General features: G+C 38.7%; 1 protein-coding gene across 1 annotated transcript; it reads right to left on the bottom strand.

Moving 5' to 3' along the window:
• Positions 1-18736: 18736 nt before the first annotated feature.
• Positions 18737-194270, bottom strand: LOC308514811 (rho GTPase-activating protein 7-like). Its single transcript, XM_081085131.1, has 5 exons — positions 194021-194270; positions 177318-178463; positions 106398-106547; positions 101500-101643; positions 18737-18925 (listed from the first exon to the last, which is right to left on the bottom strand). Exons 2-5 carry the CDS (start codon positions 178338-178340, stop codon positions 18845-18847), a joined length of 1398 nt encoding a protein of 465 aa, XP_080941257.1. The 5' UTR covers positions 178341-178463; positions 194021-194270; the 3' UTR covers positions 18737-18844.
• Between the last annotated feature and the right edge of the window lie 14006 nt (positions 194271-208276).

Raw genomic sequence — 208276 nt, 5'->3', positions numbered from 1 at the left:
AGGTATGGAAATCAAAGGGCAATGAGCCAAGAGAACTTGGGTGTAGTCAACACATAGGTTTTAATGATAGGTCACCCAGTCTGGTCTCCAAAGTGTTCCCAAATGACCCTCCTCTTCTGCGACACTTCTTTTCCCAGACAATCCTTCTAGTTCTTTGTGACTCATTCTGGCAGGTATTGGAAAAACCCACTTATTCGAACATCGGTTTCATTGGTGGAATGATCCACAGACCTAACCAATATGAGGTTCCATATGTGTTTTTTTTAAGGAAATATAGCAACATAAACGTAACTTCTTGGCAGACTATTGGAGAGGGAGCAGCACAACCAAATGTCATCAAGCAAGGAAGGCTTTAATTATTGATTTTATCAGAGTCCAACACAGGGCTGGCAACTTTGCCCCTCATCTTTGAAAACTCATTAAATCAAATTTCATTTTGAGGATATGTCAGCTCCCTATGGATGAATTTCAGCCACATGTCATGGCAATAATGTAAAAACCATTTTAATACACAGCCAATTTTAAGTTATTCTTTTTTTTTTTTTGCTTGCTTTCTGTAAATTTATTGGCCACTAGAAATATCCCACACAGAAAAAGTGCTTTTTAGAATCCACTGTGTACAGAATAATTCCTCAAGTTGTATTTCCATAAATTTCAAATAAACCAAGTATTTTCAAACTGTTGCGAGCTGAGAGCAGTATGTGATAATTAGTGTTGTCTCAGCTTGGCAGAGGGGAGAGTGGGAATATGAGAAGTTTGCTGGTTTCTTTCAAGATCCCACTGGGAATTATAAGACAAAATGAGAATAGCCACATAATGCTCTGACAGCTTCTCACTTCCTTGTGTTTGTGATAAAGAGCTCATATTAGCCATTGGTGGGGCTGCTCTCTGACCTGGGAGAGCTTTGCACACCCTTCCAGATCCCTGGAGAGAGAGATTCTTGTCTAGTCAGCTAGAGATTCTGGCTCTACTACGTCCCTAATATTTTCCATCCAAGAAAAACATTTGGCAATATATTATACCTTTTATCTAGTTCTGTCTAACTTATACATGTTGTCTTCTTACTGCAAACAAAAGTTTAATGTTATTGTGTCTCTAGGTCCCATTTGCTTTGATCTAGTGATAGGGACACCTTATTTTCCAAGCTAGTGTATCCTAAGAGTGGTCAGAGGGCCACTCTCATTTGCTGATGCAACTCATTTAAACCTTCTTTGGAGCAATTAGAACAGTTAGGACTACCCAAAGCGCTGATAGTTTCTATAAAAAAACGTGAATGATGATGGGAAAGGGCAAGTTTAGGGAGTCAATGGCATGCTTGCATCTGGGTCTTTAGCAAGGAAGGGAAATGATGGAAACCTCATTTGGCTCAGCCCTGTGAGCAATCCAGAGTCTGCAACAGGACAGGCTTCGTGCATGACAGTGCCTACCCTGGCATAACAAGTCTGCCCAGTAGGCGGTCAGTCCACAAAAACACCATTCTCCGTGATGTAGGTATCCAAAAGCCCATGGCAAAGTGGATGCACAGTGTGAAGCCTCTGTGACGCTGAGGAACAGGTAAATGTTTTCTGTGTATGCAATCGATAATCCTTAGCTTGCAGGTTATGTGCTGCAGGTGACTGTTTCGATTTTGAAATGTGTATTTAACTTTACCACCTTTACCACATTGCTCTGGTACAAGTAGAAATTTTATTTCTTAATCTGTGTCTACATGTGAAACCCTAAGGATTACATTGAATTTGGTTGAGATTCTCCTTCATGGTAAACTGTTAAATGTCCCTAACCGAAGAACTTAGGTAAAAGCTGTTAATACTGTTTGTTAGGTATCTATTGATGCCTGGTAGACCAATAAACCACAGTGATGATATTCTTGAAATCTGTGACCTCTGCCCTGGATAAGATTGCCCTTAGAAGGCAGGAAGAAAAACCTTAGCATCTATGTCTATATTTATGTATATATATATATATATATATATATAGTTCTTTAAATATTTATACTTTGTCTAATGTCTAGTAATTAAAATAAGGAAGTATCATTTACAACATGGTCAAAAATATGAACTACTTAGAGACAGATTTAATGATATGTGTACAAAACTTGTACACTGATTGCCATAAGACTGCCAAGAGAAATGACTAAACCTAAATAAATAGAGATAAACCCTTCTTATGGAGCTGAAGACTCAATATTATCACGATGTCAATTCTTTTCATACTAATCTATAGATTCAATGTAAAACCAGTTGAAATTCAAGTAGGACTTTTTTTTTTTTTGAAAACTGACACATTGATTTTAAAACTTATATGGAAATATAATGTTTATATCTAAATGAACCAGGATGATGTTGAAAAAGAAAAGCAATGTTGATAGATTAATACTACCCGATTTTAAGAGTTACTATGCATGCACAGTAACAAAGACAGGGTGATACTGATATAAGGCTAGACATATAGACCAATGAAGCAAAATGAAGATTCCAGAAGCAGGACCATAGTAACTGCTCAGTTGATTTTTTGTTGAAGATGCCAAGGTAAGTCAATGGGGGAGGATGATCTTTTTTAACAAATGATGCTGGATAATCACATGAAAAAATGAGGCTCAACCCTTACCCTCTACCTCACACATATATTAACAACCCAGCAGAAAAGAATCAATGGGTTTTATGAATAAACATTTCACAGAACATATGGAAGTGATAACATTGGGAAATAGAAGCTCAGTGTTAAAAATTTTGATCTTATTGAAAATTCTCTGAGAAAAGCAAATCCCCAGAACTCTGAATCTCTGAGCATCAGATGTACGTCCTCACAGAGAGGTGGTGGGGAAATCACTGCTTGGAGAATGATCACTGGTTGAGAGTATGGGCATACTGAAATGGCATGCCTAGTGTTGTGTTATTGGATCAAATTATATGAGCGAGAAGGCACTTCAAATACTATCAACAATAAAATATATTTGAATAGTTTCATGAACGACTCATTCTATATACTAGTAGAATAATTATTAGTAGTGCTATTAGTATTGGCATGTTTTTAACCAAAACAAATGAAACATTTTAACAATGGTAAGGTTATTTTTAGATAGCATTATAATATTAGGATATGCTATTTGGAGGGATATATATATATTTGTTTTTAGGGCACCTAATGAAACATTAAAAAATGTTTATTTAAGCAAGTAGGCAATTTTCTAACAGTAGTAAAAGAACATACAATTTTCACAGCCTCTTTCTGATAAAAAATAAGCCCAAAATTTCTTCCTAAAGATTTAACTTGATTTATTTATCTACTAGAAGCCTGAAGCATGAAATTCATGCAAGGGGCTCGGCCCATCACAGCTCCAGCTGCCTCACAGCCCCTCGGACCCACCCACTGGTCGTTTTGGAAGGTTGTCTGGAAGGTCGTTACACCGTCCGGTTTAATTAGCATATTAGCTCTTTATTATATAGGATATTTTTTATATCTCTGTTATATATTTATTTTTGCATGTTTCAAGGTATATGTCATTAGATGCTCAATATATGTTTGGAAAATATTGATACTAAGATTGTAATAAAAGGCTTGAATTGTTAGCAAACATCTTCTTTCATATGTGTTACAGTAGTCCCCATCTACATTCTATTAGCTTAATTACTGCTTATATGGCTTAGAAGTCCATTATTACTAACAATAAGTCATTTTAAAGTCACACATAATTTTAATGACGCTAGCAGTTGCTTCCTGCTAAGCATGCACTTTTAGCAGCCAGTTCATGCCTTGGCTCCCACAGGCATAGCTGCTCAAAAGCTTCCTAAATATCTTAAACAACAAAAAAAGAAAGGATAAAAGTGAAACACTTAATCTTCTGACTAGCATATAAAAAGCTAAAGAAAGACACATCAGGAGAAGAAAGTTAAAAATAAAAGCCTTGAGAAAGGAAAAAAGAAATCTGGGGGGAGAGAGAACATCATGACTCGTTTGCATAAATTAAACCTGCCCGGAGAAGGGACCGTCTGCATATTTCACCTGACAGAGGACATCTGCAGAGGTCATGCGTTGTCCTATCTGAGCGAACAAGGCAGGTGGCGAAGGACAGTGAAGGTTTTTAACAAGTGCTTCTTTGGACAAATTCCATTTTTTAAAAACGTGGAAACACCCTCATTCATGGATGTAAGAAACATGGCATCGTTCAAAGAAACTGCGGCCTGTAACTGCTTCCCTCGTCTTGAATTGCAAACGTGGGCGTTCTGACTCTAGTGTCCCCTCACTCTTTATTGGCTTCGGCTCCTTGGGTGCTCTAACAATTCCGTGTGAGGCCCAGAGGAGTATTTAGAATATTCTTCTATAAAAGTATGTTTTTATTGATTTCGAAGAGGAAGGGAGAGGGAAAGAGATATAGAAGCATCAACGATTAGAGAGAATCATTGACCGGCTGCCTCCTGGACGCCCCACATTGGGGATTGAGCCCGCAAGCTGGTCATGTGCCCTGACTGGGAATTGAACCGTGACCTCCTGGTTCATAGGTCGATGTTCAACCACAAAGCCACACTGGCTGGGCTGTTTTCATTGTATTTTTTAAATGGTATGTGTCTAGGAGAGATTGGGAAAAAAACCGATCACCATAAATAGGTTAGGAAACCCTGCTCTCAGCAGATGTATCAAATATCTGGAGAGAGTGCTTCAGCGGCTGGCACTTTGGTTTCCTCGTGTTTAGATGGAGAGAAAGGTAACACACTGTTTTGTGAAAATTTTAATTAGTCTTTGAATTAAACAATTGCCAGTATTTGCACATTTCTAGCTATTTATTATTTGTGTGGCAGATCAATATAGTATTGTTAATATCTCAAGTTGGAAATTGAAAAAAAATTCTTTAAAGGATATGGGAGTCTTTGAAATTTCATGCAGAATGAGTAGTTCACATCTCGCACCAAGACTCTGCATCATCAATGACACAAACATAAAAAACGAAAACATTAAAAATGAACAAATAAACAAACAAAAGAATGGATGGTGGCAGGAAATATAATTGACAATTTGGTCATAATCATAAAATGTGGTTATCTTAAAGTAAACCTTTCTATGTAGCTAGCTTTTAAGAAATGGTTAGCATTTCTTTGGAGAATGATTTACTCTAAATTCAGTTAGAAAATTGGAAATGCTTAGAAGCAGCTATTTACTTCAGTTCTCTAAATTCATGCTATCTCTTCTCTATGATAATGGTGTCACTTGTTATTTATTATCATGACCAAGGGTTGAATTATAACAAAGCAGAACTCAGTTTTTATCTGTCTGATCAAAAGCGTAACTGAAAATCTTTTTTTGATTGTTTTCTAACCTCATCACTAAATCCCATATGATTTTTACATATTAAAAGTCCTTTGTCAATAGTGATTATGGTTGTCTAATGGGCTTCAGGTATTGTAGGGCTTATTTAAAATAAAAAACAGTTTCTGCCTCTGTTTCCTTTCCTACGTAGATAAAAAGTTAAAAATGAGGCTGTCTAGATCTTTGCAGCTGGGACAATAACCACTGACTAATTTAATATGATTTACTATTCTTAGTAAAAACTATAATCACTCTCCAAGGCCTGTTGGAGTCTGGATGCATCCCATTTTTTTCAAACTTCTCTCCTTCCAAACACAAACTCTGTGCTCCAGCTGGCCGGGCTATACAATTGCATCACTGTGCCTTGTGTATTCCCACTGTGCTAGCTTTGCCAACATCGCTTTCCTTGCCTAGAAAAGGCTCATGCCTTCTTTTCCAGTTTTTCAAGGCTTACTTCCCCCCCAGATCCTTGCTGGACCATTCAGCTCAGGTGACCTCTCTCAATTCAATGTCTAGAATCTTCTTTATCTTTCCACTGAGCTTACCACTTACATTGCTCAGCAGGCTGGAGGCATTCTTAAAGTCTAGAACAAGGAAATCCTGAGACAACTAAACAGAAGAGGCAGAAAAAGGAACACATATCACATCATTTTCCTCAGTTCCTTTCCCCTTTATCACTGCCCCTCAACGTTCTAGTGGAGGGGAGAGGAAGTGGGAGAGAAAGAGGTTAAAGAAGAGAATTGGACGAACTGACATTTGGCTGGACTTAGATGAACCTGGAGTAGGGACAATACATTCCACGGAGGGGGAGCTAAGGATTGTAGCCTTACTAAAGAATGATAACATATTTGTCTGTTTGCAGCAATATATGGTAATAATTTTTCACTGACACTTGGGCTGTTTTTAAGATTACAACATTGAAAACTAGGAATGCTTTTTCCCTAAGTCATTCCATCCTTCTCCCATCTGACTGTCCTAAGTCACCACTGGATGGTGGTTTACTCCTGCACCCCTGAACACCCCCCACCCCACAGAGATCAGGATTCCTGTCATGGGGTGATTGATAATACCTGCTGGGCGATTCCAGCATGAAGGTTATCCCCGAGGTGAGGAGAGGAGGAGTAGGGCTGTACAGGAATTTAAAACAAGAACCTGGTCCAAATAAACATCTGCTTATTGAATGTGAGTGGTGCGACACTGCAGTTCTCATTGCCTGGTCTCTATTCTTTTTCCCCCCCTCTTCCTATCATGTCTGCATATGAAATTATTTCCACTGCTTAAAATGTTGTTGTCGCTAGTTGATTGAATAATGATTGGGTTGGCTAATGAAAATATATGAAAATATATGACATAATAGGGCATCTTTGATTACTTTGCTTGTACAATAAACTTTTAATATGTATGTATCTTTTCTCTTACCTAACTACTAGCTCTCTGAGGGTAGACAGTTTAATAAGTCCAGCACACTATTTGGTAAAAACAGATATTCTGAAATATTTATGGTTATATTTATAACAAACTATGACCTTTCACTAGCCATTCAGAGTCATGGCAATCTTTCTTAAGCCTTGGTATTTTGCTATGCGTTACAAACTTTGACGTACATGTTGAAATGTGCTTGCGAGGAAGAATAAATGGGAAACTCTGATTGACACTGACCAGTGATCCTTAAACTTTAGTGTAGGTAGGAACTCCCTGGGGAGTATGTTATATTTAAGACTCTTAGGCCTACAGATTCTGATTCAGGAGGCCTGGAGGCACCCAGGAATCTGAATTTTTAAACAAACATTCTAGAAAATTATGAGGCACATTTGAACAAACATTGCACTAAAGGGGTGTGACTTTGTTTTCAATTAAAAATGCCATTTTTTTCCAACCCCCACATTTTTGCATGTCCTTTATGTGCAAGACATTCAAAGGTAAACCAGACATGGATTTTATTAAATATTGGGGGGAAATAAGCCTTCATGATCATAATAAAGAGCACAAAGGGATAAAAAGCTCATGAGAAGTTCAAATATATTGAGATTTCTAGGAGGAAGGTCTGATTTCAGACTAGTGGAGATTATGGAAGGCTTCAAAGAGGAGGTGGATGTGAAAATTTCAAGATAGTATGAAAGGACATTTTAGGAAAAGGGAACAGTATCAGCAAAGACACGGAGGTAGGAAGTGCAGGGTGTGGAGAGTGTGGGCATTTCCGTGAGGAGTCTCAGGGCAGTTGGTCATGAGGTGGGCAGCTTGGCTGAAGAGGGTAGGGCTAGAGATTGTGTACACATACTGTTAGTTGGGTGAGACTCCCAAGAGAAAGTGTAAGGACGGACAAGAAAATAAATTCCAAATATCAATGTCATGCAACTTATTTAAGGCTTGAGAAGGGATTCAGTGAGATAAAGGTACAGTAGTAAATATTCTTAATTGTATTAAAATGGTATCAATGAGTACTCTGATACAAATATATAACTTTATTTCTATGTGCTATATGATATTAACTTCCATTATTGGAGACAAAATCATCTTCCAATAAGAGAGTTTACCTAAGGTACTTTAAAAATATAACTCCATAAAATTGATCAGATATTTATATTGTTAATGTTTATATCACTTAGACACTTTAGAGAAATATAGAGTAAGGCTAGAGAATCTCAAAAACATTGTGAAGATTTTCCTTGCTCTTCTTCTTTTTAAAAACAAAACAAAACAAAAACCTGAAACCCCCAAGGGTTAAACAATTTCACGAAAGAAAACAAAAGGGAGGTAAGCTGAAGTCATGGGAAATGGTAAGGAAAGAGCAAGATACTGAAAACCTACCACAGATGGAGCAAAGATTTTCCAGATGTGGAATTCTTTCTATGCACCAGTGCTGTTAGCTTCGCTCACTTAGGTTCTACCAGGAAAAAAACAAAACGCAACCGTGGCTTCCTTTTAACTTTTATCTGTAATCTAACTAAACCTACTTTGCTGAAATGTTATATTTTGTTTCCTTTAGGAAAATGTCTTGCTATCTGTAATTTGCAGTCACTTTTTAAAAGCTGGCTTCCATTCTAGATGGGCGTACTCTTGGAACGCTGGGAGATGCTTGTACGTGTGCCGGAATACCTCCACTTGGAAAGACATTTCTCACGTCTCGTCACAGTCCCCATGTCCACATCACAGAAAGACCAGGATGTGCCCTGCGCGTGAGGACGAAGGGTCGCTGCTCTGTTTATGTTCTGCTGTCACGGACCATCTGGGAAATGGCTCCTGATTAGCTGCAGAACGACGAGTGCCATCTCAGAGTCGGGGTCACAGTTAGGCCTACATGACTGGTTCTTTTTAAATTCGGTACTCAAAAGAATTACGAAATAATGAATGTTTTCATGCATAGCCATAACCCATGGACACAGACAATAGTTCGGTGAAGGCCTAGATGGGAGGGCCGGGGCAGTAGGCGATCAATGGGAGAAAAGAGGGAACATCTGTAATACTTTCAACAATAAAGATAAGAAAATATGAAAACAAAGAAGCCAAGTTAACGTATTACACAAAGATAGAACTAATAAGTAGATTGATTCAGAAAAAAATCAATGGCTGAATAAGAAAAGATAAACGTTCACTGTGATATATATTATGATTAATGTTTTTTAAAGTTTTTACATTAAATATATATTAAATAAGTTTCTTTAATTGTGCTATTTCCATACAATTGAATGTTACTCAGTCTAAAAAATAGTGTTCTATCAAGTCATGAAAAGACATGGAGGAATTTTAATACATATTGCTAAGAGAAAAAAAAAACAGTCTGAAAAGGCTATATGCATATCGATTACAGAATCACACAGAATAGTTTCCCTGCCCTAAAAATCCTCTATGCTCCATTGATTCATGACTCCCTTCCCCCATCTCCTGGCAACCCCTGATCTTACTACTATGCTCATAATTTTGCCTTTAAACAAATGTTATATAGTTTGAACTATACTTTCCACTCCGTTTTTCTGTAAGTGTAAAACTTCTCTAAAAAATAAAGTATTAATTAAATAAACCTTTTTAGATGCACAGCACTGTGCTAAGTAACTTTTAAAAAGATCTTAAGCTCAGCTGGTGTGGCTTAGTGATTGAGCATCGACCTATGAACCAGGAGGTCACAGTTCAATCCCCGTCAGGGCACATGCCAGGGTTGTGGGCTCCATCCCCAGTGAAGTGGCATGCAGGGGACAGACAATCGATGACTCCCTCTCTTCACTGATGTTTCCCTCCCTCTCTCTTCCTCTCTGAAATCAATAAAAAAATATTTTTTAAAAAAATGCTTAAAAGACTATTGGGAATCAAGGTTGAGACAAGTAAAACACTCCATGAATGATGAAAATCCACATATAATAAAGTATGAAAATGACCAGTACAGACTATTGATGCTGTAGTTGTATCAAAGTATGAAATTCATATGAGCAGGAGGTCATAGAAGACTCACGGTGATGGTGAGACCCAAATGAGACCTTGGGGGATGAGGGAAGTGGATTTCTGGAAGGGAAACTGAAGGAGCAAAGATCAAGTTATGCAGGAGCAAATTCAGGAGAAAAGTGAGGTTGCTCCCATGACTACAGAGGGAAGCACATGTTAGAGGAGGCTGGGAAATAAGGTTGAAAAGGAAGGGTAAGGTTAAATTATGGAAAAACTTATTGGTCAGCCTGAGGAGTCTTGGCATTTAACCACTGCGCGCAGCATACAGCATGCATTCTAGACTGGGGGGTTTGTGTTGAATCTTGCGTTGGCCACAGTGTGACTTTGGGTATTTTAGGAAACCTCTCTGAGTCTCAGGTTCCTCATTTCCATAACATAGAAAACGGTAACGCCTACCTTATAGGGTTGCTAGAAGATCAAATGAGTTCATGGCTACAAAGTGCTTAGAAAAGTGCAGGCACAGAGTAAACACTTGCTGTTATTATCCATTCAAACGTCCATTTGACAAACAGTAAGTGAAAAACTTCCTGAGAGGCTGGCATTCCATGGGTGCAGAGAGAATGTCTGCCTTTCAGGAAATCACAGCACAGCAGGGAAAACATTTGGCTAAATATATCCAAGAAGACTTTAAAAGGTGGGTAAGTTCAAGCCCCAGCCAGTTTGGCTCAATGGATAGAGTGTCAGCCTGTAGACCGAAGGGTCCCGGGTTCGATTCCAGTCAAGGGCAATACCTCAGTTTCAGGCTCTTGGTCCTGGTCAGGGGCATGCGGGAGGCAACCAATCGATGTGTCTCTCTAACATCAGTGTTTCTCCCTGTCTCTTCTCCCTTCCACTCTCTCTAAAAATCAATGGGGCAAAAAATAGCCTTGGGTGAGGATTAAAAAACAAAACAAAAAACACACACATTAAAATAAAATCAAGGTGGGTAAGTTCAAGAAGTGATAAACTGTACTGCTATCCTCCATTTATATACTAGTATTTCTTTAAATCCAGAGGAAAGAGTAGATTTAACATTTATATTAAGAAAAAGTTTATAATATTAGCAGTTTGGAGTCACTGGCGTATGTTTTCGGGGACAGAGTCATGGTTAGAAAAATTTAAAAACAAAAAGCAAAACCCCATTGTGGTCAGCAAGTGAGAGCTTTTTGATTTTGCTTAAACATCACTTGTGGAATTCTATGAGATCTTTCCTACCTGATTACAGTAGTCAGGACAAAATAGCTTCTCAAATCCATGACCCACTTTTTTGCACAAGCCTGCACTACAAGACGGTCACCAGCCTTTTCTTGGGCATTAGTTAATTTTTATGGTTGTTAATAACTGTTTTAAACTCCTCACTTTGATATACTATATCTCAAAATCATATATTAATTCTTCAATAGCAATGTTTATGGATCAATCTGAAAAAGACAATGATCTTAGACTCCTGCCTATAAGGAAACAAATAAAGCCCTTCAGACCAGTGGAGGGTCTGATTATGTCATCTTATATCCAGAAAGGTCAGATGTAATGCATTGCTATATATACCTGTCCAAGATAAATGTACCCCTCCAAAGAAATGAAAATCAACGTACTATTATCTTGTCAGTACATATGTTTATATTCATGTTATTAATAAAAGTAACTGAACTACAAACCTCGCTGGGAACTCTATTAAGGTAAATATTTGATGGCATCTAAGAAATGATCAGATATGATTTACAAACTAAATGAAAGTTCTTCTATTATTTTGTAAATACAACTGATAGAAAGGGCCTTTTCACAAATTGTCTTTCTTCTGGGAACATTGAAAATGACAAATTAATTTTTCTATGATTAATAGGTCAATGTCCATGGAAATACTGAAATGCAAAACTCCACTGGTAGTTCACAGCCACCTCCTCAGACTGCTGATAGCCATTCTTTCAAAGGATAAAGGGGGGCGGGCAGATAAAATGTGCTTATGATATTTTGGAGGAAGAAATTTGTAGTTGGTCTAATGTTGTGAAAAGTTACAGTCATTGTGAGACTGGAGATGAACTGAGAGCCTGCATAAGCTGTTTGGTATTTCAAATAAATGGGTTGATTCAAAACTATTCCTGGAGCATCTGCTCTGTGCAAGATACTATACTGGGTATGGGTGAGAAAGATGAAATGAGAGCTTTATGCCTTCACGGAGCTCGCAGCCTGATGTGGAAGCTAATTCGTGAACAGAAATACATCGTAGGAATCATTAAATGCTATAGAAACATATAGCCCTCATCAGCTATAGAGACCTAGGAGGGTCACCCCAACATGTAGGAGGTAACATCTGAACTGGAACTTGTTAAAAGAGAAATTATTATGTACCCATGTTGCTTGAAATATAACTGAGAAGAAAAGGAAATATGTTTGAATGGTTCCGGTTTATGTCCTTGGTAATAAACAAAATACCAATAAGAACAGTGAGGAAAGTATTTAGAAAAGTATCTACTATTGAAAAATACTCTATGAATTCAAGATCTTTGCCATTTAAGAATAACTTACTTATATTTTTCATGAATTCCTTGATACCTGAAAGCTAATATATTTCCTCTCAACAGCCCAGTCAACCACAGCCAACTTTTCATGGATTAGTTTACATTAGGTTTCAGAAAAAATGAGAGGTTGTGTGTGGGCATACCCTAAATTCCTGCCTCTTAAACAGGCAGGCGAGCAGAGACCATATACCGAGAAAAGTGAAGCAAGTGAGCATTTATAAGCCATTAGTATAAAAATAATGAAATGCGTTTTCTGAGAGTGAAAGGGAATAAAGAATTTGGAATGTTGGCCAAAGCCCAGCCTGGCCAGATAAAGACAATTTTCAGATCCTGCCGAACCCTGTAAAACAGCTAGGGGTCTTTGCGGTTACAGAAAGCGCTTTACTTAGAATAGAATGATAAAATTCTACATGGGCTTTGGGAGTATTTTGGGTATAGAGCAAAGCATTTTCTGGTTTTTAAAAGTTCTCATTTACTCATTCATTTACTGAACATCAAGCCTTGGGAGTACAGAGTTGAATGAAACAAAATTCCGTCTTTCAGGTACTTACAGTTTGGGTGGGATGGCATTAAACTGGTCTGATTTATATTAAAATGGAGGCACCAAACAGGGCAGAGTCTTTCAAAGGAGACCTCTGAAACAGAGCCATCCTGTTTTTGTTTTTTTCCTCAAACCCTATTGGATCTGCTGATATTAGAACATGGGTCAGAGTGCAGTAAATTGCATGGGTAATCTTCTGAATTGAAGCAATGATGATCAGACTGGAAAAAGGGAATAATTTTGCATTTTAGATCTGTGTGTGTGTGTGTGTGTGTGTGTGTGTGTTGTCACCTGCATTTCCCTTCTCAATGATCAAAGGCAGAGAAAAAATTAATAACAAAAGGCACCATGTCTGGGCTTTGTTATTAGTCAGTTTACAAGGTGTTTGGAATGAAATTATGAAAACCCTGGTTTTTCCCCATCCACACTTGTCACAAAGAAGTGTTTGATTTTTATGTCCTGCCTTCCCAAGCCACAACACAAAGTTTGGAGATACTATGAATCTGTTATATAATCCTGAGAGCTATCTTTCACAAGTGTTTCAGGCTCTAATCTTTCACTATCTGGATTTTTAACATTTCTGGCCAACCAAATAACCCCAGGCAAGAGAACAAACATTCTCAGAAAAATGGCCAAGCAATGCAACCAAAGTCAGATTCTAGAGTCATGTTTCTCAATGATGCCCTTCACATATTTGTATGGGATAGAACTGCAAAGGATACCATTCGTTAATGATCTGGTTGGGATATCTGGCAGTTGTGGAAGTGGCAGGAATGATGGAGAAAGTGTGTATGTGTGTGTGGTGGTGGGAGGGAGAGTTAAAGTTTAGAACCCTATGAACTTGAAATCATTAAGATTGAAACCAAAGTATCTTTGTGATTACAATTTATTCATTACCATGTATTTATGGAACACCTACTATGTGCTAATAGCTGTTTTACTTATGGGCCACACGAAGACGATAATCCTGACCTAGAAAAGCTCATGGTCTGGACAAGAGGACACATAGTGAAGCAAGATAATAAGACTGAAATAGAAAACACATAAAGAGTTCTAACAGATTGTCAAACTACAGCAGGAAGGCCGGGGGTGGGGGGGGGGCAGGAGGGAGGGGGGGTAAGAGATCAACCGAAGGACTTGTATGCATGCATATAAGCATAACCAATGGACATAAGACACTGGGGGGTAGGGGAGGCCAGGGGATTGTCAAGGGCAGGGGGAAAAAAAAGGAGACATATGTAATACTCTTTGTAATACTTTAAGCAATAAAAAAAAAAGAGTTCTAAGAGCACAGAATAATCAACGACTAAACTGTTCAGGAAGTAATTCACTAAGGTGGAGGTATGGTTAGATCTAAGAAAACAAATATAATTTTCAAGACAGAGAAGGTGAGCATATTTGCCATTTTTGGCTAACAATAACTGTCTGTTTCCCATGTGATTTAATTTTAGAATGAGAGATTTCATATTACTCTATGTTCTTACTTTTCAAATATTCCCAGAGTCATGTTTTAGTGGCTAATATGCAATGTGAATTCTCTAAGTTACATGCTTCTGTGCAATAGAAAACACATTCTAAATCATAAGGGTGGATATTTTTCTCTCCCATGTGACTGAATGAAATGAAACTGAGTCCACTTAGGATGAATTCACGGCAAACACAGTCCATATCTTCTTTTTCTTTTCTGACTAAGCCATCGCTCCCTCTCTATACTACCTATCATCTATATTTTTTAAAAAGACAGTTATGTGATTTACAAAGAGCAGAAAAATATAGACTTAGGAGAGGTTCTCTGGCTGGATGTGGTAAAACAAAGAAACGAATAAACATACACAAAGAAACAGAAAGAAGAGAAGATATTGGTAGGTATACCAGTGAGACTTGCAGCAGAAAACAGATGCCACATTGGGTAAACTGAGGGAAGTTTAGTTTGAACTACTTATAAAGCTGCAGGGAAACCACCAGGGCAAGAGGAGAGAATGGTTGTCAGCACCTGGAAGCTGGTGTGGAAAGAGCCACCTAAGAGAAGCCCGGAGGCCACACTGGCCCCCTACCTGCATCTCCTGCCCTGGTTCCTCACTGGTGGAATGGGGGAGGCGTGGAGCGGGGGGAGCAGCCCATTGATTTTGTGGACCTCAGCCTCCGGGGCACAGAGCAGGGAAAGCAGGGTGGGGTGAGGTGGGTCTAAGGGGCAACATGGACAGATCCAGTGCAGTACATGACACTGCATCCAGATGACACATATCAAGCAGGGAAGTTGGTCCTTATCCTGTAGGGAGAGAAAGAACATGCTGAAGCGGGAATTCAGATGATCAGGTCATGATTTGCAAAGACGACTGATGAAAGTGTAGGGAACGGACTGATGCAGTGATAGGAAAGGCAGGGAAACCTGCCTGGACACTGCTGTGAAGTGGAAAGTGGAGGCTGTGTTAAAGCAGAGGCAGGGAGGCTGGACAAGGGCTGATGGGCAGGCAGTGCTGACAGGACCCTGTGCAAGAGGTGAGGGGGTCTGGTTACCTCGGGGACTGGGATTCAGGGAGCCATAGGAGAAGGGGACACAGGCGAGGCATTTCTCAGGGATTAATCCTGGTGACAATCAAAGATTATCTGTTCACAAGAGAGAATTTCAGCCTAACAGGCCTTCCCCAGGAGAGGGCAAATAGGACCAACCTCTCTCTCCTATGAGAACCTCCATCTGGATAAACTCCCTTAGAAGTTGATGGAGAAGGTGATCTCTTTCTTTCACACTGAGAGCTGCTCAGCTCTTAGCTGGTGCCCTGAGGAAGTGCTCACGAACACCTGGTGTGAGCAGCCACTCAGCTAGCTTCCATTTGGCTTGTCCACACGATGGTTATAAGCTCAGCTAATTATCATAAAACGCAGCTACCATTTTGTAGGACCTATTTGCGCCAAGCATTGTTGCCTTACAACAGCGTGACAGCGTCTCTGTTTATACTCAAGAAATGAGGAAATGAGGAGGTTAAGTAACTCGCTCAAGGCCACACAGATAGAAAGCAGATGTGCTGGCAAATATACCAATGACATTGGGCCTACTCATCAAGGGCACACAGACCCTCGTTGCGTAACAGAAGTTATTTGAAAACATTAGGTGTTGGATGTATTGATACTTGTGTGATTAATTCTGATTTTTTTTTTTTAAAAAAAACAAATGAACTGTATTCTATTTCAGATCCCGAGAATGCACATTGTGACAGCTTGTGGAAAACAATATTTTTTATTTCCTTCTTTTCCTGGGAAGCTTTCTCCATCAGCTGGGTTAAGGAAGGCTCACTGGGAAGAGGAAAAGGAGGATGCTAGCCTAATAGAATATGCTCAATTAGAGTTTGAATTCCTTCAGGGCAAGGACCATGCCTTAGTTATAATTGCTTTCTTAAGGGAACCTAATACGATGCCCAGTACATGTTGTAGTTCAGTAAGTGTTCGTGGAATGAATGAACGAATGGGAGGCTGTTTCGAAGTTGTTTCCCCTCGGAGTCTTTTGCCATCGCAAGGTGGGAGACAGCAGCACCGTTGATTCCACTAGGCTTCCTTTACCTAGGAACATGGACCAGAATAGAAGGTGTCCACACAGGGACAATCATATAACTGCAATTCAAGAGTTATGAATGGAATGTAACCAAAATGATTTCGTTTAGAGCTTCGCAAAGCCTGGTGGAGTTGGTTCCAGTTGGCTTGGAGGAGAGGTCACACAGATTAAAAATAGGCTCTCTCAAGAAGGAACAATAGTCTACATTCACTCAGCAAGACAGAAAAAAATGGCAGGCCTGAGGGGCGAGTAGGAAGCTTAATCCTATTTAAGAGCTCAATTAACCCCCAGAAGATGGAGTGGGTCCTCTGCTTTCATCCTCATTCCTCTGTCTAGCAGAGCTTAAGAATAGAGATTCATAAAGATAGGAATAAAGAGATTCGCATTTGTCTATAACACTCAAATGTTTTTAATATTTTAAATAGGGCATAATAGAGTTTAGGAATACAAGAATGAGATTGCTTTGACTGTTACAGTCCTTAAAAACTTTTGGAGTAAATCATATTCTCGTTTGAACTGTCAAATCTGTTACCATTATTAATTAAATATCCAAACATAAGTCTTTATTTTGACACAAATTCTCTGATATTTTTAAAAAATATCATTCCTTTTTTGCATTTATATTATCAAACTAAACTATATTTCTTCCTAAGCAAATCAGCACTTTCTCAAGAAATAAAAATAAAAATCTTTTCTAGAGTAAAACCTAATCATTCTAATGCTTTAATATGTAAAAGGAGGGTTCTGCTCAAATCACCCCATCCTGGGTTAAGTATCCGAAATGGGGCTTCCAGGTGACTGGGACCTGGGAAGATCATACATGTCAACTGTTGGGTCTGTGTTTCACAGATCGTCTTGTGGCAACTCTGTGAATGGCCTTTATTAACACTTGGCGTTTGTTGCCCAGCAGTATAGAAATGACCAAAAGAGATATTAAATAAAGAATGACATTTAACTTTGTTTTTGTTGTTCTCAAGGAGGAAAACTTCCAGGATTTTGATAGAAAGTGGTGGTTGCATCATATTTGTACTCTCTGTTTAATTAGTTCCTTGTTGTAACAAAAATATCTTTAAAATAGTTGAGAAGCTTGATTAAAAGAGGGGCTCTCCCTATCAATCTGAAGTCATTTAAGTGGCCTGGGAGAAGAGAACTCTGGCTCTCCATCCCCTCAAGCAATGACATGACCATCCTTTTTTACCCTTCCCCACCAGCCCGGAATTTACATTCTAATTTTCTCCTTGAGGTCTGAGAGAATTTGCTGATATTCTGGCACAAGATGGCAACTTTGCCCTGTTTTACACTCTGGTTAAATTGCAGCTAATCTTGGGAATCACAGAAAATGTCACAACCAAAGATAAAGCGAGACTTTAGGTGAATTCCGTTTCCTTTGTGATGCAAATGACCACTTCACCATTTATTTCTGTGTTCTTACTAGATAGCTAACACAATCTATTTAAGATATTAGAGCCCTGGGACTGTAATTTAAATTTGTTCAATATTTGCTACTAATCCATGTAATACCACTGCATTGTTAAATTAAACAGCTTCCTTCTTAACTGACGCCAGTTCAGTATTTTCCTTCCATTCTGAAGGGTTACCTTTCAACATATCAGCATGAAGAAATCAGGACGAGTCTAACATAAGAGAAAACTTAAGCCACGGAAGGAGACAAACCATAAAAACTTTTGTGTGAAGACTATCTAGCCGCAAACACAAGATCACGAACTAGAAAGGGAACATCCCCTGCATCAAAATCGCATCAGACAAACTACAAAGCCTCATTATAAAGTCTACTGAAGTCATGCCATTTTTTAGATAATACTATAAACTTTCAGTATGGCTCTTAAAAATCACAAGTGTCTAAGAACTAAGTGATGTGCTTCACATTTGGGAGCACACTTTTAATCTGTATTATAAAAACCTATTGTTATTACACAGGAAACGTAAGAATATTGAGGAAGATCCACAGATTTTTTTTAAAAAGCACATAATCCCACCAATTCAACTCTAATTTTTCGTATTCTATGTTTTTCATCAGACCTTATCCATGTTCTACAATACTGTCAAATAGTTATAATGATAGCACAGACACACAAAATATTATAATTATTTCCAATATAATTATTCCTATTGCTTTAGAATTATAATTTTGATGGCATAGCATCCGCTTTAAATAAGTACATCTTTTCCTTTGACTGCTAAATAAGCTACTTAAGATTGAAAAAATATTGATAGTTATTAACAACTAATTTCCAAAGACCATTCTCTAGCACAGTAAACAACATCTCATTCTTTCCCTCAAGAAAAAAAGTTGTGGTTGCTATTCATTCATTCCACAAACACTAGTAGGGCTACAAGAAGCACACATCTCATTCTAGTATGATGAAATGCTATATTAGAGAACCACATTTTTTTACATTTTGAACAACACAATTTATTTTTCAGTAATTCAACAATAATATTTGTGCAAAGATTGATGAGATCCACACAGCTTTAATGAAATGTCTACATGAAGATGCATTTTCATTCTAAAACAGATAGAAAGAAAAATAAACCATATTTCCACTTACCAGCCATTTCCTTCTCTGAAATACCTGGGATAGCCTGAAAAAGAAAACCAAAGTTACAAAATTGTGTATTATTAGAAAGAACCATCAAATAATATTATTACAAAATTTTTAAAAATCAGAAAGCTATATGAGCCAGCAATCCCACTTCTGGGTATATATTCAAAGGAAATAAAAAGAGGAAATCAAAGAGACATCTGTACTCCTCTGTTCATTGCAGCATTATTCACAATAGCCAAGATATGGATGTGATATATAATGGAATATTATCTAGGCATGAAAAAGATAATATTCCTGCCATTTGCAATAACATAGGCCTTGAGGGCATTATGCTAAGTGAATCAGAGTACATAAGTGGTTACCAGGGACTGTGGTGGAGGTAGGGTAGGAGGTTGGAAGGGTGGGAGGATGGGGGAGAAATAAGGAGAGGTTGTTGAAAGGGTATAAACTATCAGCTGTAAGATGAATAAATTCTGAGGATGTAAGTAAGGTAAACCATGGTGACTATAGTTCATAATATTGTAATATATAATTGATATTTGGTAAGAGTGAAACTCTCAAAAAAGGGCAAATATCTGAGGTAATGGATGTTAACTAATTCGATGTAAACAATTCTTTCACAGCATATACATATATCAAATCATCACAAGGTATACTTGAAATATCTTACAATTTTATTTGTCAACTAGAGGCCCAGTGGAGGGGGTGGGGGGAGCCCCTCAGCCCGGCCTGCATCCTCTCACAGTCCGGGATCCCTGTGATCAATCACCCCAAAAAGGTAGGCCCTGCCCTCCTGGCCAGGGCTTCACGATGGATCACCCCCTCACAGAGGGAGGCCCCGCCCACCTGCCACAGCGCCACTGTTGGGTAGCCTGGGTCTCCCTCTTTGGGGCAATCTTGGAGCTCCCTGATTGATTGCCCTGCTGGCCGGTGGCCTGTTCTTTCCTCTGTGGGGTGATCATGGGGCGATGGTGAGGCCCCTGACCAATTGCATTGCACCTGCCTTGGCTGGCCTGGCACCAGTGGGTGTCATAGTGTGGTCCTCCGGATGGTCCACTATGTGGCCATTTGGTCAATTTGCATATTACACTTTTATTATTATAGATTATACCTCAATAAAGCTAAAAAGAAAAGAAACATGAGAGTTGTGGAACTGTCAGCAAAGTTACTAGATCCATCTATGATAATTCTAAATCATCATGTAGCTGTTTTCTTCTCTAAAGACAGACCCATGTTGCCCTTAAAGACACTGGTGATAAATGAGGCTACAACACTCTCTGAATTTGGGTAGAATCTTTGGAGTTCATTTGTTTTGTTCCACTTTGGGAGTCCAAAAACGTAAATTGCTTACTCGGTCTCTTCCATTTCAAATCTCTGTCCTTTTCTTCACTGCCCAGAACCTTCCCCTATGAAACAGGGATCACTCCTAGTTCACCGGGTTGCCAAGAGGACTGTGGTAGCTTCCAGAAAGTATATGAGATCCTCAGGAAAAGGTCGCTGCTCTGTTTGTTACTATGGGCTTTGGGTCAATGGGTCTAAACCTCTTTGACATGAGAGGTTTAAAAGTTTAATTTCCAGCATATTATCTATCACTATCATTTTAAAAAATAGAGTTTAGAATGAGATGCTTACAAAAGACTTTATAGTATAAATGTCTAGTTCTACTGTTTGTGGAGACTCTAAAAATATTTTAGGAAGTTGGACTTCTGGTTCCCATTCACCTCAGTTATTCATGTATAAAATACAGTTAGCATGAGGATACTAATTTGTACTGGAAACCTTTTATAAATCTGTCTGACCCACTGGGATTTGACGCCTTCTACTCGAAAGTTATTGATCACATAAGACATCCACAAGTGATGTTTCTCAAGGAACAAAGTCCTTACAGTTGGAGTAAGAAAAATAGACACATGGGTAACTAATTTTGGTGTGTGTATGTGTATGTGTATGTGTATGTGTATGTGTATGTGTGTGTGTATGAGAGAGAGAGAGAGAGAGAGAGAGAGAGAGAGAGAGAGAGAGAGAAGCTCAGTGCACCTCTGTTATAGATCAGCTTAAGGAAATAGCATCAATCTTCATTTCCAGAAATATCAAATATCATGACACCTATATTGTTGTGAGATATTTATTTCTGGGAAGATCCTCATTTTTGGAATTTATAGGATTTGGAGATCGATGCAATTTTTCAAATAAGGGAAAAGTCTTTCTATGGATAAAAAATCCAGGGGGTTCTGTTTTGGCAATGTCGATGTATAGTGAGAGTAAATGAGACTTAACCTCAATCTACATATAGCCATTCATGTCTTGTTTTCTGGGTGCTAATATCAGCGCTGTACACCGACAAAGACGCAGCCATGGAGAGACTCTCAGGCGCTTGAGTGGCAGAGTGGAGGATCCCCCCCGGAGAGCAGGGCGTCAGAAGGACTGAGTAGGCTTTAAGCATCTTCCTCAGCATTCTTTCATTTACAGCAGAGTCATCGGATTTTTTCTTCCCTTCTAGAAGAACTCCGGTTCTATTCTCCAGGGAAGCTATTTTCTCCCTTTACAGCAAAGTTTCCTTACAGTTTTGGTGATGTGTTTTGTTTCTGTGTGTCTTTTTGAAAAGGATTTAAAAATGACATTAAATCCATCCTATGTTACATATATATTTAATTTTTTAATGTTTTATTTTTATTGATCTTAGAGAGGAAGGGAGAGGGAGAGAGATATAGACACTTCAATGATGAGACAGAATCACTGATCGGCTGCCTCCTGCATACCCCACACTAGGGATTGAGCCTGCAACCTGGGCATGTGCCCTGGCTGGGAACTGAACCGTGACCTCCTGGTTCATTGGTGGTTCAACCATTGAGTCATATAGACTGGGCTAGAGATCAGAGCTTTTAAATTGACTTATTTTTGTGTGAAAAGACAATAAACAACAGAACAAAACAAAACAGGAACCCTTTCATTGTCAAGCTTGTCAAGGTTGGTGATAGATAAAGGATATTTCATGAGAAAGTTCCTTAGTATATGAATAGCTAACTAATACTTCCTACTACATTCTTAGTATGTGCAAGGCAAAGTTTTGAGCTTTTACTCCATAATCTCACTCAATCCTTAGAACAATCCCATGAAGTCCTGGAGAGCAAAGCAACTTGTGTGAGGTCACAGTCGGTCCTGGGAGATAGGGCCCAACCACTGGCACGCTGATCTCTGTGGTCACTGACACTATTTTCAAAACACTAAAGAGCAGGAAGGTTTGAAGAGATCCCATGATAAGATACTACCCTAGATCACAAAATATCTGTGCAGGCATAACTGTGATAGACAGTTACAGAATCTAAGTAAGCTCTCTCTTCCTACAGCTAAGGCCATAAGGCAAATTGAGTGTCTTGCTCCCCATTACAACTTGACCGGTGATAGGCCTTCCTTATTTTATTCTATTTGATTACAAAGTATGCAACCGAGCACATATAAGTAAATATTTAATAAAATGTTGATGAGCTGCACCATGAAGCAAAAATACTTTAGACTCCATACAGCCTGTGCTAATGCTTCATGGAGCCAATGTCAATTATTTTAAATCACACCACGTTCTGCATGATTCTTTAAGCTCCCAAGGCTCACTTCCATATTATGAGATAGAGCAAGGAACATCAAAGTTTAATGTAACCTAGAATTTGATAACTTCTCTTTTAAGTAAAACCACATATTAATATGAGCTGGATGTCCCTCAGCTGAATTATCTTTGAATTTGAGGTAGAATTGTCTCTTTAGAATATGGTTTATAAATAATTGATGGAATTTGTGAGATTTCCCAGGGACGAAAGGAATTAAATATAAAAAAAATACTGACACTTGGTTCTCAATTAATTAAAGCTATTTGTAGATTCATATTAGATGCCTCCCATTATTCCATCTACAACAACCTTTAATGAAGAAGTTTTCTTCTTTGTGGAATTCATATCCAATTAAAGAAGATGTGTGAAAAGATAAAGAATAGATCCATGCAGTGGATGCTAAATGACAATAATTAACACCGCCACTGATGGGCTGTTAACAGGAGTAGGGATATAGTAGATAATTCAGACTACCCAGGTGAAAATGAAATGGTTTTCTTGGGCCTCAAACCTTCAGGAAGGAGGCGTTGGTCAAAGTTCCCCCCCCCCCCCCCCGCTTTGACATCTGAGAAGAGAAATGGTTAGGTTTGGGGTCCACGTCCTGAGGTTCCTTATTGTTATGTCTGTTGCTTAGAAAGAAACATTCCATGCAGGCTGGCTAGAGAGTCTGGTGCAGAGTAAGTGTTCATCAAACATTCGTGGAATTAAAATACCAAATGCATATTTGTATGTACAGTTTAAATAACATGTATGCCTGCTGCTTATGAGAAAGCTCCCATAAAAGGCATATTTTGGAATTCATTAGGGGCCTTTGTTAATAGCTGCCACATGTTTCATTTGAACTGTATCCTCAGGAAGTGATTTAACATTTCTGGCAATAAAGCAATTAAACAGGATTTTCCTGCTGGCCATATGGGTTCGCTGCAACTTCATATTTTCTTCTCTCATTTCTCAGTGGAACAAAGGGAAATCTACTAATAACTTCCAAATGAGAGAAAAAAATAATTCATAGTCTTTTGTTATTATTCTTCACGATAGTCAAATGATAGAATAACAACCTTTGATATATGGTCATACTGACCCTCCAATGGTTCTCCGCATGTGAAGATTTTCATTTAAGTTAATCTGCTAAGGTGTTTTACAACTGATTTTTTAAAAAGCCATGGAAGAAAGCGCTTTTTTAGTAAGAGGGGAGGAAACAATTTGCTCTTTCTTAATGAGGTCTTTAAAAGCTGTGTGTGGGAGCTCAGGCTGTGTGCGAGTCTGTTTGTGTTTTGGGATGTAAAAAACGGCTGGGGAAATGCTGATTTTGACATGCCTGGCGGAAATGTTGGAGACACATGTTGATTCTTTTGATCTGTGCTAGGATGGCTTTCTGCACTTACAGGGGGGGCGCAGCCGAACACCTTTTAGGGCCTTACACTAACTGCATAGAAGCTGCTGACATAAACAGTAACTAAGTAAGAGATGTCATATCTGGATCTTTTTAAATCTAATGACAATTGAAACATTCTAATTCATCCAATTTCTTTTTGATGATTTTAGGTGAAAATTGAGAATGATTTTCTCCTTTAATATGTTATTTTTATTAATATGCTATGTTCCTCATCTATATCTATATCTATATCTATATATCTATATCTCTCTCCTCTCCTCTCTCTCTCTCTCTCTCTCTCTCTCTCTATATATATATATATATATATATGTGTGTGTGTGTGTGTGTATATATATATATATATATATATATATATATATATATAGTATTCAGGCTCACAGAATACTACCATTTAAAGGCCCTTTGAAAGCTAACCGCTTCCAACAATGGGCAGCTATAATAGACTGAAAGTTTCCATGAAAGGATTCATTTTCATCCCACATTAAAATAAAAAGCCCTACCATTAATTTTGTGCTTTCTCTCTTTACAGACAGTGCTTGTTTTGCATGTTTTAAAAAATATTAGCGAAGTCACACAGAAGTTTATGGAATATTCTGTTCTTTTCTATAGAGATTTCCTCCATTTGCCTTTTTAAAAATTGCAGGAACCAGTGGCAGAGTAATGTATTCCTTTCCTTTAAAAACATTCACTTTTGTTCCCACAAAAATATCTTACAGAGAAATTTAGAAAGGGTGATTATGTCCTCAGAAATTTCAGGAAAGCCTCCCTCAGCGATGGAATAGCTCTGTCTCAGATGAGGGCACAAGAGGCCATTGTGGGTACAATGGGCAGCAGGAAGGGTTTGGGGCTTCACATTTTTGGGGAGAAGACATGAAGGACAACATAAAAAAGGTGCATTGGAAAATGGGTTTGTTTCCATCTCTTTATTTAAAGACTCTTTTGAAATCACTCCAGTCTGCGATATTATTAGCCAGTCAATGCTTTCTGTTTGCTTTCATTTGAACAAAGAAGTACATTGAAAAGCCGTGTCTGACTGACAATCTGATGTCATCCCTTTTGGTTTACAAAATACTTCTCTAGCTTTGAGAGTCATCACTCCTTCATTGAAAATAGAGGCTCCTCTTGGTGGGCAGAATTTAATATTATTTAGTCCTGTTTCCCAAACTATAGCACGTTGAATACCACCTTTACAATGTGTACTGCATACTTGAATTACCTAGAAACTGTTTATTTAATAATTTTTAAAATATTAAATTTAAACACATTTCAAAGGGGGGTCAGGGGACTGGGTGAAAAAGGTGAGGGGATTGAGAAGTACAGATTGGTAGTTACAGAATAGTCATGGGGATGTAAAGACCAGCATAGGGAATATAGTTGATAGGATTGTAATAGCTATATATGGTGCTAGGTGGGAACTTGGAAATATTAGGGGGAACACTTTGTAAAGGATATGATTGTCTAACCCCTATGATGTACACCTGAAGCTCTACAAAATAATATTAAATATAAACTACCACGAAAAAATACACCATTGGGAAAATACAAAACATAAAAAAAACATAAATACATTTCTTTTTTTCACGTGACTTGCTTCAAATAATAAAAATAAAACACATAAATTTATGGGTTTAAACATTTGATTATATTATTCCTAGTACACGTTAACATAATTACATGTAAGGAAAAATGACATTTAAGGCAGGTGACTTATTCAGTGAGCAACTGCCTCAGAATTATTGCTTATTTTTCCTGCTGGACGATGGTAACCAGCAATTCATCTGCCCTTCGGTGCTATCCTTTATGTCGTCTTATTCTTCCTAGTATCCCTCATAATGGGTTTTCCCCATTTTGTCCATGTCCTTATTTTCCTAGCCTGAGTCAGAGTTTTCTGCTGGTGTGCAACCCTCGTTCTCACTCTACCTGAAGGACATTGCAAAGGCAACTGTCCCCGCACCGTTTATCACTCCCCACTGTTTGCTTTAAAATGCTTGAACGATGCTGCTCCCTCCGCCTGGAATGCTCAGCGGCCAGCTACGTGCTGTGCTCTCAGATCCTCAGCCTCATGGGCCCAGTTCGAGTTAATTAGTTAACAGACACATATTGAGTAACCTCTACGTGTGCAGTCTTTTACCAAGTGCTCTGGTGGCACTAAAAGAAAGAGAAGACCTGCTGTAAAAATAAGGAATCTAAGTGTGAATTCAAGACGGAAGGCTAACACGGAAAATGATGGGTATGTACAAGTACTAGGCTCCCCGCTGCCACTAATTAGCTCTGTGCCTTTTGGCAGGTTTCTAGAACTCTCTGAGCTCAGTTTCCTCATCTGTAAAAAAAAAATAAGGTAGAAATAATACCTACATTTCAAGGCTATTTGAGGATTAATTGAAATACTGCACAGAAGGGGATTAACACCGTACTTATCCCAGAACTCCCTAAGTGTAAATTATTCCTATGATTGGATCTGTCATTGTGACATAAAAACGTGACTACCTAGCCTGGCCAGTGTGGTTCAGTGGTTGAGCGTCGGCCTATGAACCAGGAGGTCGCTGCTCAGTTCCCGGTCAGGGCACATGCCCGGGTTGCAGGGTCGATCCCCAGTGTGGTATATGCAGGAGACAGCTGATCAAGGATTCTCTCTCATCATCGATGTTTCTATCTCTCTCTCCCTCTCCCTTCCTCCATGAAATCAATAAAAATATATTTTTTTTAAAAAGTGACTACATATTTTATTCTGAAATAATGCAAAGGAGAATAGGCTGTCTGTCTCTGCCTACTCCTCCACCCTCTGTCAGATTAACTTGTTTCCTCATGTTCATTCCTCCTTTATTTATTTCGAACTATTTGTAATTATTTACTGTTATTTTGAAAAAAAATTCTTATATTTTGGTCAACTATTTTCCTTAAGTCGCCCAGTTTGGAGGCCACCATTCTCAGCCCTCACCCTTAACGTGAAGCCTGTCGCCAGGCGGGGCTGTTCTGTGCCCTTGTGGGTATAGGCAGAAGATACTATCCATCCCAGTCCTTCCAAAGGAGTTCTGTGCTCCCAGGTGTGTGCATCCTGGAGCATCAGGGCCTGGGGGCATATGTGGAAGTGACCCTTGTACCAGAAGATGCACAATTTTATCTTCTGTTCTTGTGGAACCTTGGGTGACCTCTGAATGGTAGAGAGTAACTGGGGACTTCACTCACATTTAACCAGACACCTAAAGAGATTTATACTATATCATTTTCTATAATTTCATACATGATTCAGAAATTGTTATTTACTTCATACTTTTATTCATTATTTTAAAATTTTATTATTATAATAGAGGCCCGATGCACGAAATTCGTGCAAGAGTAGGCCTTTCTTCCCCCAGCTGCTGGCAACGGCTTCCCTCTGGCACCCGGGACCCAGGCTTCCCTTGCAGCCCTGGCTTCGTCCAGAAGACATCCGGTCTAATTAGCACATTATGCTTTTATTATTATAGATTATTATATTTTTAAAATCTTCACCCAAGGACATGCTCATTGATTTTAGAGAGAGAGAGACACACACACACACAGACACACATCAATATGAGACTAAAACATCGATTGGTTACCTTCTCGACCATGCCTTCACCTGAATTGAAACTGCAACCTTTCAGTGTACAGGATGATGCTCCAACCAACTGTGCCACACCAACCAGGGCTATTATTATTATTTTCATTACTTATTACTATGTTTATACTGTTACCCACGCTTATGGACTATAATATTGCATTGTCTGAATGTACCAGTTTATCTATTCACTTACTGAAGGACATCTTAGTTGCTGCCAGGTTTTGACAATTAATTATGAATAAAGCTTCTACAAACATCCATGTGCAGGTTTTTGTGACTTACATTTTCAACTCCTTTGGGTAAATACCAAAGAGTGAAATTGCAAATTGTATGGTAAGAATATGCTGAGTTTTGTAATGTTCATTTTTCCATGACATAAAGTTACAAACAGCTGTATCACTATCAGTCAGGGTGGGTTTGTCTTTCTGGCTCCTATGGTCTTGTCTAGTAGGGTGTGAGGTTCATGTGCTGAGAACAGTTCTCACTTTAATGCAATGACTAGTGATAAACAGACTTTTTTCCCAACCCTTTCCAGATGTAATCTAAAAAACACCTCCCTTTTAAGAACAGCAGGCAGGCTGCTCCCTGGTTTAACAAAGTACACTCAGCCGCAAGTGCTTAGGGACAGCTAGCTCCTGATTTCTGGTGGTGACAAAAGTGTCTGGCACTGCTGCCCTACCTGTCACTTGGTGTACCTGCCAGTTTTGCTCTGGTGCTTGCTGGAGCCAGCAGGATCCTCAGAGCCGGCAGGGCAGGAGGGAAATGTGGGTTAGGTATATGTGAAATATGCATATGAAATGTGGGCAAGGAGAATATTACTGGGGAGACAACCAGACCTCAGTTCTTGTTTGCTTGAGGGAAAGAGTTCAATCAAGAGACAAAGTTTAGCAAAGTAAGAAAGAATTCATTGGCTGCAGCAAAGATATACTTAGGACAGTGAAAAAAGGAAAGGGCTTATAGAACTAAGAGGAGAGCTTAGGCTGGGCTGCTTCAGCTCAGTGAGAAGTCAGAGAGAAGGGGGCCTTGGAGACAAGTTCAGGGGTTAGCCCGGGACAAGCTGCAGCTGCCTGTTGCTCCCCTTGTTACAAGTCTCATGGGGTCCCTTAGAGGGAAGAAGTGGGGAAGGGAATGGCACAGGCATGCTCCTCTGGAGAAACCTTTGTTTCCAGAAGTGTTAAAGGTTGAGTGTCTAGGGGAGGTTTTAGGGGAGGATCAATAGAATATTCATCAGTTTTATGCTGCTGTGCCAAAATGAGATTTTATTCTGTTAATTTGTCTGTCCTTGGGTGTAGTTGGTCAATGGAATTCAATGGATTTCTTTATCTGTCTCCCTAAGTAGGGTGAGGTGATTCAAACAATTTTCCCTCTGGTTAGAGAGAAGTGCAAACCATTTACTCTTAAGTGTCCTTGGTTTAGGGAAGATAGAATTTACTAGGTGGCTGCAAACTACTGTTTACCTGTTTTTAGTCTTAGTTTACCTATTCTGCTTGTCCTGGAATTTTCCTAGCTTCTTACTATGCTATGACAATTGGAGAGCGGTTCTGCTAGAGAGTGTATAGAGTACAAGGGTGTTTCATTATCTTACATAATAAAAGGGTAATGTGCAAATAGGCTGAATGGCAGAACAACAGAACAACCAATCAAAGCGTAATATGCTAAGGCTGCTCAACTGCTCGCTATAACGTGCACTGACCACCAGGGGGCAGATGCTCCAACCGGTAGGTTATCTTGCTGCTGGGTTCCAGCTGATTGGAACTGAGTGAGATGGGCCATACATGCCCTGGAGCCCTCCCGCGTTCTCTCCCTGGCCTAATCATGCACTGGTGGGGCCCCTCAGCCTGGCCTGCACCCTCTCGCAATCTGGGACCCCTACAGGTGCCGGGAGCCGGTCCATCCTTGCTGTTTCAAGGGACCTGGCATATATGGCATACTGTTCTTAATATGTTTGCTCACCTTCTTGGCACTATGTGTTTTAACCAAGGTCACCTCTCTGAGAAAGGTTGTTTCCCCAGGTAGGGATTTTCCCCTGAAGTTAGGGAGGGAATAAAACCCCTTAACTAAGTGCCAGGCGGGTAATTAATCACTTTAACTATGAACAATCATGCTTAAGCTACATAATCTTTACTCCCTGGAATGGAGATAAGAAACGCCCTAACCTTTGGAATAGAGATTGATAGGATTGGAATCAACTGGTATAAATACAGATGTAACAAGACAGAACTTAGAAGACAGAACCCACACAGAACCTAGAGACAGAAGAACTTCGCTGGAGAGAACATGGCAAAAGATCCTGGACAGAAACTGGAGACAGAACCTAGAGACAGAACCTAGCGAGAGAACATGGCTGAAGAACCTAGAGACAGAACCTGGCTACAGAACCTGGATAGAACATGGCAAGAGAACCTGACTAGAACCTGGGGACTGAACCTGGAGAACCTAGCGAGGGAACATGGCTACAGAACCTGGCTGGAGAACCTGGAGAGCCTGGCTGGAGAACCTAGTGAGAGAACCGAACCAGAAGTTTGCTGGAGATCCTGAACAGAACTTCGCTGGAGATCCAGACCAGAACTTGGCTGGAGATCCTGGCTAGAGATCCTGGCTAGGCTGCTGATCAACTGAATGCTGTCTCCATGTCATTCCTTCTTCGCCGACTCCGTCTACACCTTTGGGAACCCCTGGACCTGCTGGGGTTGGACCCCAGCATACGGGGATGTCAGAGAGCCGGTTTCAGCCAGATCTCGCAGGCCACTCCCTTTGGGAGGGTGCCAGACACAGGGCTTATGGCTGGCAAGTGCTGCTGCAGCAGCACAAGCCTCTCCCAATTGAGACTGATTTGGCACGAGCCCATGGCAGGTACAGTGGGGCCGGGATGAGTAGGAGTGGTAGGTAGGAGCTGCAGGCAACATTGGACTATGGGTTTTAGCCTGTTCCCTGCAGGCCACCCAGAGGGACCTCACCCATGCATGAAATCATGCACTGAGCCTCTAGTTTATCATCTCATATAATAAAGAGGTAATATGCTAATTGACCATCACACCTTCACAAGATGGTGATGCCCTCAGCCACAAGATGTCAGCACCCAGTTCCCTCAGCCCTGTTGGGGGGCAGCAGGTGCGTGGTGCGGCTGGGCCCATTCCCTGGTGGGTCCGGCTGCTCTGTGCATCTGCTGCCAGAGTCCCCCAGTCCCCTCGGCCCCGCAAGCAGTGAATTTTCATGCGACCATTACCTTTTTAAAAAATCCTTACCCAAGGATATGATTATTTCTTTTAGATCATCTGTTCTTGGGGAGAAGGCCTAAGCCAGCAGGTGGGCATCCCCAAGTGTCCCAGACTGTGAGAGGGCTCAGGCTGGGCTGAGAGACCTCCTCACCACGTGCATGAATTTTCAGGCACCAGGCCTCTAGTATAATATAAAAATCTATGATGGTAGGAAACAAATACACAAACAATGGGGACATCTGTAATACTTTCAACAATAAAAATCAATTTAAGAAAACTATAATGGCCCAAATGGCATGGCTCAGTGGTTGAGCATCCATCTATGAACCAGAGATCATGGTTCATTTCTTGGTCAGAGCACACACCTAAGTTGTGGGCTCGATCCCCAGTGGAGGGTGTGCAGGAGGCAGCTGTTCAATGATTCTCTCTCATCATTGATGTTTCTATCTCTCTCTCTCTCTCTCTCTTCCTCTCTGAAATCAATAAAAATATATTAAAAACAACAACAACAAAACTATTATGGTTATGTAATTTTTGAGTAGCATTTTTTGGTTTGTGTTTTTGCAGTAATCACAATTAATTTTAGCAACTCCTTTAACTCTCAAAAGTGTCCCAGTTTATATGATAATTTATATGGAAGTACTTTGTATGAACTTCATCTACACCATCCCATGCCCCTGGCACCCTATGGGGAGCTCCAGAAAGGGAAAAAAGGTGTGATATTGTGATTTATAATAAGAAAATATAGTTAGTCTCCTTCTTGGCACAGAGCTCCTAAAACTCTTGGAATTTCCTAAGTGATGACAGTGATAAAGGTGTCTTTTGTTATGTTCCTGATGTGACTTCTGGAAAGCACCTAAGGATGGGGGCTGGTTGCCAGTGGAGCCAACCATGTGATTAGAGGGTTAGAACTCTCAGTCCTACCCCTCCCCTTACCTCTGCCTCCACCTCGGGGGAGGAGAGAGAGGCTGGAGGTTGAGTTGGTTGCCATTGGCCAATGATTTAATCAATCACACCTTGCAATGAAGCCTCCATAAAAATAAGAAGGAAGGGGTTTGGAGAGCTTATTGACAGTAAGCAAATGAAAATTTGCTAAGTTTGGCTACTTGAGCTCCATTTCCTTTCCTCAAACCATGCCCTAAGCATTCCTTCCATCTGCTTGTTCCTGAATCATACCCTTTTATAATAAATTAGTAATCTGGTAGGTAAACTGTTTCTCCGAATTCCGTGAGCAAGTTAATCAAACCCAAGGAGGAGGGTCCTTGATATCTCTAATTGATAGCTGGTCAGACAGAAGCACAGGTGACACCTAAACTTTTGATTGGCATCTGAAGTGGGGGGTGGAGGGCAGTCTTGTAGGACTGGACCTTTAACACATGGGATCTGATGTTTTTGGCAGGTATATAGTGTCAGAGTTGGGTTAAATTATAGGACACAAAACTGGAGAATTGTTTGGTAGTGTGGGGAAGCCCTTTCTCACATCGGAAGTTGGGGGAGGGAATGTTTATTTCCAGGAGGAAGGAACATGGTTAACTGAAATTGACATACATTTTTAGAATGTAGATGAAATTTTGACTTTATCATCAACTAAATGTTTTAAAAATATATTTTCAACAAATGTTCATTCAAGGCTGAGTAGAATATAAGAGATAGGCAGAGAAGGCAATATTTTATAGTTCTAGGAGAAAAGACAGGGATGAAATTGTTACTGTTGTAATTAGCTAATTATTAATAGTAGAAAAGAAGCAAAGGGAAGGCCAGGCATTATAAGCATGGCCATCAGGGCAGCTTCACCAGAAAGCTGCAATTTCACACTCCTCAGGGGACCACCCGTCCTTTCCCTGCAAATCACTGAGGAAGGGGTCCAACAAAGAGGAGATGGATGCATGCACAGTAAAGTCTGGGTGAGAAGGGAAGGTGTCTGTTAGTCAAACCTGGGAACAGAGACACATGGCCAGAGGAGATGGGGCCACTGCAAGTCCACGAAATTTGGGAATATATAATTCTCCAGTCAAAGGAGCTTGCTCTCTTGTGGCTGGTGGCTCTCTTGGTGCTCTTGGTTCTTGTGGCTCTCTTGCATTTGCCTGTGTTACCTCCACACCCATGTGGCTGACCCCACAGGCAATGGACTGATGGACTACAACTGGGAACACACACAAAGCTATCCTGATGCTGGATTGGAATGTGCCCCAACATGGAGTGAAAACTCTGGGCAACACTTTAATGTCAGCTCTGCTGAGAGCAGAATGGGACTTCTTCCTTCGGGGGACGAAAGGAAATGGGATCTTGGAAACTCAGGGATTTAACTCCAAGCAAATTCCATTCGTTCTCCCATGCCAGTCTCAGGAAAAACTTTTTTCTCTTGCTATCACAAGAAGCCCACTTCTCCTGGCAATAGGTGGGGGCGAAGAGCACTCTCCACAAATAACAAAATGTCTTTGTTCAGTACTAAAGAACTAATGCTCACATCTATGGGGGCTGTGTATAGTGTGTGTGTGGGGAAATACAGGAGTGGGGGGAGGGCTGAATTAAAGATACTAGGAGGGGCCAAACAGAGGGAGAGATTATATAGAAGGAAGGAAAGAGGTTTGCATCAGGACTTTAGAAGAATGGAAGGAAGTTTGAGAAAGGAAAGTCAAAGAGGTAAGCTGTGGTCCAGAGAGAATTTAGTTTCCTCTTGGGGTAACTCTAACTTTTGTTTTGGGTAAAACTTCATCCAATGATCTATTTTCTGTAATTAACAAAATAAAATATTTGGTAGCACAATTTAAAATAAAAAATATGAAAGCAATATTGCTATTTTCCCCTTTTCAGGATTACTATATAGCAGGAATTCTCGCCCCCCCCCCCCTCCCGCCCCAAATGATATCATCCCAATTACTTAAAATGAAAAATGTAGTACTAGGAAAGAATTACATATTTTTAAATATTCAGGCTTATTAATCTATATGTTAAATAAGGAAATAGTCACTAAAGGAACTAGAGATTATAAAGTTTTTCCAAAGTGAGAGCACTAAGCAATCAGTGCATTTTAGTGACAAAAAGAATGTTTCCTCTGTGATGAGGCCCTTTTCTCTTTCCAATTAGCCACTGCCTTTTTTAAAAAAATAGGAAGTCATTATCACATGAGCCCTAAATCTGAGGGATAATTCATCCAGTTCTCAGCAAAACTGGAAGATTTTCTGAAATATCTATTATCTATCTATCCTTTTTTTTTGATAAGAAAGAAAGACTTTTAAAATTGGTGGTTATTTGCAGGCTCTCCCAATAAACAAACCCACATGGCCCGGGTGAAAGAAGTGACCTATTTTTAAGTGTCTTTTATAGGAATTTAGTCAATGTGTTACATTCTCTGTAAGCCTATTTTTAATTCCCCAACTCTTTTCTTTAGTATTTGGGTCAAAAATTTTATTTACAAATGGTATCTTTCCACTTATTCTTCACTCTGGGAACATTGAGTACTAAAAATTAAAGATTTATTGAAGTAGACCTTAAAAGATATTTTTATTCAATTGCATTATTTACATTGGGCTTTGAACTTAAAACACACACACAACAATAGTAAATTTTCTTTATAATAAACAATTTCAAATAGAAAATTAAAATTGCTGTCATTAAATGCTTAATTAGTTAATAAAAACATTTAAGATATTATCTATTGGCTATTTTAACTGGTAGCCACTGCTGTTGAACACCTGTGATCAATTTTGCTTTGAAAGATAACCATATGTCAATTGATAAAATAAACAAATAATTGTTATAGTTATATGTTTGGAAGCTCTTTGTTCTACTTAAAGTGCAAGTACTTTAGTATGTTTATCTACTTGTACCCCTTATAAGACATACTTTGTTGGATACAAACTGTTAATTTGAATTTAGATTTTTAGATTGCTTTTATATGGATCGGAAATTCTAACATATCATAAACCCCAAAGGATTAAAACTGGGTTTCTAGAGACCTCAGATCTAGTCTTACTAAGGTAAAAACACTTTAGGTTACAGTTTTCTTAGTTATAAAGTTTAGCTTATCTTTAAAGTTCCAAATTTTATTTTATTTTATTATTTTAAAAAAAATATATTTTATTGATTTTTTACAGAGAGGAAGGGAGAGGGATAGAGAGTTAGAAACATCGATGAGAGAGAAACATTGATCAGCTGCCTCCTGCATGCCCCCTACTGGGGATGTGCCCAAAACCAAGGTACATGCCCTTGACTGGAATCAAACCTGGGACCCTTCAGTCCGCAGGCAGACGCTCTATCCACTGAGCTAAACTGGTTAGTAAAGTTCCAAATTTTAAAATAATTCTGCATTTGTGCTAAAATGCCTGTCAGAAAAAATTTTAGCCAAACTGAAACCTTATGAGGTCTAGGAAGTAATATTGCTTTACTGCATCGGCCTCATATGATTTCTCTATGGTATGACCCATAGAGCTTAGTGTGATGGTTTTAATATACGTCCATAAGTTCTTTGACACAACTCTCTTTAAAAGATAGAGCCTCATTCCCCTCCCTTCTAGAGAACGGCAGAAGTGATGGGTGTGTGACTTCGGACAGGGTGTGTGAAAAGGCATCACAGAACAGCCTGCACTGTTTTAAACTAGTTCCTATGTCATGAGGACATGCAAGTCCCCCTACATAGCTCACACTACAACAGCCACGCGAATGAGCCACATTGGAGACAGATCCCCCAGCCCCAGTCCTGCCTTCAGAAATCTTGGCAGGTGCCAAGCTAGAACCACCCCACTAAGCTGCTCCTGAATTTTTGACCCATAAAGATTTTAAGTGTTCATAGTGTTATTTTAAGTTGTTAAATTTGTGGGTAATTGGTTATGCAGCAACAAATAACTACTGCATTTACTTATATACTTAAATGAGGAACTTACGTTATCTTTTGTACACATCTGCAAAACTATACCTAAATAAATTTATCTTATTTCCGAAGGAGCTAGGTTTTTTGGAGCTCCTTTAAAAGACTATTTGATGTTCAAAGACATTAATTTACCCTTAATATAAAGAATACAAATTCCCCATTACAATTAAATAGCATTATTATTATTATTATTTTTGTGTGTGTGGCAGTCCTAATGGAAGCTGGTCTTTAGTCTTCATTACTCTCTTTTGCAGTTAAGCATTTTGCTTGGGTTGACGGTCATCATTTATTAATTTATATTTATTGAGCTCCCTGTACATTTTAAGTAAACATAGGAATTACATATAACATAATAAAAATCTATTTCTACCCTTAAGGAGAGAGAAACATTGATGTGAGAGAGAAACATTGATTGGTTGCCTTCCACATGCACCCTGACCAGGGCTAGGGATCAAGCCTCCACCTGAGGTATGTGCCCTTGTCCAGAATCAAACCTAGAACCCATCAGTCTACAGACTAACGCTCTATCCACTGAGCCAAACCAGCTAGGGCAAGGCATATGGTCCTTATACCATATTGACATATATACAGAGATAAGGTAATGCATATGAATATCTTATTGTTATTGAATATTTACATACAGTATTTTATTTAATCTTTATAGTAATCCTTCAATAGTTAGTGGTATTATTCCTTTTGAAAATAAATATTTTTTTCTGATTATAAACATATTTTAGAGACTTTGAAAATACAGAAAGTTACCCTAGTGCTGTATTAGTGCAGACCAATCCAGCAAGCTGGCTTATGAATTACTAGAGACCTGATGCCCAAAATTCATGCACAGGGTCCCTCAGCCCAGCCTGCACCTTCTTGTAATCTGGGATCCCTCTTGCAATCTGGAACTGCTGGCTCCTAACCGCTCACCTGCCTGCTTGCCTGATCTCCCCTAACCACTTGCCTGCCTGCCTGATCACACTGAACCACTTTCCTACCTGCCTAATCGCCCCTAACCCCCTCTGCCTGCTTGTCTGATCGTCCCTAACTGCTCGCCTGCCTGCCTGATCACCCCTAACCACCTCTGGCTCGGTCCCTGCCACAGCGGCTTTGTCCTGAATAACGTTTAGAATGTCATTTGGCTCTCCAGTCTAATTAGCATATTATGCTTTTATTATTATAGATTATTATGTATGTGATACAGCTAATGTATCTCAATGCATCCAGTTTTGTGGCTTAATGAGAGGTGCCACTGAGCAGAATAGGAACAAATCTGTTACTGGAGAACAGTGAATGCAAAGTCTGACAAATCAGACTGGATTATTCTTCTGTCTTACATCAGAGAGAAATCTAGCCATGTTTTTAAAATTTTGCCTGGCCAATGTGGCTCAGCGGTTGAGCATTGACCCATGAACCAAGTGGTTGCTGGTTTGATTCCTGGTCAGGGCATGTGTGTGGGTTGCGGGCTCAATCCCCAGTAGAGGGTATGCAGGAGGCAGCCGATTGATGATGTTTCTCTCTCATCAATGTTTCTATCTCTCTATACCTCTCCCTTACTCTCTCTGTAAAAATCAATAAAAACATATTGAAAAAAATAATAAAATTTTAGTTGTTTTTCTCTCTCAAATGTTCCAACAAGGGGACTCTCTAGAGGTACCATAGGAAGCAAACTAAAGAATTTTAGTAGCTCATATTATTGGGAAACATGTAGTACATGTCCCTCGGGAAATTCCTTAAAAGTGACTTTAAGACAAGCTCTAATTTTAAAAATATAATACAGTTTTCTGTGTTAATCTGAGTAAGCCAGGGGTCCTCAAACTTTTTAAACAGGGGGCCAGTTCACTGTCCCTCAGACTGTTGGAGGGCTGGACAATAGTTTAAAAAAAAACTATGAACAAATTCCTATGCACACTGCACATATCTTATTTTGAAGTAAAAAAACAAAACGGGAACAAATACAATATTTGTATTTGCATGTGGCCTGTGGGCCGTAGTTTGAGGACCCCTGGAGTAAGCCCTTACATTCCAAATCAAATTCAAACCATGTACTTTATTTATTAAATGAAAAATTGAATATATGTATTTTTCAGATTAGAATCATAATACACATCAAACTATCGCAAAGCCGTTACTGAACTTGAAAATTTGCAATTTAAATCAACCAAAATGCGCCGGGCTGGTGTGGCCAGTGATTGACAGGAGGTCATGGTTTGATTCCAGGTCAGGGCACATGCCTAGATTGTGGGCTTGATCTCCAGTGGGAGCATTTGGGAGGCAGCCAGTCAATGATTTCTCCCTCATCTTTGATGTTTCTATCTCTCCCTCTACTTTTCTCTCTCTGACATAAATTAAAACACATACACACAGAGACACACACACACACACGTATATGTTAAAGCAACCAAAATGCAATCACAATGGTGTTTTCTTTGATAAATCTTAAAGATGTTATGTTTGTGTGTCTTATATGCTACACACATATGCCATGTAAATAAGGCAACTATTAGGGTATCAGATAGTCTTTTGTCAGTGCTTTGGTGCTGCTGTAGAAAGATTATTTACCATAAGATATTTCAAGTGATTGATTTGTTGAAGCATTAAATGCCAAGAAATTTTGAGCTTCTTGAAATTATGTAGGCATATGAATGAACTATGTCAAAAACAGACCCAACGAAGGCACTCACTGTAAGTGAGGATCATAACAGAGAATATTTTTATTAGGATCCTGTAACTTACGGCAATTATTTTATAAAACAACTGGGAAAAAAACAACAAGGAAAGAGAAATCTCAGAAGCTGAGCAGTCAGTCCTGGGTTTTTGCTTTTATAGCTTGTTTAGAGCCCTGGAAGCCATGAGAGGAAGTAGGAGGAAGGCTAATGAGCTTTTGGCTCTCAGACCAGAGCCAGTCCCTCGAGGAGACTATTGGATTCCTTCTCGTACGGCAAGAAGGGCTAATGTGATACATAGAAAAAAATTTTTTCTTGCTTCCAATAGTCCTACTAAATTGCACAATGGTTCTAAAACACTTCTCAAACACTTAAACATGTTCTGGGGCAGTAATTTTGTACATACACAGAAAAACATCAGGAGGCCATAAATGTTGCTCTGCTACATGAAAGGAGGCTGACGAGTGGGTGGTTTCTGAGGCCTGATGGGAAGGTAGGGACATAAATGAAGCAGGCTGTCAGTGAATGATTCTTAGTACATAACGGTCTTTCATGTGAAGACAAACAGCTGCTGTAACTCTTTGGAAAATGCCATAGAGATTTAAGAATTCATAGAAAAAGAACTTCGGCACTCTCACAGATGAAGGTCACGACTAAATATTCTCTGGGAAAAGGATACTGTCTTCTTGCATCACATTTTAAAACATGCAATGGTTTATATTTATTCCAAATTAAAGCAAAGAAAGTGGCTCTGTCAACCACTCATTCAATATATACTGAAAACTTGGTATTGCAAGGCAATGAGGAAAACATGAAAAATGATCAAGTGCAATGCCTAGTTTCAGTGAATTTGTGATTTAAGAGAGAGAAAAAGACATACACATGCAAGTTTTACTAATGGCTCAAGACACTGAGAGGTAACATTGGACAGTAGGAGGGTCCAGCTTTTTACTTAAGGAAGGCTTGCTTGCACTTAGACCATAGTTCTGTATCAGCTCACTGCTACTTAAGTCAAGACATGGTATAGCAGAACATCCAAAGGCTCACAAAAAAGTACAGATAATTATGTCTATATCTTTCACTCACAATTCAAAATCCACCTACGGTTTTCCCTCCTTCAACAGGGGCCAATTTACCAAGTTGGACAAGCAATGCTAGCCTCCAATATCTTTCCTTCACTAAATCCACCAAAAGAACCTGACAAATCAGTTGTGTCTAAGTAATGAAGACAAACAGTAGAAGTGGAACTTGCAGGAATTCCTTTTTCAGTTCAGCTAGATCAGTGGTTCTCAAAGTAGAATGTGCATCAGAATCAGCCGTGGGGCTTATTCCCGGAGTTTTTGGATTCAGTACATCAGTAGGTCTAGGATGGGGCTAGAGAATTTATATTTTCTTTAAGTTCCCAGGTGATGTCACTGCTGCTGCTCTGGGGCTCACACTTTGAGAACGGCTGAGCTAGGTGAACACACTGGTTTGATTTTAGTTCTGAAAACAGAACCTGTGGCTGGAGTTCAGTGAGTGACAGAAAAGGATGGTATGAGATGATGCTATAGAGTTAGGTGGCAACCAGGTTATTCAATGCCTTGTATTTTATGTTAAGCACTGAGAATCTACCCACAGTTTTTAAGTTAGGGGGGTGATGTGACTTGATTTGCAGTTTTCAAAGATGTCCCTGCCAGTCCTGAGTAGAACATATTGGGAAGAAGAGGACCAGAGTCAGTATTAACAGGTCAGAGAGGACAGTTCGGGAAATAAAAATGCAGTGCTAGTGATGAAGATTGAGAGAAGTGTCAGGCCTAACTTACATTTTAGAGGCAGAATCATCAGCAGAGGCTTGGTGATGGACTGATGGTGGGAGTGTGGGAGAGGCAGCTGACAAAGAAGATGCTCAGCTCCTATCATACAAAGCTGAGTTGATGTTGTACTCTAGGCACTGGAGGTAGAGAGAATGGCACGGGGAGTGGACTGGGTGGTCAAAGAGCTCAACTCGGTGTCAGATAAGTTCAAGTAGAGACAACTCTGAGACTTAACCCATTGGTTGCAGGAGTGCAGAGGTCAGAAGAGAGGTTGGGGCTGAAATTTAAATTGGGTGGGGCCTAAAGCTGGAGAGATGAGGCCTTGTCATGTGAGAGTGGGTCTGGGATTGGATGTGGAATTAAGGGCCAAGTAGAAGGGCCAATAAAATGGACTAATCAGGACCAGAAAGGAAAGAAAAACCAGAAATGCATGATGTCACAGAAGCTGAAACAAGAGACTTTTTTTTTTTTTAAATGAAGGCACAATCTGAAGATTGAAGTGATGCTGACATCAAGTAAGATGAGAATAAAAATGCAATCATTTGCTCTAGCTACATGGAAATTGAGGAAGTCCCTGAAAACACCAGCAAGGGTAGATGTGGAAACCTGGTGGGGATGGGAAGCTGGACTGGAATGAGTTGAAGAGTGAGTGGGAGGTAGCAGACACTTACTCAATGAATCATTGATCCAGACATTGATTCATCCAATTCAGTTTTAAATAAATATTATGTGAGACACAACAAAGCCCTGGGAAAAAGATGAGGAGTCAGTTTCCTGCCTTGAAGTGGCTCATTAGAGTCTTTATAAAGGAGGAGACAAACAAGCAAGCACCTTCTCCCTTTCCCTCTCTTCCCAGACTTTCCTCAAAACAAGCATTACTTCCTTGTGTTGTGACTCTCTGCTGGTCTCACAGAGCTTCACAAATTTTTCATGTCAAGACATACATAAAAAATTACAATATTGGTAACTATCAATTTGTACTTCTTAATCCCTTCACCTTCTTCACAGGGACTTAAAGTACAGCATAGAAAACATAATAATATTGTAATAATCATGTATGTTGCCAGGTAGGTACTAGACTTATGAAGGGGATCACTTTGTAAATTACACAACTGTCTAACCACTATACTGTATACCTGAAACTAATACAAAATAATATTGAATGTAAAAAAAAAAAGAAATATTGGTACAGATCCTTGAGTTGGCCAGAAGGGCTTCTCAAAGCTGGAGTTGTGTCCTAGAAAAACACATTCCTGTCCTGGGCTCCAGCCTGTGGGATAAATGGAATCCTAGTCATCCCCAGACTGGATCAATCTGTCATCACATCAACCTTGGTATGGCCAGTTCTATTCATATCTAGGTTCTTCCCAGCAAAGCTAAAGTTCAAGAGGCCTACAGGAAAGACATTCGACTGAATTTTGGGGTTGCCTGGGTTTTGGTGTTTTTCTGACTTCTCCTTTGCGGTGTGATTAGGAAATGTTACCACTATTAGTGTAGCACTTATTTGATATACATTATCACTTAAAAATCTTTTCACATATCCTTATTATATACTTAAATATCATGTCATGTCTTATTTCTCTAATTAAACTCTAAGATTCCTAAGGATGAGAGCTCTTTCTTTTTGTCCCCCCAAGGCCAGTGTAGTATCTTTCATGCTGTAGGTAATGCTTATTGACGGATATATACTTAAGTATGTGAAGTCTTCATTTACTGCTCAGGCTTTGTTTGTAATAGAAGAGAAAGGAACATGGTTTTATTATCCAATGTTTAAAATCAAGCCTGAGTTTTGCCTTTGACTGGTAAACTCATCTGGTACGAAAACAAACAAACACCACCTGGCAAAATCTGGCTGAGGTGGTGCTTTAGATGATTATACACACATAGTTTTAAAAAATTGATTAGATATTTAACTCAATACTTGTGAACTCTGGACTGAACAGAAAGGCCGACCTTATTAAATGGACGCTGAGTCTGTGTCTTTTCCACACCACCCTCCATTGGCAGAATGCTACCTATTCTGTAAGCTCTGAGAAAATGTTAATTATAGGTAATAATTTTGAAGCCAACACATTCAAACCAGTCAGCAGCTACCTTTCTCCATGACTTCCTTTTTTTAAACTTTTTTAAAATTTTTGTTAATCCTCACCTGAGGATATTTTTCCATTGATTTTTAGAGAGAGAGGGGGAGAGACACAGAGAGAAAAACATCGATGTGAGAGAGACACATGGATTGGTTGCCTCCCACACGCAAGGATAGGGACTACAACCGAGCCTACAACCAAGGTACATGCCCTTGACCGGAATTGAAACTGGGACCCTTCAGTCCGCGGGCCACACTCTATCCACTGAGCCAAACTGGCTAGGGCTCTCCATGACTTCTTTGCTGACTGGGGAACCTTCCTATTGCGTGGCATGATGCTTTTGCCTCATGTCTTCAGGTCCCAGTTCCCGGATGTGTGACTAAACATGGGGGGAGGGGATGAGGTGACTGTCTAGTTAGAGGTTAGGATTTCATACATCTGTTTTTTCTCCCTATTTGCTTTTTTTTTTTTTTTGGCTTTGCTTACTCGCTTAACTTTTCTCCAGACTCTGTGGCACAATGGCTGAAAACAATTCTTCAATGACTTTCCTTACAAGTAGATTGTTATGAGCATAGAAACAAGCCAGCCGTACAGGTAGGGTTTCCTCCTTGAGAAATGTCCGCATTCTTGAAATTAGGTTAGGATGGGCTTGAAGAATAGATAGGAACAGGAGAAAAGATAAAGTGAAGGATATGCCCCCAAAGGCTTAAATAAGCCTCCCTGAGCCTAAGAGCAGCCCCCTTACTCATTAGGGCTCTCTCTGAGCTGGGTTCCTCTGGTCACAGAGGTTTTTTGGTTTCTTGGCTTCTATTACCAGCTTCCTAGTAAGCAGGCTCTCTCACTGGTTATGCTGGAGTGTTATTATGGGGATTGATGGTTTCTAAGTAAGCCCAAATTTTTAATTTCATTTTAAATTTTTATTATTTTGTAAGCACCAGATGACCACCTTGGTTTTTCTATGGTGGTTTCCTCTTTGTCAGTATGCTGACTGTAACAGTGATGCGGGGCCTCAGAGAAGGCCTGGTAAAGACGACACTCTGGCACCCACACCCTACGTCCTGGCAACTGCGTGCGTGCTTTCGTCTCAGCGTAACGTATTTGTAAACAAGAGCAGATAACCCCAGTGGCACTTACTTCTGAGTTGATCCTAAATACAAACACAAAGTACAAAAATAAGTCTCTCAACTATCAAACTGAGGTGTTGTGAGCAATGGTTACCTTGTTAAAAAGTCACTCTTTGTTTGGGTTGGTGAACACACAATACAATATACAGATGATGTATTATGGAATTGTATGCCCGCAACCTATATCATTTTAGGAACCAATGTCATCCCAATGAATTGAATTAAAAAAAGAAAGACATTCTTTGCTTTGAATGTGGAAAACAGTGACGGAGAGGAGAAACTGTGGTCTCCTCTTAGGTGGTAATTCCAGTTTGTAGGTTCTTTTTTGCTCAGAGATCTGATGCTAGGAAGCCTTGGCCTAGGTGTATAAAGAACAAATTCTAAGCCTAAAGGTATTTTCATGAGTCTGGCTCAGTGAAAGGGAACGCTGCCGAGAAAGTTGAGAATAAAGAATGTCCAAATTGAGGACTTTCATGAGCTTCCATATTGTTTTGTTAAAACAGCTCTTGTTATGGAGGACCAAGAAGGGGAAAGAAATCAGTAAACTTGATTTGTCCACCTAGCCGCATTCTGTTCACTATGGAATGTCTCCAAAATTAAAATGCCCATGTTCTAATTTAGAAATGATACTGACAAAAAAGTCAAGAAACAAACAACAAATAAAAAAAGCTATATAAAACCCCAAGGCTCAGGAAGTCCCACTTGCTGTTTAAAAATACAATCTATTTTTTGAAATTTCTAAGATTTCAGAAGCATAAATATTTTTACATTCCAAAAAAATAAAAAATAAAATATTGATGTTGGCATCAGGTCAGGCCTTCTCCCTGGGCTAAAGTGGCTTTAATGTTACTCTTTCCATGCCTTATTCCTTTTTGCTAGTCTGTGTCTTGACATAACACATGGAGAATGTGACCACAGTCAGTGTATAACGTCTGAGGATGAAGACTCAAACCATGTTAGGTTGACTTTAGCCTCACTAAAACAACAGCAAACATTGTTTTAAATTGATGAATTTGCTTCAGCATTTTTAATGAGTTCTAAGTCACACATGGTAAAAGCTTGATTGATCAGAGTATTTTAGAAATGGTATGTAAATTGCAATTTTCTCTCAACTCAGCTTTAAATTTAAAGGGAGTAAAAGTTAAAAGTTAATTTCAACCAATGTTGAAAATCACTGTAAAGTGAGTTAGGATATTTTCCTACCATAGCAAATACAGTATAAGGACCACAATGCAATATTTCTTTCTTTTTTAAAATATGTTTTTATTGATTTCAGAGAGAGGAAAAGAGAAAAAGGGAGAAACATCAATGATGAGATGGAATCATCAATCGGCTGCCTCCTGCACGCCCCCTAATGGGGATCGAGCCTGCAACCTGGGCTTGTACCCTGACTGGGAATTGAACTGTGACCTCCCAGTTCATGGGTTGATGTTCAACTACTGAGCCATGTCAGCTGGGCAATGCAATCTTTCTTGAAAGACTTTGGTTCTTGCAGTGCTTTCTGCTTCCAATCATCAGAGCTTTATATCACACCCTCTAGTTTTAAGAAGTACACATGAAGGTCAAAAAGTGAACAGAGTACACATGCAGTCCCTAGAACAGGGGTGGGCAACCCCTGGCATGCATGCCAAACATGGCACACCAGTAACTTTTGCTGGCACGTGAAACCCTCTCTTATAGTCTTCCATTTATAATTTTTTTCTTAATATCGACTTTTTTTATTTTTCAGATAAATTCAGTGTAGGTGCATCTTAGATAAATAAATAATTTTACATAACAAGTTATCTTAAAGACCATAGACATGGATTGACAAGAGAGAGGAAGAGCAATTTCTATGCCGCTGCCTTAACTCTCCCTGCCTTCCTAGATCCGACCAGTGTTTTGATTTCATCCACATACACTTGTGAATCTTTGTTCTCAATGATGAATTTTGTTAAGTCTTGTAATAGGAGTAGCCTGACAGATGAAAGTAGTAGCTCGTGCATATCTCTGAAGGTCACGAAATATAAAACTGATGTAAAATCTCTGTCATCAGTGATGCAGCAGCAGAAGTCCCACTGATAATATCAAACGGAGTCATAAAGTTTTCTTTCGGACTATCAGAGTACATGTATACATTAAAAAATAAATGTATTTTTCATCATCAATTACTGTGTTTTTGTCACTTGAATGAATTTTATTATTTCTTCAAGGTTCTTCACATACATACACCTTAAGAGATACCAAGTAGGCGTAACATGTTTTCAAAAAATTAGGGTTGGCACGCAGAAGAATTTTGGGTCAGAGATTTTGCTGGTTTTGGCACGTACTCACAAAAAGGTTGCCCACCCCTGCCCAAGAAGCTGCTTGAAATAGTAACTACACACTATAGGCTCATCTTCCTGGCTTTGTCTTTTTTTCTGAGAAGTAAATTATTGGTTACTTGATTAAACCATCAATTAACCCAGGTTAATTGGTATTTTAGAGAATTAAGATAGTATATTTAGAACAATATATTTATATATGACGTTTTCTGAATTATACTGAATCTCTACTGAAATGGACGCATAAGAGTGATTCTGTGATTCTGGAATCTCTTGCACAGAAGTTTACAAAAATGAGATCTCTATTTTCCCTGAAGGCAGAGCCATGGATTAAATCACATCTATGGAATTTCCATAGCACCATGATTCTAGAGAAATTACTGAAGTAAAATGACTAAATTTAATTTTGTTTTTTTAAAATGGTTATACTATTTTTCATTTAGCACTTATCACTGCTTCATATATAATTAAGTGTTTTGATGTCTGCCTTATTATTAAATTCATGAGAAATTCTTACAAAATATCCTTTTCTTACCTATACTATAAAAGGAAGAATAAAAATTTTCTAAGACTCAAATTGCTCAATGGGGGAATGTACAGTCACAGTGGGGAATGGCTCTCCAATTTGTGCAGGTGTGTCTTTTCTCTGCCATTTAAAACATGGCTTTATTTAGAATATATAAAACAAAATGCACAGGAACCCAAACTAAATGTGAGTTCCTGAATGGTTAGGAATGACAAATAGCAGCTAGCATGATGGGAGAAAATTTTGCATAGAATTGATATACAATCTGTCTGAAGTTTATTGGAGTTCAAATGTAACACTTCTTTTTAAAAAATGGAAAATCATATTCAGAGAATATGGAAACCAAAGGCATGTAGAGTCAACATTTTTCTCTAGGGAATGCTATTATTTGTAGAGAAAACAGCGTGAGCACAAAAGCAAATCTTTCCCAGGTAACTGCATGTTTGCTATGAAGTCACGTAACTTTCTGATGTAGGCTGAAGGCAAGGAAGGGAGGGTTGTCTAAACCCGGACTGAAGTTTCTCAAAGCATATTTGGAAGGAACATGCTATATTTCCTCCTGGTAAAGTCATCCCTCGGTTAAGCTGATGGAAGCCCTGTGCTGCATAAGAATGGGCCTCATGAACAATAGGGCAAGATGTATAATATATTCTGCTGGTAGGCGACACTAGTCACAAACAAAATGTTCAGGCCAAATCTAGATCTATTGTTCCATAGAACTATAGCACCAGTCATTTCTCCACACCATATAAATTCTGCCATTGGTACATGGCAAAATTAAGCAATCTGCACTAAAACATATATAATTATGACTTTATTAACTTCAAAACAACATTAGAGAGCTATTTTGACAAGAGAATAGGTTTTCATAAACAGTTTTCTTGCAAATTATGAAAAAATTTACTTTACATTTAAATTTATGAAGGTAACATTTATTACACATTATATTTGACTTTTAGTTGGGAGAAGGAAAAATATGATATTTAGAATCTTTTAGAAATTGGAAAGAGTGCATATTTCCAAAGGCTTATCTTACTTTGATAAAGTGAGCTATTTTCTTTCTAAAATTCAACTTTTGTCCTAGCTGGTGTGTCCCAGTGGTTAGAGCCTCAGCCTGCTTACCAAAGGGTAGAGGGTTTGGTTCCCAGTCAAGGGCATCAAATTCCTGGCCCTGGTCAGGACTCATATGGGAGGCAACCAATCGATGTGTCTCCATTACATTGATGTTTCTCTCTCCCTCTCTTTTTTCCTCTCTCTACCTCCCTTGTACTCTCTCTAAAAATAAATGGAAACAATATCTTCAGGTGAGGATTAACAACAACAACAACAACAACAACAACAAAAATCAACTTTAGCATTCAACTTCACGTCCAGTGGGAGCTGGACACCGTTCATCGAAATGTATGAAGCATATTCCACTATTTAATAGAATCCAGAGAAGCAGAATCTTTAATGAAGTTCAATTTACCCAATCCTAAAATGAAGATAGTATAATTTATTATTGGGACTGGAGGTAGAATAACAAGGGTAGAAATTATGATGTATCAGTACATGTCACCACATTTGCTAAATTATTTTAATGTTCCAGGCTAGAAAAAGTAACAATTCCAGGGAATGCTTTTTACTCTCAAAAAGAGAAGTCTATTTTTCTCTATGCAAGAGATTAGTTTATGCTCTGCAATTAAGTTTATAGCGTCTGGGACCTTAGAGGGATAAATCAGCCGGGGTGAGCAGTTGTGCTGGCCCACAGAGCGAGGCTATGTGCTCTATCGTGAGGATCTGCTGTGTGGCCCATAAAGAACAAGACTTACCAGAAGTCTAGGTTTCGATATGAGCTCTGTCACTTACTAGCTACATGCTCTTGGCTTCTACCTCATCTTCTTTATCTATAAAATAGCAATAAAAATTTGAAAATACTATGTATAAACTGATATATTTATGTGACATTAATATTACCTCAAGAAGAAAAAATCAAAACATTAAGACTGGTGTCGTATTTGTCTTTTTTTCCTAATATCATTTAGGTATATGAACCACAGAATAGAAGCAAATTATTTACTATTTATCAGCCAAAGGAGATAAAATGGAAAATATAAACAAAGTAAAAACAAAATCAATTTTTTCTGGCCAAAGGCAGAGGGAAATATGGCCTCTTTCTTGGAAAAAAAAATAGAAATAGAATAAAGCCTTGTTCATATACTTGCTTAATAATGCCTTTGTCGTAGAACTGAATTCTAGGATATTATAAGAATATTTAATTTTTTAATATTTATGCTATAATTTTAATATTTTTGCTATAATATTGATTGTGTAACATATAAAAGAAGGTCTATATGAAATAGTACAGTATGTGGATATTATTTCTATAACATATATTAGATATTGGCAATATGGTTTTTGAGTTCAAGTAAAGGTACTTCTGATTCAATTAGGATTATTTGAAAATCAAATTACTCTTTATTAGCTTCATTCCAGAATAATAAATTACCTCATTTGTAATTAAGGATGAGTTCACTCACAGTTATATAAAATAATTGGTCTAATATTTTCAAAGGTCATGATGCAGGGTAATAACATATTCTAGGAAATTTGTATTTTGTAACTATTTTTAATGACTTGATTTGATTTGATGATCATATTAGCATCACACATTATAAATAGATGAAAACATAAGGGGATTCTGAAGCCTTGCCACATTGTTCAACTTTGCTGTGTGTATATAAGAGAATTTAGGAGGGTGAGACAAAATGAAAAAAAAAAAACACACCAGAATTTCCAAGATAATGTACAGGTTCCAACATGTACATATGTAACTCTATCTACAAAGTACCTTTCCCACAAATTTTGGTAAAATAAGACTAGAAAAGATAATGTTATTGAAGTTTATCAGAAGTAGATTTGAGCAACAAAGAAAAAATATATTAACTAAATTACTGAATTGAACAAGAATTCCTTAGTGTCAATAAGTCTTATTCTTTCTACTGCTATTGATAGGCTGCCTTCATTTGTTCTTTCATACAACTGATGTTACTGATCCCTTACCATATGTCGAGTTACCCAGCTACAGTGTAATAGTATAGCTAGAAGAACTTAATATCTTAGTTAAATTGGCTGTTATCCTCAAGATTGCCATAACGCTGCCTCTGCAGATGGTTTGCTGCAATTCCAAGAAACTTAACTGATTATAGTTTTGCCCCAACTTGCTTTTGACCTTAGACAAGTCACTTGGCCTGTCTGCCCCTCAGAATCCACCTCATGGAGATCAGGATGATACCCTCATCAAATCAGAGGCTTGTTGGAAGATGAAATCCTATATAATAAAAGCCTAGGTGGCATCATGTGATGTCATCACAAGATGACCACCATGACATCATCACAATATGGCCGACACAAGATGGCTGCCACAAGATGGCTGGCAGGGGAGGGCAGTTGGGTGTGACCAGGCCAGCAGGGGAGGGCAGTTGGGGATGATCAGGCTGGCAGGGGAGCAGTTAGGTGTCAATCAGTCAGGCAGGGGAGCAGTTAGGGGGAGATCAGGCTGGCAGGCAGAAGTGGTTAGGGGCATTCAGGCAGGCAAGCAGGCGAGCGGTTAGGAGCCACCAGTCCCAGATTGTGAGAGGGATGTCAGGCTGCCGGTTTAGGCCAGATCCGAGATCACGGCAGTCGGACATCCCCCAAGGGGTCCCAGATTGGAGAGGGTGCAGGCTGGGATGAGGGACATCCCACCCCCTGCACAAATTTTGTGCACTGGGCCTCTAGTAAGATAATATATGTTTGGAATGGTTAAAAATAAAGAAGGGTAACAAGGTCATGGTTTAAAAGATATTGCTTTAGTTTAACTGGAAATAATTGTTGAGTTTGTAGCTATCACTTCAGCTGAACTCAAATCCTGAAGTTAACCACTGGCGCATGGGAGTGGGCTTGTGGGTTTTGTTAGCAAAACACACAGCAATTACTCTGGTAAAATACAGAAATTGTCCTTCCAGTATCCAATTATATTATATACTATAGAATGCATGGATACAAAGTTTGCATACCAACTGAGAAAATCAACATCTCGTGCCACCTTTTTTTGTGAAGACACAAAGATGAATAAACCCTGATTCCTGACGCCAAGAAGCTCAGACTTGTGAGATCCTTTTGCATGTTCAAGGAGGATGAGCCAGATGTTCCTGAAGGGCTCACCCTCTTCTAACATGCCATGGCTTCACACAGATCGCAGAAGGTAGCTACCAGTCTCACGAGTAAATTATGAGCATCAGCAGACTTAGTTCTAGGAGCAGTAGAGTAACAATAGATAGCCTTTATCATTGGCTTTTGGAGGTCAAAGAATTCCACAGCATCAGCAGTTGTTATAAGCATCTATAATTTTACTTTTCTATACTTTGTTTCCTCATCTCCCCCTACTCCCCCCCCCCCCGCCCCCCCCCCCCAAGACATTTGTGAGTTAATCCAGGAATTAAACCAAACACATTTACTGATTTGGATTTTTTTTTAAAACCAGAAGCACCTCACATACAACTCTTTCAAGCTAGATTTCAAATAAGACAGAGATAAATTTCTATAAGAGTAGGAGCTCAGTAAATATTGGTGCAAAGATTAATAGTAAATTAACTGAATCATACTCTTGCTTGTCAAATAGGAATTTCTCAGATTAAACTACTTTTATCAGAGTCTCTGTGAGACTATAAGACAATGAGGTGCATATAAGAGCAGCTTCCAAAGTTAAAATGGTTATGCATTTTAAGTCTGGAGGGATGAATATGCTCCAGTGGCACCATAATTGGTTTCTAAATCAGACAGGACAAGGCACGGTGCACAGCATTTCTGGCCTCTGCTGACACCTTCTAGGGCATTTATAAGGATGGGATGATGCATGTGAAGCAGTTAGTTATGCATGTGAGTCAGACAAATAAGTGCTCAAGAAATAAAGCATTCTCTTCTCAGTTCTCTAGTTTCAGCTTACCATTTTCTCCTTTTATAGGGTACATTGTTAGAAATCATCCCAGCAGGCAACAGATGGCAGTTTAGTGTTTTAGATATTTTGTTGATATTTGTGTGTGTTTATAAATCACACTTGGTTTCTGGTGTGATACAGGGTAGAAATGAACTGTCATTATTTCACTGTTTTGAAATAAGGAGAGTGGATAGCTTTCATCTCTAGAAAACAATTTTAAGAATCAGAGATTATTTCTGATTTAAGTTTAAAAGTCCGTTACAACAAAGGTCAATCTGAAACTACATACAGCATGGTTTCTCAACCCGGGGCCCCTGGTTTTCGAAGCCCGAAAATTGCCTGCCAAATTAATTTGTGCTTGTGTGCATTTATTTCTTAAGAAAACAATCCCTAACTTCTGTAGAAACACAAAGGGAACGTGATTCTCTCCAGATTAAGAACTATTGGTACAAGAAAGGTCTGTAACAATCCTATATAATAAGAGCCTAATATGCAAATTGTCCCCTTAACCAGGAGTTTGACTGGGGGTGGGACTGGCCAATCTCCTGCAGCCCCTCCCCCTGGCCGGCGCCACCCCCAATCATCCTTTCCCTACCCTGATCCAGGTGGGCTGACCAGACCCCACCTGTGCATGAATTTGTGCACCGGGCCTCTAGTTAGTTTATAATGCACTTCATTTGTGGCTCAAGGATTCACATTCATTTCTCCCTTCTTTTCCATTCATTTGACAAATATTGACTGAACAACTACTATGGGCTTAGAGTAGCAGAAATATAGCAGGGAATAAACCATCATAAAGTCCCTGATGTTCTCATTGGACTTATATTCTAGACAGGGGAGATGGAAAGCAATGAATCAAGTATGATATAAAATCAGGTAGCAACAAGTGTTATGAAAGAAAATAAAGCAGAGTTGGGGCAATGCTCAATGGGGGGTAGGGTGTGGTCTTACAGACTCAGACAGGGGCTTAGGGAACTGTCTCCAGGGAGGTGACTCAGAGCAGGGGCCTGAATGAAGAGCAGGAGCAAGCTATGCACAGACCCGGGTGACGAGCTGTCCAGGGACTCTTTCTGGCTAGGTTTTAGCTTTAATTTTTTTTTTTAATCCTCACCCGAGGATATTTTTCCATTGATTTTTAGAGAGAATGGAAGAGAGAGGGAAAGACAGAGAGAAATATCAGTGTGAGAGAAACACATCCATTGGTTGCCTCCTGCACGGACCCTGACCAGGGCCCAGGCCGGGGAGGAGCCTGCAATTGAGGTACATGCCCTTGACTAGAATGGAACCCAGGACCCTTCAGTCCCCAGGCTGACACTCTAGTCACTGAGCCAAACCGGTTAGGAATAGCTTTAATTTTTTATGCTGACTTTCCTCCTGTATATGTTCCTGTTTACTTTTTGTTGCTGATTTTTTAATTGCTTTTTTCTCATAAGCCCAAATGGATGTGAATTTCTGCTCTCAATTTCCTCTCCTATAAATCAAGAGTCTTTGAGTAGCTGATTCCTTAAAATATTAACATGCTGTGGTGCCTATTGTTGTTTTATTGTTTTTATAAAATTCACATGCTTCAAAGTTCTCCCAAACGTAGGAATAATCTGGCCTCAGTGACAAATTCCATAATTAGTTCACCCACCAACAGTTCACGAAAAAGTAAAATGTGTGTCCTTTGCCTCTGATGGGGACATACTTGCTGGAAAGTTAAATCATGCTCTGTGCAGGCATCCACTGGCGGGTGAATTATTCCTACTCCTTGGGGTGGTTTTATCAGCACCCGAGTCTGTCTAAGGTTAGGGCTCCCCGTGCTGCACAGCGACAAAGGCATATTCCCATCAGGCTTTGGGCATATCCAGGGCCAACACTGCTCCTTTGAGACTCATGCTGGGAGAAACACTGTGTGAGGTAGGAATTGAGTAAAAATAATGGGCAGAGGGGTCACATTTCAGCAAAAGCACTGTTTTTCTAGTTGGACTAATTTTTCTAGCTTATAACTATAAGACTCTACAAAAGAAACTAGTAGCAAACAAATAACAGAAAAGAAAAGGAATGGAAAAGAAAGATCTCAAGAATTTGGGACGCTTGATGGACGCTACCGTGTATAAGAGAACCACTGGGGATTGTCTACTCTGCTGTTTTCCACCGAACTGAGGCCAGCCCACAGGCAGGAATGAAGTCAATGACCTTGCATGCGGCTGTGAATGTCACTCACACTTGGGTTTGGGCCCGAACTCCCGTGTGCATCAGGGTCCAACAGGGGGCTTCTTGGAACACCGTTTACTAGGCCCCAGGCATAGTCCCTGGGGCCTAAGAATTTTTCTTTATTTCTAACAGTTTTTTCTTAGGTGATGCTGCTGCTAGACCAATTTTTGAGAATTGTTGGGTTAGAGCATTCCTGACTGGAGAGCGACCATTGGGTCACCCAGTGTGCCATGGCAGCTGGAATGTTGTAAGGAATCCTTGCAGAGGGCCTTGAAGCGGGTCAGCCAAGATGACTCCAGTGAGCGCAACAGGCAGGCTCATCCTGCTGGTATGCAGCTGCTGAGAGGCAAGATGCTTTCCAAACACTGTGCAGGGCTGAAGGTGGTGCCCCAGGGAAGAACTGGCCCATCAAGGCCAGCCAAGAGCAGCCTGATATTATCCATACCCGAAGAGTAAAGGACCACGAGTCATCCATCAAATTCTCCCACTGCATGAGGACACGAGATTGGCTACGTTGTCAGCTAAACAATCTTTCAATAAGCAAAATAATAAAAGACCTAAGCTGTTCTCCATTCTATATGCCAGGTAGTATTTATTTTAGCAATAAAGAGACTCTTTAAATAAAATGTATCAGATCAAGGGGATGTATTTGGCAAGTGTGAATTAAGAGTTTATTTGGTTTCACTCTGTGAATTCCAAACTAAAAGCCATTTCTGAATATAAATATGACTGATGAGCTATGACAAAAGGAAAGCAATGCCCTATGTCATCTTCTTTGTAATATACATGAAGTAATACATGACTGGTAGCAGGAACTGCCTTTTTATAAAATATTTAATACTTATACAAAGAAACTACTCATATTTTAGGAGAAAAGTATTTCAAATTCATAGCAAATTTGGAGGAAATTAAAAGATTTTTATATGATTATAATAGTAAGAAAAGTAAAGTTTGGTCAAGCAAAGGATATGTGATGGTTAATATTTTTTACTTTAAATGATTTTTATTTTTCAATTACTGTTGACATAAAATATTACATTCATTTAAGATACACAACCCAGTGATTAGATATTATATGTATTATGAAGTTATCGCCCTGATAAATCTCATACCCATCTGGCACTATTATGGTTATTAAAATAGTATTGACTATATCCTCTATGCTTGTAATTTACATCCCAATGACTATTCTGCAACTACCAATTTGTACTTCTTAATCCCTTCGCCTGTTTTATACATTCCTTCAACCTCCTTCCCATCTGAATTCCTTTAGCTTGTTCCTATCTGGGAAACTCACTATCTCTCCTTTGATACTAAATGATAGCTTTGCTGTGTTGAGTAATCTTGGCTGTGGGTCCTTGCTTTTCTTCACTTTAAATATTTCTTGCCAATCCCTTCTGGCCTGCAAAGTTTCTGTTGACTAGGCAGCTGACAGTCTTATGGTAACGACCTTGTAGGCAATGAATTGCTTTTCTTTTGCTGCTTTTAAGTTTCTAGCTCTGTCTTTAACCCTTGGGATTTTAATTATGATGTGTCTTGGTGTGGGCCTCTTGGGGTTCTCTTGTTTGGGATTCTTTGTGCTTCCTAGACCTGAATGCCTATGTCCTTCACCAGGTAAGGGACGTTTTCTGTCATTTTTTTCACTGTGATGGCTAATTTTATGTTTTAACTTGGCTAGTCTGTGGTGCCAGTTGTTTGTTCAAACACAAGTCTAGATATTGCTGTGAATGTGTTTTTAAAGATGTGATTAACATTTAAATCAGTTGACTTTGAGTAGAGAGATTACTCTTCATATTGTTTGTGGGCCTCATCCAATCAGTTGAAGGCCTTGAGAGAAAAGACTGAGATTTCCCAAAGAACAAGGAATTTTGCCTCATGATACCACACAGAAACCCTGCCTAATTTTCCATCCTGCTGCCCTGCGGAATTTGAACTTAGGACTACAACATCAACCCTCTCCTTAATTTCCAGCCCGCTTGTCTGGCTTACAAAGTTCAGACTTGCCAGCCCCCATAATCACATAAGCCAATTATTTGAAATAAATCTATTTCTGTTTCTCTGTCTCTGTGTCTCTCTATCTTGATATCTCTTTTTGTCTCTGTGTCTCTGCCTCACTGTCTTTCTTTCTCTCTCTTCTCTCTCTCTCCATGTATATGTGACAACAGAAAAATTCTGAAATGTTCTAAATTAAATTACAGCAGGCCAGAGGTTGGGAAGAAGAGACCAGGAGTTAATCAGTTAACAGAGCCGTGGATGGAAACCAACAAAAGAATGCTCACATTTCTGAATGTATGTTGAAACTTGGAATCAATTTCCAGGAGGCAATTTCAGCCAACCATTAGACACCACTGCATCCAGTTTACACTTGAACTTTCCAGACTGCTGCCCACACCAACTCAAAGCAGCAAACACTTCTTCCTTATGGACTATACACCTATCCCAGAACGAGTCCGGCTCCAGCCTTTCCCACTTCCCTTATCGATCGCCAATGCAAATTCTTTCAAAGAAGCTTACCTCTTTCTTCCCCAAACTCATTGTATAAAAGAGCTCTCTCAGCTCCAGGATGGTGGACATGTTTGTCTTCTTTACCTAGGGCTGCTGCTGGCAGTGTAGCTGCATTTTCTGGCTAGCTTATGGCTCAATAAACCCTTTCTTTCAGAAAAGTTTTTGGACTCCAAGGTTTTTGTTATCTATCTATTATCTATCTATCTATCTATCTATCTATCTATCTATCTATCATCTATCTATCTATCTATCTTTCTATCTTTCTATCTATCTATCATCTATCTATCTTTATATATTTAAATCAGTTGCATTTCCTTTCCTTGGAAAGTGTGAAGAGAAGTGGATTTATGATTCCTCAGTGACTTAAGAGATTGGACAATCTACCCCTGTGCTTCATGCGCAATTATTTCATGTCCTTTGCAGCCTCAAGTGTAGCTACACCAAGTAATTTTTCTGACCAGAAATGATGGCTCATTGCTGAGACAGAAATATCAATACAGGGCTGCTGTTTTGCACAACTCCTGGCATTGTGCAATGTGGTGTCCCCAATCAGTTACAACTACTGAATAGAAAAAAGCATTAAAACTACATATGTCTGTACTTTTAGAACTAAAATGTGCTCAAATAAAGGTTACAAGATGGGAAAGAATTCCTATTCTATGCAAGGTACTATGCTAGGTAATTTAAATTCATAATCTTATTTGATTTTTTAATGTGACTAAGTCTGATGATAATGATGATTATAATGGTGAAGATGCTTTCCATTTAGGGCAATGATGGCGAACCTATGACACGCGTGTCAGAGGTGACACGCGAACTCATTTTTTTTGGTTGATTTTTCTTTGTTAAATGGCATTTAAATGTATAAAATAAATATCAAAAATATAAATCTTTGTTTTTCTATGGTTGCAAATATCAAAAAATTTCTATATGTGACATGGCACCAGAGTTAAGTTAGGGTTTTTCAAAATGCTGACATGCCGAGTTCAAAAGGTTCGCCATCACTGATTTAGGGGGTAAGAAAAAGAGGGTCAGATGACCTGAAAAAGTTGGGCTATTAGTAAATAAAGGGACATAAATTTAAGTCATATATGATTCCAAAGCTTATACTCTTTTCCTACACTGGATTGCCTGAGGTCAAAGTTAGACATTTATAGTGCTGAATGTAGTTTCAATAAATGCTGTTGATTCAACTTACAGATACACCAAGCTGATTTTTCTAGACATTGGTCTGAAAATCTACAGCAGGTGAATGTAAGTCAACATTTCATATCATTTTGATAATAAATGTAAGGACCCACATTGGAAATACGTAGTTGTTTAGTTTTCCAGAATGCTAGCACAAACGGTCCACGCCATCAAGATGTTTGGTTAGTACCGGTTTCTTTGGGAAAGTGGTGAGGGTTTTTCAGAATTTTGGATTTCCTTTTTTTTTTTTTTAATATATTTTATTGATTTTTCACAGAGAGGAAGGGAGAGAGATAGAGAGTTAGAAACATCGATGAGAGAGAAACATCGATCAGCTGCCTCCTGCACACCCCCCACTGGGGATGTGCCCGCAACCAAGGTACATGCAATTGACTGGAATCGAACCTGGAACCTTTTCAGTCCTCAGGCTGATGCTCCATCCACTGAGCCAAACTGGTTTCAGCTGGATTTCTTTTGCTTTGATATTTTCTAAACCTGTTGTTATCCTATAAACCACTCATTAATTTACTCATTATTTTTTTATTCAATATTTGTTGCGTACTTAATATGCCAAAATTTTATATTTTATACATAGGAAAGGGGAAGATGAATTAGCTACAGGTTCTCCCTTTACAGTAAAGTCAGTCCAGAGGGGGAATTCTAGAAATAAGTAGAAGATAGCGTGCAGAGGCACATGTGGTTTTTGATGTTTTCCACAAATCAATGCCAGCAAGACAGTTCTTACAAAATGATAGAAATGATTACTGATGAGCTAATGCATGAGGTTAGTTGTTTATTCCTCTAAAGCACAATGTAGATGATAATCGTCATGATACAAGCCAGATTGATCTTTTACGAAAGCGAGTGCAGATAAAATCACTTGAGTATATATATTTTTTCTACCAGCCCAGTAAATAAGGACATAAAATAATAACCATTGAAGTAGGCTTCACTTTGTAAATAGACATAGATTGCATGTGATGGGAAAGGGAAAAATAATCTAATTGTGGGCAGATACTCATTTTAGTAAGTTTAGTCAACTTCTAATTATTTAACTATTCCAATTTTCCCCAAGCATACGTTTTTCAATTAGCAGCAGAAATAAAATGTAGGTTAGCTTGAATTTGTAAGTAAGTCATGGTCTAAATGTTTACTTTCAAGTCTACTTTATGGAACTCTGAAATCATTTTCTCATAGACAAAAAGATGGACATGGTGGCTGGATTGCCAAGTCTGCTCACAAAATCATCGTGTACCTAATTGTCATGTACTAAAGTTTAACTGTTTTTCTTGTTCTTTGTAAGATGAGCTGTGGGTACAAGAACTTGATGGCAAAGTGCACATAGTTCTTCTAATGCAATGAGATCATTGACTTTCCCATTGTTCAGGCTGGGGATGTATCCAGGAGGGAGTTGATGAAGGGACTGGGTCATCTTGCCAGTTTCAAACCCCCATCACACTCTCCCTTTTTATATTATAGCCCCTGGACTGGTACTCTTTCCCCAAGTACAGTAGATATTTCTGATAAGGTTTTATCTCTTCTTGTGTTGAAAACAAGAGGAAACATACCGAAAACCAGATATACTGCTTTTGGGGGGGGGGGGGAAGAGAGAGAAACAGGTGATCAGTAAATCAATCTCTCTGATGCATTCTTTTCTCTTGCTTAATGGAAAACGCAAAATCACATTTTGATAATCATGATGATGAAGGAAACTTGTCTACATTTCTGGGGAAAATGAGAAATGCAGAGCCCCGAGCATGACATCATTAAAGCTTACGGATGTGAAGGTGCCTTGGGACCATGAGCAGCAGAGCCAGACCGAGCAGGAATAGCTGTGCTGTGGGTGGAGGTGCAAGTAAGGTGCAGGTCTGGGACTCTAATCTCTCTTTGGCAGTATTCGGCTCATCCTGTGTCATTCCTCAGACACAGATTTACCCATTAGAATCAGCTTGAGGGTCAGAGATTCGTCTTACGTACCAGGAGGCAAAGAGGGACAGGAAGAAAGGAGACCATGGCTGGAGAATTTCTGTGGCCAATTCCAACAGGTCTGGGCCATAAGCAAATCAAGAGAGAAGATGAGCAAGCAACAGTCCCTCTCCTCTGGGCACAGAAGCTGAGAAGCTCATTTCAGTATTTAAGTAAGTCAGGATTAGCAGCTATCAATACGAATACAGAGTCAGGGCTCCTAAACCTCTAGGGAAAGGGAAGTACAAAATGAAAAACTTCCTGGAGATGTTATTTGCATAAATACAGTGTAAATGGGGAGGGACAGAAAAAAGGCATGTAGTAAGTCAAAGAGGTAGAAGAGAGCATGACCTCCCTCAGGGTGGTATGTGGGTGTTTGATGGTTGCTGGAACGTAAGGTACATTATGTGGCAGATCATGCAAAGCCAAGCTAGAGGGATAGGATCATTCAGAGCTATGGGCCACATGGAGAAAGCAGTATATTATTCTCTAGAAGATAGGGAGCTACTAAAGTGTAAGCAGAAGTAACGTCGAGAGATTTGCACTGCGGATGGATGAATGGGCGCTGTGTTGGAAGTAGATTTAAGGATGGCATGCTGCAAAGGATACCAGTAGGAGGCTGTGGCAAGAGTCCATAAGAAAAATGACGGAGACTTAATGAGGACCATTATTATAGTGTTGACAGTAGGAAAGGGGAATATGGTTTCTCATTCAAAAAATATTTAGGTACTTCTGGTTATTATGACTGAATAAACACATTCACTTATCTTAGATTCCTCCCCTAAACACATTGCAGAGTAAAAAAAAAAAAAAAAAAAGATAGATAGAAAAAAATGGAAGCCAAGGTGACAAAAAGATAGAGATCATGCAGCCCATATCAATAACATTTTACTCTGGAAAGTAGATGGACTATTGATGGTGACTTGTAGGCTGCGGAGAGCTATATTCTCAGCCTTCTGGGGTGGGGTGGGGTGAGGAAGTCTGTAAGAGGGAAGCAGATTCATGGAGCGTAAGAAAACAAGAATATGCTCTGGAATTGAAGACACCGGTTACCAGGGAAGGGCATATAAGGATGAAAAGAGGAGGACCAACTTTATACCAGGTAAATTCCTAGATCCCCAAGCACATACTGCACAGCCAGTTAACTACCAATCTGCAACTTCAGCAGGAGACTAACCAGACAGGTCCTGCACCCGAGAATACGGGGCAGAGCTGATAATAGGAAAGGAACAAGTAAAACCCAATAAGATACGTTGCATTTTATATATTGGCTCAGAATGACTGGATCTACCGGTAACTGCATTAAAACTCTATCTCTCTTCCCTGCTTTTCTTTTGTTTGTTGACTTTAATCTCTGAGAACAACTTCTCCTTGAAGTAGGCAACAGAGCTGTAAGCGTAATAGAAATTACATCTTTTAGTGTATGACCAGACACTAAAATGAGGAGTCTTATTTAACTGTTTTTCAACATTTTGAAGACACTATGATGATCCAAGCCTGATCATACACTCCCCTCAGGGTTCAGAGGCTGGGTCTGTTACGAGGACAAAGTGTTTAGAGGACAAAAGTACTACATACCACCTGTATAACTTTTTTCAAAAATTATATTTATGCCCTTTCTACAAGGCCCACCCTTAAATGTACCCTAATGATGGATGTTATAAATGCCTCAACTGGAATTCATTTAGCCTTCCTCCATAACAGCCATTGCTTTATTACTTATATGTTGTTTATCATTTATTGCAGGGGTCCTCAAACTACGGCCCGCGGGCCACATGCAAATACAAATAGTGTATTTGTTCCCATTTTGTTTTTTTTACTTCAAAATAAGATATGTGCAGTGTGCATAGGAATTTGTTCATAGTTTTTTTTTTAAACTATAGTCCGGCCCTCTAACAGTCTGAGGGACAGTGAACTGGCCCCCTGTTTAAAAAGTTTGAGGACCCCTGATTTATTGCACTTAGTTGAAGTTTTTTTCATGTGTGCATATTATATCTCCTTTCCAAGATTTTAAGGACGTTAAAATCTTGGAGAGGAGACTAAATCAAGCACAAGAGAAAATGTAAAGTGTAATTATAAGGAAAACACCAGGTTATATCTAAATGAGAATCACCCATGTTAGAATAATAAGTTGAAAGTTTTTAGGTTTTAATGATTTTATTACAGTCATGTGCCGCTTAACCATGGGAATATGTTCTGAGAAATGCATTGTTAGGCAATTTCATCCTTGTGCAAACATCGATAGAGTACATTACACAAACCTAGATGGTACAGCCTAGGCCAGGGGTGGGCAAACTTTTTGACTCGAGGGCCACAGTGGGTTCTTAAACTGGACCGGAGGGCCGGAACAAAAGCATGGATGGAGTGTTTGTGTGAACTAATATAAATTCAAAGTAAACATCATTACATAAAAGGGTACGGTCTTTTTTTTTTTTAGTTTTATTCATTTCAAATGGGCCGGATCCGGCCCGCGGGCCGTAGTTTGCCCACGGCTGGCCTAGGCTCTAAGCTCCTACGCTACAAGCCTGTATAGCAGGTTACTGTACAAAACAGCATGAGCCTAAACCAAGCACAAGAGAAAATGATGCAATCAAGAGACGCATGAGATGTGAGGCCACTGTTGGCTTAATATGACATACTGTTTTACAGCAAATTCTTTTATAAGTAGAAAGAACACTCTAAAACCCTGAAAAAAAAAGTCTAGTATAGTAAATAACATAAACCAGTAACAGTTTTTTATTGTTATTATCAAGTATGTACTGTGCATAATTGTATGTGCTGTACTTTTATATGACTGGCAGCAAATAGGCTTGTTTACACCGCATCACCACAAATATGTGAGTAATGTATTGCACTTGGCTGTTACCATGGCTACGAAGTCACTAGGCGATGGGAATTTTTCAGCTTCTTTATAATCTTCTGGGACCACCTTCATATTTATGGTCAATCATTGACGGAACTGTTGTTATGCAGCATAGGGTTGTACTCACAGCTTACTTCGAAGGCCATTTTATATAGCAATTGTTTTCAAATGTCATAAACCTTCTTTTGTTACTTTCTTGTAAAATATTTGTCCTTGGTGAGATAATTTTATTTTTAATACATTTTTTATTGATTTCAGAGAGGAAGGGAAAGGTAGAGAGAGATAGAAACATCAATGATGAGAGAGCATCATTGATTTACTGCCTCTTGCACACCCCCTACTGGGGATGGAGCCTGCAACCTGGGCATGTGCCCTTGACGGAATCAAACCGGGACCCTGCAGTCCACAGGCTGACACTATCCATTGAGCCAAACCAGCTAGGGCAGATAATTTTATTTTTAAATAATAGCTAAATCCTTTTAATCTAGTAACAGGTTTCACAAAGTAGAATTTTTAAAGTAGATTTCTAATACAGATGTTTGATTTTGAGTTAGATTTTTGAAAGAGAGAAATTCAGACGAGATCAGGTGTGTTCAGGGTGCTATGGCCGTAGACAATTTACCATAGTTAAGATTTGGAAACAGCCTAAGTGACCATCAGCAGATGAGGGATTAAAAACTGTGGTACATCTACACAATGGAATACTACACTGTGGTAAAAAAGAAGGAGTTCTTACCATTTGCAACAGCATGGATGGAACTAGAGAGCATTATGCTAAGTGAAATAAGCCAGTCAGAGAAAGCTCTCATGATCTCACTCATTTGTGAAATATAATGAACAACATAAACTGATGAACAAAAACAGATCCACATTGAGAAGCATCAATCAGACCGTCAAACCTCAGAGGGAAGGCAGGGGAGGGAGAGATCAACCAAAGGACTTGTATGCATGCATATAAGCCTAACCAATGAAGACAGACAACAGGGAGGTGAGGGCATGAGTGGGGGGTTGGAGGGGCAATGGGGCAATAAGCACACATATGTAATACCTTAATCAATAAAGAAAAAACATTATAAAAAATTCAGGGACACTGTTCATAAATAAGGTAGTTGGCTATAATGTAATGATGTTATCTTCCATGGTTTGTAAATGGGCTTTGAAAGTTTTTTAAAGGAGTCTCAAGAGTTTTTAAACAATGAGGCTTATGTAAACATGTATATAGTAGTTATTATATAGCATTATTATATACCATGCACAGTATAAGTACTTTATATCTATTAATTCATTTATACCCACAATTAACTTATGAGGAAGGTATTATTATTATTATACCCATGTTATAGATGAAGAACTGACCCACACAAAATTTAAGAAACTTATGTCACAAACTAGGAAGTAGAGTTGGAATTCAGTTTCAAATCTAGGTACTTCACCGAGGATGATATGCTAAACTGTCTTTGTAATGTTAATTTTTCCAATATAATCAATCATGCCTTCAAATAAAATCCATGTTCTCAGTTTTATACAGCCTGTAAGCTAATTTTTTGATGTTTGAAAAAACAATAAAAGAGGGAGAATATTTTGTAGCACATGGGTATTATGTGAAATTGAAATTGTAGTGTCCACACATACAGTGTTTTTGGGGGCACATCGTGTAAATTGGTTTATGGATTGCCCATGCTGCTTTTGCAGTACAACAGCAGAATTGAGTAGTTGTGACAGAGACTGATTCTCCCAGAAAGCCTAGAATTTTCACTTCTGATCCTTTTTAAAAAAATTTGCTGACCTCTGACTTAGCAAAATAATAATATGAATAACTTTTTCCTAACACATTTCTCAAAAGAAATTCCAAAAGAAATCAGATACAGTAGTTTATATTGTAGTGATTTGATTTGACATTGCTTATGTTAAATTTTTTCTCATGTATATAATATGTATCTATTTGTTCAATAGCTGTTTAATTCACATATGCCAGTCATTGCTTATAGAAAAATTTAAAAATGCTGGAAAGTATACAGAATAAAATAAAAACTGTAGTGTCATTATGGCCAGCTCTCATGCTCTCAAAAATATCTATTTAGTTTTTTGCAGATCATTAGGAGATCAATAAATCTTTATTAGTAATTAATTTCATTGTATTTTACACATAGAATGTGTTTCTCATTATGTGCTGAATGACTCTACATGTTTATAAAGAGATAAAAGAAAACCATGTAGAGACAGCTTTATGATGAAAAAAAAAAGTAAAACACTAAATACAACTAGAAAGAGGCAATGGAGTCCTGTGGTTGAAGGCAGGCCCTGGAGCCAGACTGGCTGCCTCCAAATCCTGCTACACTGCTTACTTCCAGCCTGTTATCCCGGAAGCACTCAGCTGAACAGAGCATCCTCTCTCCCTGGCTTACGTTTCCTCATCTGTAGACTTACGTGTTTGAGATGAAAGGATATGTAAGATCTCAAGGATTTTATGATCATACTAGAGGCCCAGTGCATGAAACTTGTGCACTCAGGTGTGGGGTGGGGGTTCCCCAGCCTGGCCTGTGCCTTCTCACAGTGTGGGAGCACGACGATGGATCTCCCCAAAGAGGTAGGCCCCGCCCACCCATCCGGGGCTCCTCAATGGATTGCCCCAAAGAGGTAGGCCAGAGCTGGGGTCCTGCCTCTGTGCTGCGTGGAGCCGCTGGGACCCACCTCCACGCTGTGCACGCAGCATCAAGCCCCCGCCCACCGTGCATGCCTTGCGCACTCAGCCTCCTGGTGATGGATTGTTACCACGTGAGGGCATCACAGCGTGAGGGCTTGACGACCACATAGGCTTTTATTAGTATAGATAAGTTCACAGGAAAGAACAGATACCATGTTTTGCAATTTTTAACATTTCAATGAAGACACATTGTTTTGTGTGGTGTAAGACACCAAGCAGATAAGAACAAGGTCAGATAAATATTTGCCATTGGCTAAACATTAACCATTGCTTCGTAATATTAGATTAATTCTTTGATCCTTCTTTGAAAAATAAAATGTTCGTTCATTCATGTACTAGTATGGTCCTTCTATTTTTCAAAGTTAAGTGACTAACTTATAGTAGTAGAGATAATTTTGACACCCAAACACATTGGCCAGAACTAGAGTTAAACATGAATAATTTATTATTAAATAAATAAAATATCAAGAAATTCCCCTTTTATTCTTCAATTCAATTAAAAACCCACAACAACTCATAGACATGAACAGTAAGGTGGTTACCAGAGGAAAAGGGGAGGGGAGAGAGGGGGAAGCAGAAGAGGGTAAAGACAGGATAAATGGTGATGGAAAGAGATTTGATTTTGGGTGATGAACACACAATACAATAGACTGACGATGTATTATAGAATTATACACTTGAAACCTACATAATTTTATTATGTCACTCCTATAAATTCAATAAAAAATTAAGCCCTCTTTTGTTTTTTTAAAAGATATTATACAAATTTTATCCCAGATGGTATTACTCTGCCTAAGTTCTTAGCTGTTCTTATTAACATTGATCACTTTGACCTGAATGGTGGCTAGAGGTGGCTCTACTCTTTGAGACAGCACCCCCGACAGCTTACAGAAGTTAAGCCTAGGCAAGGCCTCTCTGTCCAATGCTTGGAAGAGGCACTCCCAGGCAGAGGAAGTAGAGATGGACATTTCAGTCAGGGTTTCAAACTATCTAAAGATGTTTTTTTTTTTTTTTTCTGAACAACATATGTGGCATTTTTTTCTGGGTCAGAAAATGTTTGAACTCATCTATAATACCTGTAAAAGGTTTTACTACATTTTACTGCTTGTTTACTTTTCTAAAGTCCCCTTTTGACTGTAAAGGTCTAGACTCTGTACATCAGTGGCACCGTTTTCATTTACTCAGTGATGGTGGAGTGTGAAATAGGCTAATGGATTTGTTCATGGACACGTGCTTCTCCACATTTCAGCCCCTCGGGATTCTGTTCACCAGCTATATTGAACTTCTTTTTATTTCTGTAATTGGCCATGCTTTTCCACTTCAGACCTCCAAATATGATGTTTATTCTGCCTGAAAACTCATTCCCTACCTCTTTGCTTGGCTGATTCCTATTGACTAATATCCCTTTATGTAACGTTGCGATTGGTATCTATTATATGCCAACCTAGGAAGCCATTCCTGGCCCTTCTAACCAGCAACCTGTCCTTCTATTATAGTCCCTAACATACTATTGTCTGTCATTGCTAGTTTCATTGTCTTATGTGCTTGGTTGAGAGCAGGAAATGGTTCTATCATTCTCACCTTTGTCTATTTCTGGGGCCCAACACTGGCATCGAATAGCTGCTGAAGAGATTCATGTGAGCAAATGCCAAAATAATTGCCAGCATTGTTAATAGAGGTATGCAGATAAATAGAACCGCATTAGAATTAAAGAAAAAGTTGAAATGAACTTGTTTGGTTTGAAATTCATTTATGGGTCAAATTCATCAGCCCAATTCATTATTTTGAATGCCACTGATACTTAGCTCACTGATAAAGTTCAGACAGATAGAAAAGGAGAAATTGCAAACCAATAAATGTTATAATTTCAAATGAAATAAGACATCATAGATATATGTAAATATCGAATCATTATGTTGTGTATCTGAGACTAATAGTGTTTTATGCTACTTATATCTCAGTTAAAAATATTGGGAGGGTTGCAGTCATAATCACCACATTGCTGCATAATCAGTTAAAAAATATATTTTCCAGAGCTCAATAATGACCATAAAGAGCTAATAATTCAAATCTTCTAAATATTAAAATCACATTTTTAAAAATAGATTTGATATCGGAACCAAAACTTAAAAAAAAAATCTATGCCACAGCAAGTAATCATTTATCTGTTATCTGTGTTAGTCATCTTGGGCTGCCAGTCCTGTCAAAACTGTGTGGCTTAAACAACATCAATTTATTTCTCACTGTTCTGGAGGCTGGAAGTCCCAGATCTAGGTCCCTCAGATTTGATTTCTGGTGAGGACTCTTCCTGGTTGGTAGATGGCTGTGCTTTTGCTGCATCCCCACGGGGACGTTCATGTGAGTCCCTGAGGGAGAAGGACAGCCAGCTCTCTGGTGTCTCTTCTTGTAGCCGCACTAATCCTATGGGATCAGTGCCCACCCTTATGACTTCATTTCACCTTAATTACTGCCTTTTGCTAAATGCAGTTACATTAGGAGTTAAGACTTCAATATATGAATTTTGAGGGGACCCAAGTCAGTCTGTAGCATTATGATTCTAGCATAACATTTTAAGTCATTAAACTTGAAGGTCCAGTAAATATTCTTATGGCATGTATAAACACAAAGTAGTACTCATTCATTAAAACAACCTTTTATTTATTTATTTATTTATTTATTTATTTATCTCTTAAGTACTGTTACGATAATGCTATAGAGGGTATTTTTCTGGAATTTGAAGTAATAGCTGCTGACTTGGCATTATCTTTACAGGAATTGATACGATCCAGCCAGATTTTAAATAAAGCATTTCTTCTGGAACTTTTAATGTCATCTTTTTTTTACTTTCAGACCTGGTCATGAAATCAGAAATTGTCCAGTGCAATTCCCCTGTTTGAAGATGAGAACATTTAGTCCCAAAGAGTCTGAGTTGTCCAAATTCCTGAGCAAGTTATTCAAAGCCTTTCACAATCTGCCCCCATTTACATTTCATCTAAGATGTCCTTCCTCCTCCCGCACTGTGTGTTCTGATTATGCCAGATTACTTGACGATTACCTTCAAGGCCCTGATTAAAAGCTCTCCTGCACTCCCCAAACAGAATTGATTATTCATTTCTCTCTATTTAGAATTTTTCCAAATGCTTCAATATCACTTGTTGCATTATGTCATAGCAATTTGTGTTAGCTTATAGTCTCCATTAAGTTATGAGCTTCTTGAAGTCAGCAACAGGTTCTATTTATATCCACTAATCCTACCATATAGGATGGCATCTTAATAAATGATTTCCAAACGAATAAAGTCATGCGGTTGCTCTATGGTACATGAACAATGGAAATTTGGGTCTCCTGATCAGTGATCTGTCCACTCTGAGACCACCCTTCACTCTTAAGATGCTAGCTTTAGAGTTCTAGAAAGTCTCCTGGGGCAAAACACTTCATAGCATAAGTCAGAGAGCCTCTGCAGTCTTTCCCTGAGTCAGAGTTTACATCCTAACCCACTGTCTGGCCCCTACATGCTGCAAATACACCGTGCTGGAGAAAACTGTTTCATTTTTTATGGGACAAACTTCACTGAACTATCCCTCAAGTTTGACTTTTACTATTAAGTCTCTGGCTTGCAGAACTATGCGAGGCCTGACAATGGTCACGTTTCAAGATGCTTTATACAAAAATCACTGATGCCCCAAACAGATTAAAGGTCAATGAAGTTAAGCCTGGGGCAATTGTTCTGTGAACTCTGGCACATTCTTACTGGGCTGCTGCTGCTTTATTGCTTTTGGCCCTTCCCTTATGGTTTAACCGGGATTGTGAAATTCTGAATAAAGTTACAAAGAGACAGGTTGATTCTCTTTTTGTGAATCCAATGCCCACTCTTTTCATCTTCAGCTTTCTTCAGAATTATAATAGTTATTAAGCTATTTTTTGCAACAGATGTCTTAAACGCTTATGAAAATTGAAGTGGACAAAAAACAACAACACTCATCTGTTTCAATGCTCTGTGACTATCCTGAATGAATAACATTAGGAAATTTTGTACTTTCCTGAAGATGTAAAAATGCTTGGGAGAAATTAGAAGAGGGCCATTTGATAGCAAAAAATAGAAATTCCATTTAGGGTACACATTTTATGTAAACACCTGTATAATATTTTCATAAGTTAGGTATTATCTTAAAAAAAGATGAGAACTTTCTAAAAATTCCCTGACTAATCTTTGAAGGCTAATCCTGTTGTAACACTTGGCTTTGTCACAAACACTCTGCCGCTGTAAGGTTTTATGGGACTAATAGCTGTAAGTCAGAAGATTCTAACTTGCTAATTAACTGAAACCAATGATACCAGAACAAGTCTCCTTTCCACATGTGCGAAGTACACAGACAAAATAAACCTGTAGAAATACACAACCACAGATGCTTTTATTTATGAATAATAAAAATCTTAGATATTAAATAAATATTAATGTAAAATTAATATTTACATCAAAATAATAAAAATATTAAATATGCTTATTGACACAACTATTAATATGAATGTTTGTATTATTAATAAAAACATTAAAATAAATTTTAAAATAAAATACTAATAATAAAATAATGAGGAACTTCATTAAAGTGCTAATCAGATGAGTGAGGCTGCAAAGGATACGTGCTGTCTTGGTAAAAGAATGGGGAAGGCCCGGCCAGTGTGGCTCAGTGGTTGGGCATCAACCCATGAACTAGGAGGTCACAGTTAGATTCCCAATCAGGGCACATGCTCAGGTTGTGGGCTCCATCCCCAGTGTGGGGCACGCAGGAGGCAGCCGATCAATGATTCTCTCTCATTGATGTTTCCATCTCTCTCTCCCTTCTTCTCTAAAATCAATAAAAATATATTAAAAAAAAAAGAAAAAAAGAATGGGGAAGGCCTTTGATTTGCATTTAGTCCAAATATGCTCATTTTCTCTGGTAGTAATTTTTCTTACATGCATGTTTAGCTGCATGGACTATTATTATTATTTTAAATATATTTTATTGATTTTCTACAGAGAGGAAGGGAGAGAGATAGAGAGCTAGAAACATCGATGGGAGAGAAACATCGATCAGCCGCCTCCTGCACATCTCCCACTGGGGACGTGCCTGCAACCCAGGTACATGCCCTTGACCGGAATCGAACCTGGGACCCTTCAGTTCGCAGGCCGACGCTCTATCCACTGAGCCAAACCGGTTTCGGCAACATGGATTATTTTAATTCGTCTTTTACATTTTGTTCTGGTCCGCAGTGGGTAAAATAACTGCAACAAGAGTTTTTTTCCTTTAAAAATAAACATGAAAATATTTTTTTCACTTTTTCCATTATAACTCTTTCCCAAATGACCCAATCGCAAAACACAAGGTTACAATACAAAGTACAACATAAAATCCCTGAGAAGGAAGGACCCCAATTAAAATGCCAACAGTAAAGGGAAATAAAAAAGAGGTGGTGAGTAGAAAAATATTTCCCTTTTGTTTGAACCTGAGCACTTAAGATGGCGATTCTTTTAAATATTGTTTCTTTTCTTCTTTTTGTGTATACTCACTGACATAGTTACTCAAATTAAGACTAGTTACCTTGCAAGATTGTGGACTATATTCTTCCTTAATTTGCAAAACTATTTGTAAGGTAATGCCTATTTCATTGCACAAGAGCAAGGCAGTCACAAATGAACTTTTTACAGAGCATTTGTTCTCTGCCCTCTGCTATCTTGCAAATCCTTTCTCATAAGCGGATCCGGAATTCCTGGCATTGAAATGGCTTATTTTGTATCCTGAACCCATCAATTTGGCTTTATTGGGTAATGTTACGCTCAGGTAATGCTATACAAATCTGGGCAAATGAGTTTTGCTTCAAAGACCTGGGACTGAGGTTATAAGGAAAAAGGGCCCAATTCCGCAGGGACGTGCACCTGCAGCTCTGCTTGAGGTCAGTGGGCATCTTGACTACCGGAAGAAGGAACGTTTAGTTTCAGCAGGTTCAGCAAAACACAACTCCTTCTAAACAAAGCACCGGAGAGGAAATCTCAGCAAATCCAGTGATGTTGAAATTTGTCCGGAACAGCAATCCTAAAACCGGTTTTGTGACATCCAACAGTGCCTTCAAACATTTAAGGAGTTTTGCAAAATTCTTTACAAAATTCTCAAAATACACTTAACTGTTTATTACCAAAAACTGATATGAAATAAAAAAAAATACGAACCATGCGATGTTTCAGGAGAGAAGTTGGACAGTGTCATAACATTAAGTAGTGAGACACTATTGTAACTTTTAACAAGTTGGAAGTTTAAGTTCTAAAGCATTGAAGTATGTACCAGAACATGCATGAAGTTAAGCTGATGCTATTCAGGTTGTTATAGAATGAATGAACAGAAACACCCGGATATCACAGATGCATTTACACTTGATGGAGTTTGACAGGGACGGGATAATTGCTAATTGGAAGACTTATGAAGAGCTCCTGCATTAACATTTTATTTTATCTAAGTATATTTTTACCAGAGGCCTGGTGCACGAAATTCATGCATGAGTAGGGTCCCTAGGCCTGACCGGCGATCAGGGCCATCAGGTTTTACCAGAGGCCTGGTGCACGAAATTCGTGCATGAGTAGGGTCCCTAGGCCTGGCCAGCAATCAGGGGGCCCACCTCCTCCTTCCCTCACTCCCTCAGCACCCCACCACAGCCGCTGGTTGCCCACCATGTTCCGCACTGCCCCTGGTGGTCAGTACATGTCATAGCAAGTGAAAAACTCCCGTTCTGCTGGTCGAACTCCCGAGGGGACACTTTGCATATTAGCCTTTTATATATATAGATTGATTTTTAGAGAAAGAAGAAGGGAGAGGGATAGAGAGATAGAAATATCAATGAAGGAGGAAGTCATTGATTGGTTGCCTCCTGCTGGGCCCCCATCAGGGATCGAGCCTGCAACTCTGGGCATGTGCTCTGACTAGGAATTGAACTGGCGACCTCTTGGTTCCTGGGTCGACGCTCAACTGCTGAGCCACACCAGCTGGGCATCCTGCTTCAACATTTTTCAAAAAATACATTTTATTGATTTTTTACAGAGAGGAAAGGAGCGGGACAGAGAGTTAGAAACATCGATGAGAGAAAAACATCGATCAGCTGCCTCCTGCACACCCCCCTACTGGGGATGTGCCCGCAACCAAGGTACATGCCCTTGACTGGAATCAAACCTGGGACCCTTCAGTCCGCAGGCCGACGCTTTATCCACTGAGCCAAACCGGTTAGGGCCTGCTTCAACATTTTAAAAGAGTGTATGCTAGATTCTCTATTCAGATATTTAAAAAGCATTCTCCCAGAACTAGGGAGATTCTCTCTTTACCTGACGCCATAGGAGACAGATAACCTGAGTTCACAAACAAGCTGGCTTGCCTTGAGCAATTTATTCCATGTCTCTGAATCCTAGTTCTCTCTTCTGTAAGGGGAGAATGAGCCCCACTCCTCTCCCCTGTTGAATTATTTTGAGAATAAAATGCACATAAAACACTCAGCACAGGGGCCTGTTCAGAGTGAACACTCGCATGTTAGCTTCCCAAGACAGTGGCTGCAACCTTGTCTGTACATCACAACCACCTGAGGAAACTTAAACCATGCTAGCCAGTTGCCCCTATAAACCAATTTAAATCAAAACCTGAACTTAAGGACCACCCTTATGAAAGGCCCCTGGTTGATTCTAATTGCAGCCAGGGTTGCAAATCACTGCTCAACCTATCCAATTAGTCTACAGTGGTTTTTAACCTTGGCTTTGCACTGAAATCACTGGGGACCTAAAAACATTGATGCCTGGGTTTGTGTTTCTGATTTAATTGATACACCGTTCAGCTTAGGAATTGTGAGTGCTAAAAAATTCTCTAGTTAATCCTTAAAAAAATCTCACTTTATTGCATTAAAAAAAGCTGCACATATTTAATGTATACAACTTGATGAGTTTGAAGGTAAGTATATACCCATTAAACCATCACCACAATCAAGGCCATAAACCCATCCACCCATCACATCTGAAAGTTTTATTTTTTTCCCCCTAGTTAATTCTAATGTGCCTAGATTGAAGATCATGGATATCAGGAGAATAACGCTTATTCTGTTTGTACTGTGTGATTTCTTTTCTCTTATAAATAGTACTAGAGGCCCGGAACATGAATTCGTGCACAGGTGGGGTCCCTCGGCCTGGCCGCCAATCAGGGCCGATTGGGCCCTTCTCGCTTAGTCCCGATCGGGGCCAATGGGGCCTGGCCGGCTGGGTAGTGACCGCAGGAGGTTGACCAGTTGGCAGGGGAGGGACCACAGGAGGGCTCCAGGGCGTGTCAGGCCCTCTTGCTCAGTCTCAATGATCCAGACCCCAGCAGCAAGCTAACCTACCGGTCAGAACGTCTACCCCCTGGTGGGTAATGACCAAATGGTCAACCTATAGGTCGGACACCTAGCATATTACGTTTTTATTATGTAGGATACTTTTTTTGACTGTGAAAATAATATATGTCTTAAAAGTTATAAAATGTAGAAAACTATGAAGAAAATAATAATTTAAAAAATCCATAATCTCATTGCCCAGAAATAAATATCATCAACAGTTTGGTTTGTTTCCTATTTTATATGCTAACTATTTTGTGTGGTTGGGCTCATCCTGTATATACAATATTATACTCCTGTTATTTTTTATCTTACATTACAACATTAGTATTTTTAGTGTCATTTAATACATATTTTATGTATCATTTTAAAGAAGTAGCATAGCTATAAAAAGTTTTTATCACATATTATTTTGCATATTTCAAAGAAAGTTCCAGACAAAATATACAGGAAGTTTTTGCACACTTCCTCCACCCAAGTGAAATGTCCATCCTGGTAGGGTAGGGAGGAGTACACTCAAGCTTCTTGCTCCAAGCAGAACTCAAAGGGCTGACAATGGGTCCGGCTGCCCAAGTCCTCATCAATCCCATTTATCAGTAATCTGTGAGGAAGAGACAGCACGAGGTGCTGCACATTGGGCCAGGTAATGATCCGAATGCTAGGCCAAGCTAAGATAGCTCTCCAGCCCTGACCGGTTTGGCTCAGTGGCTAGAGCGTTGGCCTGTGGACTGAGGGGTCCCGGGTTTGATTCCAGTCAAGGGCATGTGCCTTGGTTGCGGGCACATCCCCAGTGGGGGGTGTGCAGGAGGCAGCTGGTTGATGTTTCTCTCTCATCGACATTTCTAACTCTCTATTCCCCTCCCTTCCTCTCTGTAAAAAAATCAATAAAATATTTTTAAAAAAGATAGCTCTCCAAAAGTCATGGCAGGAAGAAGAGGGAAGAAAGAGAATCTCCTAAAACCAAAGAAATATATCCAAACTCAGAGCCAAAGTCACGGGACGCAATAGATGCAAACCACTAAACTTCTGAAAAATCAGCAGAATTTTCCAGTTTCCTGTCCCTAAAAGAGGAAAATATTGAGTAGTGACTTAAGTTGAATTTGCTTATAGGGCAGAAATGAATAAGCACATAATTGGTCTATGGAGTTGGTGTAGAAGCTGAAGGCAGATTCTACAGGGAAGGTGAACTCGATGACACGAGAGGAAGCTGAGCAGTGAAGCTTAAATGATTTGGGGGAAATCAGGCAGTAAAACTGGAGAGAAAGCCATGTTCTAGGCCAGCTAGCACTGCAAAGTCTGGCTTAAGAAAATTTTCTGAACATCCTGCAAAGTATAGGTAACAAAGTGTGAATTAGAATCTTGTCCGGGGGCAGTCAGATTTCTGGGTGCTCTGTAAAGTGGGGAGCTAAGTGCCTGATAATGTAATAATTTCAAGGGTAAGCCTGAAATTAGAGGTAAACTCCAAAGTAGGTTAAGCTTTCCTGGATGCATTAGCTCACATCCCTTCCACTTCTGAACATGGATATCTGCTTCTCATAATTTGAGATTAATCATCTGCTATCTAGTATTATTGCCTAATTTTAATTTTATTATTTTTAAAAATATGTTTTTATTGATTTTTGAGAGAGAGGAAGGGAGAGGGAGGGAGAGAGGGGGGAAGAGAGGGAGAGAGAGAGAGAGAGAGAGATCGGCTGCCTCCTAATGCCCCCTACTGGGGACCGAGCCTACAACCTGGGCATGTGCCCACCAGGTTATTGACCTGGCAACCTTTCCATGCATGGGATGATGCTCAACAAACTGAGCCACATTGGCCAGGGCTGTGGCCTAAATTTTAAATGTGTGTTCATTCTGACACTCAAAACTATAAAACAAGGGGAGGTGTGGAAGAGGGAATGGAGCTTACAGTATGTTTAGAACAAACTCAAACTTAGCGAGTCTGCAGGCCCTGTGTGATCTAGCCACTCACCCTGCGTCAGCCACACTGGCCCTTTCCCATTCCTTAAAGCATTCCAAGCTCTTTCCTGTCTCAGGGCCTTTGCCCTGGATATTTCCTGTCTAGAATTCTCCTCTCCAGGCTCTTTTCATCCACATGACTGGCTTCTTCTTATCATTTGAATGTTCGAGCATCCTAGAGAGACCTTCTAGGCCAAGCATGTCAAACTCAAAGGCTAACACGGGCTAAATAAACAAGGTTTAAGTTCATGTCGGCTGCAAAAGAACAAAAGCTTCCATTTTCATAGAAACATAGGTTTATTTCAATAGAGACATGCTGAATACAAAGGACTGAAATGAGTCATCGTTAACATAGAATAATAGAACATTTTAATAAAAATTAATATTTTTTCTTGAATATTAACTTACTAGACATTGAATAACTGCACAAATTAATATGCGTAATGCAGATAAACCTATTTTTCTTGTTCTCCAAAAGCAAAATAGTTCCTGTTGCGCACACCAAACAAGTCAGTCCAAGACTACTGACATGGCAATCGGCTGCTAAAATATCCGCTGCTAGTATTAGTGGAGAGAAATGGTACACCTGCGCGTAAGGGAAATTTAGCGAACGTTGTAGTTTGTTATTAATGATTATGTATAACAGGATATTGTAAAAATTAAGTTACGAAATCTTTATTAAATTGTTTCTTACATATCGTTATATTGGTTGGGCCGCAAAAATATTCGTTGTGGGCTGCATGCAGCCCATGTGTCGTGAGTTTGACACGCTTGTTCTAGACCACCCCATGGAAAGATTTACTTCCTCATATCACCATTTTCTGTTTTCCTGAATGCATTAGCCTTCTGTTGATCTCCCTGCCACAATGCACTCATTCATTTATTCTTTAATTATGCATATTTGTTTACCCTGTGCATGGTATGGGCATACGATAGTTGGTCTCTACCATCGGGAGGCCTACACTGTAGAGGGGGATATAAACATTAATCATATATTCATATACATAATTTCAAAACCCCAACTCTGTTAAGATCTACAAATGAGAGCCCGTGGAACTAGCCTGTATTTCACGTGGAATTTCTGTGTAGTTTGTTATCTGCTGTCCACCTGAAGGGTGGAGTCACTGCTTTCCGTCTGGTTCTGCACACTAGCCCAGAGCAGCACATTGTGAATGAACCCTGAGCATTTAGATTTACTCTGTGAACCTTCAAGGTAGTCATGAGAACTGTGTACAATTATTCCTGTCTTATGGATTAATGGCATTGAAGCTCAGAGAAGAAATGAGTCCAAGGTGCAAATGCTGGTGACAGGAATAGGAATTGAACCTGGTCCTTATTCCAAATCTTTGCTTTTTCTGGGACACAAAGGCAAGGAAGAGGCAAAGAATAAATTATTGTAAATTGCTTACTATGCTCAGGCCCCAAGCTCATGGGTAAAATGATTTTCAGGTGTTTGCCCCATAAAATGAAAAGCCAAAAACAAGAACACCCTCCTACCATGTGAAAGAATCCAACTTTGTTTTCCAATACCATTGCAGGACCAACAAATCTAACCTCGCCAAACATGCTCAAATATTTCTGTGTTTGGTGATTGCAAAATCGGATTTCATTTGGATCTCTTTATACTTGGCTCCAAAATGACAACTTGGATGATCAAGACCAAAACTGTAAGCTGTGTGGCATTTGCTTTACTTGGCTAAAGGAAACCAGGTACAAAGGCACACAATCTTAACTCTTTCTTTTACCCCGAGAAGTTCTCTGAAATTTGAAAAAATTTCCATAGTGGTTTCTTTGTTACTTATACCTTGAGTGTTAGCAGGGAGGTGTGTGTGTGTGTGTGTGTGTGTGTGTGTGTGTGTACATATATGCCCAGGTATGATTTTGCTCGCATTTCTGCTTTTATCTCCTCTTTTTCCTGGGATCTCTCCTTCCAGATTTTGGATAATACAGGGCTGGACTAGACCTTTAGAGAAAAGGCAGGAGCACAAGGGAAGCCAGAGAACAACTAATAAGATGGTTTCTGGTCCAGACACTCAAAGGACCCTGAACTCTGCATGTAGCATCCACCTACCAGCTTTCTGTTGAGCTTGCTCCCCCAGTTTGCTCCCCACTCACGGTCAAGCATTATTTTTCAGTTTCCAGATTTCTGGGAATGCCATTCCTAGCTTCCCGTTCGTTTGGTGGCCATTAATCCTGGCACATAAATCTCTAAGTGTACATGGAGTCTTTTTTTTGGAACAGGATTAGATGAATTTTAATCTTATCATATACTAGAGATGTTTCCCCCAAACTTTTTGAGGCTCAACCAAAATTAAACACCTTTCCTCTTATTAAATAAAAACATATATTTTAAGGAAAATTGTCTCATATCTCTAATTCATTTACCTGTAAACCATCTAAACAATACAAACTAATTGCTGTCTAACAAATTCTTTGAGGTTGTTGAAAGCTAAGTGCCAAGTCTTCCCCTCAGATTTAATGAACCTCATCTCAGGTTTTGGCAAGGGTTAAACTTTTGGTGTGTTTGAGATTGCATGGCGAATCTGTGCCCAAAGACTTTCGACACTTTCTACAACTGGGACAAATGTCTCCCTGTTCTGATACTTAATTTATATTTAATCCAATCTGTATTCCATTAGTATAAACCTTAGCAATCTAATTCCACTTTTTAATTTGCATTTCACAACATCTCTCCTATTACTAGCCCTCATGTAGGTCCACAACATACCCTATAAGGATGTCTTTGTTGACATAAATGGCGAGAAAAATACTTTGAGTTGAATTGATTACCTCTGTCCTTTGGAATAAAAAGAAGCACTCTAGGCTGTATAGATGCAATCAGTCAAGCGTCTGCATGGCTGGCTAATATCTAAGGTGAAATATGAGGAGCCGATCCGTCTCCCTTCGTGGTGTGTTTGTATTTTCCTCCCTATTTACTGGCCTCACTTCATCTGAAGATACTATGATATTTCTGGGTTCCTCTGGATGGTCAGAAGATTCTGTGCCTTCATCCTCTGTAGGTGTGAACATCCCTCCAATACAAGACACCCTTGAAAACACTGGAGGGACTAACGCCAGGTGCATAAGGTGCCACCGAGCTTGCTTTTGAGGATCTTGCAGCCTGCCTTCCTCAATTAACCACTTACAACACCTTCATTGTATAAGCCCGAGCAAGCAGTTTTGAGACTGGGTTTCCAGACATGTGTCATTTCCACCGCATATTTAGCAGCACCTAACTGCCTGAAGTGGGGAGACCGGAATGTGAGGCATGTCTCACCAAGGAGTAGAGTTTTTATTTAAAAAAAATAAAAAAATCCCTGCACTGCTGATGGAAACGTCAACCTCCCAGCCCAATTCTTAAAAATAAATAAATACAAGGAGTTCCCCATGGGAGAGGCACATTAGAGATGCAAGATATTCATTTCCATGAAGTCACTCACAGCAGGCCTGTCTGGAAAAATGCTTTCATCTTCTGCAAAGGGAGGGAAAAGTGTGCTAGCAAGAGGGTGGGAAGACCAAGACTTTGAAGTAGAGGGTGAAGTGGGAAAAGTGACCCCTCAGTCAGGTGAATTCGGGCCAAACCAGACTAATTTCTCCTCAACCTCCACTCAACGCATAGAGCCCATAGAATGAAGACTTGTAGAGAAGCCTCTCCGTCCAGTCCAAGGATGTTCGACCTGGGTTTCCTGCAGTCCTGAAGTTCCCACAGGGACCCCAGAGTGAAGAGGGCAGTGGACATAGTCGGTGACATGCAGTTTCAGCCAGGACAGCTCTGCTTTTACCTGCTTCACGGATGTGGTCGGCTTCAATTCTCTTAACTCACATCCATTGAGCATCTCCTGTGGCCTGCCTGGTACGATTCCAAATGTGACGCGATAGTGATTAAGATGGCCATGGCCTTGACTCCCTGTAGCCTATGCAGCCTGCAGGCTATGCAAGGTTCTTTGTGGGCTGGTGGGAGGTGAGTGAGTGAAGTTGTTCTGCTAAAAACAAGTGGTGATCCAACATGCTCATTTTGAGGCCGAATAAACAGAGATCCAGAGAGATACAGTCCTATGACTAATTAACTGAAGAATTGGGGATAGAATTGAGAGGCCTTGGTTTTTACTTCAGCTTTCTTCCTCCCAAGCTCAGACAGGAAGAGAAGGGATAAAAAAATTTTTAGAAATCTGCTCAGCTAGAGAGGATGTAAATTTCAGTCCTTGAACTTCCCCTGACTAGGTCTTATCTTCATTTCTATCCTTCGGAGTGTTTTTTCAAGATGCAATCAAGGCTGTCCACCCATCCTTGGATGGGGGCCGACATATGCGTCTTGTTCCTTCCAGACCAGTGTCTCCATTTCCCCTCCGATCGGAGGTCATCTGGCTGTGGTTTGTTCCAGGAGCTTTCCCATCAGTCACTCTCCGGGCATGTGGCCCCTTCACACAGTCCGGTCTCTGTGGAATCGCTCGTGCTATCTTGCATTCTTCGCTGCGTTGCATCACTTCCTTCCTTCCTTCCTTCCTTGTATGCACGGAACACTTTCTCTCCAGCCCCCATTCCTGCCTGCTCACTCTCCCAACCGTGAACTTTGCCTCTGTTCCCTTTCCTCTCTCTGTCGCCCTTGAGGCTGTTACTGTATTTTGTAATGCTGAAAACGAGCAGGGAGGTGGCAGGAAATCCAGTTTATTTTCCTTTTGGTTCTGTGCTTCTGCCTTGTCCTCTCATTCTCTCTTTACCACCCCTCCCTCTTTTCTCATTGGGGGGTTTCAACTTTAGACCTGGTCACCTGTCCTGCCTGCTCCCCATCCCTTCCCTTCCCACCACCTGCGATCCTGTCTCCTGTCGGGGCTTGCAGGGTTAGATCTGATCAGGCTTATGTGAGGGAGGCGACCTGCAAGGTTTGTGGGTGTGGAATGTTCCTCAGTCAGTCCTGACCTTAATTTGCCTGGGAATGTGTCACAGGGGATTGCTGGCCATGATCCTATGCTATCCTTAAAGATCCCGTAATACATTCAACATCCTGTTCTTGAGAACTGCCTACATGTTAGCTCACACATCCCAGTCCTCATTCAGGGCCAGAGGGAGGGAAAGCAAAAGAAAACCTCTACCTTCCAAAGGACTCCTCTTTCTTTGTACAACATTGTTTCTTTATGACAGCCCAAAAAAACAAAACAAAAAAGAAATCAACTCATGGACACAGACAATAAAGACGAAAAAATAACAACAAATCAAGACCAAACAAAATGTGCTTGTTTTTGAGAAGGGTTTGTGTTCTTTACAGTCCAGCACAATGAATCTTTCCCGTAGCCTTTGAAACCCTCAAATCAGGTTCTCTGTAAACTTCAGCTAACAACGTTTGTGGAAGTGAGCCACTCAGTGGCTTATTCCTCTCTTTCATCTCTTTTCTTCATCTGAATCAGGCCACCTGAGGATGAATTCAGCAGGCTCAGCCTATCTACTGGCACCGGTGCAAAGAACTCAGGGAGGAGAGAGTTACAAGAGATTCCTCAATTTGCAAAGGGGGAATGATGTCATTAGGACAAGAGCTTTGAGAAGTTTTACAATTTAGAGAGTAATTTTGCAGACATGAGCATACACTCTCTTCTAGCCCCAATTAGGATCAATAATTGTGTGGGGTTGAATAGGGTTTACGGCTTTAAGGCTGTTTTCCGTGTGTACAGTGAACAAAGCTAATCAAGGAGCAAGTCTTTGACCTTGGCTTCAAGTGACCACTGTGTTCCAAACAACTGAATTTACTCCAGCAACATATAACTCAGAGTGGAAAAGAAAATTAGAGCTGTTTTGTTGGAAGAAATGATAGGGAATTTTCAAATAGATAAGATTTTGATCCCCACTTTAGAGCTAAGAGATTCATGTCCCAGCGTGAAGAAGGGCCCTTCAATGTCAAGTCTTCTATCTGCTCCGGCGGTATAGTTTCTATTACACCAAGTCCAAGTTCATGTGGCGTCTCTTTCTCTCTTTTTCACCTCCCTGTTTTGTTTTTCTTTCCTCAGAGCCTTGTCACCTTCTCCTTCATGGTAAGGGTACCACTGGCTGATTGAAGAGTTGCCCTTGCACTTGGTGGGGCAGCACAACAATAAGGTCAAGTTCTTATTTGCTGCAGGGACCCGAGGTTGAAAATGACACCAATCAGAAAGGATATATGCACCCCTATGTTCACAGCAGCACAATTGACCATAGCTAAGATTTGGAAACAGCTTAAGTGCCCATCAGCAGATGAGTGGATTAAAAAACTGTGGTACATCTACACAATGGAATCCTATGCTGCTATAGAAAAGAAGGAATTCTTACCATTTGCAACAGCATGGATGGAACTGGAGAGCATTATGCTAAGCGAAATAAGCCAGTCAGAGAAAGATAAATACCACATGATCTCACTCATTTATGGAATATAATGAACAACATAAACTGATGAACAAAAACAGATCCAGAGACAGAGACGCATCGATCAGAACATCAAACCTCAGAGGGAAGGTAGGGGAGGGTAGGGGTAAGGGGGAGAGATCAACCAAAGGACTTGTATGCATGGATATAAGCCTAACCAATGGACACAGACACCAGGGAGTGAGGGCATGAGTGAGGAGGGTGGGGTCAATGGGCGGATAAAGACACTTATGTAATACCTTAATAAATAAAGAAAAAAAAAAGAAAGAAAATGGAAGGCAATTTTCCTCTATGTGGGAAAAGGATGCTTACAAAATATGTTTGCTATCAGAGGACACCTTCCAGTGAAGCCATATGTATCTGTGAATTGAGTTGGCACATGTCAGTCCTGGGAGATGAACCTAGATGGTCTGGTGTGAGCACATATAGTCCAACTTTTTAGGCTAAACAGACCTCACAGATAGGAAGGTGAGGATTGGATGTTAATGGCTCACAATTTCTAGAACAAACAAAAGTTTTTCCTGACTAAACATGAATGGTACCGATGTCAGCAATGCTCTTCCTGCTCAACCCTTCTCTGATGATGCTTGGAGAGTGGGGCAGACGGGGCAATGCTGCGGATGCATTACCTACTCTCACACATGCATCTGACAATCTCTATGTGCTTAGAGAACACATACTATGTCTTCCACCTATCTCCCTCTCTCTTCCGCGGTGCTGAATAGATAGATTAGATTTGTTGAATTTGCCTGAACTTCAGATTTCTTCTATCATTCAGTCTACTGATCTACCTCCGTTCAGTATTTTTGACTTTGTCAAAAAAGAAAAAAAAAAAAGATAACAATTGTTCTCACCAAATCATCAAAGACCGGCTTTTTCTGTTGTTAAATCAAATGGGCAATTTTTCGTCTTTATCATATTCTCATGGCTTTCCTATAGCATATAAAAGTAGTAACCATGCTCTCCTCTCAAAACTATGTTCTATGGTAGTCTCAGACAGTGCTCTCTCATCAATTTTTTGGATACTCCAATTCCATTTTCTCTGGATGTTTCTTTCATTCTTCCAGTTGCTCAGGCAGAAAACCTGAACACATCTTTGACTTATTTCTCTTACAGAGAACATTGAATCCATCAGAATTTCTGTTTTTTTTCTTTTTAAAAATTCTATCTAGAATATAAATGTTGTGGGTGTTTGTTTGTTTGTTTTTCACCATCACCACTGCTATTGCCTTGGCCTATCCTCTCTTGCCTGGACTGTTACACTCACCTCCCTGGTTGCTTCCTTGCCCTGGCAGGTTGTTCTCAACACAGCAGCCACAGCAGCTCATTTAAAGCCCAAGTCAGATCATGCAACATCATCATTCAGAACCTTTCCCAGGCTTCCCTTCTCACTTAGAATAAAGGTCAACGTGCTCATTATGGCCCATGAGGCTCTCGGTGCCCTGGTGTCTCTCTCTTATCACTCAGCCCCAGCTAACTGACCCCTTACTGTGTTCCCAAACATACCTGGGGCACTCTTGCCCTAAGCCTTCTGCACTTGCTGATCAGAGATCTATATGGTTTGCTTTCTTCCAATCTTTACTCAAGATACTACTGTCTGCCATCATGGATGAACCTAGAGGGTATTATGCTAAGTGAAATAAGTGAGAGAAAGACAAATATGATATGCTTCCACGTATATGTGCAATCTAAAGAACAAAACAAATGAACAAACAAAACAGAAACATTTATAGATACAGAGAATAAACTGATGTTGCCAGAGGGGAGAGGGTTTGTGAGATGGGTTAGAAAGGTGAAGGGATTAAGAAGTACAAATTGGTAGCTATGGAATAGTCACAGAGATGTAAATTTTAGCTTATGAGATATAGTCAATATTACTGCAATAACTATGAATGATGCCAGGTGGATACTTTAATTATTGGGGGTATCACTTTGTAAATTATATAATTGTCTAATTACTGTGCTATACACCTGAAACTAATCCTATATAATAAAAACCTAATATACAAATTGACTGAACTGCGGAATGACCGGTTGCTATGATGCACACTGACCACCAGGGGGCAGACGCTCAACACAGAAGCTGCCCCCTGGTGGTCAGTGCGCTCCCACAGGGGGAGTGCCGCTCAGCCAGAAGCCTGGCTCAAGGCTGGCGAGCACAGTGGCGATGTCCGGAGCCTCCGCTGCAGGTGGGCAGTAAGGAGTGAGGAGTCCTGGACTGCAAGTGAGTGCAGACTAGGCTAAGGGACCCACCCCCAGTGCACAAAATTTTGTGCACTAGGCCTCTAGTATCAAATAATATTGAATGTGAACTTTAATTGAAAAATAAAATAAAAAATTGTTACTGTCAGAACTTCTTATCGAGGCCCAACCTAATCACTGTCTCAAAGCCCACACCCCACCCATTCTTCCTCTCTTTCTCTTTAGAACATATCATTATTAAATGTGCTAATATACTATCAGCTCTAAAAAGGCAAGGACTTATAATAATTATTATTCCCACTTTTATTACTAATGTACAGTAGGTCCTCAGGTTACGTCGGAGATCCGTTCCTATGGTGCAACATAGCACAATTTTCACCGTAAGTTGGAACCCACCTACATAAGCACCTACATCACTCACATGGAGCACATACACAGCAGTAATGAAGTGAAACAGTAAAAAAAAAAGTAAAAGAAAGATAACAATTCCTCACCTTTACTTGTGGTAAATAAATAATAAAAAACGTAAAGCACATATGTACATATGTTGAAATGATGGAACTTTTTTTTTTTAATACATAAATGGGAGATGGCAACATAACCACAAAATGACGTACATCGAGTCCGACGTAACCCAAGGACTGTCTGTAGTGTTTGCCAGAGTAAGTGCTCAATAAGCATTTGTTGAGTGACTAATTGACCAAATGTTTCCCATGGTTTTCTCTTAGTCTTTTTTCATGTCACTTGAGTGTCACCTGTTTAAAATCACCCATCTGCAGGTAACACTGCATGGAAGATTTCTCCTTGGAGCTTCAGACATGTATATTTAAACACCCCAGGCATTGCCCTTGACTTATGTATTCACTATGACTCTCTCCTCCAAATGGCTGCAACGGTTCTCAACCTGTGGGTCGCGACCCCTTTGGCGGTCGAACAACCCTTTCACAGGGGTCGCCTAAGACCATCCTGCATACCAGATATTTACATTACAATTCATAACAGTAGCAACATTACAGTTACGAAGTAGCAACAAAAATAATTTTATGGTTGGGTCACAACATGAGGAACTGTATTTAAAGGGCCAGAAGGTTGAGAACCACGGGGCTAGAGCATATTGATGTGCATAATTGAAAAGTCTGGTTGTAGGGTTGTCTTCAGGGGTTGGCTGAAAGCCGGGTTCAAACACTGTCACCAAACCTGCAGGTTCTTGCTCCCTCCCTCAGCTCTGTTTTTCTACATTGGCTTACGTTCTCAGTATCTCTTCCTGGGGTGGCAAGGGGACACCAACAGACCTAGCTTCATATTCTTGCAACTCTAAATCCAAATTCAAAGAAGAGAGCCTCTTTTCTAGAAGGTTCCACAAAATTACAGACATTCAAACCCTAGTTGAACTAGCTTAGGACAGGTGGAGCCCAGCCTCCTTCACTTGCCACTAGCAATACAAACACACCATTCATACACCCTCATACATGATGTTGGCCAGGGAAATTGCAGTATTTTTGGTGGCTCTGATCTGGGTCACCTGTTGTATTTTTTGGACAGACTTGCCATACCATATGAACTGGGTTCTGAGGAGAGATCTTCAAGGGAAAATTGGGGATGGTTTTCAGGAGAATGGAAAGTGGATGCCAAAGATATTACTTGACTGGGTATTATCATATTTCTGGTTGCTCAGTCATTATGAGGTCTTGCTTCCTCCCTTCTCTTTACTCCTTACATTTTTATATTACTTACCATACAGATTATAATTCCTTGATATATCTTGGATTTATCCATGCCTCTTCCTATACATTTCTGCTACCTCAGTTCAGGCCTCTTTGTTTTGTTTTGTGGCAGATCGACCCATTTGATAGTCCAGAAATGTGCTGTGGGCTTTCTGACCTCCATGCCTTTGCTCTCACTGACTGTCTTGCCTGGAAAGTGCTTCTCTTGGCTCTCTACACTCTCACCAGGGGAGATCCAACTGTCCTTAAGTAATAAGGAATTACTTCTGAGCACCTTCTGTACACCATCTTTCCCTGATGCCATCAGAGAGAGTTAGGTGCCTCGCCCCAGCCTTCTCTGAGTTAGAATTGGCTATACATTAGTGTGTTTCCCTGTTTAATTGTAAGCTTCCTTGAGAAGGCCTACTGTATGTCTAGTATCTAGCATGGCACTTGGCACATAGTAAGCACTCAATACATAATTACTGAGTGCGTATGTAAAATGCAAATAATTAGAAGGTATTATTTGGTATTTAAAAGCATCTTTACTACCGAGCCAAGTACATCAGAAAAGGATCAAATAAAAGCCAGGGTGCTGCTATATTGATTCATTCTCACAAGCCAAAGACTCTTGAAAATACATTCACTAGGGAATGGTGGAAGCAGAAAACTAATGCATTAATACAGATTGGAGCTCATTCATTTGACCTGCCATTTAAGATTTTACAATTGCAGAATGGGTACACCTTCTTGACCATTTTCATTCTCTTTGTTTACTTCCTTTTAAAATGTGTGGTTTTGGTCCTGGGAAGTGGGATACTAAATGTCTGAAAAAAATGGGGCTCAAGAGAAGTGACCTTTATCAGGGATCATTTTAAAAGCTCCAGAAAATTCCACATCAAAGGTTCACATTATGCTTTCCTTAATACTGCTAATAAAGATTAAACATTTATAGAAAGAACTGCAATCAATATAAATCAGTGTTTCCGTGGGTAGCCTGTTTACAGCCATTTTGTACACAAACGGCAGTATTGTTCTAGGATTGGTCGTCAGTTCACGAGAATTCCAACAGAATGTCCAAACAAATTCTTCCACAGTGACGTGGACAGAACATCATTTCTTCAGAGGCGCCGGTACAGCGCAGAAACCCCTCCTTCAAGTGTTGGCATTCATCATTGATGGAACTCTGATGCTCACTTGCTGGCATTCGATTTCTTACAATTATAAAGCAAACACAGTTCATGAACTTTCTGTCATATTTTGATCAAATTTTAAACCCTTTCCTCAACTTCTGAAACATGAAGGAACATGCCATTGATTGAAACAGGAAATTTAATAGAAGCACAGAAGATACTTCACTTTAAAAGAAATAGTCATATGCACTCAACTTATTGGTTAGCACACAATTTTTGCTCATATAGAATGGGGCCTATGCATTAAGCTATTAAGAAGCCAGATAAACAAATCTGCCAGGACTATATGCATTTCCAACTTCTAATATACGCTCTTTAGAATATCCCTGATGAGGCGAGATGGCTGAGATGCCATCGGCTCTATGACCTGGCATCCACCGTGGGTTGGCTCAGAGAACAGCAACAAAGAAGGATAGCTAGAGGAAGCAGCAAGCATGGCTATAGCTGAAACTCACATGACAACTATTAAGATGGATGCAAAGAGGGGTGACTGAATTATTAATCTTTTCCATAATCCTTGTCTTCCCACACAATGACCACATTCATTAGTGTCACTTTGAATACAGAAGTGTGCTGTGGTCTTTCCCTGGACATAAAAAGGCTCCTTCATATCTTTCGCTTTTCCTGGTGGTGGAATATTCCAGTCTTTCTGGGAACGTGACTCTGTAAATCACTCCTTATCATATGCTAGGACGTGTAGGACAAGGATGTCCTTTATGGGCTGTTGATCTTCTTAGTTAACCCAATTGTTTTGGTCTGTTTCTCAGTTACATGTGCCCTCCATAATACATCCTGGTATAGAAAGTACCAGAATTTGATTCAGCTCCAAGAACAATTTGCCACAGAATTTAAGCAAAATGAAAATATACTATTTAAAATTGATTCACAAAAATAATTTTATGTATTCCTCTGAAGAGCACATCTGCTGTATAAACGGCTGTCATTGGTAGAGGGTTTACTGTGCACCAATCAATCTGCGAAGAGATTTACTCGCATAAATCACTGAATCTTTATGAATATCTTTTTAAAGGGGCTAGTTATTTAATTAAAATAAAAATATTTTAAAACTAGCTTATTGCCTACTAGAAAAGATAAAGGATAAAACACAAATGTTAAGATACTATTATGAATCTGTGTTGCTATGTTTCATGGACATGTTTACCATAATTTGCAGGTTGGAATTGCCTCATCGAAATTTAATGTAAATCTAATCAATTTTCAATAGAATTTGATAAAATAGAAAAAACATTAATGATGACAAATTATATGTGCCTATAATGTGATAGTTTCTGCTTGAGGTATGTGTGGAAATGTTATAAATGAAAGAATTATATCTTCTTTTAATTTCTTGTAATTATATCTTCTTTAAATATCCTTCTAATATTTAAAATTTTGTCTTTAGAAATAGGTCTCTATGGAACAGAAATGCTATGTCCCTGGTCATGTAGTTTGTTATGGGTTTAGATCAGGGGTGGGCAAACTTTTTGACTCGAGGGCCACAATGGGTTCTTAAACTGGACCGGAGGGCCGGAACAAAAGCATGGATGGAGTGTTTGTGTGAACTAATATAAATTCAAAGTAAACATCATTACATAAAAGGGTACGGTCTTTTTTTATTTTAGTTTTATTCATTTCAAACGGGCCGGATCCGGCCCGCGGGCCGTAGTTTGCCCACGGCTGGTTTAGATCCTCCACAGTGAGCTCTCCAAACCCGTTACAACTTCATCTTTAACCCCAGAAGGCCAAAGAACAGACGGACTCAATCCTACATTCTTGAAATCTAACATCTAAATTGAAAATTTCCACAATAATTTTTTTGGCATATGATGAGAATTTTAAAAATCATTTAAAAATTATTTAAAGCTTGGCTACCATTCTAATTTTAAAAAAGAGCATAAACTACTAGCTCTAGGTTTTGCTTAAAATGGGGTTTAAAAACCCAGGACAATAAATATATTATATATATATATATGTATGTGTCAGCTCCAAAATATTGGAAATATTGATATCTAGGATACTTGTTAGAATGAGTTTTTAAAAAATATGTTTTTATTGATTTCAGAAAGAGGAAGGGAGAGGGAGAGAGAGAGAAAGAATCATTGGTAGGCTGTCTCCTGCACGCCCCTCCTGGTTCATGGTTTGATGCTCAACCACTGAGCCACACTGGCTGGGCGATCATGTGGATTCTTAAGCTTAATGTCTGTGCAGTGGCTCATATTTTCTCTTACAAAGAACATTTTCACAGTATCTGGTAAACATTGCTCAACAACCCATGTGATCATGTACCTGTTTTCTTAATAATGAAAAAAAAACAACACAAAAACCCACAACCACAGTGGGATGTGCCAGTGAACAAGGCAAAGCTGCGGAGGAGGACTTGCCAAAGGCATGCAGTCCTCTCTCACACACCCCCTCCCCACCCCTCCTCCCTGCCCAAGACCTTCCGGACATTTTTTTCCCCCCATATTAAAGTAGTGTGGCTTTCCCCCCCCTTTATTGAATAAGATATTACAAATGTGTCCTCATCCCCCCAATGTCCCCTCATCCCCCCAATCTTGCCCTCACCCTCACCCCCTGTTGTCCACATCCATCCCTTATGCTTCGGACATTTTTAACGAGGCAATTTTTGAATATGGGGAAGGCAATATGGTTAGAATAGAAAGTGTGATTTTGTAATAATACAGAGAAATGTTAAGAAATAAGGCAGAGGGTGTGCGGGAGGGAGGCAGGAGGGCCTTATTGTATGGGTTCACAGCTAGCACGGGCAGAGGGGAAATTCAGCACTGCCAGTACACTTCCCCTCTTTCTGCAGGATTCTGCTTCATATCATTCCAAAGTCTGCCAAAACAACCGTCAGCGTCCCCCTGCAGGGGCCTTGCACATGACAAAAGCAAGACAGGGCTGCTCTTTTTAGCCAATACGCAACCCTAGCTCTTGCTGGGTGACTCAAGTCAGGAGGTGTCACTGCGTCAAGATTCCTCACCTGTTCAATATTGATCCCTGTAGCTGATTACAAGGCTATTTGAGGTGAATTATGAGTCAGCAAATTGTAAATATGATGAGGGGAGAAGGAAATCTAGTAGAAACCATCAGTGACAAAAAGCAGTAGTCAATGAGTTTTTTAGCTGCTTCATTCTCCTGCACTGTTATTTGCTCATTTTTTGTTTTTGTAGATTAAAATGTTTTCGGAGGCTTAGTTATGGGCAGCGTGGCACAGTAAAGATTTCTAGGATTTGGCTAAAGGAATCCTCTAAGTTGCACGCTTTTAAGTCGAAGGACAGCACCTTCTGTTTGAATTTTCAGTGCCTACCATAGATACTGGAGCATGGCAAGAGCTCTCATTTTTGTGTAATAAATTAATTAAAAGGAAAAAGCCATAATATGGAAGTAGGAAGTAATCACATTCATGTACATCAAAGCTAGCCCTTTAAATGATATATCCTTTAATAAATCATTCTAACAGAAGTTACAAATATGAACTACTCTGACAAGAAGACAGGTGTTAGCCACAATAACCTTTTTTGTCATAAGGAGGACATTAAATAAGGTTTTTTAAAAATAAAATACTATAAAAAATTCTTTCAAGGTAAACCACTTTGAAAATTAAACGTTTGTAGAAATGAAGATAGCAACTACATGTCAAAATTGCTTCACTATACCCAGTCATAGATTCCAACAGAAATAGAACAAAGACAAATATTCCCTAGAGGTACTTCGCCTTATCTATTATCATAAGCATTGCCTGTGCAGTAAACATATGCTGGTAGCATTACAAGTCCTGAAACATCTTCTGGGAATTTAACTTCTTAAAGTTTCTGAAAAGTCATTTAAAGATCTCTATTTTTGGAACATTGGAGGCACAAACCTTACATAGGTGACTTATAATGATAAAAAGTGGATTTATATAAACCTAAATTGCTTCCAATTGTGGATCTATTTTGGGTGTGAAGTGATATACAATTTGACCAGAAGATGGCAGCATTCTGATAGGAAGGAAAAAAAAGAAACAAAAGAAAGCAAACATGTAAACAAAAAGCAAGATAATAAAATTACCATGTTTTGTGTTCTTTAAAGTTTTGATGACACTACTCAAATCAGTGTCAACTTGTTTTGGGGTATTATCCTTTTCAAGGTGTAAGATGTTCTAAACAACTGCCTCTAAACAACTTAGTAATTAGAAGGACCTAACTATACTATTATTTTTATTGAAACAAAAAATGCAAATAAACAAAAAACTTTGAAAGATTCAACAATTATCTAAAGGCCATAGAATTTTAAGACAGTGGTGTATTAATTTTTTTTTGGAGTAAAAAATAATATTTGAAAATAACATATGGTAATAAATTTTATGATCCAGAAAGGTATTAAATGTGTTAGAATTTTTCTCTAAAATATCTTTTTGCGGAGGAGAAATTGTTCTTGTGCACTATAAAATGCATTGCATAAAGGCACAATGAAAAAAACATAATGATATTCTTCCATGGAGAATATAAACATTATATATAAAGAAATACATTTAATCTGTTTATAAAATAAATCAATTTGGCTGTTTACAAGCCTTTAAAACCTCTGTGCTCTTATCAGAAATCTATTTTAAGTTCAGAAATCTGCTTACATGTTTTTATTTGTTTATAACACTATTGGAAGTCCTTAATTCCAGAAAAAGTAAGAGAACTTCTTTTATGTGCCTTAGTAACAACTTTAATTGAATTGAAAAGATGCACAGGGGAGATTATAGCTCATGTCCTTGTAATGTGTCTTCCAATTTATACAGCAAATGGAATTATGGACAATCCACTAGAATAATATTCTTTAAAGCAATTAGTGAGTAATGTGGTTTATCCTGTGCTGAAGGGTGGCATTAAATGACCTGGGCGAGCGGAGCTGAAACCTGGGCTAAGGTGAGTTGTTCTGATCAAGTCTGCTTTCTCTCACTTTTTTGTTTCCATTGCCCCTAGAGTTCAGGACTCAGTGAGGATGAAGCTTTAGGAATGATTATGTAGCCTTGGCAGCAGGGAAGTTCTGGGGCAGCTTCACCAGGATGTTCTTGGGAATGAAGTAGACATATATCAGAGGCCGCCTGGACGCACAACAAAATTTTAAAACTTTTTTTTTGCTCATATCATTTTTTTTTAGGCTAGGGTTTCAATAAAGTTTATGCTATGGATTAAACAAAGAAGACCTTATTCAGATGGCCAATATATAAAAGAGATAAAAGAAAATAAATTGGCTGGGGTAGGTGGAGGAAAGCAGTTCTGGGTAGGAAGAGGTATTCTAGAATGCACAGTCTGAATAAAATGGATTTATTCAGTTACTAGAGGCCCGATGCACAAAAATTCGTGCAAGAGTAGGCCTTCCTTCCTGCAGATGCCAGCACTGGCTTTCGTCCAGCACCCAGGACCTGGGCTTCCCTCCAGGTGCCACCGGCAGGCACCTGGGACCTGGGCGGCTTTGCTCCGGCCCCGGCTTCATCTGGAAGGACATCTGGAATGACGCCCAGAAGGATGTCCGGTCTAATTAGCATATTACCCTTTTATTATTATAGATTATTGCCTGTTTGTTTGATTATCTGCATTTCACATTATGACTAATTTGGTAAATGCTCATTCAGTAGTTACTATGGTATGAATGCAAGGATAGGCCTTTAAAATGAATGAACAGGCCAGCTGGCATGGCTCAGTGGTTGAGCATCGACCTATGAACCAGGGGTCACAGTTTGATTCTTGGTCAGGCCATATGTCCTGGTTTTTGGCTTTATCCCCAGTGTGGGGCATGCAGGAGGCAGCTGATTGATGATTCTCTCTCATCATTGATATTTCTATCTCTCTCTCTCCCTCTCCCTTCCTCTGTGAAATCAATAAAAATATATTTAAAAAAAAACACACAAAATGAATGAACAGAAAAATAACAAAATAAAATGGATAAAGCAATCTATGGTAAAGAAGAACTTGGAGACATTTTCATGAACACTAGTTGATTTTTTCTTTGAAAGAGTTTACTAATCCAGAAGTCACCTGGATTATAACAAATTGTTAAAGTGGAAAGAATAGAGGATTACCAAAAAGTGACAGTGGCAACAATAATCTAAAGAATATGAACTACTGATTTAAAAAAGCACATAAAGTGGTCATTAAATACTTAGAATAATCAAGATTATTGATATTTTTCAAGTGATGGTGTCTTAGGACACCATGAAAATAAAGAGAAAAACAATTCCCATACTTTCATATTCTCATGACGCCAACTATTTTACATGTATGATATTCAGAATACTCACGCACTTGGTTATTTTTTCATTTATAAATCTGGTATGTGGTCAACAGCTCAAAACTATGGTCAAGAAGATCTTCTATGTAAACTCTGAGTAACTGCTATTGAATATCACATGCAATCCCCCGTTAAACATTTCAACTGTCTCTAAGAAGTGAGTGTAGAAACCATCAAATACCAGGAGAAGAATTATCAAAGACTCAAAGTAGAGAAGTAGACAAAAGTGGAAACATTTTTGAATATATAATTTGAATTTTGGGACAACTAGGTCTGAAATGAAGAAAGTGAGGACTCAGTGAAAATGGCTTACCGGTTACTCTTACTGCTCAGTGTTATGAATTATACTCTTGGTTGCTGTGATGTGGCATGCTGTTGGCTTGCCATCTTACGTTGCCCAAAAATAACTGGAAGTTGTTATTTCTCTTGGATGAAGTATGAGCTGAATTTGAGAAGTAACATCAGCACATAGAAAAATTAAAATGTTCTCATTGTAATGATGATAACATACAAAAGTACTACTCATCTGACCAAATCCTAGGTTGCAGAAATGATTTAAAAAATTATTTCTTGTCCTAATAGAATCTAGTCAATGTTAACTCTCTCATCATTCACATATGTTTCATTTTCCTCATCTTTCTTTTGGTTTCAGGAATTCTGCTGCAGACATCTAATTAACAAGTTTGTTTTAAACTAAACACAAACAAGATAGAAAAACAATTTTTCCAACTCCAAACCATTACTTAAATACCAGGTGCTCATATTTTAGTATTATTACAGATTGGTATATCTGGATACAAATTATACTTTTCTTGGCAAAGTGAAACTCCTAGATTGAATGTGAAGAGGCTTATGTGAGGAGGTCATTGTGGAGATTGGAAAACCCATTCCCTAACACTACTGTCATGAATTAATGTGTAAATGGATTGGAAACAGATGCAGGATCTTCTAACACTAAAAACAACAGAATTTTGAATTTCTTTTGAATATAAAAGCAAATGGCAAAAATGTTTCTATTTTTCAAAGCCCAAGGTTAATGAATTACATATTCCTTTATTATTTCAAATCTAGAATATGTGAATGAAATCCTCTATGCTTTAGAATCATAGGTTTCTAAGAACTATCTCATTGTAAGAATCACAGAATGACTTTTTTTTAAAGAAACATTTTTCTCTAGCTCTCTGGTGGATCAGTTTTTCTTTAAAAATATCAATAAAATTTTCCTTATTTTGCTTTCTCATAAACCATGAGGGCCTTAGTGAAAAAAGACAAATATTTATTTAAAAATCCACATACTTTAATATTATTGCTTAGCTATATCAAAGTTGAATTGCCACATTCAGAAACATTATAATCAAAGGCATTTACTAAGACCATTACATTTTTGTTTGCATGTATTGTAAGCAGTATTTTATTTAATTTTTTGATGTACCATAATAAACTATTAAACATTCTATTTAAAATATATTTTTATTGATTTCAGAGAGAAAAGGAGAGGGAGAGAGAAATAGAAACATCAATGATGAGAATCATTGATCGGCTGCCTCCTGCACGCCCCCTACTGGAGATCGAGCCCACAACCCAGGCACGTGCCCTTGACCAGAATTGAGTCTGCGACCCTTCAGTCTGCAGGCCGACACTCTATCTGCTGAGCCAAACTGGCTAGGGCAACTATTAAACAGTTTTTTAAAAAATTCTGCATGTCTGTATTTCCTTTACTATGTTATTTTCTTCAATTCCCACATGTGACATTATGAAATACGATATAAAAGTAATAAATATATTATTAAAATGTATATTGAATAATAATTATATGAATATATAAGAGCTACATAAACAAAGTAAGTGTCCATTGATAGACAACTGGATAAAAAGAATGAGGTGGTACATATATACAATGAACTATTACTTGGCCATAAAAATGATAAAATCTTTCCATTTGTGACAACATGGATGGACCTAGAAAATTTTGTGCTAAGTGAAATAAGTTAGACAGAAAAAGACAAATACTGTATGACTTCACTTATGTGTGAAATCTAAAAACCAAAACAAATAAACACAGAAAAAAACCGCATAGATATAGAGAATAAACTGATGTTTGCCAGATGGAAGGGGAATTGGGGGTACGCGGTGAAAAAGGTGAAGGGATGAAGTACAAATTGGTAGTTACAGAATTGTCATGGGGATGTAAAATATAGCAGAGCAAATATGATCAATAATATTGTAATAACTATCTGTGGTGCCAGGCGGGTACTGGACTTATTGGGGGAATCACTTTATAAGTTATATAATGTCTAATCAAGACATAGTACACATGAAAGTAATATAATATTAAATACCAACTGAAATTAAAAAATTTAAAAAAGAACTTCATCATTATTACTAATTTGGTTTTATTGAAAATGTATATAATTAAGAATTATTCTACACAGGATTTTGGAAAATGATATCAGGGTATATTCATTTCTTGATGTTATTTTCCAAAAGCCTATATCTATATTATCTCTATCTTTGTCTCTGCCTCCGTCTCTGTATCTATATCTATCTACATCTATATTATCTATTCATTCATATAATCTGATATATATGTATACACACACACAACATATATGTATACTTAATCTACTCACACACATATATGCATATAAACACACATACAAAAGCCATGGTGGATGAATGATTTAGAAAATGATGTTAAAATAATATAACCTATGCCATGCTCAGTGGCAATCCAGAAGTCATCTGAATTACAAATTGTTAAAATGGAAAGAATAGAGAATCACCAAAAAGTGACAGTGGCAACAATAATGTAAAGGATATGATCTATTGATTAAAAAAACCCCAGCATATAAATTGGTCATTAAATACTCAGAATAGTCATGAATATTGATATTGTTCAAGTGATGGTGTCCTAGGACAGCATGAAGATAAAGAGAAAATAATTCCCATACTTTCATATTCTTCAATGAAACTGTTCTTGTGTACCTCGAGAACGCAAACATTAGCGCTACTTGTTTCTCACAGAATAATATCTCAAACCAATTTATGTGGGTTCTGAAGCCGCACTGTTGGCATGTGAACACCTGGATGGAGCAGTGTCAGGCTGTCTGTGGCATCGGGGCCTTTTCTTTTTAACGTTATCAGAAGTGACCATAAACTTGCCATCAGGGCAAACCCTTGAGGCTTTGTGTTGGTGACCCTGTAGCAGCCTCCGGGCAGGATTCACTCTGAAGCACTCTTTAAAAATGCTGGCAGTCTCTGGCTGTGTGCCATTCTGCCTGCCCTCAGCTCCTGCTTCTCCATAATCTGATGTTTCCCCCTTTATTTATCCATCGCTATCTGGGTGGTAATGATGAAAAGATTAGGAGTGGAATTTGAGCTACTGTTGACACCTTGAGCTGGAATAAAGTATATTTATCTGTCTATTCTTTTTTATTTTTTCTTAACCTGGTAGCAATTATAATAATGAAGGTTAATACCTTCTGCTATTTTTGATGCCTTCAATTATTTTATAATTCCATTACTCAATACATTCTGATATGAATGCCAATAGATTTCAACATTGCTTTAGGTAGCTTAGGATATACTCAAAGCTACTCTGTCTAGCTGTGGTTTCAACATGCCCAGATGACTGAGGGTCTCATCACTGTTATCAGAATTCTATCACAAGAAACTAAAGGAATTTTGGGAGGGGAAGGGGATTTAGACTAAATTAAAAACATGTAATGCTCTTAATGATGCTCTCAGTCATTCTACACAGCAAAATGCTAGACTCTCCCTGTTCCTCCAATAACTTATTTTACAACTTAAAATACGTTGTTTTTCTTATCTAGGATTTTGTTTCTTTTTTTCAAAATGCATGACTAATAGTGATTTTGTGAACACCTACACTTATCAGTGTTCTTACGAAAAACAAGAACAAGAACATTAGAACCGCTGGGGTTTTAGTGCCAAGCTTTCAAATCTTTCATGTAACCACCCTATATTAATTCATACAGAAACAACACAAGCAACTAAATACCAGGCCCAGAGAGATGTCAGTGAATAAAAGCACTTTATGTAAAGTGATATGGCTACTTCTGGGTTGTTTGCAGAAGGGTTATGAGACTGCCTCAAGGGAACAAGCAAAGAATTTAGAAAAATTGATGAACTTTTCGACATGAAGCACTAGATCTTTTTTTTTTTCGAATGTGTTTTTTTGTAGTGGATATCCCACCTTTTAACTTTGTAATTTTTGTGTGAAATATATCTGAGAAATCTACTTTAATACTCAATTTTCAGTATGATACACATACATATGTCCACAAGGGTGGGCAAAAGCAGGATTCCAGTTGTGAAATCTCAAAACACAGAGTTTATTCATATATCATTATTGATTGATTGATTATTAGAGGCCCAGTGCATGAGATTCGTGCACTGGGGCGGCGGGGGGGGGGGGTGTCCCTCAGCCCAGCCTGCACCCTCTCGCAGTATGGGACTCTTCGGAGGATGTCCTCCTGCCGGCTTAGGCCTGATTTCTGGACAGATCAGGCCTAAGCCTGCAGTCAGACATCCCTCTCACAGTCTGGGGCTCCTGCAGTCTGGGACCCCTTGCTCCTTACCGCCCACCTGCAGCGGAAGCGGGAGAGGCTCCCGCCACTGGCACTGCACTCACCAGCCGTGTCCCTGGCACTCAGCCAGAAGCTGGGTTCGCTGCTCCGTAGTGCTGCCTCTGAGGTGGAAAAGGCTCCTGCAATCACTGCTTTGCTTGCCAGCCATAAACCTGGCTTCTGGCTGAGCAGCACTCCCCCTGTGGGAGCGCACTGACCACCAGGGGGCAGCTCCTGAGTTGAGCGTCTGCCCCTGGTGGTCAGTGCATGTCACAGCGACTGGTCGATTTGCATATTAGGCTTTTATTATATAGGACTGTATTATTGTTAAACCACTTTTGCTTACCCCTGTGTATGTATGTATGTATGTATACATATACGTATGTATGGTATATATGGAAAATCTGAAGATTAGTCATTGGTCCCATCCTAGTAATATAAAAGAAGAAACCTTATTGAAAAATAGGCACTTAGAAACCCAGAGAGCCTACACACAAAAGGAAAGCCAAATATTTCTGGTAGTTAGTCACTGTTATAAATAGATTGCACAGCAGCAAATCAAATATAACATTAAATAACTCTGAAATGAAAGTAAGCATTCTGTAAAAATGTGACATTTTGGAGCAGACGGTTAGTTCATTTTAGGTGGGTGTTAGAAGTAGATGTCCTTAGAATTTAATGTTTCTACTTAATATTAAAATTGACATTTCAGTTCAGGACAAAAAGAACAGCATTGTAGAGTTTCCCTGAAGTATTCAGATTGCTGTTAAACATTATTTATTCTCTGAGCTTAAAATCGAGGGGAAAAGTATCTGTTTAATCTCTCATAAAATAGGTAAAATTTTCCATTCTAATTTTGAAACTCAGGAACAACTGAAAATATAAAATTGATCCATGGCCCCCAAATTATCTTCAAACGGTAGTAAAAAGGGAGTGCTCAGAAGAATAACAACACAAATAACAACAAAAAATGAAATGCACACACACAAATTAAAGCAACCCTTCTCCCAAAATAAAAGCCTGTTTTTCAAGCTACTTTCATTATTAGCCATTTTCTTTAAGACATTTCCTAAAAGTCAGTTGCATTTGACAGTGGAGTGCTTTTTTTCTGGGTACTTCTCATGGCTAGCTAGATGATTTTACAAAATTATAGCTCAGGAGTTGGGCGGAGTTGCATGTCTAGTTGTCTATCTCTACCTGCGGTATTGATCTAGACGTGGTGAGCAGTGTTTGGTTGTCTTGAAGTGGAAGAGCGTGTTTGGAGCACAAGTCAATTACGTAACGACTCTCACTGCTCACTGTGAGTTGTGGCATCACTATGCAGCTGTGATTGTGTGCCCAGGTAACAATTCACACCTGAACAGCTGAATAGACACTCACATCCAATTTCATTAACTTTTCAGTAAATATTTGATTTGCGGTACATGAAAAAATGTTTCTGTTCAATAACTAATTTAAGGGTTTTTTAAATTTTGCCTATGGGAATGAATAGTCTGGTCAACTGATATGACAAAACATGAAAAAGAACCCATTATAAAATACTCTAAGTGGTTAAAGTCCTTGGAAAACTGATGGTTTTATGTTTTTCATTTCAAAACTTGATCAAAGATGGTTCTATAAAAATAATATATACTATTTTTTATGTGTATACTAGTATATAGTTAATTCTCACCCAAGGATATTTTTTCCAATGATTTTTAGAGAGAGTGGAAGGGAAGGAGGGGAGAGAGAGAGAGAGAGAGAGAGAGAGAGAGAGAGAGAGAGAGAGAGATACATCAATTGGTTGCACCCTTACCAGTCTGGGGATTGAACCTACAACCCAGGTACGTGTCCATGCGTGAGAATTGAACCTGTGACCTTTCGATGCATGGGCCAATGCTGTAACCACTTAACAACACTGGCCAGGGCATCATGTATATATTTTAATGGAAATATATTGACCACATTTATGAACATGCAGTTATTAAAGGCAGACTAAGAAAATATACACAGAGTTGTATAAATTATAACAAATTATAAGGTGACCACACTCTACATACAGCATGTCTCAAAATAATGTAGACACACTTTGAATAAAAAGCCAGCATACATTTCAATTTCAAAATGTAAGAGCATGTGTAGCTCTCAGCCGTTAAAGTGTGTTGACATATTTTTGGGACACACTGAATGTATGTTTCAAGGGAGAAATAGTGGGCACCATTATCTATAATAATAAAGGCATAATATGCTAATTAGACCAGATGTCCTTCCGGACATCCTTCTGGATGACCTTCTGGACAAAGCCAGGGCTGCGAGGCAAGCCCAGCTCCCGGGTGCCTGCAGGTGGCCGGAAGGAAGCCAAGGTCCCTGGTGGCAGCAGCTGGGGGAAGGAAGGCCTACTCTTGCACGAATTTCATGCATCGGGCCTCTAGTTCTAAAGCAAAGAGGAACATGCAATAAATATCAGCGTGAAGAGAACTGCTCTTTGCATATACCTTTAAAAGGTAATTTACCTTCTTTTAGGTTTTCTTCTTATATGTCAGTGCCACACTTCCTCCCAAGCTTAAAAGAGCCAATGCTCCAATGTTCCTCAAACCTTCACGTTAAAACCAGTGAGTGGCTTTTTATCTTTTGCCTTAATAAGCAAGTGGTAAAATGAGATCACTGAGTTTCATATTATAACTTTGCATTTTAACCTTCTTTACCCATTAGAAAAAAGAAGCACACCATTTCATTGAAGTCAGCCTGTTGGTACACATTATTTTTAACACTATTTTTTCAGTGTACCCCAAAATAGCATTGTGTAGTATATCATTGGTTTCTTTTATTTTCAGTACTAATGACTCAGTGCATGGATTTGTGAACCTTGAAATGAAATTAATTAGAAGGTGGCTGGCAGGATGGGACTGGGCAAGATGGGCTGGATACACCCTGGAGCCAACCTCCTGCAGTCCCTCCCCAGAGTCTGTGGAGTGAGACAGGTCCCTCTGGCAGGTGGGGCCCTTTGGCCTGGCCTGCGGGGATCAGGCCGAAACCGGCTCTCTGACATCCCCCAAGGGGTCCTGGAGTGCAAGAGGGCACTCTGCAAAGTTGCTGTCATAAAGGGTATAGAACGCAAATGAAAGTGTACAGTAAACCAGATTTGGGGCTGACAGTCCTCCAGCAACACCATAACCAACTGCCAAAGGTGGAATTGCGTGGACCCGTGAGGAATTGGGCTCCCTTCTCTCTGGTTTTGGGGTGTGTCATCCAAGAACCGCTGCTGCCAAGTCACTGCAGCTCGGCAGCTCCTGCATTGAGTGTCTGCCCCCTGGTGGTCAGTGTGCGTCATAGCGACTGGTCGGACGGTAGGAGGGATACTTAGCATATTAGCCATATATGTATTTGTATTTCAGTCATTGTATTTCACTGTTTTACATGCCTACCTCCCTTTGCTAGGCTGAGAGCTGCTTAAAGACAGAGAATATGTTTTATTCCCACTCTTTATCATCTCCATAATGCATGGCATGTAGTAGGTGTTCAATAAATATTTATTGCATTAAAAGTGCTCTAGATATGCTTGCAAATGACCATATCCACTATGTTTTAAATTCAGAGTACAGTATTCTCTTTTGAGTCTTATTTCAGACTTGTCTTTTATTTTAAAGACAGGCAAACAAGGAACCCAAACTTATTTCTCTGTGTTAAGCTAACATGGGCATTTAAAAAAAATAATACAACACTATGATTTTCACTAAACTAGGAAAGGTTATTTTGGAGCTGCTGGGACGTTAGATATTTGAAGTAGTAATTACTTCCTCCTTAAATGTTACCTTTCAGAGTCAAATACTGCTTTCCTGTTGCAGTTCAACTTTTTACTTAAAGCAAAATGTCTTTTATTCACAATTCACCGTGCTATAATATTATATGTGGTCATTCTCCTTTTCATTTGTTTTGGTAGCACTGTAAAGTCAATGAAGCATCATCAAAGTAACGATAGTAGCTTACATTAGTGTTTATTCTGTGCCAAGCATTTCACTAAGCATGTTACATGAGCTACGTCATTTAATAACCACATACAATTTTTGCTGTGTGTGATTTTACATCTATCTATCTAAGCTTAGAAAGGCAATTTTCAACTGGTAAGCAGTATGGTCAAGAAAATAATGCAAAGATAGCCACCTTCAGATTTTGCATTCTTGGTTCTTTAAAGTTCTGAGTATCCAGCAACAAATTTAATACCATATTTTGCATAATCTGGAACCAGGAAGCACTTGTGTTATCATTTACAGGACAAACAGCATATGCTGGGTTGTGCTAGCAAGTCACTGCAACTAAGACTCCAAGGGTATTTCTTCTACATTGAATGGATGAAATATGAACTCTTACCTGATGATCATCCACACTTCATGTTGAAAGTGACTGCTATCGTTTATAACTTACCGTGGTAGACTTGGGTTTGGTTCCAGAATTGGTCACTAGGGTGGAAGATGGTAGGTCAATGGACTCGGCGTTAGAAGACAAATGTATTGGTGTCTGATTTACTGAAATGGTATCTGCTCCGCTCTCAGATCCGGACTCCAGGTCCTATTAAGAAGATGCATTTAGATGAAGGACATGCACATGTTCTCTACATGCCTTTCTCCCTGCTACCAGCACCTTCTCACCTCTTCCTTCTAACACACACTGACACACCAAAGAGTTGCTGACAACTGACATTGAGTGTCACCCATAATCATGCATTATTATTATTTTTTTATAATCCTGCATTATTTTGTAACAGTTGTACTCTTCCAAGGCCCTGATTTTAGAAAACAAATACTAGAGAAAGAGGTGATATACAACTTTGGGAATTTAACAGCTGATTGTGAAGGGGACATACAAATGGCTAGCAGGTACATAAAAAGATGCTCAACATCACTAATTATCAAGGAAATGCAAAATCAAAACCACCATGAGGTATCACCTCACACATGTTAAAATGGCTGTTATCAGAAAGGCAAGTGATAATAAGTGTTGATGGGGTCTTGGAGAAAAGGGAACCTTGTGTACTGCTGGTGGAATGTCAACTGGGTTAGCCACTATGGAAAACAGTGCGGAGGTTTCTAAAAAAAATTAAAACTAGAACTGTCATATGATTCAGTAATGCTACTTCCAAAGAAAACGAAGTCACTGTTTAAAGAGATATTTGCATCCTTATGTTCATTGCAGCCTTATTCACAATAGCTAAGAAATGGACATCTAAGTGTCCAATGATAGATGAATGGATAAAGAAGATATATTTGTACATATATGTATATATATGCACACATGAATACAATGGAATATCACATATATACAGGTATGTACACTAAAATATTACTTAGCCATAGAAAAGAAAATCTTGCCTCTCCTGAGAACATGATGGAACTTGAAAGCTTTAGGCCATGAAATAAGTCAGGCAGAAGCACAAATACTGTATGGTCTCACTTAAATGTGGAATCTAAAAAAAAGCCAGACTCATAGGACAGAGTAGAATGGTGATTGACAGGGGTTGGGGAGGGGAGAAGGATAGGGAGATGTTGGTCAGAGGGTACTTATTTCCAGTTGTAAGATGTATAAGTTCTGGGGATCTAATATTCAGAATGGTGACTATAGTTAATAATACTGTATTACATACTTGAAAGTTGCTGTGAGTAGCTTTTTAATGTTCTCAACACACACACACACACACACACACACAATTATAATTATATGAGATGATGGCTGTGTTAACTAACCTTATTGTGGTAATAATTTTGCAATATATAAGTGTATCAATTTATCATGTTGTTCACCCTAAGTGTACACTATATTATATGTCAGTTATATCTCAATAAAGCTGCAAAAAAGAAAATAAAAAAGTGGGATTTAAGAAGTAAAAAAGACATATACAGCAATAATGAATACAAAAAGGAATCTGTATTCTTTAAATGTGTGTGTAAAACACATAACCCTAACCAAATTTCTTATGCCATGAGTAATTTTAGATCAGTGATAATCAAAAAAAATTTTTTTTTTGCATGGAAAAGACAACAGTTTACCATAAGAGAAATATTAATTAAAATTTAAAATTGAGTCAACATTAAATGAATAGTCACAAAGAGAAGGTAATCTATAAACTTCAAATGCATAAGTAGCAGGTAATTTACTAGTATAAGTCATTTACATTCAGCCTTCATGTACATCAGAAATCTTTCACATTAATTTTACCTTGTTTATGAATTGATTAGATAAATAAAAAGGTAACTTTGTATCTTTCTAACAATACAATAATTCTGAAGTTAAATGACAATTCTTTAAAAATCTACCATTTATATGTTTTATCTTTTAAAGACAATACATTACAGCTATTTTCTGCCTCAATTTCACCAACTCTACGTAGAAGGTAAGTTATCATTATTACTTGACAGATGATGAAGCCGAGGCTTAAGACAACTAACTTGACCAAATTCACATTCTGTGTCAGAGCTGGCATTAAACTCAGATCTATTCGACCCCAACTTGTTAGGGTCTATCAAGAGAGCTCCTTTAAGTTTACCTCTACCCTTATTTTAATATGTATTTTTTCACCTTGCAGACATTCTTAAAGATTCCAGCCTATATTATTCTTTAAATATTTTATTAGAAGTAGAATTTGCTCCAGCATTTTCTCATAAGGAATCTCAGTATCTCAGTCAGAGCTCACTGTTTCATTGCAAGTCTTGCCTGCCCAGCTGAACTGTAAGTTCACAGTGCAGTACGAGGGTGCGGCAGAGGGAGTTTCTCTGAATCTGGGACAGTGCTTCTTGGTGGACAATCAAGGTCATAATCATCCTGTTATAATCTCTTTAGTCCATGGCACAATTATCAAAAGTAATGGAAAGCGCCTGTGGAAAATATTTTGGCGATGAGAGAATTTTAAAATTAGCTTTAAATACCAAGGAACAGAAATAAAAAAACAAGGGATGACCTAAAAAAAAACCCCATATTAGACCAAAAAGAAGTTTTGAGGGCTACAGGATAAATTTTATTCATTTTTAGCCAGCGTCTGGTATGAGTGAGTACATGGGAGAAGGAAAGGGAATTAACAAACACCCAGTTGTACTCTCTGCCAGACCTGTGCAATGCATCTTACATACGTTCTTTCATTGGCTCCTCCCAACAAGCCATTAGGTAGGAAACAATATCTCCTTTTTCACGCAAACGTGAAGGTAAAAAAAAATTAAAGGATTTTCTTGTGTTCTCAGATATTTAGCTGTAGAACTGCCCTTTGGACCCAGGCCTGCAGACCCCAACGTTCATAATGTTTCTACTATATTATTTTGCCTTTTCCATGTATCTGTTGAACGGAATACTTGGAAGTAGATCTTGATTTAAAGAATGAGCCCTTATTAGGCAATGGTAGTGATATTCTATGACATATAATACAAAATCCAATTTATACTTTAAAGAGAGGTAGAAGATGTAGAGATAGGCAAATTCCAAAATCATCACCCACATTTGCTCCTGTTTTTCTTTGTCTTTACTATTCAACAAAGGAACATGTCTAACAGGTAAGGGCTATGTTATTCTCTGACATGAAGACAACAATATGGAGTTGTATTTAGCAGAAATATGAGCTGTGGGTTTTCTCCTACATATTTGGGGATTGAGGAAAGTTTAATGTAGAGGGAAAAGTAGAGAGAATAAAGAGATAGTAAGAGATGAACAATTCACACCAGACAATTTTAAAAGAGAAAATGTGTTCTATGCCTACATTAATAGCAAAGAAGTACTAAGGATTAAGGACCTCCTATTGAAAAATATGATTATGTCTGGCTTTAAAAATATTTATGAACATGAGTATGATACTTCTATATACCCTTCATATGTAAACAAGTTTAAACATCCCTTCTTATTGGTCTTCAGATTACTCTCATTGTATTTCCACCAGGGATGAAATAACTGATGTCTGGGAAGACAGAGGAGATTTAGGGAAGACTTCACTGTAAAGAAAATATTTGAGATGAATCCTGAACGATACAAAAATATTATCCAGAAGGTTATAGGCAAAAATAAAAATGCCATTCCTACTCGCTTTCTGGTCGAAGTATTTAATTTCATATTCACTTTTAATTATATTTTTTTGTTCAAGCTATTAGATTTCCATTATAGTCAGCTAGAGCAAACAGTATAGCGTAGTGGTCATATGACATGGCTCTGGATTAAGACTGGCTGGGTTTGTATCCCATCTCTGATACATATAATTACTAACTTCTCCATACTTTTCACTCACTTGAAAAATGTTATGAGGAATAATATGTTAATATATGTAAAAAACTTATAATAATATACAGTATATACTAAAATAATACTAAAGTTATTATTTTAATTTGTTTATTGACTTTGAAATATTCTGTCCCACAGTCAGACTGAGTCTTGAATAACTACAGAATCAACTGTAGAACTACTGTGTACTAATTAAAAGATTTGATATAGAACAGTTCTATCTTGAAAGGTGCTCAAATTTATATATAGAATTGTCTGTCCCTTTTCTCTTAGGTAAATGCATAATTTCTTGACTTAATGTGTTCATCATTGCATAATGAAAATAACAGATTAATTGAAAAGGAATGCATGGCTTAATTATAAATACATCTATATCACATTTGCTAATTTCCAAAATATAAGCCATTTAATATGGAAATAATATTAAATATGCAAAGTGTACAGTCAGTCCAGAATCTGTGTCTTTCAAATTTTGAGTGTCAGAATCTCTGAGGAGTGTACATCTTATGTAAAATTAATACACAATAGAACAAAATTATCACCTCTGTCCTACTTATTGTATTTCACTGAGTTAGTTTTAGAGTATTTTCAAATTGATCTAAATTCTTTCTTTTAGTATTCTGGATGGGTCTCTCCACCCATCCACCCATTCATCCATCCACCCACTCATCCATGCAGCAAATATTTATAATCTTCTACATGAAATGTAAATTTATAGGCACTGGAAATAAAATACTAAATAAGATAGACATAACATTGTTAATTGTGTTTATAGCATATCATTGAATACTGATAATTAGGGAAACAACCATATGAAGAGGATTTAATCACTTAGGAAGCATAATTTTCCAAAGTGAACCTCTTTCTGTCTAATAACCATTTTCTTTTGAATCACACCCTTCTCTTATGACTCTGCATGAAACACAGAAGTATTTGAGTGAGTTTTATGGAACATGTTTAGGGTCGCATGTGGGTAGATGCTGCCATCAAAGATGTTTCATGTGTAAGAGGGACTGCATGAAGTAAAGCGATAGCATGCCCATGGGAACAGAAGTGGGAAGTGGAAGGCTCACAGGGACGTGCCGCCGCAGGTTGGTTGGTGTGCTGGATGTAGAGGAGCTGGTGCTGAGAGCGTTCTCAATGTCCTGGTCCAGTTGGTCCAGTTTCATAATTAGCAGCACCATGGAGTCAAGCCGCGCCCTGTCTCGATCTTCTTTTATTTCCTGAGGAACAGAACATGTTGTTATGAATCTAAAAGGCCATTTCTTGGAAAGAATAAGAAGTGCCCTGTTCTTCCATGTGACAAGAAGGACACTGAATAATGGGCAGTCTTCTACTTAAGGGGAAAGGGAAGTTCTGTTCTGCACCATCAATGGTCTCTTCATTGGGAAGATACTAACCAACTGCCAAGAAAGCATTTGACATGAATATTAAATGCATACCCTTCGGATCAAGGCCCAGTGAAAAGGAAGTACAACATCAATGAGCACTGATGCATATGTACGACTTTCCAATGAATTATTCTTAGGAAAAGTTATACTTCTCTTGTCCAGGACAAATCCATTGTAACATACTACTAAATTATTTGTGGTTAGACATTTCAGGAGACACATTAGAGAATATTTTTGGAAGACTACTTCTGAGTATAGGAAAAAATAGGAACCAAATCAAATGAGACAGGTTTTCAGATTGGGCAGAGAACAAGTTTTTGTTTCATTTTGTTGTTGTTGTTGTGTTTTTTTTTTTTTTTTGCATGGGGCCATTTTCCTAGTGTTGCTTCAAGCTTTTATTGTCAATATTTTTTAGCAATCTTCTTTCCTACTCACAAACTTTTGAAAAAAGCCCACACAATCATATATATTTTTGTAAATTATGTTGGTTACTCATTCTAAATTCTCTATAATATAGACATATATTAATGAAAATACTGTTGCTTATAGAAATAGCTAAAGCTTCTTATTTATTAGAGTTATTTGGGCATGACTGCTTACTATTCTTGGATGTTCAAATCAAGTCAACTAATATTAGAAATCTTCCAAATTCCTTGTGTCTTGTGTAAGGTATCAGGGTTGGGTAGAGTATTGGGGGGGAAAAAAAGATCAGGAAAAGCGTAGTAAGATTCTATTGAGGGATGCAATGGACTCCGGTAGAACCCTTCGAGGGAAATTATCATTTGTGACTCATGTTGCCATCTTCTCATCTGTCTGAGATATCTACCTAGGTGAAATCAGCTTGGAAAGGACCACCAGCGGCAACCTCAAAGGGAAACAAATCACAACAGAAGCCTAAAGGGTGTGGGTATAAGGGAACAGGTTGGAGCCTTTGCTTAGGTGACGGCATTACTAGTGGCATGACTGAGCTGACTATCTGAATCAGATCTTTTAGTTTGTTTTTTGACTTTTTTCTTTTAATCTTCCTATATTCCCAGGCCACTGTTAGGAAGAACCATAAAAGAATAAGGACTAAGGCAATTTCATGGATTAATCTAATTCTATAGGGGTCTCTGTACCTCAAACAACTAGAGCAGATTGTTAATGTTATAAAGAATTATCTTTAAGATGTCAAAGAATTGATTTCCTAGATTAAGTTGATTAAAAAATCATTAATTAAGTTAATATATAGATAATTTATTTGTGCTTATCTATATATTAACTTAATGATTAAGCTAAACTTGTGCTTCGTTAACAGATTAATGTCAAAGTGAAAGAGCTAGTACTCTTTCCACAAAGATATTAATTTTGAGAATAAATTAAGAATAGATTATTCAGTTTAATTCTCTTCTTGATAATCCAGAAAATGGAAAACTCTGACTGAATAGAAGACTCAAAGTCCCCTTAATTATTCCTTCAATGTGTTTGCTTGTATAATTCCTTTCCTTTAAAACCAAAGTTGTCTGACAAGGTATTGTTCTTTGCATCGCTTTAGTCACAGTTTTTGTGTGATTGTCTTTTGCTTCCCAGTTGTAACATCTTTAAGCACAAAAGTTATATTTTTCTACCTGGCACACATAGAGTCCAATTACACACACTGCTCATGCAAGATGTTTTCAGGGATAAGAATAATGAAGTCAATAGGAGCCAGTGAAATAACACCTCCCAAAGCCTTAGAAAATATATTTTGATATTTTTCCAGCTACTAAATTAATGTTGGATAAAGCAGTATATCCTGTAGCAGTAGTCTCAGAAACAATTTGTTTTTGAATTAACTGGATGTTGAGATTGTGTCTTAAAACCACTTTCAAATCCATGGGCTGAACATCAAATTATTTGAAATGATTTGCCAAAAGAAATAAAACCAAACAGCTCTGATCTGCAGTATTTCTTTAGAGAAATAGCCTATTGTTTTTCCCTTTCCTTCATGATGCTTCTCCTTCATCACCAGTCATTCCATTCAGCCTGAAGTGTCAAGTACACAGGTCAGTAGCACATGTTACATACACGTCCATTAAACTTCACGAAATAGAGTTGACTACAAATCAGATGCTTTGGATAAATATTATTGTTCTTGTTTTTAAAGCTCAAGTATTAATAGTTTTCAAGGTGCTAACCTTTCATATGTCCATGGCTGAGCTGCAGTAAATAGCTTCTGCCTGAAAACAGAAATGTGCACTTGCAGATTTTGGCTACATTCACTTCCACAGTGGAACTTTCATTGCATGCTGTCATTCCCGTCCATGAAGAGAAACTAACTTCTTAAGAAGTGAAGCTGCCTATTAACAAACTTTTCAGTATTTCAGTAACTTAACCCCCTTAATTCAAGGCCAAAATGCCAAATTCTCTTCCCTCCTATCTTTCCTTCCTTCTCTCCTGCAGTCATAGCTGTATCCAACCACTATTAAAGGGATACAATATTCATCAGTGAACAACAAGTATAAAGTCACTGCTTTCCTGAATATTATAGTCAACCATGAGAAGATGAATAATGAAAATTAACATATTCTCAAACAAGACAAATATATGAAGAAAATAAAAAGGGTAACGAGATACACAGTAACTTCGGGGGTAGTGTCTCACCTTGTATAGGGTGGTCCAAGAGAGATTTCTGAGGATGTAGAGGAGAGACAGAGATGGAGGTGGAAATGGAGAGAGAGAGAGAAAGAGAGAGAGAGAGAGAGAGAGAGAGAGAGAGAGAGAGAGAGAGAGAGAGAGAGAGATTTAGGCATCATGTATGTTCTTTTCAGCTTCTGCAACCAGGTTCCCATTCCTTCCCAAAACTATATTTTAGAAGAACACCAATGATCACAAATCAATTGCAAAGAACCTTTAAAACATCTAGTCCAGGTCTTTACTGAACAATTATCCAAGACATGTTTATTGGCCATCTACTATGTGCTATATATCATTCTCTAGGAAGCTACCTGTTTCGTATTTGTACAGTTACAATCTTTAGGAGTGTTACAAAGTCAAATTCTGCCTTCCTTTAACTCCCCAAGTCCTTCCTGCAGAACTGGATAGCATAAAGTGTCCATTCCCTGAAATAGCCTTTCAATTATTTGAAGAACTAAGTTATGCCCACTTTTACCTCTTCTAGGTGGATCATCTTCAGTTCTTTTCATTATTTCACATATAACATGCTTCCAAATTTTCACTAGTTTTGTCAACTGTTCTCTGGACATGATAAAATTTTGTCCATGACCCAAGTAATGGTTGGTGCCCAGAGTTAACATATTACTGTATGTGTTCTCTGACCAAGGCAGAGGAGGCAAGTACCTCCCCCCATGTTCTATGCCAGGGGTCCTCAAACTTTTTAAACAGGGGGCCAGATCACTGTCCCTCAGACCGTTGGAGGGCCGGACTATAGTTTAAAAAAAAACTATGAACAAATTCCTATGCACACTGCACATATCTTATTTTGAAGTAAAAAAACAAAACGGGAACAAATACAATATTTGTATTTGCATGTGGTCCGTGGGCCGTAGTTTGAGGACTCCTGTTACCCTTTTTAATGCAGCCTAAGATGAAGGGCCTGTTTAGAACATGGGCAGGCTATTCTTATTGGGATAGCCATAATCAGCTTTTTGAATGACGAAACAGTGTTTAGTGGACTGTGAGCTGACTTTGAGCTGGCGGTATGATCTATGCCTCCTTTTCCCAATATGTGCCTGCGTCCTGCTAAGAACAGAAACATCCTGTTGTCTCGAGAATGTAACCAGCTGTTGTCAAGGTATGGATAATATATGCAGCTACCATGGGAAAAACATCTCTTTCAGACACAAGTCAGTGGCTACTTAGCCAAATCAGGAGAGAGACTTCTGTTCAATTTGATTTGTTATCAAAACCTAATATGGCTAAGGCCACCTGGTGCTCATTGAGAGATTTGAAAGATGCTCCTTATTTTTTTCAACAGCTATTGGGTCCATGGGCAGTGAAGCCACTTTGACACCTGGCCTCTGGGGGAGAGATATACAGGGCTTTTAGGGGGTCGTTCTCTCCAGGAAGCCTCTGAACAGGGGCCTATACTACCCTTCTTTCCTTGCATCGGGGGAAGAGAATTCCAACCCGCCTTTATTATTGAACAATACAGAACACAGCACAATTGGGGGGTGGTAAAGCGATGCAAATGACCAGGTATTTTACAGACTGGGCAGACATGAAGATCAGTGAAGGGGGGGTGCCTCCCCCAGAGGCCCACAGGCTCTGTTTTCCTAATCTAAGCATTTGGAAGAAAAGCAAAAAAAAAAAAAAAATTCAGTAAAACACCCTATGCTTCCAAAGAGTGGATATTTGGCTGAGCAAATACAGCATTGCCTGAATGTTCTGCTTGTCAATGAGTTGTGGCATCAGAGACAGCCGTAATAAATTAAAGGCTAGGCCAGGAATAGACCTAAGACTTCCTGATTCATAATCCAAGGTTCTGGCTCCTACACTGTCTTTGATTCCATAGGCATCTTACTGGCTATTCTGGGCTGGTCATGCTCCCTGCTCCCCCGTGAAAGAAAGGGACCTTTTAGCAAAAGACTTGGCTCAACTTCCTTCTGAATTATTTGATCTGTAGCCAGCTGGACTAGTATGAAATCTCATATTAGTGTTATACATTTTATTTGACAATAAATTCCTCATTCTAGACTTTCCTTTCTTAAAATAATATCCTGCCTAAAGAACCAGAAGTTTATTTACTCTCTTTTTTTTTCTTCACAAGCAGTAAAGATTTTTCATTTGAGTCGACAGTAAGATAGAGTTAATATAATTATCCTATGTCAGAGTTTCTAGGCAAGTTAAACAAAGTCAGCCTTAATTTTTTATTCCTGTGCATTTCAAGCTGCAACTTATGCAGAATGGGAGGCAAGAAAACAAACCAGCAACTATTTCCTATTTGTCAGATATAGTCTGTTCAACCACAAAATCTTGGCATATTATCTCTAATGAATAACATGTGCCACTATCATTTTAATATTAGGTGGTGAAGAGTGACAAGTAACCCTCATTGGAAGTTGCTGCAAGGAATCTTTTAACTGGAATGTAAATGGTGGCCTTATATTGAATGCTTATGGTCACTCCCTATTTATCTCCTCCCACTTATAAGGCCTGGGAAGAAAATAGGTCTCTCCTTTGCTTGATTTTTAAACTCCAACTAGACTACGGAGGGGGCATTTCTGAGCTGGGGCTTTTGTAAATTGCACACAGAGGTTCCTGAATAGTTTCTAAGGACGTTTTTGCAGCTGGCCCTAAAGAATGCTCAGAAGAGGCAGGTGTGAACCAGGCAGAGAATTGTGTGGGCAGCGATTCCTCGGTCCAGGGAAATCTTCCTCCACGGGCTTCAAAGGCCCATTTTTGGGGCTGGGATATAATTTGTATCTAAATTATCTGGTATGCATTCTGAAACCAGTTTTTCACTTTAAGTGCTAAAGGTGGAGATTGACATTCAGGGCTACTTAATACATTGACAGACACAAAGCAATATCTGAAAATGCCTGCAGTGGTTTGTTTTTTTTAATTTTTGTTTGTTTGCAATTCTCAGTAGTTCTTTTTAAAAAGTCTTTATTGTTGAAAGTATTACATAGGTCCCCGTTTTCCCCCATTGACTCCTTATAACCCATCCCTGCTCTCAATAGTTCTCTGCTTGGGTTCAGGTATTAAAGGAGACAGGACTTTTTCCTGGTTTGAAAACATAAGAAAAATATCTACTTAACATTAAAATTCCATAAAATGTTTTCAGGAATATAATGAGGTCTTTCCTTTGCAACAAACAAAGACACAAGTAAAGTTTATTATTTTTTTGATAAAAATGACTTAATTTAAAAAAAAATGTCTTATATTGACTTGGCTTTGGTCAGCTTACCTAGTTTTACGTCTCATCACTCTCCCTGATCTTGTCCATGTTCCTCAAGTGTCAGTAATCCTGTGGACCACCACTCTATATCTCTTAATATTTTTCTTTAATTAGGCTCACCTTTTTACAGTCAAGGGTGCATTTTTAATATATAAATGCTGTATAATCATATCTTTCTGATGCATATCAAATTACAAAATTATAAAATAACAAATCCTTCTACTATGTGATGTAATCTTCCATAAACCATACTATATTTTGGAAAATGGTCTGCTAAAGAACTGAACTTCCTTTGGCTTCTCGAATATTCCATGCTTGTTCTCATTTGCATTTAGGATTGCCAATAAAAGTATAGCATGAGCAATTAAATTAAAATTTTAGAAAACCAAAAATATTTAATTTTGGCATATGTACAAATATTGTATGGGGCCATATTGCCTGGGACATATTTATACGAAACCATTTGTTGTTGTTGTTGTTTATCTGAAATTCAAATGTAACTGGGAATCCTGTGCTTTTTCCGGAAAACTCTATTTTTGACCCATGTAATAATACTCCTTTGGCTTAACACACTTCCCTGCCGCAGGATGTCAGAGGAAACCCTTAGTTTTAAGTACAATGCCACTCCAATAGAGAGGTCTTTGACATGGTTGTTTCATTGAATGAATAAACAGTAATTGCCGCTTAAGTTTAGTTACACAACTTCAATGAATGGAAATGTTCTTTTCACAGTATCTTATTCAGTGTTATAATCCTAGGCAAATCTAAGAATTGCCATTTTGTTTTGTTTTTTAGTAACAAAATAAATGGTGAAAAATGCATGAGGCTGCTCTTGTGATCATTTTAGAATTGCAGATTTACTTAAGTTGTTAATGCAGTGGTTCTCAACCTTCCTAATGCCGCGACCCTTTAATACAGTTCCTCATGCTGTGGTGACCCCCAACCATAAAATTATTTTCGTTGCTACTTCATAACTGTAATTTTGCTACTGTTATTAATTGTAATGTAAATATCTGATATGCAGGATGTATTTTCATTGTTACAAATTGAGCATAATTAAAGCATAGTGATTAATCACAAAAACAATATGTAATTATATATGTGCTTTCCGATAGTCTTAGGCGACCCCTGTGAAAGGGTCATTCGACCCCAAAGAGGTTGTGACTCACAGGTTGAGAACCGGTGTGTTAATGTTTTGTACTAAATCTTCTGGGGATGAAGAAGTTTATAGTCAATTTTTATATATTTGTTCACTACTATCACATGAGGTACGTCTGTGGCTTTTTTTTTTTTTTTGCTTTGTTTTGTTTGTTGTTATCCTCACATGAGGACTTTTTTCCCATTGTTTTTCAGAGTGAGTGGGGGGGGGGGAGAGAGAGAGAGAGAGAGAGAGAGAGAGAGAGAGAGAGAGAGAGAAACATCAACTGGCTGCCTCCCCCTGCTGGAGATTCAGCCCAAAACCTGGAGTTGTGTACTGCCTGTGAGTTGGACCGGAGACCTTTCAGTGCACTGGATGATGCTCAACAGCTGAGCCATGGGCCAGGGCATATAGCATGAAACTCTTTAGGTACCGAATAAGCACTATACAGGCACCACAGCAAACTTCTGTATTTCTGTATTTTATGCATATATACAGAAGCACAAAAGAAAGCTCTGGAAGGATACCCATCCTTGGGTTTAAAAAAAAATACCGATAAAAATAAATGACAATTAAATTCCAGGATGTATATAATTTACTTTTAACATAAATATTTCTTTTATTGATCTTTTTTCAATGATTACTAATTTAAACAAGAATAACTAGTAAGCAGTAGTTCTCTTATATCATTAAGCATTTCATGCACAAATCGTCTCCTTAATCAATTTTTAAAGTTCACATGAGAACAGACGGGGCCCCATGCTTCTCTGTAACCACTGAAGTACCTAGCACAGGAATGCACATAGTAGGACTCAACAATATTTTTTTATTAAGTCACAATTAGTTGCCTACTAAGACCCAATTTTTAATGACCATCGAGATAATATTGCCAATCTCTAAAAGTCAAAGTTTCTAGAGAAAAAAAAGCAGGAATAGCTATAATGGGAACTTTTTCTCTTTAATTGTAGAGAACTTTCAGATGCACTGATTAGAAAATGTGCTGGCAAGAGAGTGGTTCATTGTTTGTGTCCTTACGAGACTCACCACTCTAAAACGTCTTTGTGGTATAACTTTTCTAGGGAAAGGGACATTTGAAAAATAGCCTTTTGCTTCCAAAATCTTGAGGTTACTCATCCTCTAATTCCCTGAGATCATTAAGACCTGTTTGTTTGCCTTTCTCTTGTGCATAAGGAAACCAAACAATGCCTTCTTCTTTCCCAATATGGTAATAACTCAACCCAAATTTCTGCCTCGGGAATCTAGCACACTGAAGAAAGCATTTTCCTTATCTATATATCGTGCTTGTTCTCCATAAAAACTATGCAATCATAAAAGGGACCCAATGTTTATATGACTTTTAATTCAAATGGTCAAATTCAATAATATGTGAGTCTCTTGTGGAGTTGATTTGCCCCGATTTCCTATGATGAGTAGTAATTCTTTGGCTTATCAATCATATAAACACCAATAAGTACAAGTAAAAATGTGACCGGTAAGGCTTATGAGTTAGAGAGCTTACACGAATAATGTTAAATGGCATTTAAAAATGGGATTCGGGTTTTCTTAAAATATTATGGTTTGAAATATATATATATATATATATATATATATATAAAAAATGAGGGTTGAACCAATAATTTAAAAAACTTTCTGTGTTTTCAAAAGGTGGGGTTTAGGACAATACAGTATCACTCTTCTCAGAAGCCCAAGGTAGATGAAACAGTACTTAGTGATAAAATTCTATTTTCGTGGTAAAATAATGAAACAGACCATAAAGTAGTAACTTGGAGCTGGAAAGGACCTTAAGAGTCATGCAGTGTTTTTCCTAATACAGAACTGTCTAAGATTAGTAATATCAAGAAACACTTGGCATCCTAGGTTTTGACTGAAGGAGAAGGTAGCTGGAGAGAAGGCTAAAATATACCCTGAAAAACTACACATGATAACTGCATACATTAGTTGACAGATGGGTATTTTGGCTACTGTAAGTCTCTTCTTTTTGAATGTTTAAGTTACTCTTGGCCCATTAGCAAATTTAGTCCTGGTTTCTGGGAGGTGGTTGTATAAACTCCCCCCCCCCCCATATTTTTTAAGCAACTATTATATAGATAACACTGTGTTGTGTGCAAGAGATCAAACAAATCCTCTCTTCTTTCAAGAATTTTATATAACATTTAGTAGACTGACATGCACACAGCTACAAGTAAATGGAATGACTTTGCGTTTAGTGTTAGAACAAAATCCTATTAAAGAAAGCAAACAAATAAACCCAAACAAAACTAAATAGAACAACAATTTAAAAAAAAAAAGGGAAAAGAGAGATTCTATTCAGGTGAAATGGGGTAAGACTCATAGAGAAGACAAACCGAGTTAGTAAGACTGGGAAGATGGAGGCATGAAAGTGCAAGGTGTGCTGTGATATAATAGGACATAAAGCATGTGAACAACAGGTTTGCATTCTGCTTGAGTTGAGCGGTGGTGTGAGACCAGCTCTGGCTAAAGTGTTGTGCAAAGCACAATGAAAGACAGACACTCAACATACCTAAAGATTTGTTGTGTTAGATTGAACTGTATTGGTTTGCCTTGTCCCCTGAGCTTACCGTGAATATTATCTCCACTTTTTCTCTTCACCCACCAACTCCCCTTTTCCAGATCTTCCTTATGCTATTTTTACAAGGAAAATAATGATGTCTTTGAAAAATATATCGAAAGTGGGAAAAGAAAATGCAACCTTTTTACTCTCTTCGCAGTCCCTGTTCCTGGGCAGGGTCACTTCTGTATGGGGTCTCTAGTGATGCAATATTGCCTCTGTCTCAAGGTGAACCTAGAGATGCCATTTAAGTGACTTGCAGAAGTAGAGATGTTCTAGAAGCCGATAAGGAGGGTCCTCTGCTAGGTCAATAAGGTTTCACCTCACTGTTCTTGGTGGCCAACGGTTGAGTCCTAACATAAAGCATCCATGATGATATATTTTTATATATGTCAAATTGCAAGTCACTCTGGAAGCATTCTGGGACTATTTAATCAGAAATGGTATTTCCACACAATTTCTGCTTTGGTGTGTGTCATTACTCAATGTAATGAAATTGTATTCAAATTTTATTCAACAACAGATGTTTGCTGATGACAAAAAGCCAAATATATGAAAAAGCATGGATCTTCCAGTAAACCTGTCACCATTATTGATACAATAATTGGAAGGACATGCCCTTCTACTGTGAGTAAGTTAAAGGAAGGACTGGATGGTTTTATTCTAAATGTCTCCTTGTGGAATGAGGGTGTTGATCCATTACAGATGTAGAAAGTCCAACCAAGGGGAAAATAGGAATTACGATTTCCTTATTTTTAAGATTCTGTTCTTTGTTCATCAAAATAGAACCCAATGTAAATTTTACTATAACTAAGATAATAGGAAGTAAATAAAATGATCCTAAGAAATGTCTTTATTCCATTAGTAGGACTTTTAAGGTGACAGTTCCTTATGTCATTGAAAATAGCAATACTTCCATCAGACAGTTTCTATGAACTATGGAAGTTAGAACAGAATAAAATTACTTCTTGTCGTACCTGGAAAAACTTAACAGTAATGGTTAAGAAAGTCAGTTCCCTATTATTTGCCTTACGATATCTTTTATTCTCTTGGTCAGAAATTGGCTACTTGATCGAACTGACCTGCTGTGAGCAAGTACTTACAACAAGCAACTTGTGCATTTACTAACATAATGGCCAATGCGTACTGAGTATAAGTGGCCATAAATGTAACACATATGCATTCATTGCTAAGTTTTGTGAGGGAGCGAGTTGTGAGAATTCCATGAGCTCCCTCCCATGCCACGTCTAAGAATATTGTTGAAAAGCCCTCTAAGATGTTAGGACACGCTCCTCCTTCGGAGTTTCTAGAACACAACGTGCCGCAGAACAAGCCTTGGGAAGAAAGGGTCATTATCTCCAAGGGAAACATGCGCGCGCCACAGATGCGCGAATCAAGCTGCTGTTTCCCACAAACTCCCCGGCTCCTCTTGAGCACAGGAAGGGGAAGAAAAACCCTCTAAAAAATTAACCACATGTTAGTATTGAAACGCTGCCAGGAACACAGACAACCCTAGAGGGTTTGTTTCAAATCAATGTTGACGGAGCCGTGTGGTGGGTCAAGAGAATGGCACATCTTGCTCCCAGAGTTCACAGGACGGAGTATTTTCATTCAACCAAAGAGGAAAACGCAGGAAACAAACAAGCAGCGGTGGGAAGGGTACCAGCAGCACGAACAGTCTGACATTTTGAGATTAATGTACAGTAGACAGTGACTCACTCTCTCAATCACGCGCTCATATACTGGAAAGAGGGGCTGTGCATGGGCAGAAGGGGACATGGGGAATGACGAATCCTCCTGGTGAATCAAACTGTTGCATTTTGCTGAAATTTTTGAAGTATTGGGTCACAATCATTATTATACCATTTTGTAGCAAAATGTCACATTACCATGTTCAAACTGATGGTAGTGGAATGTCCATAGAGCAAAAACATCTCACAGTCCCCTAAAAATTATTTCTCCCCCTTTTTTTATTAGACCAATTTGACTGGGTACAAAGAGAGTAGCTGTCCATGCTTACTACTCCAAGTTACTGTTAAGCAACAGTCAATTTTTAATAAAGAAATTATAGCTATTATGTAAATAAGCATTTAACCTTAACTGTCAAGTAGTGGATATTCAACAAACTGCTTCTCCCTTATTTTCTGAGTCTCAATAGTGTTTTTCAATTATATGTTGCTATATAGACGTGCAGGGTTTTTATTAGCATCAACCGCAGTGGTAATTGCATGCCAGTCTTTTTTTAGTTATCTGAATACTTAACTTCTATATCATAATAAGTATTTTCTTTTTATCTCTCAAATAAAATGCTTCTGACACACTCTCTGTATTCAAAGGAACCTCAATCTCAGTCTCTTTGCCTGCTTTTCTCTCACTCTGTGCCATCTTGGTGTTGAGGATCATAGAACTTAAAGCTTGAAGGAGAAAATGAGGCCAATCAGAGTATCTTTCTCTTTAAACAGCTAGGACAATAGAGGCCTGGGAGACGCTTCTTAGCAAGGACAAGGTAGGTCTAAACATCAGCCCTTTCCCCGCTGAGATCTGCGTCCCACTGTTTTCCCATGTACTTAGTGTCTTACAGGGACTCCTGTACTAATATTGCCCGAGTCTGTATAATTCTTTCCTTCTCTTTGAAAATTGCCTACATCTGCCTGTCCCCCTAGGATTTCCTTCAATTCCCCCTACAGTTACTTATATTGAGGCCCTATTGTCGGTTTCTTGTAGTATCATAGGTTTTCCTTAGATTTGTCCAGTGTTAGCCTATACCTGTCACTTTTAAGTATTCATTCCCCTGACCTTTGTCTGATGCAGATGGGACCCAAACTTTCATTGGTACTTTAGGACTTCTTGCTCTTTGCTGTGATTCCATACTCCGTGTGCTATTCTTTCACGACTGTGCAAATGTGGTGAGTAGCTCCCAACTCGTCTCCTTGTCCACCCAGTTAAATGCCTCCCTTTATAGGGAAGGTCCTAGGTATCCTGCTGCTTCCCCCAAACTTTGGCCCCTCCCATCAAGGTTGTCTCACAGCTCTTGGTCAGTTTCTGGCCCTTAGGGCCCTGTCCCAATACTGGACTCTTCTGTCCTATCCTTGAGGCGTCCCACACAAGGACAACGGGCTCAGCTCCGGAGGATCACTGTAGTCTCCACCCATTTCTCCTTTCTTCCAACGTGCATTGCCATGCTCCTGAATGCAATGTAATTCCACACCTAATACTATAGAATTGGATTTTCTTAGCATCTGTGAAGATTAAACAAATCATTCTCGGTATGTTTCTGCCTCTGTTAGCTTGAAATCTGTGCTACTCTTCAGCTCAGAATTCACCCCTTTTCCTACTTCATGTGGAAATGCCATATTCATTCTCCAGGGCCTAATTTATTAGTCATTCCCTCTGACTCCTTTCTTATTTCCTCTTCTCCCAGAATGAAACAATTCTTTCCCATTGCCCTCACAGGCCCCGTTCTCTTAGTCATTTTTGTCTATTTTCTTAAAAAAGTTTGGGAGCTTCTTGGGGTCAGAAATAAATCTGACCTTTAAACAAACCTTTAAATTATATGCCTTTGTCTTGAGCGTTGCACAATTTCTGCTCTTGTTACAAAGAAACTCAATTTAGGAATAATGTCTTCTTATGCTTTTGCCCTCTCAAAGCACCTAATAAATGTTAAGTACACGGTGGTCACGAGATATACTGACTGCTTGACAATCTGGCTAGAAACCCAGTAGCAGAATTTCCAGTTTGGTCACAGAGAGAAAAAAACCCATATTCAAATTACTTTTGGGAACAAGCTAATATGATTAAAATTTAGGGCTCAGGAAGGAAAGGCATTTAGATTTCTTGTTAGTTTTTTCATTTCAGCCATTTCTAGGTCTTTATATGGGTGTGAGCTGGTGTGAAAAAATAAGGTGGCGGAAGAGAACAGGAATGACAGATGCAAACACGTTCATTGGGTCCCCAGAAATCACAGGATGAGGAAACACATCATTGGCAAGAGATGCTGCTATGTGTTCTACTTTACTCATAATTTTTTTTTCAAGTGCACACGTGGCACTACTTTAGCATTCCTCTAATTGTTATTTGAGGATTTAATAGGGATTTTTAAATTTGAGATGTTAATAGGCTTGACTTGAGAAAAATGAATAATCAAATAAATTTGTGAAATTCTGTTTCCTATGCAATTTACTTTCCATAATTCTTTACTGAAACATCCTAATGTCTACTTTCATACTGAAAGCTTTGAGAACTCATGCAGTAAATAAAGTTATATAGCTTTATTTAACTAAACATTTTTCATTCATATCTGAGCATGGAAGCCTTTTATCTACTTGTTTGTTTTTCTATTAGTTTGAGGAATGCTGACCAACTACTCCAGGGTGACTTGAGTTCAGAAGAGAAGTACACCCCAGGAGATTGTGGGATGCCTTCTCTCCATCTGTTATGTGTCTGAGAGGTAAGAAATAAGTTATCCAAGGCGAATTTCCTACAGGGTGGCCTTCCGAGTGGAAATGACCCTTGAAGGGCTCTCCGGATACAGGTCATAGCTAACGGCTGAAGGAAATCCATTTTAATAAAACAGTGCTTTTCTTAATAAATATATATATGTTTATTGATTTCAGAGAGGAAGGGAGAGGGAGAGAAAGAAACATCAATGATGAGAGAGAATCATTGATCGGCTGCCTCCTGCACACTGGGGATCAAGCCCACAACCCAGGCATGTGCCCTGACCGGGAATCGAATCGTGAGCTCTGGTTCATAGGTTGATGGTCAACCACGGAGCTCCGTTAGCCCGGCAGTGCTTCTCAAACTTTAATCACATACAAATAACTTGGAGATCTTGTTCCAATTCAGATACTGATTTAGTAGGTTGGGAATGGGGCCTGAGGTTTAGAATTTCAAATAAACTCTACGGTGATACTGATGATGTTGGCCTTGAGATATTCTGTTAAGTTTCAAGGTAGTGGAACGCTGACAAAATGGACAAAACCACTGAGCCATCACGGACCCCAGCCCCATGATCATTCAGGGGAAAGGTTGGAGCTTCCTAGGCAAGGCACGCTGCAAAGAACAGGCTGGAGGCCGCGGGTTCGGCAATGCCATGTGGTTGTGCGGGCCCAGCTCTGCCTTTCTCAGGATCTGATCTCTGTGCCAGCTCCATCACAGCCTCTCACACTTGGACGAAGGGCAGTGGTGGAACTGCTTGCCTGCTCCCAGTCCCATCGGTATTTTCCCCAGGGTTTGCCATTCTGGAAAGTGGGTGAGTTCTGCCTGGCCACTTGCTCCTGTTTATTGGATAGTCTTTTAGTAAAAATTTTCTGAATGAAAGGAGAATTGGGAAGTTTAAGAAATTAGGAAATAAGTCAGGAGAAAACTACCCATATTGTTCTTCAAATGGTCCTCCATACAATGCTCCTCCATACAATGCTCCTCCATACAATGCTCCTAAGCCATCAATCTACTCTCCTTTTCTCCTTTCCCTCATCCCAGAGCTGCTAGGCTCAGTTAGTATGGTCTCTTCCTTAGTCTACTCATATGCCATGCTAAGTTCCTCCTTCATGCAAGGGCACAGGCTGTCCATCCATATATTTCCTTTCTTTATAATTCTTACTCAAATTTGAGCCTAACACAAGCTCTGCCTTCTTTATAAAACCTTTCCTGATCACCCCAAAGCACATACTACAATATAACCTGTATTACTATTTGTTTCTTATTTCATTTCCAATATTCTTGTCTCGTAGCTACACTTTAGGTTCTGAGGACAGAGGACATATCTTATTACTATTAGGTAAATTAAAAATTTTTCTTTTTTCTTTTCCTCTCTAGGCTCTTCGATTTTCTGGTTTCATGTTTGGTGGGCAGCAAAAAAACACTTCTCTGAGGACTTAGCTCATTTTTGAAATACAAACATTGGACTAATTTGTGGTTTTAAAATTTCTTAAAGACATAGAACCATTTCTTCAAAAAATATATCACACAGTAAACCAGTATATGGAAGAGGTCAGAGTAGACTCTGCCAGGGCTGCAGGATTACTTTGATCAATAGTTCTCAAATTAGAGAATGCACAGAAGTTACCTGGGGAGTTAATTGGAAATTCAAGTTCCCCTCTTTCCTACAACTGTGATTCTGGTCCAATAGGCTTATCTGAACATTTAGATGTGACTGTGATGAAGATGCAGTGGAGGGAAGGGGGTCATCTGATTGATAATCTCCTAAGAGAAGATACAGAAATAAAAAGATATGGGCAGATAGAAGATAATGGCTTCCTACAATACTCACTATAGAAAATGAGTCAAAAGAAATAATTATTTTTTTACCATATCTTAGAAATTCATAGATAATATTTTATCATAGCTACTAGATGCCCAGGGCACAAAATTCATGCATGGGGAGGGGGGCCCATCCTGCACCCTCTCAAAATTTGGGACCCCTTGGGGGATGTCTGGCTGCCGGTTTAGGCCCAATCCCAGGCCTCCATTATCCTATCTGTTTAAAGAGAAAGATACTCTGATTGGCCTCATTTTCTCCTTCAAGCTTTAAGTTCAATGGTCACATAGTTTCAACAAGCTACTAAATTTGACCAAAATAAATCAATTTTCACACAGATTATCATCACTATTAAAATTGATAACTTTATTTTTTATTTTATTATTATTATTTGTTTTAATCCTCACCCAAGGATAATTTTCAGAGAGAGTGGAAGGGTGGGAAGGAGGGAGTGAGAGCAAGAGAGAGAGAGAGAGAGAGAGAGAGAGAGAGAGAGTCATTATGTGAGAGAGACTCATCGATTGGTTTCCTCCCATATCCCAATCAGAGGATAGAGATGGATTGAACCTGCAACCCAGGTATGTGCCCTTGATCAGCAATCAAACCTGAGACTTAGGGTGCAGGGCCAATGCTCTAACAACTGAGTCACACTGGCCAGGGCCACACAAATTATTTTAATCAACTGAACTAGTATTATGTTAAAAATGAGACTTGACTAACTATAGTCAGCTTCATAGCCGGTATTTATTGCATTTCTTTGGCTATAATCAAATGCTTATAGGAGATACAAAACAAAAAAGGTGTACATGGGAACTATGATCTAGTTTGGAATCAAAACACACCCAAGAAAAATTAGTGTGAACAATTATAAAACAATATACCGCCGATCACTAAATAATATAATACATCCTATATGCACTCATGCTAATAGGAAAGTTAGAATTCTCATTTTGACCCTACAGGTTTATAACTCCTATACACACACGTTTATTAGATTAGAATCTCAGTTGTAGGGGAGAGGGCCTCTTGCATTTCCAATTAACTTCCCAGGTAACGCCTGTGCATTCTCTAATTTGAGAACTATTGATGGAGGTAGGAACCTCGGCTTCACCTTGGAATTATGTAAGGAGCTTTATAAAATAATGATGCCTAAGTTCCATCTCCAGAGAATGTGAAATAATTGTTCAGGAATATGGCCTGTGTATCTGGATTTTTAAAGGAATTAGAATTACCTTCTAGGTGATTCCAATGTTTAATCAAGGTTAAGAACCACTTGTATGCTCATGCAAGCATCAGGTAACATTTACGTATGGTGTGTATAATTAAAAATGAAAGCTATAAAAAGAAAATGGAGATTTAACCTTGGGGTTACTGCGGAAGTCTTTCAGATTTTTTCGCTAAGAAAGGCAATGTTTTAGGTTAATTCTAAGGTTGATCTTTGCTTGACACCATTCCAGGCTGGAAAATCTCTTTCACCTATGGGAAGAGATGTGGGTAATGAAGAGTGTCAAGGACTTCAATGGAAACACATGAAAAAGATTAAAATGTGATTTTTTTTTTCTTTTCAATCCTGGCAACTAGGAAATGGTTGGTGAGATTTGTAAAAGTAATGAAGCTGTAAGACAGAATCAGACGCATTGAAAACAGGAGGTAAGAACATGAAAACAAGGACATTAAGCTGGCCTTACCAAAAAAGGGGCTGAGAAGAAAAAACCTGTTCCAAATAGCTGCAGTATGGTTGCATGGTTTCTCTCCCTTCCTCGCTTTATCCACCCTCCCCTGCCTCGCCTCTCCTTTTTTCTCGAAGATAAGGAGAGAGTAAATCCAATTTGTAAACTGAAGATAAAGAGCCAGGTTAGAAGGAAAAATTGTTGATAGCATAGAAATGTAGGAAAATGGATGGAGCCAAGCTGCTGAGGAGGTAGAGGAGACACAGGTGAAGAGGTTGGCTGTGAGAGGCAAAGAATCATACTCTGCTGAAAGAAAGAATTGTAAAAAGGTATGCACATTTGGGGAGAAGACAGGAACGTGAAGCAATTATTTGACCATGACTATATTTCTAATTTGAAAATTAAAAAGGCTGGCGGGGAGGTGGTGGGCGGGGGGGTGGGGCTGGGGGGGCAGGTTTCACTGCTGACCTTGTGTGAGGGTGCTCTGCTGTTAGACTTGAGGAAGGTGGTAACTGCAATCTCTGGGATTGTGGGGAGTGTCACAGTTCCACAAAGGAAACTTCTAGGCGTTGAGGTAGCTCCAGGCCAGGAAAAAGCATGCATTCAAGTTATTCTTACATAACCTGAGCCCACATGCCTGCCCAGGTGTGAGGAGTTACAACCACGTGTGCGCTTCTGATTATAGCAGCCCCCCCTCCCCCCCCCCCTTCATGGGGGATATGTTCCAGGACCCCACTGGGTACCAGAAATCACTCATAGTACCAAACCATGTGTTTTCCTATGCGTGCACACCTATGCTGAAGTTTAACTTATAAATTAGGCACAGAGACGCACGACAATGACTAGTCATAAATAAGAACAATTATAACAATGTGCTGTAACATAAGCTACGTGACTGCTGCCTCTCTGCCTGTCCCTCTCAGAACATCTTAACGGGCTGTACTCACGTTTGCACTTACAGGCGGCTCTTCACGGTTCCTCCGAGCTGCCAGCATCCCTGCTCTTGTGCCGGGGCCAGTATTAAGTAAAATAAGGGTGACTTAACACAAGCACTGGGGTACCTCTGAGGTCCATCTAATGAGGGCCCCACTACTACGTGCCTAATGGGAGCGTCTGCAGAGAGGAGGCCCCATAAAGGGGTGAGTCACGTCTACCGCGAGAGGAGCCCAAAGTCTCGAGATTTCATCACGCTACTCAGAACCGCGCTCAAGTTAAAGCTTATGAACTGTTATTTCAGGAATTTTCCACACAGTGGCGACCACGGTTGACTACAGGTAACTGAAACCATGGAAATAGAAACTGTAAATAAGGTGGGTGGGGGTGGGGTGGGGTGGGGTATGTAATTGTCAAATATCTAAATGATAAATCCAATTATAAGTTGCAAGATGGTTTTATTTTATTTTTACTTATTTATTTTAATTAAAACGTTTTTTAGAGACAGGAAGGGAGAGAGAGAGAGAGAGACAGAGAGAGAGAAAAAAAAAGAGAGAGAGAGAAACATCGGTGTGAGAGAAACATTGATTAGTTGCCTACCATGACCAGGGATGGAACCGGAAGCTTAGGTATGTGCCCTGGCCAGGAATCAAACCAACAACCTTTTGGTGTTTGGACAACACTCCAACCAACTGAGCCACACCAGCCAGGGCATAAATTGCAAGACTCTTAAGTTTTCTTCTCTCAAAGTGACAAGTAACAAATTGTAAAATTTATCTAGAAAATGGACAGACTGAATGAGATTATGTAATTACATGCAGGCTGTTATCTTCAATTATGTATGATGTCAGGGTACTTTGGTTTTATAAATTTTACAAGTCATGCTCTGTAAATGACCGCCCCCCCACCCCCCAAAAAAATCTTCTGGGAACAAATACAAAAAAAACACTAAACAATGTTTTCCCCAATTACTCTGCGTTCATTGAAGGGAGAAAGGAAAGGAGCCATGGATTTGATAACAAACTCTAATTTAATTTTGTAGTTTTACAAATGAGGATAAAGTTCCAGATAAGGCTTCCAAACTAGGTAGCAATAGAGTTGAGATAGAATAATGACTTCTAAGCACTGCTGGTTTTTTTTTTTTTAATAGATCTCCATAATTCAAGATGTCACTCCTCTAGACTTTAAATATATACATATGAAACATATATATATATATATATATATATATATAACCAATAATTTTAATTTTCCCTTCTTTATCCACACATTTATTACCATTATCTTTGCAGCTGTGAAAATATGCAGGCCAGGGAGTACATGATGAAAATGTATTGAGAATGTGTGTATGTGTGTGTATATATGCATATGTATACATGCATGTAGGTACAAGAGAGATTGAGAGACAGAAGGATGATGTATGTGGCTGAGGACTTTGGATGGGAATTGGTACGATGACACTGAATTCCTTTACTGTTGTGATATTCTATCAATTGAGTCATTATGGAGTGTCTGTGGTGTGTAACATACCATACTGGACTTGGGGCAGGAATAGAAAATATGCCTATTAAGACTTGGGAATTCAAGATTCAATTACTTCAGCATTTAATAAAAACACAAATCAATATGTGATACATTGTCAAAGTGGGTGTTAGTGAGCTGGACTTAGGTTTGTTTAAGAATAAATCATGTGAGCTTTTATAACTATTTCTTAAATTTATACTTGAATTTTTAGACTGCTTTATTGGACATATAAACAAATAGGCATGAAATACAGATCAGAGCGTAAATATTCTGATTATTTCATACTTAGATATGGTCTTAGGTAGCTGAAAGTTTTAATACACATGTTGTGGGTTGAGCGGTGTTCCCCAGAAGATATCTGTGGTGTGTAACATACCATACTGGACTTGGGGCAGGAATAGAAAATATACCTATTAAGACTTGGGAATTCAAGATCCAATTACTTCAGCATTTAATAAAAACACAAATCAGTATGTGATACATTGTCAAAGTGGGTATTAGTGAGCTGGACAAAATGTTTAAGACAAGGAGCACCAAGGCTTGCTGACAACCACCAGAAGCTAGTAGAGGCCAGGAGAGGGTCATCCCCAGAGCCTTCAGAATGTGTGGTCCTTCTGACACCTTGATTTTAAACTTCTAACCTCCGAAATGTGAGACAACACATTTCTTTAACTGTAAGCCACACAGTTTGTGATACTTTGTTATGCAGCCATAGGAAACTAACACATACATTTTCTGATACCCTAGCAAAGGAATAGGGTATTCCTTTGAAATACCCTTTGGAAAGAGCTTTAATACAACTTTCTCAGTTATAAACGAAGAACTTTAGGAGCACAGAGAGAACTGTTACCGTCCCCAAACTGGTAAATGGGAAGCAGGAACCAGGATCCAGGTATCTTGCTTCCTATCCTATTATTTTTTTCCCATCTTGTCCAAATGTATGGAGGAAACATGTGCTCTATAAATATAAATTGGAAAAAGAGGCCACTTCTACTCCTAGTTTTGCTTTATTATGTTGTTTTTAGCAGGTTTTATGCTTGTCTTAAAAATCACATTATATAAAATTTTACTGTCCAGTAATCGATTATCTACCAGGACTAATCCTCGAAAGGAGAGAAGGGCCAGTACACCAAAAGAACTGACCGTTCCTCAATTGTCATTGTTTTCACTTTTCCAGGCTTTCCCATAAAAACAGGTTCTTAGATTTAAAAAAATATGTCAGTGTCTGGACAATGGGGGCTTTACAGATTTAAAAGTTCCTTTAGGAGTTACTAAAGAACTTTTTAAAAGCAGATTTTTAACACACAGCAACAGGACAATGTGGAAAACAGACAAGCTAAGGAGGAAACCATGCTTTCCCAGAGCTCTGCTCCATTGCTGTTTTGTAAGATCTGGTGCCTTGTAAAAAGCGTGTGTTGCTATAAGGACTTATTTATTTGGCACCTTGCCAAAATGCATAGACTATTTTAAAAAATCACATATTATCAGAAATGTGAGAATGTATTTAGTTACTGGATGCTCCCAGATCTGAGGCTTGACAAAAAACTTTTCTCATATCTTTGTACTTTTCTGGGGGAGCAGGGGGGATGAGGGTTATGTGACCCAGCTGTTGTGTAAAAGGAAACTGAGGGTTCATTGTATAGAATATTCTATAAAAATATGCATTTCTAAAAATCTACATTAAAATGCAAATTTGGAGAGAATGTAGTTTCATTTGTAGTCACTGAGTTTTGATGTTGATCATCTCAAGTTTAATGTTTTACTTAAAGACTTGACTTAAAGACTTCCCCAAAGCTCAGATGGCCCACTGAACTTCTAATTTTTCCTCAAAATTTACAGAGCTTTCACCTCTCTTTGCCTTCTTTCTCTATTCAAGGCCATTCTACTGTTTCTCAAGTTGATAAGTTTGGACTTGAAAGCTGTAACAAACAGACTCAGTTTCCCCTTGAGTTGAAAATATTAATCAAGGTGAAGCCAAAACAGGGGGAAGGAGATGAAGGAGCAATTGTGTATCTTAAGCATGCTGCCTGATTTTCCTTAGAAATGCTGCTGGCTTTCTTTTAGGTCTATGTTGATTTTTTTGTATTTTTTTTAAGGACATGCTGGTGGATATTTTAGTCAATTGAGTATCTTTTGAACGGTGAAATATGTCTTGTATGTTCTTACAGTCAAAACACCGATTTCTATCTTATACATGATCTAAGCCAAGTTAATCATTTTCACATTAAGTAATAAGGCCCCCCTTCTCCTGATTAATTCTGTGTTTATTTCTTTCAACAAATCACATCAGCACACATGCATGACCTCATGTAATGTCTATGCCTGAGGCTTAGAAGATCCAAGTATAGCAAATAATATTGTGGTATCATTCTGGGAACTAGCTCTTAGGGACCACTGTGCAGAATCTTTTAGAGCAGGGGTAGGGAATGTCCGGCCCGCGGGCTGTATAAGTCCCTCAGAATAATTTGGTCTGGTCCTGACGAGGCACTAAGGGTGCGTTTGTTAAATGTTTGACCAAATATAGCAGGCTAATTTTTCAGTTGGTAATTTTGTATGGCCTGCGAATGATGATATAAATATCCAAATGGCCCTTGACAGAAAAGAGGTTCCCTATCTCAGTTTTAGAGGATGGTCTGGGTGCTGATGACTGTGTTTTGAACTCCCAACCTATGAAATTCCCGGCCAGCAAACACCATCAGGTCATAAATGCAGTGCAGATTGGTCCAAATGCCAGAACCAGGAGGCTGTCTGGGATGTCTGAAGGCCATTTGATACTGACTCAGCTCCTAAGCAGAGTTATGCCTGCTTCAGACAAACGGATCCCCAAACTGGTTTTAAGACTCTCCGGGACAGTTTTGAGATTCTTAAAATGTTCTGAGGAAGAGTGAGCTCCTTAATAATTTATGTTGCATATTGACTTGTTCTTAGCTGTCATAAAATTGACCTTTTTTTTCCCATCTTCAATGTTTTTTTCTGAATCAGTGGTCCTCAATCTTGGTCACACGTTAGAGAGGTCAGGAGGGCTTTAAACAAACAAAACACTGATACTCAACCCCCACTCATCAGGTTAAATCAGAGAATCTCTTTGAGATCTATCTTGCTGGTATTTCTAAAAGCTGCTACCAGATTTGAAACCACTGTTTCAATATATGGTCTCTCCTGGGAGCAGGTATTTAATCTGATGATAGAGTAAGAATCGTAGTTTTTTATTTGTTTTTTTAAATTGAAAATTGCCCTACGTCATTCTTAGTTGTCTCCCTGGGGTCACTTTTCAACCAAACAGCAGGGATGATGGTTTTCAAACAAGTCAGTTCATGTCAGATCCATAACTCATAACAATGCAAAGGCTTCCTGTCACTCAGAATCCACATTTACTGTGGCTAAGAAGTCGTGAGCTGGCCTTCCGTTACGACCACACCTTCTACCATTCATGCATTTCTCATGTCACTCTCCTCCCACTCGATTTCCAAATGTTTTTCCAACATGCCAGGTCGAGTGCCTCTGACAAGAGAGTTCTTCCCGAGATTGTCACGGGCTGGCTTCCTCACTTTTTCATGTCTCTCTATGCTTAAATGTCATCTCCAGAGACGTGACCTTTCCAAAACAGCCACCTCCCTTCCATGATTACTCTCCATCCATTTACCCTGACTCATTGCACTTATCAAAGTACACACAGCACCCTTTCAAGCCAGAGGCCAGCAAAGTCTTTCTATAAAGGGCTAGAGAGTAAATATAGAAGACTTTGCTTGTCGAATAGTCTCTGTCACAATTACTTAGCCCTGCTGTTATGGTGCCAGAGCAGCCATAGACAATATGTAAATAGAAGAATGTGTTTGAGTTTCAATAAAACTTTATTTATAAAAACAGCAGAGGGTCAGATTTGGCCTGTAGGCAGTAGTTTGCTGATCCTTGCTGTACAAGTGAGATTCTTACACATATTTGGGTTTAGGTACTACATTTTCTGTCACTGATAAAACATTTCCATTAAAAAATTTCCAAATTAATAATGCATATGAATGTAAACCAGCCACCTTCAAGTGTAATTAGTATTTGGGCCAATCCTGATATTCTTTCTAATTATAATGGGAGCACATAGTTTGTATGCTCTTTTTGAGTCAAAGTCCTTTGAGAGATAAAACCCAAACTTGTTCTCCAGTACTTTGGGGATCTGTAGCAGATCTGACATTAAGGGACTTCAGGGAGTTGTTTGTGATGTCACAGAAAGGAGTGATACATTATCTGCTGAGTACTATTAACCAGCCGCCAGAATATCCCATGGTGCCTGTCTTCCCTAAACCCGATTAGTATGGGAAAGAATGTCTTTCCCTTCATAATTCATCATTGATGGGGATGCTTATGACAGCTCTAAACACAATCACGTGGTAGAAATGATTTTTTTCTGGACCATCAGATTTTTGAACTTACTCTAAGAATATCCTTCCCAGCAGAAGAATGAAATAAAAATAGTTCAATGATCCTCGAAGTGTATTCAACTGATCATTGGATCTGTGAGATGTTAATATATATTAGGGGGGGAAAAGCCTTTGGTCAAATAAATTTGAAAAATACTGCTTTCTGTACTGGAGGATTTTTAGAACACCCATGGCTACTTTGACCCATTATGGGTGTTCAAGAAAATTCATAAATAGTCTAGCTGGAGTTCATTCATTTTTGATCATAGAAACCTATCTTACTTGCAGTGTATCTTGCAGAAATAGGGTTCCATGGAATCTATCTTGAGAAAAAACTATTCAATCCTAAACCTACTAAAAGTTATGTAATAACTTTGGAGGTTTCCTTGGTATTATCAAGCTTCACAAATGCTACTGATACACATTGCTTTGTTTATTATTATTATTAGAAAACATGTTAGTAAATAGAAATAGAAATATAGTTTGCCTATAAAAATCTCAACATTCCTGTCTCAGCTCTGGTTGATTTGCTATATATCTCAATCTAATATCTTTAAAGAGTGATACTGCTTTTTACATATTTAAAATTTCAGTATAGAGTTATAGGAACCCTGCTCATTTTTTTCTGAGGTGAAGCATCTAGTTCTTATTTTATGTAATATTTCAAAGTAGGCCACAATAGTGAATCCTAAAAAATAAAACTCAATGAGAGAGTAAGATTCATGGGACTTAAGATAAAAAAGTACTCCAAAGGAATACTGCAACTAGTGGAAGAACACAAGTCAATTTAAAAAGACAGGCTAAATAATAGCTACCCCTTTTTAGCAGTAATTTCCTTTTCCCTTTACTACCTAACTTGTGTGTAGAACTACTTTTATCCTTATTTACTCTATATATGCTCAGAAATATTTTTTATTGTTGCATTGTTTTATTCACACTTTCCCTGAAGTAAATTCTAATTAGTGATATATAATAGTAACAGTCAAGTAGTTCAAACTTGAAATATATCCTGGGATAATTCTACCAAATTACTATTAGGAAGAATTTCATTCATCTTCAATATATATGAAACCCCCAAATAAACAAACGTGACTGATTTGAAAGCCTGAAGAAACATGGTATTCTGTATAAGTTTCCTTCATCCCCATTTTGTTCTTTTACCCAAACTGAGTTGAAACCGAAGAAAATGCTAGGAGCACAGTGACTAGCTTTACTTTACTCTTACCATTTACCATCCACAGTCTTTTAGTAGTTTTAAAAAACAAACTAGAGAAATTATGTATAAATATGTTATTAGTCCAATGTCTTGAATTTATCTTAGAGGCCTTCGTCCTCATTATTTGTTACATTACATTGACCTGATATGAAATTACCCCTCGTGGCCATTGAAAGCTTCAAAGGCAGTTGAAGTTCTAGACTACTTAGTTCTCATTTATTTACTTATATTGATTTCAGAGAGGAAGGGAGAGGGAGAGATAGAAACATCAATGATGAGAGCAAATCATTGATCGGCTGCCTCCTGTACGCCTTCTACTGGGGATCAAGCCCACAACCCAGGCATGTGCCCTGACTAGGAATCGAACCATGACCTCCTGGTTCATGGGTCAACACTCAACCACTGACGCACACAGGCCAGGCTAGACTACTTAATTCTTTACTAAAGTGTTAACCCAAAGACTATTAGTCTTTTATAAAAAAAGGATCTGGGAGGTATTTAACTAGGGAAACACTGTGTTAAATGCAGGCAAACAGATCTCAGAGAAGTTGCAATACTTCTCCCAGCCTTCGTATGATAATGAGCATTATTAATATCCAAAAAGCAGCTGTTGTAAGGCATTTCTATAACATGTTTTTACTAATGAGTGGGTGGCTCTGTTCTTTCATATCAAACTAGGGGCCCGGTACACAAAGATTTGTGCACTGGGGGTGGGAGGATTGAGAGGTGAGGGGGGTCCCTCAGCCCAACCTGCACCCTCTCCAATCTGGGAGCCCTCAGGGGAGCCCTCTCCAATCCAGGAGTTTCTGTCTGTCTTTGCAATCATATGAGTGAATTGTCTGAAACCCCCAACCCAGTTTGGTTTGTTGCCCACAGAATAATAGAGGCATTTTTTTTTTCTTTGCTCCATTGGTGGAGGTTTCCTGGAAGTTTTAGGATATCGTCCCTTTAATTTTTCCTAGCACTCTGATTTTACTTACGTCTCTCACCTTTGCTTTTCCTCCGTCCCCAGCTGCAACAGTAACTTGCTCCAGGCTCACTTTGCTCTCGTGTCTCGGACCATGGCCGGCAAACCACGGCTCGTGAGCCACATGTGGCTCTTTGGCCCCTTGAGTGTGGCTCTTCCACAAAATACCATGTGCGGGTGTGCACATACAGTGCGATTGAAACTTCGTGGCCCATGTGCAGAAGTCGGTATCTTGTAGAAGAGCCGGTATTTTGTGGAAGAGCCACACTCAAGGGGCCAAAGAGCCGCATGTGGCTCGTGAGCCGTAGTTTGCCGAGCCGCAGTTTGCTGACCACTGGTCTAGGATGTCTGTCTGCCATCAGAACTACGATTCCCAGCATTCCTGATGCTCCCTGTGCTCTGGGCTTCCGCTTCTGGTGCTGCCACCAAAACTACTATTCTCAGAATTCCTGGTGCTCCCACACTCTGGGTTTTCCCCAACCATAGGAGCCATGTCCCCCCAAGGGAGGGACTGAAGGAGCCACATCCCCCAAGCTGCCGGCTCTCCCACTCTGCTCTGTGTATGCAAATTACCCACCATCTTTGTCGGGTTAATTTGAATACCCTCTCCTCATTGGCTTGTGGGCGTGGCTTGAGCGTAGCGGAGGGACTGTTAACTTGCATGTTTCTCTTTTATTATATAGGATGTTTGGCATTTCTCTTTATCCCCTTTTTCCCCAGGATTTACTGCTCTTATTTAGGTACAAGTTTAGCAGCAATATCCTGTCATTATCCAGAATCTGCAAAGCATCCTATGAGTCATGTCCATGATGTAAATAAATACACCAATATAATTTTTTAATGCTCTAGAGCAGGGGTCCTCAAACTTTTTAAACAGGGGACCAGTTCACTGTCCCTCAGACCGTTGGAGGGCCAGACTATAGTTTAAAAAAAAACTATGAACAAATTCCTATGCACACTGCACATATCTTATTTTGAAGTAAAAAAACAAAATGGGAACAAATACAACATTTGTATTTGCATGTGGCCCATGGGCCGTAGTTTGAGGACCCCTGGTCTAGATCATTTGTGTATCTATTTGTTATCTATTTTCCTTTGCTCACATTTCTCCATATGCTTGAATAATTTTGATCATCTGTAGAAATTTTGCCTAAAATATTGTAGAGATTCGGTATAATATTTCTTCCTCTAGCAAGAGTTCAGCTTATTTCCTGGTAAGCAGCTAGAGTGGGAGGTCAATAGTATTAATTCCATTAGGAACTGAGTTACCTTTTGCCTGGGTTGAAGTCTTGACCATACTTATTCTCTGGTTCACTTTGATTTCAATTGCATTGTCCTCTAGGGGTCCCCAACAAGAACCTGAAGAGTTTAGTAAATAACTTCTTCTTTTTTTTTTTAATATATTTTATTGATTTTTTACAGAGAGGAAGGGAGAGGAATAGAGAGTTAGAAACATCGATGAGAGAGAAACATCAATCAGCTGCCTCTTGCACATCTCCTACTGGGGATGTGCCCGCAACCCAGGTACATGCCCTTGACCGGAATCGAACCTGGGACCTTTCAGTCCGCAGGCCAATGCTCTATCCACTGAGCCAAACTGGTTTCGGCGTAAATAACTTCTTGGTTAGACTTGAACTTCAGTTTGTCTCTCAGCTCCAAGTAACTGCTGAAACCTCCCTTTGGCTTTGCACTCTTTGGCCCCACACAGCCTTAGAATCCTATATAATAAAAGCCCAGTGACCGAACAGCAGAACAACCAGAAAGACCAGTTGACCAGTTGCTATGATGCACATTGACCACTAGGGGACAGATGCTCAATGCAGGAGCTGCCCCCTGGTGGTCAGTGTGCTCTCACAGTGGGAGCGCCACTCGGCTGACTGGGATGAGCCATGCTCCCACAGAGGGAGCAGCCACTCAGAGGGTGGGTTTACAGCCACTTGGATGGCCAGGATGAGCGGTGCTCCCACAACGGGCTGACCCCCACAGGCCACGCCCCCCACCAATGCACGCATCCCATGCACCGGGCCTCTAGTTTATTAATATCTTATATGCAAGCCCTCTGTGTAGCAGGGCCATTTCCCTGTACCCCTTTCTCCGTGGATCATATCCACTCATGTCTTGCTGCCAGGACAGCTTTCAATCCAGTATTGTCTCTTTCTAAGTATGTGACTGTGGGAGCTCTGCTGCTTTCACGCCTCTTAGCAGTGGCCCTCTGTCTGACTTGCCTTGTGAAGTGCTTTAGAGGACAAGATAATATTCTGAGAAGACAGGCACGTCACAATATGCGAGGGCAGCTCTCTGCAGGCTCTTTCATTCTTGATGTTTTGGACCCTAATTTCTATCTTCCTGAGTAGTTCTCTGATAGAGAGGTTTTGGGGTGTGGGTTTTTTTGGTATTTATTTTATAGCAGAATTACTATTAATTTTCGTGGGAACATTGGCTTGTTAGGAGCTATTCTGTAATGGCCAGAAGTTGACATCTATTTGATTTTTTAAAAATTGACAGATTCTCTAGAGTCCATGAAAATCTGAGAAATTAAACTCTCTGTCATAGTTCCAGGAAAAGCCTTCTGGCCACCCCATTCCTAGATGTATCAATCTGACATCTCAAAGAGCATATACATGCTGAATCCTAGAATGTGGTAAAAAGGATACTTAAAACAAAAACAGATGTATTATTTTCAGAAAAATTTACTAGGAAATAATGAATCTAAGTAGGACAAACGCAAGATATAACAAATACATGGAAAAAGAGAGGAGAAAATTATTTGCTTGATACTTTACAGATAGTATTCAAGTAATTGGTGATTTTTCAATACATTTACTTTGGATTGGATTTTATAGTGCTTCAGGTGAATCAACATTAATAAAAATGGGAGAAAAAGGCAGAAACTACAGTATTTAAGCTATGTGGAAGTCAAAACCTGTCTCCAAGATGGTGGAGTGATAAGGGACTTAATTGACTTGAAAAAGCAATGTAAAACAGCTTTCTTATCTTGAGTGCGGCATAAAACACACTGGAAGGGAAGTTCCACTTAAGGCTGTTATTTGTGAAGTTGATTATAAATTTTTTAAATGTAAAATACTCCCTAAATTAAAGAAATCACTCAGTCCACCAATTCCACAATGCAAGTGAAAGGGCTAGAACATTCATATATAAAGTCATGTATTCTCCAAACTCCAGAGTTAAAGAAATAAAGAAGAAAGGCAGGAAGGTTGGAAGGAAGGGAGGGAGGAAGGAAGAGAAGGGAAGTGGAAGAGAAAGAAAGCAGAAAGGAGGAAGGAGAGAGATCAATGGAGGGAGGGAGGAGTGCAAGAGAGGCAGTTAACCGCTTCATGGTTTGATCTTATTGCATGCGCTTGGTGTTTTTCCACTTCTGTCCAAAAGTCAGCAGGCAGTTGGCCATAGATTGCTGTATTCATTACATTTTTAACCAAAAACAGAAAGCAGAATTATTTTGGAGGAGAGGTGGGAGGGTAAATGAGTGATTTGAAGAAGGAAGCAGGAAGTCCTAGGCATGAACACAAGCCTGCATTTCTGAGACAAAAGCCATAAACCAGAGAACGAACCAACAGCTGCAGAGCCTGTAGTATTTGACTTTTCACTCTAAACCCAAAGGTATAAACAGAGGCACAAAGTAAGGCACCACCAATTATTAAAGCCGTCCCACAGACAACCCAAAAGAGCAGAACATCTGGCTAATTCCACAAAAGCCACAGTAATGAGCAGAGACGGAATTAGTATCTATGACATGATGATGACTGCAGACTTAACTAGACATTATTGTAGGGAGGCCTCTTCCTTGAATGATATCATCCTACCCTGAGGTACAGCAGCTGTAAAAAAGGAAAACAAAATAAAATAACCCAGACATCTCTCTATTCTAGGTTAAAAACCTGAGGAATCTGCATACTCAGCATCTAAGAGTTTTCCAAGGAGGCAAAATTAATTCAGCATGTCTATTTGCTACTGAGAGATACGAAGAAATGCACATTTCAAACCCTCGTGCCCCTATTTAGTATACTTCATTTCTAAGGAAGACACAGAATCCTAAGGAAAGCGTTATGAAATGGTTTAAGTCATTACTGAACTATATAATTGTTGACTGAAATAGTGATCAGCTGTTGGTAAAATTGCTTACATACAGATTTACTCCCTGAAGGGCTGTGGGAAAAGATTTAATAGTATATTAACAACAAATCAGAAAAATCACATCAAGACAGAGAATTACCCTGGCTGGGTAGCTCAGTTGGTTAGAGCATTGCCCCATTCACCCAGAAGATTGCAGGTTCTATCCCCAGTCGGGGGCCTACAGGAGATGACTGATTGATATTTCTCTCTCCCTCTCTCTTCTTCTAAGTAAATCAGTGGGAAATAACTTCAAGTGACGGTTAAAGAAAATAAATAAAAAGCAAAGAACTTTTGATTTGTTCTCTAACCATGAAAAAACAAAACAAAGTAAAAAACTCTATGACTGGATAGCTCTAAATTAGGTTTACAGTATTCAGTGAAAGAACTGTAAAATTCCCTCAGAAGAGAATCAAAAAATAACATGGACAAATGTTCCATAGTTGAAACCAGAGAAACATAAAAAATGATGGTAGAAAACAATAATTATTCTACTTATCAATGCAATTTATCTCTTGCTCATCCTACTGTCATGGCACCACTCAGGCAACAACCCTTTGGGGATGTAAAATACATGAAATAATGTTTCAGCAAGATTGGAGCAGAATCTAATCTCATGAATAATATACTATCTACTTTGGGACATTTAAGCAAGTGTTTTCTTTTTCAGTTATTTTCATAATTTGAAAAATAAAAAAATAGCACTTTTATTATTTTCATCTGATTTCCACAAAATCTTACCAATGGGAAAAGTGGTTATTCAAAATCATAACCTGGTTATGTTCATTTAAACATGATTAAATTTTAAATCATCAGACACTGGAGGCAGAAACCTTTGGCTCTGTGCAAATTAAAAGAAAAAAACAAAAATCAAAGAAAGCAAAAGCTTAGGACCCAGTTTTTATGTCTCTTGTGATTTTAAGACATTCCTCCTAACGGTTACTGTTCATGGTTCTAGCCTTCTCTGCATTAACTACCATTTATGCTAGGAGTCTTGACTTATTGGCAACTATTTTTCCAGATGTTGATTTTTGGAATTAGAATGCAGTTTATTTTCCATCCCATTAAAGATCACCCTGGAAGTCGACTCATCTCCAATACTGAGATTTAAACATATGCTGGTTTCTACTAACCATTTTCTGTGCATTCATTGAATTCTGTGCACATCATGCAATTCTTATGTTTTCTTATTAGGTTTATGATTTATGATACAACTCTTTGGTGACATTGAGTAATATCTATGAGGCATAAATTAAGTTTGGTTCAGGTGAATGAGTGGGTGTGGAGAATTGGTTTGCCATGAATGTTAAAACATTTTCTCCTTATTGACCAGATTCACTCCACCGGTAAGTGGTGGAGATGCGATTTTTGTTCAGACAATCTGACTACAGGGCCTTTGCTCTTTACAACTTCTCAGTACTGTTTTAGAAAAGAAAAAAGGAAGTGGCTTACCAGACATTAGATCTTTATGTCTCCTTGGTAATAAACATTACAAGAGAAGATTTTTCTTGATTTTATCAATTTTTGTGTATGCACAGGATTGGCTGAGATTTAAGTTACAAGATCATATAAGAAAACTTTTTCTAAAACTTGCTGCCATTCTGGAGTGGAATGTGGTGTTAGAGTTATTTGTCTTTTGTTTTCATTTTGATGTTTTGATGTTGTTGTTTTTTTTTTTAGATAGACCAGCTAAATCGGTATGACTGATTCTTTGAGACTCAGGAAAACTAATCTCAAACATTAAAATACCCTGCTTGTTTATTTAAAACATTTCAGAAACATACATGCACACTCTATGAGGCTTCTGCATGTGGAAATTCTCCTAAACTTTGCCCCCAGGATAGTGAAAACTGTGAGAGACTGAAGGTTCAGGATACTGGCAACTAAATGTTAATAAATTTTTGACTCTGAAGAGTACAATTTTTGAAACAAAACTCATCTTGGCAAGTGCTTCTAGTCGACTTGGTCACCATCAGTAATTATGGCTGGGCAGGCCTCTTCCCAGGTGACTCAATCCCCTTCGCTCAGTCTATAGTATGTCACTGTGGGTATCCACTTACATTCACTTGGAAAAGTGTGGTAATGAATCATGAAGCCCTGGAATAGAAGCGTATTTTCAAGTAACATTCATGGGATTTCCCAGGGATAGTTCCCAAGGATATGTTCTCTCCTGTGTCTCCTAAAATGTCCTTTTGGAGAAGTGTCTACATCATCCCTCACATTATGGCACCCACCCCTCCTTTATAGTGTTTCTTGGTTAATTTTTCCTTTTAATTTCATAGACATTCTTTCTTGGTTTATAACACGTTGGGGGCAGATGATGTAGTTCTAATATACTGCCACAATGTACAATAGCAGATTGGCAACAAGGGAAACACCATTGTCTGTGTTTTTAAGCCATTTTCGGGTGCAAAGTGGGCTTGGGGGGCATGTGGACTTTCCTGCTATGGGCCCCTGTAACTATTTTGTTCTGAGGCCAAGATGAGCTCGGGCTACTGGGGCCAGTTTCCAGGCATTTCATGGATTACTGAGGAAGCTGATTTAATGAGCATCTTGTACCTTATAAGCCACAACCATTCCAGAGGTTAACCTTCTGAGGCAATTAAGAAAAATCAACCCAGTATTGTGAAATAACCTAGAATCAGAGATCACTGGGTTTGACAAAGACTCTTTTTATGTAGGAAGCTAAGTATATAGTTGGATTTAAGTAAATAATACTCTTTGGAGATGTGGAGATTGGCACATAGCTCAGTTCCAATGGAGTTGATATACAATGAGAAATAGAGGTAGCCATTGCCTTCGCAAGGGGCAGAACAAGGAAGGGGCATTCTGGAATTCATGGAACAATATTTCCAGTCTCAAATGAGGGGTAATTGTTTCTAAGAGGAGATGTGTGGATATTTGTTTTAGTTATCCCAAGAAGTGCAATTTTCAAACTTGATTATTTACCGGATATTGAATGCATCACTGGCAAACATAGGACAAGATTTAGAAATCTGCCACCGGATAAATGAATTCTGTGTTGTCCCTTGGCATGCTAGTGGCAAGCTGTGATGTCATGTAAAGAAAAATCAGAATGTCAATCAAGAACATGGGGCAGGAGGATACTATCAAGATGAGGAAAACTTTTCAACTTTGCAGCAGGCATAACTTATAATACCAGATTATAGGTTTCCCCAATTCTGTATTATTGCGGAAGTCTCTGTGATATATGTGCCATTCGATTGTCTGTTTTCAGTCACTGAAATATCATAATTGATAGCTATTTTGATATCATTTTCTTATAAACTTATGAAAACATTTTTTAAAAATCAAAGACAAAGTCTACAATGAAACACATTAAAAATCTGAGGTAATGAAAATTAGCAGGCTTGTTTAACAATAAAATTAGAATGAGAATTTGAGAAGTAAATTTATTTTTAACTGAAATGGTACACTATATTTTGTGAACATGTTTTCTTTTTCTAGTATACAACTTAATGATATTTTGATGACTTCATATTTTAAAACTGAAAAGTTTTCTTAAATAAGTCTTAAAAAATTAGTGCCCATGACAATTTTTTTCAAATAAAATTATAGTCACAATAAAAATAAAAGATCTACACATCTATTTCAATTTTAAAGATAACTGAGATAAAAATGTAGAGTAAATATATTTGAGAAAACAGGGGTGTATAATTACCTTTTGCCTGGTTTAGGTTACACTGAGTTCACGTATTGACTATTTTTTTTTTTAATCCTCACCCAAGGATATTTTTCCATTGATATATTTTTTAGAGAGCGTGGAAGAGAGAGGGAGAGACAAGAGAGAAATATCAATGTGAGAGATATTTCTCCTGCACACCCCTGACCAGGGCCTGGGTTGGGGAGGAGTCTGCAACTGAGGAACATGCTCTTGACCAGAATCGAACCCGGGACCCTTTGGTCCCAGGGCAATGATCTATCCACTGAGCCAAACTGGCTAGGTATTTCTTAATCAGACTTTATTGATGTTAAGCCTGACTTGTTTTTAGCTGAATCTAGCATCTAATTTTGTTTGAGAGTCTTTAGAAATCTCTCTATATAAAAGCCCAGTGACTATTATTGTGGAATGACTGGAACGACCAGAACAACCAGTTGCTATGATGTGCACTGACCACCAGGGGGAAGACATTCAACATAGGAGCTGCCCTGGTGGTCAGTGAGCTCCCACAGTAGGAGGGCCACTCAGCCAGAAGCCGGGCTCACGGCTGGCGAGCGCAGCGGTGGTGGAGGGAGCCTCCCCTTCCTCTGCAGCAGCACTAAGGAGCAGAGATCCAAACCAATTGGGCCTAAACTGGCAGTTGGACATCTCCTGAGGGGTCCCAGATTGCGAGAGGACGCAGGCCGGGCTTACCCTCTCCACCCCCCTGTGCACGAATTTCATGCATCGGGCCTCTAGTGTTATATGAAAGATGCAATGAGACTATAGCAACCTATGAAGAATTATCTAATAAAAAAGTTAAAGTGAATTTAATGTTTAAAATAAATCCTTTTTCTTGATAAATAAATATATATATATTATAAATATATTAAAATGATGTTAATTTCTGAAAGTTGTACTAGAAGATCATAGTTTTATCTATATTGGCCCATAATTTGACTGATTCAAGCAGTTATATCTGTTCTAGAAATTAAGCATCACATGGTTAGAGTAAAAGAGTTACCCAACGCATGTTATTCTATGTATAGCTGGAGGAGATACTGAAACATTTTCTACTTGATGTCAGAATATCCAGATATTCTCATGCCAAATTGATGATGTGATTGCTATAATTCACAAGTTTCTTACTTTTCAACCATTTGTTCCTTTCCAAATGAGTTCACACTCATTACCTCACTTGTTCTTCAAAATAACATTATTAGGCATCTTAACCCTTGCTTTAAAGAAGAACTGAGAAGTAGTTTGAGCAACTAGCCCACGTCACAATGAGCCTCTTGAATATTTTCACCAGAACCAAAAGATGAAATGTTTACAAATTATACTTTTATTGATAAAAATAAAGAGGACTGTAATGTAATTATATATGTATACAAAAAAGATTAATAGAGCAGTAAGTCATTTATAGATAGTCCTGTTTTTATTGGTTATAATTTTGAAAGTAGAAATTTGCTAACTTGTTGAGTTTACTAATAAAAAAGATGGCCCAGAGTATGTTGTTTGTCAGATAGAAGTGTTCACTAAGGCTAAGCTGGGGAGCCAATTCGTTGGCCTGGTTTAAGAAAGTGTGTCTCACTGGAAATCTCATGACTGTCCTCAAAGGAATTTACAGACATACCACTGCCCTGGCTAGGTTTTCTTTTTATTCGGCTTCCTATAATTTGAAACTCAATACTACTTAATTACCATTGTTGAAATGTTATTTTATAGTTAAATATAATTACAAAGACGCCTTCTTTATCTGCTAAAATACGTGTTAGAATGTAAAAGATAATGATTTCTGCTCATTATTTAAGCCAATAAATCCATTCTGGAGTTGCAAAATATGATTGCCTCCTTTTTTCTTCAAGTCCATTTAGCTAACAACCAAAACTTGTGCAAAACCTATTGTAGAATATTAAATTATCTTATTACATGTGCCAAGATTTAAAAATCTTTCTCATGATTGAATGGTAAAATTAAAATATTTTTAATTGCTACTATACTAGTATTCCTTGGAGATGACAATTTTAAAAGAGTGGTGAAAAAGGAAGAATTACTTTTTGGACTACGTGCAGTTTGGCTTGTTCATGTAGTTACAAAAAACAAATGTTTGTCCAACAAAATGCTGAGAATCATGTCTCCTGGGAGACTTATACAAGGTCATAGTTTCGTGAGCATAAAAAAGATCTTGTAAAAGCAAACTAACATGTAATATGAGAAAGTAAAGAAGTGGTTGGGGGAAGATTTTGATTCTTTTGTTTGAAACATCTATTAAGAAAAAAATGTCACTGTCTTCTTAAAATACTATATTTTATATGCAAAACACTTTCACAAATATATTATTTTCTTGGAAGTTCATTTCCACCAAGTTCCTGAGAAGGTGTAGAATAATGATAAAATTCTAGCAATATTACAGAGAACAGAGGGAGTTAGAATAAAACTGCCTGATGTGCACATAATGGAGAAGGAGTTGTAAAACAGTTTTATTTTTATTTGTAGAATGTTTAGTACTGGGACAGTTTGGTGGAGGTCCATAGGTGGTAAAAATTATGAGAGATAGACAAGGTCATCTCAGCAGGCCACGGAGAGCTCTAAGGTAGGTGGGAATTCTTTTTTCTTTTCCCTACAAGGAAAAGTGCTTGAGGAGAAGTGATTTGACCTCATTGTCAAACTTAAGTTCAAGGTTCTTTCATTCTACCTGTTCACTTTCTGATAATGAGCTTCTTCCATCAATAATTCACAAGGATCTTCCTAACGCAATAGTCATAACATTTCCTGTAGCACTCAAGACACTTACTGTTTTTCAATGTTGTCAAAGGCGTATGTGGAACAATGTAGGCCAACAGTAAACCCAGGCAAAATAAACTTTTAGAAGCATTGCCTGTATCGTTTATAAACTTGTTTGGCTTTCGTATCTACAAATGGTTCCTCTATGTTGCATTTCTCTACTGTTTCTGTTCACATGTCCCTTTTCTTCTCAATGAAGTTTACTTTCATGCCCAGTATCACACAGTGAAGTACTTGTAGACCAGTAGTTTCACATGTGTAAGTTTTCAGCTTCGCCTCCATTGCTCTTAAAAGCAAGGATTATGTGTTTATACTTTTTAAAATATGGGGCTTGGTAGGTGGCAGATCCCTCAGTAAGATGGCCTTTGTGGATCCTCTGGTTTGAAAGCTGGGATCAGCTCCGAATAGATTCCACTAATGTTGATTGAGCTCCTATCACGGCACTGTCCTAGGTACTTGCAAAGACTGTTCCAGCTATATGTCAAGCTGCAGAAAATCAATTCAAGACAACATAATGAAATCTGCAGTGTTACCAATGGGTTTGAGTGGCTGCACTGCTTATTTTATTTTGTGGTTGTCATATTGACAACGTTGCCCATATTTAGAACACAGCCTCAATAGTGGCTTAGCAATTTGTATTAAATTTAAAAATTAGATTTAATCCTTTCTTGATACATTCCTATTTTTGTGTATGACTCTTTGGTTGCGCTCAGCATTTTTTAAATGTCTCTCTTTCTCCGAGTTTTGTGAGCTCCTTTCCTGAATCTAGTACTATGTCCCGTTCACATTGCCTGCTAAGTGTTTACTCAGTAAACGAATAAAGACAAAATTATTTAATTATTTTAAAAGCTATCATTTCTATGTATATTGTGTTGAATAACTTAATATATTCTTTTGCTAAGCAAATATTATTATATATTAGAGGCCCAGTGCATGAATTCATGCATGGGTGGGGTTCAGCTGGCCTGGTCCCAATCTGAGGATTGGGGCCAGGCCTGTTCGGAGGAGGAAACAGCGGGAGGTTGGCTCGCTGCCCTGCCCCAATCAGGGCCCGATTGGGCCCCCGATCAGCGCCTGCCTGGTTGGGGGGAGGGGCTTGTAGGAGGTTGGCTGGCCAGCCCTGCCCCCTATTGGGGTAGGGAGGGTGATCAGGGTCAGGGCCAGCTGGGAGGAAGGGTTGTGGGGGGATTGGCCAGCTGCCCTGCCATCGATTGGGGTAGGAGAGGCCGATCAGGGGTGAGGTAGCTGGGGGGAGGGGCCATGGGAGGTTGGCCAGTAGCCCCACCCCCTGATCAGGCTGGTTCACTGGCTGCAGTGGGCTTCATAGTGACTGGTTGTTCCAGTAGCTGGCTTTTTATATATATAGATTATAAAATACATTGCTGTCATATTGTATTATAACAATGACTGGAATCTTCTTAGATGTTAAATCAGGGGGGATGAAGCTAGAAGTAAGATGTATCTTACAAAAGCTATAAAATGAAGTAAGAAATTATTTTCTAAATATATCAGTCAATGAGAGAAAAAAGAGAAACGTAGTATAATATTTATTTTTAAAAGAGCAAAGGCAAGTGTGGTTATGGTTAATTTAATTAAAGAACTTGGTAATATAGAAAATTCTAAGACTATCAAGAAGAATAAAAAATGAGCAATTTTGCCCAGCCAGGTGTAGCTCAGTGGTTGAGCGTCGACCCAGGAACTGAGAGTTCACTGTCAATTCCTGGTCAGGGCATATGCCCAGGTTGCGGGCTCGATCCCCAGTGGGGGGCGTGCAGGAGGCAGCCGATCAGTGATTCTCTCTCATCATTGATGTTTCTATCTCTCTCTCCCTCTCCCTTCCTCTCTGAAATCAATAAAAATATATTTTAAAAAAAGAGCAATTTCTAGAGGAAACCAAAGTATAAGCAAATAATGCGAAGTGAGATTATGAAAATAAAAACAAACTTCACACATATCTTCCTTGGGAGTTTGGTGATTTAGTTCAATGATGTGATTTAGTTACACTCACCCTTCCTCCCCGGCAAGAATTAGACCTTTACTTTCTGCCTGGGGCTTATGGTATTGTGTGCAAATGGTTGAAAAGAAGAATTATTTATCATTTCTCTAATCCTTTACTGTCTTTTCCAAAATACTTTATTAAAGTATAGAACAAGTTCAAGGAGAACCAACACACACCACAAAGTTGGACAGTAAAGTGATAGTTGTGTGAGAATTATGAGCAACTCTCTGGTGATCAGTTGACACTAGAAAATTCCTCTAAATATTGGGAAAGGCTATTGCAGAGCCCATTAAAAAGCGGGGGAGGAGAGGGTCACTGGGGGTGAAAAAGGGGACATCTGTTATACTTTCAACAACAAAGATAAATAAAAAAAAGAAAGCAGAATGATTCTAGAATGATTCTTAAACACAATGTTTAAGTCATATATGGATATACAACAATCAAATATTACCCGAATTAGGAATTTTAATTCTTGCCAAAATTTGCATGTTGTAATTTATTATCATGAAGTGTGCAACTTCAATGAAACAATTTTGGCTCATTCCATAATTTTTGAGTCGAGGGAACCTTAATGATTATCTATCTAATCTCACTCCCTTGCTTTACAGATAAGGGACATGAGGCCCCGAAAGATAAAGTGACATTCTTACTTTTAAAGAATTAAAATGCAAAACTCCTAATTCCCAGCCCACTGCTGTTTCTACTAATTGAAGCTTTGACTTTTTTGGAGCCTTGATAAGATGTAGTCAATAAAACATTTGAACACGGGGTGAGCCCATTAAATAATTCCCTTGTTATTTGAAATGCTAAGTTGGCATTTGAGAAAACGCCCAAATAATACTTTGTTCTCTGTTACCATAGAGCTCACACTGTACAATATATGAAAACAGTGACCTGATATTAAGTCACTACTACAATTTTAAAATCACAGATGTTACTGACACTTCATAAGTCAGTAATTAAAAGTACTGCAAATGACCTTTTGAAATATGAGTTAAATCTCTAATTGCAATTCCCCCCTCTCCAACCAGATTTGGTGACATTTCTACCACTATCCTACCCCTGTCAAGGGTAATGAAAACTAAAAACCAAGCCCATAGTTTTACTTTATTTAGAAAAAAATGGTGTACTTATTATTCTTAGTAAAAATCCCCCCAAAGCTTATGCATTGTTAACTTGATAACCCAACTATGTAAAATAGCATTAAAGATAAAGCCTCCTGTAAGAATATAGAGTATTCTTTTGTAGAACAAAAACCAACTGACTCACTAAGCAGCTAGAAATGTTTTCCTTCAGTGCTGTTCCATTATTGGAGATTATTCTATTTCTTGTGTGCGCCTAACGAATAAGATTTTTTTCCTAATAGAATATAATTTTAAACATCTAACAAACTCTACTTTGATTTTTGAAATGTAAAGTGCCTTTTACAAGTTCTCTAAAGAGCAGTCTTCTTGAAAAAAAATTCCACACCCCCCCCCCCCCCCTTGCTATATCTCTGGAGAATTCCTAAGTTCTGTGAAGCTCTATGTTTCTCAGATATCTTTCTCTCCCTCCCCCTCTCTCATTCCCCAGCCTTTTTTTCTTTCTCTGGGACAGGAAGTTGAGGGTGTTGACCTCATCTGGATCTTTCCCAATGTCAGAAGGTGGTCTTTTCAAAAGATTCCAAGTTGTGGATTTCTTCCTGATTTTATTTTTCAGTAATTGTGTCAATAAATGAGTTCTAAACATTTTCTCCCCTCTCCTTCCTCATAGCTGTGAAATGACCAGTGATTCCTTTGAGGCTCATTACTGGGCTCTTAGAGGAATAAGTATTATCTCTTTGTTCATTGAAAGTGCACTGTTTTCCTGAGGCGGGGGTGGGGGATGGGAATACACAGCCACAAGCCCTCGGGTCCACAGACCCCTCAGGTCACTGGCCTCAGCGCGCCGTGTGCTAATACTGTGAGGCCTACTTCTCCCCACGCAAAACAAGTTTCTGAAGGGCTGCTGTTATTATTTCCCTTTCCCATCCGGTCTAAATAGTGACCACTTTGATTTTTAGAGAAGGGAAATGTTATGGAAAAACTACTTCCTGTGAATAAGCATAATAAAACTAGACGGCTCCCAATGCCACATAACATGCTCTATAAAAAGATGTTTTGCGCACAGCTCCTTTTACAAGTTGTGAGTAGGAGGATGGCCTGGGGAGCACTCGCCCTCCACGCACCCAATGCTGCTTTGTGCACATGTGCTGGGATACCATCCTGATTCCACCCTGCCTGTTCCTGAACCCAACCAGCCTTCAGCGAAATTGAAATTACTTCCTACCACCCCCTCTGAAACTTCCCCAGGAGGGTTCTGCTCAGGGCCGCAGGACCAGCAACTAGGGCAGTGCCTGGAGCTTGTCGAGCTCTCAATAAAGAATTGTTTTGCACATGAACCCATGAATCCCAGCAGCCATTGAGGTTGCCTCCCCTGATATGTATTGTCTGCATCCCTTGCAGGTTTTATATCTGAAAAGGCCCGTCTGTTTGATTGCCTCACAGCACTGAAAGGGCTGTGCTTTTCTTCGTAGCAACTTAAAAAAATATATATATATTTTATCGATTTCAGAGAGGAAGGGAGAGGGGGAGGGAGAAATAGAAACACCAATGATGAGTGAGAATCATTAATCAGCTGCCTCCTGCAGGCCCCACATTGGGGATCGAGTCCACAACCCAGGCATGTGTCCTGATTGGGAATTGAACCTTGACCTCCTGGTTCATAGGTCAATGCTCAACCACTGAGCCAAGCCAGCTGGGGTATAGCAACTTTTTATCTCTCACAGCTCCTTGTGAAGCACCTTCCTTGTTCATGACAAAAGCTCAGCGAATGTTGATTGCCTGCTTAAAAGACTTCCATCATGATTTTCCTCAAGCTCACTGTAGATGTTCTATGCATCTATTCATTCAGTCATCATGACACAGTTATTTAGATGTGATTATGTGCTTGGAGTACCACAGGCAAATAAAAAACAGCCTCTATCTTGGAAGATCTCCTAGGGTGGGGACAAAGTAAATAAACACTTAGAGTTCAAGGTAAGGAGTGTCACTGTAATGGTCTTAGAGTGCAACCATGGGAATACAGGGTTGTGAGAAGAGACAAGAGAAGGGAGACGAGAGACTTCGGGATGTCATGGTGCAGATACAAATGAAAGGGCAAAGGGCACAGGGAGGGACTTTTCTCCGTGTTTCCTGATAGTGCACTCCTGCTTTTCAAAGGGAAAAAGGCATTGCCACATGCAAGGAGTAGATGTCTGAGATTCAATTTTGTCTACCTAAGGCTGGGCATATTTAAGACTCACAATGCAAATGATAACTGCTACTGCCACGAGCACTGATTCTGAAGACAGAGTCATTTCTTCTGCAGAATTACGGTGGTTTATGTCTCACAGTGTGAGGTTAAAACAAGGCCCGGCAGATGTGTAGGACTAATGTGATGAGGGAAGCTACTCTGCCGGTGAGCTGGCATTCCACACCAATGTGTCCCCGGATGATCTCAGTTCCTCTTTATGTGAAAAGTCAGCACCTCAGTCCACATAGGGTTTCTCAACCTTTAAATGCATATACAGTCATTTTCCTCCACCAGTTTAACAAGCATTTGGGTCTTCCACCTCCTCCTGTCCTTCCCCCTCAACCTCTGCCCTGTCCAGGGCATACCTCTGCCTTCAGGAGCTAATCATGACCATTCCGCTACTCTCCCTCAGGCCAGATTTTTGTAGAGTTAATCCTCCATAGTATTAAATAGTATTAAATAATAATACATTTAAAAGCAACAATCATTTTGTCCCTTTCTCAAATATAAAATTGTATTTATTTCTTATTTCAAACTATGTTTGGTCCTTTAAAGAAGTAATTTCTCCTACCCCTTGCTCATCCCCCTAGTAAAGTGTTGTATCCATTCCCCTTTTTGTACAGGTTAAGGAGAAGGCTCACAGACTTACTCAAGATCCCAGAGCTAGTTAGTGGTGGAGCTGGTTCAAGGCTCATTTCTCCAATGCCAGTGCTCTTTCTGTCTTCCCAGGGTATCTTCCACATTTATGTATCAATCAGTACGCATGGTGTCCAAGGATTCTGCCCGACACATACTGTGTGATGCTTCAGCATGTCTAGCACACGGCATTTTAGTGGGGCATTTATCTCTGCTTATATCTAGTTCATTTTCCCTTAGCTGTCATGGAGAGAAAGCCCAGTTCTAGGGCCTTCTTTTTCTACCCTGCCTTATGTCTGCACTACAAAGGGGAAAACCGCATTGTAGGGACAGATGGGGCAGAATGAGACACTGTTGTTCCATTCTAGCCCTTTCCTAGGGGGGCACAGGCCTTATCATTCAGCACACACACTTTCAACTTTGTCCATACAACTTCTATTCAAGTATATTCAAAATCGTCTTCAGCTGTTTTTTCATTCTGTAGTCTATAGTAACATATACCATATGTGTCAACAATAATTGAAAAGCTCTGAGTCCACCTGGGTACTTTGCTTCCATAATTTAGTTGGCAATCCATCTTGAACAAGAGGACTAAAGTACCTCTGCTACTTTTGTTCTTATTACAGATGGGTCTGTTCTTTACATCTCAGTCTAATTTCCTTTTGAAAGCAGAAGAAATGAGCAGGGTTATACTCCAAGTGCCTTTACAAAGTGTTGAAGCTCACTCTCTACCAACAGTCTTTAGAGAGGAGGATTGAACACATGTTTTATTAGTTGCTGTTGCTGTTTCTGGAAATCCCATAACCCTCTAGTTTTATTGTTGGTCATTATGATGCATAGGTATCATTAGTCAAAGACTACAAACAAACCAGAAGTAACTGGCCTTTTTCTTTGTCATCACAGACAAAATACATCTGGCAGTTTTGAATTGAAATGTCTTTGACTATCCAAGATAGCCTCTTCTATATTCTTAGGAAAACAAGCAAAGGAGTTTGGGAGATGCTTTTTATCTGGTTGCCAGCCTCCAAGGACCTTCACAAAAGACTGTTATCTAGGATGATAACTTGGTGTGACCATGGGGATCAGGTTTGCTATTCTGTGGGAATCTGATCGCTGGAATTTGGGTCCTGATTATGACCCAAACTTTCAGATTCTGTTAGTTGCAAAAAAGAACAACTGCTTGGGTGATACTGACCTCTTTGCTACAAGAATAAAAGAATAATCATGCAAAGGAAACGTTTCTTCAGATTTATGCAAGGAATAAAAGACTGTAATCTGACACATTCAAACTATGTGAATATTCACGATTTTGTTTTTCCTCCTGATTTGCTACAGATATTTGTTTCTGAAAAAGCTTGAATTTTGTTTACCTTAGAGGAGGCCTGTTGAAACTAATGAATTTGATAAAGATTTCACGAAGATTAGATAAAAGAGCCTTCTGTGCTTATTGTCTCCAAATTGGGACTGGTCATTTCTGGTCATGAGGAAGCAACATTGTTCTAATAGCTGTTTTGAGTTATTATTTTTGGCTTATTATCCTCTGATGAGGAAACAGAAACCTGACATTTTGCTGGATTCCCAGGACCTATGTCTTTAAAGAGTAAGATTATCAACTTTCCCCAGGGAGCTGCCTGTTAGGGAAAGAAGGCCATCTGGGACTAGATGTGTTTGTGGGGACATGAAAGAAGAGCTATAAAGCGAAAATGGCAGCTAACCTGCTTCCTTCTCTGCAGTCCAAGGGATGAAATAAATGAAAGAGATAAACTAAAATAAAAGGAAGAGAAAAAGAATTGAATACAGTGAAAAATTTTCCCCTAAGTCAAGAAAGACTAAAGCTGAAGGCTACAAGTGTGGAAAAATCATGGGCATTGATGTGGGCTGAGGCCTTGGGACAACTTACAGATTTGTTGCTAGAAAACATTGAGGAAAAAAAGAAAAAAGCTCCCCAAAGCCCCGAGCACATCAGGAAGAGGGCCCTTTCTCTCCTTATTCTAGAGGCTAGGTATCTTGGGACCAATTGCACACACAGGGTCAGATATAATCTAGATTCACAGAAGCAAAAAAGCAAAACATACAAACAAAAGGCACCCGCAGACACTCTTTTTTCTTCACCAACTTAATGCATTGATGGATTATATGTGCCAAGTGTTATTCAGAATTCGAAGGCATCCTTGCCTTTGGGCAGTTTACAATCTAATTGGGAAAAGTAGATCTCAAACACAATACTTTAAAACGTGACAATAAAACCCCCCTCAATCTTTATGGTTAAATCACATTCACATTTGGTATCACCTTTAAGCACTTTTCTATACTGTGTAGTAATACAGCAAGTTTTATGTCAAGCATATTCCAGATATGTAAATTCTAAGGCATAGTATATGATACCCTGTGAACCCAAATCTCACCCTAGCATGGGAACACTACCAATGTCTTAAATCAACTTATATGCTCCTCTCCTAGCTCATCCTCGCCTCCCTCCACTTTGCTGAGTTTTTTTTTTTATTCCCTTGATTTAAAAAAAAAAGGTTTTAAATTTCATATATATGTGTGCCTACATAAGATATCATTTAGTCCTCTGAGCTCCATAAGCATATTTAGCTCTATGTGGTTTTCTGAAACTTGCCTCTTTTTCTCCCTGCAACATTATGTTTTAAACATCTAGTGTTGTGGGTAGAGGTGCTTAATTTATTTTATATCTGTATAATATGCTGTTATGTTTATACACGATAATGTACAGAGTGGGGCAAAAGTAGTTTTACAATTGTTCATATGAAAAATAATACGAGAATAAATAATAATACAAGAATAAACTGTTCACATACTCACAACTGTAAACCTACTTTTGCCCTACCCTGTATTTTTTCTCTTATCAGTGGATATTGGGATTATTTTTAGTTTTTTTTCTCTATTATGGACATTAATGTAATGCATATTCTTGTACAAATTTCTTGGAGGAGAAATTCAAGATGGTTTCTAAGTTTGTATATCTAGGAGTGAAATTATTTTAAAAGTATGTGAACGTTAACTTTAAGCTATGATGCCAAATAGTTTTCTAAAACTATTTATCCATTATATTGATATTTGGAATGTAGAGAAGCTCCTGTTGATCCTAATCAACTCTGACGCTTGGTATGTTAGGCTTTTTAATTAGTGCCATTCTAGAGACTGTAAAATGGTGCATCATTGTGATTTTATTTTTTTATTGAATTTACTAGGGTGACATTGGTTAATAAAATTTTTTAGGTTTCAGGAGTACAATTCTATGACACATCATCTGAATATTGTATTGTATGTTCACCACCCCAAGTCAAGTTTCTTTCCATCACTATTTGTCTGCCCTTCCCCCTCTTCTACCTCGGCCCACCCCCATCCCCTCTGGTAATCACCGCGCTGTTGTCTGTGTCAACGCATCACTGTGATTTTAATCAGCATTTATTCTATTTAAAATCACTTTAAAAAATGCTTCCTTTATACTGTATTTGATAAACAACATTTCTAAATTTTAATATATTAAATATACCCATCTCTTCTTAAGTAGTTACTGTTCTTTTCTGTATTGTTTATTAATTCTTTACTATTCTACTTTAAGGTCATACATTAATCTGTTTATGTTTTTATTTAAAATATTTCAAGTTTTCTTTCATATTTAAATTAATCCATCTAGAATTGTGTGTGTGTGTGTGTGTGTATGAGAGAGAGAGAGAGAGAGAGAGAGAGAGAGAGAGAGAGAGAGGTAAGAAATAAAGAGATAAAGAGATAGAGAGAGAGAAGCTGAAGAGTTGGATTTAATTTTACCCCTTTATGTACAGATAACCTTTTGCAGGTATCAGCTCCCGTTCCCTCAAGGACAATTATATCCTATATGGAATTTCTATCCATTTGGGTTCTTTTGGACTTTCTCTTCTGTTCCATTAGTTATTTTGTATATTTTTCATAAATATCACATTATATTAATTCAATATATTTAAAACTCTTTGACATTTGAATGGGCTAGTCCTCTCACCTTGCACTACTTCTTCAACAATATCTTGGCTATATTTTGCCCTTTGCTCTTCCTTATACATTTTAGAATCAGCTTGTCAAGTTTTTTGAAACAACTCTGTTGGAACTTTGATTTTAAATGGTCTATAGACCAATTTTGTGAATACTGATACCTTTAAAATATTGAGCCTTTTTATTTGTTAATATGATATATCCCTTTACTTATTTAGATCTTCTTCAATATTGTTCAATAAAGTTTTATAATTCCTGCGTAAGCTGTAAACATGCAATGTTACAACACATGAAGATTTACTCCTTTATAACTTATAGTTCTTGTTGTGTTCATAAATGGTTAATTTAAACATTTACATTTTCTACATTTTTGGTAGGTTTGCTAAATACTTATTTTTTTTAATAATATGTCTGACTATTTTGTGGTATTTCTGAGTAGACAATCATATTGTCTACAAAAAATCTGATTCTTGGACTTTTTTGGCTGCTGCCATAAAAGCAATGCCAGTTAAGATCACATTGGTGTGATCTTCAGTATGGAGTTGAAGAGAGGCTATGACAGTGTGTCCTCTACAAATGCTGTTTGCTGTAGGCTTCTGAAAAGTAGATATCATGTTTTTGTTAATGTTAAGATAGTTTTAATCTGTTTCATTTTTTTTTATTTATAAAAACCTACATAAATGGGTGTTGGATTTTGCCAAATGCTTTTTCTGCATCTCTTAAGATGATCATAAAGTTTTTCTCCTTTAAGCCATAAATGAATATTTACAATGACACATATAGCTTTTCTAATGTTAAAGCACCCTTTATTCCTGGGATTCACCTATTTTGGTTGAGGTTTTTTATACTGGAGAAAGAGAGAGAGAGAGAGAGAGAGAGAGAGAGAGAGAGAGAGAGAGACATCGACATTGATTTGAGAGAGACACATCATTTGGTTGCTTCCTGCACGGCCCGGCCTAGGCCAGGAAGGAACCTGCAACCAAAGTTCCTTCCCCTTGATTGGGAATAGAACTCACGACCCTTGGGCGTGCTGGCTGATGATGCTCTACCACTGAGCTACACCGACCAGGACTGGTTGACTTTTTAATTTGTTTGCCTCTTATTTTGTTCTCTGGAATTTATTTAAATTATTGCTATACCTTTAGTGATTATCCTGAAATTTTACCATTTATTTTTACCATGGCAAATTTCCATTATAAAATTTAAAGCTAAAAAAAGTTGTAATTCGACCCCAAGGCACAAGGAACTTTGACCTTTTGAATTCTGATCGCCACTCTTCTGATTTACACTCAGTCATAGAAGCTGTCTTTTCTGTTTTGTAATCTGTGATTGGATCTCATTGTTTGATTTTACTAGGTTGGAACTCTGTGGGCCTAACTAAGGGATTGGAGAAAAATTTTTGCCAAATAGGTGCTGCTTCTGTCAGTAGCTCGGAGACACACTCTCCAACTTCAGGATCTCAGGTCAGCCTGGGAATTCCAGGCCCTCCAGTTGCAGTGTTGGCATAAGTTCTCAGGTAACCCTGTTCTACTTGTCTGCTCACTACTCAGGTTCCTATCAAGGGGCAGGTCTTCCTTTGATCCCTAGCTCATGTCCTTGTCATGTTTTTAGAAGAGACCTTCATTGGTGATCTTCCCAATCCCCGTGAGACCAATGGAATCTGCATGAGTCTGTCTTTTCCAGGCATTAGGTGAACTGAAAAAAGAAGTTACTTTCTGGGCAAGACTGCTGTAAGGGGAAGTCTCCCTTTCAATTATTTTAACAATACAATCAAGGCAAAATTATTACCACACATTTACCTTGAAGAAATTTTGACATAGAAAGGCTAATGTGCATGAGATACAACAAATTAAGAGATTAAACTCTTAATTTAATTAAATTAATTAATTAATTTTAATATATTTTTATTGATTTCAGAGAGGAAGGGAAAGGAAGAGAGATAGAAACATCATTGATGAGAGGGAATCATTGATCGCTGCCTCCTGCACGCCCCCTACTGGGGACCGAGCTTTCAACCTGAGCATGTGCTCTTGACCAGAATCAAACGTAGGACCTTTGAGTTTGTAGGCCGACACTCTTTCCACGGAGCCAAACTGGCCAGGGCTTGATTTTAGTTTTTTTTTTTTTTTTTTTTTTTTTTTTTTTTTTTAAATATATTTTATTGATTTTTTACAGAGAGGAAGGGAGAGAGATAGAGAGTTAGAAACATCGATGAGAGAGAAACATCGATCAGCTGCCTCCTGCACATCTCCCACTGGGGATATGCTCGCAACCCAGGTACGCGCCCTTGACCGGAATCGAACCTGGGACCCCTCAGTCCGCAGGCTGACGCTCTATCCACTGAGCCAAACCGGTTTCGGCAGATTTTAGTTTTTTAAAATTCCATTTCCATACTCCTTTAGACTATAAAACTATTATTAAAACATGCAAAGTAATTCTGAAAAACAGTAATACACAAATGCTGAGGGAGGGAGAATAAGGATGCGATCAGAGTGTTTGTTCCTGCAGAAATAATTGTGTTGTTGTTTTTTTTTGTGTTGTTTATTTTTTCAAGAATATGCTGGAACTCAGTTACACATGTCTATTGCTCATATTTTCTTACTTACCTACCCCGGCCTGACTCAAGATCCTCATTAGCAGCTTTGCTACCATTCATTTGCCTCCCCTGCGACAGATTTCAGACATTGTTTTGCATACTTGTCTCCTTGTTTTTTTGTTTGTTTTTTTTTAAAAAATATATTTTATTGATTTTTTACAGAGAGGAAGGGAGAGAGATAGAGAGTTAGAAACATCGATGAGAGAGAAACATCGATCAGCTGCCTCCTGCACATCTCCTACTGGGGATGTGCCCGCAACCCAGGTACACGCCCTTGACCGGAATCGAACCCGGGACCTTTCAGTCCGCAGGCCGATGCTCTATCCACTGAGCCAAACCGGTTTCGGCATACTTGTCTCCTTGTTACTTGGATGCTATGGATGAATGATTGAGACTAACAAATCAAATAACTGCCCCAGTGTCACGCTCTACATTGTGGTGGGATCTAGGAATCAAACGGACTCTCATCAGTTTTTGGAATCCATTCTCTTAAACTTTTTTTTATCTCTTATAAATTTTGTATAGCAGCATAGTTTTCTAGGAGTGAGGAAGAACTGGGCAGTGATTATAGTTTGAATAGAAGCACTGCTTTTTAGACTTTCATAGGCCCACTCTCCTTCCATTTTTGTAAATAAACAATAGTCTTGGAAGTTCTGAAGTTTTCTATATTTTAAATAAAGCCCTAATAGCTGAGATTAATACTGTTTTTCTAAAAGAATCCTATGTATCCCATAGAATTTTTTTATTATGTTTTTATTGATTTCAGAGAGAGCAAGGGAGAGGGAGGTATATACATCAATGATGGGAGAGAATTGACCAGCTGCCTCCTGCACACCCACTACTGGGGAGCAAGCCCACAACCCAGCCATGTGACCTGACTGGGAATCGAATGTGACCTTCTGGTTCATAGGGCGATGCTCAATCCCTGAGCCATGCCGGCTGGGCTGAATTGGGTTTTTACATTAATGCCTGGTAATGTGTACTGTGGCCAGAGTAATGGGCTTTGGAGCTCTGACTTGTTGAGCTCTGAATAATGGCTCTGACACTTAATTGCTCTATAACCTGGAATTATGTGACTTATTTGTTAAGGCCTCAGTTTTTTCATGTACCAATTTGTACCTAATTTTTAAGTTGTTGTGATGATTAAATGAGATAATGTGTATAAGGAGTCTGAGTCTGGTGCTGGCACAAGTTAACGCTCAAACAGTAGGAATTACAATTATTTGCAAAAGTAAATTGTAAGTAGGTTGTGTCATTTTCCATATCCTAAAAGTTTTATTGAAATTTGTTTGTATGTTAAATTTGCAATAAGAAATGATTAGAAGAATCTATTGCAATATATAATGTTCATAATTTGACATGGTTTGACCCAATAGTAGGTGTTAAAATCGCATGTCTAGAGAAGTGTGATACTGCTTTGCAAAAGTCTATACAGATATACAAATGGTGCAGCTTTTGAATTTTCTGAGGGAAAGCTTAAATTGTGAAGAGAATATATAAGCAACTCTAGTTTCTATCATCCGGAATAATGGTGAAATAGCTCAGTATTGTAGGAAAACATCTGGGCAGGAGAGCTTATTTTGTATAAAAAGTGGCAGTTGGATGTCCCTTGATTTTCCTGTAGTTTATATAAACAGTGCCTAACAATAAATCCGCTTGTGTTCAGCCACCCATTCAACCCCATTTTTTTCCCCCCCAGTGAACAAAGTTACTTCCTCTTGTGGAAGAATTTAATAAAACATTTGAAAAAAATAATCCTTTGATAGAGCTGAAAAGGAGAAAAGCACATTTGTCTTATCTGACAACAGAACTTAAAAGCAGTTCTGAAAAAGGCAATTTATTGCCCAAGGGACTTTTATTTTTATTTTATTATTTGAGCATAATGTGCTAGGTAACTATTCTAATGGCCATTTAAAAGAAGGAATGCCTTTCAGCAAAACCTCTGGAATGCTCCCTGGCAGATACCTCCACCCCTTCCTCCCTACTTGTCTGCCCCACCCTGAAGTCCCTCCTGACCTCACTGGGTGACATCAGCCTGGGGCCCATCCCCAGAAGGAGATCTCAGGGCTAAGAGGCAGTCCTGGAGCTGTCTTAGGCTGGGACCACAAAAATCCCAAAAGTTTCTTAGCTAACACCCTTTCAAAGATTGAGGCCTGTGGAAAACCTACGCACGGAAAGTCTATTTCTATTTCAGTTGTGTATCAGTTAAGATGGAAAATTTTTAAAGTCCACACAGATGGTAAATAAATTTCTGCTACATGAGGCAGTTCCTGGAATAAAGCAATTTTCTCAAATAACAAGTGCCAACTTATTTTTTCAGTGGGACTTATTTTTAACTTTCCCAGGGAATGGTTGCGAGACTGGGAGCAGTGTCCATTGCTGAGGCTCCTTCAAGAAAAAACCACCACTGTTCCCACTACAAACATACGTGTATGTACACATGCACATGTCAATTGAATGAAGGGAGTGGTTGTTCATTTTCTTGGGGGAGGGGAATGAGTAAGGGAGTGAGAAGACGGAAATTCTGCAGCAATATTTATGTTTTCAATTCAATGTTTAGTTTTCTATAACACTCTAAACGTGATGAAATTAACCCATATTCTTGCTTAGGAATTCATTATAGAGGGTAGGGCAAATGTAGATTTACAGTTGTTTGTATGGAAATAATACAATAATTAATAAATGATAATATAAAAATAAACTGTGTTTCTCATACCCGCAACTGTAAACCTAGTTTTGCCCCACCCTGTATATCTGGAATGAATGACCATTAATCCTTGGGATTTCTCTACACACTGTGAAGCTTGGCCTGCATCCCTCGAAGTCTTCAGCTTCAGTTTCCCAAGACATGGTTGCAACCCCCTAATGCAGTGGTTCTCAACCTGTGGGTCGCGACCCCTTTGGGGGTCGAACGACCCTTTCACAGGGGTCGCCTAAATACATCCTCCATATCAACTATTTACATTACGATTCATAACAGTAGCAAAATTACAGTTATGAAGTAGCAACGAAAATAATTTTATTTTGGGGCGTCACCACAACATGAGGAACTGTATTAAAGGGTCGCGGCATTAGGAAGGTTGAGAACCACTGGACTAATGGTTTGCTAGGTCATGCTTTGTTAGGGAGAACCATCCCTGTCCTGTAATTGGCAAAAAAATACTGACGTCTAGGACAAAACTATGCCATTTGCTAAAGTGGGGCGATTCAAACATTTGTTTTTTTAATAGTCGATTTGTATGCATAAGAAACACACAAATTGACTATTAATTAAATTGGGTTATAGCATACTGATCATTTTAATGAGGGCATTATAGCAGAGTACTATGTATATATTTCTCAGGAATATATTCACTATTTTTTTGTAAAATATTTTGCTTAGCAAAACAGAGGCTCAGTTGATACCTACTGACTGCCTAAATGTTAGTCACTGAAGGATTCAGGAAAAAAGAAAAACCTGTCTTTGCCTTAAAGATATTATAGTTGAGACAAATATGAAGGAATTAGAAAACCACCAAAAGCCAGACTATGTGATGCGACTTATCAGGATTGGAGGATGATACGCTGACCTGATATGTTAAGAGAGACATTTCTGTGGATTGAATATTTGCGTCACCCCCAATTATGTAGAAGCCCTAACACCCAGCCTTTGGGAAATAATTAGGTTTAGAGTCCCTGTGATGGGATTAGCATCCTTATAATAAAAGGAAGAGCAAGCCCTAACTGGTTTGGCTCAGTGGATAGAGCGTTGGCCTACAGACTGAAAGGTCCCAGGTTCGGTTCCGGTCAGGGGCATGCACCTTGGTTGCGGGCACATCCCCAGTGGGTGGTGCGCAAGAGGCAGCTGATCAATGTTTCTCTCTCATCGATGTTTCTAGCTCTCTATCCTTCTCCCTTCCTCTCTGTAATAAATCAATAAAATCTATTTAAAAAAAAACAAAGGAAGAGCAAGCAGAGCTTCTTTCTACCACGTAAGGACACGATGAGAAAGTAGCCATGGGTGAGCCAGGAAGAGAGCCTTCACCGGAAGCTGACCATGCCATCACCCGGATCTCAGACTTCTTGCCTCCAGAACTGTGGGGAAACCAGTTTTGTTTCACCCACCCAGCCCAAGGTATTCTGTTATAGCAGTCTGAGCAGACTAAGACATCTACCCAATGCTCAGGTGGAATCTCTGAGTAAACCACCCACATAGAACAGGAAACAAATTTTGGAAGAGAAGTTTTAAAGTCCTTTATTTATTGATACGGTTATAATTCTTCCGTTGCAGTGACAGTGGTATGTGTGTGACAAATTCTAATGCTTGAGCGTAAACACTGACTGACAAGTAAACAACCATCGTTACATTGAGACACAAACACAATTTGCTAACAGACAAGTATGTGAGAATGAGGGAAGTGGGGAGCTGGGAGAAATAGAAAGGCTTCTAAATTAAACCCCCCTCGGATAATGAGGAGACAAGCTTTGGAGGGGACAGACTTGCCCTATGTCAGAAGTGTTGTAGAGCTGGGATAGGAGCAGCACTCTTCCATGACTAACTCTGTACCCTCTCTATTATAACATAAGATACAATAACAGGTCCATTGTTACTGTTCTATAGTATGTATGTAAAATTTGTCAATCTGGTTTATTTAGAATAAAATGCCTCTGGGATTAAGTCCCCCAAATTGTTTGTCTTGGTTTTCTTTTACTTGGTCACTCAGTTTCTTGTGATTTTATATCAAAATCAAAGTGCAGGCATTAGTGACTGAATGAGAAAATATTTTGGTCGTGACATAATTATAATGGCATTTATTTTTGGACAAAGAGGGCTAAACTATAATTTTAATTTTAAAAAGTAGTAAATTTCTAAACATTTGCAGCTGGTTTTCCTTTTTGACTTAAATATGTTGTGTCAGGGTTGAATTGTTTAAAAAGCCTGTAAAAAAAAAAAAAGGTGTTGCCTATAATTCAAGTTTGTTTCTGAAAATCTTTACCGTAAAGAAATCTCTAACTTTTTATTTTGATTCAAAGGGACTTTAGTTTTCTGATTTTTGAGGGCCAGCATAAGACCATCTTTCCTATCACGCCTTTGGCTAAAAAATAGTGGTTAAAATAATGAATTGCCTGTTATTCTTAGCATGTGCCCAGAAACCATGAAGATTTTTGGATTTATTTAGAGAATTGAAGAGAGAAAGTGAATAAAGACCCTATTATGAAAAGTAACCATAGAAAATAAAGATTATAAACAGGACTAGTTTCACAATGAAAAGAAAGACATAACCGTAACCACAACACCTCCTCTAGGGATGAGGAGACTCCATGGGGTACTTCAGCGCTGGGGGGACTTGGGGAAATGCTAACCCGGAGGCTGCTACTCAGATTGCTGGAAGAACATGCTATGGACTGAAGTCAGTGATTGACTAGTGTAGGGTATGTGGCATTAAGAACTGGATTTGTGATGTGGAAGAGACCAGGATGTCATCTTGGAAAACTAATTAGTGATAATGAAATTATGCAGACTCTAAGAAGAAAAGGAACCTAAGCTATCATCATTTCCTTCAATTTAGTATTGTATGTAGCTCCTGCATGCATGTGTCATTATTTCATAACCACCTCTCCATTGAATTCTGAGTGGGTGGTATAGAAATGTATTTAATATAGACAGTCATCAGTATGTTTACCATTTCCCAGGATAAGAAAAGTGAGTAGGTTGTTCATCAAAGCAAAAAGAAGCTATAGGAGTGAATCGTGATGGGGAAAATTAGTAATAAGCATTACATGATTTTGAACTTAAATAGAATAAAAAAGAAATGATTATAATATTGTTTCAGGAACCCAATTAGTATCATTTGTTGTTTTGTGAATATTAGCTTTCCATGACTTCCTGTAAACATCCAGTTAAGAGCTTTATCTTTTATGATACTTTTGAAGCATTATACCAGTTAGTCAAAGTTTATTATCTATTAGAAAATGTAACTGAGTTTCTCAAAATATTAAGGATACTTAAAACATAGGCAAATATTTCTTAATAATTTCAACAGTTTTCTTATGCTGCTAAGAAGTTTAAATTTAGAAGAGGAGACAAGTCACATTTATGTACATATCCACACCCAGTTCTTCTCAGTATGGTTAGTACATACTAGTAGGTTCGCCATGTAATTTGTCACCTAAATGAGACTGTTAGAAAGTGAAAGGGTGGGGGGGCTAAGAAGTCAGGGTGTGGGGACAACAGGCATAAACCTGAGTGTCCAGACAAACCAGGATGAATGGTCACCACACTAACAGAGCATGCACCATAAATGTTGTTATGAATATTTTTGTTTCAAGTTTTTTGAGTTTCATGAGGAGAAAAGCAGTAACTTATTCATCTCTGATTATCAGGCAACTAACATAATGCCCAACTGTTATATAGTTAAAAATAAAAAAGCTAAATGAGTGAATGAATGAACATAAATATGTTTATGCAAATAATTATAATTTTATTGTAGGATAGATTTCTTCATGTATGTGAAATCAAAGAAGATGACAGCATCAGGGTCAAGGACATGGAAGACATCATGGTGAGTGAATCGTCTTTCCTTCTTTTAGGAACATAGCAAGGGTTGTTGTGCTTTCCTCCCACATCATCTTACTGAATGGAGACAATTTGTAGTCAATCTTTGGGGAGTACAGACTCACTCATTCATCCATCCACCCACCCACCCTCCCACCCACCCATCCATCCCCTAGACAACTTCCTGTTTCTCATTATGCCATGTTGATCCCTGAGACTACACAGGGGAAGTACATAGCCTCTGTTCTCAATGTATATAAAAGACCACCAAATTCTGGCATTTATTAGGTTCATCCTGAATTAAGTTGAAAAGAATTATTAACTTTCACTCATTTTACTTTTATTCTCAGGGAAGACAGTTTTCAGGGAGAGGGGAAGGAATATGTGGATTTGGAAACTTCAAGAAAATTGAGTGAGTTTGAAACAGTTAAGTAGTAAATGCTGGAATGAGGCAATAGGTGTACAGAGTGACTGCTAAGACACCCTCAGAGCACATGGTGGTCAGAGAGTAAGGATCTGTAGTGCATTGCTACCGGACTCAATAGAGAACTGACAGTAAGCTTAACATTTTAACAAAGAGTAAATATAGGGGACTTTAAAATACAAGCTGGGGGATAGGGTCTTCATCTGAAAAAAATCAAGAGATTGGTTAGCTTGTCTATGAACGGAAATAACTATATGCTGAAGTTTCCTTACAAAGGTTAAATTTGATTATAACGTGTAGAATAAATGGAATCCAAAAAGATAGCAAGGAATTTCTTATAGTTCCTCCTCATGCCGAATTGAGCATATGGATAGGGTGGACACATGAGAAGTGGAGAACATAAATAGTATATTCCTACAAGAATCACAGAGAGATCATACGCCAGTCACCTATTCTAGCCAATTTTCTTTAGTCAGAACCTGGAAAGGTCACCTGAAATCACTAAAACTTTAAGAAAAATCAGTAGCAGGGAAACAGACTGCTGTACAAAAAGGTAATACCAACAACACATTAAAAACCTCTAAGCCTCATATGAAATGACTATTATAATTAGTATTCTCAGAGAAATACGAGAGAATTGCATCTATAAAGCATGAGCATGTGACTAGCAGAGTTACAAGCAGAGAACATTCTCCATATTCTTCACCTTTGCTCTGGTTACAGGTATAAACTCTCAGCTCCAATCTAAAGGCAAACCCTCAAACAAAAAAAGGTACATTTTTATGTAGAAATGTCCTCATATTACTCGCTATAGTTTACATTTGTTTTTTATTAAAATTTCCAAAGAGCTCTCAGGTCAAATTAAAGATGAGAAAATATAGCCCGAGATGATTAAGAGATTTTATTGGAACAAGAAGATAGTAAAAAGAGTAATTATTATGTGCACTAGGATGATGCTCAGAATTCCGTGCTTGTCTTCACTCATACACCCATTCTACAGAAGTGTAATCAGCGCACACTGTATGCCAGGCATGTGCTCGGCATTCAGAGGACAATGGTGAGTAAGTTATGAGTATGCTAGTTCCTGCCTTTGAGTAATTTAGTTTGGCGTGTAGGTATGTGCACTAGTTCTCCAAGGCTGCTGTAACAAATTACGCATATAAACTTAGTGCTTTAAAACAAAAAAAAAAATGTTCTTGCAGTCCCTGGGGTTAGAGATGAAAGGGAGTTGGCAGGGCTGTGCTGTATTGGAGGCTCCAGGGGAGGATTTGTTCTCACCTTTTCTAGCTCTGGTGGCTTCAGGGGTTTCTGGGCTGGTGGCTGCGTCACTCCAATGCCTGCCTTCATCTCCACCTGGCCTTCTCCTTGTGTCTGTGTTTTCTCCTCTCTGTCTTTTATAAGGACACTTGGCGGTGGATTTAGGGTCCACCCAGCTAGTCCAGGATAATTTTGTTTTGAGATCCTTAACTTAATTCCATCTGCAAAGACCCTTTTTCCAAATACGGTCACCTTCACAGGTTCCAGGCGTTAGGACATGCACGTACTATTTTTGGGGGGGCAGGGGGGAGGACATTATTACACCACTACAACATGGATACATGAATAGATCATTTCAACACAGTGTGGCGCGATGCTAGGGTCCACACAAGGGCTTAGAGTACCACAGAGAACATCAGGAAGGAGGCCCCAATTCAGTCTGAGGGGTTCAGAGAAGACTTTTTGGGGGAAATGACATGTAAGATGAAACCTAAGGAATGGCAAGAGTAGAAAGGTGGTCTGGGGAGAGCTTTCTGGATGAGAGAGAATGATGAGTAATTCAGAGAAGTTTAACGGGGCTATAAAACATGATGAGGAAATGTACAAAAATTACAGTTTGTAGGCAATCAAGGCCCAGATTGTGACTGTCCTTGAAAACTGTGTCTAGAATATTAGTATTTTATTTATTTTTTTAAAAAAATATATATTTTTTTTATTTCAGGGAGGAAGGAAGAGGAAGAGAGAGATAGAAACATCAATGTTGAGAGAGAATCATTGATTGGCTACTCCCACTGGGAACCAAGCCCACAACCCTGGGCATGTGCCCTAACTGGGAATCGAACCTTGACCTCCTGGTTCATAGGTTGATACTCAACCACTGAGCCACGCCAGCCAGGCTAGAATATTGGTATTTTAAATCTGTGGAGGGGAGAGGGACAGATGTGCATTGTATAAAAATAATTTGGAATGCAGTGCAGATAATAGATTGTTGGGGGATTAGGACTGACTCTAAAGAAACTGTTAGGATGTTGCTGCAGTCATTAGAGCAAGAGATGGTGGGGGATATAAGAGGTTGGGATGAGAAATATTGAGGATGTAGAATTGCTATTTTCAAAACCATCACTAACATCTGCCAAATGCACAGGTGCATTTCCGCATTCTAAGGTTTCATCTGAACTTTCTAAAACTATGACTAGCCACAGGTACGTATAGTCGCATAACAATACAAATCTAACAGCAGGTTTGAGTGAACATTTTGAATTTGTGAAATATAACTTTTGCATGGATTGATTTCCTTTAGTTCCTAGAGCTATGGCTGCACATTCATTTGCATTGTGGCCAAGGAAATCTGGATATCTTGCATTCCTTCCGAAGGGAAAGGATGGGGCTGGCCATTGGGTGGTGGATATTGCGCACGGCCCACTCTTAATTGTATGTACCTGTTTAAGTTCATTTGGTTTCAAAGAGAAGGTTAGGAGTGTCGAAGGGTGTTTTCAAAGTGATAAGGGAATTCTGTGCAGAAAACAAGAAGGCAGCAGCAGTGGGAGAAGGGAAATATGTCACTTTGAACAAGGGCAGTTCCTCCAGGAGAATGAATGGCAGGGCATGTTGGCTGCTTCTCACCTGGGTGCCCACTGGCCATAGCAGGCAGGTGCTTATTGACTAACACGCAGAAGACAGATGACCCGGCCTCTGAAAGTGACCTGTAGGGCAACCTCAGTGGGCGCTATTTGATTGCTAATCGTTCTTCCAGAATCAAGTTTTATTGTTAAGTGGTTGAAATGGTAACAATTACTCGGGAACACAGTCACGTATAACTGCCCTGGATTGGAAAGGTAGAACCACCACCACATAAATCCCTAGACAAAGGGATTATTCACCTCTTTGGTATTTTAAGTGTGACTTTGTGGCTCCTTTATCTTCCCTCCAATAGCAGTGTTCCTGGGTTCTATTCACACACTTCTCCTATTTTCTACTTAGTAGAGACTGACTTTTATTTTTCTTCCCTGAGCACCTGTATTGTATAGAAAACCTGTGTGGCCCTTTTTTATCATTCACAGTATTCTGGTTTAGTCTCACTGCATAAACAATGGATTTGAAGTGACTTTAATGTAGGTTGATAACACACAGCATAGAAATGTCCCCTCCCTGAGCCTGCAGCAATCATGTTTTTCTGTACGTCCCCAGCCTTTAAGGTTTGCTGTGACTCTCCACACTATACCAGAGCCCCATCTCCTATTGTGCAGCCCCTCTGACCTTAGAAGGAGTATCAGAGGCACAAATATGGAGCAGCCAGCCACAAGCATCACTCACTATATCAATGTAGTGACTTATCTATTGATTCCTCTCGAGTAAATTTGGTCCTCTTCAAACTGAAAAGACTGATGGGAAAGTCAGTGATTACATTTCCCCATCAGCTGGCTGACTGTGAGCAATACACTGATTGCCTGTTTATTCTCTATTAAGAAAATAAATGGTCTCAGTGGTCAGGGTGGGAAATTTCGGATTACAATAACCGTAAGTGATTGTGTATGAAAATGGGAGAAACAGATTTATTTCCACTTTAAATTGCCCAGAATAGGCTGACATGGAGCTGAGCATGCTTTCTTGTTTCTAGTCTAGACAGAATTTTCGGTATAAAAATTTAGTGATTTACGTAATTACTAATATGTTTAAAAAAATCACATGGTGACCCTACTGAAATTCACTGTCTAGCTGCCTTTCTCCCCTGGCCTTCTTAATGATTGCTCACAGTACGGAGCTTGTTTGAAATACTTTTCAGCTTGTTTAAAATTATCATGCCTCAACCCAAACACCGTGGACATCTGAGAGAAAGCACTTTGTAACTTCTAAGTGGATAGAGATAATATTTATGATAAAAGTCTAGGTTGATCACAGGAAAAGAATACAGAATAATTGAATTAAATGAAAATCATGCCTCAGGAAACAGCAACTTTTTATTGTAAACCTAGAAACCAGGAGAAGCTGAGAAGAGCAAGTTTCATTTTAGATCCTCTTTTCAGTTAAAATTTTATTTTATATTTTTGTCAGCATATACCTGAAATGGTAGTTAAATTCTTAAAGCTGTATTCCCCCCCCCCCCCCGCACATAAAGTGGACAAATGTCTGAAATAGAAGGATAAAACATTTCCTTTCATCATTCAAAAAAACCCTTAATATTAGGTTTATGTTCCATTGCGCTGTTGGCCAATTCTTCCTGATTACTTTAAAATTATAGCTTTTCCATAATAATATGCAACTCAGCATCTTCTCTGCGGGACAGCAAGTTTGCATTGATAACAGAACATACCACTATTAACACACTAAATTACAGCTCTTTGGCCTTGTCAATACACACGTATTATTCCAGTTATAGGGAAAAGCAAGGATCTTTAAAGTCTTTTCCAGCTGGAACATTCTATGAACCTATGAAAAGCAACTTCTCTGTGCCTCATCCCATATTGGTTTGTAGGTTGCTGCCTATCAGAGTCTAGTCAACTGAACAATGTCTTGCTTGTTGGGTAAATGAACATGTGACAGACCATTCAACTTCATGTTACCATCTTACCGCAAAATGAAGACAAAATGCCAAGAATGTTATTGAGGAATGAATTAACAATTAAAGTCCCATCTACATACTGCGAAAAATAACTACTCTGCACTCAGCTCAGCTGTTTGTTTCTTTTTGTTCGTTTAATTCTTTATTGTTGAAAGTATTACCTATGTCTCCTTTCCTCCCCATGGTCTTCTCCCAGCCCAGGACTCCACCCCGCTACTGTCTGTGTCCATTATATGCATATAAGTTCTTTGGTTGATCTCTTACCCATCTCATCTTCCCCACCCCTCGCCCACCCTCCCCTGCCTTCCCCTGAGGTTTGACGGTCTGTTAGATGCTTCTATGTATCTGGATCTATTTTTGTTCATCACTTGATATTGTTCATGAGAGTCCACAAATGAGTGAGTTCCTGTGATACTTAACTGTTTGTTTCTTAAGGTGGCACTGGTCAGCTGTGTTGACTCAAACTCCTGTGCCTTTGGGGGAAGGAGGAGGCGGAGAAAATGATCCACAAGCCTCAAAGGTGATATTTATCACAGAGCTAAGCCTGCTTCCGGTTGGTTTCCGTTTGCACTTCCGTTAGAAACTTGGGAGCAGGCACCATCAGCCAATTTGCTAATGTCCCTGGGGCAGGTAGCTTCCACCTAATTGCTGTGTGTTTGTTCACTTCCTCTCCTCCAAGCCCCAGTAAAGAGGCTTACTTACTGCAGGGAGCCCAATATTGTATCTCAGATTGTGCTTGCTTACTGCAGGTATTTAAAATTAATTTATTTATGCATATGATCTATATATGTATATATAAAAATATCTTTAGGTATACTTATTTTATTCTTAAATTTCCTGTCATAGTTTTGGGCTTTATACATTACTCTCAGATCTCTAACTAGGGAAAATATAGTAAACAAACAAATAATAACATCTATTACGAGTTAAAGTCACATGGTGTTTACTAGGTGTCAGGCACTGTTTTAGTTATTTTATATATTCATTTATCTACTTTTCCTAAAAACAGATTGAAGTATCCCCTTATACAGATAAAAAAACTGAGGCACAATGAGAGTAAGTAACATACAAGATTACAAAGCTCTCAGTGAAGGAAGCAGTTTGAGTCCACTGGCTTCATTACTTTGTTCTAGAGAGAAGCTGTGGAGATTTCCCATGGGCTACGCAGCACTTAGCAAACCTCCACTCGAGCAGTGATGGCGAACCTTTTGAGCTCGGCGTGTCAGCATTTTGAAAAACCCTAACTTAACTCTGGTGCCGTGTTACATATAGAAATTGTTTGATATTTGCAACCATAGTAAGACAAAGACTTATATTTTTGATATTTATTTTATATATTTAAATGCCATTTAACAAAGAATAATCAACCAAAAAATGAGTTCGCGTGTCACCGCTGACACATGTGTCATAGGTTCGCCATCACTGAACTAGAGTACTCAGTGTCCCTGGCTAAGTAATATGCTGTGAATATAGACTTTGCTAGAATTTGACCTATTCCCACATAGTGTTCTGCAATTCTTCTGTTATTTACCTGTCAAATCCTTATCTCAAATTTTGGTTAAAAAATGGGTCATTTGTGTGGCTGTACTGTGTAGCTATTCCATCACATTTTCTATCTCATTTATGCTCCTAACAGTCTTCTGAGGTAAGGACTCATCTCAACTTTTCAGGGACATATAAGGCCCAGGAAGATTAAATAGCACCTTCAATTTAGATTGTGCTCTTTCTCTTCATCCCAGCTTAATCGCTTGGTTAGAAAATCAAGTTCAAACCAAGCTATTCATTTTCTAGACCAAATAATTATGCCATTTGATTTTTTTTTTAAACATCCGGGTTAACTTGTAATGTATATAAAAAGCAGTAAATCCTTTTGAAGTTTCGCTGGCTCAAAAAATAGAACCCAAAATTGAAGAGGTTCATTAATCACTAGTTTTATTCCTACACCAATGTAGAGACAGAACTGAAGAAAGAATACAAGTGTACTTTCCTATTTGCTTATATTTCCTTTGAAAATTGTGAGGTTATCTCCAACGTAGCACTATAATTTTCTCAACAGTTAGAAAATTATCTGTGGAATAGAGATCATGTTGGCAGTAGGGAAGGACTTTATTTCTAAGAACATGAGCCAGAAAACAAACAGAGTCTGATGGGTTTAGTGCTCAGATAACAGAGGCAGTGCCCTGGGATGCAGGGTATGCTAGTTATCCCAACTTTTGTGGATATTGGCATTTCTTCGAGGGAGGCAGCCAACATCTATGGTGGTTTTGTTGGTATTAAAAGATTAATAAGTTGGTCCTGGTTTATGGTAACAGAAATCCATGCGGAAGAAACTAAATGTTTCACTGTTACCATAGCCTCTAAGGTGCAATTGGCTCTGGAATACCTATAAATTATTTAAAATAACATCATAAAAATGTATTAATTCGTGCTCCAATAAAAACTGATGTTGGGTAAATGCGAACTTATTAATGATCTTGTTGCTAATAATGTAAATCTGCAGTTTTGGTCCAAGTCTCTGTTGGAACGGAGGCCCATCACACTTCATAACTACTTAAAAAAATAGCCGCAACAAGAAAAGTTCAGATCTAATTGCTTTCATTCAGAGGATATTTTTCCGCCTTAAAGGCACCTGGCAACAAAGCTCCCTACTTTATGTGGCTTTCACAATAGAAATCAAAAGGAAATTTATTGTTGTCTGATACTCTCTCAGCAAACTCCCTTACTCTCCTATCCTCTTTTTCTGTTCATTCTTATTCTTGTCGTCTCCTCTCCACTCCATTCCATTCCAAACGTCCTCAAAGTGACATTAACCAGGAAAAACAGAGTGGGGCCTGGCCGGTGTGGTTCAATGGTTGAGTGTCGACCTATGAAGCAGGGGGTCAGGGTTCGATTCCTGGTCAGGGCACAAGCCCAGTTTGTGAGTTTAATCCCCAGTGGGGGGCTTGCAGGAGGCAGCCAATAAGTGATTCTCTCATGTTTGATGTTTCTATCTCTCTTTCCCTTCCTCTCTGAAATCAATAAAAATATATTAAAACAAAACAAAACAATACCATCTGCTCAATAAGCCCTTAATATAAATTATACTGTTATTATGAATCTATCTACAAGCTATACACAGTGGGACAAGAATAGGTTTACAGATGTTCGCATGGAAAATAATGCAATAATCAATAAGTAATAATACAAGAATAAACTCCATGTTTTGTGTACTCACAACTGTAAACCTACTTCTGCCCCACTCTGTATATACTTAGCCCACTTTCTTTCTTTTTAAAAAAAATATATTTTATTGATTTTTTTTACAGAGAGGAAGGGAGAAGGATAGAGAGCTAGAAACATCGATGAGAGAGAAACATCGATCAGCTGCCTACTGCCTACTGCCTACTGCCTACTGCACACTCCCCACTGGGGATGCGCCCGCAACCAAGGCACATGCCCTTGACCAGAATTGAACCCAGGACCCCTGAGTCCACTGAGCCAAATCGTCCAGGGCCCTAGCCCACTTTCTACTCCTTCTCTCTATGTCCTCTAATATCAGGCTTATTGGTAAACTCTAATTCTTCCAGCAGTCTTGCTATCATTCAGCATACTTTTTTGGAGTCTTAACCATCTTTTTTGTTTTTGTTTCTTAGACAAGTTTTTCCTCCCCTTTTATATTCTTTCATCTGGCCTCCATTCTTGGTCCATTCTATCTCCTGCATAATTTACCATGTTCTTTGTGTTACCCACGAGTCAATGTTAACCTTCCCATGTTACACGGCTTACATATAGGCATTCAGGAGATAGAAGAAACGAGAAAGTCATAGAAAGGAATGAGAAGGTTCTTTTAGATCAGCGGTTCTCAACCTGTGGGTCGTGACCCCTTTGGGGGTCGAACGACCCTTTCACAGGGGTCGCCTAAGACCATCGGAAAACACATATATAATTACATATTGTTTTTGTGATTAATCACTATGCTTTAACCCTTTGCGGTCCAATTTTATTTTTGGAATTCAAACAGTCTGGTCCAAATTAATTGACGGGATTGAATGTTGAACCGGTTTGAGGTGTCAACCTCAGCCTCGAGGTTGGACCTGCTCCTAGCACCTGGTCTGTCGAGTCAGCCTCCATGTTGGACCGAAAAGGGTTAATTACGTTCAATTTGTAACAATGAAATTGGGGGTCACCACAACATGAGGAACTGTATTAAAGGGTCACGGTATTAGGAAGGTTGAGAACCACTGTTTTAGATAGAAGTGTGCTTTTACCAAATTTACACATATTTTAAAAATAGGGTAAAAAGAAAACATTTGATTTTTGTCAATCATTGGTAATTAATGTTCAGAGATGAACTACAGTATATACAGTATAATGTTTAGCTCCTGGGCAATTTTTCCACAAGAAAAAGTGTAGCATTTGATAACTATCACTTCAACAAACAAAAGAGTTTCCTACTATGGAAAGGTATTCTGTAGTGTGAAATTAAAGCACCAGGTATTTGTACAGAATGCCACAGAACATATATGCAGCTTGTTTATTCCTTGCACAACTCAATATACTGGAATATATTTATGTTAAGATATTGTTCATTAACATATTTATGTGGTGAGTTATCTCTTCCTTTATAATAGAGTCTTTAGCACACAGCTGTTGGCCAAAATGCAGCCTCCATTTCTGAGCCATGAGTGCTGGGTGTGGCCATGAAGCTAAGTTCTAGAACATGAAATATGAAGGGAAAAGAAACATGTACCACTCAGCCAGCATGCCTCAGTGGCTGAACATTGACCTATGAACCAGGAGGTTGAGGTTCCATTCCTGGTCAGGGCACATGCTTCCTAGTTAGGGCACATGCCTGGGTTACAGGCTCAATCTCCAGTAGGGGGCGTGCAGGAGCCAGCCAATCAATGCTTCTCTCTCATCATTGATGGTTCTATCTCTCTCTCCTCCCTTCCTCTCTGGAAAAAAAAAAGAAAGTGTTCACCTTCTGGGCCCGCCTTCACACAGAAGTGTGGCCATCCCTACCCTTCTTCCCATGGACTTGAATATGAATAAGGGCTCAAGGTGTCAGAGCAGTTAGATCAAAGGGGTCTAAGGTAGGGGTGGGGAACCTTTTCCTGCCAAGGGCCATTTGGATATATAATATCATTCTCAGGCCATACAAATTATCAACTTAAAAATTAGCTTGCTGTATTTGGTCAAACCTTTAATTAACTCACCCCTAATGCCTTGACAGGGCCAGACCAAATGATTTCACGGGCCTTATATGGTTCATGGGCCAGACATTTCCCACCCCTGGTCGAGGGTTTTGAAACATAGAGCCTACACCTGGATCCAGAACTGCTTATATACAATTATTATGTGTATGTGAGAGAAAGATGTTCAAGGCACTTTTATGCTGGTTTTATGCTGGTTTTCTGTGATGGCAGGCAAATCTGTAGCATAAGTGATACAATTTAGTTTATTGTTGGAAGATGAGGTTTGTGTTCAAATGTGCAATTAGGTGTCTCCTCAAAGTTCAGACCATGTTTGCATTCTCTTTTGGAGTTTATTTTGCTTTGTGATACGGATTATGTTTTATGTGAGCAAATGAAAATCTGTTCATACATTTGTGTAACTATTATGGTTATTCAAAAATTTGAGAACTATTTAAATAGCCCCCAGAGAAGACTGGATGCTGGCCTCTCTTTAATTAGTAAACCACCATCAAGAACAAATACATGAGTTCTCTAAAAAAGGTTTAACCTCAAGTCTTGCCCTAGATATTTTCCATCTTCACATCTCATTTGGTTTACAGAGACCACTTCTTAGACTGTCTCCCTCCCCCAGATTGCTTTGGAATTTGTCTCTGAGAATTGCTCTTAACCAGCTGCCTTACCCCAAAGACCCACCCACACCCTATAAGCTGTGGTCCTATGCCACTCAGCCTGATAGAGGGCTTATTTCTACTGTCTGCTCATAATCTATTTGGTTTTCCTTTGATTTCAGTGGCTTCACTTTAATGATATATTTCGTCATACTTAGGAGAATTGTTAGTTTAAAAGGTTAATATTTACAAATACTACAAATGCAGTCCTCTCAATGGAAACTCCTAAAAAAAATACATGTGTGGCTATCCTGATGGAAAAAAAAATCATTGGAAAACAAGAAAAAAATATATCATATAGCACAATAAATGCCTGCCAAGATTTATAGGTTTCAAGAAATGATAATTGAATGCAATTTCAGTACATTCTGAGGATCACTCTTTTAAGCTCTGTTTTTGTTTTCAGGTTTTTTTTTCAAGTCTTAGAATCTTGATTGAATGCTGACCCCCAAAAAAGCAAAGTCCCCCAAAACTCATGCTCATAAATTCAGTGAAGGGTTTGGTTCACTCACATGACCATCAGATAATAAGCTGATTAAAGTTCTCTAACTAAAATGTTATTAGCTCAAATTCTATATTATCTTTCCAAGCTCTAATCTTAAAGCTGTCACCATAGCTATTGCGGACAAATAGTATAAATGACAGAGACAATTGAGCAAAGTCTTTTCCGAATCTGGCACCTAATACCTTAGGCATGAAAATGTGGCTCGCCTGTCTCTCCAAAAGGCTTACTGTTTTAAACTAGATGCTATGGCATTAGGAATGAGTAGTTGATTGAAACTCCTGTTGATATTTTGAAAACCTTTAAATATTTGTTTCCATTTCATAAAAGTAATAGTACACATGATAACTGGATAAAGGATTCTTTGGTGCCCTTAAAAGATGCTTCAAGTAGTTTGTATATCTAATATTATATTTTTGTACTTCCAATAGTTATATGCATTTCACCCACAATTCTATGACCTTTTATAAAAGTTATATAGGGTAAAACGTGAAAATCCCCTGCTTCTACCCTTTTGATTCTATTGTCTTAAATTAACTGCTATTAACAATCCTGTGCCTGTTTAGCTAGGATTTGATGTATTCCTATTTAGTCATAGAGAGTTTATAACCATACATATAATTATATCAAATCTATGCCTATATCTATAAGTCACCTATATCTATCTATCTATCTATATCTATATCATCTATATCTATATCTATATATCTGCATTCACATTTTTTCCTATACGGTTGAGATATGCTACACCTATTGCTCTTGCACTGTCATTTTCCAGATATACGATGCCATAAACATCATCATTCATTTAGTGTACACGGATCTCACTCCATCTTTTTAATGGTTGCATAGCATTCCAAACTGTACCCTTGTTTATACATAAAATTTTATTATTAACTATGGCATATACAGGTCATTATAAGCAATAATTAAACAGTATAGGTGGAAAGTTGCTTTTTTCTTTTTTTTGTCACTAATACACAATACAATTGTGAACATCTTTGTGCATATATATTTTTTATGAAATTGTTTTATTATTTCTTTTGGTAAGTTCTAAAATGGCCAGTTGCCAATTCAAAGGTATTTTAACTCAACAGTATCAAATAGAACAAAATTTCCTACACATTTTGGTTCTAGAGGCTTCTCCTATAACCATACTTTTCCAGAGTAAATTCCAAACATAAAATTTTGTTATTAAAACTGTTTATTACAAGACATCACAAGTGAGTTGTAGAGTCAAAGTAAATGTTCCTCCAGATAATGCTATAGCACTCCAGAATGATGAAATGCTTAAAATAGAGTATTTAAGTTAGAACTTGTAAATGGTATATAATTACAGCTCTCATAATGCAACCATGCTATAGTGACACATCCAAGAGCAAATTCTTTCCAGCATTCTTAGTATTGATATAAATGTCCAAGTGGTGAGCATATGTTTCTGGAATGTTTAATGTTTCTGTCGGCAGTTGGGCAGGGTTTGTCTTATTTTCAGGGAGCTATGTCATAGGTCGGTTAATACTTTCTTATGTCATTGTTGCATTCCCTCCAACAGATTTGATAGGGTATATGGAAATTTCTGAAAAGGTGAGCTGAGCATTCCAATCTGAACAACTTCATGGAGCATTAGCATTTTGTTACAACTTATATCAGGCAGGAAGGGTTGGCCAGAAGTACAGAATGATCTGCTGGCATATAGCTGGAGCGTAGTGATCTTTGCTGTAAAATGTTTGACTTCACTTAAACTGACTTATGACATGTCACTGATCTAGTTTGTTAGCGAAACCACAGTTTATGGAAACCAGATTTCTTCACCATAAAGAGAGTGGGAGATTTTTATTCCTCGTGGTAGACAGCTCAGTTGAACAGAGCTGAGAACATTAGCTTTGTTAGAATTGCGATTATGGATTATTATTATATTGAAAGAGGGGCAAGGATGTCACACTAAAGTGTCCAATCTGCACTGTTTTGCAATGCCAATGGCCACATTGGATTTACAGAAGAAATTGTATTTATATTTACATCAGGATTATAGAGCACTACATTGTGGGATGATTTTTGGAAAAATCCTAAAAGCAAGGCAAACTTTGTTCAAGAGTTCACTAAGTAACCCCTGCTTCATGTAGCCCCACTCAAATCCTTGCTTCCCTCACCCAGAAACTACTTAGGGGAGCAGGGCATCTACAAGATTAGTCAGGGGACCTAGGCATAAATAATTACCTTCAGTTATTACCTTTGGGGTAAAGAGTTAAAGAAAAGTTGATATGCCCATCGATAACAAATGTGCTAGGGTAACATTTAAAATAATATCAGCATATTTTGGGGGCAGGGGTACTGTTGCCTTTATATATATATAAAGGGGTCATTTTTAATATGTAATATTTACCACTTTTCTTTGATAAAATATGCTTTTCAGAGGGAAAAGGAAACAAGCCCAAATAAATGTTATTAAATAAAAAAAAAATAGAGGTTACTCTTTAGATGGGCTTTGAAGAGCGATCTTTCTCATGTTATTTAATTCCAATTGCAGAAAGTGAAACCAATTCTGTCTTCAGTACATTCTCAGAATAGATTGTTCATAAACCATTATACATATTATTAGTCAAATGGATAGGTTATTATATTTTAATTTTTATATATTTTGATGGTTTCCCCAAGAAGATACTCTTTGAGTCACACAGCTGCAGTATAGGGGAAAAGAAACATCTACATATCCCTTTCATGCTACCAAAATAATAAGTGATGGAAACAAGGATATTTACAACATTCCAAAAGCACGTGTCTTACCTTTCTCTTGCGAAGTCTGACTTGATTATCTGTGGGTTCCTGGGTGGTCAGAGGTTCCTTTAAGTGTAAACACTGCATGCCATCTCCAGAGCTGACCTTTGGAAGACTTTTGTTTTGATGTTCTGAGAAACCACTCTTCTGCAGGCCATTTTCAGCGGCCATTCCTCCAGGGCAGGAAGGAGGCTGCAGCAGGCAGCCCCCAGGATCTGCTTTTGATAATGGCAGTCCCCTGTCTGCACAAGGGCTAGCGAAAAACTCATCTTGTACTACACAGCAGGTGTTTCTTTCATGTTCCTCCTTAGGGAAGTCGGGTTTCCTTCGTTGCTGAGCAATTACAGCAGAATTAAGCAATTGCTTCTCAGGCACAATATCGTTCACATTCAACGACTCACATACATGTATTTGGGATGCATCTTTTATTTCACTTAAGCTTATATCATTACAAAGCTCCAGGCTTTTACTTATAATGTCAATAACTTTCCTCTCCCCACTTTCTTCTACGAGTGCTAATTCAGCTCCACCAGCCACTCCCCAGGAGTTGTAAGAATCCTGGTTTGTTTCCGTGATAGGCAGCGTCTTGACGAAGGAGCCTGCTCCTTTGACGCTATGTTGGTCTGAGGTTCCGTGCCCTCGGGAAGTTAAAATCTGTTTATCATCTGTAAGATACAGATCAGAATCGGTATCCTCATCAGAAATGTGCACTAGTGTTTCCGTGCTGGCTTCCAGAGAAAGAAACTGATCTTCACCTTCCTGGCTGTCATTTTCATCCACTTCTTTTGAAATGTGACCCATTGGCCTCCCAGGAAAATCTCTCAGCTCTGATGCATGGCAGCAGTCCGGTAGTGAAACACACTTCTCTTTGCGGTCCGCATTTAGAGCTGCATCTTCTTCCATACTTGCCTGCAAGCTGTCAGCTACGAGTCCATGATGACATGCTGTGTTCTGATCATCAGAACTAAAAGGCTGTCCCATCCATTGGGTCACATGTTCTTCCCAGCTTCTCTTCCTGATAGCTACAGACATGTCATTGTAGTTTAACAACAGATACAGAAATACATTCCATGTGAGACAAAAGGAGATGGAACTTGATGAAAGAACTTCAGATTCGCTGACTGAAGAAGAGAGTGAGTATTCTCATTTCACCACCTATTAAAAAATTTAAAAATATAGATATATATAGTTCAGGACATGATTCTAAAATGAAAATATAACTTGGAAAAGAGAGCCCTTAACCTATGCTAGAAAGATTAAATTAGAGAGTTTGTAAAATTTCTGTTTAATAACTTTAATAGTATTACTTCTTTAAGAAGCAGCTTGATATAAGGAGAAAATTTCACATTGGATATTTATGATAAAATAATCATTGACAGTGTTTTAAAAGGCAGCTGGATTGATCAATCTATTAATGAATACAGATATAACTATTGAACATTGAAAACTTCAGTAAGAAAATATTTGGATTGCAATACTTGATAAAGTTCACTGCAAGAAAGTTGTTGTGCTAGCTTACATGCTTTCCTCATTTACTTTTGTGAACACAAGTCTTGACAGAAATCTATTTGCTGTTCGGTTTGAATTTCAACAAAGGCCACTAGAGAACTGTTCATGCAAAATTTGAGCTATAGAGACAGCATTTGTAAAGTATTAGTGTGTGAAAGAGCTAATACAGATCCCAAACGCTCAGGATGTATTCACTCCAGGGAGTGACTAAGAAACATGAAATCCAGTTTAGCTCATATTAACATATAATTCATGGATAAGAAAGCATAGCACATACCATTTACAATGACTCAGGATAAATACATTTACATGCCTAGTATTCCTGCTACTACTGGCTCTAGCTAGCATTATTGAGGCTAAGAGAAATTCAATCACTTGTTCATGGTTATAGATACATCTAGGAAGTAAGCCAGTAGTCAAACTAGGCCCTGGTTCTAAGGCCAGGATGAGATAGCCAACACACTTCATTGTCTCTGGGCCATGAGATCCTACCTCCACCCCTTCCTTCCACATATCTGTAGTATGTATAAAATCTAAACTCCAGAGGCAGGAATTCAGAGGAACCAAAAGGAAGATGTGAGAATGATAAGACAATTGGGATAATTCTTCAGAAATTTCAGTCTCTTTGGCTAGCATGGAGTTTAGTTTGTATACTTCTGTTAGAATTCGGTCATAAAAATTTAAGTAAACACGAAAACCAGGCATGAGATAAGGTCAGAATATAAACACATTCTTGGTATCCATACTTTTTAGCTTGAATTATTCAAACCCTTAGTTAAAGGAAACAGATTATACCAGCGTAAACTCAGCCTTACAAAATGTTGTTCTGTAATGAAAGCAAATTCATGGACTGTAAAAGAAAAATCCCATTCAAAACGCAGACACTTCTAGTTTTGACTCCACATTGGGACTTTCAGCACATAACATGGATTGGCTTATTGATTTCAGTTGTAAACAAGATTAACTGCTGTGCTGGTTTTGGGTCACTTCAGGCTATTGAAAAGGACTGACTCCTCACCAAAAATTTCAAGCTATTCTGACTAAGCTCTAAGCACATGCCAGAAAGGTAAATATTCCCATCCTGTGAAGACCAATGAAATTAAGGAATGTACTAGAAATTGGTTCCTCAGTCTGACCAAATACCTTTCTGGATACTCTTTGGTGCCCTCAGAGGTCTGTGATCATCTTTGAAAATGGTCAGCATTCACATTTTCCATGTGGGCCTTCATTCTCCACACAGAAGAAAATAGAAAGACCCCGAATCCCATGCATAAGTCATTACAGTGTGGGAGGCTACAGAAAGTGGAAAAAACGCATAGATGCAGGTCAGAAAAATTTTGCTTTTATGGGCAAATTTGGGTTGTAATAGGGAGGTTCTGTTTTAGAGGCTTTCTTTTCTTTATTTTTATCCAGTGTAGAAAGAGAGGGCTAACTTAAGAAATGCCAAGTGGTATTACTGTGTCATTCCTAAGCCTCATTTACATTTCAGTTGAGACTGAATTCTGGCTTCATTTCTTTTACTAAGAAGAAATAGAGTTTTATTAACCCCTTAGAGAAGAGATTACACTAAATTTTGCCTTTAAGACCTTATCTTAATATTAACTAACTTATTTTACTCAACCTTGGCAAGTATGTCAATATTTTTATATCACAGGAAGACAGTTCAACAAGTCCTGAGACAATCTAGCTACAAAGAAAGATTATAAATTAGATATTTCCAACATAGTCTTAATTACTCTGTCCTAATTTCTAATCTAGGTTTTTTGATTATTTTCAAATTATTCCTGTGAATGTACACTGTCTTTTCTTTCAAGAAAGATGTCCTAATTATTGTTATGACAACCATCACTACATTTTGAGTGCTCATCCCATAATATCCTGTGGTCTGATAGATTTTAAAAAATTATCTCCACAAGCTTTCATATTCATACTTCCTATTTAAATTCGGAGTTATAACATTATGTTAAAATCTGCCTCCATGATCTAAAGGCTGAACAGAATATTAATGAGATGGAACACTGGATTCTTTTCAATCATGTCTCAGCCTATTGGCCTCATTTTCTAAGTCATCTGAATTGATTAGAAGCCAAGGAAGATGTGAAGTCTTTGTCGAAGTTCTGACTTTCCCTATGGACCACCTCATCAGAATGCCTTATTAAAAATTATATTTCTAGCCTGGCCGGTATGGCCTAGTGGTTGAGCCTTGACCCATGAGCCAGGAGGTCATGGTTCGATTCCCGGTCAAGACACATGCCCAGTTGTGGGCTTGATCCCTAGTAGGGGCTGTGTAAGAGGCAGCATTAAATGATTCTCTCCCATCATTGATGTTTCTATCTCTTTCTCCCTCTCCCTTCTTCTCTCTGAAATCAACAAAAACAAATAAAAGTTATATTTTTAACTACTGACTACTTATTTTGTAAATTTCTATTACATTTTTTGGGTAAGCCTTTTTACGCAATTTCATTCAGAATGAGCTCAGTTGCTGAGGATTTGGATGAAGGATCTGGAAAAGTATAGGTCATTCCAGGGTGTTGATTTTATGAAGTGAATTTCCATGGGGATTTTTCACTTCTTAAATGCATGTGTTCAAACACCACTGTATTAATATTACACGAGACTGTAAGTACCTCTAATTATGTAACATTTCTGAAAAATAATTGTGAAATGTCCAACTTTATTGTTTGTGATATTAGTTCATAGGACGTTTAGATACAAAGTGATTTCAAATTTATTGTTTCGGCTAATTTTGTAGCACTAACACTCCATAAAATAAGTACTTCATAGCATATAGAATTTATTTTTAAATTAATTGTAATTGCACTCAAAACGACATCAAAGGAATACATTCTATTGAGAATCACTGACATATATCTGATATCAAGTGATCATGCTTTCCCTTGAACTTATTGCGGATATAAACACATACCTTACTTTTTGGCCTGGTAGTGAGCTGTCCCTAAGGAAGAAGAGTCTGGTGATAATCACTCCTGGTCATTCTATAGCCGGGGAGAACATGATAAAAATGAAGGACTTGTGGCTGAAATCAAGTTGGCAGTACTGTAGAACTGATGGCAACACTGTCTGCCCATCATCATTCATGAACAAATGTTTATTCAGTGCCATAGACACTGTGCTAAACATTGGGAATATAAACCTAAATAATATACTGTATTCTACCTTTCCTAAAGAAGCTTACAACTTTATGGTAGAAACTCATGTAAACAAGGATAATAAGTTCTCACATGGCCACAAATGCCACAGAAAATTTAACACAGAGGAGGGGGACATTTACTCTCCCTCCTTTTCGCTCTCCCTCTTCCCTCTCTCCCTTTCTTACCTCCCTCCCTCCCCCCCCCCCCCCCATTTTCTAAATCATTTGAATTGACTAGAATCCAGATTGGGAAGTCTTTGTAAAAGTCCTGACTTTTGCCCTAGCTGTTTTGGGTCAATAGATAGAGCATCGGCCTGAGGACTGAAGGGTCCCGGGTTCGATTCTGATCATAGGGCACATGCCCCAGCTGCGGGCTTGATGACAAGTAGGAGGCATGGATCTCTCTCTCTCTCTCTCTCTCTCTCTCTCTCTCTCTCTCTCTCTCCTTTCTTCTCTGAAATCAATAAAAATATATTTTATAAAGTCCTGACTTTTGAAAGTCTTTGTAAAAATCCTTTCTTTCTTCCTTTGCCTGTCCCTTCCTCCCAAGTAGTGCTGGGGATGGTGCAAACAGTAGATAGGGCCTCTAGAGGAGGAACCCCCTGAAAGAGGCCCTCCGTGAGAAACTTCCTGCTTCCAATATTTCCAGGTCAAATGGGAGTTGAGATATATTTCCTACTCTAGGTGTGAAGTCTTTCTTTCTTTTTGGCTTCAGATTTTTACTATTCTAGAATCACCTCTTTAGAGAAGATAATAGAAGCATCAATAAGCTCCAGAGAATTACTTACAACTTGAAAACTCACTGGTCACACATTGGAAACACATTTCTATGGAACATTTCAGAGAAAACTAATGGGAGAAATTTTTCAAAGAAAAAGAATGCCAGATAATTTCTCAGAACTAATGAACTTAGTTTTAAAATTGAAGAGAATCCATGGAATATCCAATAATACAAAGAACAGAAATAGATCACACAAGAAACATTATTGTGAAATTTCAGAAATTTAGAAGTAAACAAATGATCATAAATATTATCAGAGAAAGAAAAAATAAATTATATATACAGTATTGGGTTTCAGAACGATATTAGATTTCTTAATACTCTATATAAGACACATAACGATTGGTTGCTTCCTGCGTGCACCCGACTGGAGATTGAACCCGAAACCTGGGTATGTGCCCTGACCAAGAACCCGCCAGCTCCGACCAGTTGAGCCCACCGGCAAGGGCTAAATAAAATGTTTTAAAGAATGGAAATGTAATCATTGTATACTAGTGGCTTAGCTGTGAATTTTTTTGCTAACCAAGACAATGCAAACAGTAAATACTGACTTAATAAAAATTATAGACCAACTATTTTCCAAGCATAGAGTTTTTTTTTTTGGGGGGGGTGGGTGGGATTAGGGATGGTGGGCAGAATAGTTTCAGAAAGCAAATGTTTAATTTTCTATAGTAGGAAATTAACTGATAATGTCTAAAATGAAAAAAATAGTGTAATATTGTTTAGAAGTATGGAAATAAATATCAGGAGAAATAGCTACAAATTTCTTAAGTATTATGCTTCTGAGTGCTTTTGCTTGAGATAGGAAAAAAGTATCCTATCTATAAATTTCAGAAAGCATGTTAAATAACAATCTAAATTTTAATATGTTTCAGAGCAGGAATTTTAAGACTGAGTTGATGCATAAATACAGTGTTGGGCAAAAGTAAGTTTACAGTTGTGAGAATGTGAAACACAGAGTTTAGTCTTGTTTATTCTTGTCCTATATAATAAAAAGGCTAATATGCAAGTAGACTGAATGGCGGAACAACCAAACAACTGGTCAATATGATGTGCGCTGACCACCAGGGGGCGTGTGTGGAACATGGTGGGTGTTGGCCGCGGTGGGATGGTGGAGCAGGTGAGCAGGGGTGCCAGTTGCTGTCATCAGGGTGAGCCTCTGATGGTTACTGAAAATTATTTGCTTCCACACACTGCGGTCCTACCCAGCACTCGCACCAGCTGCTGGCAACAGCCCCGCTTGCACCCACTGCTGGTGCCTGGTGCCAGTCCCGATCACTTGGTGCCATCAGTGGGTACAAGAGGTGGCTGCCAGCCCTGATTGCCCCTGAGGGCTTCTCCACCTCCCCCTGCTCCTGAGGGGCGATCGGGGCAGCAGCCACTGCTCGCACCCACTGCTGGCACTGGCCCCAATTGCTCCACACCATCAGTGTGTGTGAGCAGGGCCAGTGCCATCAGCACATGGGAGCTGCGGTGGCAGGAGCAGGGCTGCTGATAGATGGGACTGGGGGCCGCAGTGGGAGGGGCTGGGCGGGGGCACAGGGGATGGGCTAAGACCCACCTCTGTGCCTACCACAGCCTTGCAGCCCACAGTTCCTTTCAAGGTGCATGAATTCATGCACTGGGCCCCTAGTCTATAATAATAAAAGTGTAATATGCTAATTGGACTGGAGAGTCAAACGACCTTCTGGACGTCATTCCAGATGTCCTTCCAGATGACCTTCTGGATGAAGCCGTGGCGGGGGCTGAGGCAGAGGCGGTTAGGGGGTGATCAGGCAGGCAGGCAAGTGGTTAGGGCTGATCAGGCAGGCAGGCAGAGTGGTTAGGGCTGATCAGGCAGGCAGGCAGAGTGGTTAGGGGCGATCAGGTAGGCAGGCAGGTGAGTGGGTTGGAGCCAGTGGTCCCAGATTGTCAGAGGGATGTACGACTCCCTGCGGGATCAGGCCTAAACTGGCAGACGGACATCCCTGAAAGGTCCCAGATTGCAAGAGGGTGCAGGCCGGGCTGAGGGACTGATCCCCCTGCATGAATTTTATGTACTGGGCCTCAAGTCTATATAATAAGAACCTAAGCGACCGTTATGGCAGAACAACCAGGATGACCCATCGCTATGATGCGCATTGACCACCAGGGGACACTCAATGCAGAAGCTGCCCCCTGATAATCAGTGTGCTCCCACAGGGGGAGTGCTGCTCAGCCAGAAGCCGGGCTCACGGCTGGTGAGTGCAGCAGTGGTGGCAGGATCCTCTCCCGCCTTCGTGGAAGCATTAAGAAGCAGTGAGCTAAGCAGTAAAGAGCAGCAAGCAGGTGGGTGGTAAGGAGCGAGGGGTCCCGGACTGCGAGAGGGATGTCCAACTGCTGCCTTAGGCCTGCTCCCCACAGTTGGACATCCCCTGAGGGGTTCTGGACTGTGAGAGGGTTCTGGCTGGGCTGAGGGAACCCCTCCAGTGCATAAATTTCATGCACCGGGCCTCTAGTATTATATATTTTTCCATACAAACAACTGAAAAACCTACTTTTGTTCACCCCTGTATGCTTGCATTTCCTCCTATAATATATTCAATAGGACCAAACTATTCCCCTTTGTTCCTTCCCCACTCAGCACCCCCCCCCCCCCTCACAATTATACACAAACTTGCCCCACACTTTCAGCAAAATAAAGATGTCAGTTTGGTACTTATTTTTGGCCACCAATGTCAGTGCAGTTTTTCATGGGGTTCTTAAGTGATTTCTACAATGGCTTCCTTTTCTCCCCGAGCCTTCTGGGAACTCCTGGAATTCAGGACAGGTATTCTCGGTAATCCTCTTAACTATAGTCTTTTAAAAATATTACCTGGATAGAAGTTTAAGACATCGAAAATAATATGTAAGTAGAATTAAATGAGTAAATACATATGAAAAGAGAAATTCTCGGTTATGTTCTAATTTCTTGGACACCACACTCTCAACTCTTGAAAAGACAGCAACTGTTTGATTCATTCCTTTGAATGTGGGTATCTTGTTTTCTCCTTTCAGAACACAGTTTTATATTATATTAAATTCTAAATTTTATATATATATATAAATATATATATAAATATATATATTCTCATTTTATATATATATATACATATATAAATATATATATATATATATTCTCATAATCATATACATGTATATATGATTGATTCCCCCCTGGATAATTGTTAAACACCTTCACACAATTCCTCATATTTAGAAGGGAAAATAAAGTCATAATAGTACTGCCGATTTCTCTTTATTTTGTCTACTTTTTCTTTGAATAGCTAGCATTACTTCTGGCTTCCCTTCGTGTCTTTCTTCTTAATTACCCGTTCCATGTTAAATTTCTAGGACCTGTGCTTCTCCTACTACTCTAAAGTATATAGATGTGTAATATCTGTCACGTAGCAAGTTCTCAGTAACTCTAGGAAGGAAGAAAAGATACAAGGGAGAAAATCTTTTAATTAAAAGTAGGTTAAACTCTCTGAAATGTGGTCTTGCAAGAATAGAGAATGCAGCTAAATCAAGAAAAGAACACTTCAATACCAGCCTGCTTTGTTACTACATGAAAAGGGTCCAGTGAGATGGAGAGACTGGGGACATCTTCAGTGATTTGAAATCTTAATGTATCTTAGCCTACTCTCAAGAAGTCTCCTTTCCACATAGTGAGTGCCCCAAACACTTGGAACTAAATTGGATAATTAGAACAGAATCAACAACACAGAAACAGACAGCATCACAGATTAACATAGCTCTTCAAAGGTGCGCTCACTAATGTCAGAGGAAGTCTTTATTACAGTGAGCATTTGTGGAAGCTAAAATGAAATTCATTTTTTTTATGGAGATGTCAAGGAAAAAATTATCTAACAAACTAAATTGCGTACCTTTTGGCATCTTCCTATTGCCCCTGAATCAATGGCAACATGCAGAGGATTGCTTTTCATTGCCAAACTGATGTTGCATATACAAGATGCCTAAGAGCAACATGAAATCATAGAACAGATATAATTTTTCTTAAATTTTTATGTAAAGGTATGGACAAATAGGAAGAAAAGATAATAACAACACATTTAAAAAAGCATTTTTATGAGTCTAGTTAGAGTGGCCAACTGTTAGTAAAAAAAACCAATTAATGCCTTTTCTCTTTTTTTTTTAATATATATTTTATTGATTTTTTTACAGAGAGGAAGGGAGAGGGATAGAGAGCCAGAAACATCAATGAGAGAATCAGCTGCCTCCTGCACACCCACTACTGGGGATGTGCCCGCAACCAAGGTACACGCCCTTGACCGGGATCGAACCTGGGACCTTTCAGTCCGCAGGCCGACGCTTTATCCACTGAGCCAAACCGGTCAGGGCTTAGTGCCTTTTCTTTAAACTATTCATGCTACCTAATCCAAATTAGGCTGTGGGAGGGAGAGAAACCTTTCATAATACAATATAAGAATTTCTCTCCATTTGATTTCATGTAGATATCCTTTCTTTAATAGCAGTCTATGTCTTACCCCTTCACAAAATTATCCATCTACTTTTACATCCTTTGCCAAATGCTGGCATTTATTTATTATGCTTCATTAGCTGTTGGTGGGAAAAAATTCCTGTTAAAATTCTTTATTGGCAAATGCTTAATGAAGCTTTCAATATTATACATGAAATAGCTTTCATGCCTTTAGACTGTCTGGAAAACATTAACAATTTTAGTAAATTATAGAATGAACCACCTATAATGAACGAAGTCAGTGGAATAAGTAGTACATCACCTTTTCCAAGAAACACACCCAACCTTCCATCAGTTTTTTTGTCTTTAGAAAAAAAAGAGTGGCATCTAACTAAAAACATTCTCTTTAATATTTTCCTATTTTTATGTATATCTCACTTTTCCTGAGCTTGGAAAACTTCTTCTCATTCTTAGCTTTCAGAGGCAAAGATATTCCAGCAATCAGGCAAACTTGAAAATTAACTGTCAATCCTCTGGAAACAGCTCATCAGAAAAGAGCAGGGTGCTCCAAGACTGCAAGGTACTATTTCCACGGTACCTTCTATTTTTACCTCCAAGTTCCTGCTATTTAATGTAGTCTTAGCAGTTTCTAATTTTCTTGCAGGGAGGAGCCCAGATACTGGCAATGTTTGACTTGCCACCACTTTATAGCTCAGTTCCGCCAGGTTTGCAGATTCTCTTAACGTTTTCTTAAGCAACCCACATGTAATTTGAGGAAATCTTGGAACTTTTAATGATATTGCCTGATAGCACTGAGACTTTTCTGAGGGTAATTGCTTTCCAAGAGACCCCAGAATTAACATAATCATGGTGGACAATATTGCATCATGTTTGCAATAATTTCCAGATATCTGTATTTTCTTTGGGCTTCCATGTTTTATTTTTAAAAGAGTACACAGTATTCTTAATAACAGTGTCCTGTCCTATGCAGAATTCTTTGAGCATTCAGAACTACAGTGTATCTTAGATATTTCTGCAATTAAATTCATTAGTGAATAATTAATCGTTTATGTTTTTTTGCCTTCATATTTCCTTATCTACAGAATCCCTTATAACCAAAGAAAAGTATTGCCTTTGCTCTGAACTTGTTTTACATGGAATTTTTCATGCAACAGGAAATACCTTAGAGTTAAATTTGATATCAAGAGTTTGGCTGCGTTTTTCTTTGGATGGCAAATCAGTACGACTGAAATGCGGTTTTGCTTTATTATAAAAAGAGATTTCTATTCAACAAGGGAATATAATGCTTTATCAACAGCATGGTGATATGTGGCTTTGCTTTAAGTGCCACTATTTTTAGCTTTGCTATCATTTCTAAGAATACTCTAACGGTAGGCACAGTAATCACTAAATATAAATAAGAGATATGACTACATCAACACAGGTGCTCAGATAGCTAGGTGATAACAGGATACTAAGACTTCAGTCATTCAAATAGCTCAACTTTCACTAAAATCCAGAATATGAAATCATTGGGAACTTGGCTACTTCGGTTAGGTCGGTATCATCCTACCAGGGGGCAATTTCATCCTCTGTATTTAATATCTATAGTTTTCATTTTACTTTGTCATCTAATCTATGTGCATTTAAGCTTGGTTCTATGACCAAGTGTCAAGTGTTCTTCTCTGAATCCAGTTAATAGTAGGTGCATTCAAAACTTTTGATGATCATGATAATAGTAACAAAAAGCTTCCATTTTTGTGGAGGCAGGATGTCTGTTAAAGAATCATTTTTTCCCCCTCAACTCCCCCCCGCCCCCATGATTTGGGTTAGTTACTTAAGTTTGTATTCTTCAGTTTTCTCATGTCTATAATGGGAATAATAATAAATTGTTGAGGGGAAAAGAATAATATTGAACAATGATGAGCTAATAGTGCATATAGAATACTTAACTCATGACATATTGCAAGAACTCACTTGATGCTAACTGACTTGATGCTGATGCTGATAAAGACAATGCCAATGACTCCTTTGGTTGATCTTAGTTGCAGAATCCATGGCTGGGTATGAGCTGGACCCATCCCTTGGATGCCCATGTTATTTCAACATAGATGAGCGATTTTGACCAAAAACATGAAACACCATGATTCTTTCTTTCTTGATTGACTTATGCTTTTTTAAACAAAATATTTGTTTGTTATACTGTATGCAAAACAATTTCCACATACAAAATCTCATGCGACACTCAAATGACCCGGTGATGTAAATATTTTCTTTATCTTCCCCACTTTACCAATAAAAAGCAGAAGCTTAAGGTAGTTACGGAGCATGTTTCAAATCATAGAGCATCAAGTGGCAAAGGTGCAAATTAGAGCCAGTATCTGACTGCCCATTGGGCTTTTCAGTACACCACTCCATTTAAATCGTGGAGAACTCACTAGTGTGCTGCTCTCACTGGCCTTATGTAACGTTCAATTTCAAACTATTTCTGGATGCTCATGCTTCCTTCTAGCTCTTACTGAATTTGTAATGGCATCGTATGAGAGTGTTGTTAACCTCTGGCCTCAGGCTCTGATGACTCTTGACAACCTCTTATTTTCTTTCCACTTTAAAAATTATTATGCTATCATTACAGGATGTTTGGGAAAAAAGTTCCACAATGCCCACTCTTCAAGACTGGTTTTGCCTTGCTTTCTTTCCTCTTTCCATCCTATTTATTCCACAAACATTTATTGACAGGCAGGTATTGATAACACCTGACATGTTAGTTATTTTGCTAGTTTCTGGGAATAAAAAGAAACACTGAATTTCTAAACTGGTTCTCTGATTTTGGTACTTTCTTCTGATCTCATTTCCATTAACAGGACCGATTTCATCTTTGAATTATTTGAATTGTATTGCTAAAACACTTCAATTCAGTCTAACCCCAAACAACGTTTCCACACATACAACTAGCTACAATAGTTTTTTCTATTGATCTATCTTTTTTGTTTGTTTGTTTTGTTAATCCTCACCAGAGGATTTTTTTTTTATTGATTTTTAGAGAGAGTGGAAGGGAGGGAAGAGACAGAGGGAACCATTGATGTGAGAGAGACACATCAACAGGCTGCCTCCCACATGTGCCATGGCCTGGGCTGAGGATAGAGGTACAACCGAGGTATATACCCTTAACCAGAATCGAACCTGTGATCCCTACAGTCCATGGGCCGATGCTCTAACCACTGAGCAAAACCAGCTGGGGCTCTACTCATCTATCTCAATTAATATGAAATTCATATGCATACTGTTTGCATTGCTTTACAGCTTTTTTTGTGTGTGTCAGAGTTCCTGTATAACCTTTTCAAGTTCACTTATATACTCTATAATTCACTGAATCAAAATAAACAATCTTTTTTTAACTAGGTCTCAAGGTCTGCATTTCATCTTTATTCTCTTTAACTTCCTAGAAAACTAAGCCCATCTATTTCTCAAAACTCTGTGAACTGACTAGCAGTTTAATGCCAAAATAGAGCCATAGAAGTAAATGTTGTATTTCTACATCCACACCAAATTCAGTCTGTAGGTGGGCTTCTCCATAAACCTGTTTAGTTTAAGTGATACACACAGGGGCTTAGCATTCATGTGGGGGAAGAAGGCACAATACTCATGCCACTTCCTAAAATCTGGAGATTTTTTACTGTTCCCTCATCCTCTTTAAATCCTCATCTCCTAAATTCTTGACATTAATCTATGTTGATGATATAATACTCTGATCCAGATCTAGGTTATCTCTCAGATCTTTGCTGTACTGTAAGATATCTATGGAGAGATTCTCATTGTAAGATAATATTGATTACTGACACCAATTCATTCATTTTCCAAGAAGAAACAAGTGAGATAAAAACAAAAGATAAATTTTAAATGTTCCATTTAGACTTACTTTTGGCCTGTAAGACCCAATCCTCTGTAAGGTTATACCATGCCTAAAAATTCTCTTGTTTTAAAAAATGATAATGCCCTTAAGAAAAAAAATAGAGTGATGTACTTTCTTTTACAGGCCCTCCCGGAATTATATAGTCAGTTACACAGGCCATTTCTTTACTGCACTTACTCCTCATTCCAATAATGTGGAGTGTGGTGACACTGGAGGCATTGACTAGTGTAACTTTTATTTTATTATTTTATTTTTTTTAATATATTTTATTGATTTTTTACAGAGAGGAAGGGAGAGAGATAGAGAGTTAGAAACATCGATGAGAGAGAAACATCGATCAGCTGCCTCCTGCACATCTCCCACTGGGGAGGTGCCCGCAACCCAGGCACATGCCCTTGACCGGAATCGAACCTGGGACCCTTCAGTCCGCAAGCCGACGCTCTATCCACTGAGCCAAACTGGTTTTGGCGACTAGTGTAACTTTTAAATGGTAATGACATCCAATCTGTTTCATAAAAATGAGAGAAAAAAACATCATTGCACACATTTTCTCTAAAGAAATGGCATGCCCTAGAAATGACATGCATTTTTATGAGAAAGGCTTGGAAAGTGCTGTGTTTCAGCATGCAGAGCAACATATATTGTCACAGATGAGGTATGATACAGATGATCCAGCCAGCTCTCCCATTTTACATTGCATTGGTCAGACATTTATTTATGTCCTGTAACAAATCCTGTATTCTACAGCTTAAGGGTCTTGCAGAAGGCTCGGCATTGACATAATCAACTAAAGGATCGAGTATAAGCTATAGAAGGGAAGATGAAAGGGAGTGGGCTTTTTGGTCCTAGAAATGTACACTTATGTTTTCATATGTCCATTTAGGCTTTTTATAGTTCCACTGAGGAAAAACCCATAGAGCTGGAATAGACTTGCAGCAACAGAAATTTAGGTTAGCTCAGAGAAGGAAAGTCTACGTACGTTAAACCAGTTTCAATGGGGGGGGGGTAGTAAATCTCTGACCATCATTGTTTAGGCAAGTTCATTATGATGCCCTTGAATACAAGAATATGAACCAGACAAGCTCTTTTCTAGCCCTTGTTAAGTAACATACGTTTAAAATTACTGTGATTATTAGCATATGGATTGATTTTCTTGGCATAATCATGAAATGTAACAAAATAGGCACAAACAAGTTACTCCCTTAAAGTGTTTGTTGAAGGCATAATATTTTTTTAAACTTTCATTTGAGAAAATTTTATTACTAAATTTGGTTCTTTTAAAAAATCATTATTCCCCCCTCCCCCACTGTAACACTGGTGGCAGTTTTTATTTTTTTTAAATTTTCTGTCTAAAAGTAGACTCCTACTGGACATGTGAATATTTTATTCTGCATAATTATTATTTGAGAGCAGGATGATGTAGTATAAAGATATCTGAACTATAAGACAGTACTGTGGTTCCACTGTTATCTCTTCTACTAGCTAGTGGTGTGACCTTGGACAGGTCATTTTTGAATGTGATTCCTTAGCTCCTCTGGCAACCTCATCACAGCATTAGAAGAGTGATGTCTTATACTATTTCCTTCCTTGAAAGTCTGTTCAGGAATTTTATTGAGTCATAGTTTACGTAAGTCAGTATTTTATATTTTTTTAACATACTTAAAAATAGATTATTTTTTATCATACTTTAAAGTCCTAACATGACTTAACTTGTTAGTGAATAGTTAAAATTCATCAATATAAGCATAGAATTTAAGAATAATTAGCTAATACAACAAATGGTTACCTTGTAATGGTAAAAGTTTATAATTACCACACTTAATTTCTTGTGACTCAACTGTCCAATAGTTCTCATCTTTCATTTAATGTATTTTGGGTTCATCTAATAGGTTTGGAAATACACGTGAATATTTGTTCCCTTCACATACCATTGTATATTACTTTATAAAATAATTGGTTTCATTCTAAATATTCAGAAATATAAATATAACAATATGTTACACATTAAAAATCAATGTCATTTTAGTCATTACTAGATTTATTTTTTCATATGTTGCACATTTAAGCATTTAAGATACCTTAAAAAGACTAGAGCCTGGTAGAAATGTAATCTTATGATTATAAACACATGATCAGATTTTCATATAATTGTAGTAATTTCCAGCTGCTTTAAAATAGTAATAATGAATGTTATTGTCATTGGAATTTACTTCAGTTATTCAAAAATATTCACAAAAATATGACTTGAATAGTGAATTCAGGGAATTTAATAGAAATTAAATCCAATTCTGATATTTAACATTTTAAAACTCAGATTAAACACTACTTAGGACAGGTTATGCATTTACTTTTGTTAAAAATTAATGAAGCATTTAAGCTGTACATTAGCAGCTTGACCTATGGTTAAAGCTGCTTTGGGAAAAAAAATTGAGGAATCCAATCTTCATATTTTAAATGAGACACAAAATATTCTTTGGAGATTCACTATCAAGAAAAGTCACTCTAGTGCTATCTACTCTCCCTGTTGGCAAAAGGAGGGAGATAAAAAGAATTCATTTATACCTCGCACTTATGTGTGAGAATATGCGTTTGCTTCATATTATGCCATGTAACCAAAAAGTTGGTCTGCTAGCTCTACTGATAAATAAGTTAAGAATAAAAAGGGATTAAAAGAACATCTTAGTTTATGGAGGAAAAGAGTCAAGTCTCTCTGGAGCCTATTTTAGAATTGACATTTTGCTAAAACAATTTGACTCACAGTTTTCTACTCACTAAACGTTTTCCACTCCTGCTTTCATGGCTTAGCTCTAAAACCTAGGAAATCCACCACTTGCTGCAAGAGGCTAACGTTTATCCCCATCTTTCTGCCTCTCCAAAGACTGCCTCCAAGCGTAGAAACAGATCGTCCACAGCGTCTTACCTAGACAAGGAGGAGCTGCGACGCCGAGGCATGACATTGTTCAACGCTCAGGTTAGCCAAGAAGTCCGGACCGTTAGTTTCTCCAAAATATAAGTTCACATTTCGTGGTTGAGATCATGGCTCTATTCTGAGCAGTTTCTGCGCAGCGTGTGATTCTAACAAAAACACCCTGGGCAGCTGGAGGGAGCCTCAGCCGGAGCAGCAGCCTGTCAAGACGCTCCCAGTGCCTTCTGTCTCCTGAACTCAGACTGATGTTTTGCGAAAGGGGCCTCCACCACAGGCCCAGATTGCCTGGGAAGCATTTCCTGCCTCTGAGGAGTGTGCATGGGAGAGAGGCTGCACGAGGGGAGGGAGGGGGAGAGGGAGAGGCAGGCAGAGCCCGCCTGGGCGGTGCAGGAGTTCTGATTTTACACAGAACTGAAGTGAGTTTGTCAAAGCCCTTGAGGTGATTAGCTGGAGAGCCATAAAGTCCTAGAGCTTTTTCTAGCCCGCCTGGCTTATGAGGGGAAAAAAGAGAAAAAGAAAACACGGTGCCCTCCCTCCCCGACAACTTTTCCACTCTATTAAATGTATAGACACAACTTCACCCAGATACCTTTGCAGCTCTCCTTTCAAAAGATCTTTCAAGGGAGCAAGACGAAATTTCGCGTTCATACCGTAATTCTTCTAAATGTGAAATCCTCTTCTCCCCTTCTCCCGCTTTAAAACGCTGCGGCCTTGCATACTATACCTGAGATGATCTGTGAGTAAAAGCCCAAGAATCCAGTCAAGGGAATGTTTTCTCCAAGAGCTGCCCGACCCCAAGATTCCTGCACAAAATTCAAGTAGCCTGTGTCCTGGCCCATGCAGCGTTCCCTCTCCTCAGAATCCTCCAGTTACACAAGCTCAGGGCTGGCAAAGCAGGAGACAGACTCCATCTTGATCCTATTACAGCCTTGCTGACATTAACCACTTGCAACTGCTTCCCTCCAGCCTGACAGAGTCCCTGAATCACGTCTCCAAAGCTGCTCACAGTATCTGCGTCCTCCGTCCGACACAGATTTTGTGAACTCTCATCTGTTTATCTTTTCTGCTTGCCTGAGCCTCCCCTGAATGACTTCCTCCTAGCTGCTCCAGGCTGGGAACTTGGACTACCATTTGGTTTTGATTAAAACCAGACAGCCAACTCGGGAGAATTTAGGGAATAAGCTAATGGAAACAGCAAGTGTGGCTTTAATTAGTGCATCAATTAATAATAGATGTTAGCTTGTCGTAGAATAAGATGACACGGATATAAACGCAGAGGAAGCTCAAGTCGTTTCAGAAAAGTTACACCAATTCGCATCCTCTCACGACCCAGTGTTCTCCTGAGGGAACGTGGAGGGCAAGAGAGGGATTGGCCTTCGGACATCAGGTTGTGCAGAGGCCAGTGGAGCGGCCTCCTTGTTTATACCAGAGAGACAGGAAGCGGCATCTCTGAGTGTAATTATCTTACTCGGTTGAAATTGCACAGTAATGTCTCACTTCTGTTTTATTTACAAGTCAATGGATTCTTTCGCCTTGTAAGACTTAAGATTCCGCCCCCCCCTCCCCCCCCCCATGATTAGTGAGCAGATCAATCTGATTATTGGATCTATGTGTGGTTTGCCCATTTCTAGAGATTTCCAATAATGAGAGGAAGGAGAATAATTTCAATTTCAATACAGGTAATGAGTAATATATAAAGAGGCACAAGAAATATTAAACCTATTAGCCCTAAGATCCCTACGCTATGTCTCTGGATTATAAGTAGTTTTCATTATTCATGTCTATACTCAGTTGGCTCTAAGTTTTCTGAGGGCTGACCGATACCTGGATGTCACAGTGGGTGGATATCTTTGTAGTGCGCCCTGAGAATATGGGGTAGGTGATAACTCAAAGAAGCACAATATTATAGTTGCTCTTCCTTTTCTTATTAGGAAACTAAAATCTCTCAAAATTAATATAAAGCATGGACTATCAAGAAAATTTAAATGGCAAGAATGAAATATTCTGCATGAATTTGAAGATGAGAAGCAATCAAATAAAATTGGAGGCAGAAGCAATTTTTTTACAGTTTATATCAAAATGTTACTCATTAAAAATGAGCATTTAGACTTTTTTAATTTAACCTTCAATCCTATGGCAAGAAGGAAGCCCATACTTGCATAAATTATTTGAAGCTATTCATTTTTATATTCAAAATATTTTCACTGAAACTCTGCCATTAAATCTTTCCAACAATCTTTGTGTGTATTCTTATTTTACAGATAAAGTATTAGAAATCTGTTGAAGTAATTTTCTCACAATCAAATGATAGAAAGTGGCCAACTACACATTGGAAACCAGCTTTTCTAACTAAATTTTGTGCTTTTTTCCTCCCTGCCTTTCTTGGCTCCCATTTAATTGCTGTGTGAAATTGGGAAGACTTTTAAAACCCTCTTTTAGATTCCTTTTTAAAAATAGGGACAATTTCACGTAATCCACAGGTTGGAAAGCAGGATTTACTTTATATATACAAATATTTATAAATTTATATTTATTTCCCTAAGGGCAGCACAACAGCAGAATGGAATACGAACTGATGTAAGGTCTTTCATAAAATAACATATATATCTCTATCTCTGTCTCTAGCCCTGCTTCAAGTATATAGTGGGTGCCCAATAAATGTCATTATTCTTCTAATTCTTCTTAGCTAGCTTCTCCTCATAAATATTATATCCCTCCCCATATAATTCAGCCTTGTTTCCATTTATATTGGACTGAGAAAAACAATAGAACCCTATCCACATACATTTATAAATGCCTTTTTAGATATCTAGATACTTCTTAAGCAGTTTCCTTCTTAATATTCTCTTCTTTAAACAAAATAAGACTTCATGCTTTATCCTATTATTAGGAAGATTACTTCCCAAATCTTTAATCACTCTTATTTATTTTTCATCCTTCAGTTGCCTGACTCCAAACAAATCTCAGAGCTTACTTTCTCATAAAGGCCTTACAAAATATGAGTACAAAGATAAATATTGAGATAATTTTCTAAATATTTAACAATGTCAAGAACATAGCAAATAAGAGAGAAAAAAACAACCCGATTCGCCATTGGATTTAACAGTGTGGAAATCAGTTGATAATGACAGAGAATCATATGGATGGAAGTCAGGTTAGCAAGGTTTGAAAGAGAATTTGAGGAAAGGAATTGAAGACATGGGCCAATTCTTTTGAAGTTTTATTGCAAAATAAAGTAAACCAATGGCAGGGTAACTGTCTGGGGCCAGGAAAAGCTTTTATTAAGATGGGTGAATAAGAGTTTCCAATTAAAAAAAAATCAGTATGGTATCTTCCCGAAGGCAGGAAAAAAGTTTTGGAGAGATAAGAGTGGAGAAATGCTGGAGTGAATTTTTGTGTAGGAGAGAGAACTTGGAATCTAGGTGCAGGGACTGATTTTAGCTAGGAGCATGATACATGTGAAGACTAGTGGGTATTAGCCCAGCTGGTGTAGCTCAGTGGTTGAGTGTTGACCTATGAACCAGGAGGTCAAGGTTCGATTCCTGGTCAGGGCACATGCCCAGGTTGCTGGCTCCATCCTGGGGTGGGGGTAGGGTGTGGGGTGTGGTGGGTGTGTGTGTGCAGAAAGCAGCCAATCAATGATGCTCTCTCATCATTGATGATTCTATCTCTCTCTCTCTCCCTCTCCCTTCCTCTCTGAAATCAATAATAATAATAAAAAAGACTAGTGGATATTAGATATCACGATACAATTAGTCACTCAGCAAATTCCAGATAACCACTATTATGGTTTTCATTGCTATTCAATTTTAAGTTATTCTGTTGCTCTTAGTCACAAAAAGATTATACCTACAATAAACAATTGATTAAATAGATGGTATAGAACAAACAAAACTTACAAAATGTTACAAATATGCTTCTCTGTGTGATTTATTGTATAATTCCCCCTCCTATATTTCTCTGATGCAACCTAGTCCAGCCAGGTGCAGTAGAACTTTCCCCTGGCACTGCACATCCTAGTTCTAGCCCTTAAAGGTACAAAGAAAGGTATTGCTTTTGTGATTCTCTCATCTTACTGTTGTTTTCTAGTTCTGAGTCCTTTTGCTAATTTCTTTGCTTTTATTTTCTAATTCATCTCTCAATTTTCCAAATTTAAGTTTATTTTTTTATTCCTCATATGTATTTAAATACCTTTATTGAGATTTAATTGATACACGGAAAACTGCACATATTTAAAGTGTATGGTATGATTGGTTTTGACAAATGTTTACACCTGTGATAACATCACTACAATCAATAATGAACATTTCTGTCACTTCCAAATCTCCTGTGCCTCCTGTCATCCTTCCTCTTCCTCCCCCGCCACAAGCAACCACGGGTCTATTTTCTGTCACTGCAGATTAGTTTACATTTCTAGACATTTATTTACACGAAATAATATGTATGCATTTTCTTCCACTTAATGTATCTGAGATTAATTCATATTGTTGCATGTATCAATAGTCCATTCCTTTTTTTTCTTTATTGATTAAGGTATTACATGTGTCCTTATCTACCCCCTCCCAGCCCCCGCTCATGTCCTCACTCCCCTGGTGTCTGTGTCCATTGGTTAGGCCTATATGCATGCATACAAGTCTTTTGGTTGATCTCTTCCCCTTACCCCCACCCTCCCCTGCCTTCCCTGTGAGGTTTGAGGGTCTGATAGATGCTTCTCTGTCTCTGGATCTATTTTGTTCATCAGTTTATGTTGTTCATTATATTCCATAAATGAGTGAGATCATGTGATATTTATCTTTCTCTGTCTGACTTATTTCGCTTAGCATAATGCTCTCCAGGTCCATCCATGCTATTGCAAATGGTAGGAGTTCCTTCCTTTTTGTAGCAGCATAGTATTCCATTGTGTAGATGTATCACAGTTTTTTAATCTATTCATCTGCTGATGGGCACTTAGGCTGTTTCCAAATCTTAGCTGTGGTGAATAGTGCCGCTATGAACATAGGGGTGCATATATCCTTTCTGATTGGTGTTTCTGGTTTCTTGGGATATATTCCTAGAAGTGGGATCACGGGGTCAAATGGGAGTTCCATTTTTAGTTTTTTGAGGAAACTCCATACTGTTCTCCACAGTGGCTGCACCAGCCTGCATTTCTACCAGCAGTGCAGGAGGGTTCCTTTTTCTCCACATCCTCTCCAGCACTTGTCGTTTGTTGATTTGTTGATGATAGCCATTCTGACAGGTGTGAGATGATACCTCATTGTCATTTTGAGGGATCTTAATACTGGATATCAAGCTGTATTAGTCCATTCCTTGTTATTGCTGACTAGTGTTCCATTGTAGGGATACACCACAATTTCTTTTCCCGTTCACGTGTTAATGGAAAGTTGGGACCATAACATTAGGACAAAGTTATTTGACTATTACAAATAAAGATGCGATGAACAATCATGTACAAATCTTGGTATGCATGTATCGTTTCATTTCCTTGGATAAAAACTTAGGAGTGATTGGCAGGGCCAGTTGATAGACATATTTTTAACTTTTTCAGGAACTTCCAAACTGTGTTCTAAAGTGGGTGTGCCATTTTGTATTTCTACCAGAAGTTTCTGAGAATTTTTATTGTTCCACATGCATGCAAACACTTAGCAAGATTAGTTTTCTTTTTCATTTTAGCCATTCTAATAGATGTGCGGTCATATCTCATTTGCATTTTCCTAATGATTACTGATGTTGAGCATCTTTTCCTGTGCTTATTTATCAGTATTTCTTTGATGACATGTCTATTCAAGTTGCATGTCCATTTTAGAAAATTGGGTTGTTGGTTTCTTTATCATTGAGTTGTGAGAGATTTTATTGTAGCTTTACAGAAGTTTTGAAATCAAGTATTATCAATATTTCAACTTTTTCTTCATTTTTAAAGTTGGTTTGGATAATCTAGGACGATGACATTTCCATATGAATTTTAGAAGCAGCTTGTTCATTTCTACCAAAAAAAAAAAAAAAAGCCTATTGAAATTTTGATAAATTTGGTAGTTACATCAATTGGGAGAGAATTAACATCTTAATAATGACTCTTCTGTTCCAGGAACACTCTGTATCTCTTCTTTTATTGAATTTTTAATTTATGTTATTAGTGTTTTGTACCTTCAACTATCATAGTCTTCTTGCACATTTTTGTCAGGGCTATCTCTAAGTATATGTTTTATTCCATTGTAAGTGGTATCTTTAAACATTTCAATTTCTAATTATTTATTGTTATTATATAAAACACAATTTATTTTTACATTGATTAGTATCCTGCAAACTTGCAAAACTCATTAATTAGTTCTACTAGGTTTTTTGATGATCCCTAAGATTTTCCACCTAGGTGATCATGCTGCATATGAATAAAGACAATTTTCTTCTGCTTTTCCATTTAAATGCCTTTTATTTATTTTGTTGTTACCTAATTCTACAGGCTGCAATCTGCATTGCAGTGTTGAATAACATCAGTGAAAGTGGACATTCTTGCCTTGTCTTGGGTCTAGGGAAAAAAGCATTTGGTTTTTCACTGTTAATTAGGATATAAGCTGCAAGGTTTTATTGTCCATGCCCTTTATCAGGTTAAGGAAGTTTCCTCTATTCCATGTTCTCAAATGAGAATGACTTTGTTCCCCCGGGACATGTGGAGATTTTTGTCGATATTTTGGCCATCACAACTAGGACAGAGGGGAGCTCCTGGCTGCAAAACATTACAATGCACAGGACAGCTTCCCACACGGATAATTATGTGACCCAAAATGTTGATAATGTTGAGGTTGAGAAACCCACCTTGCTCTGTTTCTAGTTTGCTGGTAATACAATTTTTTTAAAAAAAATCATGAAAGGATGTTGAAAATAATATTTTTCTGAATAGTTTGCTTTTAGTTCACATAAAATTTTTCTTTTTTTTTTAGCCTGTTAATAATGGCATTTTTCATAGGTTGATTTTTAAACATTAAACAGGTTTACATTTCTTTGATAAACCATACTTTGTAATTAGATATTATCTTTTATACTTCATTGAATTCAATTCGCTGAAAATTTGTTAAGAATATTTGCATCTGTGTTCATAAATATTTTTTTTCTTTTGTTTGTTGATTTATAATTCAATTCCATTATGGTTGGAGAACATATTGTGAATAATTGGATTTTAGAAAATTTATTGAGACTTGTTTTATGGCCAAACATATGGTCCATTTTGGTAAGTGCATTTGAAAAAAAAGTGTATTGTTTTCTCTAGTAATGTTTTTATTGCTGATTCATTTGACCAAAGTGTAGAGAACTGAAAATTTTTCACCACTATTCTGTCCAGCAGGAATGAAATAGCATCTGTTGTACATAAACTGGAGGCTTATCTGTAGAGAGCCTTTAGTTTCACTGGATTCCCATTGAGCAACCTAATGTTTTCTTGAAACAGAAGTCATTCTGCTCATGGCATTTTAAAGCATTATCTAGTTTAAACTCTACATACCAGTAGGATAATTATTTATATTTGAAACTAGTGGCCCGGAGCACAAAAATTTGTGCACTCAGGGGGGAGTGTCCATCAGCTAGGCCTGCACCCTCTCCAATCTGGGACCCCTAGAAGGATGTCCTACTGCTGGTTTACAGGGATTGGGCCTAAACTGGCAGTTGGACATCCCTCTCATAATCTGGGACTGCTGGCTCCTAAACACTCACCTGCCTGCTTGCCTGATTGCCCCTAACCACTCTGTCTGCCAGCCTGCTTGCCCCCAACTACCCGCTTGCCAGCCTGATCACCCCCAACTGCCTCCTGTACCAGTATGCTCACCCCAATTACCCCTCTGCCAGCCTGCTCGCCCCTAACTGCCCCCCCTGCTGAACTGCTCACTCCAAATGACTCCATCTTCGATTTCATTTGTGTCCTTTCCACCCCTAAGTTAATGTCGTGTCCTTAATATGTGGTTATGAGATGTCTCTGTGACTGAGCTGGGAAACCTTTCACGTTTCTCTTTCCTTTCCTTTCATCTCAGGAGAACTGAGCTCTGCAGTTTGTGTGGGACCAAAGGCCCTGGGAATACAATGCTGAGCCCTCTGAACTCATTTTATTCTTTATTGTATTATTTGATTCCTGGAGCTGAATTAAACATGAAAACAGAAGAAACTATACCCTTAGATATAGAATCTGAGTCATTACCCAGAGATTTCTGCAGCAGTTAACACTGAGGCATGAGACACATGTGTTTATTGGTCAGTTTCCCCAACTATGGAACGAAGGTTGATCCTGCCCCTCGGATCCTATGGAGGTTGGATATGATGCATCCAGAGGGATTAACTGGCAGCTCTGAGAGTAAGATCAGAAGTCAACAGACACTTGTTTCCTTTACCCAGACAGAGTTAGAAAAACACAACTCCTTTTATCATAACAGCAGCAAGGGCCATGCCTGTGGGAGGAGGAGCAGGGAACCAGGGCTTCCACCTTGCTCCTTCCCCACCTTCCCTCCCAACATCCCTGCACTGGTCTAGCTGCTATGCTATTGTGGAACCGCTCAACTCAGACTCTGGCCCTGCCCATGTCACAGGGAGGAGCATGCGCAGTTTCTGGCAGACACAGAAGCAGCTGTGGAGTAGGCAGGGGGCGGTTATTCCCCTGAGCAGGCGCTGAAGTCCTTGTTGAAGTCTCCACCCCTGAGCCTGCGAGTCAGAGTCCTGGGAGGCTGCACAGTGGAGGCGCCACATTCCTTTCAGTAGAAACTGAAGATTGATAGGAGCCTGCCGGCTGGCTGAGGGGAAGGACCAGGCGGTCTGCCTTGCACCCATTCACCAATCCCTAGTCCCGTTTTGCTGGTCGTGCCTCCTGAGCCCCACGCCAGCCGGGGCCGTACACGGGGCGGGGCCCCAATGATCGCCGCACCCCACCGGAGCCCCATGCCGCGGACCGCACACAGGGGTCTGGATGGCAGATCCCGCTGTCCCACCCTGCCTACAGTATGCAAATTAGCCGCCATCTTTGTTGCCAGTTAATTTGCATATCACCTTGATTAGCCAATGGGAGGCGTAACAAAGGTACAGTCAATTACCATGTTTGTCTATTATTAGATAAGATGAGTATTAACTGGGTATTACCCAGTGGTTTGATAATTGAATTCAGTGAATTTTTAAGTTTAAACATATCAATGCATGTGTATGCTTAGGCATCCAATAGAAGTCATTATTTTATTTATAGGTTATCAGCTTTCACAGATGTGGTATGTTAACCATTGGAAATATATGACAAAATTAGAACCAAAAGAACATAATTCTTTCTCAAGAAAATGTAGATATTCTATTTAGTATCCAATAGGACATATTCACATTTATACAATATCGCTTCTATAACTGGTCTTATTTTCTTGAATAAAACAACACATAACAGTGATTTCTTTCATGAATTTCAATGACCAGTTTTCCATTTAGTATAAAAAAGAAAAAAAAATTAAATACTTAAAATTAAAGATTTCTTGAAATTACGTATCTCATTTTAAGTTGGGGAAAAATATGTTGGGCAGAATGTAGCAAAAACGTTGCCAAAATTCAAATGTTAGGAAAATAGTTTGAAAGAGTTTGTAAAACATATGTCATAATAGGTTTCTTCTATCCTCACGTTGGAAGGTTGAATTTCACTACTAAAATAATCCCATTGTGGAATAATATATAGCAGAGTTTCCTTTACTTATATTAGATATTTGTGGGCCAAAGTGGACTGTTGATTATAGTTGCCAAGTTCCTATGTAGACAAATGAATCTCAGAAACACAGTAGCTATTTTATTTGGGACCTTGCTGAGCTGCAAGTTTTTTAATGAGTTAAAATAATATTTGGGGTTTTAGGTAGAATGTGTGAACTATCAAAAACACAGACTTTTGACTTTAAAGTTTAGGACAAAAACAACTCCACATGCAAAGTCCTTTTGAGCAACAGACCCATTGAACTTGAAGATAGAATCCCCCGGGTGATGGTCTCTATGACTGTTTTCTTTGGGCTATGAAGCAGTGAAGCCAGTCTGATGATGCTGAAGCTCTTCAGTGAAGAGTGTTGTATTACTAGCATGTTTGCTCAGAAATGTGTAGTTAAGAAAAATTAGCATGCAAAAAATAATTCTTTAAGCTCATGTCTGAGTACCTATGCCTAGATGATTATTTGCTTCTCTTCCAAATGGGAAGGTAATAACAATGATACTTATTGCTAACCAAGGACAAAACAGAAACCAAAGAATGTGAAAGACATATAAGCAAATGGAATAAGTGGATTAGAAGAAATATTTTTGTTAAAATAAAGTGGGTCAAGTAGCTTTGTTAGCATTGATCTATTTTTTCAAGTGGTGATTTAAACAAACAAACAAACAAACAAACAGCCAAACAAACATAGAAAGATGAAATTATTAAATCCTAGGAAACCATAGGAATGCCACTGCCAGAATCCCGGTGTTGTAAATACTAAGAGGAAGCATGTCTGACTCTCCTATTGTGAGTTCACGGCCATGTCTTATTTATAATTCTATTTCTAACACTACACAGTTAAGAGATTAGGTAAAAAGGAGGGGATGCTATTAGGAAATCACATTTAAGCATTAGTTTAATTAGATTGTTTTCTTCCTATCCATACACTGGAAGGAACAGGGATTTTGATCAGTGTGGACTGTGGTGGAGACGCAGGGCTAATTTAGAACAAGGGGCACGTCTGTGCAAAGAGGGATTGAGCAGTTGGTCTATAATGACATCTTTCAGGCTTAGGGAAAACAAGTGAAACATGATGGCAACTGAGGGATTGAAGATTAAGCTGAAAAAAAAACGAGGGCTGTTTGCAACCTTATTTGGAATTGACCAGTGTTCTACCTTTTGTTCCCCGTTATTTATATTTAAACATATTTTGAAAGCATGCTCATATGCCTTTTCTAAGTCCTCTATGCTTACCTGCCATCCTGCTAGTGTCATAAGGTTAATGCATCTATTTTGTAAGAGAAATAGAATTATGAGATAATAAAAAAAGAAACTTACTGCTGATTTTTTGAAAATTCCTTGAAATGCAAACCACAAAGAAAATACCTAGTTGCTTCTCTAAGGAATGGCGGAAATTGGAAGGACAAGATACTCACTCTCTGGTTTTTGCTTTCAGTTTCTGAAGACATTTCTGTACTTCTTAGCTGTGTGTATGTGTGTGTGTGTGTGTGTGTGTGTGTGTGTTTCCAGAAACATGGAGCATATCCTTGAGCCAGAACACATGCCTATGAGTCAAAATTTCAGCCTGCATTTGTCTTAAAGCATGAAGCTCTGGGTGTAACCTAACAGAACCTGGCAGGTTGTCTGAATAGTTTTTTCACCACTTGACCCAAAATACAGTAAATCAGATGACATACTGTTCTAATCTTACATGAGTCCTCATATTTTAATAAGGGAAGGAAGAGTGTGTTCTATCAAAATTTTCAAGTACAAGCAAAACCTAGTCTCAATCCAAAAACTATTACAGAATTTAATTTGGAGTCACCAAATATAGTTTGCTTGTGTTGTGTGTGTGTGTGTGTGTGTGTGTGTGTGTGTGTGTGTGTGTGTGTTACTGTTTTAAAATTTTATGTGTCAGTATTTGGGCATTTGCTGTGGACTGAATTGTGCCTCTCCTTCCAAATTCATATGTTGAATCCCTGACCACCAATGTGGTAGTGTTTGGAGATAATCAAATTTAGATAAGGCCGGACGATGGGTTGCTTTATGGGCATAATGATGGGGTTAGTGGCCTTCTTAGACAAAGAGAAAGAGACACCAGAGCTGCCTCTCTGCTATGTGAGGACATAGAATACATAGGTAGTCATTTGCACACTAGGAAGAGGACCCTCAGCAAGAACAAAATTATCCAGCACCTTCAGATTGGAATTCCCAGACTCCATAACTATGAGAAATACATGCCTGTTGTTTTAGTTACAAGTCTATGGTATTTTGTTATAGCAGTCTGGGAAGACTAATACCATGTGAAAAATAATAAGCAACACCTCATTTAAAATGGTTGAGTGTCATTTTATGAACCAGGAGGTCATGATTCAATTCCTGGTCAGGGCACACACCCGGGTTGCGGACTCGATCTCCAGTATGAGGCATGCAGGAGGCAGCTGATCAATGATTCTCTCTCATCGTTGATGTTTCTATCTCTCTCTTCCTCTCCCTTCCTCTCTGAAATCAATAAAAATATATTAAAAAGATAAAATAAAATGGAGCTGAGAGGCTAGAAAAGATACCTTTCACACAAGTGTCAACGCACACATTACTGACCCCAACAGGTATATGTACCTCGCATATCTGACAAGCAGTACTATTACTGCACTTCCTCAGCAGGAGGAAGAAAAGATTCCCCCTTGTCCAGTAATTCTCAGCCAATGGGAGGCTGTCATAGCTCAGCCAAGGAAAAGTCACTATACTTCCAACTTTGTTTCTTCCGATGGACTCTTTATTTATAATAGCTACTTCCAAGGCCACAAAGGAATGTTCTCCTTTGTTTCTGTGGACTTGCCCATGGTTTGTCCTTATACCCTATGTCCTTAATTGTATTTATTTCATGAATAAATGCATTTTGCTGAAGAAATATCTGTCTATATATTTATTTAAAATCAACAACAGCGTTTTGCAAGTTTTGGAATCTTCATTGACTTGCATTTAAAGTAAAACTTGATACTAGAAACTCGATACATATAAGTAACAGTAATAATAATGATGATGATAATGATGGAAGGGATTTAATGAATTATCTCTTCTCTCTTGCTAAAATTCCTGGAGAAAAGTAATAAAATTTTACTCTTTCTTCTAAATAAATATTGGTGCTGTAGACTGTGAACACGTGAATCATTCTTAGCTCTGCTATCTCTAGGTAAGATGAATCAAATATCTTGCACAGATATTTTAGAAATACTTTTTCCATATATTACAAAAGGAAAAAATGATCTATTTCTGCTACTTTAAAAAATAGATCCCGCCGAAACTGGTTTGGCTCAGTGGATGGAGCGTCGGCTTGCGGACTGAAGGGTCCCAGGTTCGATTCAGGTCAAGGGCATGTACCTGGGTTGCGGGCACATCCCCAGTAGGAGATGTGCAGGAGGCAGCTGATCGATGTTTCTCTCTCATCGGTGTTTCTAGCTCTCTATCTCTCTCCCTTCCTCTCTGTAAAAAATAAATAAAATATATTAAAAAAAAATAGATCCAGTTATAAAACTTCAATCAGGTTAGGTAACTTCTCTAGTCACTCAGCCAGTGAGTGACAAGGTCCCTCCTCCTAGCCCAAGGACAGTGCTAGCCTCAGGGCAGAAGCTAAATTTTGCCAATAATATTTTCTCCAAAACCTTTCATCTGTGCTCTGAATTCATTAAGGCCTGATTAGAACTAAAAAAGGAAAAAATAAAGAAAAGAGTTGGGGGCTTTTTCAAAAGCCAGAAAAGGCTACCTTTCTTTGCTTTTTCCTAACACATCTCTGCTCATGACACAATATGCATGGGACTACTTAGTTTAACAGGGTGGGATGAGACTAAGAAGTTAGAAGGGAGAAGGGAATCCTGGGGAAAAAATATTTCTGAATATGATTCTGCCAAATTAAGGGACATGTATGTATATGTGTGTGTGTGTGTGTGTGTGTGTGTGTGTGTGTGTATATATATATATATATATATATATATATATATATATATTCTTAATTTATTTTTTATTTTGAAATTATGGTTCACATTGAATGCCATTCTGCATTAGTTCCAGATGCACAGAAAAGTGTCCAGAAAATCACATACTCCACAGAGCAGTCCCCTTGCTGCTTCAAATACCCACCTGACCTTCTATGCAGTTATCACAATATTGTTGACTATATTCCCGATGCTATAATCTGCATCTCTGTGATGATTCTGTAACTATGAATGTGTACTGCTTAATCCAAACTAAAGGATATTTAAAGGATAATTTATCTCTCAGCATCTCTCTCATCTGTTTCTTTCCTTCTATACTTATGTACACTTCAACTTCTGCTAAAGTAAGGAAGCCATCGTTTCATCCTGTCTCCATTTTGAACTGTGATTCCTGACTCTTTTCCTTACCAAAACTTTGGGAGTCATAACGGATATGAATTGAGTGCTCACTAGTTGTCAGGTTCTATTCTCAGGGCTGGATGGGGTTGCTATTTAAACCTGATAACAATCCTAGGAGCGCGGATCTATTAATATGGTCCTTGTACAGATAAGGTAACTTGGGCAGAGGTGCTTAACTGACTT

Source organism: Myotis nattereri, assembly GCF_964212035.1.
Source record: "Myotis nattereri genome assembly, chromosome: 2".
Lineage (NCBI taxonomy): Eukaryota > Metazoa > Chordata > Mammalia > Chiroptera > Vespertilionidae > Myotis > Myotis nattereri.
Note: the sequence above shows the minus strand (reverse complement) of the source record. Positions and strands in the feature narration are given on the sequence as shown.

Coding starts and splice junctions, on each gene's coding strand:
- LOC308514811 (XM_081085131.1), bottom strand. CDS start 178,340: ATGTCTGTAGCTATCAGGAAGAGAAGCTGGGAAGAACATGTGACCCAA. Junction 101,644..106,397: donor ACCTGCGGCGGCACGTCCCT/GTGAGCCTTCCA, acceptor TCTTCTTAATAG/GACCTGGAGTCCGGATCTGA. Junction 18,926..101,499: donor CCAAACCCAAGTCTACCACG/GTAAGTTATAAA, acceptor TTTCTTTTTCAG/GCTATCCCAGGTATTTCAGA.